Source organism: Dermacentor variabilis, chromosome 1 (genome assembly GCF_050947875.1).
Source record: "Dermacentor variabilis isolate Ectoservices chromosome 1, ASM5094787v1, whole genome shotgun sequence".
NCBI lineage: Eukaryota > Metazoa > Arthropoda > Arachnida > Ixodida > Ixodidae > Dermacentor > Dermacentor variabilis.
This window is the reverse complement of record NC_134568.1, coordinates 26,319,754-26,577,114: the sequence shown is the minus strand read 5'-3', so window position 1 is coordinate 26,577,114 and position 257,361 is coordinate 26,319,754. Positions and strand designations below refer to the sequence as shown.

The 257,361-nt window shown below is 48.4% G+C and overlaps 5 protein-coding genes, 1 long non-coding RNA gene and 1 other non-coding gene across 8 annotated transcripts; 1 reads left to right on the top strand and 6 right to left on the bottom strand.

Annotated features, from left to right (window-relative positions):
- Positions 1–13,832: 13,832 nt before the first annotated feature.
- On the bottom strand, positions 13,833–122,959 carry LOC142575990 (uncharacterized). The gene is made up of 3 exons (XR_012826750.1): positions 122,766–122,959; positions 113,333–113,445; positions 13,833–14,075 (listed from the first exon to the last, which is right to left on the bottom strand). It is a non-coding gene; the product is annotated as an uncharacterized LOC142575990 (long non-coding RNA).
- TRNAP-CGG (transfer RNA proline (anticodon CGG)) lies at positions 99,864–99,936 on the bottom strand. The gene has a single exon. It is a non-coding gene; the product is annotated as a tRNA-Pro (tRNA).
- Positions 122,960–134,536: 11,577 nt separating the features above from the next.
- On the bottom strand, positions 134,537–143,369 carry LOC142570547 (uncharacterized). The gene is made up of 4 exons (XM_075678924.1): positions 143,186–143,369; positions 136,906–137,004; positions 135,524–135,801; positions 134,537–134,727 (listed from the first exon to the last, which is right to left on the bottom strand). Exons 2-4 carry the CDS (start codon positions 136,941–136,943, stop codon positions 134,657–134,659), a joined length of 387 nt encoding a protein of 128 aa, XP_075535039.1. The 5' UTR covers positions 136,944–137,004; positions 143,186–143,369; the 3' UTR covers positions 134,537–134,656.
- Positions 143,370–157,446: 14,077 nt separating this feature from the next.
- Positions 157,447–158,716, bottom strand: LOC142570533 (uncharacterized). 2 transcript variants are annotated; one of them, XM_075678910.1, is made up of 2 exons: positions 158,119–158,716; positions 157,447–157,611 (listed from the first exon to the last, which is right to left on the bottom strand). In XM_075678910.1, the coding sequence occupies exons 1-2, from the start codon at positions 158,612–158,614 to the stop codon at positions 157,571–157,573; spliced, it is 537 nt and encodes a 178-aa protein (XP_075535025.1). In that variant the 5' UTR covers positions 158,615–158,716; the 3' UTR covers positions 157,447–157,570. The 2 variants fall into 2 exon arrangements, with proteins under 2 accessions (XP_075535025.1, XP_075535030.1); XM_075678915.1 differs by having other exon boundaries at positions 158,123–158,716.
- A 61,681-nt stretch (positions 158,717–220,397) lies between these two features.
- On the bottom strand, positions 220,398–221,650 carry LOC142570523 (uncharacterized). The gene is made up of 2 exons (XM_075678900.1): positions 221,556–221,650; positions 220,398–220,903 (listed from the first exon to the last, which is right to left on the bottom strand). Exons 1-2 carry the CDS (start codon positions 221,618–221,620, stop codon positions 220,444–220,446), a joined length of 525 nt encoding a protein of 174 aa, XP_075535015.1. The 5' UTR covers positions 221,621–221,650; the 3' UTR covers positions 220,398–220,443.
- A 1,397-nt stretch (positions 221,651–223,047) lies between these two features.
- LOC142569891 (uncharacterized) lies at positions 223,048–232,330 on the bottom strand. The gene is made up of 3 exons (XM_075678634.1): positions 232,226–232,330; positions 228,191–228,300; positions 223,048–223,218 (listed from the first exon to the last, which is right to left on the bottom strand). Exons 1-3 carry the CDS (start codon positions 232,302–232,304, stop codon positions 223,048–223,050), a joined length of 360 nt encoding a protein of 119 aa, XP_075534749.1. The 5' UTR covers positions 232,305–232,330.
- A 12,628-nt stretch (positions 232,331–244,958) lies between these two features.
- Positions 244,959–247,375, top strand: LOC142570514 (uncharacterized). Its single transcript, XM_075678892.1, has one exon. It carries the CDS (start codon positions 244,996–244,998, stop codon positions 247,222–247,224), a length of 2,229 nt encoding a protein of 742 aa, XP_075535007.1. The 5' UTR covers positions 244,959–244,995; the 3' UTR covers positions 247,225–247,375.
- The last annotated feature ends 9,986 nt before the right edge of the window (positions 247,376–257,361 follow it).

The following is a 257,361-nucleotide window of genomic DNA, read 5'->3' as shown; positions in this document are numbered from 1 at the left end:
GTGAACTGCCTAATAATGAAAAGTAAATGAAACTCGGCGTAAAGATAGAGTCGTCCTATCGGCCAATTGTCATACATTTTTTTGTTCTTTTTAGGATAGTTTTGATAAAATAAGAGAGACAGCCGTTTTCTGCAGAGCATTCGCGATAATGTTGTCTTTGCCGCAAGGCGTTTTTGTTCGCTACACCGACGTAAACCAGCCCAGATACTCCCCTATACGAGAGCACACATGTGGCTCATTCATACGGGGGCTAGAGGCAAACAGGTTCGCTGTAAAAACAACAACATAAAAAAGCACGCCAATCGTTTGTTCGTGCTAACAGTGTTGCAGTCTGTACGTAAAAGAACAAGTAGACCGAGTAAAGTTCAAGGTTCTTCTTTCTTCACTTCGGTACCTACCTCGAGGCGCTCAATTATATGGCGTGGGACGTCTCGCAGACAGACTTGCAGACGATGGACGGATGACATACAGAGAAACAGAATAACATGATTTACATAACACTTCGAAAACAGTACAGTAACATACACACAGGAGTAACAAAAGCATCGCATTCAGATACCAAAGTTGACACAACGCCTTGATACTTGAACCCAACGCTCACACTTCACCACTTCCATAAACCAGTGTTGTCTACATCGCTGCCCGAAGCTTGACCTAAAGACCAAATAACGTGCAGCAATGCCGAGCGCGCTCTTATATAACATGACCCGAAACGTCTAGCAACAGGCGGTGGCTCTAAGAAAGGGAGCAGGTGCCGCAGCGCGTGATAAGTTGCTTCTCTCTCCCTCCTGTCTCCTTCAAAGAGCTCGAGCCGTCTCGAACCGCATGTCCGCACCTGCGCTCCGTCGTCGAGGTCGTCTGGAGAAGAGGGCCTGGGCCGTGCTGGCCATGCTCTGGGACGCGCTCGCGGGCGGGTGTGCCGTCGAGTTCGTTCAAGAAAATTCTCATCTTTCTTGGGCGGCCGCGCCGGAAACGTCCGGCGTTACCCATACCAGCCTTACAGGTTGCTTCTAGCGACAACGATGGCATACCTTTCAGCGGCCAGAGCAGGAGTGACGTCGATATTTCACGGACTATGCAGCCGCCGCTTGTCGAATCTGCAGTTTTAATGGCCACGTTGATTCCGGATGTCGATGACTCACTCGATGTTCTTTTTTTTTTTTTTTTTGTCTCGCGATGGCTGCGATACCGACATTAGGCGGCAGGTTTCGATTCAATTTCAAATGCTCTGGTTGACATATATTCTCGGAATCCGAAGCGAAAGAAGAATGAGCGCCGGAACTGCTACTGCTAATCTAGCTGGAAATAGACCGCTGATTACATTAGGAGATTTCAATGCAGCCCGCGAGCTATGGGGGTACGTTACGACGAATGCCAAGGGCAGGAATCTGTGGAACCACGCGGATGAGCTAGACCTGGTCTTAATCGCGGATAAGGCACATCCTACAAGGGTCGGCAATTCTGTCTGCAGAGACACCACACCTGACCTTACGTTCATTAAGAACACAGCGCATGTTTCACGGACTAAGACTAACACAAACATTAATTTTGGCAGCGATCATTACGTGATAGAAGTCAAACTGGAAGTTGAGAAAGGCCGAACTCGAGAATTCGAGGTCGTAGATTGGGACCTATTTCGTAAGTTAAGACCAAAGCGGAAAAGAAACCACCAAACTCAACCTCAGAGACTGGTGTGAGGGCATCAGAAGGGACATCAAAACAGCGTCCAAAAGGTTTGTTTCAGACACTAATGTGGAGACAATGGACTCTAAACTTGCCCACTTAATAGAGGCCAAGGAAGCCATAACCGGAAGGTGGCGGGCCCAAAGGCTAAATCGTAAGCTGAGAAAAAGAATCGCAGAACTTAACAAATAAATCGATCAACACTAACACCCTCTACAAACAACAGTGGAATGAGTTTCGTGAGCCAATCGATCTTCAAATCGGGAACGGCAAGGTGTGGAAACTCATCAAGCATCTGCTGGATGAAGAAGGCACTAAAGCCAACCAGAGACACAGCCTTGCCCAAGCTATAAATAGCCCTTAAGAATCAGCCTGTCGAAACAGTCACCAAGCAACTAATTGACACATACCTACCAGTTAAAAATGCGCAGCACCAACCACTTCCATCAGAATACAGGGCAGCCCCTCAACCTGATCTCGACCAACCCTTTACCACAATGAAATCCGGAGGGTGTTGAGTGAACTAAATCGAAAGTCAACCCCTGGTCCTGATGGAGTAACACACAGATCAGTCAGCAATCTCGATGAGCCGTCAATTGAAACACTAACAGACTTCATCAATGAAGCATGGAGCTCAGGCGAAGCCGTAGAAGAATGGAAAACCTCACAAGTTATGTTAATACCGAAACCGGGTAAACCCCCAAACTTGGGAAACTTACGGCCAATATCACTTACAACATGGGTAGGAAAGGTCACTGAACACGCAATCCTTAATAGGCTAAAAGACCACTTAGAGGACAATAATATATACGCTCACATAATGCTGAGTTTTAGGTCTGCCCTTTCCACGCAGGATGCAATGAAGAAAATCAAACACCACATACTCGACCGATATTCTAGAGATACCAAGGCCCTACTCGGCTCAGACTTGGAAAAAGCGTTCGACATCAAGCATGAGTACATCCTCAAAACGATAGAAGACATTGGACTCGCGTTGAGGATGTAGAACTACATCAAATCCTTTCTCGAAGCACGCACGGCGAGGATAAAGGTCGGAGACACAAACTCGGAAGTGGTTCAGCTCAGAGATCGAGGAACACCCCCAAGGATAGGTGATCTCTCCCGTCCTTTTCAGAAAAAAACCTGCGCATGATTAGTCTATCCAGAAAGCTGGGCAACATTAAGTACATTGACCATACCATATATGCTCATGATCTCACTATATGCTTTGCTGGTGGTAGCGAATAACACATACAGGACGCGCTGACTGAAGCGATCCAGACGGTAGAGGAATACCTGAGACCCACTGGACTCAGGTGCTCCCCACCTGAATCGGAGTTGCTACTTTATAGACGTGAAAATGGGGGAAGGCCTAAGGGCTGAAAACCTTTATCGGGAAGCGATATACACCGACTTAAAAAAATGGTGTCAGTATAGTCAGATTCAACGTGATCAGGCTACTAGGCTTTTTCATTGATGCAAACGATGGGAATCATACGGAGCTCAAGAAAATCACCCTTAAAAAGGATTATCATACGCCTGGCAGGAAAACACAAGGTCATGAAAGATTACCTCATCAGGTTAATCAACTCTTTCGTCATATTTCATACGCCGCTGCCATGTACAACTGGACGCAGATTAACCCAAGAAGCTTGACGAGGCGATCAATAAGGTTGTTAAGGGGCTCCCAATCCGAACCTGCATTGAAAAATTGCACAACCTAGGAATACACACGACCATGGAGATCGCGGAGGCTCAAGGAATATCACAAATAGCGAGACTATCTACAAGCAGCACGGGAATATCAATCCTAGACAAGATCTAGAGCAGAAATGAGCAGGACCAACCCCATTACGGATCCAGAGCAGTACACTTAACTTCATCAAGAATTGGCAGACATTATTGTCGCACCACTACCGAGGAATATACGCCCAAGACAACATCAACAGGAGGGTTGCACGAGCCAGGGCGTTAAGAAAATGGATAAAGGAGGCAGAAGAGCCTGCTTTGTTGATTCGGCTGCCTACAAGGATCGAACTATGTTCGCGGCGGCGGTAGTGTATCACCAGGGCAAATGCGCCAACTAGCAAACCTGAAGTCGCTGAACAAGTTGTCATGGCATTGTCACTGACAGACGATAGATACACAGAAATATATAGTGAGAAAGTGGCTATTATAGCTTTAAACAGTGGCAAGATTGCCCCACAGGCTGTGAGGATAATTAACACAAGACAAACAAAGGTTACACATAACATTTATTGGTTGCCTGCGCACCTTGGTTCACTTGATGACATTCCCGCCTATCCAAATGAATCGGCCAACAGCGTCGCCCGTGAACTTACAGACCGGGCCGCTTTTACATATGGCTTTGATTCTGCTGGATTGGAGAACTTACAGAGAGATACGCTCATGACATACAGTTAAATTACAAAATGTTACTAGATGGGAAGGAGAGAGTTTGCACCCCCTCACTATATACTAAACAGAGCACAAGCAGTTACACTTCGGCCATTACAAACACAGTCCTATTATTCAGCAGCACAAATGAAGGAATGGTATAACATTGCAGACTTGAATATTATATGCAAAGCATGCAAAAAGGAGATAAGCAGGCTTGAACCTATGCTCTGGGAGTTTGGGTGGCTAGGAGGCTCGACTTCCCGGTCCCCACGTGGGACTATCCAGGCAGGTGGCAACACCTTGTACAGGACCCGAATAAAGTTGTTTCCTCCTCCTCCTCCTTCGGAACTGCTGCGCAACAGGCTGCCACGCCCCAGTGGCGAAGGAGACTCAGGCGAGAAACGGCTTCCTGCGCTGACCGTGGAAAAAACTCGCCGGAATGTGTCGATGATAAGCTGTCCGAACACTCTTCATAGACGGGTGCGTCCCCCCTTTTTATGTGGTGGCTGTGGGTTAAGTGTGTGTGGCCAATTCCCGGACGGCACAAGAACCGCTTCCAGTGTCTGGCACTCCGCCATTCACTCGCTATGTCTTCCGCGCTGTGGAATTTGTTATGGAGCTCATATTCCCATTCATTTTGCTATAAACATTTTATTTATATTCGCAAGGATGACTTGTAGTCTTTGCCGGATATATCTGTAAAGGTAAGTTCATAGTTGATGCTTCGAGTAAAGAGTTGATTTACGTATTCGGGAATGGTTCAAAGTCTTAGAAGAGAATGTGCACGAAACAACTGCACTTATCAAGTGGCCGTTCATTTGATTCCGCACAATACTTGGAACAGTAGATGTTCGCAGAGTTGCCGTTGCCAGTCAGAATTCCTGATGGTGTACTGGTTCTAAAACTCTTGGTGTTGTCATCCTTCTCCTTTGTTGGCGCGAGAAAAAATCTATATGGCCGCGGCAATTTGAAGCTGTGCTGTTCTTTCGGCGTTTAGGCAGCTGTAATTCTTCAGTCGGTTTGTTCAAAACCGTACAAAACAATACATGTGCATCATGACCTCATCGCTAATCTCCGTGGGGGGTGGGGGCTCGAGTCCCCCGCAGCCTCCCCATAGTCGGCGCCTATGCAAAGAGCCCATAAGTCTAAATCAATGATATGCAACAGTGACGGCGTGGACGCAAAGAGCACCTTGAATACACAGAGGTGGTCTAAGTATAGCCGGTGAGCCTCATAATGCAACCATGATGGGAATCATCTTACTTATGCCCCTAGCTATACCACAGAACTGTTTGCCTATTTAATCATTAATTTACAACACGTTACAGGCCCATGGCTGAGGGGTATTAAGTAAGGGAGGTAACATATTGTAAGATATATATATATATATATATATATATATATATATATATAAAGCCTGTCTACTATCATTACATGGGCATTGTTATTTCACACTTAATCCCATACCCCGTGTTGACGAAGTGCCGAGCACGACCGTCGACGTCATTCTGTTCCTTTCATTTAACTTACTTTCGCAAACTCCGCTCGAACACACGATAGTTTGCAAGAGCTTGCAACATGGTAGAGTATCGAAGCAATATTTCTCAGGAGTTTTCGAAGTCGGCGACACATTTATGGGCGTTTGCATGGGCAAAAAGGCGACGTGCAGCTGCAGGCTGGGCTATCGGGAAATTCGCATGCATCCCGCCGTGCATACCAACGCAAGCCACGTTTGCCGCAGCAGTAAACGCTGAATGAACGCAGTGCCGGCTCGGAAAGAAGCCCGTCTGCACTTTTTTTTTCCCCAGTAAGCTGCCACGAATGGCATGCTTTCTTGCTTGCATTTAATTTGCTGTCGGCATGCTACCCTTACTGCTTGGCGACTGTACGTGCGGCGTCCCGTCTGCTTCTATGCGAACTGACATGCCTATCGCATTCTATTAATTCATTAATCTTTATTGGCCCTCGCTGGTGTCACCTTTTTTTTTTCTTTTTTTGGTCACCGAACCCCTTTGACACGAACCAAACAGGTAACTTATGTGACAATGTGCTTCTGAGAGTTCGTATTTAAAAAAATATGATTTATAACTATTCCTTTCGCAGTCTCCTCTTATTTCTACGCCGAATCCCGCGCTGATGCCCTGCTTTCCTTGTACGTCGGGGATTTCATGAACGTGTTAAATATTTCGTGCTATTAAAACAGTTAATAACGGCGACAACCCTTCAGAACTGTTCATCTTCCACACAATGGCTATTTACCAACTCCATTACTTGGTCAGAACGATTGATTAATGGACTTTATTGACGCAAGGGCCAGATATGACGAAAAAGCGCCAGTGTTATTTAGTCAAAAAACGAGCGGCGCAGCGAAAGCGTCTTGTTTCGCACCTTCCTCCCCGACGCGCATAATGCGCGCCACTTTCCGATAATCGTGACACGAACTTTAAGCACGAGATGGGTCTGTCGTTCGGTGTCCTGTGTAACACTGCTGCTAAATCTGCTCGTTACCAAGGTGCACGTACGCCAGCCAGCCTAACCGCGGGCGCGCTGAAATGTCTACGTATACGCGTATCCCACGGCGTTCACTGGCACCTGCAGGTGTTGCGCTTGCTCATTGTCAACGAAACGCTGCCTCGCCGAATTTGCCATGCAGGGACAGTCTGTTGCCGGTCACCAGGCAAAGGGAGCGAAAAGATCCAGCATTACACGGGGTCGCCACGCCAACCCAGCCGGGATCAGCACTCGAGGTGAAAATTGGCACTGCAGAAATGGCAAAACATCATGATGAACGAGAAGAAAGGGGGTTAACCGAGGGGCCCGATTTTTTTCTTAGTCATATCATAAGAAGGCCACAAACAGTGACACCAAGGGCAAGAAAGGGGAAATTACTTGTGCTTAATAAATGAAAATAAAGAAACGATAAATTAGTGGAAATGAAAGTGGATGAAAAAAAAAAAAAACTTGCCGCAGGTGGGGAACGATCCCACAACCTTCGCATCCTCACTTCACGAAATCTGAAGGTTGTGGGATCGTTCCACACCTTCGGCAAGTTGGTTTTTCATCCACTTTCATTTCCATTAATTTATCGTTTCTTTATTTTTATTTATTAAGCACAAGTAATTTCCCCTTTCTTGCCCTTGGTGTCAGTGTTTGTTCGCTTCTTATGATAAAACTCGATCATATCGCATGTTCCACTCCTGCACACAGGAAGTCAACTTAGACTCTCCGATACGAGACGTGCGGTACGTTGCCCCATTCCTTCATAGGCCTCGAGGTCATCCCTATCAATACGTTTTCATTCCCCACCTTCCCAAACTGGCGATCGAATTGTGAACCTCTCGACAGCGTGAATGCACACTCGCTGCGATAAGCGCCACCAGCGTGGGCTAGCAAAAATAAAATGGTACAAGGTACGCTCGTTGTGATAAGGAGGTGATGTCGGAGCAGACGGGTTTAGCTTGGCAGTCGAGGCCGGCAATTGCTCCACCTGTGATACCTCATTTAAGGTTTGCAGTTTGTCACCAGAGATCTGAAAGTCCACTGTCGCGAATGAACAGAAGCAGAAGGCGCAATAATTCCGGATGATCTGGTGGCTTTCTGGAAACAATAAACACTGCGCGTAATTGCACAGCAGTAATAAAGCTGCCCCGCTCAGTAACAAGGTGGGCTTCAAAAAAATTCCTCAGTGGCAGCTACCGCTGTTTTCTTCCCGCAGGAAGTGAAACTACGATAAAACCAACGCTTGCCGCTACTCTCTCTCTGAAGGAGAGCCGCGCCTGCTAGAGTCAGCGCTCAACACAAGCGCTTTTGCCATTTATTGTTCATGTAAGTGATAGGGCAATTAAAACTTATAAAACCGTTGTCGTGCCCACGGGTAAAATATTACCTTCACGTATTGCGGTATTGCATAAAATTCGCCAAGAAGTTTAGATTTAATCCTAAAGAATTATGACCCAAGGACACACGCCGAGCAGGATTCTAACGGCAAAATGATCGAACTTACCCGCACGAAGTGGCCAAGTAAGCAATGCCTGTTCTCTTGTAAACGGTAATATTTATTCGTGCCCCTCGTAAGATGGCGGCGATTCGGCTTCACATTTGGAGCGCCCCCCCCCCCCCCCATTTTTTTTTTCTTTAATCGAGACTGTTTATTTGAAGGCTACACGCCTGGCACACGCTGCACTCTCAGAGTCATGTAGGAAGTATGGGAAGTTACGGGACGATTGCCCTTTCCCTTTCCGATCCCTGCGAAGTTTTACCCTGGCATTGCTGTATATGACGTGCTGAGCCTCGTATTGCGGAGGGCGGACCAACTTGGTCTATCAACGCGTTGTCGTGCGTTTAGGCGATGCACAAGATGTTTTTCAAGCACAATTGAATTAAGCGCGCCTACACGTCGCTTGTTACAGCACCTTCGCATGCGGAACTAAAGCTTCAGCAGTGCTACATTTGAGATATATCGTTTTCTTGGCACGAGGACTCAAAACTTAGCGTGGTCCGATTACTTCCGTCCGTCCTGAACATGTTTATCAGGAGCAGCAAGCTGCGTTCACCTTCTTTTATTCTGAAACGGAGCATTTATAGACAGTAGCCTATTTGGCGCTATGCCTGTATAGCAGATCTCCGCAGTTTACAGCACGTTGGTCGCATGCGATATACTTCATACGGCATGCCTAACGCGAACAATCGCTCTTCAGCTTATCTACCTACAGCGCTAAAAGCCTCTTCCACGTATTCATATCCTGACCGAAACAACAACAACAACAACAACAACAAAGTCCCCGTACAGGCGCATGCAGTAAAAAAGAAGCACATAATTTAATACAGAAAGTTGGGCTAGTCTGAACGTTGACATTATTACAGAGAGTTTTCCCAGCGCAAAGCGTGAAAGAGAAAGGAAGGCAACAGAACAGATAGATAGAAACTTTATCGCAATGGACAATATTTGAAGGAGGGGTGGTCGGAGCCTCTCAGTCCAGGGCCCCACTGGCTTCTGCCGCCTGCCTGACCTGGCTAATTAAGGACTTTTGTCCTGCCAGGTCAGAGCGGGCGAGCTGTGCCTCCCACTGCTCCATTGTGTTACTGGTATTTGGCCTATGAGGGTGCTTAGTGCACTCCCAGGTTATATGTATTAGGCTAGGTATGCCACCGCACCAAGAAAAGAAGAAACGCTGATCTTCAACTGACGATCAGCGTTCGCTTTGTAGACCTTCTAAAGACCAGTTGAAGACTAGCGTCCCCTACCCGCCTCAGCTGCTTAGCGGCTTTGAAGTTACGCTGCTAAGCAGGAGGTCGGGAGATCAAATTCTGGCCGAGGCGGCCGCATTTCGCCATGGGGCCGAAACGCAAAGACACCCGTGGGCATTTCATTTGGTGCACGTTAAAGAGCGCTAGGTGGTCGAAATTAATCCAGAGTCCCCCCCACTACGGCGTGCCTCATGATCACATCGTGGTTTTGGCACGTGAAACCTCAGAATTAAATAAAATTAAAACCAGCGTTCTTTCTGTCATGTGGGTTGCTTTTTCCTTCCGATCCACTCAAGGCTGGAAATATTAAATATGAAATAAAATAAAACAATTTATTGATACTGACAGAATCTTATTAAAGTTAACCGACCCATCCTCCAAGGACCGTACCAATACATCATTCGGTCCCTTCAAGTGAATCCTAGATTCACTTCACTCAGTCACTGAACCCGCCGTGGTTGCTCAGTGGCTATGTTGTTGGGCTGCTGAGCATGACGTCGCGGTATCGAATCCCGGCCACGGCGTCCGCATTTCGATGGGGGCGAAATGCGAAACTACCCGTGTACTTAGATTTAGGCGCACGTTAAAGAGCCCCAGGTGGTCGAAATTTCCGGAGTCCTCCACTACGGCGTGCCTCATAATCAGAAAGTGGTTTTGGCACGTGAAACCCCACAATTTAATTTTAACTCAGTTACAGCGAACAGGCCCCGACGATTTCTGTATTCATTGAGAGAACAGCACGTGGGTCGTTATGCCGTCGTCCTTGTAATCGCTTCGTCATTGTCGTGCCACTGGTCGCTTCACGCAATATCGATTACGTTTACGTTGCGGCGCTTCAACAAATACGCGGCGACGTATCGGTCAACCGAACGAACATATATATATATATATATATATATATATATATATATATATATATATATATATATATATATATATATATATATATATATATATATATATATATATATATATATATATATATATATATATATATATATATACATATGTGTGTGTGTGTGTGTGTGTGCGCGCTTCGAGTATTTTCGAGTGCCAATGTAATACTTTTCTATTATAAAATAACTAAAACAGGTCCGAGCACACAATTCGCGACGCCACGGGGACTTTGTGCGGGGATGCCAAAAGTGGCGTCGTTATGCCCTCATGTCGTTCGATTCCGCCATCGTTTACGGCTTGGTAAGTCTACCTCTCGCAATAGGACTCGCGCAACTGGTATCCGAGAAGAGTAACAGTGTAGCGTAACTAAATATGTTTCTCCTTAGAGCCCCTTTCACAGTCTTGAAGCAAATAAAACATCTTTGTGCGTTGCTCAGCTCCGCTCCGGCATATTCTCCCCGCAGCGAGCAAAGCGATGCGAGGTCCTCCGTGCTAGTATTCCAAGCGAGCACTTGCAATACGCTACACGCAGTGCCTTCCCGCCGCCAATACAAGTGAGCAGGCAGCGAAATCCCGGCATAAATTGTGACCGGCTTTAGCAGGACCGAAACAACTCGCAGCACCGATAGTTGCGCCCTTTCTCGCTGCATTTTGTTGCTTTGTTCCTTCGCGGCTTATGTCTCTTGACACCGCTGACAAGTTGCAAAATTGTCTCGTTTTCTTGTGATTTTTAAAAATTTTTATCTGTCTTGTTTCGGTGGTCGTCTGGTCTTCAAATTTACGAGGAGTTCTCTTAGCGCGCATATACAACGCACCGTCGTGCATCGCGCTTGTACCGTGTTATACGCGGAGCTACAGTAAACGCTTAATGCGACGAATGCGCACGCGCCGTGGTGATACGCAAGCCGTGTACGCTGTAAACACAGTCATTAATCAGGCTTTGTCTCTACACTAAGCCATACTTTGCCCGTCACCATTTGCTATAGCTGAGCGGCTATATATACCTCCTAAACGCGCGCTTAGCGGAAAAACAAAAAAACGAGAAGGCATTCGACGAGCAGAGAGCCGGGGACGATATACACAGCGACATACATGGTATGATTAGCAAATGCTGGAGGCACCGATTGGACCAGCTGTTTGTTGTTTTCTTTTTCTCTCCTGTTCTTTTCCTTTCTATGGAGCCGGACTCGTTGTCTCTCGCTATATATACGGAGCCAAGAGCAGTCTACGCAAATCGAGACAGTTTGTGAACAAGACGCGCAGCCTTGTCAAATTTCAAGTTGCTTAATGCGACCTTAAGGAACAATATTCGTTTTTTAGCGCATTCAACAAATCACATTCACCCAGCGCGCTTTGCGCGACGATCCGCAGACATTTGTTGCGCTAAACAACAAGAGGAGAAAACACGGAAAATCCGCACAGGCGCTCAGGTGCCGAGCAACTGTGAACGCAAAACTCTGCTGCGTATATGTACTATATCATATATGGTGTGGAATGTTAAGAAAGCGAGCAACAAATCGCGCAGCTGTGCACTGTCATGGTTCGCTTATGTTTTCTCTTTCACCAGTCGGTGCCAGACGATGCGTCGGCAAATCTGCGTGATATATATGCATGACGATTATGCTGAACTTCCGACGCGTGCACATGTTGGGGCCTGAATTGAATTAGTCTACTTAATCTGTCTCTTTCTTTCCCAACTGCTCCCTTCAGCTTTCGCTTTTTGGCTGGCAGCGAGTGACAATGGCTGAAAATTGAACATCTGTAGTTTAGCGGCTTTATCAACCAGTGTATATCTATCTACACGCACGAAACGCTGGCAGGCGTTCATTTAAATGGACCCTGAAACGATTTTGACGATTTTGTACAAAGGTACTAAGTCGTTAGAGTAGGTCCTTCTGATCATGACGCATCTAAGTGCTCCTCGTAAAGCGTGTAATTTATTATAAAGTTTTAAAAATTTAGATCGCTTCCGATCGCAGCACACTGCTCAGCGGAATTTTCAGCCGCCCCTACCCATATGACGTAAATCACCCAATTGACGTCAGTAGGGCGAGCTATCCGATTGGCCGCCCAGGGCGCGTCATCGATAATTTTTCCACCTTTATGGTGAACAAATGATGTTCGTAATAGTTGGAATAGTAGTCAATTTGCTTCTATAAAAAGAACGTAACAGAAAGAGGATGCACAAGAATAATTTCTCACTACAGTTGAGTACTTCCGGCACACAGCAAGCGTCGTCTGCTTGTGTTACAACGTGCTCCGTCTTGACGAGAGCTCCGCGGTCATTGTCGATCTGTCTTTTTGTGAGCACCATGAATCGCCTTTGTTGCGTTGTGGGCTGCAAACATAGCGACTGACAATATGTGAAGCTGCGACATCGTGTCCCTCTGCAAGGCAGCAGACGAGCGGAGTGGCTACAGCGCATCGGATTGTCGCTATCATATCGGCGCCAGAATTTGCACGTTTGCAGCCGTCCCTTTACAGCGGAGGATTACTACCACAATAGCGTTTCGCGAGTCTGGTGTTCGGATAAACGCAAGCGAGGGGACGGGGCCTGGCCGCTTGACCATGTCGTTTCACGGGATGAGCAGAAGCGCAAACGTGAATGATCTGCACGATGCAGCTCAACCAAACACAGTAGCAGTAACGAAGTGTATTCTTCTTTCATGCTGGTGTAAATTTTTCGCAGGAGCGTAATCGTTAACATGCTGTTGTTGTAAATGTTTAAAATGTTTTACACTTGGTTAGAGCAATATTAGCTCTTTGTTTGGCTGGTTAAGCTCTGCGCGAACAGGTGGATGGACCGTGCAGACCGATCAGGCCGCTCACGTACGTCTACGCTAAAGTTGCTTCATCAGCTTGGGTTTATGGTTTATGGGTTTATGGTTTATCAGGGTTTATGCCTCCACTTATCCGTTATCAATGAGATAAGTCGGCCGGGAGAACGGTGGATGATAAAAGTGGCATAGAATCGAGCGGAAGGCATCGCTACAAGACCATGGCAACTGGAGTTGTTGCTCGGGTAGGTGGTCTTGTCTTCATCAGGGCAACAACTGTTTCGATAGGAGTAGCTTGTCTTTGTCACAGCCACAACTGGACTTGTCTTCATCAGAGCAACACCAGCTGTTGCCCATGCAAGTGGTATTATCCTCGACAGGGCAATAACTGTTTTGACAAGCGGACTTTGTGATGGCAACCATTGCACTTGCCTTCGTCAGGGCAACGACAGATGTTGCCCTGACAAGGACGAATGCCCTTCCCGAAACATTGGCAAAGGATTGTCTTGTTCGACCACTGTTAATCACTAGCTTCTGCTCACCATCTTCCTGAGAACCCCGTGTCTTGCCTGGTGCGCAGACGTGTACTTCTTGTGCCGTGTTCTGTCAATTCAAGCAGCCACACTCCTCTTTTCAAGATTACCGACTAGCCTAGGAATGTGTTCTTACGGCGCAGAGAGTCGTGTAAAATAAAACTGGGTCAAGTAACACTCCCCTATGAAACTTCGATGCTAACGTCACAGACCTCGCCCTTCCACCAGGTTTAAAAATCGACACGAGTAACTTAAGTTCTCAGTAAATGCCCAGTGACATGTGTTTTAAAGAGCACTCGTTGTATTTTATTAGTGTTGGTGCTGTTGGTCCAATGCCGCCACCCCTTTCCGTATTATGAAGTAAGCAAAGACCTTGTCCAAAAAGAGGCACCGCCACCACGTGAACAGCTGAAATGGCACAAAACAGCGGCGGTGCACTTGCTGTATGGTGACGCTTGAAGCCGTCGTATCAGCGCCAGGGCGTCTTAGCATCGCCAAGGGGTCATAGCATCATGATCGGGTACTGTTCCGTATGGACCTGAAGAAAGAGAATAAAAATAAAGGGAGTAAGGAAGGAGATTGGTCGAAAAAATCGTGCCTTTATATATATATATATATATATATATATATATATATATATATATATATATATATATAAACGAGAAGAAAGGAGGTTAACCGAGGGGCCTGATCTTTATTAGTCATATAAGAAGCCAACAAACACTGACACCAAGGACAACATAGGGGAAATTACTTGCGCTTAATAAATGAAATAATAAATGAAGGAGCACAGAGGACCTTAAGGAAAGCAACCGAGCTCTTAATGTGCTCAACACCCAGACCGGCTCAAAGAAACCTAATTGCAATAACCAAACGGGCAGCATTGTCAGACGTCAGTAAGGCAAAAACTTAGCAGGCTTTAGACTTGTATGTGACAACGCAAACTTTGTTCTAACTATGCTGTATATTGTTATATGTTTTATGTTGAAACTGTATTTTGCGTGTGTCACATATTCAGGAGCCAAGTAGTAGCGCCGGCGCTGTATTTGTGCGCGTATATGTGAGCCGTGTAATGGCTTTGCGGGTGGGGGTGCAGTGTTGGATTCTCATAGCATAGAGTCAGGGTATCAAGATACAGAGACAAGTTAAAGAGACAGGCGCTGTCCAAGCCAATAAATATGTTGCTCTTCATGTCTTATAGAACATGTGCCTATATTTACTTAGTAATTTTTTACTGTATCTTTAGATTGACAACATCTCCTTATATAAAGCAATAAAAAAAAAAAAAGAAAGAGGCAGCTAAAGTGTCGCCCTGAAGCACTACATCATCAATGCTATGGTTAAACACAGCGAACCATGAAGCTGCTAAAAGGAGGTGATGCACTCGTAAATTCAGGCACTCAAGAACATCCTTGTCAAACCACGGACCCTTCCAAACAAAGCAGCCTCCAGGAAAAATACCTCTGCTAAAACTGCGACAGCTAAGCAGCAAAGATGGATGCTGACGCACTGTACGGCCGCGGGTTCTTTGACTTCTTCTCTTTGCTTCATTTGTTTTCCGGCAGCGCTCCGGCCAAGGCCACGCGTATACAGCAGAAACAGTCGTACATTGAAACATTCGGGCAAATAGGTCAATCTGCGGACCGCCGCAACACACGAACGACTCCCAGCCAGAGCATATGTTGGCTGACCTACATAACAAACCGCAAAACAAAGCGAGAAAGGACAATAATAGTGGCGGTCGGGGGAATTGCACCAGCGCGGTGTGCGCGTCTCCGTTCACATGCCGAATATCATGTATACACTTGGTGCGCGGTACATGCGTTGGAGGCGCGAACAACAAAGCCGTTTGCGAACGCGTCGCATCGGCGAACACAGCTGCGTGAATACGCGCGGCGCGCAAGCCAGCGGCGCGTCGTCGTCCGAAATTCGCACGGCGACCACAAGTGGAAGATGCGAGAGGCAGCTTACAATGGGGGAAGCAGTGGCAGGAGGGGGCTGAGACCAAGTGTGCTGCTCCCGCTTGACGGGAGCGCGCCCGTTGTAATTTGCTTGCTGTCACTGTCGAAGGAAACAATCAATAACTCGAGCGCGCTCGGCGGTAGCCGCCGGCGACGAAAACGACTGTAGCGAGAAGTGCGTGTGTTAGTAGTACAGCAGGAGTAGTTTGAGCGCACAGAGCGCAGACTGAGGGTGTCTTCTAGTGGGAGAAGTGATTGCAAAAGTAACCGTAAGAAAAAGAAAGGCGAAGGAAAGGGAGGGCGGGGGTCAGCCCCGCCCTCTTTGGCGGCGTCGTCTCTTCCTTTCTGCTCTCTCAGTGAATGCATATATATATATAGTGCCCCAACAGTGTCTTTCCCAGCCACATCCGTCACAAAGGATGAGTGATCGGCGAAGAAAATGAGTTTTGAAAGAGAGAGTGACCAGGTGGACGGGAGGAGTGTGTGAGGCGGTGCGAGGAGAGACGCCGTTGACTGAGACGAGTAGAAGGGCGATGCCGGGGTTTTCGTAACGATTTCTCTAGCGCAGTACGTCCGGGGCGCACGCGTTTTACACTTCGTTGCCTTTCCTCGCTTGAGCACGCAAAGTGTCCACAGCGAGTGCGCGTAAATTTCTAATTTCGTTAGCTACTCTATACAATAGCGCTTTCGTTTTTACACTCGTTTTCGGCAGAAATGGAACTGATGAAGAGAACAAGCTACGCAGCATAGATAAGCAAACGCGCGCGCACTCTAACCCCTGTTGAGTCGTCGACCCTCTCGCCAACCTGGGTCTACGTTTTGTAATGATTCTTTCGCTTCGATTCTACACATTTCCGATCCTCTGTAAGCCGAGTGTTTGGTCGATCCCCACGATAGCGGCGGCATGTTGCCGTGTGAGTCAAGGGCGAAGGGCAATAAGTAATGAAAATAAAAAGAATGCGCGTAAAATTTGGACGCGCGACGTTCTTTCTTTTTTTTTTTTTTTTGAAGTGCACAGCTGTGGTCTTACTGAATAACCCGTGTGAGTTTCCTTGTAGCTTCGATGGTAACCTCTAGGTCGATGCCAACTTGCGCAATATATTGCGCAGAGTTTGGCGGAACCAGACATCGCAAATGTAACAGCTGCTCGAAAGCGACACTCACGGCTCATCTGATCGCTTGGTCAATATGGGCCACTGTTGAGTGAACCACTGCAACATCCGGGGAGCAACCCACAAATCTAATGAAACCATGCCATGTTATCATGCAGCCTCGAAAATAAAGAAAACTCGCTGCAGGATGGTGCGGAGCATGTTTTGGCAATCTCAAGCTCCGTTAGGTCGTCGCAAGTAAGTTATGAACATAAATAACAACGGAGTTATGAGGAAAAAAAAAGATTACGCGGATCCCACGCACTGTGGGAATCGGTGGTCGCGAAGCTCCTCAACGGCGCAATTCCATCACACTCTCTTTACCGGGACGCTGCGAATCTCGCGGTCAAGGTAGAATTGCAAGTACGGGTGCGTATGTGTATACTGAGAAGTATATTGAGAAGTACAGCGCGTCTACATCCCTTGCAAAGACGTGATCTATTGTACCCCCCCCCCCCCCGCCCCAATCAAGACGTTGGTAAATTTCCTTTAGGGTTGCAGTGAACAGCGCGAACGCCATCTGTAACGTATAAACCATTGCCACCACGCGAGTGCTTCCTCTCCAAACTCCTGCGCGCTAACTTCACAGCTCTTCGTGCATTCTCTCTCCGAGCCCCTCACCTGCGTGAGAAATCCCCGCTGTACGTCAAACGGGCGAGAACCCGGCGCCCAACCCGGAGAAAGAAGCGCATGCTACGCCTGAGCGACTGTAACGCGATGGCACTGTCAGGATCGACCCACTCGCGGCGTCGATTGCACTGCCTCCAGGGTCGGCCCCCCAAGCTCATAAACCACCCACATCCCCAATAACACCTTCGCGAGGAATACGTATTTTGCACTTGTGTCAGGATCGGCCCATCAAGTCACCACCTCCGATTAGTCACAGCCTCCGGGATCAGTCCAGTTTACAGTTATACTGTCTCCGGGATAAGCCCACCTTGCACGGCGACACAGTACCCAGCAGCCATACCAAATTGTGGGAAGGTAGACAAAGAAAACTTGGCTTCAAACGAAGGACATGAGAAGCGTAAGATCATTGCGTACCACTGCGCGACGGCTTATAGTTGTTCATTCCCAACAAGAGACCGAAAGGCAAAGCCTCTTTTGGGCACGAAAATTTTCTTCGTTTACCGCAGTCATCATTATCCTATTCAAGTCTACGGCAGTACCGAAAACATTTCCCAGGCTTCTATAGCTACTTTCAGCCTCGCTTTAGCCTAACTCCTTCCGATGGCCGAAGAGAGAGAGAAAACAAGGATAGGAAAGGCAGGCAGGTCAACCAGAAGAGCATCCGGCTTGATACCCTACATTGGGGGAGGGGGAAAGGGGAATAGAAAGAGGAAAAAAGGAAAGGAGTAAGCACTGAGTGCGTATGGGAGGGACACTATACACAGGAACACTATAAACGGTCTCTTAAGCCGATGCACTTCAAGTATTGCCCTAGTGCACGAATCGCTTTTCGAGCCAGGACGGGTGTGCCACGGTCCGAGTATCTTTGACGCGGTGAACGGTCTCGAGTCCAGTCGGCGTATAAAGTTGCCCGCGGAGAGAGGCGTTGTACATCGTAGCGAGGGCAGGTACACAAAAGGTGCTGGATGGTTTCCTCGCACCCACAGGAGTCGCACATCGGGCTCTCGGCCATTCCCAAACGATAGGAGTATGCGTTCGTGAACGCCACTCCCAGTCACAAGCGACACAAGGTTGTATCGCCGCGGGAAAGGCTAGATGGCAGTTGTAGCCGTAGCGTGAGGTCCAGTTTACGTAATCTGCAATTGAAGGTAGTTGAAATCCAGAGATCTTGTGACTTCTTGCGTGCAAGTAGGCGAAGTTCTCTGGCAGCGTCCGACCTCGCCAAAGGTGTTGGACGCGTCTTGGTATCTTCGTGGGCACACCGGGCAGCCTTGTCAGCTAGGTTGTTGCCGACGATGCCACAGTGAGCAGGGATCCATTGAAATATAATGTGGTGTCCTCTTTCCAGAGCATGGTGGTGCACTTCCCTGATGTCAGATATCATCTGCTTGTAAGTTCTGTGACGTAATGCAGACTTGATGCTGTGAAGGGCTGCCTCAGAGTCACAAAATACGACCCATTTCTCTGTTGGCTCTTTGGTGATGTATATCATAGCGGCATGGAGAGCTGCAAGTTCTGCCGATGTAGATGTAGTCGTGTGCAACAATTTGAATTTAACTGTAACGTTCTTGGCTGGAACGACGAATGCGGCAGTTGGGAGCTGGTAGGTGACGTCGAACCATCGGTATATATATGAATGTGGTCATGATACGTCTGGTGCAGTAATAGGAGCGTAAGTTGTTTCAGAGCCGGCGCTGGATGATTGAACTTTTTTGCAATTCCAGGAATAGCCAAATTCACTTGAAGCTGTTGCAGGCACCACAGGGGAGAGGGAGGCTTTGCCGCCGGTGTAAAAGATGCCGGTATGCACTCTTGATGAGCGCTAATCACTCGTGAAAAGGTCGCTTGAGGTCTCTCGGCTGGTAGGGAGACCAGATGATGGTCGGGGATCCTTGACAGATGGCGAATGTGCGCTCCGAGAAAGTCGACAGCTACATGTGTCTGGATTATATGATCTCCCGCGATGGCGATTGTTGCTGTTGTTGAGGTGCACCGAGGCAGCCCTAAACACGTGCGTAGGGCTTGGCCTTGCATGCTCTCCAAGGCGCGAAAGTTCGTCTTGCATGCATTTGACAACACTGGTAGGCTGTAACGTAGGAGTCCGAGAAACAAAACCCGGTACAGCTGCAACATAGAATGGACTGGTGTACCGCAGTTTTTCCCGCAGAGAAATTTGAAGACCTGAGCAATGTCGACTAACTTCTTCTTCAGATAGGCGCAGTGAGGGCTCCACGAGAGGTTGCGGTCAATGGTGACGCCCAGAAAGCGATGCGTCTTAACATAGGATACAGCTTGACCATTGATGGAAACAGGATACAATGACATTTGTTTGTGCGTAAAACCAAGTAATGCGCACTTTTCAGTAGACACACTGAGGCGTTGTTCTCGGAGATAAGACGCCGTCATGGTTGCCGCCCGCTGAAGCCTGGCTCTTAGATGAGGGCGAGTCACCGAAGAGGCCCAGATGCAAATGTCGTCGGCGTATATTGAGACATGTACTGTCTGCGGTAGGTAATCCGGTAGATGTAATGGTCTGAAGTTGGGCTGTCTTCGGTCTGTAAGAAAAAACGCCTCTCAGTCAAATAGTCCCGAATCCATTTATATATCCGGCCACCAATTCCAACAGCCTCAAGTGAGTTCAGTATGGCCTTATAGGGCGACGTTGTCGTATGCTCCTTTTATATCTAGAAAAAGTGCCGCAGATAGGCGCTTGAGGCTTTTTTTTATTTTGGACCCATGTTACGATGTCAATGACGTTGTCGATGGACGTGCGACCTCGACGAAAGCCTGTCATGGCGTCCGGATAGATGTTGAATCGTTCTAGGTACCATTCCAAGCGAGCAAGAATCATTCTTTCAATCACTTTGCCGACGCAGCTCGAAAGCGCAATCGGACGATATGATGAGAGCTCAAGCGTTGACTTTCCAGGTTTCAGAATAGGGATCAAGCGGCTCGATTTCCATTGTTTAGGAACAACGCCGTTCTGCCAAGACTCATTGTAGTAGTTGAGCAGCTCATCACGTGCGTCATGTCCAAGGTGGCATAGGGCAGCATGCGTGATGCCATCAGGTCCTGGTGACGAAGAACGCCCGCAGGTCGCCAAGGCAGCATCTAGCTCTTCCGAGTGAAATTAGCACGTTCATTTCTGGTACACGCGCCTCAGGGATGTCATTCAATGCTGCGTCAGTAATGATGGCCACGGGCCCAGCAACCCGTGCACAGAACTCTTCAGCCACCTGAAGTTCCGAGCGGAGTTGGTAGAGGGCCAGAGCAGCGAAGGGCTTCCTTTGATGCGGAGATGAGCGAAGACCCCTAACCGTTCTCTATATGTGCGAGAGCGATTTTCGGGGATCAAGCGACTGACAGAAACTTTTCCATAGCTTATCTTCCAATTTATCCATGCGACGCTGGACTTTCTTTTGTATGCGTCGTGAAGCCCTCAGATCCAAGACGGACTTCGTGCGCCGATACCTCCTCTCCGCCTGTCGGCGTGCTGCACGCAGCATCTCCAGTTCCATGTCCAAGTCTGTTCGCCTTGCTGACCTTGTAAGCGAGCAGATGGATGTTTTCAATGCCTCTGCGATTGCTCCTTCGATAGTGTGTGAAAGGCCTTCCCGACATGTGTCATCCATATCCTTCTTAAACTTTGACCAATCAACTGTACACAAGATAGTAGAGGAGCGTTGCTCAACTCCTCGAATCTTTATGCATGTTGGAATATGGTCGCTTCCATGTGTTTCTATGTCTGTAAAACATTGGACGCTCGAGGCAAAGCGCGGTGACACAAAAGTTAAGTCCAAGCAGCTACTATAGGTCGTGCTTCGCAGATATGTAGTGCTGCCGTCATCCACACAGCACAAATCATGGTCGGCAGCAAAGGAGGCAAGACTCCTGCCCTTGGAGTCAATTTTAGTGCTTCTCCATAGCTGGTGATGCGCATTGAAATCATCTGTGATAACCCAGGGGCCATTGTTCATTAGTAATATTTTCTTAAGTCGTTCGCCGTCAAAGTGACGCGCTGGGGATATGTAGGCTTCAATTAGTTTAAATGACACATTGTTCTTTTGGACATTTGGGCAGACATATTGGTTGTCGTCATGAGGCTCTACCGCGTTAGCGACATATGTTAAGTCCGTGCGGATGTAGATGATCACTTTCGTGCTCGCACCGCGTGTGGACGAGACGAAAGATTCATAACCGGACAGTCTGAGTGGAGTTGATGTATTTGGTTCGCAAATGACCAGTATGGGCAAGCGATTTGTAAAAATGAATTGGCGAAAGCCTGATATACAGGTCCTTAGACCCCTGGCATTCCACGGAAAGATCGATGCACTTTTAAGATCAGTGCGGAAGGGGACTATTGGTCGAGCCATGATTCTTAAACGATGCTAGCAAGCACTGGATTTAGTGCATCCAGTATTTGCAGAGCACTTCGAGCTGCTGGTGTTTGCAGCTTGTTCAATATAATGCGCATTGTATTAATCAGCGATTGCAGCATATCAGCCACCTGCCTGTCTTGGTCGCCCAAATCACCGACAGTAGACGTAGGCGGTTGTCCAGCATAAGTTTGCTGTTATTCTGTTGGTGAATGTTGTCGTTTCGGTATAGAGCCGGCCAAGATTCGGCAGATGTGGTCTTCTCAGTGGACTTGCTCTTCGCGGTCCTTTCCACATTGTCTGGCCTGGGCGGTGGAGGAGGAAGTGGTGTTGTAGGAAGTGGCATGCGCCTTCCTTGAGGAGCGCCGGCGACGTGAACGTCGCTTCCTGATTTTATCGGCGGCTTCGCGATAAGATGAATGATCTCTCGCCATGTCTTTCAAGATGGCCATTTCTTTCTTAATATGTGGGCATTTCTTCGCTGAAGCTTCATGTGATCCTCCGCAGTTTGAACACTTCATTACAGTCGCGCCACATTTATCTGCAGCGTAGGGCTCTCCGCAGCGGGGCATGCTGCTTGATTTTCGCAGACGCTGCTCACGTGTCTCAGTTTCATGCATTTGCGGCACTGAAGAGGTTTTGCACTGAAAGGCCGCACTGCATGTCTGAAGTGTCCCACCTTAACATGCGAGGGTATATATTTACCCTTGAACGCTATTTTCACGCAGCGTGAACTGCCTAGCCGCTTAACATCAACGATGACCTCATCATTGGCTGGCTTGATAAGAATCGGCAAATCGTTATTAAGGATGGCGACGTCTACGTCGTAGATAACTCCGGTGACTACGTCAGATTCCAGAGGGATGTAAGAGCGCACCTGAATGCCGTCGATGTCCGTTACACTGCGTAAAGTATTCAAAGCAGCCGCATGCTGGACATCAACCGCCAGTAGATTTTTTCGGGTGTTCACTCAAATGTCCGATGTTTCATCTGGCACCAGGGCTTCCAATGACATCGACACAGATTGCCTGTTAATTAGCTTCATGTTGACGGTGGGAAGCAGGGGCACAAATATGATGGTATTGGCGTTCGGGCTCTGCGTCTGTCTCACTGTTTGCGTGCTTGACGATGAGGACGTCCTGGTGTTCCTTCTCTTCGCTCTGCGGCTCTGCACAAGCTGGAAGTCGTCATCGGAAGTGTCCTCACTGCTGAGAGAGTAGACATGGGTGTCCTCGCTGTCGGTGTCGCTCTGCTGACCGATCCGCTTCCTGGAGGCGGCCGCCGCTGACGCCGCTGACGCTGCCGTCGCCGGCAGACGTGCAGGGTCGTCCACTTCCATCACGACCGAGCAGGGAGCGAGGACCAGCGGATGAACTTAGGTTTTCACAGAAATAAACCGGAGCTAGAAAGAACAGCGCTGTATCAAAAGACACTTCCCCGATGGCCGAACATTTTCGACGTTCTGATAATCTGCCACCCACGGCTGCGCTTCCTTTCTCTCGACGCCCACTGTGTTACTATAAATACGATGAGACCGACTGTTATCAGTTCTACGCATTATGAGATCCGCCCAACTCCGCTTTTTCCTAGAATCAACTAGAATGCCATTTGTGTGCCAGCATTTCTTCTTCACTCGAATTAACTTGACGTCTATCATTTTCGTTGCATCGCTCTTTTCTATCCACCGCGTATGTTTTGTGGCTAATCGCGCTTTAACCTCCATGACAAGACGAATTTTTTCGTAAACATTCGCCACAAAGACAACAAACTGTTTCTTGATGCTTAAATAAATGACATAATAACACGAATCTCAAAGGAGTTTCGTATACAGTGCACTTGGACGAAATCAATTTCGGTCGAAAGCACGGGACTTTCCCAAACCAATACGATCATTCGGCGAAGGAGCACATGTGAGTGCAACATTCGCGAGGTACGCGGGGCTCCGAAGCGTCCTCAAGCAGTACAAATGCGAACTGAGCATTTATAAGAGCGCGGTGTGAATTGAAACTACAGTGATAAAATTTGGCATTAACGCGTTGTTCATCTAGCTATATATATACAGTGAGGTCCAACACGAATATTCCCCGAATTAATCTCTTCCAGCCATCCGCGTCTCGTACGCTTGACCAAAAACAAGAAAGAGAAATCGGGTTGGGGGGGGGGGGGGTGAGCGCAAGAGGAAATAAGAAAGAAGAAGAAAAGGGAAAAGGATGCAACTGAACAAAACACCGTCACAAGTCGACACTAATGGCGTCCTTGTAAATTCGCGGAGAGAACTGCGCCGGCGCATGTGTATAGTTACGAGGATTATGGCTGGCTCTGTGTACGGCGCACACTACTTCGAATATCGCGCACGCGAACGGACGAAGCGTGCGTGACGTTCCCGTGACAGCACCGTAATTTAAGAAAACCTCGACTCCGCGCGCGCTATCTCGAGGCGATGGCTATGCGCACCGCTCCGCGTGGACGTGCCTGTATGCGCGATAGGACTTTGCAACACCCCCCCCCCCCCCGCCCGCCTCCTTCCTTACCCCGCTTTTCGAAAGTCACGTGCTTTCCCTCACGTCATGACTTCTTTTTTTTTTTTTCTTGTTTCTTTCAATTTTTTTTTTGTTCTCTCTCCTTGTTTCTTTACGCTGCCAATCACGAATCTCGCGGTCGCAGAATGCGCGCTGGCGGTGGGAAACTCGGCCTCCGTCGCGCATGCAGCGTGCTTCGCAGCGAAAGCAGATAAAATAAATGCGCAGGAGTGCGTAAGGAAGAACTCAATAAGCCAGAAACAAGTGTAGAGGCTAATGCCAGCGCTTCGACCTCGATGAAGGAAAAAGAAAGGGGGGGGGGGGGAGCAAAGCGTACATTTTGTGTACGTGTAAACACTCGGCCATTGTCTGCCGCGCGTGCTCGCCAAGCCGCGAAGAGCTGCCGCAGCGCATGACTTCCTCCCGTCACGGCAGGCGCGGGCTGCTCCGTGTGTACGACAGCGAGACAGCCAAGCGCCGGCGCAAGACGGGCAAGAGCTGGCACCGCGCCGGGCTTTTACTTCGTTCCCTAGAATTCACCGGCGTCCACGTGCACCGGCCGGTGGACGTGGCGGAGTAAGCACGCGCTGTCAAAGGACGTCAGATCAGTTCGGTTGGCTCGTTCGAAACGTTTTTCAGCGGTGGAACATAAGAACATACGTATAGGCTGTAAATAGCCGCAGAGCATTTTACAGCGAAGCTGTTAGCCTACTGTTGGTCGGGATTTTTCGTGGAATGCTCACCCCCCCCCCCCAAAAAAAAAGAAACAGTACCGCCACCTAGCGGCCGCGGCCACTCAGCCAGACCCCAAACGGCAGCTGGAAAATGGTTTTGTGCCTGAGTTTCCGCGTAACAGAATTATGTTTTCTCGTACAATCAAATTACAATCCGATGTCATCACGTCTGCAAGTTGCGTCTAAATCTCACTTTAAAAATTTTTTGACGCAATTTACTTTGAAAAATTCAGTTAGTCCAATACGACACTTGCGCTTGGCGAAGGGCCTAGAAGAATGAGGAAGTATGCAGCACTCTCGAACACGTGCGCGCGTGTGACGTACGTCGCCTGTTGCGGTGATGCTTATGTAACGTCGTCTAACGTCAGCAACAGCTTCACTGTACGCATCCACTTTCACAAAGTGGAAAAGAGGCAGATTTTTAAAAACAATTATTATTCTCGTCGTGCACTGCACTGGACCGTGGGGCTAAATGACGCGCGCGTCAGAGGCTTCCGATAACGCGTAAGTACCATCTCCGGCTTCCATGGGTGTAACGAGGAGTCCTGCTCAACATATCCTTATAGGTCAAGGAAGCCGCTCTCCAGTTGATAGGCGTTTTAAACAAGTCGCCTTAAATGTTTACTCATTTCGCTCGAGGTCGCGCGTTCGATCCCGGCCGCGCCAGTCCCATATCAATGTGGAGGTGGGGGGGGGGGGGGCGAAATGCGAAAAAACAAAAAAACTTTCGCGTACTTGGTTTTATGTGCACGCTAAAGAACCTCAAATGTTCAAGATAAATAGGGAGTTCCGTACTACGCAGTGCTTCATAATCAGACAGTGGTCTTGGCATGTAAAATCCCAGAAGTGCATTATTTAATTATACATACTGAAAAAAAAAAGAGACCTAGAACGTTTGTCTCAATACTACCTTTAATCTGCACCACCCTCACATCGAACCCTATTACTGTCGGCAATAGTCCACGTTTAATTGTTGGGCAATGCATGAGCAAACGCGCTGACTGGAGATGTGTTCAGGGACCCTCCTTATATTGCAGCCCCCCCTAGAAACAATAAATAATTAATAAGTGCCGAATAAACACTCCAGATCAGTGCGGCAAGAAACCATCTTTGTCCTCTCTGCCACTTGGCCGATCGAGACGATGCAACACTCATTTAAAGAGGCCCTGCAACTTTCTTAGAGCATTGTAAATAAATCAAACAAGGTATAGACGTGAGAGAACGCTTCCGACAACACCTCAAATATTACCCACTTCAATGCAGCACAATATTGTCGCTGTAAAGATCGGGCATGCTCTCCTCCGGCTCCGTCAAACCCCCGCCATTATATGTGCACATGATGACGCCATGGGGCACTAGTACGATTATCGGATAGATGTGCGAAAACGTCACGAGTAATATGAACTTGATCAACGGCCCCAAAAGCTTCTGCAACGAAAAAAAAAAAATGTTCATGGCACTGATTTTCGGGAGCCTTCGGTTTTGGCTCCCCAAGATCTCAGTACCTCAGGACTTAAATAAAGTTCTTGTCATGTCATGGCACCTTACGTACTTAAACGAGAGAGAGAGAGAGAGAGAGAGAGAGAGAGAGAGAGAGAGAGCAACGGATAGAAAAGACAGGGAGGTCAACCAGAAGAGCATCCGGTTTGCTACCCTACACTGGGGGTGGGGGAAAGGGGAATAGAAAGAGGAAAAAAGGAAAGGAGTAAGCACTGAGTGCGTATGGGGGGGACACTATACACAGGAACACTATAAACGGTCTCTTAAGCCGATGCACTTCAAGTATTGTCCTAGTGCACGAATCGCTTTTCGAGCCAGCGACGGGTGTGCCACGGTCCGAGTATCTTTGACTCGGTGAACGGTCTCGAGTCCAGTCGGCGTATAAGGTTGCCCGCGGAGAGAGGCGTTGTACATCGTAGCGAGGTTAGGTACACAAAAGGTGCTGGATGGTTTCCTCGCACCCACCTGAGTCGCACATCGGGCTCTCGGCCATTCCCAAACGATAGGAGTATGCGTTCGTGAACGCCACTCCCAGTCACAAGCGACACAAGGTTGTTTCGCCGCGGGAAAGGCTAGATGGGAGTTGTAGCCGTAGTGTGGGGTCCAGTTTACGTAGTCTGCAATTGAAGGTAATTGAAATCCGGAGATCTTGCGACTTCTTGCGTGCAAGTAGGCGAAGTTCCCTGGCAGCGTCCGACCTCGCCAAAGGTGGACGCGTCGTGTATCTTCGTGGGCAGACCGGGCAGCCTTGTCAACTAGGTTGTTGCCGACGATGCCACAGTGAGCAGGAATCCATTGAAATATAATGTCGTGCCCTCTTTCGAGAGCATGGTGATGCACTTCCCTGTCAGATATGTGCTCGTAAGTTCTGTGATGTAATGCAGACTTGATACTGTGAAGAGCTGCCTTAGAATCACAAAATACGACCCACTCCTCTGTTGCCTCTTCAGTGATGTACGTCATAGCGGCATGGAGAGCTGCAAGTTCTGCCGACGTAGATGTACTTAAATACTAAATACCACTGCGTTCAAAGCGTCGACATAAAAATTCACCTTTGTACTTCCGGTATGGTGGCTAGAGGGGGCATTGTGACGAGTGCTGTAGTAGGGCAGCGGATTGGGCGAGTTGGTTTGAATTTTATTGTTACACTGTAGTGACGAGCGCCTTATCCGCGCCAAGAGAGAAGAACGCGCGGAACGCGGTGAAAATTTTGGACACTGCTAGGGGCGCTGCTGTATGCAAAGGTGCCATGCTTGCGATGTCCGGCCACTGACTAGGCTTCGCCGGCTGCGTTGATGCTTCGCTCTCGCCACTTCATTAGAGAGTTTTAGAATTGGGAACCCAAGTGGCTTGGGGACCCAAGAAAATTCCAGGCCACAAGTGCGAAATGCGCAGAACCCAAGCCAGTTTTGGGTTCTTGTGTTCGAATTGACCCGAGACCCCGAAATCGAGAAAAACTGTGGCCACAGCCTGTCGCACTCTTGCCAGAAATTCCGCAAAGGCGTTAGGCACACGCCAGCGACAACCGACCGCTGACTGGCCTTCGAAAGTCCAACCGTCAGGTGGCACAGGAGCCCGCCCTCACAACCACCGGTGACTCACTGGACGTAGACGCAGCTATTTGAGATTTTTAGATTAGGGGACGCAAGCGGCTTGCGTACGCAAGAACTAGGGGCCACGGTACTGCGCATGCGCAGAAACATATGCCAGCGTGTGCGCATGTGCAGTACCGTCGCCCCTAGTTCTTGCGTACGCAAGCCGCTTGCGTCCCCTAATATAAAACTCTCTATTGATGACTGCGTTTTGCACACCAGCTTCGTACGCCCCATGCTGCCTGACGAGCAACAAACGTGCTCCTATTACTGAGGCACCGTTTCCACCCGCATTGGCGGAGCTCGCAGCTGTACGTGACGGTTTATCAGCCACGATATCTAGGTTACATTGCTTGTCGCCGAATAGATTGTTTATATACACAGGCTCCACTCAGGCTGTTCGAGAGCTACGAAAAGTGACCGGCTCCCTTGATATAGCCTCAGACGTGCACCGCCTTATCAAGCGCTCGACCGAACGCTGCCTGCGCCCGTTACCCGATTTTCAAACTCTGCTGCTCCTCTAAACCCAAGAGCAACCTACTCAACGCAGCTTGAGGGCCCAGAGTCTTGGGTCCGCAATTCTGAAACTCTCTATTGTCGTAATTTGTGAGATTTGCCAGTAGTGTTCGGTCGTTGGCTTGCCACACAAGGAATTGGCTATTCGGACTGTCCGATGATGTAGCGAACCGTGCCGTCACGCCGCTCAAGTGCGTGCTTTGTACCTGGATGCAAAGGGGGGTATAGTTCATGCTCGGAAAAACTTTCCGTGTTTAAGGCCTCAACTGATCTCTTGCGAAGGGTGCGGTGAGCTCGGAATAATAAACGGGCTGACAAAGAGCTAACGAACGACAGCGTTGTTTGTGAACGGCACTTCCACGAAAGATTCATCGATGGGACCTACCGGCACACAATCAACGGGGAGATTGTGGGATTAACCTCGCGATCACCCGCCTTTGAAAGAAGACGTTGTGTCTACTGCGTTGCCTGATGCGTGCCTAAGTATTTTACGGATAAAGCACCGGTAAAAAATACAGACAGAAATGTATGTAAGCAGCGTGGACCTGGTGCAAAACGACAACAGCTGAACGCAATCAGCAGGCAAGACGCCCTGCAGCAAGAAGACACCGCAGAGCATGCGCAGGTACGCCAGAAGTAACGAGATGACAGTTATACTGAGGCGGAAATGCCAGATATACTGCACGTCGTGGAACTTGAAAGTTGTGCGTGTGTGTGATAATCCTGAGTTCAGTTTTGCCTACTCCCACGCATACACTTCTCGACAAAGCCTTTAAACAAAGACCGGACGGCGCCAAGGAAGGGAGAAAAGCATGCGTTTGAAGTTGAGAAGGTGAAATGTAATTTGACGTCCCCCGAATGTGAAGAAAAAATACGTGCAGTGGAATGTGTGATGAATAAACGTGTTTTTCAACTTCCCTCACGTCTATTGAGCGTGCATATTAAGCGAAGGATACAGAAAGCACTGACGCTAGGATAGAAAGAGCTAAAGATAACAATAAACGAAGATGTCCAGTGCATCCGAGTCCCTGCTAACAGCATTGCCATTTATACTCTAAAATATAAGAAGTTACTCAAGGAAAAGGGATAGAAAGAGAAAATTAAATCTAGATGTTTTGAACACTTCACACTGCAAGATACATTTATGAGAACCACTGAGAGTGAAAAATAAACACACGGTATACTCGAACCACTACTCGCTAACAAAGCGCACTAGGTGCTTCAGGCGGGGAGAGGGCATCACCGCGACGCCGCGTCACCACCGCGCCTTGACAGAGCAGATACGACGCCGCGGTGCGAGACGGGTTGTCGTCGGCGCGGCAGTCGCGTGACGCGCTTGTGTGGGCAGGTGGAGAGGAGGTTCTTGATAGGTTAGGAGGGAGGTGAAAATTGGGGTAAAGTGCAGCGCAGTAACTGTCTGTGGGCACGTGGTATTTTTGGGTGGCGCCGTCTCGCTCTCGGAAGCCGGCGCGCGTTCCCTATCTCCCTCTCTCCCGTCCACTGGGCTTAGCTGCTGTGCGCGCCTGCCGGCGTTGGTGGCCGCGGCTGCTTCCTCTGTCTCTCGTCGTGCAGCACGTCGGTGGCCCGCGGCGACCTTGATTTCTCAGCAATATCGTCCAAGTGATTCCAGTCTACTGCCAACATGATAACGTATAGAAACTCTACAAGAACTCCACAACATTACTCGCAGCGCAAAACTCGAAGGACCTCACAGCGGCGTTCAATGGGGCATTAATGCTATCGCATTCACAACTCATATGAAGTGCCCTCAGGTGTCCTCGGATTCTTTTCCTTCTTGTAAAACGCAGCGTGAGACAACTATAAAACCTAGTTTATGTCTACTGCAGGACGAAGGTCTCTCCCATCGATCTCCAATTAACCCTGTCTTTTATCAGACAACTCCACCCTGTATGCCTGCGAATTTTCTAAACCTCATCGCAACTAGTGCCCAATCTTCTATGCTGTCCTCGACTGTATTTGCCTTACCTCGGCGCTCTGTCTGTCACGCTAACAAGCCACCGCTTTGTATTACGCGACCTGCGCAACTCAGGGTCTTGCTTTTAATCTCAACTAACGAGGAGCAGCGCTACCCGCATACCGGCCGTGTTCGTGTCCACGTTGCGCCTATCATTTTCTAAAGATAATAGCTTTCATTGGCTGTATCGTCAGTTTGCGTCGGTGTTTGTGGAGGTCGGCGGTTGCTGATCCGAAGTTGGAACAAGCGCCGACGCAACGGACGCGCTCGCTCGCGTTGCGGTGGCGCGGTCGTGGCCGAGCGCCACCTAAACTACCGCTAGAAATGTGCTGGTTATAACTGCTCTCTTCTCCACGGATTTACGCAATGAACCAAGACACACTCCCTAAACATCCTCACTGCAACAAATACACGCGCACTCAAGCGCACCACTAATTTAATAGAAAGTTTTAGATTAGGGGACGCAAGAACTAAGGGGGACGGTACTGCGCATGCGCAGTACAATGGCCCCTCGTTCGTGCGTACGCAAACTGCTGGAGTCCCCCAATCTAAAGCTCTCAAATAAAGCGAATAGCTTTCTCGAAGCGTTCGCCTATTCGCTTACATCGACAATCATCGTCGATGGTTTCTGCAAAAATTGTCTTTGTTCCATCTCTCATTGCGCTACCTTATTTGTATCTTATCAAGTTTCTTTGTTGTCCTCAAAGTTTCAGCAGCACAGATTAGTACTGCTGATACTTTTCTTTTCAAGGATATCGGTATGGGTTAGCAGTCGTGATCGGATAGTGCGACCCCCCCCCCCCTACGAATATGCGCCCTAACTAATCTTTACAACGAAGTTAATTTTGGATCTGCCCCCTACTTTGAGTGGACGGATGTACGACCGAGTGAACTGGGTCAATCCTGCAGACAGTGTAATCAAAGGTGGTGACTTGGCGGACCGATCCTCATGCCAGGTCACAATAAGTGTCTTCGAAAAGATTTGGATGTGCTTTGTAACGCATGTCATTCCCGCAGACGGTGAAACGTCACCGCACCCATACACTCGATATAGCATTAACTAACATCACTAACCAGTAACCGTGTAGCTCTGTTTGCTGGGAACGTTTATAAACGTACCCAGTAGTGCATCTCAGCGCGTCTACCGGGAAGCTGTCGCTTGACTGTGAATATCATCTTCCAGTGGCTACTACCCAATCATTATTCCTCATGGAATTATTATTTTTCTTAGTACACCCAACTTTTCTTCGACTAAAACTGATATAATCAATAAACGCTTTAACAAAAGATGTATGGCGCAGTGACATAAAATACAGGAGGGACAGGATAGGACGCCAATCCTATCCTGTACCTCCTGTGTTTCCTGTCACTTACGTTGCGCCAAAAATATTTCGGTAAAGCTATACGCCAACTTGTCCAACATTATGCTTTGAATAAGCGTCATGTTCGCCAAAGCAGCAGAGGGAATGACATGCATTTCACTTTTTTTTTTGCACAAACATTTTCTGTGTTATAAAACCAAACAATTTTCAACAATGGTCAATGAATTGTCGTCCGACAGTTGTTTGCCAAATTCTGTGACGTCACAGACATGTTGTTTAAACACTCAAGAAGAAAGACGACAAGAACAAGCACTCAATCAGGAATTTTTTATTGCCAGAGGGATGCATGGATAAATGATCATCCAACGCATGCGTACAAACCAGATAACGGAATACTTACAAAAAACAAACAACGCCTACATACAAGTCGCAACTATGAGCGGAGAAGAGAGAGAGAGAGAGCTTGAGTTTCCTGATCTGAATGCTTTGTTGTATTCTTGTTTCGGTGTGTTTAACCGTCACACGTCTGTGATATTTAGCACGCGCTCTTTAGGTCCTTGTTAAATTTCGGAGGAATAAATCAGTTCGAAGTCAGCGTTTCTTCCTGCGCACTTCCGTTACTCATGTTAATAAAAAAATATGCCATTTATAACTTGCAGGCTGCTTCATTCATGGTCATCTACCGGCTCACCCAACAAGCAACCATTAAAGACATAAACCGCGGCCAGTTAAAACGATATCTCCGACGAGCGTAAGCTGTTAGGATTGGGGCATGCTTTTGTAAAGCTGCTCTAGACACATGCATTCAATGATCATGTCTCTGCTGTCGTACGCTTCCGCGCTTTTCAGCCACTCGACTAGGTTGGCCTTTAAGCCGTATGCAAACTCCGGATACCCCTCGCTATCTTTCTTGCCTGTGCTCCTAAACCTTTGCCGAAAAGCTTCGGCTGAAGGGCGGTATTTCTTCAGGAGACTAGCCTTAACTTTTGCATAATCATATGCATCCTGTGCACTGCCTGGCGATTACTTCCGCCGCCTGACACAGCAACATAGACAGCAACCGCTGTGGCCATGTACTCGGACCGAAGTTCATCTTCGGTCCGAGTATATATATATATATATATATATATATATATATATATATATATATATATATATATATATAGTCATTCCAACAACACACTGAAGTATAGATCGGTTGAACCAGTTTAGTTTGCGACTCCAAAGCGACTTCGGGGCACAAATCTGCCGTAGTAACATGAATAGTGTTAATGTTGGGTTCGAGTGGTATGTATTTAGCGTTTTCTTTTCTTACAGAATTAGGAAGTGAGCAGTGGGCATGCGCACGAAGTTACGGAACAGTTTCTTCTTTAAGAGGGGAGGGGACTTGTTTGTGCATTTATTTCCTTTGTACTAAGCGTACTCTGTACCTGCGAAAACATTACTGCTCTGCATTTTTGCATGGACAAGTGTAGAAATTCAGGAAGCCCATATACTACTACAGAGCAGCGCAGAATGTACATGTAACTCGGGCAGAGACACCAGAGACGTCTACGTAGCTCGAGTATCCGTATCAAAACAACATGTTTCTCAAAATACTCGTTTGCACCCGACACGACGCCGTTCCGCTGCTTTTATGAACAAGTGTGCACTCGCGTTCCAAGCGACTCATAGTAAAAAGGAATTCTATGACAAGCACGGTACTTCAGCATGCTCTACTGCCGAACAATGCGGGACTTTCCCTCCTACGTACTGCCACCTGGTGCAGCTGCGTGAGACGAAAATCTAAAACTACAACAAAAATTGCAGCATTCACACGCCATCTACCGAAAGGGCTGCGAAGTACAGGCGGAAATAGACGTTCTGCCACAGTTCTGCAAGGATAGGCTGAAAGCCTAATGCGTGAAACCTGAAATGCGAATTTGAATGTGCACGAGGCGAGGAAATGAGCCTTTGCGAAAGTTTGTGAGGAATTAAATGGTAGTTTGAATAGTTGGAGAACACACGAATTCGTCGCGCGCTTATGAAACTTGTAGATGAGCTGAGAAACCCATCACTGTTGCACTGTGCGAATAACTGCACCTGCCGTACTCTGGTGCAGAAATTTTGGTTTGCCCTGCGAGTGCGGACACGGTGTAAGCCGACATTTGTGCACCAGTGTGCGACATGTGCAGTTTTCTTGGCACGACCGCACGCGTGCGGCAGGCGGGCGGCTCAAGCATAAATCGGCCCTTATATGGCGTTGCGCCGCTAAGCACGAGACCACAACTTCGATTCACGGTCCAGGCAGCCGCATCCCGACGAAGGTCAAAAATGCAAAAAAAAAAAAAGAAGGAGAAAGAAAGAGAAGAAAGAAAACGCTGCTCTGGCGATGCCCCGCATTCTCTAACGAACTTCTCTCCAGCGAAGCCGAAAGCACGGTACTCCGAAAGCAAGCCCAGGCTATCCAGAGGGCCCAGGCAAGGGCGGAGCGTCACGGCGTTCTGACATCTACGTGGGCGCGGCCAGCGGTTGCAAGGGCCTCCCGTTAGGGCGTCCTGACAGTAGCTCCTCAGGATCAAATAAAGTTCGTTGTCTGTCTGTCTGTCTGTCTGTCGTGTACCGTGCAATGGATGGCCGTTAAAGAACCACAGGTGGTCAAAATTAATCCGGCAGCCCCCACTACGGCGTGCACCCCGTAATCATATCGTGGTTTTGGCAAGTAAATCTACAGAATTTGATTCAATTTTAATTTTTTTGCCTGTTGAGGGCCGTTAATCATTTATGGTGCATAATCTCCTGCGAGTACCATGTCACATGCCAACCGCAGGATGGCATATGACCAATACTCCACGCCTAATCTTTTCCAATCTAACGTCACGAAGACGTCCTCCAAACATGCATCGGAGGCCCTCGCATAAGTACAAATATGTGATTGGTTCTTCCGCCTCATCGCTGGCTCCATTTAGTAAATAAGGACGTGTACCTACAGTATATCGAAGCACAGCTGAACGCTCAACTCTAGATGCTCGGCGGCCGAACTAGTTTATAGCTTCACCCATCCACCCTCGCCCATCGTCGCTTAAGCTGGGAGCATATACTGCAACCTTCACGAAGCATGTAGCTTTCCGCGCGCTGCTCAAGAGAGCGGCGATTTCGCTTATAGCGTCAGCAAAACAGGGCGGCAGTGCACATTGCTGTTGTCTCTCTGCGGAGAATCAGCCCCCTATACAGTGTAAAACACGAAACTGCCTGTGTGTACTGTGGCACTATGCGTATGCGCTTGACTGGCTTCCATGGCAAATGTTACTTCTCTGAAATTGGCGTTCCGGCTGGCGGGAACGGGAGACAGAGAATGCGCTCAGCGATAGCACTTAAGGAAGCAAAATCAACCCTGTCGACGCACAACTTGGGAACAGCTCAGTCAACGCTTTATCATTTCAGAGATCTTGCTAAAGAGCAAAAGTGGACAAAACAAGGGTGTACATCTTGTTCGACCGTTAAAGACATGGCTTTACCACCCCCCCCCCCCACACACACACACATACCTCCTTGCCGTTGGGCCATCCTAAGTTGTTATTATTTAGCGAGTGCAGCCTGACAGCTGTGTAGGGCGCGCCGTGCGTGCGTGCAAGGAGCACATACCCTCGACTCACAGTCCAAATTATTGACTCCGCAGTTTTCCCTGCAACTACGGCTACAACTTTTCATCCGCATTGCGTCTCCCATCACCCTCTTCTATCCTCTAATCGTTTCTACACAGCCGCCTCTCGTCCCCGACTGGACCCGAGAGACAACACGCACGCGGGAGACGCCTCTCCCACCCCCTCCGGAATACATCTCTCCGTCTCCCTCGTCATCACAGCCATCCAAGCTGTCAGTCAAAGGCGAACTACATGCCGCGGCGCAGGGGGGCAAAGTTGAAAGTTGCCGGGCGTGTAACGGCGCTGGGAGTTCGTGCGCTAGGCCTGGGCTGTGCGTGTGGCTCAACTATAGCGTCCGGGGAAGGCGGGCGCACGCACGCGCTCACGCACGGACGCAACAGCATCAGAATCGCAAAAGCGACAATCGTCTCCAGCATGCAGGCCGAACGTGCCGCCGCAGTGTGTTGTGTGTATACACGGTGGCGTGCGCTTGGCAAATGCTGGAAATTGCAGGGCACGACTGACGCGGCGCTCTCCCCCACCGCCATTTTTGTGCCTCCCAGCCCCAACGCCCCACTGTTAGACGGCGCTGCCGTGCGTGCGCGAGTGGCTATTATTGAAAGCGAAGCCAGGGCAGTCGCTGAGTCTGTTGCTTTACACGCGCATATGTATATACATGCACACGCTTCGTCTGCTGCGCATGATTGTTTGCGCAGGAGACGAAATGGGAAAATCACGGGGTCTCCACGAAAACTGTGAGCTGCCACGCGGACAGTGCGGGCCTCCTCTTACGTGCCCAAGGGTGTGGTGTTGTTTCACGCTTGACGTGAGTTATTTTTGATGGAGCTTTGCAGGAAAAGGCTGGTGCAACGGCGCCGAATTGACGACTCGTTTCTAAGCATGCAGGATTCACCGGTGTTGCGCTCGCACGAAATTCGTCAGGTCGGAGAAACATCGAAGTGGTAATGATCTTCATAACAAGGACGCGCCAAACAATTTTACCGACTAAACGAATGAACTGGACCGGCGCCAATGGCGAACACTGCCACAGTAAAACTTGTCATATACAGGGATGAGGATAATTGATTCTATCAGAAGGTGATATTTGTGAGGGACGAGCAGTGCAGATAATTTTAAAGCGAAGTTTTCTTTGCCTCGTTCCCCCCCAATGTGGTTGTTGTCTTGTTGGATGCTGTCTTGCACGATAGGCCGGTCGCAGAGAGTGAAAGCAGGGGTGGCACGTCATATCTACGAGCAGTATACACTGAACAAAGATACAACCTCAAACTCAAACAACATTGGGCAGATGAGTAAGAAGCTCGAAAGAAGCACCGAGCGAAGCAGGAACGTCTTCGATACGCAGCGAAGCGCAGTACAGGACGCCAGCGCATGCTGGGTTGTAAACGCGAAATGAAACAGCGTCAGGTGGCGGGGTGAGCACCGAGAAAGGCGGTGTACGTATCACTCGGAAACGCGAAGCGGAGCAACGTCAATGCGGAGCAAAGGGTCGCTTGGAACGCGAATGCACACTTGTTCATAAAAGCAGCGGAACCGCACCGTGTCGAGTGCAAACGAGTATATCGAGAAACACTTTGTACAGAACGAGTTCGCCTCGATGTGCGGCGTGTACACTCATGCGAGTTTTTAAAGAGAGAGAGAAAAGAGGTAAAAGGCAGATAGGTTAACCACATTAAGTGTCCGCTTGGCTACTCTGCATAGGGGGACAGAGTAGAAAGGATGAGAAAACAAGAAGCGATATAAAAAAATAACGCCTCAGTTAGAACACGCTATAGCTTTTCGATTAGTCCCGGTTCTTTTCAAAATCACACTAGCGCTTTCAAAGTAGCTCGTGCCTATGTCGGCTCGCACCAGGATGCAAAATTCTGGCTTCCGTAAGGGGACGGTTGTCAATCTTGTCGAGCATGGTGCTGAGGCTTTTCTCTGTGCATTGAAACGACGGCAATCGCACAGAAAGTCCGCTATCGTCCCTTTGTACCCACAAACTTCACCTTCTGAACTTGTGGCCATTCCAATGAGGTAGGAGTAGGCATTAGTGAATGCTATATGATATGCTTCAAGCCATAGGCGACAAATGAGTGTTAAACCAACCTTTTGGCTTCGTGAAAATACTGCAAGGAACTTCTCGCAAGAGAATTTCATCGCTGCGCACTTTACAAGGGATACCAGATTGCCTTTTAGTGACTTCCATGTCACTGGAAAGGACATGCGCCCGTGAACTGTATCGCGTCCCGTTATCTAGAGAGGGCATTCGCGCTAGCGTTGGCCCAGCGGAAATCGGCTGCATGATTTCATGCAGTCGCTTTTCATACCCTAAATCCTCATCTACAAAAATGGAACGAAGTAAGCTGGTAATGTAAAAAAAAAGAAAACAGAAACTCGCGCTTACACGTACTGCAGCTGCTTTCCACAAACACGGCCCGCAGTAGTCAGTTTTTCAAAAAATTGTGGCAGAACCCATCTCACGATGACTATCGACGGTAATACATTAGCATAGAATCAATATAGCGACACACGTGTTGCCACCGTCGAAATTAGTTATGTATGAGGCGTGTATTGCAGCGGAGTTCCTCTTTCGCGTTTCCTTGAAAAGACTCGGCGCCGTCTAGCGCCGCCGCGAAGCCTGCCCCTGGCCTCCGAAATGCCTGACGCGCCCGTGCGTGCGAACGCTGAGCAACGTGCCATGCGGCAACAGGGCACCTCTCTCGCGCTTTCTTTCTGCACACGCTGCGCCATCTAGTGTAACTGCCGAGAAGTCTGCGCATGGCCTCCGAGACAAGAAGCGTTGTGCACTGATACCTACGAACGCTGAGAATTGTTCCCTCGCTTGCCGCACGCTCAGTGGCGCATAATCGGCGACCCAAGTTGGCGACAGATTCATTGAAGACCGGCACATACCCAGTGCATTCATGGCGCTGCTCGCTAAAGCGTTCGCGTGAAGGGCGTTCATTAAAAAAGCAGCACATACCGAATGCATTTGTGGCGCAGCCTGTTAAAGCGTCGGCTTGCTGTTCTTGAGGAACATTTGTGACGTGGGTTAGATTTCGCACAGCCTCGGACAAACTTAAGGGATATTCTTTGCCATTGTAGAGTAGAATATTCCAAGTGGCATATACCTAGCTACTCAAGTTGGCGTCAAAGATGTCCATTGAAGGGCGGCAGACACCAAATATCCTGTGCTCCAAGGCGGCGTCAAAGAGTAGAGAGAGAGAGAGAGAAGGGAAGACGGAAAGGCAGGGAGGTTAACCAGACTGAGTCCAGTTTGCTACCCTACACGTGGGGAGGAGAATGGGGAGTGATAGAGAGAGAACTTAGGTGTAGGATGTCTATAGTCGGGTACTCAAGTCAAAGAGTATATTCGAATGGCGGTACCGACCAGGTCCCGTATCTATATGACCTACGTCGGCGTGAATGAGGTTCTTCGAATAGCGACATGTATGTACACATTGCTATATACTCAGTGACCGAAGTTGGTCCGATGGTTAGTTTCGGACCCTGTTACCTCAGCACAGCAGCCCGATGCGCTACCCATTCGACCACTGACTACCCAGTGACCCAGGTAGGCGGGAAAACGGTTATACAAACAAACATAGATAGACAGCTAGCGCCTCAAAATGCTTGAAGTACCCAAATAACGATATCGCATTAAGAGGCAGGCTCCGTTAATTACTCCGCATGTGAATTCGTGCACAAGTCCCATCGTCGCTCATAAGTTGCACCCAATGAATTAGGCAAAGTATAATTATATGTGTGCTGGAAAACAGTGCCAAAGTCTTCAATTACTGACCCTGGCTCAAATACGCCCTATACCCCTATACTGGAGTACGATCATTACAAGATCTTTGGTTCGTCGCCAGATAAAGCCTTTATTAAAGTGTATGGGCTAGGCATGGCATGCTTTTCCAACTGAATCGAGTCACGCGTAGAGAGAAGCTATAGTGCGCGCATGGTACGCACCACAGCCCAAAGATTACGTCTCAAAAACGTCCCCGCACGCCAGAACGCTTATGCTTTGAGTTCAGTGCTTGCAGCCCCTCCCCCTCCCTTCTCGTTGTGCGGCTCCATGTGCAAGAGATCTCCAGACGAGCGGAGTGCACTATATATCGCGTCGCCTCTCTGCTTGCTTCTCCATTGCGGCCACTTCAACGAAGCAGTTCCGCTACGAAATCCGGGATTGGCGATGTGTGGCGGTGCGCGTGAGTCGCGACAACAACGCGCCAGAAAGCAGCCGCCGCCTCTCGAGCGCCTTTTATCGCCGTCCGCATCGGTCCCATCGCGCATGCTCGCGCCGCATCAAAAGACCACCGCCCGCCCTTGCTTGCGCACAAACGCGTGGCGGCGGCGACACCGGCATACAGGCATTCCGATGAGGGGGTACGGAGGGCGCGCGCAGACCAGAACGAGGTCGCCATGGCTGTTGAGCCTGGCGGCGCGGATCTTCGCGACAAACATCGCGCCGCCGCCGCAGCGAGGGCCTCTACGCATACAACAGGCGTGCTCCCTTTCGCCGTGTTTTCTTCGCACTTTGATCTGTATCCAAGAGCTGCAGCCAGGCTGCAACATACATAGTCACGACGCAGCCGTACCTGCACGCGTAGTCCTCCGACGTTGCCGCTGCGCCAGCTTCACCACTATACTTTATCCCCTTGCTTTCCATCGAGCCGAGCTGGCCGAGCCATTTCGTCACGCCAGATGGGCCCGCGAACGTCTGCATTTCAAGCGTCCTCCGTATTATCTCTCATTTTAATTCATTCATTCCTTCCTTCTTCCTCTTCGATGTCGACATTCTCGGGTCTCGCCCTTCGGTGGCAGGCCAGCGCCCGCAACGAGCCGACAGGGAGCAGCATGCAGAAGTACAATACATAAAGAAACGAACTCCTTTTGGAAGTTTCGTCTCGGCACGGAGAAAAGCGAGACACGGTGCGTGTTTAAACGCATTATGCCTGCGTGGAGCGGTATAGGATGCACGCATGCAGCATTCGCAGGCATCCCAGCGCAGCGGTGTGGCGCGCGCGGGTGCGCGCTAAATCCGAGAGAAGCACAAAAGAAACGTGCACACGGTGTTCACGAATTTGCGCAAGCTGGGCGATACGCATTGATTGTCGCCATAGAAACTGGCCAGCACACCAGAACACGAAAACACAGACGGGACGAAGCGCCGCGTTAGCTTACCCTGTAGGTTCTGCATTCCTGTCCCTATGTCTGCGTTTCTTCTCGCGCAGACAAATCTCTTGAAGCACGTTCCGGCAGTGCCAACCTAAAGTGCTCGAGAAGCCTCTTCGCGGGCATTCTCGTGATGATCAATGCCCAATCCCACGTATTTCGCGATAAGAAAGAATGCTGCGTTTCCATGGAAACAGCTAACGCAAGCCATTTGCAGGTTCTGGAATATGACTCCACTGACAAGGCAAGAAGGTCTATAGTACCGGCTTCTGCAATGAAAATGCAATGTCTTTTTCACACACACACACACACACACACACACACACACACACACACACACACACACACACACACACACACACACACACACACACACACACACACACACACACACACACACACACACACACACGCGCGCGCGCGCGCACGCACGCACGCACTGTTTGTGTCTAAGTGCGCGACACAACGCAAGGACAAAAGCGAGAGAGATATAATTTATTTACAGAAAGGCAGATAGGTCGGCCTGAGATAGGTTGCTCAGGCCTGCTACTCTACATGGGGAAAGGGACGGGGAGGAAAAGTCCTTATGAATGATGATGCTATGAGGAGAAGGTGCGTATATACAAGTTCACAACGTTGTGGCATCTCTAAAGCCGTCCATCTAGTTCAGTGGCCTGTAGAAAGGCTGTAGCGGCACTTGTAATCAAGGCTACGTTGTTTGCATTATAGGCCAAGGACCCAAAAGAAACTTGTCTGATAGCGGCCTCTTAGCGACGCTGCCTCTTAACGACGAGCCTCTTAACGACAGAATGTCGTTCTTGCGCGTACGCGGGACAAACGCAAAAGATGTGATAAAGTGTTTCTGGCACGTGACAGTATTCACAATTTGGGCTAGTATCCCTGCAACTCATGAGATGTCTATAACGCGTGGTGAATGCGACACCACGGCGAATCCGGTACAGCATACTTGCTTGGCTTCTTTTGAGCTTGTGAGGCATATTACACGCTAGTATGTATGACAATAATAATTATTAACTTTAAAGGAATCACAATTTCAGTGCGACACCACTGAGAGCGTGCCTTCGTCGATACCCTTCGTCGTCGGCTCACTTCGTCGTCCTCAGCTTCCGCAGAATCGGAAAACCCACAACACAGCATCATGTTATTCACGTGGCATCACCCCCCCTCCCCCTTGTGGAAAGCATCGTCTCGATGCTTCAAATGCGGAAGAGAGGTAAAAATACAAAGCACATACAAGACAGCACTAATAAAGTTTGTGAAGAGGGAAGTGTCAAACAAGCGGGATGAAGGCGAGTGGAAGTGAGAATAGCCTCGTCAACGTGCGTGGTACGGTTTCAACCTGGAAACATGGACAATGTTCGTCGGCTGCACAGGACGGGATCGCCGACTCGTGCCTTTAGAGAGGAGGAGGAGGAACTTTATTATTGCAGAAACCGTTGCGCGGTTTATTCCTGGGTGGTTCCCTCTGACAGGGCTCCACTGGCGATCGCGGCTCGCCGGGCCTGGTCGAGGGTCGCCAGTTGGCTTCCCAGGTCCAGTTCGGAGAGTCTCGCCTCCCTAGACCACGTAGTGAGTGTGTGTGTTGTGACTCGTGGCGAAATTGCGTCGCCCGGACGGTCGGTACATTCGTGTATTATGTGCGCGAGTGTCGCTGTGTGGTTGCTACACCAGGGACATGTCCGGGACGTATAAATGTCTGAGGAGATTGCCTGTAGACGATACAAGTGTGGGTATGTGTTAGTTTGCAGGCGGCGCCAGTCCCTTGCCTGGAGTTTATTGAGAGCTTTGTGTGGGGGGAGCGTATTGCATTCTTCCGAGACGTTGGTCCTGTATGTAGTATTTGTTGACCGGTCGTTAATAACTCGTGGGTCGCTCGTTGGTCTATCGGGGGCTGAAGAACGGTGTGGTCTGCCGCTCGGCTAGTGAGACCTCGAGCTGCGCAGTCCGCCTCTTCGTTGCCCCGCAGGCCTTCGTGCCCGGGGCACCAGACGATACCGTGGGTCCATTCTAGTGAGCGACCCAGGATTAGAATGGCTTGTATAGGGAGTGTTCCATTCATGTATAAACGACATGCCGCTTGTGAGTCCGCAAGGACGCGGGCGGACCTTCCCTTGCTCTCGGCGTCGCGAAGTGCGAGATCGATCGCTGCTGCTTCTGATGATGCGCTGCATGTGGCGCGGATGGAGGCAGAGGCTACCAGGTTCCCCTGATTGACAACGGCGAGTGTGTATTTGGGCCCGCAACGTGGCGAAGAGGGATATGGGCTAGCGTCCGTGTAGTATGTATCAGGGTCTCTGAAACAGCGTTTGTGCCACATGGGGGCACGCGCTGCTCTTCTCTCTTGATTGTGGGTGGGGTGCATGTTCTTGGGGATAGGGTCTACTACAATGTTCTCTCTAATGTGGTTAGGCAAGAGTTGTGTTTCTTCCTTGCAGTACTGAGGTGTCAGCGGCTACCCTAGCCGTTCAGAAAGGTGTCTTCCCTGTTGAGTCTTGTTGAGGCGCTCCCTCTGCGCTATGAACGTGGCACTTGCTAACTCCTCAAAGGTGTTGTATACTCCTAGCGCTAGTAATTTCTTTGTGCTTGTGCTTGACGGTAGCTGTAAAGCCGTTTTGTACGCCATTCTTATGAGAGTGTCCATGCGCTCTGTCTCACTTTCGCGCTTGACTTGATACGGGAGTGCGTACGTGACACGGCTGATGACGAGGGCTTGTACCAGTCTTAAAATATCGTCCTCTGTGAAACCATCTTTGCTGCGCGCTACTCTGGCGATGAGTGATGCGGTGCTTCTTATTACGTGATTTAATTTCTCTGAGGCTACCTTGTGGGGATGCGTGACTCTCACGCCTCCCCTGAGATCTAGTTTTCCCGCATGGCTCGTCTCCTGCAGGGCGGCTTCGCCCGCGGCGGTTGGAGTGGTACAAGCGCGGTGCGAGAGATGGCGCGAGCGTCGCGCCGCTGCGGGGTTACTCGGGCGTCGGGAGACAAGGCGCTCGGGCTGTTGGGTTCGAGACAGGAAGCGGGACGGCCGTGCCGCACGTGCAGCGACCCTCTGGCCCGGCGGGTCGGCGCGCGGCGGGGACGTATCCCGCGTGCGCGCCGACCCATGCTTCTGCGAGACCGCCTCGCGTGGCCGCCCTCGAACGCGCCACGATTCGCGTGACCATACACGCGAACGACCAGGCGTTGGGATCCAGCATGGGGCGAACATATTCGCTCGCTTCCGGTCGCGGTGAGTCGGACTTCTGTATTTGTCGCGCGCCCATCGGCATGTTTTGCGGATAGCAACTCGGCTAGCAGGCATTGATTTATGAAATGCGCAATAAATGCCCTTGTGATTGTTTGCATACTGTGTACTGTCGTTCCTTTGTCCCAAGAGTACGGGTGTGAGAGACCCCACATCTGGCGCCCAACGTGGGGCTCTTGGGGCATCGGACGATAGTTTTAACAGTTTTGCTTCGTTCAAGACTTTTGTTTGAACCGAAGCGTAGGCCTAGCGTGAATTTCGATCGCTAGCGTCGGCGGCGTGCTTTCTTGAGCGAGGTGATGGTGGCTGTAGTGTGTTTGAACATGTCAACATGCTAAGCCTTTCCGCAAGTGTTTTTTTAAATGAAATTCGTCAGTACGAGAGCCACGTGGTCTGCATCCTGGGAGAGCGAGGCTGAGCGCCCGCAGAGCAGTGGCAAGCCTGAAGCGAGTGAGTACGGAAGCCTCGTGGGTGGTCCGAATTTCTCATGTAAATAGCTTCTCCTATCTCTTTGACTCTGATGAAGTCGCGGCTCTGGGAGCCGGGTGGCCGCGCGCCACGGGTGCCACTACGGGCTGACTGGTATTGCGGCCTGGCGCCGGGCGCTCCGACACCGTCTGGGATGGTGGGCGCCGTCAACACGGATGCTGCGTGCACCGAGCGGAGTAGGACCACCTCACAGAGCTAACGTCTCCTCGCGGCTGCCTGTTTTGCGCTCATTTTGGGTGTTGTTTTTGGATGCCGGTTGTTGTCAGTGTAGCGACGCTTTAGGCCTAAGGCTTTACGAAGCTGCCTGTCGCACGTGGAGGGACACAACCTGGTGGACCGTGGCGTTGAGGTGTTGCAATTCGCTTCCCTCATTCTATTTAGCCTCGCACGAATTGAAATTACTCGTTCGACTCAAGAAAGCGAGCTTCGTTCACGTGAACTTAGCATCTGAGTAGCTGCCCGATCTATTGCTAGCCGAGTTGAACATCGTACCACGTGGGCGATGCGCATGCATAATTCCTCTCCCTTGCACTACTTGAGTGTTTGCCGAGTGTGTTGAGTTTACGCAGCGTGATTGGAGTCACCCCTGGTTTGCTGTCACCTGCACATCGTCTGCGCTGCTGCCCCGGACTACGACCGAGCCACCCCGGGCGATGGTGATGCTGTGGCCAGTTCGGCGCAGCGACTTCGGCGGCCTCCTGCATCCAGCTCACAACCCTCGGCGGCGGACAAAAGGGCCGGCGGTCACCGACAGCTACGGCGGCTCTTCCCAGCAGCGCGCGTCGGCGCGAGCGACGCTTGTTCGTACCGACTATTGCGTCGTCGTCTCCGGAGTCCTGGCCTGGCATCGTGCCGTCGAGTCTGCAAAGCTGCCGCTGTGACCGGCGGACGCCCGCGGTGCACCCAAGGACAATGTCGGCTCGCATGTTGTGGACAGCGTGCGGACATTTCTTCGGCGCGACCACTGTTTAATGTTCTACCTTGTTTGCGAAGCACAGTTTGATGTTAGACCGTGTCACATGTCTCGCCGGAATATGTAGTGATTTAAGGTTGGGGGGATGTGGGGATGCGTGACTCTCACGCCTCCCCTGAGATCTAGTTTTCCCGCATGGCTCGTCTCCTGCAGGGCGGCTTCGCCCGCGGCGGTTGGAGTGGTACAAGCGCGGTGCGAGAGATGGCGCGAGCGTCGCGCCGCTGCGGGGTTACTCGGGCGTCGGGAGACAAGGCGCTCGGGCTGTTGGGTTCGAGACAGGAAGCGGGACGGCCGTGCCGCACGTGCAGCGACCCTCTGGCCCGGCGGGTCGGCGCGCGGCGGGGACGTATCCCGCGTGCGCGCCGACCCATGCTTCTGCGAGACCGCCTCGCGTGGCCGCCCTCGAACGCGCCACGATTCGCGTGACCATACACGCGAACGACCAGGCGTTGGGATCCAGCATGGGGCGAACATATTCGCTCGCTTCCGGTCGCGGTGAGTCGGACTTCTGTATTTGTCGCGCGCCCATCGGCATGTTTTGCGGATAGCAACTCGGCTAGCAGGCATTGATTTATGAAATGTGCAATAAATGCCCTTGTGATTGTTTGCATACTGTGTACTGTCGTTCCTTTGTCCCAAGAGTACGGGTGTGAGAGACCCCACAACCTTTATGCCGTTGGTCTCCTGGACGTGCATACCTAGTAAGCGTGCGGTCGGGACGCGCTTTATAGGTTGCCCGGCAACCTCGAGATGTATTGGCGGGGCTCGATGTTCCTTAGTTTGCTTGGGCCGGACTTGAAGGTACTCCGACTTGTGTGGGTTACACCTCATTCCTGCTGTGGTTAGGTATGACTCGATGTGTCCGACAGCTGTAAGTAATGTGTTTTCTCTGTCTCCGTATGAACCCTTGGTTGCCCATAGGGTGATATCGTCGGCATAGAAGGCACATCGGAGTTTTGGGATGTTTTCCAGTTGTAAAGCAAGTTTTCTAAGTCCGATGTTGAAGAGGAAAGGAGATATTATTGATCCTTGCGGAGTACCCTTCTGCGGTAGATCGTATATGTCTGATTGTAGGTCTGCTATGCCAATGCCGGCTTTGCGGTGGCTGAGAAAAGCCACGGTATAATGGTATACTCGCTCTTCGCATCCTATGGCGGCGAGGCCATCTAGGATGGTTTCGTGTGCTATATTATCAAATGCTTTTTCCACGTCGAGGGCTAGGAGTATGTTGTTGTTGCTGCTGCCCGGTTGTGGGTTGAGGACCTCTTCCTTGAGCAGGAGGAAGACATCCTGTGCTGACATGCCTTTCCGAAATACGTACATGCAATTAGGGTGTAGTCCATGCTCTTCCATGTGTTGTTCTATTCGAGTGAGTACAATTCGTTCAAGAAGCTTGCCCAGGCAAGACGTGAGCGAGATAGGTTGTAATTGATCGAGCCTGCGCGGTTTTCCCGGTTTGGGTATAAGGACTACGTGAGCTGTAGTCCATTCCTCGGGTAATGTTCCGCCCGGTGTCCATATTTCTTCGTTCAGTTGCTTGGTAAAGGCTCGCAGGGTTTCATCACTTAGGTTTCTCAAGATGGCGTTGGTGATCCCGTCAGGACCCGGTGCCGTGCTTTTCTTGAAGCTCTGTGCTACCGCGTATACCTCCGCATACGTGATGGGTGCATCAAGTATCTCGTTCGGAGGTCCCGGATATTGAGGGTATGGTTTCGGATGCCCGGTCCGGATTCCCGTGTGTGTTTGCTGTAGTTCCTGTAAGAGTTCATTCTGGGTTCCCGGATATTCGCCAACGAGTTTTTGTAGGGCTGTGTTTGTTTCTGTTTTCGTATTTGAAGGATCGATGATGCTGCGGAGTATGTTCCACGTCTTTTTGGTGCTTAGCGTGCCTTTAAGCGAATCGCAGAACGTGCGCCAATTGTCCCTGTGAACCTTCAGGGCATAATTGCTGGCCTGTTTAGTGACGTTTGATATCCTAAGTCTAGGTTTGCGATTTAGCTTCTGTTTGCGCCATCTTTTTGTGAGGCCTCTGCATGCTTCCCATAAGTATATTAGATGGTTGTCGATTGGGGGGGGGCGGCGTGTCGGTATCGGTTTGGTACACTTTTGTGTTGGCGTCATATAGTTCTTTGATGCGTTGGGCCCACTCCTTGATCGTGCTTAAGCGGCCTTGATGTTCCGGGAAGGGCGGACTTGTATGCAAATCGAGCTATTGCCTCTCCCTAAACTTAGGCCAATTTGTAATTTTGGCCTTCCCTAGGGGTCGGCGTAGTTTGGCCGAGGCGCTGGTGATTTCGATAATGTAGTGATCACTACCCAGCGAGTCATCTAGGACCCTCCAGCTTGTTCCCACGGTATCGTTGTTGATGGTGAGATCAGGGGTCGTGTCCCTGATCAAACAGCTGGCGCTGTTTCCTATTCGAGTAGGCGTACCTGGTACAGTAATTAGTGTGTATTCGTGACGCTCTATGGCTTCTAGGAGCTTGGTGCCCTTGGTGTCTGCTTTCGAGTAGCCCCACGTGTTGTGCTTTGCATTGAAATCTCCGGTTATAATTAGGCGATCGCGGTGTTCCAGAATTCCCTGTAGGTGCCGGAACAATGATGGTGTTTTCAACAGAAAACGCCCCGAAACGCTTACACCAGCTTCCTAACGTTATAAGGACCGCATCGACGGCACCTCCGTAGAAATCCGACCACCGAGGGCCCCAGGAGGATTCTTGAAAGTTTCGTGACCACGGGTGAGCCGCTAACCCTAACCGGCGGCGGCAGCCGCTCGCTTCGCCGACGGGGATTCCCGCGACCGCATTTGGCCTAACCATGGTGAACGAAGCGACTACGACCGTTGACCCCCTCCATCCAACTTCCCGAGGACACGACGAAAAACGCATGGACCAGACTACCGAACCGGTGAGCCAAGAAACTCTGTACCATAACACCGTGAGAGAAGATCTCAATTGGCAATCAGTACAAACACAAAAGCAACACAAGCAAGAAGCCTCGGAGAGGCGACGCGGTAGTGTAAAGCCCCAAGACCCCGCAACTACCACTAAGACATCAACAACGCGGAGAGCCGCTAGACCTCCACCGCTTCCAAAAAATGACTATAAAATAATCATTCGTCCAAATCAAGATCTACCATTAAGAAACGTGCTCACTCATACACTTGCACGAGCGATCATCGACGCGTGCCACAACGAGTTCACAGATGACAAATTCATACTGAGAATCAACCCGGGATCCAACATAGCCATCCTATCGACCCAGTACGAAGAGGTCGCCGAAAAAGCCAGACACATCTACGCCTTAACACTAAGCGGCAGAAGTCACGCAGTGCGCACATACACCGCCCAAGGAGAAGGCACCCTCAGAGGAGTAGTACATGGAATACCGTTGCACACAACCACCGAAACCGTCATGGCTCACCTCAGAGTGAGAACACAAGGCGTGGAAATCCTTACAGCCAGGATGATCGGTGCCACTCAAAGTGCAGCGCTGACCTTTATTGGTCCCCATGTACCACGATTTGTGTACTACTACGGAGATGAACTCCGTTGCTATCCATTTAGACCGACGCTCCACGTCTGTAAGATCTGCAGGGAAAAGGGCCACCGTACCGACGTATGCCCAAACCCGGACAGACCCATCTGTAGATTGTGCGGACTGCTTAATCCAACCGACGGACACAAATGCGAGATAAACTGCTCCTCGTGCGGGGAGGCCCACCCAACCGGTGACCACTCGTGCAAGCAGCGACTCAAACCAGTTCGACCCCGACCCACACCATCGTCAGCCCCGATGAAGTCGAAAGCCCCACGATGGTTCACCTCGGAAGACGAAGAAGAGACCTACTGGGCGGACACTCGCGGCCCGGCTGGTCAATACCGAGCAACGCTCCCGCTCTCGGTCAGCGAGCCGCGAGCATCGGGCATCACCGACACCCAAAAGGAACCCGTTGCCTCCGGCAAGGAAGCAGAAGCCTTCACACGAGGTAAGCTGGGCGGAAGTCGTCTCTCCCAAGCCACGAAATACATCCACACCGATCACACAAAATGCAGAATACCAGAGAGTCTTTGAGGAAAATAGACACCAAAACCGCGTCTAACCGACTACGAGCACAAAATCGAAACTTTAATGAAAAGAGCGGCCATCCTTGAATCGGCACACGCTGCGACCTGTGAGGGATCGCCACAATTTCAATTACCACAGATAAGCACTCTCACCGGACATCCGCCACTACAAACACAACTGCCCCCCTCACCCCAAACAACACAGCCAAAGCAGCCTCAGGCGCACTCACCGTCTGAGAGCAACCTGGTAACCCAGGACCAATTGCAAGAAGCACTGCAACAATCACAACAACAAATAATACAACAAATACAGCAACAATTTCAACAGTTTTTTTGCGGAATTCCAAGAATTAAAGAAATACGTTAACGAATCTCTAACCAAGGAACCCAAGCGTAAACGAAAAAGTAGTAAAATACGCTCTCAGACAGATGACGGCAGCATACTAACTTCCAACACAGACAGCACAATACCGTCTAAGTCCCATCATGGCCCGTAAACCTCAAATGGAAACCGAAAACATCACGATCTGGTCTTGGAACTGTAGGTACATTAAAAGCAAGCACGCATCTCTCTCGCTATACGTACAGGCGGCGCTAGTACCCCCGGATATTATCTGCCTGCAAGAGGCGGGAGAGCAACCGAAGCCAATTATGGGGTATAAAATACAGTACGGACCCCAGATACCGTAGGGTGGCCACGCTCGTCCGCAAAGATTTGGCAACAACCCTTACAGTGCTCCCCGGTGAGGAAATCCCACATCTCATCACCACGATATGGCCTGTCAAGAGGGGGAGACCTAAACAAGTCGTATGCAACGTATACAGTCCCCCCCGCGACAGAAATGCTGACATCGCCTTTAGAGAGAATTTTGTAGTTGACCTCGCTAAGGCGACGGAGGACTCTGTAGGGGTTAAAGTAGCGGCACAGTAACGTTTACGACGGGCCGCGTTGGCGAATCGGGGTCCACACCCAAACTTAATCACCAGGTTGGTAGACAACCTCGCGATGGCGAGCGTTATACCTCTGGGAGTCTGTAGATTGCAGATTCTGTATTCGCTCGCGTGCAAGCTTGCGACCTGCGTCTGCCAGCCGGGTAAATTCCTCCGCGTCAATGCTACTGTCGCATTGTTTAGGGAGGAGCATGGCGTCCAGCATGGTGATTTCCTCCATTTCCTCACGGCCATGGAGCAAACACAAAGGAGTGAATCCAGTAGTTTCCTGAAGAGCGGTGTTGCATGCGAATGTAACGTAATGGAAAACATTGTCCCAGTTTTTTGTGTTCGCTGTCGACATACATGGAAAGCATGTCAGCAATTGCCTTATTTAATCTCTCCGTAAGACCATTGGTCTGAGGATGGTATGCAGTGGCTCGGCGATGAGCTGTTCCACTAAGCGTCATAACGTCTTGCATGATCTGTGCTTTGAAAGCTGCACCACGATCAGTTATGACTACTGCTGGTGCACCATGCCGGATGACGACGTTGTGGGTGAAAAAGTGCGCAACGTCACTGGCAGTGGCTCGCTGAAAGGCTCTAGTTTCGCAGTATTGTGTCAGGTAATCAGTCGCAACTACGATCCAGCGGTTGCCAGCAAAATACTTAGGAAAGGGCCGTGCAAGTCCATGCCGATTTGTTGAAATGGTTGTGTTGGCTGTGTAACCGGCTGGGCGCTGAGGTGGAGCCTTTCGGCGTTGGCAGTCGCGGCAAGTGTTTCACGTAATGCTTGACTTCCTCGGCAAGCTTAGGCCAGTAGTAGCATTGTAGAACTCGGGCCAAGGTACGCGCGAATCCCAAATGGCCTGAAGAAGGCTCATCATGGCAGGCGGACAGAATATCGGCACGTAACGCGGAAGGAACGACAAGGAGGTGTCCAGTCGCTGATGGATAGAAATCCTTTTTATACAGTACATTGCTGCGGAGACAGAACGAAGATGGTGAGCACGTGAATGTCCGTGGAGGATGCAAACTTCGGCCTTCAAGATGGTCGATAAGTTGCCCGAGTTTTAAATAGTCCCTTTGTCGCTGAGCCAAGTCAGATATATTGACAGCGCAAAGGAAACGATCGTCATCATCAGCATTACTTGACACCGTTGCAAGTGGAGCGCACGAAAGGCAGTGAGCATCAGTGTGCCTCCTGCCAGACTTGTAGACGACTGTTACATCAAATTCTTGAAGACAAAGGCTCCACCTGGCAAGACACCGTGAGATTGAGATTTTAGATTGGCTAGCCAACAAAGGGAATTATGGTCCGCAACCACTCTGAACGGACGGCCGTATACATATGGCCGGAACTTAGCCGTCGCTCAGACGGCAGCTAAGCATTCCTTTTCAGTGGTAGAGTAGTTCGTTTTTGCAGAAGTTAAAATGCGGCTAGCGTAAGCAATAGCACGTTCAACGCCATCTTGCCGCTGCACGAGGACCGCACCAAGGCCAATGTTGCTATCATAGGTATGCAATTCAGTGTCAGCGTCTTCATCCAAGTGCACAAGTAAGGACGGCGTCTGGAGGCACCACTGAAGCTCGGAGAAGGCGGCTGTCTGCTCCGGAACCCAGAAAAACTGGATATCCTCTTTTGTCGAACGAGTCAGAGGTTCTGCAATTTTGGACAAATTTTCTGCAAAGCGCTGTAGTATGCGCAGAGGCCCAAGAAGCGGCGAACGTCACGTTTGTTGGCTGGTGGTGGAAACGCGGCGACAGCCATACTCTTTTCTGGGTCTGGCCGGACACCATCGTGACTAACGACGTGGCCGAGGAACTTAAGCTCCTTATAACAGAAATGACATTTCTCAACCCATATCGATTCGGTCACCCTCCCAGGTTACCAACCTTTCATCCCGCCACATGCTTCTCGCCGCCTCTGCACTTTCGTACACAAGAGAATCACCGCCATCGAACACAATCTCCACGACCGAAACATCGAACACCTTCTCGTTGAACTTATCCCCACCAGGAGACGTAAGGAAAGTATTTTTCTCCTTAACGTGTACAGCCATCCCTCTGCCAAAGTTCGAAGCCGTTTTCTCACTCTCTTCAAGAAGGCCCTTAACGTAGCTGGCACCAACCCCCTCGTTATCGGTGGAGGCTTCAATCTCCCCCACACGGTATGGGGATATGGCTACTCGACGACGGCGGCTCAAAACCTCTGGAAAGACTCCCAAGACCTCGGCCTCACTTTCATTACAGACCCCACGTTCCCCACACGCCTCGGTAGCTCCACTTCCCGCGACACGACCCCCGACCTGACATTTACCAAGAACGTCACCAACGCCCAATGGAGCAACACACAACATGATCTCGGTAGTGACCATTGCATCATTGCCATACTTATCCCTCGGATAGCTGCAGTTACTGCCAAACCCCGTGAGTTCACTTGGGTTGACTGGGATGCATTTCGCAAGCATCGATCCGTTGACCAGCACGCGGAACGCATAGCAGACATTGATGCATAGACCCGAAATCTCCACTCCGATACCAATGCAGCCACGCACACCATCACCACCGATGCCCCCGTCGAGCGCATGGACAGTAGACTGGCCCACCTCCTCGCGGCTAAAACATCCATCCTATCCCGCTGGAAAGGGCAACGTCTCAACAGGCGCCTCCGCGCTAAAATAGCCCTCCTTAATAAGGAAATCGAAGCCCATTGCCTCACTCTGAGCCGTCAGCAGTGGACTGAACTGTGCAATACTGCTGACGGACAGATCCATTGTCCCTCTTCTTGGAAGCTTCTCAAACACCTCCTCGATAGTCAAGCCACCCGCTCTTCCCAACAAGATCGCCTCACTAAACTTCTCCATACAGAAAGGAAGAAAAAGGGCCGCGCCCAAGTATTAGACTACCTCACCAACAAGTACCTCCCCCTGGGCCCAGTGCAATCTCACGGCTCCTACACCGGGGCCCCCAACCCCCCACTGGACGAAGACTTTAGTGTCGCTGAGATCCAAGCCGCCCTGCATAAATTAAACAGACGTTCTGCCCCTGGGCCCGATGGGGTCACTAACAAAGCCCTCCGTAATCTGGATGATGCCTCCGTCACCCACCTGACAGATTATATCAATGACTGCTGGCGTAATGGTGCCATTCCGCCGGCCTGGAAAACAGCAAAGGTCATCCTTATTCCGAAACCTGGCAAACCTTCTAGCCTCGATCATCTTCGCCCCATCTCACTAACCTCATGTGTGGGAAAGGTTATGGAGCATGCCTTCCTCACGCGCATTAACACCCATCTGGAAGACACTGCAGCGTATCCTCACTCTGTCATTGGCTTCCGGGCCCACCTGTCGACCCAAGACGTCATGCTACAACTTAAGCACCATATACTAGAAGATAGAACACGTACTACTAAAGCTATACTCGGCCTCGACCTCAAAAAAGCATTTGACAGCATAGCCCATTCCACCATTCTTGACCGCATCTCACGCCTTAATATCGGTGCGCGCGCTTATAATTACGTCAGAGACTTTCTGTCTAATCGCACGGCCTTCCTTTCGGTGGGGGATCTCCGCTCCGACGCCCAGACTTTGGGCAGCGCGGGAACTCCCCAGGGCTCCGTTATCTCCCCAATGCTTTTTAATCTTGTCATGATCGATCTTGCCAAGGAGTTGCAGCAAGTGGATGGTGTCACCCACACCATATACGCTGGCGATATAACCATCTGGGCCCACAAAGGCAGTGACGGCGAAATAGAAACGGCACTACAATCCGCCATTGAAACAGTCGAGACCTATATCCAAGGCACGGGGCTTCGCTGCTCCCCTGCGAAGTCCGAACTCCTTCTCTACAGGCCTACTCTCCGTGGCCGCCGTCCAAAATACTCCACCGCTAAACGCCATTACGAAGACATTGCGCTTCATCTCATAGATGGCAGCCCCATACCCCTCGTCACAAATATCCGTGTGCTCGGCTTGCTCATAGAGGCGAACGGAGCGAATGGCATGGCCCTCGCCAAAATCAAGATGAATACAGCCAACACCATGAGACTTTTGAAGCGGGTCTCCAACCACCATGGGGGTATGAAAGAGGAGAATCTGCTCCGATTAATCCAGTCATTCGTAATTTACCACATCACCTACGTTGCTGCGTATCTAAACTGGTACAAGGCTGAACAAACCAAGATCAACATACTTATACGCGGTGTCTATAAACGAGCCCTCGGCCTCCCCGGTTGCACCAGCACTGACCTCCTCCTTCAACTAGGCGTCCACAACACACTGAACGCGCTCATCGAGGCCCAACGTCGCTCTCAGCTGGAGAGACTCACTCTCACAGCGACGGGTCGCCATATCCTCACCTCGCACGGTATCACCTACCACCATCAACACGGCCATAAGCACCAGATCCCCTCCACCATACGAGCTTGGATTCACGCTGATCCTATCCCCAGAAACATGCACCCCGAATACAACCACGCACGTCGCACAGCACGTGCCACGGTTCTCACCAAATCCCTTACTCGCCACGACGGTGTGAGTTTCGTCGACGCCGCCGCATATCCCCACGGTACCCGCTTTGCAGCCGTCACCACGCGTGAAGGCTCTCTGCACCATGCTATCAGCCTAGTAACCCCACACGCTGAGGAAGCTGAAGAAGTGGCCATCGCGCTAGCCACACTAGACCCAACATGCCATACCATCGTCTCTGACTCCCGCTCCGCCGTTATCAACTATATTAACGGCCGTATTTCACACCAAGCCTTGCGCATCTTGCAACAAGCGCCCCGCTCAACCGACCATCAGGTTACACTCGTCTGGTTCCCGGCTCATGTAGGCACCGTCCACCCGCACCTCCCCAACCTCAACGAGGTTACCCACTCCCTAGCGCGAGGCCTAGTTAATCGCGCGGGAGAAGGGGAGGCTGCCCCCACCGGTAGGGATCGCCTGACACGCTACAATGATCTTGTGAAGTCCTTCTACTTAGAGCGTAGAACCTTCCCCGGCCCACACAACAACCTATCCCGAGCGCAGGCTACAACTTTCCGCCTGCTACAAACCAATACTTACCCCTCGTTACAACTTTATAACAAGATCTACCCAGACATTTACCCCAATCCCACGTGCCATATCTGCAAGACACAGCCAGCCACACTTCCACACATGCTTTGGGACTGTACACACCAGTACCCCGACACTAACCCCACGACCCTCTCATCGAGATGGCACGCTGCCCTGCGTAGCCCCAACCTTGACGACCAACTCTGGGCGACCCAGAAGCCTGCGAGGCGGCGAAGAGGCAACACCTCGACGTCCCCACGTGGGAGGCCTAGGCCCAGCCACCATCTCTTGCTGGTTTCAATAAAGTTTATTCAGTCAGTCAGGTTTTAATGATAGACCTGCAGGGCGGATTGCAAGGAACACGGAATGAAGTCGCTGCAAGTGTTGCTCAGATGTCCGAGAAACAACAACGACGTCGTCTAAGTAGACGAGACTTGATTACCACTTAAGACCTGACAGCACGGTGTCCATCATCCTTTGAAAGGCGACGGGAGCTGAGCATAATCCGAAGGGAAGCACCTTAAATTCGCACAGGCTGTTAAGAGTGAAGGAAGTCTTTTCACGATCACGTTCATCACTTCGATCTGCCTGTATCCGCTTCGTAAATCCATTGAAGAGAAGTATCCGGCATGTCGAAGGCGGTCTAGAGTCATGTATGCGGGGAAGACGGTAGGCATGTTTTTTTCGTCGCCTTGTTCAGTTTGCGGTAATCCACGCAAAACCAGAGTGCCGTCCTTCTTTTTGACAAGTACAACGGGGTAAGCCCACGGGCTGGTTGAGGGTTGAATTACGTCGTCGTCGAGCATTTGCTTTTCTTGACAACGAATCACCTCTTGCTCCTTTTGCGACACCCGTTAGGCGCGCTGACGCACGGGGGCCGTTCGGTCGGGTCTGTTATAGTACGGTGCTTCGCGATGGGGGTCTGTTTGACTTTTGACGAGGATGCAAAACATTCTCTGAACATGCATCGAAGACTACGTATGCGCTCTTTCTATGGGGCTGAGAACTCAGGATTTACGCCGACTGTACTGACCATCGCGGTGTCAATTTTTATGGCTGCAGAAAGCTCAGCAAGCGTGTAACTTATTGCATCGGCAATCCCTTCAAAATGAGCAATGGTAGTTCGCTTTAACAAGTGTTGGTACTCGCCGCTGAAGTGCGTAACTAAAAGCTCAGTCATCCTGCGTTTCAGTTGAATAATGCCACGGGCACAGCAGACCTGTCGGGCCAAGAGCACCGACAGGTTTCTTTGAGCTATGCCGCTACAGTTACGGTCGTAGTCGCTTTTAACAGTTATAAACACACTAGTTCGCGGCGGGAGTGTCGCAGTGTCGGTAACAACATGCAGTACTCTCTTGCGCGTGTCACTATCTTGCAATATGGGGGCGTAGTCGTCGTAAAACGTTATAATCAGCTCCCGAAGATCGCTAACAGCTCTGTGCTCGCGAAGAAAATCCATACCAAGGATGACTTTCCGGGAGCCCTCGAGCAACACGATGAAATAAGCAACGTACCTTCTCGGCTGGCGAAATCAGTTGTTGCTCTTGATTCCTATAAAACTTGCAGAACTTAGAAGTCAGGTCACTTTATTTGCGTAGCCGAGGCAAGGACCATGCCCGCTCGTCTAGTCACCATTACACACGCGCACTACTTTCCGGCTTCTCTGCTCGCGCCATTATCTCGGCATGGCAGTTGCCGCCATCGTTGCAGGCTGCGCGGTAGCGTGTCACCACAGCGGTTCCGGGCTCTTCGGTTTTTTATTTGGCCAGTCGAGAGGGGAAGGGGGACAGTTATTATCTTTGCCAATGTATCCGCCCCATTGTCAGACTAAACACAGCACGCAACAGCCGCATCCCATCAGGGAGGAACTTTGGGCCGATCCTCTCTTGCATGCGTATGCGAACGACGATTAAAATTTGGAGTCGTATATCTCGGAACACTAGACATGCTAGAAGAACTCTTCCAACTGATACTGTGTAGAACGACGACTGCCTCTAATTCTGCAATACAAACGTACCTACTTACTGCAGTAAAAAAAAGATAATTATTCAATTTCAGTTAGTTCGGCTTCTGATAGCGATAATTAGCATCGCCCTTTTTGTCCCGCTGGCCACACAACTTATTTGCACAGGTGGTCTTCGCGTGCCTCCCAGTGCCCAATTTTAAGAAAACCATAAAGCTTAATTTCGAACACCCGGTATATGGTAAACGTACGAAAGATTACTAACGTTTCGGCAGGTGGTCCTGCCTTGAACAGAGTAATCCCTCTGGCGAAGGCAGGACAACTATATATATATATATATATATATATATATATATATATATTGTTACGAGGAGTTGCGGAGGTACGGGGATCGATACCCCGCACCTCCACCACAACTGTTACGAGGAGTTGCGGAGGAATGGTTTTATTTACAGGAGAATTGGACGATGATGGTAGCGTGATCGTAGCGCAGCCCGGCCTCTCAAACTCCTCGTTCTCTTTGTCTTCTCTTCCTTCTCTTCTTGTCCGTGCCTTTCGTATCTGTTACATTATATATATATATATATATATATATATATATATATATATATATATATATATATATATATATATATATATAAGCACGTAGAGAAAATACCAAGGTTTTACTGACGTTCAGCCGGGGACACGCCTTCATTCCTGGGCCGAATCATCAGTGCCATCCTGCTATTTTCCCCACGTGCTTCGAACATTTGTGTATTACGCAGCGAAGTAGGGCGTTTGTGCCTGCTCGTGAGAACACAATGCATACTTCAGAAGCATTATTTAAAGTAGATTTCACTTCAGCGTCTGCCTGTTCATTCCCTATCACGCCACAGTGCGCAGGTATTGTCAGGATTGGAGGCTCTATCCAATCGGTCGTGATCCGTTGTCAAGACTGGAGTCCGGCATGAATTAGAAGGCAGCTGGCCCATGCCGTCGTCCAACTTATCCACGCTGAAGATGTTGATGAAGGGAAGGACTGCTTCTCATCGAGGACGAGGAATACTGGTTTATTTACAGTATTTACATACAGTTCATGAGTCTATCATGACTGCGAGAGAAAGTACGTCAGTCTAACACGACTGCTTGAGAGAGTGTCTCAGTCCAACATGACTGCTTAAGAAAGTGCCGAGCATCCCCACAACAGCGGCTTATAAGCACTTGGTCCCCCTTGATTCTAAGGGGACGGAAACATTCATCCAGTCATTGTAAGCACACCGCCTCACCCCGGGACGGCTTACACACACACACACACACACACACACACACACACACACACACACACACACACACACACACACACACACACACACACACACACACACACACACACACACACACACACACACACACACAGGTGCACGGTCCGGAGCCGACGTCAGAGGGGCTTCGTAGAACTCGAAGCCGACCCGCGCAGTGCGCCCGGGTAGCCATTGTCTTGCGTCTTGGTCGGCGCGCGGGAACGGGTGTCCGACGACGTTCCCGCGGCAACTCCCCCACTCATAGCAGATCAGGTCCGCGTTGGTGGGTTCGGTAACAATAGTTGGCCGGCCGAACTCATTCAGTCACAACGGCGACGAGTCTAGAGCGTAACGCCAAGGAAAGTTACTGCCCCTGTCGAAACTGGCCGGCAAAACTTGCACTGCAGCTGGCCGTTCTTAACAGTATCCACTGAAAGGTGACATTGTGGCCTTTTCAATTTGCATGGTCGATATGCTCCGTGATTTCTAGAGCTATTGAATAATACAGGCTCCGTCTGAGGATGCAGTGAACGGTTCGCAGAGCTGGCTTAGAATCGCAGAATATCGTCCATACAGGAGGAGGCTCCTCGCAGATAAATCGAAGTGCCTCCCGGATTGCAACAAGTTCTGCGGCAGTTGATGTTGACCTATGGTCTAGTTTAAACCCCCGAGCGCTGATCATATGTGCGATGACGAAGGTTGCAGTGGAGGCATACGATGTGACAGAATGATCTTTATACACGTGAACAGTATCTCCGTACTCCTGCACAAATGTGAAACAGGGTACGTCGCTTGAGTCCAATAGATGGAACGGATGGCTTTTCGTAATTCCAGCGGTCTTCAGCGCAAAGAAAGGTTTAGGCAGGACCCACAAATGCGTTCTCGGAATACAGGCGAGAGAATATTCTTACTGCACGATACACTCCTTGAAAATTTGCGCCCTGGGTGGGCGGCAGGCAGCGATGACAAAGGATGGTGTCTGTCTCGGGTCAACACGCAAAGGTACACCCGAAGAGGCTCGCAGAACAAGTATGCACCAATTGGACAAGCACGAGCTTCCGCTATTCCATTGACTGCCGTGCACTGTGGTAGGCCCAAACATGTGCGCAATGCTTGAGCTTGAATGCTTTCCAGCCTGCGTAACAGCTAAGTCCCATGCTTGAGAGTACTGTTACGATCGGCCTGCAGGGGTACTGATCTGCAAACCTTTCCCAGCCCGCTGCAGCTGTTTCGATCGACCTGCGGTGGTGGCGTTTCTCGGAGAAGCGACCTTCGAACGCTTCCCGGCCACTGCGACGAGTGGCTTTGGAGAGCCAACAATGCGCGTCTTCGGAGAACTGGCGACGCCAGCAAAGTTAACCGACCATGCACCCCCTTCGGAGAACTGGCGACCACAGCAAAGTTAATCAACCATGCGCCTTCTGCGGACAGCCCACGGCGGCAGCAAGTCTAGCCACGTTCGGCGGACCGAGTAGTGTTAGTTGATTCGCTGTCGCCCTCACGGTCTACTTGGAGCAAAAGAACTCCTGGAAAAGGGTGTTTTGCGGTACGTTTTCGCGGGCCCCAGAATTCGTCACAGTCTGCTTACAGTAGCCGCGGCTACCTAAGAAGTCAACTCTGGAATAAAGAGGCGCCGGCTGGGGTCAAGCGTTACAATCTGTCTACGAGGATCCACTCTATTCGGTGTGTTCTGGGAATCCAAAGTGCAGATGTGAGTGTGTGAAACCTCCCCCTCAAAGGCGGGTCGACTACGCCTCCAACGTGTGTGGACGGTCCGAATGGACGAAGGTTGGACGGCAGTTTTCCCTCACCTAGGGATCTAGGGAGGACAAAGGGTTTTTAAGCAGCAGTTTTCGACTGCTCGGGGTGTGCTCGTGTGCTTCGTCTATCGTGCTCCATTTGGGAATCATGCTTGACTGTTGAAGTGTATCTCCTGTCGTAATGTAAACATTGTACATAAATCCCGTACTCCTAGTTCTCGATGAGAGCGAGTTCCACCCTACAGCCACGTCCCAAGCGTGGGTGAGTTGAACGATGCATGGGCCAGCTACCACTTATTTCATGCCCGACCACAACCCGTAAAACAGATTGCTAGCGGTGGGATTGTCCTCTAACTCTTACAGTACCGACATACTGTACCGTATATAATCTATGAATAGTGCTTGGTACAATTGGAGTAATGATGACTTGGTGGGGTCCCATCTTGTTGCTGCAATTACACGAAGGACGTGAACGAAATTCCTCAGCTTTGACTTCAGTGCGACGACGTGTCTTGGCCAAGATGGTCTCCGGTTTATGACTACGTCAAAGAATCTGTGGTGTGTTACTGCAGGTATCGCTGTTCCGTTGACGATTATGGGATACCCGGTTATTCGTTTACGCGTGAATGCAATCACGGAATTTTTATTATGAGCTGGAGGCTCTGAACCCCGCAGAAACTTAGATGTGATTCTCATTGCACGCTGAATACTAGCATTCACTTGGGTACGGGTGGCTCCAGATGCCCATATGCATATGTCGTCCGCATATGCGCTAATCTTCGCCGTGTTAAGAAGTTCAGATGCAAGGCCAATCAATGTGACATTGAAGAGAGTTGGACAGAGAACTCTCCCTTGTGCAGCAACTCGGTGGATATTGTACTGGCCGGTGTCGCCATCACTCGTGGACATATAGAAGGTGCGGGCACTGAGATAACCAACAATGTATCCATATAGTCGGCTACCGATGTCTAAATCTTCAAGCGCATCAAGGATTGCACAGTGGAGCACACTGAATTTGAATTGTGCAGTTTAAAGTTCAAAAACCACGATTTGATCATGAGGCACGCCGTAGTGGGGGACTCCGAATTAATTTTGTCCACCAGGGGATCATTAACGGACCCCCAATGCACGAGACACGGGCGTTTTTTCCATTTCGCTCCCATCCAAATGCGGCAGCCGCGTGCGGGATTCGATCCCGCAACCTTGTGCTTAGCAGCGCAATACTGGAGTACATCGTCGTACGCACCTTAATATCCAGGAAAAGAACTCCAACACACAGGCAACAACCTTAAATCACTTCTTGCAATGGCTCATACCCCCTTAAGGCGGCGTCTAGACGAGTGGTACAGAAATGATCAGAATCAGCAATAGTTCATACCCCCGTAAGCAAGCAAAAATGGAATGGCTCATACATTCATTGAAATCACCTAACAGCACACAGAACAAAATATGTTTCAATAAAGAACAAGCTTAGAACAAGCATCCGAACCATCAATAAAGCATTGCATAGCTACCGGAAGTACGCTACGGCCGAGGATGCTCGCCAAGCGAGAAATGAGGTGTGACGTGCGAAGCGGCGGGGGCAAGGTGTTCGACCGCGAGTGCTGCTTTCCCTGCTGAGAGGATGCAGCGTAAAGTAAAAGGGAAACGTCGTTGGCGCGACTCTGACCCCTGTTGGGATTCGGGTAGCGTAGCCCACCGCTGTCAACCAGTTGTTGCGACTCGGCGCTCGAGTGACTATTACTGTTCCGTGGCTGATGATGTGCCAGATGTCGGGTGATCGAGAGGTCTGGGACGACGTCCGAAAGATAAGGAAAGGGTTTATCTACAAATTTACACGATGATGGTTTACATGTACGAGCACGAATACGAGCAGCATTATGAGCATGAGCACGCGTACGAGTATGAGCACCCGTATGAGTCGGAGTACAAGCAGGAGCACACCCCCACAACATCCAAGATCCACTTTTTAAGCACTTCTTCCCATTTCTCTCAACGGGGAAATTCACTGTTCTACTTCTCGGCCAAACACAAGTGTCGAATCGTTCGCAAAATCTCACCCATGATGTCGCCCGGTTTCGCCGGACTCCGCCTCCAATGTTGCGCGATTGCTCCCGCATACGAGGCAACGATGTGGCAAACTGGGAACATGAGGTCAGCATCGTTCCCACGGATGTCCTTGATGTTGACCCCTTTCATCAATTAGTGGGCCATTCGTGACGGCCCGCTTGTCAGGGTCAGGTTCCGGTAGAGTGGTCTTGGCGGTAATCATTGCTTCCACGAAGGGCGGCAGCTGTTGTAGCCTCGAAATGAGCTCCTTCGTTTGCTTGTCACAGTCTATGTCGGGTCCAGTCTAGTCCAGGCGGGCGCTCGCCTCGCCTGTAAGCTCTGGTGAAACTGATTTAGTCGCCAGCTCCCTGGCGTTGTGGAGTCGGGGGTCCGTGCGGCCAACGAAGGTTCCATTGATGGTGCTGTGCCAGGTGCTGGGAGAAAGAAAGGTTCCGAGTGACGTTCAAGAGATGAGAAAATGGATTATATTAAAAAAGGTACATCATTCAGTTTTACAAACACGGCTCCAACTACCGGAGCACAGTACATGCTAGAGTTTTTGCATTCCTGAGCGTCTCTCTCACACACCCGTCTGGATCCGCTTTTTATGTCATTTCTTTTCCCTCTTTTCCTCGTCGAGGGAATACACTAGCCAATGACAAATGCCGAATCTTTCACGACCTCCCGTCTCTATTGTCCCACCGTTGCCCAATCTCAACGTCCCACCGTTGCTCGCTCTCAACGACCCCCAGTTTCCCAATCTCAACGTCCCACCTTGTCCAATCTCAACGTCACACCATTGCCCAATACGAAGAACCACGTGGCGAACTGTGAACCCGCTGTTGACGTCCTTTCCCCTTGATTCCTTAACAATGACCCTGTCATAAAGTAGTGGCTTCTTCTGTCAGGGTCGGGAGACTGGCCTTCGCGGTAGTCCGAAGGCGACGTTGTTGTCTAGAAGTGCATGATGACGCATGAACAGCACCCGTGACAGCTGCATGTCTGCCGGAGAAGCATCCTTTGCACCGAGGGATCGCCAGGCACAACAACGCTCCGAATCAGTGACCTCTTCGTGACGGTCAGGAGGGGCAACATTACTGTCTTGAAGCGAGCTGCCTCGAGTGAACGATGAGGCGCGATCAGCACACGTGACAGCCACATGTCTGCCGGTGAAGTATCTTTTGTTCCGAGGGATCGCCAGGCACAACACTTGTTCTGAGAAAACGAAGATGCAGCGTGAAGGGCCTTTCATAGCTGCACGCTCGCCCGTGAAGCATTAATCGTTGAGAAGGGATGCCGGGTATAACAATGCTAAACGCCAATCGTAACACCCCGCTATACGAGCACGCGAAGCCGCAGCTAAGCGTCGAAAACGAGCCGAAAAAGCCGAACTGCGAAAGCAGCAACGCGACGATGTGAGACGGCAACGTCGAGAGGAGGCCGAAGCTAGCAGACAACGGCTTGCCACACGTGTACTTCACAATGCGGCTCTTTATTTCTTGCAAGAAGTCTGAGCCCTCCAATCGTATAACTAATTGCATTACCAAATGTGCAAAACACTTTAGCCTTCCCATGTTACAAGAGTGTAACATGCTGCCGAACTTATCTTGTTTTAGCGCAACTCAGTTTGAGTATGAAGAAAAAGCGACAGGCTGGTGACAGGAGGAGCGCTAAATTCCAACTGGTTTTATTCCACGACCCTATTGCGCATTATATGACCCGCTCATAGCACACATGCCAGAACAATCGAATCAAGAAGCGTACAAGAAACACACGACTGCAGTTAACTGAACACGTGCCGTCTAGGAAAGTCAAGTTCCTTGCCTGATAAAGATAAGGAGGGTGTGCTCACGCACACCTTAGCGCATCTTGAAATGGCATCAGCCTCAAATCTAGCGGCAGTTGATTGTGACTGCGTCCCATGATGACGCAACTGTCAAATACTGGTTTGCATCCACAAGTCTTGCAATGCAACGAATAGGAGACCGGAGGATCTACTTATTTTCGTGAGGCAGGTGTCCAAGTTCGCATTGGAAGAAGCAGTTCCACGCATTGTTACTGAGGATGTCGACGTAGTAGCCCGCTCTAAGGCAGTACGCCCTAAGATCTCGGTCAGACTCATTGCTGAGTGTTTGAGGGCTAAATCTCTCTGTATTGTGCCGGCTGATAAGGAAGCGGGTTTTGTGTGCTTTCAACAGGTGTGTTTTGTGCCAACGCCAGGGAGGCAGTTGCTACAGTCTTCAAGCGCCATGACGGAATGTCACTGAGCAAGGTAAAAACCTCAGCTATTAAGCTTTGCAAGAAACTCAGTCTTGAGAAACTAAGGAAAAACATCGAGAACAGTAAAAGGGACCACCTGATGGTTCTGTTCAGTGGGAGAACTCATAAGATTAACGTTCCCCTAACAGTGATCAGAGAATGACTCCTGGCAGAAGCCAGTAGCCCTTTTTCTACAAGCCAGGCTGAAGCGTTTGTCAATCAGTGACCCCCTTCCTAATAAGGAACTCTGAGCAGGTAATCGATTTCTTCAAAACTAATTCCGATAAGAGTCACCAAACCTTTTCTTAGACATAAAAGATATTTGTTACTTCATTCCCCGAAAAGACCTGTAACTATAGTTGCGGAACAGCCTATTGACGAATGTGGTCCCACAAGGTACCTGAATGATGTTTTGATGTCTAGTGGCCATTTTCTAGAGCTTTTAAACTTTTACCTCGTGTCAACTTTTATCAGCTGGGACGATGCTACTTACCTACAGAGAAATGGAATATGCATGGGCTCTTCCATTGCTCCCATACTCAGCGATCTGTTTCTATTTAGTCTCGGCGTAAACCTCTCTGACAAGCTCAAGCAGACCATAGTGTTAAGAGCCTTCCGATATGTTGATCATTTTTTTGTTGTTGATTGCTCTGCGGTTGAAGTGGAAGGTCAGGTTGCCACAATTCTGCCAACCATTAAGGACAGTCTGACTCCCTTTGAAATCACCTATGAAATCCCACAAGGTACCACCCGGTTTCTCGACCTTCGTCTGTCCTGTTCAGTAGGCTGCTGGAGCTGTGAACCGCGCTCTAGTAAGCATCTCCTACCGTACAATTCAGCGCATTCCAAACTTTACCCAAACTGATAAAAAGAGGGATAGCCAAAATTTGCTTTAAAAATGTCCTGAAAAAATCGTGTCATCATCCTATGTTCGCTAGTTTTCAAGGGCAAAGCAAGCACAGCAATTCACATCTGTGTGAGCCACGACTGGACAAGATACGGATTCTTGGAAAAAACAGGGATACTACGGCACGTGAATTGTTAGAGCCGTTTCACATTAAAGAGTGAGGTTCGTATTAGCGACACATCAGTTTTACTTTTACATGCAGAAAGGTTTTTTTGGTAGCCGGCTGTGATTAGGGTTTTGCGCGATTGAAATCCGCCGTGGTTGCTCAGTGGCTATGGTGTTGGGCTGCTGAGCACGAGGTCGCGGGATTGAATCCCGGCCAGGGCGGCCTCATTTCGATGGGGGCGAAATGCGAAAACACCCGTGTACTTAGATTTAGGTGCACGTTAAAGAACCCCAGGTGTTCGAAATTTCCGGACTCCCCCTCTACAGCGTGCCTCATAATCAGAAAGTGGTTTTGGCACGTAAAACCCCATAATCAATTTTTTTATTTTTTTCCCGCAACTGAAGCTGTTCTGTGTGTTGCGCATTCGCTTGCGTGTAGATATTGGATGTTATACAATATAGAATAAACAGTCGAAAGTTGGCGCTTCCCTTGTTTCCCTTCGTCCTTCCTTGTTTGCGCTAAGCGATCATATTTATGGTCTACTCAGCAATATGAACCGATTTGCCCAGCAACATATCATCATCAGCCTGGCTACGCCCACTGCAGTGCAAAGGCCTCTCCCATACTTCTCCAACTACCCCGGTCATGTGATAATTGTGGCCATGTTGTCCCTGCAAACTTCTTAATCTCAACCGCCCACCTAACTTTCTACAGCCCCCTGCTACGCTTCCCTTCTCTTGGAATCCAGTCTGTAAGCCTTAATGACCATCGGTTATCTTCCCTCCTCATTACACGTCCTGCCCATTCCCCCCATTTCTTTTTTTTGATTTCAACTAAGATGTCAGTAACTCGCGTTTGTTCCCTCACCCAATCTGCTCTTTTCTTATCCCTTCACGTTACACCCACCATTCTTCGTTCCATATACTTCCATATAGCAACATATACTTCTGTCCAAAGCACGCTATTTGATGCCAGTGCAGGTGTCTGTGGCAGACTGCTTGGTTAAAGGGTTAAAGATTGTCGGAAGCGCAAACGACAGCAGAGCGATGCAGCGACTGCTGGTAGCAAAACAAGTGTGTTGCCATATATTCACAATGTTTCCCATCATTTGAGAGCTTGCACAAAGAGTGAACATCCGAGTCGTTTTATCTGCTCCTGATAAGCTGGGCAGGCTTTGCAAACTTACTAACCCTAAGCACACGCAACCAGTATGTGGCAAAAGATATACGAACAGGTATGCTGATTGTACTGAAGTAGTGGTATACAAGTTTCCCTTGTACAAAATTTTGACATTGGACAGACCGGAAGGTATGTCAATGAGCGCTTGCGCGAGCATGGTTACAATGTAAAGAACAAAATTTCATCAAGCGGGTTCCTTGCCATGCATTGCAATACTTGTGGATGCAACCCGTAATTGACAGGTGTGTCATCATAGGACGCAGTCACAATCAATTGACGCGTGAGATATTGAGGCTGATGGCATTTGAAGATGCGTTAAGGTGTGCGTGAGTACACCCTCCTTATCTTTATCAGGCAAGGAACTTGACTTTCTTCGACGGCACTTGTTCAGTGAACTGCAGTCGTGTGCTTCTTGTACGATTGATTCGTTTGTTTTGCCATGTGTGCTATGAGCGGGTCATATAATGCGCAATAGGCTCATGGAATAAAACCAGTTGGAAGTTAGCGCTTATTCTATCACCAGTCTGTCACTTTTCCTTCATACTGAAACTAAGTGTGCTAAAGCAAGACAAGAATATGACGCACGAACTGGCTCATCAGCAATACTTGTGAGCTTCAACTAACTGGCGGCGACTTCTTTCCTGTTCAACAGTGGAAACCAAGTCGACAACGCCATCAATGGAAGAACGGCCTCTTCTTAATCCATTCATAAAATCAGTAAAGCAATTGTTGCTCTCTATGGCGCTCTTTGACCATACCTGGCCCTTGCGCCGTAAAACACCACACATCATCAATTGTTGCTCTCTAGGAACCACTCCATCCTTGACGGGACGATTCTTCCAATACTTTGTCAACGCAACTGGCTAAGGCGATCGGCCTGCAGCAGGAAAGCTCGCTGCACTTGCCCGATTTAAGCAGCACTACAATGCGACTGCATTTTCAATTTTCTGGAACATTTCCTGACTCTCACGTGATATTATAAAATCATAAAAGGGCATGCCGCGCTTCTGTGCCAAGATGGCAGAGTGCAGCGTACGTGATTCCGTCAGGTCCTGGTGCAGATGAGCGTCGGGAAACAGAAATTGCAGCGTTAAGCTTTTGCATTGTAAAAAGTATTTCGAGTCGCTCATGAGGTGACGGGGGAGCGATTGTGACAAGAGAAGAGCTCACTGCACTAGACTTGTCCACAATAAGTTTAGAGTAGTCGTGAACAGAGTTCCGTGCGTGTGGAAGGGTCCCTAACCATCTTATTAAGAATAACGATTTCATTTTGATGTTTGGACTTTCTTCTGACATTGCGTTGTGGGCACCAGAGCAATTTGGACGCATTGCAGTAACGTTGCGGTTGCTGTCTCCATGAGGTCCACCACATCATTTGCATGTTACTGCACCTTTGCAAACTGCACTGACATGCCAAAATTTCATACACTTACGACATTGTAAAGCCTCGGCACGTAAGCACGTACCGAACGCCTCACATATGCAACCTTGACGTGTGTTGGCAAAGTTTTCGACTGAAACACCAGTTTCACACATCGGGACCGTTCAAAGCGGCGAAAGCCGAGCACAGGAGCCGACGATGACAGTGCTTTCGCGACATCAGTGTCTGTAATCTCAATTCTTCGTAGATGACGCCTGTTGTCTCTTCCTTATAGTATGTAGAGAATGTGCGAACAGGGATGCTTCCCAACTGAGTGATTTCTTTCAGCGTTTCCAGTGTGGTATTTGTATTGACTTCCACCTAAACGATGTTTTTCAACTTAACCAGGGGCAGTTTGTTTTCGAAATATTCCGACAGGCTCTGCCTATTCAGCGAGTTGGGGTTGTCTGTTGTTGTCGTTGGTACGTATGCGACAGTGTATGACTGCTTGCTGCTCGTCTTTTTTGGCGCCGGACGAAAAACCTTTCGCTTCAGAAGGCGGCTTGGCACCAAGGTGAAACCACTGCCCGAGACCATATCTTCTGTGTAGGAGCCATCAGATGTCTCAATCGGGACCACGCTGGGGTCGAAGCGGTCACTCACGTCGGAGGCATAACGAAGTGGTCGTTCAGGACCCAACTGCTGGGCGGGCTTTCGTTCCCTCACTGCAGAGGACGACGTCCCCCAGTGATCTTGACCCTGATTGCAGAAATCACGGAAAATAGAATAGAAAACACAGAGCTTGAAGCAGCGAATCCAAAGTGCTGGCGCCGTATTTATAGCGCTGAAGTCAACGCAGTGTTGCGTCGCGACTGTACTGCCGGCTTCCCCGCCTGATACTGGGCTCCCACGTGACTTTGCTCGGCGAATGGTGGAGTAAGCCGTGCGTGGAAAAAAGACGCCAGATCTTTCCAGCAATAAATGTCAATGCTACCTAGGTACTGCTCCACAAAACAAGAACCGCCAAAATAATATCGGCACAAAACTATTAGTCAATGCGGCACACCTGTAAATCTTGTTCCGTGATCCTACCAGTGATGATGGAACAAATGGAGAGGGGAGGAGGAAGGGCGGGGAGGGGATGAAGAGGAATCAACCGCATCATACTATTTCCATCCCGGCGTTTCACAGGTGAGAAGGCCATGCTGACCGCTGTATTGCTATTAAATTTGTATTCGCAAGTGCCGCAATTTTTCGAGCTTTTCTGCAAGACCACGCCGAACGGCCGCTAGGCCTGACCAGCTCGGCCTACTCCTCCGGCGAAACTGCTGCGGAGGGGACTCTCCCCCCTTGCGGCCGTGCTTTTCCTACAATATGTCAATGCAAGCTGAAGTCGAAGGGGGGAGGGACATTACCCCGAAGTGTGCCTTGAGTCCGGATGGACCACGGCCATTTCAAAGCGCGAGCAACACGGTGAGCTCGTGCAAGACGGGTACGCAAGTTCGGCATAACGTGGAGGCGTTTCCAGTGGAGGCCGCACCCTCGTCGGCATGAAGCGTCTCGCCACCGCATCGAGACTCCACCTTCTACCGAAGGAGGACTATAGAATCATCGTTACACCTCGAGGTGGCCTGAACGTCAAAAATGTTAGCCAAATCAAAGTGGCCCAAGCCTTGGCGGTGGCAGCACAACTCAGCCCGGCCGAGATTGTTGACGTCATTGTGTGTCCCAACCCTATGCAGAACATTTTCATCGTGAGGACTCCGGCTGAAAAGGACGCCGGAGCATATTCTAGAATCGAAGCAATCATAGTCGGGATAGCAAGCTGAGGTCAGCTCCTACTTGGCCGCAACGGACAACACGTGTAAGGGGGTCGTCAGAGGCGTCGACCTGGACTTTAATCAAGACAAGCTCAGCAGCATGATTGTTCAACCGAGAAAACCAAGAGCACTGGAGGTCAAGCGCATAAAGACAACTACAACGGTCGCAATTCTCTTCGACGGCCTGAAGGTGCCCAACTACGTCATGTGTGGGCCAAGTATGTACGGTGTACGCTTTACCGTCGACAAACGGATGCATGCTACGCATGCGGAAGGTTAGGCCACCGGGCCGACGTCTGCCCGGCGCACGAGGACGTGATTTGCAGAAGTTGCGGAAAGCCATCCCCGAGTGCGACCTGTGTGGAGGGCTTCACCCTACAGTGGACAAGCTGTGCAAGCAGCGATTGCAAGTACCGTATGTGGTTCGCAGAAGACGCGAACGTCAGCCCGCCAAACCACCTGCGCCAACCGGTGCCAACCAGGTGCGGAGCCGCAGCAGATCCATGACGAGAGCGCCACGCTCTTCGTCCAGGAGCGGGTACTCCCGCTCCAGGGAGCGCTCGCGATCCAAGGGACCACCTGCCGTTCGACTACAAGCACCGCCCGCTGGTGAGAATCGCTGGGCCAACTGTATCAAGGGAACGCCATCCACGTTAATGAGGGAAGTATCCCCACTGCCAGAGCATGGCGCGGCTAGGATCGCACAACTCGAGCGCGAAATCGCTTTGCTAAGGAGCGCCCTTGAGCGTCTTAAAGCAGAAGTAGACGAACTAAAATTAGCGACCACGTCGCCGCACTCGCAGTCAGCTTCCCCACCGAGGACGGTAGACACGCCCATTGAGATCCCGTCGGAGACGCCTGTAGCCGGGCGCCCCGCTAAGAAGAGAGCCCTGTCAAAATCCTTACGAGATGAGGGACTGAAAGAGCTCAAATCTGAGTTTAAGGAATTTAAGACCGACATGAGAGAGTTTCAGACCGAATTGAGGAATACGCTCAAGTGCCTTGGCGAGGCGTTCTCCGCTCTGAGCGTGAGGGTCGGAGCGCTCAAATCCGCGGTCGGTATTGGGTCGTCGGGTTCGGCGGTTTGAGATCCGGAGCAGGAGAAAATCCACTGAAATTATGAATCATGGAGGGTCGACCTAGTAACATCGTAATTTGGCATGGAACTGTAGTGGATCCCAGCGTAAGAAAGCGGTCCTTCATCAATTCATTAGATCTCGTCCTAACAATTAAGCTGCACATTATTCTACCCCAAGAAACGTTGACAGGCTCATTCACCCTATCGGGCTATACTGTCTTTTCGGACAAGATAAAAGGGGCCTCTGCACCCTAGTTTCGAAGTTCACCGCCATAGTTCACGATCTTTCTTCGAACAACCATAAAACAGAACACTTGTTAATCGAAGTCATACCAAGTGGACAGCTTAGGAACAGCCTCTTCATCTTCAAGATCTGCAGTACTCCTAGGGACATGAGACAACGCTTCACGTCGCTCATAACCAAGGCAGTCGGGAATGCAGGCCGGGCCCCACTCATGATTGCCAACGACATTAATGCCCTGCATCAGGAGTGGCGATATCACCACACTAACGCAAAGGGTAGAGATCTATGACAGGCGCTTCGGACCACAACCTCCGTCTAATCACTGATCCCTCCTTCCCTACCAGAATTGGCAATTCATTTCCAGAGGCACCACTACAGACCTCGCCTTTGTGGCCAGCTCGGGGTCGGTAACCTGGCACAACCTTAACGAAAGTCTTGGTAGTGATCAGTACATTCTCGCCACCTCAATGGAAATACAGAGCAGGCCTCTCAAGGGAATTCAAATTCACGGATTGGAACATTTCCCAAAAATCAGGGAGCAGGATGCTGAGGACCGCTAGTCACCGGAATCTTTCGACCACTGGATAGCACAACTCAACAAGCTTGTGGCTGTGGCCACCAAGTCCCTAGTTACTGATCTTAAGGTCGACAGGATGGACAGCCGTCTAGCGCACTTGCTCTAAGCTAAAAACACCCTTCTAGTTAAATGTAAAGGACAAAAGCGCTACCGTAGGCTCCGCAAAGATTGCTGAGCTGAACAACGAGATTGAGGAACATTGTCACAGGTTCTCTAGGCAACAGTGGGACGAGTTTGTAGCTCGGTTGATGGCCAGATGCGCACGGGGGCAAGTGGAACTTGCTCAAGCACCTGCTCAAAGAATCAAACACGAAATCCAACCAGAATGGGTTGGATTTCTGATTTCGATTCGATCCGCGTACTAGCACGGATCGACAAAATTCTCCTTGTGGCCAAACAGGAAGACTCGGACCAAGAAATACTCGAAATACTCGCGCAAAAATATCTGCCGGTTGATCTCTCATGCGACGCCGACTATCCACCTTACGAGGGTTCGCACGCGGAGCCTCTAGACGAACCTTTCAGCGCGGCTGAAGTGAGGGAGGCCCTCATGGGACTGAATGGGCGCTCGGCCCCGGATGGGATCTCTAAGAGGCTCCTTCGTAATCTGGACGATGCTCCCATACAAACTCTCACGGACGAGATTAACAGGGTGTGGGAACAGGGCGCCGTCCCGGAATTGTGAATACTGGCGTCAGTCATCCTTATCCCGATACTGGGACGCCCCCCGGGTCTGTTTAATCTCAGGCTCATATCGCTTACGTGCTGTATAGGCAAAGTGGTCGAACGCGTCATTAACACCTGCATTTCTAAACACATTGAAGAACACGGTCTCTTTCCACACATGATTGGCATCAGACCGGCACTTTCGACCCAGGACACCATGAAGTTGATCAAACATCAGATTATCGACGTTCAGACGAGAGATGCCAGGCCAGTCCTGGGACTTGACCTGGAGAAAGCCTTTGACAATCTTTCGCACATGCATATTCTCAAATTCATCTCTAGTTTTGGCTTGGGGCATCGATTCCATGCATAATCAGCTCCTTCCTCAGAACAGAAGGGCCACAATAGCAGATCTCGAATCAGAACCCCTCGTACTTGGCTCCAAAGGTACTCCACAAGGTTCGGTGGTCTCACCACTTTTATTCAACATTGCTCTCTGTGGGCTTTCCAAGAAGCTCTCGCAAGTCGAGAGCATACACCATACCCTTTACGCCGACATCACCGTCTGGTGTACGGGCGGCAGCGAGGGTAGATGAGGCACTCCAACAGGCTGTGGATTACACCGAGGCTTTCCTTAGTGGAACCGGACTCCGATTCTCTCCGAGCAAGTCAGAACTTTTGTTGTACGGACCCAAGAGAAGGGGTGGCAAACCTCTCAGACGTCAATATAAAGCATCGCACCAGCTCTGATCATCTCATCCCTATGGTAGAGGTCATCAGAGTTCTAGGCATGCTTATAGAGGCTACTGGTATTAATGGGCAGACTATCAACAAGATCACAGCTAAAACTGAAAGCATGGTTCGGCTTATCGCTAGAGCCTCCAACTCGTGCCTCCAGTTATGAAAAGACTACGCTCAATCTCCTGATCCGCAAGAGCCTCAAGAGAGTGCTAGGGGTCCCTTCGCATACTAGCACGGACCGGCTCATGCAACTGGGTATTCAGAACACGTTGGAATAGATAATCGTGGCACAGCATACGGCTCAGATGGCCAGACTCTCCTCCTCGGCCACGGCCAGGAGTATCCTGGCCGTCGTACGGTGTAGTCGAGCTCTACAAGAGGAACGCAAACATCTCAATAAGGAGCAAAGGGTTTACATTACGGTCTCTCCTTTTCTCCGCAGCCTGCACCCACAGCACAATGCGGGGAGGCGGAGGGCCAAGGGTGAAGCCCTGCTCAAAGGCGTTCGTGTAAACTCGGAGTCTGCATGCTTCGTAGATGTGGCACAGTACAGTCGTTCGGCCAACTTCTCGACCGTTACGGTTGATCACACAGGTTCTTTTCTCCCCTCCGCTTCTATAAGGAACGCCACTCCTGCTAAGGCTGAGCAGGTAGCTATCACCCTCGCTCTCCTTGACGATTCTAAGCAACATATCTACACAGACTCACGAGCAGCGGTCAGGGCCTTTGCGTCCGGATCGGTATCAGCTGAAGTAACTCGCATTATAGGTGATAGCGATATTTCTCCTCACACCTCGGATCACGTCTGGCCTCCATGGCCAACCTGAACGAGATCGCCCGCATCTAAGCGCGCGAACTAACTCGCCGCGCTGGGCAGCCTGAGGGATCTTCGGACTCCAATCTAGCGGTCTCTGGGACGTTCTCCTCACTTTTAATGAGACCATCAAACATTATCAGTTGGGCAGGAGGGTCTTCCCCCTTGCTCATGAGAAACTCTCTAGAGCACAGGCATCTCCCTCCGCATGCTTCATACCAGGTCGATACCCTAGTCTTTATTCCTACAGCCATTTCATCGGAGGCCTTGATCCAACATGCCCAGATTGTGGCGCCGCTTCTACGTTAGATCATATGCTCTGGCAGTGTCCCTCATTACAGCGTCCTCAACGCACGACCGAAGAGGAATGGAGCACCATGCTCAGGAGCTCGAACCTTATACATCAACTCAGGGCCGTCCAGAGGGCCCACGAGGCGGCGGTGTTCCGGTTGGCTTGTAGCACCTCGTGCAAAAAAGATGCTCGACAACCATGCCTCATCGAAACGAAGGGTGAATTCCCAATTTGTTGTGGTTGTCTCGAGGAGTTTCCGGTCTGGCTGGCATCCCGCAGTGCTTACAGGCCCCTTTGTGTGTGTGCGACTTTAGAGGAACCCTTTCCTCGAACTGTCAAATTCTACAGGAGAGAGCGCATCAGCCACCCTTTCCGCGAACCAACGTCGCCTAGAAGAAAGGAAAAGCGTCTACTATCCCAGACCTGCGGGTTGCCCCTGCGGAGGCGGGCTCGTGAAAGATCGCCGGATGAGTGGGTGCCGTCGCCAAGCACCGTGGAACTCAGTGCATAACACGTGATGTTGACGTGCGCAAGATCCCGCCTACGAATTTAGTGGGCCTATTTAAAGGGCCCCGCAATGGAATTTTTTTAAAACTTTATTCTCTTCTCCTATTTCACCAACCATTGAATAAACCGTGCAAGTTTTGCACTAAAAATCGTCTCGCCCTTGCCTGGTCGACATGGTCCACCGGATGCCTGCTGCCCGCCGACAACGCCACGCTACCCAATAGTAACGTCGGTCGAGCTTCGATAAACAGGCGTCGCAATAACTCGGCAAGCGGTGAGGTACGCTACCCTGGAGAACGCAACAGCGGTGAGGCTCGGCCTACCCGTCCCGACGTGAGAGCGGCCTGCTGCTCTACCGCCTTGAGCGGTAGCGTACCCCAGGACCTAGTTAAAGTTCTCTGTCGGTCGGTCTGTCGCAATCGCTCTGGACAATACCGTGGATTTAGGGGTTCACGCCCTTGGTACTGCAGTTCTAGCACCAGGTAAGCACGGCCTGCCACGCAGTACCGTTAATAGAAGTCATGGTTCCTACCACGACAGAGAATACACTTGGCTAGGAGACTATCTTCACAAATGGTGTATGCTCTGGAGGTGTCAAGTTGCTGTGGAATTCTCGCCGAGGTACGGATGGATCTGTTATTTGGAAAACAGTTAATTCCATATGAAGGCACTGCGAATTCGTTGCCTTGTTTCGCATATTATGTTTTTTCTTTAACTCTAGAGAGAAACGAAGAGGGAAAGGTAACTAGGCTGACCAAGTGCTTGCCCGGTTGCCTACCCTACACTTGGGGAGGGGGAAATGAGGAATAGATAATAAGGAAAGAGAAAAAAATAATAAAGAGTCAGTCATTGTGAACACAGTCGCAGAGGAATGGCCGCTCTCACGAGCGTTCGTACACTCTAGTTGCCTTCAAGTGCAGAAGGGCTTTTGTGGCATTTTGCATGCAAGAACGCATAGGCAACGGTACCAGAACCTTTTCCTCCAATAGCGCTCTGTTATCCAACCGGTGCAGACTAGCCTGTAAAGCACATGGTTGACCGTCGAAGGATGGGCAGTGGCACAGCAGGTGCTCTAGTGTCTTTTCGCACCCGCACAAATTGCACGCCGAACTGCTGACCATTCCTATTAGGAATGAATAGGCATTTGTAAATGCCACGCCTAACCACATACGACACAATAAAGCTGTTTCGCCTGGGGAGAGTACAGGTGGCAGGCGAAGTCGCAATTTAAAGAGCAGCGGTTGTTCCATCGAACGCCATCTCTTTGCGATTTAGATACTCACACCATGCCACGTCGACAGCAGCAGAAATAGCGGGTCTTCAAGGTACAATCAATTACGTGCTCCAGCAGTCATTGGGCCATTTTCTACGATTCGAAAGCAGCCGTAAAAACTGTGCAGTTTGCACTACGTCATGGGTGACACGAGCAGCTAGAGTACGCAATAAGGCATGTTCATTACCAAACGCTCGAGAAAGGGCAAGAGATTGTATTTCAGTGGTTGCCGAGGCGCTGCGAAATTGTCGGCAACGACAGCTCAGATGAAGCTGCGCACTCGGCTCATGAAAAAACATCAGCGGGTGCCTATATCACTCTCGAGAACGGATGCTACGCGGCAACTTCAATCATTTGCTCGCTGTATCACACTTCTACGATGTAATTCCCCGAGTTTTACCTACTCACACTTGCACTCCCAGGAACTCAAGCGTTTGAGGTGTTCGAATAAATGGAAAACCATGGAATTGGAGCTATAGACGTTAACAAATTAAGAAAAGATTCTTGCGTTAATTACCGCAGCACAGGAATGAAGTGCTACATGCCGCAGCTCACTATTTATCCCAAAGCTGTTTATTTAGATCAACGCTAAAATTACCAGTAGTCACTTCTGTAGACAAAAGTATGAAAACCCTTGAGGAGACACCGTCCCCCAGGTTCCTCCTGAAATGATGTGATATCCTATTTCTAAGAGCGCACAAGTACTGACAATACTGGCCTGTACCTGTCTTGCCCTTGGCGCCATGCTTTAGCGATTTGGTGTGATAAAATGCGGCGAAATGGATGCCCCCGCGATCGAAAGAGTTCGGGGAAAGAAAAAACTGTGTAGATCCCCCGCACTGTCGACATCAAGGTTATTCGGGAGATTTTGCAAGTAGCTGGCTATCTACCCTCGTTTGGGGTTCTACAAATTGTTCCCAGATGAAGCATGACGCCCATGCAAGGCGTGGCAATAACTAGGGAGCATTACGTCACGCGAACTCTCCGTGAAGCCATTCCCTTCGCTTTTTCCCTCGCAGTGACGGCCCAACACGTGACCTCTGCGACTCGTGCAGCGTACTGGCCAAAAATGTTTGGTTTTCGGCAGTTTTTAATCGATGTGCGCTTGTTTGGCTGCTCTGTCGTAGCTCGATCTGCCCGCAGAGCGTAAACACTAAAACCTACCGCGAGCTCTGACGCGACAATCACGTGTTGGGCCGACTCGTTCGGATTCAATCGTGTTGCGCAATGCTTCCTCCATGATATAAGGCGAGTCGTCGTGCGTGTGACGCAAGCGTGTGTTCGGCTACAACGGCACGACGACGAAGGTGTAACATGACGATTGATTTATTATGCTCGGACGAAGAAACGTTAGTTGTACCGTTAAAACCTGGGGCGATCCCGAAGGTAGCAAGTAAAATGAGCCAACACCGAAGGCGGTGCAATATCACATCATCTCAAAGCGCTAGCTGCCACAAGAAAAGAATGGGGGCCAACTGGTGCGCTCTCACTTTTATATAGAGATTATTGCCGTGCAACGTGGCGCATACACGCGTCAGCTGCCACGGGGGAAAGATAGTGTAAGGGCTGTTATTCACTCGTCCCATGCATGCGCGAGTAGCCTCATGGGTAGAGCATGGAACTATTGCGCTGGGGGATCCTGGTTCAAACCCTACCACTGGACACATTAATTTTCATTGAAGAGTTTCCAAATAAGGCAAAATAGGAACCAAGAATAAAGCTCCTGGCAAGAGGCAAATACTGCTTCGCATTAGAATAGCCGCACTTGACGCTACCCCCCGTACCCCTCTCTTGAAACATCGAATAGAAGGAACACGACTGTTTCGTATTCATACATTTTGCGCTGCACTCTTTCCTTATCCTTCGTTATCGCTCAGACAACCTTTCCACATTAGCTCACGAGGATGCATTCCGTCAATAATTAATCGCAGATTTTGTCGACGGTGATCAGTGTTGAAATAAGAAATCATCGTCAGTTTGCTTCAGAAGTACTGTGCCAATAAACTTTAATTGGAATAGAAGTGTGCGCCCGTGCCATCCGTTCCCTTTATCCTGTGTCCCGCTTTTGGACTGTTTGCCGCATTATGATGGCCAAGAATTTGGAGTGCTAGCCCCGTAGTTACCCCCATCGCAGCATCTATTGTTTGCTGATGTTTATGTTATATATATATATATATATATATATATATATATATATATATATATATATATATATATATATATATTCTGGGGTTTTACGTGCCAAAACCACAACGTGACTAGGAGGCACATGGCACGCCGTATTGGGGGCTCCGGATTAATTTCGACCATCTGGGGTTCTTTAAAGTGCACCCAATGCACGGTACAGGGGCGCTTTTCGCATTTCATCATCATCATCATCATCATCAGCCTGGTTGCGCCCACTGCAGGGCAAAGGCCTCTCCCATGCTTCTCCAACAACCCCGGTCATGTACTAATTGTGGCCATGCCGTCCCTGCAAACTTCTTAATCTCATCCGCCCACCTAACTTTCTGCCGCCCCCTGCTACGCTTCCCTTCCCTTGGGATCCAGTCCGTAACCCTTAATGACCATCGGTTATCTTCCCTCCTCATTACATGTCCTGCCCATGCCCATTTCTTTTTCTTGATTTCAACTAAGATGTCATTAACTCGCGTTGGTTCCCTCACCCAATCTGCTCTTTTCTTATCCCTTAACGTTACACCTATCATTCTTCTTTCCATAGCTCGTTGTGTCGTCCCCAATTTGAGTAGAACCCTTTCGTAAGCCTCCAGGTTTCTGCCCCGTAGGTGAGTACCGGTAAGACACAGCTGTTATATACTTTTCTCTTGAGGGATAATGGCAACCTGCTGTTCATGATCTGAGAATGCCTGCCAAACGCAGCCCAGCCCATTCTTATTCTTCTGATTATTTCCGTCTCATGATCCGGATCCGCAGTCACTACCTGCCCTAAGTAGATGTATTCCCTTACGACTTCCAGTGCCTCGCTGCCTATTGTAAATTGCTGTTCTCTTCCGAGACTGTTAAACATTACTTTAGTTTTCTGCAGATTAATTTTTAGACCTACTCTTCTGCTTTGCCTCCCCAGGTCAGTGAGCATGCATTGCAGTTGGTCCCCTGAGTTACTAAGCAAGGCAATATCATCAGCGAATCGCAAGTTACTAAGGTATTCTCCATTAACTTTTATCCCCAATTCTTCCCAATCCAGGTCTCTGAATACCTCCTGTAAACACGCTGTGAATAGCATTGGAGATATCGTATCTCCCTGCCTGACGCCTTTCTTTAATGGGATTTTGTTGCTTGCTTTATGGAGGACTACGGTGGCTGTGGAGCCGCTATAGATATCTTCCAGTATTTTTACATATGGCTCATCTACACCCTGATTCCGTAATGCCTCCATGACTGCTGAGGTTTCGACTGAATCAAACGCTTTCTCGTAATCAATGAAAGCTATATATAAGGGTTGGTTATATTCTGCACATTTCTCTATCACTTGATTGATAGTGTGAATATGGTCTATTGTTGAGTAGCCTTTACGGAATCCTGCCTGGTCCTTTGGTTGACAGAAGGCTAAGGTGTTCCTGATTCTATTTGCAATTACCTTAGTAAATACTTTGTAGGCAACGGACAGTAAGCTGATCGGTCTATAATTTTTCAAGTCTTTGGCGTCCCCTTTCTTATGGATTAGGATTATGTTAGTGTTCTTCCAAGATTCCGGTACGCTCGAGGTCATGAGGCATTGCGTATACAGGGTTGTCAGTTTCTCTAGAACAATCTGCCCACCATCCTTCAACAAATCTGCTGTTACCTGATCCTCCCCAGCTGCCTTCCCCCTTTGCATATCTCCTAAGACTTTCTTTACTTCTTCCGGCGTTACCTTCGGGATTTCGAATTCCTCTAGACTATTTTCTCTTCCATTATCGTCGTGGGTGCCACTGGTACTGTATAAATCTCTATAGAACTCCTCAGCCACTTGAACTATCTCATCCATATTAGTAATGATATTGCCGGCTTTGTCTCTTAACGCATACATCTGATTCTTGCCAATTCCTAGTTTCTTCTTCACTGTTTTTAGGCTTCCTCTGTTCCTGAGAGCATGTTCAATTCTATCCATATTATACTTCCTTATGTCAGCTGTCTTACGCTTGTTGATTAACTTCGAAAGTTATTCGAAATGCGGCCGCCGCGGCTGGGATTGTCGTGGCTACCCACTCATTCATGTACAGTCGTAGAGTAGACAGAATTCAGAGCCTGTATACCCTGAAGTCTGACCCCCGTCTCTTTCTATTCCCCCTTTCCCTTACCCCCAGTGAAGGGTAGCAAACCGGACGCTCGTCTGGTTGACTGTCCTGCATTTCCTCTCCTTGCTTTCTCTATTTGTCTTCCAACTGGAAGCTGCACACGTTCCAAGAGGAAGCTGCTCAAGGTTCGGAGTGCTGGCAGACGAACTCGCGGCCTCACGCTCAGTAGTAGGACGCCACAGCTGTCACTGAGGCGGGCGCCTGTCATATTATACTCAGTAGCATATAGAAACACACAGAGAGAGAACAGAAACTCTATTTTCTCTTCTTTTTTCGTTTACCACGCTGCCTTATTTCTCATTACCGTGTTCCGTTGCGTCTAACAAGTATGAGAGTGCAGTAGAACACGGAAGGCAAAGAAAGAAAAATGAAATAAAACCGCCAGTAGTCACTGAGAGCGCGTGCGTAACGTTATTTCGAAAGCATGAGATAATATAGAAGACAGCCGGCTTACTTTTTCTTTCTACGTCTTTTTTAAATCTTGCATTCACAGCGCTGCCGTCCTTATACTGAGCTGCTCCAGCAGCATTCTCATTTAAGAACACCGCAGCAGGGTCACATATCAGGACAGTGCTAACATTAAAAGGAGACAGCGAAAAAGCGGGGAACAACGGGGAAGCTGTGAAAATCAAAAATTACCGCGCAACAGAAAACGCCTCTGCCCCCTGCCTCCTTTTCTCTCACCCTCGTGGGTGGAACCTTTCCCCTACCTTCCAGCTATACTCGGCGAGGAGGAAGAAGGTATGCCCGGAATTCCAGCTCATTTGGCGAGCTCTGCGGGAGCGCGCCACATGACTGAGGTCCGGCAGTGACAGAAGGCAGCGGGGTGGGCTGGGGTGGGGGGTGGAAGCGGGATGGAGAGAGGCTCAGGGGTAACCGCGCTGCTGCCACGCAGGGGTTGATGCCGCCGCTGCCTGCGAGCAGCAGCAGCAGCAGCCACCGACGCTGTAAACACGGCGGGAACGCCTCTCTATGGGCGCTCACCCCGGCTCGTCAAACTGGCTCGCGGCGCAGCCGAATCGGCGCGGCCACGCATACCTCGCAGACGGCACAGGAAACAAGGAGAGACCCGATCGACAATGGCAGAAACAACAACAATTTTGAAGGCATCCGGCAACCGCCCGATCGACCCCTTCGATAAAAGCTTTTCAATATCTGGTCCCCGTCGACGAAAGGCGATGGGGTCAGTCGTCTGCCCTGAAGCCTTATGCAAGTTTGTCTGCTTCTGGGAGGAATGGCGCATAATTATATTTCGTCAGTGAGCGAACACACACACACACACACACACGCACGCACGCACGCACGCACGCACGCACGCACGCACGCACGCACGCACGCACACACACACACACACACACACACACACACACACACACACACACACACACACACACACACACACACACACACACACACACACACACACACACACACACACACACACACACACACACACAAGCACTATAGGGCACTACAGCTGCGGTGCATCGCGGGAAATTGAGATTCCAGCCTCGGCAGGTGGTACTATTGATATATTTATTGATTTTGCAGTCATGGTCACATTGCAAATCCTGATAGTTGCCCCACTGAAAAGAAGGAGCTCAGAAATAACTACACAATTGCTTCTAGAACCGTGCGGTAAGAAGAAATCCTAGGTCAAAGTGCTCCAAGCGTAGCTGCAGCATTCTGATCCCAGACAGGCGTTGACAGTACAATTAACGAATTAATTAAATAAAGAGCGTGGACAATACACGTGCTCATTGTGAACATTCTCGAGAAGAATGAAGAGTGATACCCATGTAATAGACACCCCTCAGCATTCATGACTGAACATAAGCACCGGTTAAGGAAGGCACAATCCGAGTTCGCTTTAATTAAAAGCTCGTTAATACGTAGTTGACGGGCAACGTGGATCAGGTACACACTAAGCGATGTGCTAATTAAACGACAATGCCAGATGAGTGGCTACAAGTTTCCCGGCAAAAAAAAAAGCAAGAAATAAAAGGATAAAAAGAAGAGAACAAGTGAACTCTCACTCAAATACACACGCAGACAAGTTTTATTTGCAAGCAGGCCGCAACGAATCTGTGATTTTCACTTGCCGAAGTGGCAGCCTTTCAGCGACGACGGCATACTCAAACTCAGCCAGGCAGCGCGAGGCCAGTTTCTCTGTGAACGGCCTCATGGCGGTCAACGTAGTAGCCGCGTCGCATACGGAAGGGCCATCATCCACGGCGCCATCTATAAAGACTACGTGGAAGCGCCAAGCTTCAGTGCTTGGAAGCATCAAGTACTTGCAGCGCGAACCTTTCCAAACATTCAAATGAGGGACCAAGAAACTGACAAGAGAAAACTTTATTTAGAGCGAAGCCTCAGTCCAGGTCCGCGGAGAAACGTGAGGCGTACTCGTCAGGCAGACCTATAACTTTAACCAAAGCAAAACAATAAATCAACTTAGACTAATAAAGCACGCTTTGAAAACTTTGTTGTTAATTACACGATAATGCCGGTTAGTAGAAGAGAAAACGAAACTCAGTTTAACTTTTTGAATTTCGCGCCGGAAGTGCCGCGCCGATGCATCAGTGTGACGTCACGGATTTCAAATTATTTTTTCGTGATGGCGCCGCGTTAACGCAGTAAATGTTTGCAAACCTTGCCATGTTCAGTCTTTGGCTCCTTTAGAACACAGTGTAGTCAATCTTTACCGCCAAGGAATTACCTGGGCCCAAGCAGACGCTGTCAAAATTCATGACTTCACGGTAAGCTGGTGCGGGAACTTCAAGGCGGCGTCACCACCCGTCTTTTGTTTTTTCTGTCTTACCAAGCGTCTTCGCGCGGTAAGAGTGGTGTTTATGGTATTGTGGCAGATTGATATACTGATACAGAAGAAACCATTTTACATGGAAACTGTTAAGGGCTAGTTCCCCCCAGGATCGTGTCCGTGTGCAGACACAAAATCCCGAAGATAGTGCAATGCGGGGCAGACCCGCGGCGGAGGTAGTTCGTCATTAAGGGGCCCACATACACAGCTTCGCTGGTCATCCTTTGCAGAGTGGAAGGGCACTGAGTTTTTTTTTTTTCTGCTTGGTGTTTCTTTAAAGGCCCCTCACCAGGCCTAGCCATACTGAGCTGACAAGCGCAGTGCATACAATGCGCGCTAACGATCGTGTCTGCTAAGTATTATATCGCTACGTGTCGCGGAAAGAGCTTAAATTTCAAACCAAACGCTGTTTGCCCTTCTCGCGGGCGCCGCGCTCCCAGCCGGAGAGGTGACGTATATGCGCAAGCGCGCCTATAGGTTCACTTGCGTGATTGCACACTTCACTTCCACGTGATTTCGAGACTTATTCAAGGCAACACCCGTTATTTGTGTAATATGTTGCTGCAATAGACGAATTAGAGTTTAGAGAAGTAATAAAACACACACATCGAATGTCTGCGTGTTTTGCTTTGTACCGTAGCAAGAGATGTACTTCCGTTTCGTCTGTCTGTTCCCACGTCGTTCAGTCGCGCACGCAGACAGCGAAACTATGTAATTTTCTACCGTGTTCCAGCTCGCGATTATGCTGTGTGATCCGCTTGTGTCTGCCTGTTTTCGCGTAGCACTGACTTATAGCACTAGTCAAGTGTTTTCGTGCACAGCGCGCAAAATCGTGCGCTGCGCGAAACGAAACAAACGCAACGGCTAGCGCACGACACCGTCAGCAAAGGTGCACCGCGCAGAAAAAAAAAAAAAGAAAAAAAAAGGTGGGGGGAGGGGCCAATGACGTATGCATCAGACAAAACTTGGGCTCCGGTACGGGAGAACGCAGCGAAGGAATTTCGCTTGCGAAAGCTACACGGGGCAAGTGGCAGAAGTGTCCATGTGGGCGGTGACGCTCGCCTACTGAAATCATGGGTTCGCGGCACTGAAATATTTCTATATCGGCTATTAATGAACCAACTTGGAAAATTTTTGCGGCAGAACGGTCCCTAGAGGGCACGTAGCAACTTCCAGCGTATAAACGAAATTTTCTATGTGGCCTGATAAGCGGCCCTATAAGGGGTGTTGCAGCTAACTTTATCAAATCTGTTCACCGAAAAAAAAAAAAAGATTCAAAAAAGGATACACCGACGATTACACCCGCCGTGGTTGCTTAGTGGCTATGGTGTTGGGGTGCTAAGCACGAGGTCGCGGGTTCGAAATGCTAAAACACCCGTGTACTTATATTAAGGTGCAGGTTAAAGAACCCTAGGTGGCCCTAATCACCGGAGTTCCCCACTACGGCGTGCCTCATAATCAGATCGTGGTTTTTGCACGTAAACCTCATAATTTAATTAATTAAATCACCGACGATTACGAGACTCTCTAATGCGAAATTTGAGCTCAGTTGTATGAGTGTTTTCATTTCGCTATATATTGGCTAGCGCTGACAAGGTGTATCGTGCAGCACGTTGCAAGCGGAGCGAAGTTTGGCGTGACTGCCTCGCTAATCGGGAGATCGCGAGATGCAGCGCGTCGATGACGCGTGGGCGCGATTCACAACTGCCGCCGCAGACAGACCTCCACTCATTCAGTGCTTTGTTCCATATACGGTGTTTGTGGCGTCATCGGTGAACAGACGACGCGCACTATTCTGGCGCCATCCCGTAGCCATCGTCGCCGCAAAGCCCGTCTTGCGCGGCACTACACATTTCTTCTCACGCTTTCGCCATACCCTCCTCCTCCGCTATCCGCCTCATGGTTCCGCTGCACCATTACCTCCTAGACCTGTTGCAGGCCTGCGCGTCCCGTGCCTTGACGCCAGCTACGTAACCACTGCCCGTCGCAGGCGACGCGCCTCTCCCTAGCCTCCCTAGTTTGCTGCCTAGCGCTCGCTACGTAGCGCGCTCAGGGCTTGCACGAAGCTACACGTCCATTTTTTTAGTGGTCAAGAAGTGGCGTGTAAAAATTATGGATTATCGTTGAGGTGCGGAAAAAGACAAAATGATAAAGAGAAAATGACGATAACGCTTGAAAAATACCGCCTCATGGCGCTCGCTCCGGGTACACAGAGGAGCTAATGTGCACAAATTCAAAATGCAGAGAAGATTCACATATAGGGACACAATTTTATATTTTCTACACTCATGATCAAAGCACAAGAAACAACAGCCAAGAACAACCGTTTCTCATTTCCCTTCTTCGCAACCGTCTTTAATTTACGTGCATTTGCATTAGCTTTTGCAGCACCAGCAGCCGTGTCATTTCTGTTCTTGCAATAATTGTTGAGGATTATGTTTGTGTCACATCTTGCTAACATACCAACACAAGGTCAGGTTCATGGCCATTTTCACATGAATGTAGTTCTTCGAAGTATGGCAGACTTAAATTAGAAGGTGCGTCACAATGTCTCTGTGATTTGACATCTCCAGGAACAGCGTGGAATTTTCGGGCTGTAACAGTTTGTTTACAACTACTTCAGCGTGCAAATGGTAAATACACATGCACTAGAAAACTTTAGCCCCACTCGACTGAGGTTCACTGTGAGAGAGTGTATTTCTGTGTCTCCCTCAGCATCTCTTTCAACAACCAACTTCCAGCAGTTATCGCACTTCAAGACCTTTAAAACAGAGTGCACACAAAAGCCTGCCACATAGCAAAACACAGCCACACGTGAGCTCAGCTTGTCCAGGTCACCAGACTTGACGGTAATGTCGAAACACAAGTGTGCAGCACTCTGAGGAGAAACTTTATCAATGTCGAACAGGTCGTCATCGCTTACTACAGGGAGGGTGTTCTGCAGTCGAAGTCTGCCTTCATACTCATAGAATTGCCGGATGCTAATGTGGTAATTGCCTCCTGCCACCTGCCTGTACTGGCCGAACCTATGTTCGAGACCATCTGTCTGTACCTTCCCAAGAAGCACGCACTTGTAGCCAAGTTTAACAAGGCAATACTTCGCGAATTCCAGCAAAGCGTAGGCTGAATGCCTCAAAGCAGTAAGAGCTTCTTTTGTCAGAGTGCCATTTATCATCATCATCAGCCTGGCTATGCCCATTGCAGGGCAACTGCCTCTCTCATACTTCTCCAACTACCCCAGTGATGTGCCAATTGTGGCCATGTTGTCCCTGCAAACTTCTTAATCTCATCCACCCACCTAGCTTTCTGCCGCCCCCTGCTATGCTTCCAGAGTGCCATTATCATGCTTATAAAACTCTCACATATCCAGCCAAGTCACCAAGGCATCTAGAAAGGTCAACTTAGGGTCATCTGTCAAGCATGAAACTGGCTGCTCGTACACATCACGATAATGATACCCTTTGTGTGGCGTTTTAACATTGACTATTTTCCTCCATCGAACTACTATCCTGACAAAATTCGCAGTCTCCTTAGCATGTGGAAATGCTGGCAAGCCACTGTGGGCATCTAATGCTTTAGCAACAAGTTCATTAAACACTTGTAAAGCGAGCTTGACAGTCACATGGCACTTTCAAAGACATTACACTCATAAACAGCATAGAGCCCTTCAAAATCGTGCAGCGCATTTCATCTTATCAAACTACTCCCGATATGCTAGCGCTACTTCTATGAAAACCACACTTAACTTGTCAGAACTTTCTTTCCATCGTAGATGCTTCCGCCTTTCGCTTTTTTATAAAATCTACCACCACAACCCTTTGTTGAAAGATCAGCTCATCACCCAACCATCATACATATCATCTCGCTCTGACCACAGTTTCAAAGTTGGTGCGCCGTCTTCACGTACTAAACTTTGCAGCAATGCATTCATCCCTAGCACAAGCAAAGATTGGAATCACCTTCCCGCCACCGTCGCAGCCATGCTGGATACCGACACCTTCAAAACCACCATTCATGAAACGTCACGTTGAATATGTCTTTGTATCTTGTACAAATTTTTTTTAATGTTCACCCACTCCTTTCTGTAATGCCTTCGGGCCTTGAAAGTATGTTAACTAAATAAATAAATAAAACCTCAAGCAGCACTCGCCCTATCCTAGGATCTGTGTACGAAGTCTTTCATTCAAGGCATGATCCCTCGAAGTGCAGTGCGCATACCTGCATGCTAAGAAACCGAAATATGTGCTCTCGTATCACTAAAAATGAATAATCGAGTTTGCAATTCAGAGACACAATAGAAGTGCAATGTAAGAAAAACTTTCTTACCTTGTTATTCTATGTAGGAGCAAAATCCTTCCGCGGAATCGCCCCCAGCCCCTTCATGCACAGCACTTAGTCCTTCAGGAAAGAAAACACTAGGGCCTTTTCCCTTGTTCTGTAATTACTTGAACGTGCCGGCACACATTACTTGTACGGCATGCCAAGACCGGCACATGCCGCAAAATTTGGGCGAATGGCAACCAAATAAGACGAAGAAATCGCACACAACTGCAGCCCCCACACACACACCACACAAAGCAAATATGGCGCGCAGCGCACTTGTGCACCGGTGCAGACGGGGCGAGCGAGACGGCCCAAAGGACGGGAGGAAGTGACATCATGACGGAAAGCGCAGGCCTTAGAGCCCCTCACCAGGCCACTCAGCAAATTTTGGCTATACGCTGGAACTTGTTACGTGTCCTCTAGGGAGCATTCTGGCAAAAAATTTTCCAAATCGGCTCATTAATAGCCGAGATAGAAATATTTCAGTGCCGCAAACCCATGATTTCAGAAGGTGAGCTCCACTGCCAAGCGAGACACTCTCCACTTGCCCCATCTAGTATCCACAAGCGAAATTCCCTCCCTGCTTTCTCCCATACCGGACCTCGAGGATTGCGAGACGCATACGTCACTGGCCCTGCCTTCATTTTCTTTTTCTCCTCGCTTTCTTGCGGCGCGGCGCACTTACCGCTGACGGCATCGTGAGCAAGCTGTTGAGATTGTCTCGTTTCATGCAGAGCACGATTTTGCCCGCTGTGCAAAAGGACACCTGACTAGCGGCATAAGTCTATGCTACACAAATACTGAGGCAGACACAAGTGGATCACAGAGCATCATCCCGCGCTGGAACATGGTAGAAAATGACAGTTTCGGTGTCTGAGCGTGCGACATCATGACATGGGAACATATGACACTAATATCGCTTACATATTTGCAACCGTACTACCAACACACCTTACTTCTATATCGTTGTATAGAGGCAAGCCATTACCCGATGACATATTTGTCACATGCACAGATGGCGCGGTTGGTGCGCCACGCATGACGCAGTTGGAGCTAAATTTAGCCTCAGGCTCGGCGTTTAGAAAGGCGTATCTCTGCAGTGCGCTTGCCGATCAGAAGTGTTGGCGTTTGAGAGAGCTCACTGCGCCAAATTAGGTATAATCCCTCAAATCCAAACCTGTGGTCATAAGGAGTTATAAGTATTATATGTGTGCAATTTGTTGCAGAAATTGAGAGGTGAAAGCGTCAAACAGCTCATTGAGCGAGGAAGTCGGCGTCTGTAGCAGCAAAATGGCACTAAATTCCCATTAGCTAGTATGCTGCGTCATGAGTGCACCCCGTCATGAGCAAAGCGGGCGAAAGGGGACATCTGCTGCAGCACTAGCGCGCCAGGTGTTGCTTGAGGGGAAAGGACATTGCCGTGACCCACATCACCCTCGCTCTCGTGAGCCTTGGCTGTTATCGGCACGTACCTTAGTGCAAGCTCTCGCCTGCATTCTAACTGCGCCTTGGTAAGGCCAAATCAAAACGAGTCAAGCATCTCAACACGCTCCCTTGCCCGCGAGGAGTTCATAACTCGAAGGACCGCTCATTGGCGTTCAATTGGACATCAATGCTTTCGCATTCACAGCTCATAAGTGCTTAGGTGTCCTCTGATTTTTTCGATGTCTGTTTACAGAGCAATAGAGCTCTTCAGGCCAGATCCTACCGCTGTAGGCGTTGTCTGTGGGATGCACACGGTTCTCCCTTTACAATGTCGCACAAGTCTGAAGCCTTCATTCTCCAGATATGTGTTGTCTGCTACTTCACCATCATGAATGAGCGTAGATTTGGCATCCGTTTCTGCAGTATCATTTCAATACATTCCCGGTTGCTCTCAGCCTTTGTCGGTTGGCTCTGGCCCGGTGTCACATCAGGTGTATTCATGACTAAGTTCTCGCTGCTATCCAATGGGGCTCCCGTGGTTCCTTTCGAAGCGGTGGGTAAGGAAGGCCCCGCTGACCTTCGGTAGGCAATGTGTCTTCATGAGTTGACCGACGTCTTGGACGATTACAGTTCACAAAATGCAACAAAGATGCAAAAAACCAGGAAGTGAGAGAGCAACGGGACTGGATCGCTTAACAAAATTTCGGGACGTATTCACGAACACGGCAATCCAAGGCATATCAGACTATGTAGTCAACCTTAAAATTAAAATAAAATGTTCTGTGCGTCGTTGGATTCGAAAACCATTGACATAGCCGTCATTTATTTATACATGGTCCCGAAACCCAATACTCTTTTTTTGCCGCCGTATAGTCGCTCCGCGAGCGGCCTTTGCAAGCACTTTGGTACAGGCCGTTCACATATACGGCAGTACCCTTTTCGCAGAATTTGGCTGGTTTAAATTTTCAACAGACAAAAAAGCTCGACAACATGTTAAGGACCGTGAAAAGAGCAATGGAACAAAGAATGTTAGGCGTAACATTAAGAAACAGGAAGAGAGCGGTGTGGATCAGAAAGCAAACGGGGATAGCCATATTTTACTTACGTTAAAGGGCCCCTCATCAGGCACAATAGCAAATTTTGGTTATACAGTGGAAGTTGTTGCGTGCCCTCTAGGGAGCATTCTGCTGCAAACATTGTTCAAATCGGCTCTTAATGGCCAAGATAGGAATATTTCAGTGCTGCAAACCCATGATTTCAGGAGGCGAGCTGAAGTGCCAAGCACGACACTCTCTCCACTCACCCCGTCCTGCCTCCACAAGCGAAATTCCTTCTTTGCGTTCTCCCATACTGGACCTCGAGGATTGCGTGACGTCATGGGCCCCGCCTTCATCTTTTTTTGTCCTCACTTTGCGCCGCACTTCTGCTGGCGGCATCGCGTGCAAGCTGCTGCGATTGTCTCGCCGCACGATTTTGCGTGCACGAGGATACCTGACTAGCGGTATAAGTCAGTGCTACACGAATATGAGGCAGACACAAGCGGATCACAGAGCATGATCCTGTGCTGAAACACGGTAGAAAATGACATAGTTTCGGTGTCTGCGCGCGCGACTGCACGACATGGGAACAAGCAGACAAAACGGAACTACATCTCTCTTGCTGTGGTGCGAAGTAAAACAAAAACATGCAGACATTCGGTTTGTGCGTTTTATTATTTCTCTAAGCTTTCATTTGTCTATTCAAGCAACATATTACACAAATAACAGATGATGCCTTGAACGATTCTCGAAGTCACGTGTCACCACGAGCGACGTCACAGTGCAAACAGGTGTATGTAGACGCACTAGCACGTGTATGTAATTCTCCGGCTTGGAGCGTGGCATCCGCGTGAAGGGAAAATGGCATATAGTTTGAAATTTCAGATCTTCCCGTAGCACTTAGCGACGTAAGACTTCGCCCACACGATCGTTATCGCGCAATGTATGCTCTGTGCTTGCAGCTCAAAATGGCCAGACCTGGTGAGGGGCACTTTAAGAGGTACAAATCATATTGGGTAGGCCATGTAATGCATACGGTATATAACCGGTGGATCATTAGAGTTACTGAATGGGTGCCAAAGGAAGGGAAGCGCAGTCGAGGATGACAGGTTAGTTGGGATGATGAAATTAGGAAATTCGCAGGTGCTAGTTGGAATTGGTTGGCGCAGGACAGGGGTAATTGGAGATCGCAGGGAAAGGCCTTCGTTCTGCAGTGGACGTAAAATAGGCTAACGATGATGATGAATTTTTAACTGTTGTCGCGACGCCACCGTGTCATTTATAAAAGCGCGCTTGTAAGTTCGCAATGTCCATGCCTAGATCTTCAAGGGGTAAAATTTGCTAACACCACAGCTGCCGCAGCTGCTGCTGTGTTAGCTGATATGTGGCTAGAACCAAAGTTACAAACAAAAGTCAGTTCAATATAATGACCTGGAGCACGGCTGTATGCTGGGCATGTTGGTACTCCAACTTGGAAAACATTTTTAGTTCCAGCAGACGAGAACGGAAGGAAGATGTGCAGAACACAATGCACTAACTTCAACAAATTTATTTCCAGAAGAAGACCACCTTTATGCACCATGCTCAGTAGCACCACACCTCATCAATATGCCAAAATGAGTTTTCAAAAAGGCCATTTGTTTATCTAGCAGCTTACACAGCTTTCACCACTCTGATTGATAGCCTGTGCCTCAATGATTTCGCGCATATCGTTAGGTACGTTTGACTCACCTGCCCCGCAAGAACCAGTTCATGAGGTGCTGCACCCTGCCAATCATTTCAGTGGTGCAGCAATGGTGCCCTCTGAACCATGTCGTTTGTTTCAAAAGGTGCAGAGCTGGTTCACGATTTTGCTGCACCCTCTCTACTGTCGTGCCAACATGGTGCAGATGTACTGGTACACAAGCTGTAGGCTTATATATCCAACATGTGTGTTGGTCAGAGAACTCAAGCTGGATATCTAAATACCGCAGTGCTCTTTCAGCAGGCAAATAAGCTAATAAGCCCTTGCTACCGTACAACTTCGCCCATTTCAAACTTGTTAAAAGGAGCATTGCTAACTTATGTCTTGGAACTTCTTTAAAAAAGTCCTGCCATCACACGATTTACACAGGCCTGAAGAATCAATCGGAATGGTTATCTAAAGCACGGTTTCCAAAGTCATTGCAGGTTTCTGTAGACGAGGGGTTGCTAAAAAGATGTGTAGAAAATAACACTTGGGACGCAGCAAATGAACAGACGCAAAACAAACAAAAGGTAGTGGTTGTGCCCTACCTACACAGGACAGCATACTGTTTTTAAAAACTTGCTAGTCATGTGAACACAAACATTTTTTTAAAGCTCCAAATAAACTTAGCAGCGTCAGTTGACAGACCCGTGCCAAAAATCTGCAGTTGGGCATTCCAAAAGGCATCGAAACCTTTTTGTGGATTGTGAAAAGGCAGTGGTGCACGAGTTGCCACTGTCCTGCGTTAAGAAGTACATAGGACTGACAGGACAATGTCTTAATGACCGCTTAAGAGCATTGTTTAAATGTGAAGAATTACCATGACGGTTATCTGTCTGTTCACTGTCACAAATGTGGCTGCACTCCTTTGTTTGGTGATTGTGTGGTTTTGGCCAGGCACAGAGATAAAGATGTGCGCGAAATTATTGAGGCACAGGGCTATCAATCGGAGTGGTGAAAGCTGTGTAGCACTCCTTTTATCGACATGCTAGATAAAGAAACGGCCTTTTTGGAAAATTCAGTTTGACATATTGATAGGGTGTGGTGCTACTGTGCATGGTGTATAAAGGTGGTTTTTTCTGGGAATAAATTTGTTGAAGTTAGGGCATTTTGTTGTCTGTCTTCTTTCCGTCCTCGTCTGCTGGTGCTAAAATGTTTTCCAAATTAGTGCCCTGGAATATTTCCAACTGAGACAGCGTTAGTGAAATGAATTACAATGAAGTATGTACTCAATTCATTAGGGCTAAGGTGTGATTGCATGTTGCCTGCCAGAGCTAGCAGGAAGGAGACAATGAGAAGAGATGAAATGAGAAACAGAATAAATGGTTCATAAACTTCCGGCAACTGTCCAGTACCTCAGGGAGCACGGCAGCACTACTAAACAGGCTTCTTTGTGTTAGTACATGTATTTTCAAAGTATAACTTTTATTGTTCTAAAGGCAGTGCACTTGTTGACACGTGAACAAACTCTAAATCACACAAACACGAGTGGTCATGTTTGTGCAATTTAGTGTTTTTCTATGTGTCAATAAGTATGCTGCCTTAAGAACAATAATAGCCAACCAATTAGCATACCAATACCTCCTCAGCAAGTACAACTGACCTATTCACTACAGCCACTTAATCTCAACTACTTAGGTTGCCACTGTTCTACAATGACTTGGGGAATGTCACTGTGAAGAATAAGTAGGGTTATAAAGATGCCATTTATTCTACAGGTTGTTTTTTATGGGCTCTTGCCTGCCTGCACTGAATGTGCCGAGTCAGCCTGGATGCCACATCACACCATCAAAGCCCAGCTGGATTTCCGTAATACCAATACCAAAGTAAAAAGTGCCAGCCTTCCACCATCTCTACCTGGAAGCCTGGATACGCTCTCATTGCGGCCGATTCATTTTGACTACTTGGCTTGCTACTGTTCTGCGACCAGATGGAGCGCATAATCACAAGGTTTATGGTCATAAAGATGCCATACCTTTTGAACAGGTCAGTTGTACTTGCCGAGGAGGTATTGGTTGGCTAGTTGGTGGGCCATTATTGTTCTAAAGGCAGCACACTTGTTAAAATCTAGAAAGAATACTAAATCGCACAAACACAAGCACTCGTGTTTGTGTGATTTAGGGTTCGTCTATTCATGAACAAGTGCATTGTTAAGAGAACAATAAAGGTCAGTTATACTTTGCGAATACATGTAGTAATAACATAAACGGGCCTCTTTAGTGGCGGTGTAGTGCTCCCTGAAGTGCTAGACAGTCGCCAGAAATTTATCAACCATTTATTCTGTTTTTAATTCAGTCAACTGCAACTTGGCTGCATTCTTAGATCAATGCCAATAGAACCACCAATTACCGACTTCCCACCAGCCTCTCACGGAATTTACACCATGCAGAAAACTCAGCTGCTTGTTTTAGTTATTATACAGCTTGAAAGAATTTGTGATCTACATCAACAAACCTGTGGCTTGTCATACAGAGAGAAAACTCACGTAGAAAGTAAAGTAAACGGAACGAGTATCACACAGTTGGTTCAAAGGACCCTTTGGTGTTGACAATGGTTAAGTGAGAATTAAAGTAACGAGGGGCTCACTAGGTTTACACATTGGCTAACTACCGTATAGACTCATGTAAGGGCCGCACCCCCAACTTGGCAGCCTAAAATTTGGAGAAAAAAAATAAAAAATCCAACGGAGAAGCAATTGTGTTTGGTGCCCTGATGCCGCGCAGATAGCTGAATTTCTACGTGCTTCATACTTCTGCATGCCACAACTAGATGGCAGAGCCGTCTAGTAGCCGCATCTAGTATCTAGAGTCATCTAGTATCTAGAGTCATCTAGTAGCAGCCCTTACAAGGGACCGAACCAAGGACCAAACCTTTGGATGGGTCCCGTGTACCGGCCGCACCTTGTTAAAATTGTGAAAAAAAGCGAGGCCCTTACACGAGTCTATACGGTATTTCAGGGAGTGCAGCAGTACACATGGCTGAGAATACTAGGACCAAACTGCACACTAGCCATCGCACAAACTGGATGTAGAACTGCAGAAAAAAGAAACACATGCCCACCCATAATTAAGTTCCGTATTTGAAAAGGCCTTCAGTGCTGACACTAACTGAAATTAAAATAACAGTTTCATTCTGCTCTGAGACCAATTCTGGAATGGTCAAATAAACAAAAGAATGTTCGCATGGAGCAGTGCATGGCACTGCACTAACACACGGTGCTGTAATATTCTCTCTCCCATTTGGACTCACAATGGTCACAGGCAGCGATGACAGATGAATTTATGTAAACAAACATATGGACCTCTAGCAACTAGCGCAATAACAGGATCACTTAGCCAAAAATAACCACGTAAAAGTGAAGCACTAAATTCAAAGAGTTTTTTTAATGAAGCCAGTTTAAATTAAAGAGGCATTGTGACCATTTTCTGAGCACGCTAAGAAAACATTTGCTATCTGTATAGAGCATATGCTATCTGCCCTACCTTATCACAACAGCACGAACACATGCAGTGCAGTTAGCACTTATCACATATTTGCCTATATAACGGCGTGCCAATAAACCCTGCTTTCATTCTTGTTCCTGCCATCATGTAGTTGCCTTGATCCTTTACGAGACACACACCGCTATCAATGCATGGTGTCAGAAGTGGGCACTTCAGGTTGAAGTGTGGTTCGGACGAAGCAACAACGATGGAACTGCTGAAGGCACCGTCATCCTTGCGAATGACGGGCAACCTCTCCAGGAAGTGCAAGCACTTTAAACAGAAGTTTGACCTGTTCCTCGTGGCGACCACGACGAAGAAGCAACCTCACAGTGAATTTTTAGAAATGGTTTGAGGCGAAGAAAATAAGACACGGACAACAGAATAGAAGACACGGACAGGCACACACTTGCAACTGATTTTTATTTTCCCTGATGCTTCATTTATATATCCTCAGGCATGCGAAGAGGAACATACACAGGTGAGGTCACATGAGATAAACACCAAACCTAATCATATCAACGTGCAATCAATGTGTTTAACACGTTCAAGTTTGAAGCACAGGAATGCAAGGAAGGCTACGTGACAAAAGTTAGAAAGTTTGAGTCCTACTGTTCCGAAGTTAGCAGCGAAGTGCATGAACGATCTCTGTTTCACTCGAGGAAGCAGGCAGAAGGGGAACTGTTAAAAAAATTTGTTCGAGACCTCAAAAATAAAGCTGCGCAGAGCAATTTTGGAGACCAGCATGATTAAATGAATTGAGATCAAACAGTGTTCGGCACGAATAACCCCCAAGTTGTGCGAAAAAAATGCTGCGCGAACAGAAGTTGACGTTAGGGAAGGCGGAAGAATGTTGCAAGGTAGCCGAATCTGTGGTGCAACGAAACAAGGTCTGGAGGGCTAGAGACAGCCACACTGATGCTATTTGAGGGCCCACACCTGGACCAAAAAGCAAAAATGCCCAAGATGGCAACAAGCAGTACCGCAGTGCAACCGGCGGCACAGACCAAGGCAGTGTCCGACATATGGAAAGAAATGCAACTTATGCCACTTGCTTCACCATTTTGCAGTGGCTGTCCAGGAATGTCTAAAATTGCCGAAGTCACCAAAGACTTTGATGATAACTTCAACATCCTTGAGGTAGGTGTTGGGAAGAGAGACAGCAAAGACTGGGTAGAGGAAGCTGAGGTCACGGGCAAGAAAGTCTCCTTCAAAGTCGACACCAGGTCACAGACCAGCCTGTTGCCATTTTTGGTGTACCAGAAAATAATGCAGCGGAACAGTTGACGGCTACCAGCTCGGTGTTACGAGAGTACAACGGAGACGTCATGACCCACCTCAGTGCAACGTTGCAGGAAGTAATCATAGGTAATGCTTCCACCACAGTGGAGTTCTTTGTCATCAGATATGGCAGTCAAGCCAAACTAGGACTGAATGCAAGTGAAGCCTTAGGCAAGTTTTTCCAATGCACAGCAGCCACTAGAGGCACTTATATGAAATACAAAGCAGTGATGAATTTCAAGCACCTCTTTCAGAGATTAGGCTGCTTGAACCAACCATACAGTATAGTCTTGCAACCAGCAGTGATCCCTGTCATCCAACCAACTTGGCGTATCTCCCTGTCCCTGTGGGGCCACCCTTCAGGACGAGCTATGAAGACTGGAGAGCGAGACCATGATCGTAAAAGAGAACGACCCAACGGACTGGCAGCCTCTTGGTCATAGTCAAGAAAACAGACGGCAGAACTACGATTTGCATTGAACCAAGTATAATTAATGAGCACATAAAAAGACAGCACTTCCAGCTCCAAAGGCGTGATGACATGGAAGGGGAATTGGCCGGTGTCACTGTATTTATTTGCTTGAATGCTAATTCGGGCTTTCACCAGATTGCACTTGATGAACAGACGTCCAAGATATGCACTTTTGCTACTTCTTTTGGCAGGTCCCTTAACTTCAATTGCCATTTTGCATCGTCTCAGTGTCTGAAATTTTCCAAAGGACAATGAGTCAAGTATTTGAGGGTCTTCCAGGTGTACATGTGCAAATTGACAACATATTGGTGTGGGGAGCAAACAAAGAGGAGCTAGATCAGAGACTCGTGATCGTCTTGAAAGCGGCCGAAAAAGCAGGCTTAATGTTCCATGCTAAAAAATGCTAGTTTGGTATTACAGAAATAGTTTCTTGGCAACATCAACGTGAAGGTACTTCACCAGACCCAAAGCTTGTCAAAGGCTTGCTTGATATGCCGGAGCCCAAAAACAAAAGCAATGTTCAGCACATGCTTGGTGTGCTCAACTACTTTGCAAAGTACATGCCACGCCTGTCTGAGTAGACTGCACTTCTTCGAGCACACTCCAATGTGGACTGAAAGCCAGGAAAGTAGACTGAAAGCACAGGAAAGAGTGGCAAGGTATCTCACAGATTCTGAGCATGATGCCTATGCTTGCTACCTTTGATCCTTGGAGGCAGTCCATGATAACATGCGACGCATCAGAAGGCGGAGCGGGTGCAGGGCTTTTGCAGTGTCCCTATGGTGGAGAGTGGTGGCCAGTGGCATGTGCATCCCATGTGCTAATGCAAGCTGAGCAGTGTTATACACAGACTGAAAAGGAGGCGCTTAGCATTTCATTCAGCTGTGAGAAATTTCACCAATTCGTGTACGGGCACAAAGTGTTTATTGAGAGTGACCATAAACCATTCCTATCCATTGCTGTGAACGGGATTTGTTATGTGCCTCCCCACCTCTGATAGCCTGCAGGATGAACTAAAGCCGTTTTCGTCAGAGCTTTCCGTTGTAAACCGAATACTGCTAAAAGGAACCAAAGTGGTCATACCAAAGAGCATGCAACGTGAAATTCAAGGACGAATTCGTGCTGGACACCTGGGATTGCAGAAATACAAAGCAAGAGCACAACATCTAGTTTTTTGGCCTGGGCTCAGCAACGACATCTCCCTGCTGATTCAGAGTTACCCCACTCGTCGGAAGTTTTCCTACAAGCAACTGACACAACCGTTACTCATGCGCCCAGTCCTACTCTGCGCATAATTTCGAATTGACGTGGACATTTTTTCATTTAGAGGAAGTTCGTACATCATAGCATTTGACACGCTTTCAAACTTCCCAGAAGTCCAGAAGCTCTGCGACACCACTGCAAGAAAAACAATTGCCACACTCAGCGCCATGTCTGCCAGGTATGGTGTACCTCTAGAGGTGTGCACCGACAACGAGCCACAGTTTTCAAGTTACGAATTGGCAGAATTCGCAAAATATACAACTTCGCTCATGTCACATCAAGTCCGCACTTCCCACAGTCCAACAGTCTGGCAGAGAATGGGGTAGAGATTGTGAAGTGCCTCCTGAAAAGTAAAGACTCACGCGAAGACTTTCGGCTAGGCATGCTGGCATACTGCTCTACACCGCTTGAGGACAGCCAATCACCCAGAGAACTTCTTCAAGGCAGGCATCTCAGGTTGAATGTAGCAGACTTTGGTGACATGCAGTCTACGGCGGTCGAGAAGCATCGCCAGGACAGAAGCATGAAGCCTTTATCCCTCTTGGATAAAGGGTTGATCGTAAGCTTTAGGGATGCAACATGGTCCCCGAAGGGAACTGGGATTGGAAGAACTTCTCCAAGGTGCTACGAGGTGGAAACAAATTAGTCGGATGTTTAGATGTAACAAACGGCATCTCCTTCAGACTTGCGAACAGTGGGCAGCAGACATAAGTGATGATGACGACTGCGGTTCGTCCAAGAGTATGTCCGTTAACTCTGGTGCACCTGCATCGAGTAGCTAGTTGATGTTACATCGCGCCAGCCTACACAGCCTCATCAACAACTGTTGTTCACCAATGGTGCAGCACCTACCTACATTGTACCCTGTGCTGTCAACTCCTCCCAGGCAAACACTGGTCCCGAGGTCGCACGGTCAAGCCACCACAGTGGTCTCGTTACGGTGCGGCATTTAATGAAGTAACCTGAACTGTTGTGCTTCTTCATTACACCTCAGAGGATGTATCGGGCATGCGCTGTCTGCCCTACCTTATCACGACAGCGTGAACACACCCAGTGAAGTTAGCACTGTTATCACACGCTTGCCTATATAATGGCATGCCAATAAACCCTGCTTTCATTCTTGTTCCTCCCACTATGTAATTGCCTCGATCCTTTATGAGACGCACGCCATTATCAATACACAATCTGTAGACAATGCTGCCACGAATATGCAAGTCAAATACCGTGGCAACATATTCATTGAAAAGCACCACAATTGCTCCTGTGTGTTCTTAGTACTGAAGAAAATGCATTGCAGTGCCCCTTTAAACTTAAAAGTTAAATGTCATACTTAAGTCATAAGAAGCCAACAAACACTGACACCAAGGACTACATAGGGGAAATTACTTGCGTTCAATAAATTAAATAAAGAAACGATAAATTAATGGAAATTAAAGTGGATGAAAAAACAACTTGCCGCAGGTGGGAACCGAACCCACAATCTTCGCATTCCGCGTGCGATGCCCTACCAATTGAGCTACCGCGGCGCCGTTTTCCCATCCACTTTCTTGAATATTTATGTGTCCTAGTAGAACCCTGGGAGTGTTAGTCAGCGCCACCACTCACAGACCTTGGCAGTGGACGTGGAACATCCTTTTTGCCGCAGGCGTCACGAGAACATGATCTTTTTAGGAGAAAGCAACTGGTCAATAAACCCACATATGCTATTTGAAGGCATCAATGTTGCTGGATTCGAGACCCTCATTATGTAATAAACGAGAAGAAAGGGGGTTAACCGAGGGACCCGATTTTTATTAGTCATATCATAAGAAGCCAACAAACACTAACACCAAGGACAACATAGGGTATATTACTTGTGCTTAATAAATGAAATAAAGAAACGATAAATTAATGGAAAAAAAAGTGGATGAAAAAACAACTTGCCGCAGGTGGGAACTGAACCCACAATTTTCGCATTTCGCACCCCCTGTCGCACTTCGCACCCCCTTTCTTCTCGTTTATTACATGATGAGCGTCTCGAATCCGGCAACATTGATGCCTTCAGGTAGCATATGTGGGTTTATTGACCAGTTGCCTTAATAATCTAAAGCCCTGCAGAGCACAGAGAAATTGAGAGGAAGGCTGAGCATCAGCCCTTCAAATCTCAAAGCTGCTTGGTGTATAGGCTGGCACACGTACTTGGTTTGAGTATGCTGTGCAAAGAGAACAATGATATGATGGCTACAGTAAAAAGGATGTGTGCCATGATGCAATGCCAAGCCTAGTGTAAAATCATTGTGATATCAATTTCTATGCTGTGCACGAGAAGTAGAATGTTGACCAGCCATGCTGAACATGGAAGGTTTATTTATTTATTTATTTATTTATTTATTTCGGATACTTTCCTGGCCCGAAGGCATTACAGAAAGGAGTGGTAAGTGAGAGAAAAAAAAAAGTACATAATTATACAATAATAAGTATTACAAAACGGCAGAAAATACAGCAGTCTTGAAATTGCCAACGTCAGAAATGGCAGCGATGGAGGGAGGAAGGTTGTTCCAGTCGGCGCTGGTTTTAGGAATAAAAGAACCATGACACATCTTTGTTCTAAAGTATGGAACACCAGCTTTAAACATGTGATCGAAACGGGATGAAATGTATGAAGGTCGGGTAATAAGATGATCCTTTAATAGTGGGTTGTGGTGATACAGCCTGTGGAAAAGACACAGTCTAAAACATTTACGGCGCAATGAAAGCTCCGGTAATGTAAGTGTGATTTTCATGGAAGTAATGCTGGCGTAACGGGAATAGTTAGATAAGATGAAACGTGCTGCGCGATTCTGGATGGATTCTAGAGTGTTTATCAGTGTGATTTGATGGGGATCCCATACAGTGGATGCATATTCTAGCTTTGGTCGCACTAATGTTTTGTAGAGGGTAAGCTTTATCGGTATAGACGCAGCAGAGAAATTTCGACGCAAGTATCCAAGAACCCGGTTAGCGTTATTAGTGACGTGTTTGATGTGCGTATGCCATGATAAGTTACGTGAAATATGGACACCTAGGTATTTGTACGAGTTGACGGATTCAAGAGAAGTATCGTGAAGTAAGTAAACACGCGTATTGTCAGTGTTAGTGCGGCTTGATACATGCATTGTTTTACATTTATTAACGTTTAGTCGCATGAGCCATTTATCGCACCAGTTGGATATGCTTCTAAGATCGTCTTGAAGCTTATCAGAATCAGTGGGGTTAGTTATTTTGCGATAAATGACGCAGTCATCTGCGAAAAGCCTGATAGATGAATGGGAAATGCATTTAGGAAGGTCGTTTATGTAAATCAGGAAAAGCAGGGGCCCCAGTACCGATCCCTGTGGTACACCCGATGTTACGGAAGTGCGAGAGGATGAACATTCATTAGCTGAAACGTACTGAGTTCGATTAGACAGAAAGCTTTTAATCCAGTTTAGTACATTAGGGTCAATGTTAAGCATGCTAAGTTTAAGAATGAGAAGATCATGTGAAACAGTGTCGAAAGCTTTTGCAAAGTCCAAAAACACGCAGTCTACATCGAAGCCCATATCAGTATGGGTAAATAGGTCATTAGTAAAACATATGAGTTGCGTTTCACATGAAAATGTTTTCCTGAAACCGTGTTGTTCAGTCGAAAAGAAGAAATTAGACTCAAGGAAATCAATAAGATGAGAATGTATAATATGCTCCAATATTTTGCATGGTATACTTGTCAGTGATATAGGACGATAGTTATCGGGGGAATGAGTGTTACCTGATTTAGGGACCGGAACAACCTTGCCAACCTTCCAATCGCTTGGAAGAACTGAGGAACCTAGAGACTGGGAAAAGAGCATCGAAAGCATAATGGAAGAATATGGTTCAGTAATTTTAAGCATTTTACAGTTAATTGAGTCTTCACCTGATGAAGAAGATATTTTCAGGTTTTCAATCAACTTTTGTATGCCGACCCAATCTATATAAATGGAGTTCATTGGTAAATAGGAGCATTTAGTTACCGACGGTAGAATGGCAGGAGCACATTTGTGAAAGACGGAAGCAAATACATCGTTCAAAACGGAACAGCACTGGTTCGGAGGGATCGCGACATTGTCAGAACGGGCTAGTTGGATTGTTTTGCTTTCTTTGCCACCAACAATATTCCAGAATTTACGTGGATTAGACTGTAAAAGTGATGGGAGGGTGTTATCGAAAAAAATCTTTTTGCATTTGTAATAGCAATAGTATATTCTGCGTGAATGCAATGATATGCTGCCCAGCGTTCGGGAAGGTTAGTTGCTTTGGCGCGACAAAAAATACGTTTCGTTTTGTTGCACAGACGGCGCAGAATTCCAGTAAACCATGGCGAGGAAGGACTGGAAACAATCTTTCTTGTAGGCACATAGCGATCCATTAGTGTTAGCAGTTTGTTCTTGTACAATGACCAGTTCTCTTCAACGGTACGTTCAAAAAAGTTGACTGTGTAGTCAGTAATGAATGATTCTAGTTCATTTAAAATGGATGTGGTATCGGCGGCATTGTAATCACATATAGTTTTAACAGTTTTCTTCGAGCGAGCTTTCTTCTTAAGTGTTAAGTGGAGAAGCGAGTGGTCACTTATTCCTTTAAGGTATGTTGGAGGAGAAACCGAATCTGGAGCTGTTGTAAAAAAGAGGTCTAAAGTATTAGACGAAGTGCTGGTAGTGCGTGTGGGTTCATGAATCAGCTGAGTTAGATTAAAATCAGCGCAGATGTCTAAAAAATGGGTGCACTCGGAGGATGACTGCTTAAGGGAGGGAACACCGTTTTGCCACACTATGTTTGGAAAATTGAAATCACCTAGTAAGAACAAATGTGATTTTGGGTATCGAACAACTAATTTGTTAAGGACATCATGAAGGTCAGTGCAGAAATTGGTAGTGGAGGATGGGGACCTATAGCACGCGCAAAAGATGAGGTCGCCAGTGGGAAAAGCAACACGAGTGCAAACTATTTCTAATGGTGAGTCAATGGAGATAGTGAAGGAATGGATAGCAGAGCTCACGGCAATCAGTACACCTCCGCCCGTGCGGAAATCGCGATCGTACCTGTAAAAGTTATACGTTTTTTGACAGTCTAGTATTTCACTATCTTTAATTTTTGCTGAAAGCCATGTTTCGGTGAGCACAACTATATCAGCTGAGCATGCGTCGATATGTGATGACAGTGATGTGCGTTTGTTGGCGATACTTCGGACATTTGTAAAAAGAAGTGATAAGGAGTTTGCTTGCTTTGGAACACGAGATAGCTATACTGCACCCAAATGTGAAGATTGTGGACCCGATGGTTTGTTGTTTGTTGGGGTAATCGCGCTCCTAGCTGGTCCGATCTCGCATACTTCATCTGTAGCTGCGCAATAAACGTAACATTTTTTACCTATGATTAGTTTGTTATGTCGCAAAGAAAAAGACTGGCCGCTGGCCTTGCCAAAGTCATTTAGTGCTTTCCGCGATTGACGAGTGGCTTTGCAAAAGTCTTCGCCGACTGAAATACCATCGGCTTTAAACTTCGCTTTTTGCGAGAGTATATGGTCTCTCATCTTGGAAGACACAAACTTAGCTATAACAGGCCGTGTCTTGCCGACAACGTATGTGCCTAGCCTATGAGCCCTATGGATTGCGGCTTCCGAGGGAGTCATGTTGAGACAATTTCTAAGAAAGTGATGGATCTGGACTTCTGATTGAGCCCACGTTTCTGATACGTTGCCTGAGATACCATAGAAGATCAAGTTGTCGCGTCTTGAATGGTCCTCCAGAACGTCTAGTCTTGACGCGAGCACAGCGCTTTCATTTGAAACTGCTTCATGGACTGCGGTAGTAATATCACTTCCTGAAGGCATATTTTCAAAAGACTCAACCGCAGCTTCCACGGCAGTCACTCTATTGGAAAGGTCTGAAACGGTCTCAGTGAGGTTTTCTTGGTTAGCCTTTAGTTCAGCTATGGCATTCATCATCTCGGCATGTCGCGTGTCAAATTTTAACGACAAAGCAGCTATGGCGGCCATAGCTTCATTGTGCTTATGTTGAGCTTCAGTATGGGGACCAGGGTTTAATTCTACATCCCCGGAAAGTAAGAGCAACATAGCAACAGAGACACAATCACTCAGAGTGGCAGCCAGCACTTGTGGGCAAGGGAAGAGCAGCAAACCGACATTGTTTGTACGTTTACAAAAAAGCGATTCGGACTGACTAACCTGCACAAGAAAGCAGAAAGGAGAGCTTAGCAGCGACCGCATGGTAGCTGCTCTCCCGTGCCCACTGGAAGCGCCTTGCTGATGCCAGTTGCTTAAATCTGAGCGCCGCAGTGCTGCCGCTGACGGCAGTGTCCGTGTCCCACTTGATACCGGCGTGAAGATGATGTTTTCCATGCTCAGATAATCAAGGCTGTTGTCAGCTGCTTGTGGCGGTGGATCCAGCAGGAAATTAGATAGAGATGTGGACGTAGCACACGTGCTAGACGGTGACAACGATGAGCCGAAAACAGCAATCTGCACAAGAAAGCAGAAAGGAGAGCTTAGCAGCGACCGCATGGTAGCTGCTCTCCCGTGCCCACTGCTCTCCCGTGCCCAGGTTACAGGTTTCCTGACTACAGGCATTCAGTTTCCACATGGGAGAAATGTGTTTTCTGGCACAGTCAAATTATAACTCAAGGATAGTCATATGCACAGATTGTGTGTAGATTGTATCCTGCATGCCTTATGGCAAAAATAAATCAAAGACTAATTAGTTTCACTTCAACCAAGGGAGGATGGCAGTGGGTCAATAAAGAGGGGACAATTCACTGCACTTCATGCAGGCACTTTTGTGTCCACATGTCAGCAAGTAAGCTGTAGGCACACTCATGTCGGGTATGTACCTGTTCTTTTTGCACAGCAAGAGCCTGTTAGGAACGGCCTGCTGAGGTGAAGACATGCAATGTTTTCCCAGCCAGCTGCAGAAGCGGGGTTGGCATTTTCTAGGAAGCGACCGCCAGTCTCCAGCCGAACGGCGCCACTAGGTCTACTGTGGAGACTTGCTTTGAAAGGACGACAAGGCGTCATTCCGCAGCCTCTTGGCGTCACAATGTCTGCTGCAGCGACTGACTTTGTGAGGAGGACAATACGCCGAGTCAGCAACTCTTCGTTGCCGGAATGCTGAGACGAGGTCGGCGAACCAGGCTTTGTTAGTGAACTTGCCATCACCGACCTGGTCTGCCGGGAATGGGGGAGCTCCTGAAGGAATGTATTTGGCGGCACCGTCTCATGCGCCTTTCAAGACGCAAGGCAATGGTGAACCGCGGCGGCCGCTCTGCGGGGGTCAGCTTGGGGATTAAGAGGCGCCTCTTAGGGCAAGACCTAGTTCTGCGAAGACCATCTCGCCTCGGTGGGGGCAGTGAAAGATGTGCGGAAGTGTGTGTGTAAGCCCTCCCCCTCAAAGGCGACTCGGCTACGATGACTCTGGTCAAACGTTTTCGCTCACCTAGGGATCTAGGGAGGACAGAGTGTATTTAAGGAGCTGTTGCATGGCTACTCAGTGTGCATTCCTCTTAAAGTCTTGTTAGACTGATGAACTGTAACATTCTCATGTAATTACTGTAAATAAACCCATATTCCTCATTCTCTATGAGAACAAGTCTCTCCCTTCAACAACGTCCTCAGCGTGGATAAGTTGGACGACGGCATGAGCCAGCTACCATCTAATACGCGCCTGACTCCAAACATTACAAGCCCCAGAAGTTATGCACGTGGATGCAATGACATCACATCTGTCCCACAATGTAAGTTAGCCAGGACAATGTATATCAGTGGCACAGAGTACCGTTCGAGAAGCTGATAAAGGATCTGTGCAAAAAGCATGCCTTTAAAAATTTACTTTTATACAGGCATGGAGAAGGAACTGTGCTCTTACATTGTATCGTACAAAGTCTGCTTGGTCTTACTAAAACGAAATTCGGAATATCCAATAAAAGCTTACCTGAAGGCCTCACAAGGCTTCCTTTCATCATGCTAGGATGTCTACAGGATATACGAAATGGTTTTTGCACTAAAAGAAGTGGACAGAGAGAGGGGGGTACAGGACACACCATGCATCCCCCCCTTTCCTTGTCCAAGTCTTCTAGTGCAAAAACCGTTTCGCAATGTACAGCCAACTCGCCCAAACCACCACTTTGATTGCAGGAAATAGGTTTGTGGCGATCTGGTCATACAAGATGTTTGCCAACAAAATGTGCATGTAGTTCAGGTGTGTATATGCCAGTGGCAAGTGCCAAAGGCACATCTATGGGACATAGTTTTTTGTAGATCTGTGCTCTCAGAACAAACAAATGCTATAATTGTCACAGTGGTTTCATCTGTCAAAACTGCCTCATGCCTCTGTGCTCGCCAAGTGTATTGAAGGACTTCATGGTTGTCACATTTTTGTAATCACAAACAGCCGCCCAGTGTGTGCTTTAAAGAGAACATTTTACGCTTATTCTCCCCAAGCTGCTGAGCCCGTTTGTGACTACCTACTGAATGTCTTGTGACCTACAGCTTCACAACCACAGTAAAATCCACAGGTTTCTTGTGCCAGTTGCTGCTCACTGCAGCTGGAGGATCTTCACTGCCGTCAAAAATCAGGAGGCACTTCTTTGTGCAATGAATATATTTACAATACTCACATATTATATACAAAAAGGCAAATGGGGAGGATATGCAATCGTTAGGTAGGGGCCAGTTTGCTTCGGCCACACTTCGCCCGGTGTCTTCTACAACCCTCCTTCTATGACTCTCTACTCCTAACTAAAAACTTGCACGAAACTTTTCACGTGCTCGCCTCCACCTCCCCTCTCTCTCCGTCAAACTGACCTTCTACTCGACAAACGAGTTTGGCGGTGGCTCCTATGGGTCAACCGGTCAATTCACTCCAGCTGGGCACACAGTGGACATTGGCCTTTCGAGGCACATTCCTGCCTCTCCTTTCTTCAATTGTGCACCCAAACTGAGTAGGTACGCAGCATACCTTACAACAACTGTGCTAAGCAATGATACTGATAACTTTTGGGTAGCTTTTTCATGTTCTCAATGTGAGTTATGGACCCCTATGATTGTTCCACTTAGGTAACTTGAAAATTTGATCACCACAAATGAGCTGCGACTGCTACAGCATATGTGCATGTACCATTTTTCAGACTAAAAAGTTTGAATGCCAACAAGAGCAATATCTTACAAATTATTTCGGAACTTCAAAAGCAGCTACACGAAAGCCACAAGCTAAAATTGACTGATAATAAACAGTACCAGTCACCCAAGCCAAGGGTTTACTGTCATAAGCACGGAACTATTATGACTCACGAGATGCAATTCTTAAATTGCAATAATCAGGCATAGATTCGGCGGGAGAAGTCTGCAGCACAGGGGTCTCGCAAAAAGGTTTACTTTCACAACATTTCTTGCCTGCAGCCAGTAAAACTGCACAACATTATCTTGTTCTTGTATACTGCTAGTATAGATTGGAATTTCAAATGCCGGGCTGTGTGCCCGAGGTGTGGAAATATTCAGCTTTTGTGCAGATTGTGTGCTTCACAAGCTTTGGACACTCATAGTACACACTGAACTGGTAAGTCATGAGAGTTCGTTAAAGAACTCCTCATCAGGGCCCATTGTAAATTTTCATTTTACGCTGGCAGTAGTGAATGGCCGTACATAGTGAGTTCTATCACAAGAATTTTTCAGATTAGTTCATTAATAGCAGAAACAGAAGAAATTGAAATGTTGCAAAGCAGTGGAACCCGGAGGTGAGCTACCCTACCCACAGCAGCTGTTCTCTCCTACTGTCTTGAATAGACTTCGCAAGCTACTCCACAAGTACTTCTCTGCATTTATATACTGTGGTGAGGATAGGTTGCCTTGAAGAACACAAGTCCACTTGTTGAAACGTTGTATATGCTGTGGCGAGGAAAGCATATGTCGCATTGAAGAAGACAAGTCCACTTGTCAAAACGTTGGCTCCTGCTTTCATCTTGTTCTCATTTTGCTCAACGTCTCTGCATTTTGGCATACCAGAGTTGAGAGGCTGAGTCACGCTTACATCACAACCCCCACCTCGCTTTCTTTCTCTTCCTTTTTTTTTTTTTTTTTTGCTGCGTGGCACAGCAGCTGTGTGCTGCAATCTCACAGTATCTGATGCTTGATGGTCAAACGTTGGCACCTGCCTGAGCACCAGTAAGCTGATGTCATTAGGAGTGGTTGTGGCTGTTTTTGCAAACGAGTGTGGGAACCAGGGGCGGTATTCTGAAACAGTTCGATCTGGAATTGATTCACTCTGGCTATTAGGTCATTCAGAGAAAGAGTGGAACATCAGAGTGCAAGGGAGACCAATCAAAGATCAGCAATCTGCTAGAAGTTAGTCATGATTTCTGTTTGTACTTTGGGGACTATACTATATAGTAATTGAGCATCATTGCTAATTCAATAAAAAATATTGCTTTGTATAAAATACTTGTGCATCCAGTAATAACTGTGAGCTTGCGATGCAGACAGTCGCTGGTGCTTTAATTTTATACTGCGTTGTCTTGTTAATGCCAAAGCATTATATGACTCACGAAGTAGAAAATCCGCTGGCGTGGCCAGATATTCTACAAAAAGTCATGTGGTCACAGAGACGTGCTCGTGCCACTGCTCGTGCGTTCGTCATCTTCTTCCACAGTTGGCTCTGATGCCACTTATCATGCCAGCCTTCCCATGCTTCCCCACCCTCTGCGAAGGCGCTGACAGCGCGCACTGGGTGCGGTGATTTTGGTAAGTTCTTTCATGCGCTCTGATGGACAAACCTTCGATGGAGATGGTATAAAAAATCACGTGGTCACGAAGACGCGCCGGTAGCCGGTCTATATATAGCACCACACATGGCGGCGCTGCCAGTCAGTGGGGTGATTTCAGTGAGTTCTGTCGTCCCGTCCGATGGACGAACCTTCTACTTCAACTTCGCAGTCAGTGGCTGCACCTAGCTCCTTTGGACATCTACACAAGTAAGTAAACAAGGTCGAGGCATGTGAAGCGAGAAATGATACCAGGCAACATGAAAACATAACCATTATGTTTTGTAAAACGAGTCATCATCGGGAAGACGTCGCAATGCTTTCACCTTCATTTGCATAGGGATACCTGAGTGCCCTTGATTTTATTTTGCTGTTGCTGGGTGGTGCGTGATACGTTAATGAAACAAGGTGGCTCTCTTTCTTTGGGTGTAGGCAGCGACTTTCATAAGATTTCGTTTTGCTAAGGCTGAGCTTTTTAGACTGGACAATTGCGATGAGAGTTCTGTCCACACATCCCACCCCTTCGGGAATCTTGTAGTGATCAAGAAAGCATTTTTTGACTGCGGCTTTCTCCTGTGCTCACGGAAGAAAATCTTGGCTACATTTTTTTTTTTCCTACAACTGTAATGGCACTCACAATGGCTGTAATCATGCAACTGACTGACGGTTGCAACAACCCAAGTGCTTCATTCCAGACGCACTGCTGAAAACTCCCAGTGGCAAAAAATTCACTGATGATTACAATGCTCCCTAACACAGAATTTGAGTGCAGCTCTATGTGTGTTTTCATATCGCTACATAGTGGCTGGCACGGACACTCTGTCTCATGCGGCACATTGCAAACGGAGCGAAGTGTGGCACAACTGCCTCGCTAATTGGGAGATTACAAGAGGCAGCGCGTGGGTGACGCGTGGACACAATTTACTGCAGCTGCCGCAGACAGACCTCTGCTCATGCAGCGCTTTGTTTCCACACATGGTATCAGTGCACGAGCTCGCTGCATGCCATTGGTGTGTTACTCTGGTGCCATCTCGTAGTGGTCTTTATCATAGAGCCCATCTTGCACGGCACTATGCTTTTCTTCTCCCAATTTCGTCACACCCTCCTCCTCCGCTTTCCTTTTTGTGCTCTCTTCACTGTTGCCATCCTTCTTCAACCACTGCGCCTCACGTTCGCTCTCTTATTTTTCACTGCTCGTTTGCTTGGTTACGCCAACGCCGATGCTCAATGAAGGAATGAGCATAAGAGCTGAGCTCTAAAAAAAGCGCAGCACGCACAGCACTTTAGTTGCAGTGTCAACACCACTAAATCTTTTTGGGCGAAGATTTTAGTCTAGTTCGTTTCATCACAAAGCAATCACACTGTGTCTTTGGAGAGCCTACAATACCTTCAGAACACTTTCTTGCTCATGTTCTATGCGTCAGGCCATTGCCTCTCATCACATCATTGCCATTGTCTTTTGGCAACGCTCGCCGGCAACACAACCAAAGGAGCCACCATTGGCATCTCTGTCTTGTCATGTTGGCCAGCGCGAGAGTAGCTTGCGGCCACAGGTGCCTTAGCAACCGTCTAAGCTGTTCTCGTTACTGTCACAGAATAGAGCTTAAGGGTGTCGAGCTGAATTGGAACTGAACCAAAAACTGGAGCTGAACCATTATTTTCAGCTGAACCAGAACCAAGCCAAACCATTATTTTTCCGCCATCTGGAAACCCGAGCTGGAACTTATTGAAGGAACCATTCTGAATTGGTTCGACAAACAGTTCAGAAGTCCCTGTGTACCAGTGTTGCAATAGTGATTTGTTGACAGATTTAGCAACTTGTCTTTCTAGCAACAAATTTTTCTATTAAGTGACCAGTGACATTTTTTATCGACATGACAGAAGAACTTGCAACATTTAAAGGACTGTGAAATTAGGAACAATTCAAAAACCACTTTCTAGAGAACGCATCTTATTATTCAAAAACTACATGTAAGTGGCCAAAATTGGCTGTGCGATGCATGGGCTCAGTAACCATGATGAAAGAACGTCTTTCGAAAGATAACATGCGCGCATTTTCCATTTTTTTGGCTAGTAAGATTTGTGTAGAGGCAGCACGCGACGATGGAGCACTTTGTATAGTGAAGAACAAAACACTCAGGTTTATTTCGAAATGTTTGCTTTGAAAACTTCCTTGCGTTAAAAGAGCGCAAACGTGAGCTAATGTTTTAAAATCCCTAAGAGTGCACTGAAGAATGGTTGCTTTCAAATTGGCGGTCTTCACGTTGGGCTTCACAGCATGGTGGCCTTAATGGGATTCACATTGCACTGACAAAATGAATGTTCTTTTTTTAAAAGCCCTTACAAAAGCGATTTGAGTGGGTCATGTAACACTGCGGGTTCAGCACCTTTACTAAAACATTCGGTTGGCAAACATTTGCAAGTGTAGGGCTAAGTAAGTTTGGCAAAACCTACAGCAATAAACTTTATGGCAAGATTCAGAATGCAGCAGGTAAATAATAAGACGGATAGACTTTAGAAAAGCGCAGATATTGGATTGGGTAGGCTCGTTCAAGCTTAGTCTGAACAGGCTGCTTCTTTTTCTGATTGCCTTTGGACGAATTATCACGCGGCGATTTCATCTACATCAAAGTGTGGAAGCGCATTATTTGACCTATATATATGCCATGTAATTGTCATCGCCAGCGTTAACATGTGACCAAGCACGCATCACAGAATCTAGCGCGCCTTTCAGGAGCGGGAAGGACTGGTAAATTTTCTGGAGTAATGTGGACCTAGTGGCTTTTCGTGTTGGGAAAAACAGATAACTCTTGTTTATCGGAATCATGCCACATTTTTTAACCTTGCAATCTGAAGGTAAACACATAATTTTTGCTGTCATCGTCCGTTGTTTATAAGTATTAAAGCTAAAGTTCTATACATTTCGCTGGTAAATTCACTGCTTATTCTTCACCTGTATGGACGATAGACAAATGTGAAACTTATTGGCAGACAATTTATGCCACACTAGCCTATATTATAGTTTTCCTAAATACCTACATCATTTAAAATTCGCTCAAGTGTTTTGGCGACAATTTTGTTCCACTTTAGCGACACGAAGAGAGAGAGAGAGAGAGAGAGAGAGAGAGAGAGAGAGAGAGAGAGAGAGAGAGAGAGAGAGAGGCTACACTGCTGTGAACCCTCTGCTAGGCACGTCAGACGGGAAACAATGAACAAAGGCTCAAAGCCTCCCGTAACTGACAAGCGACTCCCATGCTGCAGGCAAGATTAAAATAACTTTACCTCAACTTAGTTCTGACAACCACGTAAATTTTTGTGCAACCAAGGCTGGTTGAAGTGCACATGGCCATAAGATAATTGATCTCCATCAACTACCGTATTTACTCGCACAATGATTGCACTCGCGTAATGATCGCACCCGTGAATTTTGTCATCAAAATTCGATTTTTTTCTTTCCCATGTAATGATCGCACCCTGAACTTGTTGCAGCAATATGTCATGTGCCAAGTCTAGCTAATCATGATCATGCTTACCATCAGTTGAATGCTACACGAACGACTCTTGAAGGCATGCCAAGCGGTCTGCACAAACCCAACATTCCAGTAGATACCCATTTCATTCCTTTCATCACTATCCGCACTTCCATGAAAGAAAAAGAAAGCTACAACCAAACTTGCCTCGGCTTTATTGTTTATAGGCTTCATAATGGTTTTGGTCAACAACAACAACATAATGCGCACCTTTCGATTCTTCTCGTCCGCACTCGTGGGCACGCAACAAATCGCGAGTGGCAACGATAGTGGCCACGTTCGTCAGTTTACACTGATATGTTAGAAGTGCACCCTATTCGTACGCCGACGCTGGTAACGAAGCTAAGATATTCATTCACCCTTAGCGGAAACGTGCCTTATTAGGATAGCAGTGAAGACAAATGCCACAGTTTCCGCATCATGCCCGCCATGTGTTTCTATGTCACTGACAGCTAAGCACACCCATCTCTGCTTCTGTCCCCTCAAAGTGGACGTGGCTACGTTATTGTTGCAAACTTGCCGATATTAATGATATTATTCATTACTGATACGGAAGAAACTGTTTCAATGCGCGTAATGTACTCACGAGAAGAAAAATAATCACGTTCGGCGCATTCGACTTGCTCCACCGGCCGCCATTTTTGTTTTGGTGTCCCGCACTGACAGCGGCAGCCACCTGCTTGTTGATCCGTTGTCATCCTGCAACAAATGCGGAACGAAAAAAGAAAATGTTTATTTTAGTGGGCAATTTACCCTCGTAATGGTTGTGCCCCTGAATTTGCCTCAATTTTTTTGACAGAAAAGTGCGATCATTATGCGAGTAAATACGGTATATAGCCAACTACAAAATAGAGCAAAGCTCGTAACGTGAAAGGCACGTTAACTGAAACACTTATGCAAAAAAAAGAATAATGTCCAAGTTTTAGCGCTTCGAAATAATGGAACCTGCATGGGTGTGTTGTTAGAGTTCCGTTGCAGGCTGGCAGAATGAAACATTCTTGTAAAAGCAATGCCTCACACGCAGGCTTGTGTCATTACCAAATCTTACTATATTATTCACTCACTGGTGCGACAGTCTCAACGGGCGAGGTGCAGCAAATGTACAGCAGCTTACAGGTGCAACATAAATCAAATGTGTTTTCAATGCATTGGGGACTGTGGGCCTTGGAAAACAAATGATATGCCTGCGTACCTGCAGTCGCAGTGTATTCAATTTGGTGCATGATATTAAAGACACTATAAGCAGATCGGTCTGTGTCACGTAAGGGTAGAAATAAGCTATCTTCGTTCAAATAAATTCGCATGTGAGACTGAAAAATGTAGTTTCCTAAAGCTTTGCCGGTTCCCCTTAATTCCGAACCATTATAAACACGTATGAACCAGTTCAAACCGGTTCAACAGACCTGAATCAAACTCGAAAGCTTTTCGATTTGATATCCTAATGGGAAAAGCAGACAAGTATGTGACTACTGGAATTATGGTGCGAAGAAAAACGAATATTTGTGGACACTTGGTTCGTAGGTGTTATTTCTTTAAACATTAAATTATGTTAAGCAGCAACACATAAAACAACTATTGCAGCATTGAATGGTTTATCAATGTCACGTGCCATGATGAATGATGTTGCCTGCAGTATATCTTACATAGCAGTGTTTATCTGTGTGACCTTGACACACAGGATGTAGGGCTCCCTTGATAGGAAGAGTTTGTAGGGTTTCACTTGACATTGCAGCTGTTTTCATGCTGTGCAATGGCTTGATCATTTGCAGACACAATTGCCAGTGTGTGATCTATGCACTGCACTTGTCTGTCTGCAATGACCAAGCTTGGTGAGGGGCACCACCCCCATAGAGCCAACCAATGGCAAAATGCCAGTTCAGGTGCACACCATAATCACAGGTATTGGCAGCAGGTACCAAACAGTTGAATGCACGGTTTACTTGCCGATATGAGCCCCCACAGTGGAAGAGGTTAAAGACTATTTCCATATCATAGTGACCATAAATAAAGACGAGGACAGCGGAAGAGAATACAATAACTACACAGCCGGTTGTTCATACCGCCTGTGTTGTTTTTGTGTTCTCTTCCGCTGTCCCCGTCTTTATTTGCGGTCAATATTGTCACGGGTATAAAACTATTTACACGGTGTATTTACAAGGCGTATATAAACATAATCTGAGAATCCCGAGAGGCTGTTTCCACTTCGTCATCTTCACCGTCGACGACCTTGTTCTCTTTTCCCTCCGTAACACGATCCCTGGCAGAAAAAGGCCCGTCCCGGTGCTTCGGACGGGGCCATCGGTAAGGGCATAGCAAGGCTTAAACCGAGAGACGTGTACAATGTTAGGTGATGTGGAACAGGGTGTCATGACGGAGGTCTCGGGGATTATCTCGTAAGTGACATTGGTCACTTGACGTAGAACTCGGTAAGGGCCTTTGTAGCACGGAAGGAGTTTCTCGGAGAGCCCCACTCGGCGGCAAGGGGACCAAAGTAGCACGAGAGAGCCTGGTGAAAAATAGGTGTTGCGACGGCGGCGATTGTAAGCATACTATTGAGATTTCTGCGATGTCAACAGACGAGTGCAGGCAAGCTGGCGCGCATGGTCAGCGTAGGCGATGGCGTCGCGGGCATACTCGGTCCTCGAATCCTGTAGCAAGGGGAGTGAAATGTCCAATGGTAATACAGAGTCCCGACTGACGAGTAAGTAAAAGGGGGAATACCCAGCAGTATCGTGGCGTGATGAATTATAGGCGAATGTGACATAAGGGAGTGCCACATCCCAGTCATTGTGATCGCGTGAAACGTATTTTGACAGCATGTCAGTAATAGCCCGATTAAGTCGCTCAGTAAGGCCGTAGGTCTGGGGACGATAGGAGGTAGCCAGTTTGTGCTTGGTAGAACACGAGCGTAGGATATCGGCGATGACGTGGGAGAGGAAAGTGCGGCCGTGGTCAGTAAGGAGCTGTCGCGGGGCACCATGTACTAAAATGATATCCCGGAGTAGGAAATCTGCGACGTTGGTTGCGCAGCTCGTGGGAAGTGCCCGAGTGATGGCATAGCGCGTTGCATAATCAGTAGCGACAGCGATCCACCTGTTGCCGGAGCTGGACTCGGGGAAAGGGCCAAGGAGATCCAAACCCCCGCGAAAGAATGGCTCAGGTGGAATGTCAATCAGCTGTAAGTACACGGCAGGAAGCGTTACTGGATTTTGCGATGTTGACAGGGCTTGCAAGCAGCTACATGGTGCCGTACAGAGCAGGCGAGGCCGGGCCAGTAGAAGCGGCGGCGCATGCAGTCGTAAGTGTGAGAAAACCCAAGGTGTCCGGCAGTTGGGGCATCATGAAGCTCCTGACGCACGGTTGAGCGGTGGTGTTGAGGAACGACAAGAAGGGGAGGACCGTCAGGATGAAAACTGTGTCGGTAGAAAATCCCGTCGTTGACAACGAACCACCGTAACGATGGATCAGTAGGAGCAGATTCCATTCGGTCAATGAGGGTCCTCAAAGTAGTGTCATGGAGTTGCTCGTTGGCCATGTCCAAAAGCTGGGAAATGGAAAGAACACTTGTGGAAGCGTCCATGTCGGCGTGGGCGGGCGTGTGTACAGGGTAACGGGACAAGCAGTCGATGTCCTTGTGTAGGCTTCCAGACCTATACACCAGTGAATAGGAATAGGAATACTCTTGTAGCCGCAAAGCCCATCGTCCAAGTCTCCCTGTGGCATCTTTTAAGGACGAAAGCCAACAGAGAGCATGGTGGTCCGTTACAATGGAAAAGGGTCTGCCATATAGATAGGGGCGGAGTTTCACCACTGCCCACACAACGACTAAACATTCGCGGTCCGTAATAGAGTAGTTCCGCTCCACTGGAGACAAAAGATGGCTAGCGTACGCGATGACGTGTTCATGGCCGTGTTGAACTTGTGCCAAGACGGCACCGATTCCATGGCCACTGGCATCGGCGCGCACCTCTGTAGGGGCTGAAGTAGTGAAGTGTCCTAGAATCGGTGGGGTGGTGAGTATGGTGGTAAGGCTAGAAAAGGCGGTGGCCTGAGAGGATTCCCATGAAAATGGCACACTTTTCTTCAGGAGATCTGTGAGAGGGCGTGCTATGGTGGCAAAATTTTTAACAAAGCGGCGGAAGTAAGAGCAAAGGCCCACGAAAATTCGGACATCTTTTGTAGACATTGGAACAGGGAACTCCTTCATGGTGCAAATTTTCTCTGGGTGTGGTTGCATGTCAGTCGCATTGACGACATGTCCAAGAACAGTAGTCTCACGATGGCCGAAGTTAATTTCTTAGAGTTGAGCTGTAGACCGGCCTTGTGAAAAACGGCAAGTACAGCTGAAAGGTGCTCAATGTGTGTGCTGAATGATGGCGAGAACACAATAACATCATCTAGGTAGCAGAGACAAGTCGACCACTTGAATCCTTGGAGTAATGAGTCCATCATACGCTCAAAAGTAGCCAGAGCATTGCATAAGCCCAAAAGGCATAACTTTTAAGTGGTAAAGACCATCAGGCGTTATAAAGGCGGTCTTTTCACGATCTAAATCATCGACAGCGATTTGCCAATATCCGGACCGTAGGTAGATGGATGAAAAATATTCTGCCCCATATAGGCAATCGAGGGCGTCATCGATACAAAGTATTGGGTAGACGTCCTTCTTCGTGATGTGGTTGAGGTGGCGGTAATCGATGCAGAATCTCCATGAGCCGTCCTTCTTTTTGACCAGCACGACAGGGGACGCCCAGGGACTTGACGATGGCTCAATGATGTCTTTCGCTAGCATCTTGTCTACTTCCGTTTTGATGACGTGACGCTCCGAAGCTGAAACTCGGTAGGGTCGCCGAAGGATGGGTGGATTACCGCCTGTATGTATACGATGTTTGAAAAGTGACGTCTGGCCTAAAGGTCGGTTGTTCAGGTCGAATATACCCTTGTAGGAAAGCAGTAGATAGCAGAGCTGTTCAGTCTCCGCAGGAGTGAGATTCGGGGCGATCATTTTCCTAATGTCGTTGTCAATACATTTGGCAGACCAGAAAGGCTCACAGGAAGCGTCGACTGCAAAAGTCTCAACGCAACTAACTTCGAAAGCAGTGATTGTAGCCAGGGTGATATCTTTAGGCAGAATTTGCACAGGGAGGTATGCGCGATTGTCTGTGACCCTCAGTATTGTATGCGGGACAATAACGCAGTGGGTGAGAACGATGGCAGTTATGGGAGCGGAGATGTAATCATCATCGGGAACTGGCGTAGAAGGCGACATTTCGATGTATGTCAAGACCTGTGGTGAAACGTGAACAAAATCAGTTGGTCTTAGGCGAATTTTGTGTGGTGTTGGAGGAACGTCCAGTAGAGGCAGGTCATGACGCACAGTACTTGAACAAACGATGAGTGCAGAAAGGGCGGAGAGGAAGTCTAGGCCTAGGACGAGGTCATGGGGGCATTGGTCAAGCACAGTGAAAAAGACGACAGTATGGCGGCCAGAAATGCTCACACGTGCAGTACGCATTGGAGCCACGGTCACCGTGCTACCGTCGGCAATTCGTACGAACCGAGTAACGGCAGGCGTAATAATTTTCTTTAAATGGCAGCGTAGGCAACTGGTCATAATCAATACGTGAGCTCCAGTATCTATGAGGGCTGTGACAGGTGTGCCATCAACTTGGACGTCAAGAAGGTTATGTCTCGTAAACAGCGTCAAAGGAAAATTTTGTGGCGAATTTGACGTTGCAGCACCACCTCGAGGTGCCGCATTGCCTAGTTTTCCTGCTGGGACGGTCCTGGGTAGGTCGGTGACGGTGAGCGGTAAAGCTGGGGGGGACGTGGCTGGCGACGTTGAGGTGAGGGCGAGTGAGCATAGCGGCGAGTCGAGGTAGTGGCGTCGGAAGCGTCATAAAAGCGACGGGGTGAAGAACTTCGGGGCGAACTCGAATTCTGGAAGGTGTTTTGAGGAGGGCACGGCCTACGGCTCCGGCAGTGATGGGAAACGTGACCGATTCGGCCACAGGAGAAACAGATCAGCCTGTCGTCAGGTGTTCGCCAGTCCGAGGGATTCCTGGTAGTGTAGGGATAACGGACACTGTGAGGCGGACTGCGATAGTACCGAGGCATAGGAGCAGGCACTGGGAAGACCCATATTCGCGATTCCCTGGCAAACCACGGACCGGATCAGCGATATCGTCTCAGTGGTGTTGTTCCAAGACGTCTGTTGAGGCGAGGCAGGAAACGCTGCTTCGAGTTGGCGGCGTACAATTCGTGTCGCATTTTCGCTTGGTGGTGGCGAGCTAGATTGGTCGGTGGTGTCAGTACAGGAAGAGGTCGCTGCAGTATTTGGAAGCCGTGTAAACTGATTGTATATACGGCAACTCTTTGCCTGCTCGAAACGGCGGCATTCCTTCATGATGGCGTCCCCAGTTGATAAGTTTCTGAAGACCAGAAGGTTGAATGCGTCGTCCGCGATGCCTTTGATAATGTGTCCAACCTCGTCCGCCTCTGGCATGGACGTGCCGATTTTATGCCAGAGGGCTAGGACGTCCTGAATGTAGGAGACATAGGACTTAGTAGCCATTTGGCCACGCGTGGCAAGTTGTTGCTTGGCGGTTAGTTGTCGACCGATCGGAGTGCCAAAAATGTCGGACAGCTTTTCTTTTAACAAGTCCCAGCTGGTTAGCGCTTCCTCATGTGTGTAAAACCACGTTCGCGGTGTTCCGTCGAGGTAGAACACAACATTGGCCAGCATTATGGTCAGACCCCACCTGCTCACTTTGCTGACGCGCTCATACATCTTCAACCATTCTTCCACATCAACACCATCGAGGCCGGTGAGCTTGCCGGGGTCTTGCGGCTGAGGTAGAGCAACGTATGGGTATAGGTAGTCGGCATTGCAGCTGCAGATGTGGTGCCTTCCAATGGAAGCATGGTCCCAGGCTGGGTGAGACGTCCACTGCGGAGCTCCCGGGCGAAGACGCGCACCCCGCACCTCCACCAAAATGTCACGGGTATAAAACTACTTACGCAGTGTATTTACAAGACGTATATAAACAGCATCCGAGAATCCTGAGAGGCTGTTGCCACTTCGTCATCTTCACCGTCGACGACCTCGTGCTCTTTTCCCATCGTAACAATATGATATTCAGTAAACAACAACTAGGCCAAACTGAAGTTCTTCTGACTATCTCCATGTATACACGGACAGCTTGGTCCTGCAAGAGCGCAGTGCTAATGCTGCAGCCACGATACTGGAGCTCCCAACCAGCTGCAGCTGCCGGTTCAACAGGCAGTCTTCCACTACCACAGCTGAACTCATGGCACTCAGTATGGGCTAGAAGCTGTTGTTAGAACTTTGACTACCACCTACACTTCTATTAATGGACTCCTGCTCTGCACTTGTCAGGCTCTAAGCAGCGGGTGACCTCTCTTCTGAACTTGCTCGCTCGCTGCCCCCTACTTTATGCCATCTGCCACGATCTCGTGGCTCTCAGCAACAGGGGGGAGTACCTTCGCTTTCAGTGGGTTCCCAGCCACATAAGTGTTGCAGGAAACGAGCAGGTCAATTGCCTCGCGGTCGCAACATAGGCTCTTCCACCCAGCTATTATGCTGTGCCTGCAGATGACGCATGCAAGGCAACTTGAGTGCACCTCATTGCCCAACATGCAGAAGACCGTATATAACGAGAGCCCACCAAGATCCATCAGCCGCCACAGGCTCGCAAGTTGCCAACGAGCCATTGTTCTCTGTTGCAGATAGATTACGTGCTGACCAGTGCCTGCCGGCGGCAGCTAGGACTGACTAACCAGTGCCTGTACTGATTGTGAAGAACATGAGCCTTGAGCATCTCATGCTCTGCTGCCCAGTGCACACTCCTGTGCACCACCAACTCTTGTCTGCCTTCAGGTACGTCAGCCTTGCTGCAGATTTCAAGACCGCACTGCTCTTACTTGAGGGCACTGCGCAGTTTCATGTCTTGTGGAAGAGCCCATGCTATCCTGGTGGCCTTCCTGGAGGAGACAGGCCTGGCATTCCACATAACACTGGGTGGCTGAATGACACCAAGCATAGTACCATGTTGCGCTCTGGAGAACCCTTGCGAGTTCTTCACAAGACCTGAAGAAGGCTACAGAAATGTACCCAAGAAAGTTTCAAATTTCTGCAAAGGCCTTTCGTAACCTTTCAAAATTGGCTTGTTGCTACTGGTCACTGAATCTTCTGTCTGCAAGAGTATGTTCAGTGCCTGTTGAATTCTGGTATAATGATCAATGAACCTTTTCATTTGTTTTACTCTAACAGCACATTGCGGTGGGCAAAGCGACAAGTTATTTGGCTTTGATACAGTCCCTACAGAAGCCTTGTGTCCCATAAGAATTACTATGTCTGCTTAAACACTTTTGCACGTCTTTGAGTCAAGGATTCTATTTAATGCGTTTTTAACAATGCTAAGGGTGTCTCCAATCACATTGCAGCTCTTGCTAGCCTCCTGCATTACCAGGTAAAAATAGTGATTGCTGCACTGCAAGCACAGAGACCTTGGCTCAGAGTCGCTAATTCTTTTCTGTACACTTGACAAACAGCCAGACATATTCGCTGCCCCATCAAAGCAGTGGCCACATAAACAGTGAAAGTCAAAGTTGAGACGCAAGATCATACCCTTAATAGCAGAGTTTAATGTCTTGTATCCACTGTCTCGGACCCACATTGTATCGGCCAAAATACTTCTAACTTCAAGTGTCTGGTTTTGCACCCAACACACATAAAAAGTAAACTGCCCCTCATCATTTATATCCGTTGTGCCATCAGTGATAATACCGTAGAATGGACTGACCGTCCTTCACAATTTTGCCAAAGTACGAGCCATAATCTCTATAAGCTCATTTTGCAATCCATGTCATAAGGGCCAGAACAATCTCCAATCTCCCCTCGAGCAAACTGAGCCAATTTCTGTCACCTTTACCTTGTCCTCAAGGAGCTTGAACTGTGTGGCATAGGTAATGTAGAGAGCTTACTATGACACGCAGAGCTGCCTTGGCATCATTCTGCTCTTAAGAGGAAGCTTTAGCTTGGGCCCAACTCCAACGCGACCTATTCAAATACATGTAAAATGTAAAAACGCTTTTCTGAGATAACCACTGGACCGATTTAATGAAATTTGCTGCATTTGAGAGAGAAAGTTCTAGTGACTGTCAGAAGTGGAATTTCAATTTAGGGCCTGAATTTTGTTAAGAAGGTTTTCAAAAATTCGAAATTGAAAGAAATAGAAGCACGAAGTTTAGATATTAATAGCTCTGCATCAAGAACAGATATCGTGGTTCTGTAAACAGCACCTATTAGATTATTGAAAACAGACAAATTCCCTATGCCATTTTATATCTTATGTGAATTCGTTATGTTGTTTACAAGGGTTCTGTAAAAGCTGTATTTACGGATTACTAAATTTTTGAGATTCATGTGTAACATATCAATTAACACTTTAATGTAACAATTTAGATGTACTATCAGATGCAATTCACAGAATTGTGATACGATTTTTCCTTGCTGAGCTACAGAATTGTAAACTTGATAGTCTCGTTTTCTGAAAATTTTAATTTTTGCCACTTAAAAAAAAAAAAAAATTGACGACCTAAATCAAAAATTCGAAACCAACAGCGACTAGATCTCAAGTTTTTTTTAAAAATGCAACAAACCTCGTCAAATTTGGTGCTGTGGTTGCTGAGAAAAACGAATTCTCCTTTTACATGTATTTATATAGGAGCACCCGAGCTAAAGCTTCCTCTTAACTGCACTGCTGTAACAGGAGACTCAAATAAGGAATACCACTCTGATGTGACAAATTTGGGCTCATAGAGTCCAAACGAAACTGACCCTTTTCATGTGGCCTAATTTGTTAAACTCAGTTTTATCAAAGGTGGCTCGATACTTCCTATGTTTCTTCATTCTTATTCGCAATGTTGAAGGCACTCATCACACAATGACGATGCTGCTTTTGCTTTCCTACGAAAGACAAACAAACTTCACAAACCAATCTCGTTGGCACAATCTACTGGCTTGGTTTCTGGGGACCCTGTAGTTTTCAGCAGGAAGTGACCGACAGTTGCACAGCGCTGACTTGTCCTTGTTGGGTGTTCCTTGAAATTGTGAAGGTGAGCGAAAGCCCATTGCTTGCTTCATCAAGCTGGTTGCTCCTGCTGTCTGGCAAGCAGGCCCAGATGATGGAACTTTTACAAGTGAAACCAAATATGTATGGTCACATTATTCATTTTTTTCACATGTTTTCAGTAATTGCAAATTCAGCGATTAATTTTCAGAAACTGTGAAACAGAGTAATTGAGCAATACGGCAATTGAGCTTTCGCCCAACAAGCTGACATTGTCAGTATAGCAGATAGGCAAGATTTTGTAAGCGAAGCTTTTGGTGTGAAACATCATTCAGTTCTGTCGGCATAGGGGGTTGCTTGATAAAGCAATCTGTAACGAAAACACATTATAGTATTATGATCACATATCTTTACAACCATACTACCCATGCGCCTTACGTTGGTATCGTTGTGAAGAGGAGAGAAGCCATTACTCAAACATGCATGTGTTGGGTGCAAAAGATAGCACGTTGTCAAGCCATCCATGATGCAGTCAGATCTAAATTTGACCTCTCGCTAAGCATTAAAGGAGGCATAGCTTTGCAGCAGATTTGTTGATAAGAGTGGGAGTGGTTGCGTTTGATAGAGCTCAGTCAGCCATAGAAGGTATTAGACCTCAAACTCAAAGCTATGCTCATCAAGAACTAAAGGCATACAAATGTGCTATTCTTTTTCAGAAATTTCACACTTGCTCGGTTATGGCGCTCCCGTGTTCGACATGTAGGCTCCAGAAATGACATGGAGAGACTCGGCCGTCAAGACATACAGATGGCTATTCACGCCCATCACCTTTGAGCACAGGAGGCCTACTCCGAATAGGGAGCGAGCATGACCACAAGATTAGACCGTAGGACCCCCCTAGCTGTAGCATAAATTAGACATGCAAGCTTTCTAATGCATGAATAAATGTAACTTGAGTATTTAGTTAAGTCATTTCTGTACCCTAGTACCACCACACACTCTGTACCACACAAAAGACACACACACATTTCACTTACTCCAATGTGGCTTTGTAACTGACACAGTCTAGCAGGGTCCCCCCCTCAACAATCCTTGAGCATGGTGCAGGGTAGGCATTGGGTAGCTATGTGTGTTTCTTGTCAAATAGACAGACAAAGCGGTCGCATATGTAAGTAGAAGCTGCGTGGTCACGCGAGGGGAGAAGGACAATATGCACAAGGGGCATTGTAATAAAGGCAGACAAATTGGGCTTGTGTACCGGCCATATGGACTTGCAGGTGATTTTCTGTTTCACACAGAATGATGCAATAAAACAAAAAATACCAAAAATTCTCAATGCAAAAAATATATGCTGTCAAGAGCATGATTCTGTTGAAGGGTTCCTGCAACACTTCTTGAACATGGCAAGAAAGAGCTCCAGATTTGTAGAGAATGCTGCCGGGAACGTGCAAGCCAAATATTATTGCGCCGCGTTCAGTTCGGAATATACAATCTCGTATAGCCCATCGCTAACTCTCTCCTGCAGGATTGAAAGCAAGCATTTTTTTAGCTTTAGTTGACATCATCAATCATGCAAAGGTGAGCAGCTTTAGCCCTTGGCCTCCAAGATCATAAGGCACGCTGTGTGGTCTCAGATCCTATGCATCGACGACTTCCAATGGCCCATTGAAGTCTGCTCCGCGCTAGCAAGACAAAGGAAAGGGAAATACAAGCATCAATGTAACATATACGGTTGCAGTGACTTTGCTTCTATGGAGGGATTCAAAACATTCTTGTTGTAGGAGAATCATGAGGCGATACTCTCTCCTTTCACGTCTATCCAGTGACTGCTTAAATAGATGTTGCAGGGCCCCTGTGCCCATACACTCCCTGCAGCATGCACAAGATGTTTCACCCACCCCGCTACAGCTGCATAACTGACACAACCTACCCTATTTTATTTTAACCCAGATGTGAAAGCAAGATTTGCCTTCAATATTTAAGTATTGAATGAGACTCACTTTGCATGAGTGATCTCCCTGACACCATTTTTTCTTTAATCGCCTTCCACGAAAATATGTGGCAAGTGCTGATGCTGACAAACAAGTACTTTATAACTTTTATTGCTAACTTCTATGGTCGTTGTTCCAAATTTCATGTAATGTTAAGCAGCCAACCATTGTTCTGGGCTATCCTGTTTATCAATAAGCAGGTGGTAACAGTAACACCTATATTTAGATGGGTAGAATGAAAAATATGGGTCTCATTAAGAGAGCAACTATTGTACATCTATAAGCAAGCAGAATTAACAGTGAATAAAATTTAATGGGGATGCAGAGGCCCCAAGATGTGGCAAAAAAAAAAAAATGGTAATTGAGACAAGAAGTGAGGAGAGCCCTTCCATAGGAATACTTGGGGTATGTGCCACTCTGTCTGTGCTAGTCTCCAATGAACCTTTTTGATGCCAGCTTGGGTTACTGGGTATGTGGCAGCAGGTGTACGCCACTCTTCAATAAACGTCTTTCATGCCAACCTGGGTAACTAGATATGTCACACTGGGAATGCACCGTTCTACAATGATGAAAAAGGTCCCTTAAATTATTCCGACGCTCAGTGGAATTGAACCCACCTACACAGGGGATCCCCAAGGACAGCAACCTAATGCATTAGCAGGCTGTGCCACAAATGCACTGGGTATGTGTTGCTTTTAAATGAACGGATATCACACACCAATGCTTTAGCGAGCTGCACCATGAATGCCTGAGTATGTGCAATGGAGTCTCCAGCAAGCGAGGGAACAATTCTCAGCATTCGCAGGCACCAGTGTGCTGCACTTCTCATCTTGGAGATGTTGTGCAGAGTTCTTGGCAGTGCCATTAGATAGTGCAGCATGTCAAGAAAGAAGCGCGACAGAAGCCCGGTTGTCATGTAACGCATTTCTAAGCGTTCGCATGCACAGGCGCGCCATGCATTTTGGAGGCCACATGCAGGCTTTGGAAGGGCAATGCTAGATGGTGCTGAGTGTTCTTAGGGAAGCGCGAAAGAGGAGTCCTGCTGCAGTACACGCCTCATACATGCCTCGTTTCGGCAATGGCAATACATTGTCACCATATTAATTCCATGCTAATGCATTACCGTTGACAGTCATCGTGAGATGGGTTCCGCTGCAATTTCTTTTCAGTGTTTAGAGTTACGTTCCCCTTTTCACTAATGTCCTTCTATTTTCTTTGTCTCTTTTATTGTAACTTTCCACTCCCCTATCTATTCTTTTACCCCATATGTTTCCCAAGGCAGCGGGACAGTTCAAGTGTACACTGGAAAGCAAGAAAGTTAGTGTCTGCAGCACTTCCTTTTCTTTCCCCTTTTTATTTTCTTATATACAGTAAACTAGTACTATTACTTTAATACACAGATAAGGTTGTTGTGTCCTCCTTTGTGCCATGGTTTGTGTTGTTTTCATTGTCGGTTTCATGGTTACATCAGTTCATAGACAATGTTGCATTTGCAGCACAAAGCGCAGTCCAGAGGCAAACAAAAATGCCAACCACAAGCTGCATCACGACCAATACTGGCATAACAACTTCAAGTGGCAAAACAGCCAGCACATAAAAAATTAAGGCATGAGGTCTACCCTGCTGAAAACATCACATACATATCATTAATAGAATGAGCAACTGACAAATGTAAAAAGAAAAATACTTGACCAATAGACGTAGAGATCTCAAGCTTTATTTTTGAGCATTCATCAGATGCCTTTACCCGACTGGATAGTGTCCTGTTGAATCCTTCATTATGTCACACATTATTGTTTGAGCAACTCCCAGGTGCACACAACTGTGAGGCTAGAAACATAGCTACATACTGATAATTCCCAATACTGTGGGCAACTCTGCTTAGTAAGCTCACTTGGAACATCTGCAGTAAAGAGTCACATTCCAAACTTGTTTGCTTTATAAGATGTGTGTGCCTCCAGGTAATCTGAAGGTATGTGGCACTGTTAGGGACAGTAAGAGCAGAAGTAAAATCAAGGTGCCTACTAAGTTGACATTTCCAAATTCCTCGAATTTTCCAGGTTTTCCCTGAATGCCTTCGTAAAATTTCCTGAGTGACACAGAACTTTATTTTATGCAAGGCGGGCTGACACAATGTCGCCCGATGCTGTCACTCTCTAGTAAGCATGTTAAAAAATAAAACGGCCTAATCCAGTTTGAACAGTAAGGACAAGTGTTTATTAAAGAAAAATAGAACAGAAGGGAGAGGTTAGTAAAATGCACAATGATTCAAATAGCTTCGGAAAAAAGGGTAAAGCCCATTGCAAATTGAGTAGAAAATTTTCAACTATGAATAAAAAGTGATGCATACAGAAGCAAATATTTTCGAATATGAGCTGTTTCTATCAACTGATAGCAAGCTCACTGGTATGAGGCCCGAACTTTGTTACAAATTAGATTCCCTCTCAGAAGCTGGAAAGTCGATCTCAACTGTCCTGACATATTCTCAGCCCATGCCCGTCTCAGTGTTGCCTTTCACTGCTTTAAAGAGTTCATTTTGGTTTGGATGAGGGACACCTGCATCTCAACATCAGCCAACACTTTGTTTTTTGATGATGATGATGATGATGATGATGTGTGGTGTTTTGTGGGGCAAGGGCCAGGTTTGGCCAAAGAGCGCCATGACAAGTGGTAATGTCGATGATGTATTATGGAAGATGTGACTTGGCTGTAAAGTGGCCTAAAAATAGTCACTGTAAAGTGCGTAAAATCTACTTGCTATAAAATTGTGGCGATGACAAATGACGAATACTATGAACATTAAAATCCATCATAAAAGAATGACGCAGGATAGAAAATATATGAGATGGTAAAAATACCTGGAGCACTGTTGCCTCACCGGAGCCCTTGAAACACAAGGGCCTAGAGGCACGTGCTATACGAAAGAACTATCACAGCGCCATCCTCTGAAGAGAGGAGACACTACGAACATGTGGGGCTAACATGCAACACAACACCTTTCAGATAACTTAGGACTGCGTTGGTGTCAAATAGCGGTTCTGGGACGAGTAACATTACTGGATGAAGGGGGATCTGCTGCTGGTATGCTAGGGGAAAATGTTTCTTTCTCTCAGATTCAGCTGCCCGACACTCCAGGAGGGCGTGAGGACGGTCAGCCTCTCCCCGCATCTACCGCAGGTTGGAGGATCATTTTCAGTGAGTAAAAAGTTATGTGTGCCAAATGTGTGTCCTATTCTGAGGCGACAGAATAGGACATCTGTTCGCCGTGATTTTGTTACGGAGGGCCAAGAACCTAACTGTGGCTTTATTACGTGCAGTTTGTTATTTACTTCTGCGTCCCACTTACGTTGCCAGTAATTTTGCAGTTTCCTTCTTAAAAAAGGCTTCAGGTCTGTGACAGGGACCGAAGCAGTAGGATTAACTGTATGCAATGAAATTGATGTGGCCATCTGGTCTGCTAGAACGTTACCCTCGATGCCCCTATGTCCAGGCACCCAGCATATAATGACATGCTGGTTAGACATATACGCACTACAGAGAATGGAATAGAGCTCAGTAATTACGGGGTTTCTGTGTTTACAGTGTGACTTCAAGGCTTTTACGACGCTTAAGGAGTCTGTAAATAAAATTGTTTTTTGAATATTTGATTTTCTGATATGTTTCACAGCCGACAATAGTGCATGGGCCTCAGCCGTAAATATACTTCTTTCAGGGTGCAGTACGCCGGATTCCGAGAAGGATGGACCAATGGCTGCGCAGGACACCTAGGCATGCGACTTAGAAGCGTCTGTGTAAAACTCTGTGCACGAGTACTTGTACTGGAGCTCCAAGAAGTGCATTTTGATATGTGTCTCTGGCACATGTTTAGTGACCTCTACAAAGGATGTGTCACACTCTATCAGTTGCCACCCCCAGGGCGGTACTAGCTTCGCTGGAGGCATTAGGCTTTGTTCGAGAACTGGGACATCCATTTCCGTGCTAAGTTCTCTTGCACGCAGTGAGAAAGGAAGTCTCATAGAAGGTCTGTTATGAAAAAGTGTTTCACACGTCAAGTCGTTAGCAGTTGCGAAACACGGATGTTCCTTATTAGAGCGAACCTTGAGAAAATACATTAAGCTGATGTTTGTTCACTGAAGATGGAGTGGCCACTCATCTGACTCTACATATAGACTTTCAACAGGGCTTGTTCTAAATGCGCCAGTGGCCAGACGGATACCCAGATGGTGAACGGGGTCTAACATCTTAAGCGCGCTCGGTGCGGCAGAGTGATATACTACGGCACCATAATCTAACCGTGATCGAACTAGGCTCTTGTAAATATTCAATAAACACTGTCTGGCGCTACCCCACGTTGTGTGGGATAGGATTTTAAGTAAGTTCTTTGTTCTAAGACATTTTTCTTTAAGATGTTTTATGTGAGGAATGAAAGTGAGCCTGGAGTCAAGAATAACACCTAGAAATTTGTGTTCTTTGTTGACAGGAATTTGTTGTCTGCCCAGTTCTACACAAGGATCTGGGACCAGGCCTCTCTTTCTTGTGAAGAGAACACAAGAACTTTTGTGGGGGTTGACCTTAAATCCGTTTTGGTCTGCCCATTTGGACACTTTGTTTAAGCCCTGCTGTACCTGTCTTTCGCATACTGTGAGGTTGCAGGATTTGAAGCCTATTTGTATATCGTCTACGTATACGGAATAAAAAATGGCAGGTGGTAGTGAAGCACGTAGTGTGTTCATCTTAACAATAAAGAGAGTGCAGCTGAGCACGCCTCCCTGGGGTGCACCAGTTTCCTGGGTAAAGGGACGTGACAGTGTATTGCCGACTTTTACACGGAAGGTACGATTGGACAAATAGCTTTCAATTATTTTCAACATATTTCCACAGATGCCCATTGCCGACAAATCTCGCAAGATCCCGTAGCGCCATGTTGTATCATATGCCTTCTCCATATCAAGGAATATGGAGAGGAAATACTGTTTGTGTACAAAGGCATCGCGAATATATCCTTCAATGCGCACAAGATGATCTGTTGTTGACCGCCCTTGTCTGAAGCCACACTGATAGGGATCGAGTATATTGTTGAGTTCAAGGAAGTGTATGAGTCTGTGATTAATCATTTTTTCAAAGAGCTTACACAAACAATTCGTAAGAGCTATCGGACGATAACTTGCTGCCAAGGAGGGGTCTTTTCCCTGCTTCAGGACAGGAACCACAATCGCCTCTTTCCATGTAGATGGGAGGTATCCCGCAGCTAAAATAGTGTTGTAAAGTGTGAGTAGTGTAACTTGTGTGTCAGCATGTAAGTTTCTGATCATATCATACAAGACTCTGTCAGGTCCCGGTGCAGTGCTTTTGCATGTGTTCAAGGCAGCTCTCAACTTGGCAATTCTGAAAGGCCGTTTATAGGGTTCATTCTGTCTGGATTTTCTAATTATTGGCTTGCATTCTTCTATTTGTTTATATTTGAGAAAGGACTAAGAATAATGGGTTGAGCTCGACACGCTTTCAAAGTGCTCCCCAAGTGAGTCCGCCTGATCTTGCAGGGTATCGCCTTGTGTGTTTACCAGAGGGAGTGAATATGTTTGCCGCCCTCTAATCCTATTAACCCTGTTCCAGGCTTTGGCCTCGTCTCTAAACAAGTTAATACTCAATAAAAACTTCAGCCAACTCTCTCTTCTGGCCTGTCAGTGCGTTCTCCTGCCTTCGGATTTTGCTTTTTTAAAGTTAATAAGATTCTCCGCAGTGGGAGAGGCGCGTGGCAACCCCCACGCTTTGTTTTGTTTCTTACGGGCGGTCCTACATTCGTCATTCCACCACGGGACGCGCCGTTTGCATGCTAAACCACTCACTTCGGATATGCATTTTGATGCGGCGTCTATTATGAATTTTGTAAGATACTCCACCGCAGCATCAATTTTTAAAGAAGACATGTCAGCCCATGAGATGCTAGTGAGAGTTCGAAATTTCTCCCAATCAGCTGTCTAAATCTTCCACCTAGGAGCTTGTGGAGGATATTCGTTTTCTTTAGGTGACCTTAGCAGTATAGGGAAGTGGTCACTGCCGTAAGGGTTGTCGGTAACTTCCCATTCAAGTTCAGGCAGTACAGACGGGGAGACTATGCTAAGATCTATTGAAGAATAGGTTCTGTTTGCAATAGAGTAATATGTGTGTTCCTTCTTATTCAAGAGGCACGCACCAGAAGAAAAAGGAACTCTTCAACAAGACGCCCTCGCGCATCTATACGAGGGTCGCCCCACAGGTAGTTATGTGCATTGAAATCGCCAAGAACAACATATGGTTCTGGCAATTCATCTATAACGGATTGAAATTCATGTTTGCTTAGTTTGTGGTGTGGGGGTATATAAAGCGAGCAAATAGTGATAAGTCTGTTTAGCAGAACAGCTCGAACCGCCACTGCCTCAAGAGCCGTTCGTAGTTGTAACTGTTGACAGGCTATGCTTTCTTGAATTACAATTGCAACACCACCCGATGATGCGACAGCATCATCGCGATCTTTGCGAAAAGTAACATACTGTCGAAGAAAGTTTGTGTACATTGATTTTAAGTGTGTTTCCTGTAAACACAGCACTTTTGGATTGTGTTTACGGATAAGTTCTTGCACATCATCGAGATTCCTAAGAAGACCTCTGACATTCCATTGAATGATTTGTGTATCCATATTTAAAGAAAAATTGGTGCTGTGTTTACAGAAACGGAGGTGATGCCTTAGGTTACTGAGCTCTTTCGAGGCCCTGTAACGGGAGTTATGCCCTTTCTGGAGCGTTCAAGGGAGCCTCGCCGCTCCTTAGGCGCTTGGCGCGCCGTGGGGATAGGTGTAGTGTCCATTGCCTCTTGTGAGGCGCCGCACATGTGCTCTTGTGAGCGAGAAGTTACCAGGGAAGGTCCCGCCTTGGAGGGCAAGACCCCTGCGCCCACCAGCCCGGAGGTCGATGGGGCTCCCTGGGGGATTTGGCTGCGCCGGCCGTTGCCAGCACTGGAAGGGACCTGGGAGGTTGAGGCAGCCTCGGCTGCGCCCACCTTCGGGGTCGATGGCCCCTTTTTCTCGGTTGGCGGAGCAGCGCTAGCTGCAACCACCGTGGGGCCAGATGGCGTAACTGGCGACTCACTGCGTGTGGGTCGGACAGTTGCCGGAGGCCGTTGTGACGCTGCCCCCTGACGCGCCACTTCGGCAAAGCTTTTCTTTGGCAGGTATGCTACCCGCCTGCGTGCCTCTTTGAACGTTATATTTTCCTTAACTTTGATTGTGACTATTTCTTTTTCTTTTTTCCATGATGGACAGGACCGCGAGTACGCGGCGTGTTCCCCATCACAGTTCACGCAGTGTGGAGTATTTTCACAATTGTCAGATGGGTGTTCTTGGGCACTACATTTTGCGCAAGTCTGGCGGCCTCGGCAGTTCTGTGAACTGTGGCTAAATCTTTGACACTTAAAGCATCGGAGAGGATTGGGAATGTACGGTCTGACTCGGATCATTATGTACCCAGCCTCAATCGTCTCAGGTAGCATACTTGATGCAAAAGTTAGAATTAAGTGCTTTGTCTCAATCTCCTTGCCATCGCGCCTGATCTTTATTCTCTTGACATTGGTCACATTTTGGTCGCTCCAGCACTCCAGTAGTTCAGCTTCAGTCAGTTCCATCAGATCGGCATCGGAAACGACTCCGCGGGTGGTGCTCATTGTGCAGTGTAGTGTGACCGTCACTGGAAGACTCCCGAAAGATACTAGATTAGAGAGTTTCTCGTACTGTGTCTTATCACGCAGTTCTAACAGGAGGTCGCCACTTGCTAACTTAGAGACTTTGTAACCTGGGCCAAAAGCTTCACTAAGTGTCTTCGCAACAAGAAAAGGTGAGATCATTCTCGCTGCTTTTTCTTTTTTCTCGGAATGTACAACATGAAATCTTGAGAAATTGTCATTATTTCGGCCAAAAAATCTTAAAACTTCTTCGGTGCGCCCTCGTTTATGAGGGCGATCAGGAAGTGTTGGAAAAGAACTTGCCATAGATATATGTCAAAATTCGGCAGCGCCGCCAGCCACCCACCATGGAGCCCAACAAGGGGACGCTGCAGGACCGTGAAAAGACAGCCTGCATGCGCCAGCTGTACGACACTACTATAACCAAATCTGTTATTACCAAGGTTGACTATCCCACACAAGGTTAACCCTTGCCGCCGAGGAAAATGAAGTAAATGGAAGAGAGGAGAAGACAGGAAAGGTCAAAACGTAAGAGATAAAGACGAAGATTCGAGAGGAAGAGACAGGAAAAGGCGACTGCCGATTTCCCCCGGGTGGGTCAGTCCGGGGGTGCCGTCTACGTGAAGCAGAGGCCAATGAGGTGTGTTGCCTCCGCCGGGGGGCCTTAAAGGTCCGAACACCCGGCATCGGCTCAACCTCCAGGATCCCCCTTTCCCCGGACACGGCTAAGCCGCGCACGGCTACACGCGGGAGGGTCCAACCCTCGTGTGCTCGGGTACGCGGTGTCGCAACACACCAAACACCTGCTGATGCAGACGCCCCCGTGGGGCTTTTTTTTTTTTTTTTGAGCTCAAGCTCCTTCAAAGAAGCGGCGGCACACTTCCTTTCCCGTTCATTCCTCACTGTGTCAGTCCTTTCTGTTCTCGTCTTCCTTCCACTGCGCGTTCGCCTCACGGACCATTTGGTCGCTAGTACAGTCAACGTCCAATTTTTCGGACTCCCTAGGGGCCACGAAAACATTCGGAAAGTCGGGCAGTTCGAAAAATGTGTCTTTTACTGCCCTTACGGGATCAAATGGCCACAAGCACATCCCAAAAAGTTCTGAAGGCCTGCCAGTACATTTATTAGGCATATCGGTCCTCGTACTCTGACAGGAGATGGCGCGTGCACGTGCGTATAATTAAGCTATACATAATGGGTCCTGTGACAATTGCCCCTTCCCACACTTAAGCTTCACCGCAACACTTCGCGTATGCTTCACCGCGTAACACCGCTGTATCGAGGCGAAGCTTACTTTCGGAAGCTGGCATAATTTAATGCGTCGTGCCTTCCGAACTTCGAAGCCATTGGCGAGGATTACAAAACCCGAGTCGGCGCCATTGCAAACAGCGGCGTATTGCTAACAATAGCGAATGTCGAAGTAGCTAGGCCTAGCGTTGTCGCGGCGGTGGCTACAGTTGCCAGCGGATCTGCGTGCGATAGCGCCGGTTCAAGGTGGCTAGATAATCAAAATCGCGGCGGTGGTGGCTCTGATTAATGCCGTTTCGGACCTGTGGTGACGGCAAAATGTCCGGAAAATCAAATGTCAAAGGATTCTTGAGTCCGAAATTTCATACGTCCTTGTGCATTGACTCTATGGGGCACGTGGTGGTGCCACGAAGTGGTCCAAGTTATGGGACATGTCCCAAAAATCGGGTGTCCAGAAAATCAGTCGTTGACTGTACACTAACAACTCCTCCAGCCGATAACACGGCGTCAAAGACAATTCCTCTCTGTTACTCGAGCCAGCATTAGCGCGACTTTCGTTCCCTTTCGATAAAGTTATGGCTAATTTTTCCTTATAGAAGCACAAATTTTCTGAGTTTTTCATGAGTATTCCCAGACTATTCAAGATCTTTGAAGTAGTAATTTAGCGCGATAAAAACACGGAAACAAGAAAGGCGGACAAGGAAAAGCGCTACTCACAACTGTTTAATGGAAGGAAGGATAGTACATATATATCCTCTTGTCACGCGTGCGCCTACCAAACAGAAGAGAAACTGGCACATGCACATCAAAGGCAGTTGCGCAAGAAGTTAAATTAGGCATCTAGTAATGTGATAGAAGGCTCACTCACACATCTATCTCTATTCTTCTTGATAAAGAGGGCCTCAAGAGCGAGCCTGGAAGAGGCGTTGCCGCACCTGCACAGAATAGTAGTCGCAGGAAATTGAGCATCACAACCACACGCACTAACATGAGCCACCAAATGTGCGCCCTTATCCTCCTTTTTCTTTAGTTTTTGCGCATGTTCCCTTAAACAGTCATTTACAAAACACTCGGTTTGTCCAGTTTAGAGCTGCCCACAAAGGTGCAAGGGAATTGCATAAACAGCCCCTCTGGAGCACTCAACAAAGGGCTTCTTATGCCTCGTGCGGCAGCCCTGCCTGCTCTTACAGCAAACTCGAGAACACAGCTTCGAAAGCTTGTTGGGCGCAGAAAAGACCTATGGGCGCAGAAAAGATTTATGGCCACAATTTCATTCTTTCCTTCCCTCCTCTCTCTCCCTGTGATCATTGCTTTCCCCTTTCCCATTCCCCCGGTGTAGGGTAGCCAACCGGACGTTATTCTGGTTAACCTCCCTGCCTTCTTCTTTTCTCTTTCCTCCTCCAGGATTTATGTGCGTTTCCTCGTTTCGATTTGTGTGTATCCTCCGAAACGCCACTACAGGGTCCAAGATGAAAGACAAAATCACACTCAGAGCAGCGTATCGAAGGACAGCCATCAGCAATAAGCTGTCGGCACACGCAGCAGCGTAACATGATGTATGCGCGATCAACAACAGTTCCCTTGGCAGCAACAAGCATACGCAAAAAAAGAACAGAATAACACGGATATTACGAACGCATAGACTAACAAATGCAAGATGGCAGCAGCAGCAGCGAGAGTGCTCTTCAGAAAATAGACCTCGGGTTTACGGAATAGGGTTGTGACACCAACCTGAAAAAATGGAAGCAGCGTTCGTGAGAGACGAGTTCACGTCCAGCTGCTGCTGCTGCCAAATGACTTGTTTCACTGTGAAGCCACCGCTTTTATGGCCCAGGGTGGCGCCGAGATCCCGGTGACGTCGTAGGTCAGTCAATTGCACGCCTGGTGTAGATGCGTCTGGGCATGCGCAGAGCAGCAGAATACTGGCTGGTGACGGAGGCACGATGATTAGGAATCTTGACAAGCACCAGGAAAGCCAGGACGACAGGCGCCGAAACAGAAGCAGATAGCTGAAAAAATGGAAGCAGCGTTCGTGAGAGACGAGTTCACGTCCAGCTGCTGCTGCTGCCAAATCCCAGGAACAAATTGGAGAACTACAAAATTAGGTAAACATGAAGGCGCCTTAAACTTCAATATGCACAGCAATACTCGCAACAAATATGGGAAAAAAACTTAGATTATGGGGTTTTATGTGCCAAAACCACTTTCTGATTACGAGGCACGCCGTAGTGGGGGGGCTCCTGAAATTTCGACCACCTGGGGTTCTTTAACGTGCACCTAAATCTAAGTACACAGGTGTTTTCGCATTTCACCCCCATAGGAATGCGGCCGCCGGGATTCGATCCTGCAACCTCGTGCTTAGCAGCCCAACAAATATGGAAGTCAGGAGAAGTAATCTACAAAAGTAGGTGAATTTCACATGCTCTGATTCCTTACAAGTTATCTAGCAAAACAAATGCACTCTGAGAAACTGAATTGAGGGTACTGGACTGCAAAAGGCATAAGTCGCCAATAACAGGCCATGCTTTTATGCAGCAACTTATACTACGGCATTTAAATCCGTGCGTCCATCTTGTTTATGAACACCCAAGTTGATAAATACAAATGCACACAATTAAACAGGAACAACAAGCACTTAAGTGCACTCTGAGAGATTGGATTGAGGGTACTCAACTGTACACGACATAAGTCACCAATAACAGGCCATGCTTTAAAGCAGCAACTCGTACTATGGCACAAAAATCTGTGCTTCTATCTTGTTCATGAAGACTCAATTTGATTAATACAAAGGTACACAATTAAACAGGAACAACAAGCACTTATGAAACAATACACCAAACTCCTGAAACTATTGTAAGCAGCTTGTGAAAATTAATTGAAGCCGTATACTAAGTAACTGAACCTGGATACCGAAGATATTCAACAAAAAATAAAAACTTTAGCTGAAACTGCCACAAAAATGGTGATAAGCTGGGCTGGATTTCACAGGCAGACACTGATGTAATTCCCTGGGCACCTTGCAAGGGCAAAGAAAGAGCACTGCGGCGCATTCTGAACCCACTTCATCCTGTGTAGGGTAGCAAACTGGGCACGCATCTTGTTAGCCTTCCTACCTATTCTTCCTCTCATTGAAATGTGTTTTCCTTGACATCCTCCTAGTCTAGCTTTCCTTGCTCCCCCTTCTGCAGCGGATCAATCAATGAGCTTGCGATCTATAAAAAAAGAAAAGAAATTAAGAAGAAAAAGAAAGGAAAGAAAGATGTGGATAACATTGGTAATATTACACGTCCAAGAACACAAATATATCCTTTTTTATTTCGCGACTGAGGCAACTTTGCAATAGGCTCTATTGCTCCAAAAGCTGCCTTGTTGCCAGAACTAGCAGATATCCCGCACAGGTTATCTGTGAAGAATGACAGCTGCATTTTTAAGCTTTTATGGTGAAGCCTGTGCTGTACAGTTGTTATAACGCATTCCTGAGGTGTGCACATTGCAGCTGTTCAGAAAGATAGCCACATCGTCGAAATATGGGACCATTTAGTAACTATTACATATCTTTTAGTACATTGTACAATAACTTAGAGAAACTAAACAGTGCATTCTAGAGTTCAAAGCTCAACACAAGTGGAATGAATGTGCTGAATGGAGAGACAACTGCTATGTAGCAGCTGTCATTTTCCAACATGAGCGCCTACCATTGTCCCTAAACTATATAAAGTGCTAAAATGTATTTCACAACGTTTTCTTTTTCGACCTTCCCCTTAACCACTACCGTGGCATGCTATTTATCCCATATTCTGACCAAAATTTGCCAAATTTTTTAACGCAGATTTTTCAATGAAAAATGTTGCCTACAATGTTTTAAGCATCTGAAATATTAACCATTATTGCAAAACAAACTTAACAACACTATACCATATACCGTGCGATAGATATAAAAAGGAAACATGAAACTCTAGGTTTGCCTGCAGAGTACACTTCGAGATACTTCAATGGTTCACCTGTGTCCTCCGCGTCAGATGTCATTAACTAGATATGCCAAAGAACTAGAAGTGAGGTGAGAAGCATGGAGGGGCTTTGTTTACATTGCGTCCGCACCACTGCCTTGAGACCTCAAAGTCACCAGAAGCAGCGGTCTCAGAAGATGAGCTAAGTGCACCAAGTATCTTGGTGTCTCCTTCATTTGAAGAGCAGTACACTTCATCTTGAAAACCATAATTCATCACTGAAATCAGCTCTCCTTTTTCGTGAAGAAGACAACGAAGCTCAAGACAATGGCAGTACCATTTTTAAAGACCCCAGTGGCCAACTTGTTTAACTTCCTCTGCCAGAATAAACTCACTCCTGCTTGCACTGCCCCGCAGATTATGTGCTACCATTTACCAAAAGCAAGACTTGCACTGAGACAAAACCACCTAGTCAATGCCATTGCTAAAAAAAATGAAAAGTACTGACGACGAGCTTTGCTGTCCTTGGCCGTTTTTACTAGAAACATGTGGACGAACCTAGCTCGTCCAAGGCACAGAAGGCGTTAAAATGCAACGTATGGGATAACACTGGTCTTAGTGATGTTCAACATGTGATAATCCATTCAAGGGCATTCTTTTCCAGGCACTTCTGCTAGGATCATGGGTGAACAGTAATCACTGTCAGTGGCCTTGATCACCCCAAATTTGACTATTTGCTTGAGCTCTGCCTCTGAAATCACACGCTGTCAAGGGGAAATGCGAGATGGCTTTGACCTGACTTGACTTTAGCTCAACTTGATGAGTGATAAGTTCTGCCTTTTCTGGCCAACTATTAAATCATTTGCAGAATTAACCTAAGAATTAGAAGCACTTTGTTTAAGACAAAGATATACCCTCATGTGTTTAGCATGCATCTCTACCACTAGGGTTTCTCCCCAGCATCTGAAACAATCTTCACAACATCCTCCATTCCTAGGCAAGGTTTTAGCAAAATTCAGCAGTATATATTTGCACTATTAGACCACAGAGAATTTTCAGGGCATAGTATTGAAGATCTTGCACATTACCTAAATGGGCCCTTCCCATTGCATCTCTACTTTATCCTTTTGAAGGGCCGCAGGATCATGACATAATCACCGACCTGAACGACCCAACGGCACACATTTCTGTTCAAATAAACCTTTATGCTTTCCTGGGAAACTTCTTAGTTCTTTTCAACCACTTCACACTAACAACTAAACACTCCACAAACTGCAACACATCGCTCACAACCATTTAGCTTTCTCTGGTACGTTCCCACATTCCTCACGACATTCAAAGATCAGAATGCAGGAGTTCAACTCACAAACATATCTTTCCTTTTGCAAAGCTTCGTACATTTCACAATGGAATTTTGAAAAGAGTCATGCAGAATTGAAAATGTTAATGTCTGCTATTTATATAAGAAGTATGGAACAGCACATTTCTTTAAACCAATATTTAAAAAGTACTTTGATTTTATTTTTGCATTTGGAACAGCAGTGCTCAACTATACGTTTTCATACTGCTTTAATGGTTCAATTTGGTAAGTGTTGCATGCTGTATGCTGCAAGAGATAACAAGCTAAAGCCATTTGGTATGATTGAAATGAGCATCTTGCAATGAAAGCTCACACTATACATTCACATTACAAGATTAACTTGATACACTAACTCAGACCCTACCTGAGATTACAAATTGCTTACACCAGTCATACCTCTCATAGGCAACACTGAGTTTGTCGCTTTGCCACGGTTGATCTTACCGGTCACTCTGAGACCTTCTCTCAAGGTATGCTTAACCTTTCAACTTAATACAGTTATCTTGCTCATCTTCAGTTATATTGGTCAGATATGCATATCTGAAAGGGATATGTTAAATTCTGAATAGACAATAGATTCATAATAAGTATACCAAGGTGTCGGATAAAAGTAAAATGTGCTACATGCGTGTGCATGACGAGACAAGAAAATGGAAACCTTGTTTCTGAGACTTTATATTATTCACAATTTTGTTTGCTTATTTCCGTCCCGTCCCTGTTGTGCTGAGATGCAGTTTCATATGGTGAGAATTTAATGCTTTACTCCCTGTATTAGAGTTGTGGCCTTCCTTAGGTAGGATAATACTCAACAAGAGAAACTTCTGCCCTCTCCTGGTCTCACCGTACAAAAAAGGCTTCAGCTGGCAAGTGCTGGTTGCCTTGATAATTCTGTTAATTTTCTTGATGTGGCTGTTCCTTTATTTTTTACCTTGAGACCCCATTTACTTGCTTACTGCTGTTGGTTTTAGCCGCAGTGCCGTGATGCTTAACAGTGAAGTAGACACACTGTGGTTGCTTCCATGGGCTTAATTTAAGGACATCAGCAGCTTTATTAAGATTTGCAAGGACAGAACATGACACATAAGAAAACAATAAAACCAGACTAGTACTAAGTCTGCTTATAAGCAACTTACACATACTTGTAATAACAAAATGCCATGGCAGCAAGTTTTGAGAGCCAGGTTTTAATTCAACGCTGTTTCTTGCAATGGCATTTTCTATACAAACATATTTCTAGTTTTCTTTCTTTTTTGCTTCTCCTTCGTCACTCAACATAACAGTACTATGCCTCACAAATCAAAACAGCAGATGAACAGCTTCACTGCCTATGTGGCTTTAAACCAGCTATGGAGACTAGCATGGCTCCAGTTAGTTTAGGTACTTATGCAGCCAAAGCTTGCAACTACTGTTTACATGTTTATGTTTTATTACAGTACACAGTAACATGTGACATAGCAGTAGGCCTAGTTTAGCCAGAACATAAGATGTCTGTTTTGGACTCTGTCCACTGTTTGAGCTAGGGAAGAAATACAGATAAGTTTATGTAAAAGTAATAGATTGTCTTGGTAGTACATGACTAACCTGCACTTTTTGGAACCATTAGATTTTTTAAAACATACTTTTGTTTACACCCCTTTGTCTACGCATGTAGTTCACTTGTAAGAACTGAGGAATGAACCATGCATGGAGCAATGAATCTAACTAAAATTTTTGGTCGAGTTGGAGAAAAGTCCTTCAGACGCATTTGAAATGTTTTGGCAAGTGTATGGAGATAACACTATGTCATGCACACGTGTCAAGAACTTAGGAACGTCGCCAACCAAATAGTGGACTTATGTGAAGTCGACTAAGGTTGCAAGTTGGGCTTGTTGGCAAGTCATAATAAATGCCATTGGAGTATCTCATTTAAGACGAGAGAAAGAGGCACAGAAACACACACACAGCACTAACTTTCAGCAATAGATTTCTGAGATAAGCAGTACATATATGCTTCACTAGGTGCGTCACTGGACATGTGCTCCGAAAATGGCAGTAAAAGCAACAAAGGAATCATGCGCAACAACAGGAGGCTCATGGTATGTATTTATGACATGTGCAAAAATTCTAATTCCTTTGTTGATAATGCGATGGAAGGTTTGCTGACACGTGCATCCCCATACATGGCTATGTATTGTGCTTCGATGATTATACCCTAGTGATTTTGTTTGCGCTCTTACCCAGAATAACGATTTCGCTAAAGAGGGGCCAACAGGCACACTTATCGCAGTGAAGTGCAAGGAAACCATCAGGTTGGCTCTTGCTTGCTTTATTCCTATGTTCACATTACTAGGGTTGTATTCTATGCACCAAAAAGGTTGAGCAGTCTTTACCAGAAAACGAGGCCAGAACGCACAGATAAAACAAGCTGTGAGAAGAAACACAGTGAAAGGTACGTAGTGTGCAGCACAGTTGTTATCTACCATATCCCAATGACATGTGGAGCGAGCTATGTTGGCCAAACTGGCAGATGGCTTAATGATAGGCAATGTGAACACAGGAATAAAGTAAGCAAGGACCAACCCGATGGTTTCCTTGCACTTCACTGCAAATAAGTGTGCCTGTCAGCCCCCCTCTTTAGCAAAACTCTTATTCTGGGTAAGATTGCAAACGAAATGACTAGGGTAATCATCGAAGCACAATGCAGACAGCTGAGCCATGTATGGTGATGCATGCATCAGCAAACCTTCCATCGCATTATTAACAAAAGAATTAGAATGTTTTCGAATATCATAGATGCATATCATGAGCCTCCCATTGTCACATGCAATTTAATTTTTTTTTCTTCTTTTTTTGCTTTTGCTGACATTTTTTATGTACCTAGTGAAGGATATATGTACTGCTCATCTTTGAAATAAATCTATTGTTGAAAGTTAGTGCTGTGTGTATGCTTTGGTGCCTCTTGTCCCCATATAATATGCACTATGCCAATGGCATTTAATAAAGCTGCACAAGAGGTTCTAAGAGGGATATGAAGGAGTGAAAGATAACTCCAGGAATGGGAGGTCTCCAACAAGAGGTCTGACGGTAACATCAAATGAGTAAGGCAGACATTGGGTGCTAATTGTCAGATAACTGTTAAAATGATCAACTATTAATTGGGCATGCAGTATGACAATGTTTGGAAGACCTTGACTGAAGATTCTGGCATGCAGGCATTATGTATGAGTTCTGATAGAAGGAGCTCGACATGCAGGTGTATCAGGACTTCATCGCACGTTTTCAAATGGAACTCAACGGAAGTTATTACTGTGGTGATGAGACACGGATTTTCGAGTGTGACTCAGAACCCAAGCGCCAAAGCTGTCAGTAGAAGTCTCCGTGATCACTGAGACCAAAGAAAGCAAAGCAGTGCAAGTTAAAAGTGAGACATGCTGACCACATATTTCTATGCGAGAGGCATCATCCACAGTAAGTTCTTGCCACAGCGTCTGACAATCAATCAGCAAGTCTACAAAGAGATCCTAAGGCGTTTACTTCGGTATGAGTGCGAGGAGATACGGGAGTTACGGCAGGACAAATCGTGGCTGCTGCATCAAGACAACGCACCAAGTCACAAGGCCCTCAATATAAGGCAATTGCTGGGCGAACATGGTCGTCCCGAAGAACCACCCTATTCTTCTGATCTTGCCCTCTGTGACATCCCTGAAGAATCCTTCCAGCAGTGCATAGAGGCGTGGCAGAAAAGAATGGAAAACTGCGTCTGACTGGAGGGGGATTACTGCAGTCTGCTGTTTAGCATAAAAACAAGCTGTTAGTAACACCAGTCCCATTACTTTTCAGGCGGCCCTTGTACAGAAGTAGATCAGGAGAGGACGGAACACAGCTCTCGTTCGTAGCGTCAGGCCCAGCGCCATAACAAAAGGAACATTCTGCAGTCAATACTAAAGAAATGTGCAGGGGCCGACTAGACCGCTCTGGAGCAACTTACATCGATGACTGCATTAAACAAAACTGAAAACGCCAACTAACGTTATAAGTTGTATCGTTCAAGCCGTGCAACATGGCTTTCAAACGAAACAAACACTTTTATATCATAAAAGTCCTTACCAAACAAAGCAGTGCTGCGGTGCTGCAGTTGCGGTTCTCCATCCATGTTGCACCTTATTATACCCTTATCAGAAAATAAAGAACCTACGAAGCCTGATCATAGAATAAGGAAGGAACTCTCTCCACTCGAAAAACTTTGCTTTTGGCGCGCAGCCATCGCGTTACCTTATGCAAGATTGGCATGATTTGGTTCGTAGCGCCACTGACGCTACAAACTAAATCTTACATAAGGTGTCTCAGATCTTGATTGAGCACTTAAAGTTCTTGTGAAACTATTTTTTAATGGTATTGGGGTTATTTGGCCGACATTTTTTCTGGCATTTGACATAAAACTTATTATTTTGCTAGTAGCAAATCACGGAGGTGACGCCATAGCTGTGGCGCAATATTTGAATTCACGGACATATTCACTGAAAGACATGATGATGATGATGATGATGATGTGTGGTGTTTTATGGCGCAAGGGCCAGGTTTGGCCAAAGAGCGCCATGACAAGTGGTAATGTTGACGATGTATTATAGAAGATGTGACTTGGCTGTAAAGTGGCCTAAAATAGTCGCTGTAAAGTGCGTAAAATCTACGTGCTATAAAATTGTGGCGATGACTAATGACGAATACTATGAACATTAAAATCCATCGTAGAAGAATGATGCAAAATAGAAAATATATAAGATGGTAAAATTACTTGGAGCACTGCTGCCTTGAAACACAAGGGCCTAGAGGCATGTGCTATACGAAAGAGCTATCACAGCGGCATCCTCTGAAGAGAGGACCCGCTACGAACATGTGGGGCTAACAACATGCAAGACAACATCTTTCAGAAAACTTAGTACTGCGTTGGTGTCAAATAAAGGTTCTGGGCCGAGTAGCATTACGGGATGTAGGGGGATGTGCTGCTGGTATGCTAGAGAAAAATGTTTCCTTCTCTCAGATTCGGCTGCCCGACACTCCAGGAGGACGTGGAGGACGGTCAGCCTCTCCCCGCATCTACCGCAGGTTGGAGGATCATTTTCAGTGAGTAAGAAGTTATGCGTGCCAAATGTGTGTCCTATTCTGAGGCGACAGAATAGCACATCTGTTCGCCGTGAATTTGTTACGGAGGGCCAAGAACCTAACTGTGGCTTTATCACGTGCAGTTTGTTATTTACTTCTGCGTCCAACATACGTTGCCAGTGGTTTCGCAGTTTCCTTCTTAAGAAAGGCTTCAGGTCTGTGACAGGGACCGAAGCAGTAGGATTAACTGCATGCAATGAAATTGATGCGGCCATCTGGTCCGCTAGAACGTTCGTTACCCTCGATGCCCCTATGTCCAGGCACCCAGCATATAATCACATGTTGGTTAGATATATATGCTTTACACAGGAAGGAGTAGAGTTCATTAATTACCGGATTTTTGTGGTTACAGAAAGACATCAAGGCATTCACAACACTAAGGGAGTCCGTATATATAACTGATTTCTGGAGTTTTGATTTATTTATATGCTTTACGACCGACAGCAGTGCGTAGGCCTCAGCCGTAAAGATACTAGTTTCCGGATGCAGTACATCGGCTTCCGAGAAGGATGGACCGACGGCTGCATAGAACACCCCGTCGTGTGACTTCGATGCGTCTGTGTAGAACTCCGTGCAGGAGTACTTGTGCTGGAGTTCCCGGAAATGCATTTGGATTTCAATTTGGAGTCGCTGAAAGACAGGCGCAGGAAATACATGCAGGGTCTGTCTCCGCGCGATAAATTGACGCCTGAATCTAGCAATATTTTTGTTGGTTACCTTTACGCTGCAAAGCGGTTGCTAAACCTTACTAACGTAACTGTAACCTTTTCTAGTTTCCGCATCGTGGTCTCATACTTTTAGATTCGAAAACAAGGTAAAGATGGGAGTGCTAAGAGATGGAACTTAGATATCAGATATGGACGAAAAATAAGACAGAAGTAACTTTATTTGCAAAGTACGTTAGATAACGTAATAAAGGAGGCGACGACTGGGTGGAGTGAGTCTGGTACGGGAAATTAGGGTACGCATGATAACGGATCGCTTAAATCCGTGTTGAGAAGATAAGTGGTTCTCGTGGGGAAGGAAGGAGGAAAGGCTAGCACTATCTTCTGCAACCCATGCGGGAGCACGGCTCAGCGCCAGCAGGGTGGGGGAGATGGGATTAAAAGAGAGAGAGGGTAGGAGGGAGAAAGGTAGAGGGTCGTCCTAGCAGCATCAAAGCAGCCCGGCCGGGAGGGCCCAGTGGGTTCGACCGCAGGAGTAGGCTGGAGGTAGACCGTATAGGAGGTGGCCCAGCAAAAGCGAAGTAGTGGCGGATCAGGAAGCCCGAGGTGGTGCGATGGCCGTTAGGCCATCCGTCTTTGTAGAAATTTCCTATAGTCTCGCCGAGAGCCCCGACGAGTCGAGGTACTCGACGACACTTAGGAACGCTGGTAGCTGATTACGACAGGGGAAGAGGATATCTTCCTGTCGTGAACATGGGAGCCCCGGGTGGTGGAACTCTTGCAGAAGTCGGCCGCAGTGCTGCAGGTGAGCAGGGCAGGCCAGCAGGAGGTGCTCCAGAGTGTCTGCTTCCCCACAGGAGGCACAGGCTGGCGAGGTGGCTTTCGCAAGGCGGTGCGGGCGGGCTGCCGTCCAGTAGCAGCCAACTCGCAGTCAGAGCAGCAACGAGGCATCCTTTCGTAGGAGGCCGTGCTGTGGAAGAGGCCGTGGAGGCGGGCCCAGGGATACCCGTTTGTCCGGGTGGCAGGCGATGATGTGCCGGCGCAGCCTGTGTCTCGAGATGTCTGCGGCCGTTACAGCAGGGCTGAGGTGGACGCTTGAGTGGTGGGCACTTTTTGCAAGAGTGTCCGCCTCTTCATTGCCCGGGATCCCCACGTGTGCCGGTAGCTAATGCAGGGATAGTGAGCATCCTGCGTCCTGAAGGGCCGTCAGTCTTGAAGAGAGACACACAACCCCAAGGCTAGCCCTGTCAGGGTACTGCAGGCAGAGCAGCGCCGCCTTGGAGTCGCAGAAGATCGCTGCCGGGGTCGCTGGTAGCTCCTCTGCAAGTAGGTCCACAGCAAGGTGGAGTCCTGCTAGCTCTGCTGCGGTGGAGCTTGCATGTCCCGGGAGACGGCACAGCTTGCTCTTTTGTAGGGCCGGATGCCTACATTTATGCTCTCTCCTCGCCCTCAATACTCGAGTCTAGTCCTCGTAAACTTATCACAATGCTTACAAGGGTTTTGCAAAAACCACATTCACTAATTAGCCGTATCTTACAGAGCCGCGTGTACTGATTCTATTTTGTCGGCTTTAGATGTGGTATTAGTTGCAGTTTACAAAATTGTGATATCGTTTTTTATTGCTATGTCGCAGAGTTGTCAGCTTGATAATTTGGAATTTTCGAGACTTTTTCTAAAAACAGCGACGGCATGAATACGTGCTGAGAAGTGGCCAAATGCATACATTTATTCGTCATTAATTTTCAATTTTCGGTCTTTCATTAACTCGCCCTGCGAGCGAAAACTGTCCACGTAGATTAACAATGGCAAAAAATTCATGAGTCATTCCACTTGCGAAGGTGGATGATCAGCGAAGGTGATCCGATCGGCGTTGAACTTGAGAAGGAGGCCGGCATATGCGGGTACACGCAACCGTTCGTCGTCGAGAAACGTGGAACCGCACCCTTTAGCGGAGCCTCTGTACAAGCGTTGTACTGAACCTAGGCACGTTACCCTTTATAAGCGCCTCCGTACACGTGCCGCAGACTCGATACTCCCCAACGCTCTCGCCGGGAAAGCACCACGTCAGCACATACATCGTCTTCTGCCGTCGGTCTTCCGACTGTACGCCAGAGGTCGTTATCGAACCATAGGCGATTGCATACTCGGCAGCTTGATCCGAAGTTGCGTTCGACAAATTCTCTTTGGAACCTTGCGTATATGTGCTGTCGAATCCCGGCACCGTGCCCTCGTGGCGTCGGGAGAACTTCTTGTGGCCTTCTCGGCGCCGCGATATGCGTCGTCGGCTCTTGCTCGTCGTTACGTTCCACATCGCGGACACGCTCTTCTTGGGACGTTGGTCTTGTTGCGTACTCCAGGGTAGCGTACTACAGGGTAGGGAGAAGTAGCGACGCCTGCCTATCGAAGCTCGACCGACATTACTTATTGGGAAGCGTGGCGTTGTCGGCGGGCTGCAGGCATCCGGTAGATCATGGCGACCAAGCAGGGGCGAGACGATTTGCTAGTGCGAAACTTCCACTGTTTATTCAAAGGTAGTTGAAAGAAAATAAGAAAAGCATGAAGTATGAAGTCGGAGGTATGAAGTATATCAAAAGTACATTTCGGAGCCCCTTAAATAGGCACTCTACAATTGTGGGCGGGATCTTGCTTCCGTCGATGACACGTGACAGGCACGGAGAAAGGGCCCCTCCTCCTGCAATACCGAGCACGGGCAGGAGAAGTCGATCCTCTTTTCGACGAATCCGGAGAGAAGGTCGGGTGAATGACCTCTCCGGCTCCGTGGGGTCCGGCCAAGAGAGGGTAAGGGGGGGATGAGGTAGCACCGACGGTGCCACGACCATGAGAGGTGAAGGGGATGAGGTATCACCCACGGTGCCACGACAATGAGAGGGGAAGGGGATGACGTATCACCCACGGTGCCACGACCATGTAGAGGGTAAGGGGGGACGATCTGTCGCCCGTGGGCTCCGGCCCAGAGGGTAGGGTGAATGACCTGTCGCCACGTGCTGTCAGACGCCAACCCTAACAGCATCTCCGGCGGGGGAGGAAGATTCCGACGTGTAGGGGCCAGCAGCCGCTGTACGAGGAATCGGCGTTTCGGTATCAGGATTCCCCGTAGAGGTCACGAACCCTTCGTTCGTAGCAGGTAGATTCCGGGGAGTGGTCATCCGTCCTCGTGGCGCTCTTGTGACTTTTCTCCTTGGTCCGGTCCGGTGAAAGTGGTCTTTGCAAGCAGGTCTCGCAACTTTTCGTCTCCTGCGTGGGCAAGCAATCACCCCAGAACAGTGCCGGACCCACAACCACAAAGCAGCGAGCACAAGGCCACTCTCCCCCAAGACACACCCGGCTTTTAACAAAAAAAGGAAACCCCCTACACCTTTCCCATTCCCTACGCGCGTCCTCCCCCCCTCAACACTAAAACCAGCCATTTCTTGAAGGCGTTAGGACGTGGTTATTAAAATCAGCTAACAATCGGCTTCACTTCGGAAAAACATATGAATGCACGAAAAAAATGCCACGGAAACCCGGATGAGCATGCGGCTTTCGATACTCTAGGGGCAACGACTTAAACCGTCGGCGTTGCCGTTAAGCTTACCCTTCTTGTAGCGAATATCGAAGGTGTACTGTTGAAGAGCCAAGCTCCAGCGCAAAAGACGATCGTTTTTCGTAGACATGGACTGCAGCCATGTGAGGGGACAGTGGTCAGTCTCAATGGTGAATCTTGAGCCAGCGATATAGCAAGCTAGCTTCCGTACCGCCCAAACTACGCAGGCGCATTCCTTTTCTGATGCACTGTATGCTTCCTCACGAACTGAAAGCTTTCTACTGGCGTACAGTACATGATGTTCGTTCTCGTCATCTTTCTTTTGACAGAGCACCACCCCCATACCCCTGTCACTGGCATCACACTGAAGACTGAATGGCTTAGAGTAGTCGGGCGCGTTCAACACTGGCTGACTCGTTAGTGCGTTGTTCAGCATACTAAAAGCCTTTTCTTTTGCGTCATACCACTTCACCGTTTGTGGTTCTGTTTTTCTGAGAGCATCCGTTAAAGGACTCGCAATCTCGGAATACCGCGGAATATATCATTGGTAATAACCTGCCAAGCCAAGGAATGATCTGATATACCGCTTGGTGCGTGGTTGTGGGAAGTTGTCTATCGCGGTTAGTTTAACCTCGGAAGGCCGACGATGGCCTTGCCCTATTACATGACCTAGATAAGCTACCTCCGCGCGCCCTAATTGGCATTTGGGAGCCCTAACAGTTAAGTTGGCCTCTCGTAGCCGACACAACACGGTTCGCAGTTGTTGCATATGGTCCGCCCATGATGAAGAAAAGATAGCTATGTCATCGAGATAGGGAAGTGCAAAGTCCTCCATTCCTCGTAGCACCTGGTCCATAAGGCTAGAGAAGCAATATGGCGCATTCTTCAATCCAAAACTCAGGACTTTCGGACGAAAGGTTCCCATCGGGGAAATAAACGCTGCAAGCCTGCTTGCCCTCTCGGTCAACGGAACCTGCCAATAGCCTCTGACTAAATCGAGCGTAGAAATGAAATTAGCACTGCTCACTTTCTCAAGCCTTTCCTCGATATGCGGTGTTGGATAAGTCTGGTCCTTCGTGATTAAATTGAGCCTGCGGTAGTCGATACATGGCCGCGGCTCTTTTCCTGGGACCTCAACCAAGATAAGAGGTGAGGTATAATCACTCTCTCCTGGCTCGATTACACCTAGTTCTAACATCTTGTTTATTTCAGCGGTCATGACTTCACGTTGACGAGGCGAAACGCGACAAGCTTTCGAACGAACAGGGTCCGACGAGGTTAACTCGATATCGTGAACGATCGCAGTCGTCCTGCCCGGTGTGTCTGAAAATACGTCTTTAAATTCAAACACGAGTTCCCTCAGTTCGGCCTTCTGAATGGGATTCAACTCCGCCTGTTCTACTAACTTATCAATGGTCTCGTCAATGTCCTTTGTCTCCGTCACTGCTGTTAACTCTGGAAAGTCGACAGGCATTTCCTCAGGTTGGTTAAGGGACATGTGCACAAAGGCTTCCCTCTGCCTGTAGGGTTTAAGTAGATTGCTATGGTGCACTTGTGGTGTCCTTCGTTTTCCCGGTACCGTGATTACGTAGTTTGTTTCAGATAATTTCTGAATTATGTCAACCGGTCCTTCCCATTAAACCTCTAGTTTGTTTTTCAACGAGGGTTTCAGGTTCATTACCTTTTCCCCAACTTTAATGTGTCGCGTGCGAGCCGTCCTGTCATAGTAATGCTCAGCATTGTTTTGTGCTTTACGCATTTCCTGCGCTCAACAACCATTGTGGCAGGGCTTAGGTTTAACAACTTTCTCCTACATTCTGCCTCTCGCGACATTTCAGGCTCCGCTGCTTTCCTGGTTTTTTCATTAGCTGGCGTACTTTCCGCCTCATCCCCTATAGGGCTATCCTGTTCAGTACTGGTTGACGAATCAGCTGTCAAACCTGTTTTCTCCACCACAGGACATTCGTACACTGCCTTGGAACGAGTTAGGGCTTGCACTGTTCCCTCACTAAACCCGATTCCGTTGCGTCGTAGCAAATCCTCTGATTTGTTAGAAAACAAATATGGATACTGCGGCGGGAGATGTGCCGAGACGGCGGCTTCAGTGTCCAGTACTCCGAAAGGGCCTTCAATGCGAATTTTGGCCACCGGGAGACAAACACTGGAAGCCTCTACGGCTTGCCTTATCGAAGCACATACCCCCGTCAACTGGCCTTCCTCTACGTACGACAAGTGCACTACGTCCATTGTGGCTGCCGAGTCGCGAAGCACTCTACACGGTTTGCCGTTTACCATGAAGTCTTGAATGTATGGTTCTAGCAAGCTCAGATTTTCTGTGTTACTACTTAGTGACATCAACACTAGTTTGGGATTTCTGCATCCCACGGAGATATGCCCCGTTTGCCGGCAGTTGTAGCAAACTACTGGTTTCTTGGCCTCGAAAGCCTTTTTCTTTTGCTTTTCTGCCCTCTGTTTGGGTGACTCCTTTTCTCCTTCGCTGTCCTCGTCACTACTTTTCCCTGAATCTGATGTTTCCTTTGTTTTATACCGACTCGATTTTGACCATCGTTTTGGCTAGTCGGGTCTGCATTTATTCATCTCCTCCTTAGGAGCTTCGCTGCCTTCGTCCGCACGGCGAGTTACGTACTCCTCAGCGAGATTGGTCGCTCTCGAAACAGTGTCTACGCCTGGCCTATCATGAACCCAATACTTGATGTTTACTGGCAGCCGGCGGTAGAACTGTTCTAAAGCAACGCACTGCATTGTCTTTTCGGCGTCGCCGAGTGCACCCTCTTCTCTGAGCCATTCCTTCAGGTTTACCTCCAAGGTGTACGCAAAGTCTGAATATGACTCACTTTTGGTCTTCTCGACTTCCCTGAACTTTCGCCTGAATGCTTCAGCTGAGAATCCATACTTTTTAAGCAGATTTACTTTGACTTCATCGAAGTCCTCTGCTTCTTCCTTCCCCATGCGGGCGATAATATCAGCTACCTCACGTGGCGGTAACGTAAGGAAGCGTTGCGGCCACGTGTTTCTCGCGAATTTCGCCATCTCACACGTGCGCTCAAACTGTACCAGAAAAAGACCTATGTCCCCTCCTACTGCGTAGGGTGCCACCAAGTCTGTCATTCTGCGCTCGCTTTCACGTGCCTCTGTGCTAGGTCTTTCGCTATTTTGTGCTTTCAGAAGCTCAATCTCTAGGCGCTTCATTTCGAGGTCGCGCTCTTCCTTGGCCTTACGTGCTGCCAGCTCGCGCTCTTCTTCCTCTAGGCCCTTACGCTCTCCTTTTTCCTCTTTCTCTAGACGCTTACGCTCTTCCTCTCTCTCTTTAATGCTCTCTAGGCATTCCGTCAGTTCCGGTCGCTGCCCCGGTCGCTTCGATCTGCCCCGGTCGCTTCGATCGCCTCAATGATCTCCGGCTTTCTCTTTGATTCGGCAATTTGGAGGCCCAACTTTTTGGCCAAGCTCAACAACTCCGGCTTCTTTAGTGCCTTCAAGTTCATGGCTGCCCTTAGTGCTGCTAAACCTTCTCTCTATACAACCTTGACGTACTCAAACTTCCGTCAACGGTTTAAAGAAAAATCACTGCTATGTACTTTCCAAAAATACGTAAAAGCCAAGTGATATCTCAGTGAAGAAAAGCCGTGCACTCACCATATGCAGTCATGATCCAGACATCTTCCTTCCGAATGTTGTTGCCAGGACGAAGAGGCTACGATCTCGTAGTTGTCGTTCAAGTTGGGGTCTCCAGGATGCCGTATCCCAATCGCTGCCAGTCAGTTTGTTGCGCTTCAGGGGCGATCCCACCGCTGCCACCCGTTTGTTGCACTTCAGGGGTGATCCCACCGTTAGCAACCAGTTTGTTGCGTTTGTAGGCGATCCCACCGCTGCCACCAGTTTGTTGCGTACTCCAGGGTAGCGTATCGTACTGCTGCCGAGATGTAGCGGCGCCTGCCTATCGAAGCTCGACCGACATTACTTATTGGGTAGCATGGCGTTGTCGGCGGGCTGCAGGCATCCGGTAGATCATGGCGACCAAGCAGGGGCGAGACGATTTGCTAGTGCGAAACTTGCACGGTTTATTCAAAGGTAGTTGAAAGAAAATGAGAAAAGCATGAAGTATGAAGTCTATCAAAAGTACATTTCGGAGCCCCTTAAATAGGCTCTCTACAAGTGTGGGCGGGATCTTGCTTCCGTCGATGACACGTGACAGGCACGGAGAGAGGGCACCTCCTCCTGCAATACCGAGCACGGGCAGGAGAAGTCGATCCTCTTTTCGACGAATCCGGGGAGAAGGTCGGGTGAATGACCTCTCCGGCGCCGTGGGGTCCGGCCAAGAGAGGGTAAGGGGGGATGAGGTAGCACCCACGGTGCCACGACCATGAGAGGTGAAGGGGATGAGGTATCACCCACGGTGCCACGACCATGAGAGGGGAAGGGGATGACGTATCACCCACGGTGCCACGACCATGTAGAGGGTAAGGGGGGACGATCTGTCGCCCGTGGGCACCGGCCTAGAGGGTAGGGTGAATGACCTGTCGCCACGTGGTGTCAGACGCCAACCCTAACAGTCTCTCTCCTACCGCTGCTCTCGCTGTCGCTCCGCGTAGATACGCTGCTCTTCAGGCGCACGGATCACGCGTGGCCTTCCCATAGCAACGGTGCATGGAGCGAAATGGTACTAAAAGTTCCCTTGGCCGCCTTATCAGGCCCACACTACGTCACACATTCACAGAGACATAGCTGCGACGGAGCGCCGTTTTCGACGCAGGCGGCCGTTAAACTGAGCTCCGACGCGAGCGGCGATACGAGTGCTTTTTACAGCGAAGCTGCATATGGCTAGCCGATGCGTCCATTCGTCCATCTGTCGGTCGCCTGTACGCCGAAAACTCCTCCGGCGCAACCCCATGCGCATGCGCTAAAAAAGAAAGAGAGGCAGCGATTAGCCAACATCACCTATTAGCCATGGAGTTAGTAGACTATTAGCGGCGAGAATTTGGAGTGGCGCCCTCTCGCGAGTGACGTCACGGCCAGGACGCCACTCGCTCCGGCTCGCTCGGATGCCGCGCGCGCTCGTTCCCTTCGTTCATGCTTGAGGTGTAGGTGGCTCGAGCCGTACTTAATGAAGGATATCTCGGCTTCTTTCTGCTGCCAGGCCTGAACCGCAGTTCCTTCTTTAAAAGCGCGTGACTCGAGAAAATGTGTGGCTTGGAGATCACAAGCTATGTAGCGTTGAAGGGGCACACTGATCTTGCAATTCATGTATGAGCCCTGTCGGTCCACAAATTTTGCGTAAAAGTAATGTTGAAGATGTGTACAATGCTTCGCTCAACATTTAACATTCCCTTAGTACTTAGCTATGAGAGACATTGCATTTTACGCGAAAGAAAAATCTTGGTCATTGGTGTCAACATGTTATCTGTGTTAGAAAAACACTGACCAGCGAAGTTTTCATTATTTTTATTACTCTGATGAGTTGTTCTTGTCAGATAAGGCCACTTATTAATGCGTAAAAGAAATTGGTAGGCGCGCATTTTGTATACAAAAGTTTACTCCTACTTTCACCGCTCTCTGAAACAAGCCCTCATAAAACGAATTGCTCATGGCTGCTAACACGATGGCGCGTCATATGTAGAGTATTGACATATATCATTAATTCACAAGTACCATTGTAGCAATGACTTGAAAGAAAAGTTTCGTGGTTAAGAACGAGATCCAATCAAATGCAAGCGATGAAATGTTTCGTGGTGGCACTCAGTAGCTTTTATCGGCAATATGGCACACCCCTCACGCCATGGTAGCAACCGATTGTCGTTATGGCGAGGCAGGCATTGTTTTCGAAACCCTTCGGCAGGCATTGTTTTCGAAACCCTTCAGTTCACTACAAGTTCGAACTGAAACCATGAAGCAGTCTTTTACAGCCTCAATTGCAATGCCTAAAATATACTCGAAGTACAACAGCGCAGCTTAGGGTGCCTAGAAAAGGAAAATTCAAGCACCTTCTGCCTCACCGTGTCTCGATTCAGCGTTGTTTAATTATACAAACGGAGAACTATTCGCTTCGTCGGTACATGAAAGAGAACCTCGCAAACCTTCATAACGGATTTAGCACAAGCGTTACATATATCATTTGATTTTTGACCCTCCACTGAGGAATAATGATGTCTTCAACATGTCCCATACTACTAATGAATGACGCTTCGGCTTCTTTCTGGCTGCAGCCATACGGTCCAAAATGCATATTTCACTAAAAAATTTGGGCCGAGCGGCCTGTATCAGTTCGCCAAACAGATTCGTCATGCATATTCCTCAAGCAACAAACACTAGTAAATTTACTCAAGTCAGTTGAACGTGTAGCACGGAAAATGGTATATATATATATATATATATATATATATATATATATATATATATATATATATATATATATATATATATATATATATATATATATATATATATTGGTAGATTCCTTTTCGTATTCTGCAAACAGCTGTAAGCCTCCATTAGCTTTACTTCAAATTACCGCGATTTGAAATAAACACGAGATTAACCGCCTAATTTTGAGAAGCAGTTAGAAAAGCTAGTGGTGCTGGTAGAATATGAACTGCAGTGTTAGTTAAGTCATGTTACTGCCGAGAATTTCTGTGAAGAAATGCAAAAATTCGAAATATACCATAAACTACTCATCGTGAGCAAACCTGTTTTAGCGGAATAAAATAAATTAAAAATTACATTGGGGGGTTCTACGTGCCAAAACCTCTTTCTTATCGTGAGGCACGCCGTAGCGAGGGACTCCGGAAATTTGGACCACCTGGGGTTCTTTAACATGCACCTAAATCTAAGTACACAGGTTTCGCATTTCGCCTCCATCGAAATCCGGCTGCCGTGGCCCGGATTCGATCCCGCGTTTTCGTGCTTAGCAGCCCAACACCATAGCCACTAAGCAACTGATTAAAACCAAGTTAACAATTGTAGAAGTCATATAAACATTGCATTTATGACATAATTGTTGCACCGCGGCAGATATGGTATAATAGCTGGATTCTCGTATGCTATGTTTTTGCGGTTGTCGATTCGCGCATGAAAAACCCGCAATGAGCTGATTTGCGCTCCTTCAGCTGGCACTATAGCGTTGCAATTGAGAACTGTATTGTCGACTAAGAAATAAGCTCTTTGAATAAATTTTCGTGAACGAAGACGTCGCAAAAATATATTTTAGACGACCGCCATAAATATACAAGAAGAGGGAACGACAGCGAACAAACGAAAACACTGCAAAAGGCGCCCCGATTTCAGGGACCATATGGACACCGCCTTAGCTGTAGCAGACGACAGGCGCGAGTCCTCGCCCTGACGTCACGCGAGCGGCGCTCGCAGCGCCCCTGTAGTTCGTTCTTAGGGCTAATAGACAGCACAAGGCCTGTTCTCTCGGATCCATAACGTCACGCTACCTGGCCCGATATTTCCATTGACAAGGCTGGCGTGATGAAGGCGGTAACGTCAAAATCGCTGTTGCCTACTCGGGAACATCTCCATTAGATTCTATGGCAGTCGGGCCAGGTAACATGACGTCATGGATCGGAGTGAAAAGGTTTTGTGCTATCTAGGTGGTGTTGGATTAGCCGCACCAGTAGAGACGTCGTTGCTCTCCGTCGCAGCCGGGCGCACGCACAGCAGTTTCTGCCCAGCTCCGAAATAGGCAGGCCACGCGTCATACGTTCACTCGAGGAGCAGGCAGCTTTCGATCAGCAACACCGCGAGCAGAACCGGGAACACCCGCCGAGGTTGCTCAGTGGCGATAGTGTTGGGCTGCTGAGCGCGAGGTCGCGGGATCGAATCCCGGCCATGGCGGCCTCATTTCGATGGGGTTGAAATGCGAGAACACCCGTGTGCTTAGACTTAGGTGCACGTTAAAGAACCCCAGGTGGTCGAAAATTCCGGAGTCCTCCACTACGGCGTGCCTCACAATTAGAAAGTGGTTTTGGCACGTAAAACCCCGCATTTTTTTTTTTTTTTAGAACCGGGAACGAGCTCGTGAACGCCGTGCCGAAGCTGCAGCCCGGGCATAAGAACAGGCTCGTGCAGCCGAGCGCAAGCAGCAAATGCGTACCGAGGATCCGGCAGCCTACCAAGCAGTCGTTTAATAAACCGTCGGCATTAACCGAATGTTTAACACCGGGGCCGCACATTTCAGTTTCGCTGGTTAACCATCTGTACAGAGTGCTTCGGCGGTGATTTTTGTTGGCTCGTTCACTCAATATTTAGGGGAGAGTTTTCCCGTGCGGACGTCATATCCCGTATCTTAGCTTCGCTGTAAAAAATAAACAGTTACCCAATTTATCGTAACTTAAGATGGATGCACAGGACGGGACTCGCCAGTTCAGTATGCAGGCGAGCGCAACGGGGCTCATTTGTCGCGGAATCGGGCATCATACAAGCTACTGACGACCCGATTCCTTGCAGCTCAGTGACGTCACAGTTTGCCGACTTAACCGGATAACAGTCCTGTTGTGGGACTTGTACAGTGAAGCTGTATATAGCTGTTCTCCAGTGGCGGTCGATGTCCGTTCGCCTAGGCGAAGAATAAGTTCGTCTCCAGTTTCTCGCGAATGCTCTGTAGCTCTGTCTTCGAAAAAAGTTACAGTAATTTGTCTATGAGAACTTATTACGCGGACTTTCATTCACTGGTCGTAATTAGTTCACAACGAAGTTCAGAGCGGAAGAGGTGACGATTCGTGGAAATCGCATTTGTGCGTTGAATGACTAGTGAAGAGAGCAGATGAAACCATGCTTCGCGGCAATGGTGCATTAATCTGCAGCGGTCTATGCACTATGCATGCTCGTTCTAAGCGAAGGTGATGTGTGCCGTCAGCGAAGCAAGTGGTCATCCGCATGCCCCGACTCAGGCAAATGCACAGCACACGAGTGCCGACAACGCGGGCCGTAAGACCGAGGTGTACGCAGAAGCGATAACAGACGCATTGAACAAGCAAGAATAGAAGTAAAAGAATGCTTTATTGGGAATAAAAACCACGTTATATAAGAGACGTGGTGCATAGCGCGACATTAAACGACGTCGGGCATGCTGAGGGATAAGAAGGGACCGACGCCGCTGCGGTCCTAGCCGAACAAGGGTGAGTCCGACGGACAGGTCAAGGTGGCTGAAAAGAAAGAAAAGCAGGGACATGATAGCAACAAGCCGCAATTAGTCCAATGGAGCAGCAAGGAAGTGCGAAATTAGTACGAGGGAAGGCGGGAACAGAAAATCGAGTCGAAGGCAACATCAACGGTGTCCGCACAGATCGATCGAGGTGGCAAGGCGGGCAGAAGTACCAAGTTTTCTTTGCTTATGCATTAGGTTGTGCAAAATAGGAAAGTGTTCGGACCCAAGGCCAAAAGCGGGTAACACGGCCAACATTAAATATTATACAGCCGTGGCAGTAAGAGTCCTAATGCGTAAGAGTGTGGAATACTTAACAGCAGCAAGACTATGGGAACGCAAACTAGTGGCACGCAAACTTGAGTAGGCTGATACATAAGCCTACGCGAGATGGGTGCCACTGGTTTATTATATTACGGTATATTTATATTAAGTGGCTGCAATTTGATGGCGCCTGCTCGGGATGCTGCCGTGCCCTGTATACGTATACTATAGGAATTACAACTACCCACGGTTTCCACGGTTCCAGCAGCTGTAGTCGCGGTCAAAGGGGCGTCGCTCTCAGGAGTGGTAGAGCTCAGGCCACTCGAGCTGCTTGCCACCTGCGCGGGAGGGCCTTCGCGGCTCTCAGAAGACGTTGTCGCCGGAGAGACGACCGTCAGACTGCTGCCCGCCGGAGAGATGGCGGTGGAGAGGCGACCTTCAGTATCGGTAGTTTCGCCTAGGGACGACGTGACGGCTGCCTCGGAATCTGAGGGACTCTGGACGGCAGTCCCGGGAACGGACGGCAACGATGTTGGTTTATCCGCTGCGGGGGAGTCTTTCTCCAGCCCTTGTTGCGGCGGTTCGGGTTGCTGTTCGGGCTGCTGCTCAGGGCTCTGCTGCTGCTCTGGCGCCTGTTCCAGTCGCTGAGCGGATCCGAAGAGCCACGGTAGTCGACTACGCAGCCTTTCTCGGGCATGGCTGCAGCACTTGCAACCGCAACAGCTCATCAGTTGGCCCATGGCTTCGTTCTCGTGTACTCCGCAGCGTACGCAGTTGACGGTTGCAGCGTGTCTCGCTTCGGGCGGCTGATCAGAGGCGGCGACCGGATGGCAGCGCTGCGTGTTGTGGCGGCTTGCGCTGCCAGCGCTTCCAGTTTTACGGGTTTTGGCGAGTGACGTCAACCGAGCTAGTGACCAACAGTGCGCGAGTTGTGCTTATCGAAATGGCAACGTCATGCAGGTAGGTATAGCGTGACCTTCGAGTGAGACATGAAACTATACGTCTTTCCGATCCCATCACGGAATTACTTTCGCTGTACTCGACGCACTTGTAGCACAGGGCAATCGCTGCGTAGCTTGAGCAGCGGCTAGTAGATATCAGCGCTCTAGGAATACTGTCTGATAACCAGTGTGCTCGATAGCGCGATCCAAGCATGCGTAATTCTAGATCTGCCTTGAGCAAAACTAACAAAAATGATCTTCGCGTCGATTCTCTACATAACTCGAGCACATAACCCTAACAGTGTTCTTTTTTTCACCCTCAGATATTATAAAACGAACACAATGGTTTAATTTCAATTATGCAGAAGCGGCAAAAAAATAGCAAGAAAGAAATTAAAAAAACAATGCCTAATGCACCCTTAGCATGGTCCGCATACTGCCATCTCCGTTTTGTATCTTCTACCTGTAGCTTCGTTCTGTGTTAGCGGTGCACTAAGTCCGCGAGCCACCGCTTCCATTTACGGATACGCGCTGCGCAACCACGCTCACGAAGGCAGGGCACGTTCTGCAGGGCGCTAATAAATCCTGTTTGAATCGCACCGCTGGTACGAGTTGTTGTGGTCGTACCCGCTGGTACGATTTGTTGGGAACTCGGCGCTGACGCCCGTGGTTGTACCTGGGTCGCAAGCCCCAAGGGTAGCGTTGGCCTGGCGGCCTGGGGTACAACTGGAAGCATCCGAAGGTCCCGGCAAAGCATGAGTCGACTGGTAACAACAAAACAACTTGTTTATTTTAACATCGCAAAGAGTTGGCGGTCAGGTTGGCCGAAGTAGAGAGACGGGAGAGCACTTTACTCAACAGAAGAAATCGGAGCCCTCCTTTTGGCGTCCGGGGGCAGCTGTTTTTATACTCTCGCAGTTGAGGGCAAGAAGGAACCCCTCAATAGACGAGCACGTGATTGTACAATGGGCTAAGGTGACGTACCCTGTCGTAGCGCCGCCGGTCGGGCACAAAGACTGGGAGGAGTAGGTAACCTCGGCTCTCGTAGCGCCTCTGGTCGGGCACAATGACTGAGAGGAGAAGGTGACCCCCTGCTGTCGCATCGCCGCCGGTCGGGCACAATGGCACATACACTCACACACGCACATGAAGACACGTGGCATCGGAACATGCCTGGAAACGCCTGGAAACGCCTGGCGGGGAGCGTAGCGGCGACGCCGAACGGGCCAAAATGTCTGCCGCATTGTTGCAGTCGCGCCGGCTAAACCGCGCGTCGTAGGCGAAACGTAACAGACCGCCCCGCCGGGGGAAGGAGATCCCGATGGACAGGGGACTGCATCCGCTGTCCGGAGGGATGTCGCTCGATGATGCTCATAACCGAAGTCGGGCGTCCCTCGACGTTTCTTGAGCGCAGCGCACAGAGAAGGCCTCGTTCTCTCGTTCAGGTTCGCACAGGACACTGCAAAGTGACTTCGGGAGAGTTCACATTCTTGTTCTCGTTCCCGGCAAGCGTTAGAACTACGCTGAAACTCAACCGCTCAGTCAGCAAGCACGGCACAACCCTCACTAAGCCCTGCCAGGCTCTTTCCCCTTTTTATACCACTGCCTAGTTCCTTACAGTAGTCTAGCATCACTCAGAACGCGTCCACAAATTGGAAAATTGCACTAGAAAGCATATCATCACTTTGAAACACTAAACAAAAGCAATATGTTAAACAATCCGGCCTCAGGAAGAAAAACATCAGTAACAAACAATTTTGAGGCTGATTCCTACGTTAGGGGCTTCGACTTAAGCCATCGGCGTTACCGTTGAGACTCCCCTTTTTGTAACGCACCTCAAAGGAATATTGTTGCAAAGCGAGGCTCCAGCGCAGGAGGCGGCCATTTTTGGGAGAGATGGTCTGCAGCCATTGGAGAGGGCAGTGATCCGTCTCAATGATAAACCTCGAGCCGGCTAGATAGCATGACAATTTCTGAACGGCCCACACGAGACATGCACACCCTTTCTCGGTGGCGCTATACGCCTGCTCACGACTGGTCAGCTTACGACTAGCATACAGGACGGGGTGTTCTACTTCTCCCTTTTCCCGTTGGCACAGTACAACGCCCATGCCTCGCTCACTAGCATCGCACTGAACAATGAACCCTTTTGTATAGTCTGGCGATCGTAGCACAGGCTGGCTTGTTAGGGCACTCTTTAGGGCGCTAAAAGCTCTTTCCTTTGTCTCGTCCCAGACGACTGTTTGGGGCTCTGTCTTTCTTAGAGCATCCGTCAGGGGAGCCGCGATATCAGAGTACCTGGGGATGTACCTCTGATAGTAGCCGGCCACACCTAAGAACGACCGAATATCGGTCTTCGTGCGCGGTTGCGGAAAGTCTCGCACAGCGGCCACTTTTATTTCAGAGGGGCGGCGACGACCCTGACCAATCACGTGACCGAGGTAGACAACCTCGGCCTGTGCTAACTGGCACTTAGGAGCCTTGACTCTCAAGCCCGCTTCGCGCAGGCGGGTTAGCACTGCCCGCAAGTGTGCCATATGCTCAGACCAGGATGCGGAGAATATCGCTACGTCGTCTAGATACGGTAAAGCGAATTCTTGCTGTCCCCGCAACACTTTATCCATGAGGCTTGAAAAACAGTATGGCGCGTTCTTCAAACCAAAACTCAACACTTTAGGACGGAATGTTCCAATTGGTGAAATGAACGCCGCATACCTACTAGCCTCTTCTGTAAGTGGAACCTGCCAATAACCCCTGACAAGATCTAGGGTGGAAATAAACTGAGCGCTACTAACTTTCTCAAGGCGCTCCTCGATGTTAGGGATCGGATAAATTTGATCCTTAGTGATGGAATTAAGCCTGCGGTAGTCGACGCAAGGACGAGGTTCCTTGCCCGGTACCTCAACTAAAATCAAAGGGGAGGTATAATCACTCTCACCTGCCTCAATAACACCGAGCTGTAGCATTTTCTTTACCTCAGCCTCCATAATATCGTTCTGGGGGGGTGACACCCGATACGCCTTGGATCGTACTGGCTCTGGGGAGGTAAGTTCTATATCATGAGTAAGTACAGAAGTCCTACCAGGCCTCTCAGAGAACAGACCTTGAAACTCTTGTAATAGCTGGTGTAGTTCGGTTTTCTGCTCAGGCGACAGCGGTGCTTTACTGATAAGTCACTAATGACTTCACCGGTGTCTTCCCTGTTCGTCACTGAGCCTAGTCCCGGAAGCTCGACCGGAAGCTCTTCAGGAACGTTTACCGTCATGCACACCACTGCTTCCCTTTGTCTATAAGGTTTGAGCAGATTACAGTGGTAAACTTGCTGTGCATTCCGCGTTCCTGGCAGACTTACCACGTAGTTAACGCCCGACAGTTTCTGAACAATTCGTGCTGGGCCCTCCCACTGCACGTCTAGTTTGTTGTTTAGCGATGTGCGCAATATCATGACCTCATCGCCCACCTCAAAACGACGGGCCCTGGCTGTCCGATCATAATAAACCTTGGCCCTCTGCTGGGCCTTTGCCATTGCTTCACCTGACAACTCCTGTGCCCTTCTTAAGCGTTCGAGGAGCTTAAGCACGTACTCCACCACGACTGGGTCGTCGCCCCTGCCTTCCCACGATTCTCGAAGCATGCGAAGCGGAGACCGAAGCGAGCGACCGTACACCAGTTCAGCTGGCGAAAACCCCGTAGCTGCACGCGGCGCGGTCCTTAATGCAAACATCACCCCAGGCAGACACAGCTCCCAGTCAGTTCGATGTTCAAAACACAATGCTCTCACCACGCGCTTCATGACGGAGTGGAGCTTCTCAACGGAATTCGACTGTGGGTGGTACACTGAGCTGTGTAGCAGCTTTACCCCACACCTTTCGAGAAAAGTTGTCGTCAAAGCGCTAGTAAACACTGTGCCCTGATCTGATTGGATTTCTGCAGGAAAACCAACTCGCGCAAATATGGACAGTAGTGCATTGACTATCTCAACTGAGCTGAGATCTTTAAGCGGCACTGCTTCAGGGAACTTTGTCGCTGGGCAGATCACAGTCAAAATGTGTCTGTACCCCGTGGCTGTTACCGGCAGAGGTCCCACTGTATCAATAACGAGCCGTCTAAAAGGCTCCGTAATGATAGGTACCAATTTCAACGGCGCCCTTGATTTGTCCCCTGGTTTGCCCACCCGCTGACAAGTGTCACATGTCCTCACGAAATGGTCTGCGTCCCGAAAACACCCTGGCCAATAGTACTCTTGCAAGAGACGGTCCTTAGTTTTCTTAACTCCAAGGTGTCCGGACCACGAACCCCCGTGCGACAAGCGCAACAGATCCTGACGATAGCATTGAGGCACGATCAGCTGATCGAACTCCACTCCTCTGCGGTCTAGATACTTCCGGTACAGGACTCCACCTCGTTCCACAAAACGCGCATTTTTCCTGGCGATACCTTCCTTGACATTGCAGCGTATGTTTTCTAGGCTACCATCCTTCTTTTGCTCGGCTATCAAAGCCGACCGGCTGACTTTTAGCAACCTATCAAGTCCGTCTGACGTAGGCGCGATGAGCAAATCAGTAGATAGCTCTTCTAACTTTCCCGTGTCGGGCATTTCCTCTCCAGTATCTGGCGCCTTCAACGCTACAGACTCAATTTTATTCAGTTCGGGCGTGCTCTGAATATCAGCTTGCTGCGCCTCTGACCCTTTTTCGTTGTTTGATAACGTCGGCCCCGCAACTACCGCCTTTGCAGCGAGCTCCCGAACCTTCGACCTGGTTAAGGCCTGAACACTAGCTTCACCAAACAAAAGCCCCTTCTCGCGCAGGAGGTGATCGGACCTGTTTGAAAATAGGTACGGGTACTGAGGTGGCAGCATAGATGACACTGCGGCCTCCGTCTCAAGCGCTCCGAAAGGTCCTTCAATAAGCACTTTTGCTACCGGCAGACACACGCTATGAGCTTCCACGGCTTGCTTGATCCATGCGCACTCGCCCGTGAACATATGGGGTTCTACATAAGACGGGTGAACTACATCCATTGTAGCTGCGGAATCGCGAAGCACTCGGCACTCTTTCCCGTTCCCGAGGAGGTCTCGCATGTAAGGCTCGAGAAGCTTCATGTTCTCGTCAGTGCTGCCTATTGAAAAAAACACAACTTTTGGTGTTGTTTCCGGACACTGCGCCGAAAAGTGACCCGGCTTCTGGCACGTATAACAAACGCGCGCTCGCCTCATCTCGAACCGCTTTCTGCGTTTGGCTGCCGCCGTCTCTTTACGTTTGGTCGGACTGCTTTCACTCGCATCCTCACTACGCGTGTTCCCCTTTGCTCTCATGGGTGTGAACTTCGGCCTCTCAAACTTCGAGCCAAATTCACCCTTTTGACCGTCCTTAGCTCCGCGAGCCCGACGCGTCACAAACTCCTCGGCTAGCTCAGCGGCTTTAGCCACCGTACAAACGTCTGGCCTATCCAAGACCCAGTATCGCACGTTCTCCGGTAACCGACTATAAAACTGTTCTAGCCCGAAACACTGCAGAACTTTATCGTGGTCACCAAACGCTTTCTCTTCTTTGAGCCACTCCTGCATGTTTGACATAAGCCTATACGCAAACTCTGTATATGACTCACTTCTGCTTTTCTCATTTTCCCGAAACTTCCGACGGAACGCCTCCGCTGACAGCCGGTACTTTTTTAGAAGACTCGATTTCACTGTGTCGAAATCCTCTGCCTCCTCTCTATCCAAGCGAGCGACTACGTCGGCCGCCTCGCCGGGTAACAAAGTGAGCAAGCGCTGTGGCCACGTTTCCCGAGAGAACCCCTGCTTCTCGCACGTTCGCTCAAAGTTAACCAGGAACAAACCAATGTCCTCTCCAAGCTTAAACGGCCGCATCAGGTCAGTCATTTTGAACAATACGCGTTCTCCTGCACCGTGTGCCTGACTTCCATTACGAGCGCGTTCCATCTCTACCTCAAGACGCTTCATTTCCAAAGCGTGTTGACGGTCACGCTCTTGTTGCTCTCGCTCTTTCTGTTCTTTACGTTCACGCTCTTCTTTTTCTTTCTGTTCTTTAAGTTCGCGCTCTTCTCTTTTTGCAGTCTCCCTCTCCTCAATGGTCTCAAGGCATTCCGACAGCTCGTCATCCTCAGCTTCTAACTCAAGAATAGCCTTTAGCAGTTCCGGTTTTCTGAGTTTGTCTGAGACATCCAGACCCAACTCTCTTGCAAGCTCCAACAATTTCGGTTTGCGCAACGACTTGAAATCCATGGCTGCTCTGAATGCTGCTTTCTCTACTGCCTATTATTGTCTTGCCGCAAACTAACCCGGCAGCAACGACAACCACAATTACCAGCTCTGTTTCTGACACTAACAAAAGCCTGGCAAAGCTCAGAAGAAGAAAGTCCCGCACTCACCAAACCTCGCAGCCAAGAGTCCAGCGCAGTCGTTCCGCTGCAGGCAACCAGTCATCACACAGGGCTCGTTGCACTGCTCCCGGATCGTTGTTGAGCTGCTCAGCATACAGTCAACTGCATATCTTCGATGCTGGCCTTCGTTGTCGCGATCTCACCGCTGGCAAACAGTTGTTGCAAATGGGTCACAAGCCCCAAGGGTAGCGTTGGCCTGGCGGCCTGGGGCACAGCTGAGGCACAGGCCGCCAACGACGGAGGCACAGCTTCGCTGCTGGCCTCCGTTGTCGCGATCCCACCGCTGGCAGACAGTTGTTTGAATCGCACCGCTGGTACGAGTTGTTGTGGTCGTACCCGCTGGTACGATTTGTTGGGAACTCGGCGCTGACGCCCGTGGTTGTACCTGGGTCGCAAGCCCCAAGGGTAGCGTTGGCCTGGCGGCCTGGGGTACAACTGGAAGCATCCGAAGGTCCCGGCAAAGCATGAGTCGACTGGTAACAACAAAACAACTTGTTTATTTTAACATCGCAAAGAGTTGGCGGTCAGGTTGGCCGAAGTAGAGAGACGGGAGAGCACTTTACTCAACAGAAGAAATCGGAGCCCTCCTTTTGGCGTCCGGGGGCAGCTGTTTTTATACTCTCGCAGTTGAGGGCAAGAAGGAACCCCTCAATAGACGAGCACGTGATTGTACAATGGGCTAAGGTGACGTACCCTGTCGTAGCGCCGCCGGTCGGGCACAAAGACTGGGAGGAGTAGGTAACCTCGGCTCTCGTAGCGCCTCTGGTCGGGCACAATGACTGAGAGGAGAAGGTGACCCCCTGCTGTCGCATCGCCGCCGGTCGGGCACAATGGCACATACACTCACACACGCACATGAAGACACGTGGCATCGGAACATGCCTGGAAACGCCTGGAAACGCCTGGCGGGGAGCGTAGCGGCGACGCCGAACGGGCCAAAATGTCTGCCGCATTGTTGCAGTCGCGCCGGCTAAACCGCGCGTCGTAGGCGAAACGTAACAATCCCCAGACTGAATTGAGTTCTAGGGTTTTACTTGCCAAAACCACGATTTGATTATGAAGCACGCCGTAGTATGGGTCTCCGGGTTAGTTTTGACCACCAGGGGATCTTTAAACGTGCCCAAAATACACAGGACCACGGGCGTTGTTGCGTTTCGCCCCTATCAAAATGCGGTCGCCGCGGCCGGGATTTGAGCCCGCGACCTCGTGTTTAGCAGCGCAACAATATACCATAGCCGCTTAGCAACCAATCGTCGTGCAGAAAAACGGGCGGAAGACCGCTTCCAGAGGGGGTGGGGGGTGTAAACTTCGCTCGCTGCTGCTGCAGCGCTTCCTCACGCCAGCGTTTTGGTAGCGAGTGCCCACGGTCATCAAGTGTGATTTGTACATATCTGCCTGCGCGCGCTGACACCATATTGTTTAATTTAGTTGGTAAGTGAATGTTTCTATGTTTAAATGGCCGATAAAACTTCTATCCTTACTTCGTACAGCTGTCTACTAATTTGCTATTGCAACCGATGCTTCGCCTTTCTGGCGAAACTGCTACTTTTGCGTTACTGTTATCAGACCAAAACGTGTACGTCGTTTATAATTTTCAGAACAGTAATATTGCTGGTATTAAGTTGCCAAGAAGCTGAAAAAATACTTTGTCATAGACCTCACTGATAAGCAGATAAACTATCATGATTATGCAAGATTGTTTATAACGCAGTCACTGGCCTTTAGAGGATGTTGCGATGTTGCTGTAACGCCATATGGTTTTAGGAAACTGTGCAAGTTTGCTGGACTGCTTGCTTTTTTTGTGATTGTTAAGGAAGTAGTGCGTCGGTTCATCGCGTAATAAGTTTTCCCTATAAACGAAGGGCAGACAGTTACAATAAGGTATATGCAGCAGAGGAAATTTCATCAGTGCGGTGAAGAGGCAACTGTCATCCGCATTCTGTGCCAGTGTCGGCAGTAACGTGTACAGAGACGCTAATTTACCGCTGTAGCTCAACAAGATCGACGACCGGCTTCTGCGGGTAGAAGTACCCTACAACATATGCGTGGCTCGATATCCAGTCAGAATACCGTGAAAATACTGATGCGCTTTTTTTTTTCGATCCACCGGACTCAGTGAACGTCTGCAGTAGTTAGTAATTCCTTCTCTCTCTCTCTCTCTCTCTCTCTATCTTTCTCTCCTCTTGACTGGAAATGTTACCGCGGCAGAGGAAGTCACCTTTAGGTAGGTACTGAAAGAATCATATTGAGTAAAAAACTGAGTAATGTAATTAATTGACCAAGTCTAGCTTAGTCTAAATGGCAAGTTTACCGCTTTCTTTTTTGTATATATATAGCCTCGCCTAAAATCAACGTTTAGCGCTTCGGGACTATGTTCCCATTCGGGAATATCGGGTAGCCATTCCATTACCATACGATTCCGGGTGTCTGAATATGTAGAATGATACCGGAATAATTCAAACTCCGGAGTTTCCGCTCCACAACTCTGGTATCCACCATTCTCAAGGTACGTGTTGTGCACGAAACACGGCCAATATTGTCAAGCGCCGAGTCTGAATGATGTGTTGTATTGTTATAACATTGAATTGTTATATGCCCAAACTCTTTATTGTATAAGATTTAGTATGCAACACCGTATACCATGTTCCTATGTATCACATACAGCCCTTCCTGTTACAATCCCTGATGGGATTCACAGTATCAATAAATGCAATTAATGAATGAAATGAAATGTGTAGTAATGAGCGCCGCGGGGGCTTTATCTCTGCGTTGCCACAGATGCATCCATTTAGTCCTCAGTGGTACTGTTAGGGACAGTCGCCGTTTTGTCGGAACAGCAGGAACCGTTTGTAGGGGATGTGGACAGTTGTAATTCACAAGCAGCAAGTTCATGCTCGAGGATTCCTATGATTAAATGTGGCGCCCAGTCCGCCCTTTTTTCGTATAGCGGTCGCACCTGTTGTGTATTCGTTCTCATTTTTATTAGGAATCGTCGTCAAAAGTGCAGTGAATGAGGTTGGACGGTCTCCATACTCCATGGGTCCCAGACTGAGCAAACCCAGATAGATTGAAAAAAAAATATGTGTATATATATATATATATATATATATATATATATATATATATATATATATATATATATATATATTGTCACGTGGTGGTGACGTTAAGAACACAGTAGCAATACTGTGAAAGGCAAACCAAGATTTTATTGGGCGAACCTGTGCCCACAAAACAGGCCACACTTATAGCACAACGAAAGCGGCGAACAGAGTCGGCGATCGTCGGAAATCTGATCAGCGGGTCAGGCGCGTCGGCTTTTATAGAGCAGTCGTCGAATGTTCCAGACTAATCGTTTGGACCCGCGTGCCTTCCACAAAGTTCTACACCATTCGCGTTACGCGATGAAATCAGATAACACAAGGTTCGGCGACAACAGACAGCCGGGTAGAAGCATCGATAACTTTCCAGAAACGTCGGATACATGCAGGCGCGTCCGTCGCTGTGCGATTACAGTTGTTAAGCGGCGAAACGTGGTCGCCCGATAAAGATAAGCACACGTGTCAATACCCCCCTCTTAAAAAGCATCGACCCGATGCTGCATACAAACGAAAGTAATAAAGGAAAACACCCGTAGCAAAGAAAACAATAAGGAAGTTCGTCAGCGCCCGTAAAAGGGTTTCAGACGCACCACGTGGACCACTTCAGATCGTGCGCGGCGCCGCTGTGAATGCGAAATTCCGTCTGGCACGACCTCATAGTCCAGTGCGCCAATACGTCGAATGACCTTGTAGGGTCCGAAATAGCGGCGCAATAGTTTCTCACTCAGACCTCGTCGGCGTATCGGTGTCCAAACCCAAACACGGTCGCCGGGCTGGTACTCGACGAAGCGTCGTCGGAGGTTGTCGGCTGTCGGTCCTCTGTTGGTTCTTGATCCATAGGCGGGCGAGCTGTCGGGCTTCTTCGGCGCGCTGCAGATAGCTAGCGACGTCAACATTCTCTTCGTCAGTGACGTGGGGCAGCATGGCGTCGAGCGTCGTTGTCGGGATCCTGCCGTAAACCAGCTTAAACGGCGTGATCTGTGTTGTTTCTTGCACTGCCGTGTTGTAAGCGAAAGTTACATACGGCAGGACCGCGTCCCACGTCTTGTGCTCGACGTCGACGTACATTGATAGCATGTCGGTGAGGGTCTTGTTCAGGCGCTCCGTGAGACCATTCGTCTGCGGATGGTAGGCAGTTGTCCTCCTGTGGCTTGTCTGGCTATACTGCAGAATGGCCTGGGTGAGCTCTGCTGTAAAAGCCGTTCCTCTGTCGGTGATGAGGACTTCTGGAGCACCATGTCGCAGCAGGATGTTCTCGACGAAAAATTTCGCCACTTCGGCTGCGCTGCCTTTTGGTAGAGCTTTATTCAGCAAAGCGGGTGAGATAGTCCGTCGCCACGACGATCCATTTATTCCCGGATGTTGACATCGGAAACGGCCCCAACAAATCCATCCCAATCTGCTGGAATGGTCGGCGAGGAGGTTCGATCGGCTGTAGTAATCCTGCTGGCCTTCTCGGTGGTGTCTTGCTTCGTTGACAGTCTCGGCATGTCTTGACGTAACGGGCGACGTCGGCGGTCAGACGCGGCCAGTAATACTTTTCCTGTATTCTCGACAGCATCCGGGAGAACCCCAGGTGCCCAGCGGTTGGATCGTCGTGTAGGGCGTGCAGTATTTCTGGACGCAGCGCTGAGGGTACAACAAGAAGGTAGCTGGCGCGGACTGGTGAGAAGTTCTTCTTCACGAGCAGGTTGTTTTGTAGCGTGAACGAAGAAAACCCGCGCTTAAATGCCCTAGGGACAACGTCAGTGTTCCTTTCCAAATACTCGACGAGGCCTTTTAGCTCCGGGTCTGCTCGTTGCTGTTTAGTGAAGTCTTCCGCGCTTATTATCCCAAGGAAGGCGTCGTCGTCCTCGTCGTCTTGCGGCGGGGGATCGATGGGGGCGCGTGATAAGCAGTCGGCGTCGGAGTGTTTTCTTCCGGACTTGTATATTACCGTGACGTCATATTCTTGTAGTCTGAGGCTCCACCGCGCCAGCCGTCCTGAAGGGTCCTTTAAGTTAGCTAGCCAACACAACGCGTGGTGGTCGCTGACGACTTTGAATGGCCTGCCATAGAGGTAAGGGCGGAATTTAGCTGTAGCCCAAATGATGGCGAGGCATTCCTTTTCAGTCGTAGAATAATTGCTTTCCGCTTTTGACAGCGACCGGCTAGCATACGATATCACCCGTTCAAGTCCTTCTTTCCTCTGAACTAGGACGGCACCGAGGCCTAGGCTACTGGCGTCAGTGTGGATTTCGGTATCGGCGTCCTCGTCGAAGTGTGCAAGTACCGGCGGTGACTGCATGCGTCGTTTGAGTTCTTCAAATGCCTTGGCCTGCGGCGTTTCCCACTTGAACTCGACATCACATTTGGTTAGATGTGTTAGCGGCTCCGCGATGCGTGAAAAGTCCTTGACAAAGCGCCTATAGTAGGCACACATGCCAAGGAATCTGCGCACTGCCTTCTTGTCGGTTGGCTGCGGGAACTTTGCGATGGCAGCTGTCTTCTGTGGGTCGGGGCGTACTCCTGATTTGCTGATGACGTGGCCTAGAAACAAAAGCTCATCGTAAGCGAATCGGCACTTTTCTGCCTTCAGAGTGAGCCCTGATGACTTGATGGCCTCTAGTACTGTCGCAAGCCGCCTCAGGTGATCGTCGAAATTTCCGGCGAAGACGACGACGTCATCCAAGTAAACGAGACAGGTCTGCCACTTCAATCCTGCTAAAACCGTGTCCATCACGCGCTGGAACGTTGCAGGCGCCGAGCACAGTCCGAATGGCATAACCTTGAACTCGTAGAGGCCGTCTGGGGTGATGAAGGCCGTCTTTTCGCGATCTCTTTCGTCGACTTCTATTTGCCAATAGCCAGACTTGAGGTCCATTGACGAGAAGTATTTAGCGTTGCAGAGCCGATCCAGTGCGTCGTCTATCCGTGGGAGGGGGTATACGTCCTTCTTCGTGATCTTGTTCAGACGACGGTAATCGACGCAGAAACGCAGGGTTCCGTCCTTTTTTTTCACCAAGACTACAGGAGATGCCCACGGGCTTTTGGACGGCTGGATGATGTCGTCGCGCAGCATTTCGTCGACTTGGTGCCTTATAGCTTCGCGTTCTCGCGTCGAAACTCGGTATGGGCTCTGGCGGAGAGGTCGAGCGCCCTCTTCGGTTATTATGCGATGCTTTGCGACTGGGGTTCGTCGAATCCTTGATGACGTCGAAAAGCACTCTTTGTATCGTCGAAGTAGACTTCTGAGCTGTTGTTGCTTAATCGCGGGGAGACGAAGTCTGGCTCGGCAACTAAGGTCGTCGGGTGGATGCGGCGGAATCCGAGAGGACAAACGCATTGCTGTTTTCCAGAATTTCCTCGATGTATGCGATCGTCGTGCCCTTGTTGATGTGCTTGAACTCCTGGCTGAAGTTTGTCAGCAACACTTTCGTGTTTCCTCCGTGCAGTCGAGCGATCCCTCTTGCGACGCAAATTTCACGGTCTAGCAGTAGACGTTGGTCACCTTCGATGACGCCTTCTACGTCAGCGAGTGTTTCGGTGCCGACCGAAATAACAATGCTGGAGCGAGGCGGGATGCTCACTTGATGTTCGAGCACACTCAAGGCATGGTGACTACGAGGGCTCTCCGGCGGTATCGCATGATCTTCCGACAGCGTTATGGACTTCGACTTCAGGTCGATGACTGCGCCGTGTTGGTTGAGGAAGTCCATGCCGAGAATGACGTCTCGTGAACACTGTTGGAGGATAACGAAGGTGACAGGGTAAGTGCGGTCGTGAATGGTAATTCCTGCCGTGCACATTCCTGTCGGCGTAATCAGGTGTCCTCCAGTGGTCCGAATTTGAGGGCCTTCCCATGCAGTCTTAACCTTCTTTAACTGGACGGCGATGTGTCCACTCATGACTGAGTAATCGGCGCCTGTGTCGACTAAGGCGCTGACTGCGTGGCCGTCTAGAAGCACGTCGAGGTCGGTGGTTCTTTGTCTTGCATTGCAGTTGAGTCTTGGCGTCAGATCACGGCTGCGTCGTGTTGAACTGAAGCTGGTACGTCGCATCGTCAAGTCGTCTTTCGTCGGTGTAGTCTTGGCTTCCTGACTTCCTCGGGACGGCGGCGTGTCGTTATTATGTCGTCGAGATGGTTTCTTCGGCGTCTTCGTCGGCGGCGGAGGATCTTCGTCAGTTCGACGAACAGCAACCGCACCTCCATCGGTTGCTGCCTTTAGTTTTCCGGATATGGGCTCGCTGACCGGCCCCGGGCTGGGCCAGTGTATGGTCGGCGCTGCGGCGACAGGTAGCGGCCTGGTGATGGCGAACGCGACGGTCGTCGAGAGCTCCACTGAGTAGCGGCGAGGTAGACGGCGATAAGCCGGGGGCGTTCACCTTGCTGCGGGCGCGGAGCGTTCACGGCGAAACCTCGCAGTCCCATCTCCCGGTATGGACATCGTCGGTAGACGTGACCCGCTTCTCCGCAGTGGTAGCAGAGCGGGCGGTGGTCAGGAGCGCGCCAAATGTCCGTCTTCCTCGCGTAGGTGCGCTGGACGACGGGTGGTCGTGCTGGCTGCGGCGGCGGCGGACGACGGAACTGCGGCGTGACAGGGCCCTGGCGCGGTCGCGGAGGGGGACCTTGACGGCGCGCGACGGCGGCGTAGGTCATCGCTTGCGGCTCAGGCTGCGGCGATTCAGGGGCTACTCCAAGCTGTTGTTGGAGCTCCTCACGCACGGCGTCGGCAATCGAAGCCACTTGAGGCTGTGATGATGGGAACAGCTTTTGTAGCTCCTCCCGCACGACAGCTCGGATAGTCTCGCGTAGGTCGTCAGTGGCCAGTGATTGAACCCCGGCGTAGTTTGTATAGTTCGTGCGGCGATCGAATTGCCGGTTCCGGATCTCGAGTGTCTTCTCAATGTTCGTCGCCTCGCGAAGAAACTCTTCGACGGTCTTCGGTGGGCTTCTTACCATCCCGGCGAAAAGTTCCTCCTTTAAACCACGCATCAGTAAGCGGACTTTCTTCTCCTCGGCCATATCCGGGTCGGCGTGGCGGAACAAACGGCTCATTTCTTCCGTAAAGATGGCGACGTTCTCGTTTGGCAGCTGCACTCGGGCGTCCAGTATAGCTTCAGCCATTTCCTTGCGCACGACGCTTGTAAAGGTGCGTAGGAAGCCGGTACGGAACAGGTCCCACGTTGTCAAGGTCGATTCCCTGTCCTCAAACCAAGTTCTGGCGGTGTGTTCTAAGGCGAAGTAGACATGCCGCAGCTTCTCGTCGGAGTCCCAGTTGTTGAATGTTGCGATTTGTTCGTAGGTCTCCAGCCATGATTCCGGGTCTTCAGTCGCTGCTCCATGGAAGGTTGGTGGGTCCCGAGGTTGTTGTAGGATAACGGGGGACGCTGGGGCAGCCATTGGGGTTGTCTTGACCGCGATCTTCTTTGTCGTCTCAGGTAGAAGTCCGTGCTCTGGGGGCAGTCCTTGCAGTCTGCGGCTAGCACGCTGGTCTTGGGCGATGTTGGTTCTGTCCTCGGGCTTCGGGCTTGGATCGCGGCTTTGCGGGGGCGTTCGGTACATGAACGCACAAGCACCTCCACCAGATGTCACGTGGTGGTGACGTTAAGAACACAGTAGCAATACTGTGAAAGGCAAAACTAGATTTTATTGGGCGAACCTGTGCCCACAAAACAGGCTACACTTATAGCACAACGAAAGCGGCGAACAGAGTCGGCGATCGTCGGAAATCTGATCAGCGGGTCAAGCGCGTCGGCTTTTATAGAGCAGTCGTCAAATGTTCCAGACTAATCGTTTGTACCCGCGTGCCTTCCACAAAGTACTACACCATTCGCGTTACGCGATGAAATCAGATAACACAAGGTTCGGCGACAACAGACAGCCGGGTAGAAGCATCGATAACTTTCCAGAAACGTCGGATACATGCAGGCGCGTCCGTCGCTGTGCGATTACAGTTGTTAAGCGGCGAAACGTGGTCGCCCGATAAAGATAAGCACACGTGTCAATATATATATATATATATATATATATATATATATATATATATATATATATATATATATATATATATATATATATATATATATATATATATATATATATATATATATATATGCTTCTACAAACATACAGCAGATGGCGGCCCTACCTCAGAGCTCCTAGTAGGTGACATGGGTGGCGGCAATGGAAAATAAACCTGCCACGAGTAACTACTTAAGAGGAAAAAAAACGAAATCAGGAAAGAAACAATTTATGATAACTGAACGGGAAGCTCATTACATTTTGAAGCGAGATCACGATGCCTTAGAACACGTACCTATAAAGCGAGATATGAGAAGGAAAAAGAAGCATGTGCTTGCTGCGGTAAAGCTAGGGAAATGATGGAGCATGTTTTATTAGAATGTGAAGGCATCTGCCCAGCGGTAGAAAGCCAGAAAGTAAGGAAGCACTGGTGAAAATAGTGGAAAAAACTTTAAAAGATAGACCAATAGCACACAGTTGGCGACAAACAAGAATGAATTTAATTTATAAAGGTAAGGGGGAGAAAGCTCGAATTCACTCGTATAGACCGTTGGCCATTACATCGGTAATATACAGGCTAGCAATGCAGGAAATCAAATTAAAGCTGCAAGCATGGGCAGAGAATAATAGCATTCTGGGAGAACTTCAGAATGGCTTCAGAATAGGTAGGCGTTTGGAGGATAACTTATTTGTTGTTACTCAGTGTATTGAAATATCAAGAGTAGAAAGCAGACCGTTATATGTGTGCTTTTTAGACATTACAGGAGCGTATGACAACGTAGACCGCAACGTTTTGTGGGATATTCTGGAAGGGGAAGGCTTAGGTGACGAATGTGTACAGCTCTTGAGAGAGGTTTACCTAGAAACTACCGTTTGCGTTGAATGGGAAGGGATGAGGAGCGAGGAGAAAGTTGATATCAACAAGGGGCTGAGGCAGGGGTGACCTTTATTCCCACTGCTGTTTATGATGTTCATGGTGAGGATGGAGAGGGCGCTAGAAGGAAGTAATATCGGGTTTAGTCTCTCATGCAGACAGGCGGGTACAGTAGTAGAGCAGCAGCTTCCAGGTTTATTTTATACGGACGACACTGGGTTGCTAGCTGACAAGCAAAGTGATTTGCAACGTCTTGATAATATCTGTGGACAGGAAGGCAACAATTTAGCTTTGAAATTTAGTGTTGCAAAATCAGGTGTTATGGTATTCAATGAAAACAGTGAACAGACAGTGGCAGTACAGGGCCAGGAAATACCTCGGGTAAGAGAATATAAATATCTTGGTATATGGGTAAACGAAGGCAATAGATATATGGAAACACAGGAAAAAACAATAACAGCAAATGCGAAGAGAAATGTAGCCATAATGAAGCACAGAGCGTTATGGGGATACAATAGGTACGAGGTGCTCCGGGGTATGTGGAAAGGTGTAATGGTTCCAGGACTTACTTTTGGAAATGCGGTTGTTTGCTTGAAATCAAGGGTACAGTCAGGAATCGATGGGAACCAAAGGTCAGTGGGTCGCCTCGCATTGAGCGCTCACGAGAAGACTACAAAACTACAAATTAATTAATTTATTAATTTATTTATTTATTTATGATACCCTCAGGGTCAACAGACATTACAGAGGGGAGTGGTACAAAACACAGAAAAACAATATTTTAACTACAAGAAGCAGCACAATGTTTCTAATTATGCGATAGTAGTTATGAAGAGGCAAAATACATGTTACGAAAAATACCATATATATACAAAGAAGCAGTCCAGTTTTTCTAATTATACAATAATAGCTATAAAGAGGCAAAAAAAAAACAAGATGTTACAGAGCATTGGTTTATGAAGTCACAAATTTTTCATGATCTGAAATTGTTACTACCAATTTGGGAAGGCAATTCCAATCATTTGATGTGCGTGGTATGTAGGAATGTAGGAATGATTCTGTTTTACACAACGGAATGCCAACTTTATGAGCATGATCCAAACGGTGTGAAACGTAATGGGGAGGAAGTATTAGTAAATCAAGCAGGTAGGGATGATGATACAGTTTGTGAAAAAGGCTTAAGCGAAGCATCGCACGTCGAGAAGCAAGCGTAGGTAGATTAAGGTTAGCTTTCATTACCGTGATGCTCGCGATTCGACTGTAGTTAGAAAGTATAAAACGGACGGAATTATTTTGCACCATTTCAAGCGTATGTACCAAAGTATTATAATGCGGATTCCAAACCGAAGCGGCATATTCTAACTTAGGGCGAATGAGTGTTTTATATAGCATTAGTTTGAGAGACGAAGGTGATTTTGCAAAGTTACGACGAAGATATCCGAGCATGCGATTAGCCTTGCAGACAACATGAGAGATGTGAGTATCCCATGCTAGATTGCTACTGATGTGAACTCCGAGGTACTTATATGAAGATACGCTGTCGAGTAGTGAATTATTTAAGTGATAAGTGGGTAAACTAGTAATCTTTCTAGACACTCGCATGAATTTGCATTTTTTAATGTTTAGTTCCATAAGCCATATATTACACCACTCAAAGACTGCGTTAATGTCAGCTTGAAGAAGAGCGGCGTCATTTGAACTTGTTATTTCTCGGAAAATTACGCAATCATCGGCAAACAAATGAACTGATGAGGAAACGCAGGATGGTAAATCGTTAATATAGATGAGGAAAAGAAGAGGACCGAGGACTGAGCCCTGCGGTACACCAGAATGAACAGTGCATTCTTCAGAATTCGCGCCGTTAGCTGAAACAAACTGAGAACGGTTAGCAAGAAAACTTTCAATCCAGATTAAAAGACAGGGATCGAGCTTAAGTAGTCGTAATTTATAGATGAGCAGTTTGTGACACACTTTATCAAAGGCTTTAGCAAAGTCAAGGAAAATGCAGTCAGCCAAGGACCTATTGTCAAGAATGGTGTTTAGTTTGTGTACAAAAAGTGTTAGTTGGGTTTTACACGAGTATGATTTGCGAAATACATGCTGTGATGGTGCGAAAAATGCATTCGACTCCAAAAAAGTAGCAAGATGAGAAGCCAAGATATGCTCTAGTATCTTACAAGGTATACTTGTGAGCGAAATCGGTCTGTAGTTTAGAGGGGAATGCTTATTGCCTGATTTATGAATTGGAATTACCTTCCCGACTTTCCACTCGGATGGGAGAAAACCATCGGGCAATGATTGCTGGAAAATTTTAGTTAAGATGATTGATGCGTAACAAACTGTGCTTTGAAGGAATTTCACATTAATGTGATCACTACCCGGCGCAGAGGATGGTTTTAGTGACCTAATGATGCTCGCGACCCCATCATAGCTGATAATGAGAGGGAACATTACATCATGGTCATATGGTCGCTGGTGTGGTGGAGTGGAATTGCTAGGTAACGAGAAATGTTTTGCGAAAACTTCATTTAGTACTCCGGGACACTGGTTGGCCGGTACAGCGTCACCATTTACGTCACTGAGCGCTATTATATTATTGTCTTTAAAATTAACCGTGCGCCAAAATTGTTTAGGGTTAGTTTCAAGCATACAAGGTAATGTGCTGCTTAGGAAGTTATCTTTGGCGGCTTTTAGGGTCTGCGCGTACTCATCGGCACTCTGTTTGTAGGCTGACCAACGAATATTGGTACAGCTTAGTTTAGCCGATTTAAACAGGCGCTTTTTTTTATTAGACAAGCGTTTTAGCTGATGATTATACCATGGTTTCTTTAGATTAGAGGTGATCGTGTAAATAGGGATATGCCTATCTGTTAATTCAATCACTTTATTAACAAAGATACTCCAGTTTGACTGAACATTACGGCATTCAAATTCACGCAAGTATTCATCAAGGAACACTGCGAGTTCATTATTAATTGAAAGAAAGTCAGCCTTGTTATAATTTCTTAATGTCTTGATCTTTTTAATCGGTTTAGGTCGCTCGAGGCAAAGTTTAAATGAAAGCAGGCAATGATCGCTGATACCTGGCGAACATGTTAGGTCGGAAATAAGATCGGGTCGAGTAGTAAAAACAAGGTCAAGTGTATTGCAAACACACGTGGTTATTCTTGTCGGTTCCTTAACGATTTGGGTCAGCGAAAAGGTATTGCACAATTCTAAGAAGTTTTGCGCCATAGAGGAGTTAGGATACACTGTGGGGGGATCATTGTACCACATAATATTTGGCATATTAAAATCACCAAGCAAGAAAATTGGCACTGTGGTGTGACGAGAGCAAGCACTATGAATGGCATCGTGTAAATCGCTCACAAATGTTGCAGTGAAATTCGGGGGGCGATAGAAAACACCCAAAATTAATTTTTTGATGTGCTGGTTTAACGACTGCCCATGCAATCTCCAAACTGGATGCAATTTTAATGCAATTTGAAGGGAGCCTTTTATTTATCGCCAGCAGTACACCGCCTCTGTGGCGTGCATCGCGGTCACAGCGGTAAACAGAAAAAACGCACGAGTTCATGAATAATTCATGGTCTCCGATTTGTGAATGAAGCTGTGCAGGGTGATATGGGCTGGACTATTTTTGAAGTGAGGGAAGCTCACAGTAAAATTGATTAAGAAGAACGACTGAGGAATATGCAAGAAAGTAAATGGGCTGGGAGAATGTTGAGGTATCTGTAGAGGAAAAACACTGATTCTCAGTTTAGAAAAAGTACTAGGAAGCTTATCAGCAAGTATGCGGCCTGTAGGGTGGGCAACACAGCAACAAAGAACGTCAAGCAGGAAGTCAGAGAGGCCGAAATGATCTCATGGGTGGCAGCAATTGAAAATAAACCTGGCATGAGTAAACACTTAAGAGGAATAAACGAAATCAGGAAAGAACCAATTTATGATAACTCAAAGGGAAGCTCATTACTTTTCGAAGCGAGATCGGGTTGCCTTAGAACATGCACCTATAAAGCGAGATATGAGAAGGAAAAAGAAGCATGTGCTTGCTGCGGTAAAGCTAGGGAAAAGATGGAGCATGTTTTATTAGAATGTGAAGGCATCTGCCCAGCGGTCGATTTAGGCATCACTGGCCTCATTGAAGCCCTTGGGTTCAGCGAGAGCAGGGGAAAAGTAAACATGTCCTCAATAGAGATTAGTAAGAGGCGACTGGAAGACTGGTGGAAGAAAGGTAGGGAAACGACAAAAAATGGAGACGCACAAAAGCAAAGTTCGCAATAGGGGGTCAGAAAATTTGGTTGTGGAAGTTCATAGTGTTTTTTTTTCTTAACTTAGGCAGGACATTAGGCAGTATTATAACAAGAGCTTGGTGGCGCAACCCACCGCCCCGTTCCAAAAGGGATGCTCATAACATCCATCCATCCATCCATCCATCCATCCATCCATCCATCCATCCATCCATCCATCCATCCATCCATCTATCGCCAACTTAGTGTAACTGCGCACATTCGACTAGAGAGTGGAGAACGTACCGGTACGTCAGTGACATGGCGGGACAGAAACGGGCCGGTACGCATCAGTGATACTGAAAGGGCTAATACCTATGTTCAACCCGCATTACTTACACTGGATGTAGTTGTTTCACACGGCTAGTATTTATGCTCTGGACCCCTTTCACGCTTCACTGTGTGGTACGATTGCGTGACAGAACTTGTTATTTTTTGTGGTCTATCATTTTGTTCGTGCGCATCAATAAAATATACCAATTGGCCTTCTGCCGGATGGCTGAAATTTAAATCCTGTGGCCTTCCATGCCAAAACGACGATCTCAATAGGAGGCATGCAATAGTGAGGGACCCACTATTTCCATCTGGGGTTCGTTAACGTGCATCCAATAGACGGTACACGAGGGCCATCCACTCCACCCCCATCGGAATGGGGCCGCCACGATCGAACTCAAGACCTCGAGCTCAGCAGCGCGACGCCGTAGCCACTAAGCTAGCGCGGCTAAAGCCGCTTTAAGCGCGGCAGGTCCGGCCGGTATAGCTGCATACGGCAATCTAAGCAATTTGAGTTAGAGGCCACATTGACTTCAAATGAAGGAGCGCGGCTCCTCGGGAGTTCCAGGACAACAAATCGCATCCTTCTTCACACGGCTCGGCTCAGCGCCGCGTTTACATGCGCAGGCGTGTGAAGACACCTGTACGGAGGGGCGCAAGCACACGATTACGTCACCAAGTAGACGTGTCTTTACGAAAATGAAAAATTTCACCGACGATTACGATACTCGCAAATTTAGGGAAATTTGAGCGCAGCTCTATACGTATTTTAGTTTAGCGTGTCAATATTTTGTACTATGATTACATAGGTACACGGTTAACATTAGGAAGAGAACTCTCTGAGTAGCGTATCTGGCGCGGACGATCTGTTTCGTGCGACACATTGCGAACGGAGCGAAGTGTGGCGCAACTGCCTCGCTAATCGGAAAATCGCGAGAGGCAGCGCGTGGGTGACGTGTGGGCGCGATTCACAGCAGCCGCCGCGTGACAGACCACCGCTCATGCAGCGCTTTGTTTGCATACAGACGACGCTCGCTACTCCAGCCCTATATCGTAGCCGTCGTCGTCCCACAGCCCCTATTGCGCGGCACTACGCTTTTCTTCTCACGCTTTCGTCCCACCAACGACGAAAGCGGCCCTTCGTCGTGGTGAAATCATGCCACCGGTGCCAGCGGCAATACCCAAGGGAGCGTCACATCGAGCCTTACCGGTCTTACTCGTAGCCGCTCGCCATCGCTCCTTGCCGATGCAGTGATCCCCGTCACACACGCTGGTATCGCGGATTAACATCAGGAGCTGACGCCACAGACGAGCGTAGCCATTCCCCCTCACCCCGCCCTGTCCCCCCCCCCCCCCGGAAGGGCAGATGAGATCAGCCACGCTGCTGCGGATGCCGCGGCCGCGGCAACTCGGCGCATGCGACTAATGCGACCGCCGTCCCCCCTACGCTACTCCTCCGCTTTCCACCTCATGCTTTCGTTGTAGCCTCCTCCTCTTCCGCTTTCCTCCTTGCGCTTTCTTTGTTCTCGCCCCAGCGAAAGCGAAGGGAGCTCTCGCGGGGGCGAGAGGTATCTTTTTCATTCCCCGCTGCGCTCCACGTTCGCTCTTTCATCCTTCGCGCTGCTCGTTCGCTTGGTTATGCCGACGCCGCCGAGGTACGCCGACGCTCAACGCAAGGGCTGGGCTCTGACAGGTGCATCGAGCACTCACATGCAAATACATCTAGAAAAAGAGCATTTGCTGGGGTTAGTTGGTACGTAATGGGAACGTAGTTGCTTTGTAAGTGGGCGTACTATATTACAGCGAAGCTGTATAAGCTAGGATTTTCATGCATTTTTCGTGTTAGTGCGTCACAAAAAAGGTGAGCGTGGACCGATACCGCAGATTGTGCAATACTGGGCTGACCCGCGGCGGAGGTCAAGCAGGCTTCAAATACTCCGCCCATAATAATAATAATAATAATAATAATAATAATAATAATAATAATAATAATAATAATAATAATAATAATAATAATAATAATAATAATAATAATAAAGACAAATAAACCAAGATGCATTGTTTCAAGTCGATGAGTATACTGGTATCATTTATGAACAGCACATGGACTCACGAGCAGGAGGCGTTGCCATATACGCAAAGGACAAAATGTATGTTCTACCATACATCTTTTTACGGCGTTGCGCTGCTAAGCACGAGGTCGCCGGATCGGATCCAGGCCGTGAGGCTCCTAAGTTTCTTTTTAAAATCATCGAATAAGGATTGAGTCTGAGAAGCACAACGATTCGAGTGTTTTCTGCGCCTCCTCACCGGTACGCACAGGCCGCCGTCTTTCTGGCTCGAGTACAACATCAATGCGACGCCATAACGGGACGCGCTATTGTCGCATTCGTGTAACTATCGCTTCGTTACATGGTAATTCTCATGCTTGTTTTCCTTTAGCAGTAAATGTACATGTATAGACGTTGCACTTGACTATCAGTTACGATTTAACTGTCATATAGACTTACGCCGAAAAAAAAAAGAACCTGGATACGGAACTAGAGTGTTGTTAAAGGAACACAATACCTTAGATGTATCAAATTTAATTACTTACTATAATGCATTTGTTCAGGACAACACTGATTACCGCATATAAACATGGGGGCTCACCTATTATTCTCATATTGTTTCGTTACAGTACATTGAAAATCTGTTCGTCCGAATTCACGGAATCCCAGTGGAGCTGTTCTATTTTGCTAACTCAGTGTGTTGCGCTGAGAGGACTAATTTTGTATGGTCTTGGCATTATCATATGCATACCGACTAGTGCGAAATCCACACTTTTCTTTCGTCGAGGATACCAGGCAGCTCAGTAACTTCAATAATCGATTTTCTTCTGTACCAAATCTGCATAGGAATCATGGTAAGCAAGCAGTTGGTTTCGCATTTATTAAACTTTCGAACTCATTATCCACATCTTTTGCATCTTTCAATATGTATGCTTCGCGCTCATATGTTGCGTTAACGACTGTCTCTAAAGCAACTTTTTGTTGTTTTTGGGATCCGCCGTCGTTCATTAGTGGCTACGGCGTTGCGCTGCTAAACACGAGGTCGCCGGATCGAATCCAGGCCGTGAGGGGCACATTTCGATGGGCGCGAAATGCAGAAACGCCCGTGGGCAGTGCATAGGGTGCATATTAAAGATACCCAGGTGGTAAATAATTATCTGGAGTCCGCTACTACGGTGTGCCTCATAATCAGATCGTCGTTTTGGCGCGTAAAATCTCAGAACTTACTTAAAATTTTAATTGTTGTTGTGCTTGACCACCTTGGAAAAACAAGTCAAATGATTTTCTAGGCGTGTGCTCCAACTGTTCCGAATGTGGTTGAAGTACCATTGCTTAAATTGATATGTTCATCTTTTCTGTTCACGTTCTATCACGTTTACGTTAGCGTTTTTAATCGAATGCGATTGCAATTATTGGGACACTCGCAACGCGTTCTCTATATTGCCATTCGTACCCTATCGACGGCGCATGCGCAGCACGCACGCAGGTGTTTAGTGGTCCTCCAGAGACGCGGAATGCGTTTGGCCGCAAGCACGATGAGGTTAGGTGGATGCATCGCCAAATGTGTACGCTCAATAGCCAGCCAGGGCGACGTTCTGCGTTCCGCTGCTGGCATGACCGTCGTGAGCCCGCCCACTATAGCGACACTAGCGTTCGTGCTGAACTGCTGTGCGAATATGCATTGATCTGAGGGGAACTGGCAGTAAACGCCAAGCTAACGGCATATAATATTTTCTGGGCGCTGTTGTGATCGGCCGTTCGCCCCGCGACACCCTTCAGTCACGGTTCGCACGATTACGGGGAACGGACCGACGGTCTCGTCGAAATGGTTCTCGACACGGATGAATTATGACCAGCGCGGGAATACCTCGTTCAGGAGAGGTTTGAACAATTAGCAATGATACGGCTGTCACCTGTCAGCAGCACAAACTGGCGTGTCCAAGACGGAGACGCGGTCAGTGCGATGGCCCGGCCATCACCAGTCAGAATACGATCGGAGTCAGCGAAAAGGGCAACCTACCTCCGGATTGGTGGGACCGGATGTCATCGGTCTCCTGACACCGGATTGGTGGAACCTGATGTCATCGGCCTCCTGACACCGATTTCGGGGCAGTGACTAAACAATGATCACGCAAGGTATAAAATGAGCTACGGACGGCGGGAGTGATCGGCGACTACCATTTTATCAACTTTTCTGTATTTCTTTGCCTTTTTTTTGTACATATGTAAATATATAGACGGAAATAACCAGAAGAATAAGAATGCGCTGGGGTGCGTTTGGCAGGCATTCTCAGATCATGAACAGCAGGTTGCCATTATCCCTGAAGAGAAAAGCGCATAACAGCTGTGTCTTACCAGTACTCACCTACGGGGCAGAAACCTGGAGGCTTACAAAAAGGGTTCTACTTAAATTGAGGACGACGCAACGAGCTATGGAAAGAAGAATGGTGGGTGTAACGTTAAGGGATAAGAAAAGAGCAGATTGGGTGAAGGAACAAACGCGAGTTAATGACATCTTAGTTGAAATCAAGAAAAAGAAATGGGGGGGGGGAGCATGGGCAGGACATGCAATGAGGAGGGAACATAACCGATGGTCATTAAGGGTTGCGGACTGGATTCCAAGGGAAAGGAAGTGTAGCAGGGGGCGGCAGAAAGTTAGGTGGGCGGATGAGATTAAGAAGTTTGCAGGGACGACATGGCCACAATTAGTACATGACCGGGGTTGTTGGAGAAGTATGGGAGAGGCCTTTGCCCTGCAGTGGGCGTAACCAGGCTGATGATGATGATGTTGAAATATATACGTGTTTGTCAAACGCCCTGAATATCCGACCCAGTCTCACGTTCACTCACTCCTCCACGAGGAAAGAGGATTCTATGCCTTCGAACCCCCATTCGCAACATTAGATGGCAGGGGTGAGACAGTCTGCGCAGTGCTTCGACTTCGGCATGGTGAGTGCACGACCTTTTCTCCTTGAGAGTTGCCAGGCTTAACCTGATTCTTCCTGGTAGCAAAGGTGTTCGAAGCCTTGTTGAAAGATACCTTGCATCAGCTCTTATTTCGTTGTGAAACTCGTCGGCAAAAAATAGGTAGCCATGGATTGGACGAAGTTGCGCAGACCGGACCTAAACGCGATATGCGGGGAATTCGGGATTGATTGTGGGAAGCAGCTAAAGGAGGCGGAACTCAACGAGGCGATAGAGGCAAGTGGCAGAGATGAAGAGGAGATTGTAGCGGCCTGGAAGGATATTCAGGGACATAGGGAACGCGAAAGCATAAAGGAAGAAGACCAGAGAAAGCGAGAGCAGCATCAACGCGAAAGGGAAAAGCAGGAGAGAGAGATAGAGATTCTTGGTTGGGAAGGAAAAATTGGGGTTAAGTGCAGCGCAGTAACTGTCTCTCAGTTGGGGACACCTCAACCGCGCTGCACAAGAGGGAGAGGGAATTGAAAGAGAGGTGAAAGAGACGCGGCGGCGGCGGCCAGAACGACGTGCGCGGGCAAGTTGGTGGCCTTCGCTTATATGCCGCGGTCACGCGCCTAGTCGCGATGGAGCAGTGCTTCCTGCGCGGCGAGAGCCGCGTCACACATTTGACGCACGTTGCCATCGATGGCTGGGCACTGGACGAGCAGGGCACGGAGTGCAGCAGCGAGAGCGGCTATTAGCGCGTCTCTGGAGTCGCTGTTCGCAGCGGTTGGAGGGCCGCGTGACGGCTCAGCTGCGGCTGTCTGGGTGCTGCGGCCGCGCAGGGCGTCACTTACAAAGATCGGCCCTGCGGGAAGCGAGCAGACGTAGACGGAGCGGCTGTACGCGGCTCGGTCGGTGCGGCGCCGGCTAGCTCAAGCGCTTTTTTGCGCGAAAGGGGCCGCTGAGACGATGACAGCAACACGGCCGCCTTTCTCTCGCGCTGCCACTCGGGACAGCTCGGTTCGGTCGACGGGTGACGGCCACCACAATTAACGCAGCATGGCTTCTCTGCGGGGCAGTCTCCTGTGGCATGCGACTCACCGCAGCGGAGGCAGCGGGCGTCGCGGAAGCACGCGGCGCCGGCGGGGCCGAAAACGCCGCAGCGGTCGCATTGAAGTGGTCGGGGCAGACGAGGACGTACGGCGCGCAGCTGCTTGAAGAGCCGCACGTTTGTCGGCACGACGCTCCCGACGAAGGTGACGGTGACGCCTGCTCCACTCCGTGAACATGAAAGCACCGCGACGGGGGCCTCAAGGTTTTCTCGAACTGTGCGGGCGTCGAAAGAAGTGTCGACCCCATGGATGACACCCACACAGGAGTTGCTGTGTAGCGCCTTGGGGCGCACCGCCACGTCGCCGATGTCGCACACTTCGAGGAGGGGCGCCAACTCGGCACCGCGCGTCACGTCAGCAGCCACCACATTCCGGCGGAAGTTCGCGCGAACGCGTCTCACGCCTGGCACAGAGGAGAGCTGGGCAGCGATACCATCCCATGAGAGTGCGAGGAAAGTGGCTTTGCGCCCGATGGGACGGTAGAGAACCGTGACGGTGGTATCGCGAGCGACACCGTCGTCAACGGGTGGGGTGTGCGGCTCGAAGTCGACGAACCATCGGTAATGGCGTCTCCTTCTTGCGGCTTGTTTTGGGGGTACCGCTGCCGGCTGGCAGGCTTGGGCGTCCTCGGCGGCCGCGAGCAGCAGCGGAGAGTTTCTCTGGATGAGCTCCCCTGTTCCCTCAGCAGCTGGGGCAGGGGTGGGCGCTCTCGGCCGGCTCTCGTTGGACGAAGGGCCGTCAGCTGGGTCGTCGTCATCGACGGGAGCAGCCACCGCCGCCGAGCGCGAGCCCTCCTCCGCCGCAGGTGCGGTGGGCTCGGTGTTGGTGAGCGGGGGCGACGAGCAGTCCGCCGGCGACGACAATGATGGAGAATCCGGCCGGACAGGACTTGTCGCGGGCGAGTTGGTACCGTCTATGCCGGAGAGAGTGGTGGCGGCATCGACCATACTGGCGGTTGGCAGAAAGAAGGTGCCGGCACTCTCGTTGGTGTCAACGGTTGACTGCGAGCTGGCAGAGTCGTCAGTAGAGGTAGCCGAAGTGGTGGCCTCCGCGGTGGTGTCCGTTGAAGCGGATGGTGCGGCGTGGTGGCCATTGGCAGTAGTCTTCGGCGCATCAAATGCGCGGAAGGGAGTGTCCAGGGCAGATGGGGCGCGCGCGGATGGCATCGCACTCCCTTGCGTAGGCGGGCATGACGGCGTGGAGCTCGTCGAGTCAGCCGACAGTGCTCGTAGCGAACGTGCTTTCAGCCCGCGCTTCCATCGCAAGGCAGGAGGCGATCTGCCGGTGCGTGGTTGCCGTCCACGTGGATGGTGCCATCGCTACTTTGGGTGGTGCTGCAGGGCTCGTCGGTATTCCGAGTCATCGTTGAAGCCAGGAACTGACTTCTTCGGCCTCTTCCTATGCTGCTTCTTCGGAGGGTCACCCATGAGATGGGGTCTCCGTGCGGTAGCGTGGCTCAGGAGATCGTGCCAGCTGCCGTGCGAGCCCTGAAAAGGGCTGCGCTCATAAGCGCGGTCGAATGCGGAGACGTGCGCGCGCGAGAGGTAGCGGGCGAGCCGTAGTCGTCGGAGCGAGGGGCGATGCGACCGCTCGCTTCGAGTGTCCGGGAACGTCTCAGCAGGAGCGAGCGCGACAGCACAGAATGCGGATGGAGGAAATGGACAGGGAACTCCAGTATCTAAGGGCGCTGAAGGCATGGTCTAGGCTGCACGTATTCGAGGACAGCGAAAACATATATATAGAACATTTTCTTGAATTTATCGAGAACGTTTGCGCAGAGGTGCAGCTGGACCGTGAATGTTGGTCGGTAGGGTTATTGGGGGTACTTCCCTGTAATGTGTCCTATTGCTTAGCTCACCGTTCCGACAAAAACTTCTGGAATTACGATAAAGCCAAGAGTGCGTTATTCCGGCATTTTGGTATTCCTGTTGAGCGCATGAGGGGAAGCTCGACTGACGAGTGCAAAATTTCTCCTTTCAAAGAGAATGAGCTTGCGCCATTAAACGATGAGCACGAAAAGTGCGAGGTGGCGAAGTCCTCAGAGACAGAGCGCGTCGAGAGCGAGGCCGTTGCCGGTCTACAGAGAGGGGCCATTCCGGAGGGCGTCCCTTGCGAGGACGCGGCTTGTTCCAGTAGCCATGAGAACCTTAAGGCGCTGGAGACCTTCCTCGTATCGGAGCACTTGGGCGACTTTCCGGAATCGTCTAGGATAGACCCAGATACGGTAGCGGCCGAGCCAAAAAAAACAGTCGACGTGGCAGAACGGGGCCGAGATCGCTCAGGGCTCTAGCATCGGTGACTGCGCCATGCAGTCGTACGCCGAAACCGAGCCAGCGGCCATCCCGGAGAGCCCTCCTCGCGTGGATGAGTTTTGTCCCAGCAACCCTATGAGGGTCATGGACTGGATACCTTCTTCGTGCCTCAGCACTTGAGTGACTCTCTGGCATTGCCGAGAATCGAGAGCGAAGAAGCGACAGTGGCGATTCCGAAAGGCGTTCCTTGCTTGCCGGGACGAGGCTTATTTCAGTGGCCCTAACACTGTAAAGGAGGCGCTGAAAACCTTCTTCGTACCACCACACATGAGCAACGTTCCGGAATCGCCAAATGGAGAAAGTGCCATGGCTGTCAAGCAGTGTAGGAACCCGGCCCTCGAGGGTTCTTGTGACACATTCGGTGATCACCTGGCAGCGAAAAATTGGTTCAGGCGGCGCAGGATCAAAAGAGCGAACGAAGTATTCGGCGCATCGAAAATTCGCGAAAGACGCCACATCACAACGCGTGAGACAGAGGGACAGTCCATCGCGCAGAGACGAAAAGGGTTCGTTGTGGCGATTCAGGAAACGGAGGCGTTGCGAAAGGTTGATAACGACAGGACAGAGCGCGTCTGTGCGAGTATGGGTGCGGCGGAAAAATTCAACATGCGCGTCGAAACCGGGCCAGTCGAATAGTCACTGAGCGGGAGGGCGCCTCCCTCCATGTCGGACCCCGTTTCCATGCTTACGTCACCGCGTTCCTCGCCCACCGCACAGCCGAAATCTCATACGGACCACTTTCTTCTCCTTCCTTCTCCCTTGGCAACAAGGGTACCCCCAAGGCTCCGTCTTGTCCCCTCTTCTGTTCAACATCACCCTCTTCCCGCTGGCACGTGCTCTACGAGCTATCCCAGCTCTGTCTCATGCTTTCTACGCCGATGACATCACCCTCGGGTGACCACCGGCAATCTTGGCGACATGGAGACCGCTCTACAGACAGGTGTGGACGCGGTAGCAGCTCACGCCCGGGCCATCAGGTTGAGCTGCTCCCTGACCAAATCGGAGCTTTTGCTCCTTCGGCCTGGGCGGATGGCCCCCCTGTCGCCTTCTCCACTCACCGTCTACCTTGACGGCACACCCATTCCTCTCGTCTCTACCCTCCGCATCCTCGGACTCTTTCTTGAGTCCAATGGCAAGCACACCACCCTCATCACTCGACTCACAAACACTGTACACCACACTGTCCGCCTCATACGCCGCATTGCAAACCGCCACCACGGCATGCGCGAACACGACCTCCACCGCCTGGTCCAGGCCTTTGTTCTCAGCCGCTTCATTTATTCTCTTCCGTATCTCTACCTTTCTCGTACCGAGGAAGACAAAGTCAACAGCATCATTCGCCACGCATATAAGTGAGCCCTGTCCCTTCCCACATCTACGTCGACAGCTCGGTTACTGTCGATGGGCGTTCACAACTCCCTGACGGAGCTGATGGAGGCCCATCGCACGGCCCAGCTCCTCCGTCTCTCCCGCACCCGCCCTGGTCGCGCACTTCTCTCCAACCTTAATCTCTCCCCTCTTATTCCTCTTCCCGCATCACTGCCCATCCCTTCCCATGTCTTCCCCCTCCTAACCGTTAATCCCCTCCCTAAAGATATGCATCCCGAACACCACCCCTCCCGTAGAGCAGCGCGAGCCTCCGCGCTCTGGCGTCAGTGCGAACGGCAGGCCGCCGTGGCTTACGTAGATGCTGCCCCATACCGCCGCTACCCAGGACATGCCCTTGCCGTCACTGACAATTCTCTCCGGCCCACTCTTACTGCCTCAGTCTACACTTCTACCTCTGTCGGGGCCGAGGAGGCAGCTATTGCCCTTGCCATCACGCAAACCTCCGCGAAGTACATCTTCAGCGACTCCAAACCTGCGGTCTACAACTACGCGGTTGGACGGGTGGCACACCCGGCCATCGGAATCTTGCGTTCCGATACCGTTCCCTCTCGCCCCATCCAAATCAACTGGGTGCCCGCTCACGCGGCCCATCCTGGTAACGAGGCGGCTAATTCCATCGCTCGAGATACGACTGACCGAGCAAGCCCGTCCCCGCCGGGAATGGATACGCGCGACGCGCTCCTCACGTACCACGATATCACGCAGCACTATCGCCTCTCTCGTCTCACCTTCCCCCCTCCGCACCAATCTCTTTCCCAGCCCCACCAACACTTATGGCGCCACCTTCAGGCCCATACCTATCTTACTCCTGCACGTCTTGCCCTCTTCCACCCCAGGACGCACTCGCCGGCTTGCCGCTTATGTGACGGCTCCCGCGCAGATTACGCTCACGTCCTATTCTCCTGCCCGGCACACTTGCCCCCTGCCTCTTGGCGCCTAAGAAATCCGCAGCAGTGGGAGGCTGCTTTGTCCAGCACCTAGCCGGATATCCAACTCCGGCTGGTGAACTGGGCGGAGGACGTCGCGACTAGGCATGGCCTGGACGCCACAACCGGCAGCCTGAAGGCCGCCCACAACGCTGCTTTTTAATTTGTTTTTACTTTTGGCCTTCTCATCAATAAAAGTTTTTCACCACCACCACCGCAAGAACGAGAACAAAGGGAAAATGGCTATTCCCGCGTTTGCGGCCTTCCCCTCAGGGACGACCACACTGTCGATATTGTGGCGAACACCCGAACACATCCCATATCCTCTGGTCCTGTGGACCACCCTCACCTCCCCTTCCTGCCCCCACAAATCTTTCCCCTAAACCTCATGCCGGGTGGCTGACAAAAGCAGCCAGCGCCGACGACCAACGGTACCTTGCGGTGTTTATCAGTGCTACACTGAAGAATGCCGCAAGCGAGGCTCTGGACGGAGGGCCTTTGCACCATACCACCCAACATGAAAAAAAAACTTTTTTTCTCTCTCTCAGGGACGAGACAGCAAGCCGCGAGCAAATGGGGTGAGGGCTGACGGCAGAGGACAATCTAGGTCTTGCACACCATGTGCTCAGCGTGGCCCAAAGGCTGTCAGTCGGCGACCAAATCGAGCGCGCATGAAGAGAGAGTAACTGTAGAATCGCACTGTAGTGCACTGCATTGCATTGTAGTGCACTGATCCCTTCGCCCATTTCAATCGCTGTGACGAATCCCGTGGTTCAAAAGGGTGCCTTTTTCTTTCGTTTTGGCGACTTGTGAATCACGAGCTACTTGGAATTTTCACTTCAGAGGAGCGGAGTTGAGGACACGAGACTCGTTGCCAGGGGAGGATCCCAGTTCTTCAAATTTCAGCCTCGCCGTACCATGACCACGGTATTGGTCATGGTACGCAGCGAGTGCATGGCGGCGGCGCTCCGTCGTTCCACCATGACCAAACTGACAGCGGTCTTGGGGCCGTTTTGATGGGGAGGGACAAAGTAGCCGACTCATGAGCTATGTCGTTGGTTAGGTGTTTATGCCTCGATAGGGTACATTAAGATTTTTCTTTTGTCTGTTCTGTTCTAAACGATCACCAATTGTTTATCGTTTGAGTTGCGCCTTCTCTGAGACACGATAGAAACGAGTCATTGTTTGAACGTTGTTTAGGGTCTGAAATTTAATTTACTAATTATTTGTTTAGGTTCGTTTGCGTGGTGCTCCTCTATGGTTGCCTTTCTGGCGCTCGCTGGTTCTGACCTCGGGATTAATTAAGGGAGAGGGTATGACTACCTGGCATATCTCGGAGGGGGTTTGGGGGCTTGCCTTATCGCTGATCGCATGCTGTACGGAGTTGACAGCTAAAATGCCAGTTGAGAGCGTACGACCTGCATCCAACCAACCCTCCAAGATGGCCATGGGACGTGATCCTCCCGGCGAACCTGGGACTTCGAGCCGGAGCTAAACGTGCTGAGCGGCCAGTACCTCTTCAAGGCGCATTGATGAGCCGCCCCCTCTCGAGCCCTCTTCCCGGCGGTGGACGGGCTGTTGTGATCGGCCGTTCGCCCCGCGACACCCTTCGGTCACGGTTCGCACGATTATGGGGAACGGGCCAACGGCCTCGTCAAAATGGTTCTCGACAGGGATGAATTATGATTAGCGCAGGAATGCCTCGTTCAGGAGACGTTTGAGCAATTGGCAATGATACGGCTGTCACTTGTCAGCAGCACAAACTGGCGTGTCCAAGACGGAGACGTGGTCAGTGCGATGACGGAATGCTGCGCGACGACATCATCCAGCCGTTGAAAAGCCCGTGGGTATCCACCGTTGTCTCGGCGAAGAAAAAGAACGGAACCTTACGTTTCTGCGCCGATTATCGTCGACTGAAGAAGATCACAAAGAAGCATGTATACACTATACCACGGATAGACGACGCATTGGATCGGCTCTGCAACGCTAAATACTTCTCGTCGATGGATCTCAAGTCTGGCTACTGGCAAATAGAAGTCGACGAGAGAGATCGCGAAAAGACCGCCTTTATCACGCCAGACGGCCTCTACGAGCTCATGGTCATGCCATTCGGATCATGCTCGGCGCCTGCAACGTTCTAGCGCGTCATGGAAACGGTGTTAGCACGATTGAAGTGGCAGACCTGTCTTGTTTACTTGGATGACGTCCTCATCTTCGCTGGAAATTTAGACGATTACCTTAGGCGGCTTGCGACAGTACTGGAGGCCATCAAATCATCAGGGCTCATCCTGAAGCCGGAAAAATGCCGCTTTGCTTACGGTGAGCTTCTGTTCCTGGGCCACGTCATCTACACAGGCAGTGCGTAGATTTCTTGGCATGTGTGTCTACTACAGGTGCTTTGTCAAGGACTTCTCACGCATTGCTGAGCCACTGAGACGTCTAACTAAATGTGATGTCGAGTTCAAGCGGGAAACGCCGCAGGCCGATGCAGTTCAAGAACTCGAACGACGCATCCAATCGCCACCGGTACTTGCGCACTTCGACGAGGACGCCGATACAGAAATCCACACTGACGCTAGTAGCTTAGCCCTGCGTGCCCTTGCCCAGAGGAAAGACGGACTTGAACGGGTGATAGCTTACGCTATAGCCGGTCGCCGTCAAAAGCGGAAGGCAATTATTCTACAACCGAAAGGAAATGCCTCGCCATCGTTTGGGCTACAGCAAAATTTCGCGCTTACCTATATGGCGGCCCATTCAAAGTCGTCCATGACCATAACGCGTTCTGTTGGCTAGCCAACTTAAAGGACCCTTCAGGACGGCTGGGGCGGTGGAGCCTAAGACTGCAAGAATATGATATCACTGTAACCTACAAGTCGAGACGAAAACACTCTGATGCCAATTGCCTATCACGCGCCTCCATTGACTCGTCGCCGCAAGATGACGAGGATGGCGACGCCTTCCTTGGAATATTAAGCGCAGAAGACTTCGCTGAACAGCAACGAGCAGACTCGGAGCTGAAAAACCTCGTCGAGTATTTGGAAGGGCACACCGACGTTGTCCCTAGGGCATTTAAGCTAGGGATGTCTTCGTTCGCGCTTCAAACAACCTACTCGTAATGAACTTCTCATCAGTCCGCGCCAACTTCCTTCTTGTTGCCTCATCGTTGCGTCCAGAAGTACTGCACACCCTACATGATGGCCGACAGCTGCACACCTCGGATTTTCCCTGACACTATCGAGGCTACAGGAAAAGTATTACCGGTCGTACCTGACCGCCGACGTCGCCCGTTACGTCAAGACATGCGGACACTGTCAGCCACGCAAGACACCACCGACAAGGCCAGCGGGATTACTACAGCCGATCGAGCCACCTTGCCGACCATTTCAGCAGATCGGGTGGACTTGTTGGGACCCTTTCCGATGCCAACTACCGGAAATAGGTAGATCGTCGTGGCGACGGATACCTCACCAGCTTCGTTGAAACGAAAGCTCTGCCGAAAGGTAGCGCAGCCGAAGTGGCGAAATTCTTCTTCGAGAACATCCTGCTGCGACATGGCCCTTGTTACGATCGGCCAGCAGGGGTACTGACCTGCGAACCTTTTCCCAGCCCACTGCAGCTGTTTCGATCGTCCTGCGGGGGTAGCGATCTTCGAACCCTTCCCGGCCAGCTGCGACAAGTCGCTTTGGAGGAGCCAACAATGCGCCTCCTTCGGAGAACTGACGACCACAGCAAAGTTAATCAACCATGCGCCTCCTTCGGAGAGTCAACGGCGCCAGCAAGTCTAGCCACGTTCGGCGGACCGAGTATTATTAGTTGATTCGCTGTCGCCTTCACGGTCTACTTGGAGCAAGAGAACTCCTGGAAAAGGGTGCTGTGTGCTTCGTGCTTCGGGCTAGCGTGCTTCGTGCTTGGTGCTTCACTTTTCAGTCTTGCTAGACTGTTGAAGTGTATCTGTTGTCTTAATGTAAATATTGTAAATAAATCCAGTACTCTTAGTTCTCGATGAGAGCAAGTTCCTCCCTACAACCTCCTCCCAAGCGTGAGTGAGTTGGACGACGACATGGGCCAGCTACCACATATTTCATACCCGACACCAAATTCTAGAAGTGGTTGCCAGCGGTGGGATTGTCCTTCAACTCTTACACACCCCAGAAGTCCTTATCACCGACAGAGGAACGGCCTTTACAGCGGAGCTCACCCAAGCCAATCTGCAATACAGCCAGACAAGCCACACGAAGACAACTGCCTACCAGCCACAGACGAATGGTCTTACGGAGTGCCTGAATAAGACCCTCGCTGACATGCTAGCAATTTACGTCGACGTCGAACACAAGACCTGGGATGCCGTTCTGCCGTACGGAACCTTCGCTTACAACATGGCGGTTAAAGAAACAACACAGGGCCGGTATTTTGTAACGATGCTCTTCCGATTCTATTTTTTTCGGACTTTTCGCGCTTTGCCAGTGGTCAGAACGACGGTGTGCCCACATTATCAACTGGATCAGGCGGCCGTGTGTGGTGGATGATAAGAATAGTATAGAATAAGGCATAAGGCATCGCTACAAAATAGCGGGCCAGATCACGCCGTTCAAGCGGGTTTACGGCAGGAATTCGACGACGACTCTCGACGCCATGCTGCAGCACGTCACTGACGAAGAGAATCTTGACGTCGCCACTGTTACGTTTCGCCTACGACGCGCGGTTTAGCCGGCGCGACTGCAACAAAGCGGCAGACATTTTGGCCCGTTCGGCGTCGCCGCTACGCTCCCCGCCAAGCGCGTCCAGGCACGTTCCGATGCCACGTGTCTTCATGTGCGTGTGTGAGTGTATGTGCCATTGTGCCCGACTGGAGGCGCTACGAGAGTAGAGGTTACCTTCTCCTCCCAGTCATTGTGCCCGACCAGAGGCGCTACGAGAGCAGAAGTCACCTTCTCCTTCCAGTCATTGTGCCCGACCAGAGGCGCTACGAGAGCAGAAGTTACCTTCTCCTCCCAGTCTTTGTGCCCGACCAGCGGCGCTACGACGGTATGCGTCACCTTAACCCATTGTACAATCACGTGCTCGTCTATTGAGGGGTTCCTTCTTGCCCTCAACTGCGAGAGTATAAAAACAGCTGCCCCCGGACGCCAAAAGGAGGGCTCCGATTTCTTCTGTTGAGTAAAGTGCACTCCCGTCTCTCTACTTCGGTCAACCTGACCGCCAACTCTTTGCGATGTTAAAATAAACAAGTTGTTTTGTTGTTACCAGTCGACTCATGCTTTGCCGGAACCTTCGGATGCTTCCAGTTGTACCCCAGGCCGCCAGGCCAACGCTACCCTTGGGGCTTGCGACCCAGGTACAACCACGGGCGTCAGCGCCGAGTTCCCAACAAATCGTACCAGCGGGTACGACCACAACAACTCGTACCAGCGGTGCGATTCCAAACAACTGTCTGCCAGCGGTGAGATCGCGACAACGGAGGCCAGCAGCGAAGAGATGCAGTTGACTGTATGCTGAGCAGCTCAACAACGATCCGGGAGCAGTGCAACGAGCCCTGTGTGATGACTGGTTGCCTGCAGCGGAACGACTGCGCTGGACTCTTGGCTGCGAGGTTTGGTGAGTGCGGGACTTTCTTCTTCTGAGCTTTGCCAGGCTTTTGTTAGTGTCAGAAACAGAGCTGGTAATTGTGGTTGTCGTTGCTGCCGGGTTAGATTGCGGCAAGACAATATTAGGCAGTAGAGAAAGCAGCATTCAGAGCAGCCATGGATTTGAAGTCGTTGCGCAAACCGAAATTGCTGGAGCTTCCAAGAGAGTTGGGTCTGGATGTCTCAGACAAACTCAGAAAACCTGAACTGCTAAAGGCTATTCTTGAGTTAGAAGCTGAGGATGACGAGCTGTCGGAATGCCTTGAGACCATTGAGGAGAGGGAGACTGCAAAAAGACAGGAGCGCGAACTTAAAGAACAGAAAGAAAAAGAAGAGCGTGAACGTAAAGAACAGAAAGAAAAAGAAGAGCGTGAACGTAAAGAACAGAAAGAGCGAGAGCAACAAGAGCGTGACCGTCAACACGCTTTGGAAATGAAGCGTCTTGAGATAGAGATGGAACGCGCTCGTAATGGAAGTCAGGCACACGGTGCAGGAGAACGCGTATTGTTCAAAATGACTGACCTGATGCGGCCGTTTAAGCTTGGAGAGGACATTGGTTTGTTCCTGGTTAACTTTGAGCGAACGTGCGAGAACCAGGGGTTCTCTCGGGAAACGTGGCCACAGCGCTTGCTCACTTTGTTACCCGGCGAGGCGGCCGACGTAGTCGCTCGCTTGGATAGAGAGGAGGCAGAGGATTTCGACAAAGTGAAATCGAGTCTGCTAAAAAAGTACCGGCTGTCTGCGGAGGCGTTCCGTCGGAAGTTTCGGGAAAATGAGAAAGGCAAAAGTGAGTCATATACAGAGTTTGCGTACAGGCTTATGTCAAACATGCAGGAGTGGCTCAAAGAAGAGAAAGCGTTTGGTGACCACGATAAAGTTCTACAGTGTTTCGGGCTAGAACAGTTTTATAGTCGGTTACCGGAGAACGTGCGGTACTGGGTCTTGGATAGGCCAGACGTTTGTACGGTGGCTAAAGCCGCTGAGCTAGCCGAGGAGTTTGTGACGCGTCGGGCTCGCGGAGCTAAGGACGGTCAAAAGGGTGAATTTGGCTCGAAGTTTGAGAGGCCGAGGTTCACGCCCATGAGATTAAAGGGGGACACGCGTAGTGAGGATGCGAGTGAAAGCAGTCCGACCAAACGAAAAGAGACGGCGGCAGCCAAACGCAGAAAGCGGTTCGAGATGAGGCGAGCGCGCGTTTGTTATACGTGCCAGAAGCCGGGTCACTTTTCGGCGCAGTGTCCGGAAACAACACCAAAAGTTGTGTTTTTTTCAATAGGCAGCACTGACGAGAACATGAAGCTTCTCGAGCCTTACATGCGAGACCTCCTCGTGAACGGGAAAGAGTGCCGGGTGCTTCGCGATTCCGCAGCTACGATGGATGTAGTTCACCCCTCTTACGTAGAACCCCATATGTTCACGGGCGAGTGCGCATGGATCAAGCAAGCCGTGGAAGCTCATAGCGTGTGTCTGCCAGTAGCAAAGGTGCTTATTGAAGGACCTTTCGGAACGCTTGAGACGGAGGCGGCAGTGTCATCTATGCTGCCCCCCCAGTACCCGTACCTATTTTCAAACAGGTCCGATCACCTCCTGCGCGAGAAGGGGCTTTTGTTTGGTGAGGCTAGCGTTCAGGCCTTAACCAGATCGAAGGTTCGGGAGCTCGCTGCAAAGGCGGTAGTTGCGGGGCCGACGTTATCGAACAATGAGAAAGGGTCAGAGGCGCAGCAAGCCGATATTCAGAGCACGCCCGAACTGAATAAAATTGAGTCTGTAACGTTAAAGGCACCAGATACTGGAGAGGAAAATCCCGATGCGGGAAAGTTAGAAGAGCTATCTACTGATTTGCTCATCGCGCCTACGTCAGACGGACTTGATAGGTTGCTAAAAGTCAGCCGGTCGGCTTTGATAGCCGAGCAAAAGAAGGATGGTAGCCTAGAAAACATACGCTGCAATGTCAAGGAAGGTATCGCCAGGAAAAATGCGCGTTTTGTGGAAAGAGGTGGAGTCCTGTACCGGAAGTATCTAGACCGCAGAGGAGTGGAGTTCGATCAGCTGATCGTGCCTCAATGCTATCGTCAGGATCTGTTGCGCTTGACGCATGGGGGTTCGTGGTCCGGACACCTAGGAGTTAAGAAAACTAAGGACCGTCTCTTGCAAGAGTACTATTGGCGAGGGTGTTTTCGGGACGCAGACCATTTCGTAAGGTCATGTGACACCTGTCAGAGGGTGGGCAAACCAGGGGACAAATCGAGGGCACCGTTGAAATTGGTACCTATCATTACGGAGCCTTTTAGACGGCTCGTTATTGATACAGTGGGACCTCTGCCGGTAACAGCCACGGGGTACAGACACATTTTGACTGTGATCTGCCCAGCGACAAAGTTCCCTGAAGCAGTGCCGCTTAAAGAACTCAGCTCAGTTGAGATAGTCAATGCACTACTGTCCATATTTGCGCGAGTTGGTTTTCCTGCGGAAATCCAATCAGATCAGGGCACAGTGTTTACTAGCGCTTTGACGACAACTTTTCTCGAAAGGTGTGGGGTAAAGCTGTTACACAGCTCAGTGTACCACCCACAGTCGAATTCCGTTGAGAAGCTCCACTCCGTCATGAAGCGCGTGTTGAGAGCATTGTGTTTTGAACATCGAACTGACTGGGAGCTGTGTCTGCCTGGGGTGATGTTTGCATTAAGGACCGCGCCGCATGCAGCTACGGGGTTTTCGCCAGCTGAACTGGTGTACGGTCGCTCGCTTCGGTCTCCGCTTCGCATGCTTCGAGAATCGTGGGAAGGCAGGGGCGACGACCCAGTCGTGGTGGAGTACGTGCTTAAGCTCCTCGAACGCTTAAGAAGGGCACAGGAGTTGTCAGGTGAAGCAATGGCAAAGGCCCAGCAGAGGGCCAAGGTTTATTATGATCGGACAGCCAGGGCCCGTCGTTTTGAGGTGGGCGATGAGGTCATGATATTGCGCACATCGCTAAACAACAAACTAGACGTGCAGTGGGAGGGCCCAGCACGAATTGTTCAGAAACTGTCGGACGTTAACTATGTGGTAAGTCTGCCAGGAAAGCGGAAAGCACAGCAAGTTTACCACTGTAATCTGCTCAAACCTTATAGACAAAGGGAAGCAGTGGTGTGCATGATGGTAAACGTTCCTGAAGAGCTTCCGGTCGAGCTTCCGGGACTAGGCTCAGTGACGAACAGGGAAGACACCGGTCAAGTCATTAGTGACTTAGTCAGTGGAGCATCGCTGTCGCCTGAGCAGAAAACCGAACTACACCAGCTATTACAAGAGTTTCAAGGTCTGTTCTCTGAGAGGCCTGGTAGGACTTCTGTACTTACTCATGATATAGAACTTACCTCCCCAGAGCCAGTACGATCCAAGGCGTATCGGGTGTCACCCCGCCAGAGCGATATTATGGAGGCTGAGGTAAAGAAAATGCTACAGCTCGGTGTTATTGAGGCAGGTGAGAGTGATTATACCTCCCCTTTGATTTTAGTTGAGGTACCGGGCAAGGAACCTCGTCCTTGCGTCGACTACCGCAGGCTTAATTCCATCGCTAAGGATCAAATTTATCCGATCCCTAACATCGAGGAGCGCCTTGAGAAAGTTAGTAGCGCTCAGTTTATTTCCACCCTAGATCTTGTCAGGGGTTATTGGCAGGTTCCACTTACAGAAGAGGCTAGTAGGTATGCGGCGTTCATTTCACCAATGGGAACATTCCGTCCTAAAGTATTGAGTTTTGGTTTGAAGAACGCGCCATACTGTTTTTCAAGCCTCATGGATAAAGTGTTGCGGGGACAGCAAGAATTCGCTTTACCGTATCTAGACGACGTCGCGATATTCTCCGCATCCTGGTCTGAGCATATGGCACACTTGCGGGCAGTGCTAACCCGCCTGCGCGAAGCGGGCTTAACAGTAAAGGCTCCTAAGTGCCAGTTAGCACAGGCCGAGGTTGTCTACCTCGGTCACGTGATTGGTCAGGGTCGTCGCCGCCCCTCTGAAATAAAAGTGGCCGCTGTGCGTGACTTTCCGCAACCGCGCACGAAGACCGATATTCGGTCGTTCTTAGGTGTCGCCGGCTACTATCAGAGGTACATCCCCAGGTACTCTGATATCGCGGCTCCCCTGACGGATGCTCTAAGAAAGACAGAGCCCCAAACAGTCGTCTGGGACGAGACAAAGGAAAGAGCTTTTAGCGCCCTAAAGAGTGCCCTAACAAGCCAGCCTGTGCTACGATCGCCAGACTATACAAAAGGGTTCGTTGTTCAGTGCGATGCTAGTGAGCGAGGCATGGGCGTTGTACTGTGCCAACGGGAAAATGGAGAAGTAGAACACCCCGTCCTGTATGCTAGTCGTAAGCTGACCAGTCGTGAGCAGGCGTATAGCGCCACCGAGAAAGAGTGTGCATGTCTCGTGTGGGCCGTTCAGACATTGTCATGCTATCTAGCCGGCTCGAAGTTCATCATTGAGACGGATCACTGCCCTCTCCAATGGCTGCAGACCATCTCTCCCAAAAATGGCCGCCTCCTGCGCTGGAGCCTCGCTTTGCAACAATATTCCTTTGAGGTGCGTTACAAAAAGGGGAGTCTCAACGGTAACGCCGATGGCTTAAGTCGAAGCCCCTAACGTAGGAATCAGCCTCAAAATTGTTTGTTACTGATGTTTTTCTTCCTGAGGCAGGATTTTTTAACATATTGCTTTTGTTTAGTGTTTCAAAGTGATGATATGCTTTCTAGTGCAATTTTCCAATTTGTGGACGCGTTCTGAGTGATGCTAGACTACTGTAAGGAACTAGGCAGTGGTATAAAAAGGGGAAAGAGCCTGGCAGGGCTTAGTGAGGGTTGTGCCGTGCTGGCTGACTGAGCGCTTGAGTTTCAGCGTAATTCTAACGCTTGCCGGGAACGAGAACAAGAATGTGAACTCTCCCGAAGTCACTTTGCAGTGTCCCGTGCGAACCTGAACGAGAGAACGAGGCCTTCTCTGTGCGCTGCGCTCAAGAAACGTCGAGGGACGCCCGACTTCGGTTATGAGCATCATCGAGCGACATCCCTCCGGACAGCGGATGCAGTCCCCTGTCCATCGGGATCTCCTTCCCCCGGCGGGGCGGTCTGTTACGTTTCGCCTACGACGCGCGGTTTAGCCGGCGCGACTGCAACAAAGCGGCAGACATTTTGGCCCGTTCGGCGTCGCCGCTACGCTCCCCGCCAAGCGCGTCGAGGCACGTTCCGATGCCACGTGTCTTCATGTGCGTGTGTGAGTGTATGTGCCATTGTGCCCGACTGGAGGCGCTACGAGAGTAGAGGTTACCTTCTCCTCCCAGTCATTGTGCCCGACCAGAGGCGCTACGAGAGCAGAAGTCACCTTCTCCTTCCAGTCATTGTGCCCGACCAGAGGCGCTACGAGAGCAGAAGTTACCTTCTCCTCCCAGTCTTTGTGCCCGACCAGCGGCGCTACGACGGTATGCGTCACCTTAACCCATTGTACAATCACGTGCTCGTCTATTGAGGGGTTCCTTCTTGCCCTCAACTGCGAGAGTATAAAAACAGCTGCCCCCGGACGCCAAAAGGAGGGCTCCGATTTCTTCTGTTGAGTAAAGTGCACTCCCGTCTCTCTACTTCGGTCAACCTGACCGCCAACTCTTTGCGATGTTAAAATAAACAAGTTGTTTTGTTGTTACCAGTCGACTCATGCTTTGCCGGGACCTTCGGATGCTTCCAGTTGTACCCCAGGCCGCCAGGCCAACGCTACCCTTGGGGCTTGCGACCCAGGTACAACCACGGACGTCAGCGCCGAGTTCCCAACAAATCGTACCAGCGGGTACGACCACAACAACTCGTACCAGCGGTGCGATTCCAAACACCACCTATCTCCAGCTCGCCGAGGAAGCCCGACAGTTCGACGCCTACGGATGAAAAAGCAGCAGCGTACCGACAGCAGACACTACAACCTCCGACGACGCTACGTCGAGTACCAGCCAGGCGACCGTGTTTGGGTTTGGACCCCGATACGCCGACGGAGACTCAGTGAGAAACTATTGCGACGCTATTTCGGACCCTGCAAGATTATCCGACGTATTGGCGAACTGGACTATGTCGTGTCAGACGGCATTTCGCATTCACAGTGGCGCCGCGCCCGACCTGAAGTGGTCCACGTGGTGCGTCTTAAGCCCTTTTACGCGCGCTGACGAACTTCCTTATTTTGTTGTTTATTTTCTAGGGTTGTTTTCGTATACTACTTTCGTTTGTTTGCAGCATCGGGTCGATGCTTTTCGTGTACTCGCTTATCTTTATCGGGCGACCACGTTTCCCCGCCTAACAAACGTTATCGCAAAGCGCAGGACGCGTCTGCGTGTATCGGAAGTTTCTGGAATGTTATCGATGGTTCCATCTGCTGTCTATCACCGAACCATGTGTAATCTCATTGCATGTATGCACTACGCGAATGGTGTAGAACTTTGTGGAAGACACGCGGGTCCCAGCGATTACTCTGGAACATTCGACGACTGATGTATAAAAGCCGACGCGCTTGACCCGCTGATCAGATTTTCGGCGATCGCCGACTGTGTTCGCCGCTACCGTTATGCTTTAAGAGTAACTTGCTTTTGAGGGCACAAGTTCGCCCAGTAAAGATTTAGGTTCACCAATTAGTTTTGCTACTGTGTTTGTCGCAGTCACTACTACGTGACAATATAGATATATGTCTCCCGATGTGAAATTTTTTTGCCTTAGATATAAATGTGCCAAGTTGCCTACCTTTCTCGTTAGTAAATTTATTCTTTCCTGCGAGTGTGCAGAACACTCGATGCTTGGATTCCACTACGACTTCATGGTGCAAGGACAGAACTCTTGTTTGAGATTTCAACTCCCATCACACGTCTTGGGGCTTTGGAATTGACCAATGTGGAAAGCGTTTGTGGGCCCCGTGTCGCAAGAAATCCGGCGTCGGTGTCGGCGTCCAGCGTCGGACGTCGCAAATATTTTCGAACCACCCATACTCAGGCCCTCCATGTGGTACAAGGAAGTTACTGAACGAGCTGTATTTCTGAAGCTAAAATATGTAGGAAAATCCTAAAGTACGACTTACAATCCGACGCTATCATGTCTATAGATTGTGTGTATTTTGAATATACGAGAAAACGGAACTTTGTTACGCGAAAACTGAAAGAAACTCCCTTTTCCAGCGTTTCTACCATTCACAGGCCGGCCATAGATCCAAGATATTCGCACGCAGGCGCGTTAATATCTTGGAGGCCACGGAGAGCGCGCCCGGTTCCTTGTCTTGTCTGAACTCCAGAATTCCTACATTTGCAGTCAGTCTCGCTCAGCCTTGGATTTAAGTTTCGTCAGTTCGTCTCTCACTAGATCATCCTGGACAGCCTTGGATTGTGCCACCAACAGTGACCACTTTCCAGGAATGTTTGAAATTGCTTGCCCGATAATGCCACCCTGCTCTCAGGTATGCGCATTTGTAAATTCTTATACGTTTAAATCCAATCTCAGGGTAAATTTGGCTTCCTATTCTGAAGATCGTGAAGACACCAAAGCTATAAACTTTGCGCTGCAATCAAAAGAACATACAAAAAAGCTAAATTTAGTGTTACATCTGCAAAGAAAGCATCTCATAGCCCTTGGTGGAATTAGCACCTTATAGCCCTTGGAACGCGAGACCACCGACGCCGACAGGCAGCTTGGAAGCAGCTTCTTTATAACCAGTCCACAAAAAATTGGTCTAATTGCAAATTTCCGGCTGCTGTATTTAAACGCACAGTCGCTGAAGCTAAAGCAGAATATGATAGGAAACACTACAATTTCCTTTCTAAATCTAAAAAAAGCGTTGTTTAGTTATGAGATGTCGCAAAATTTTGCCATCACCAATTAATATTGAATATGTAAATCGGTCGTCTGATAAATTGATAAAATCTCTAGAACTCATTGCTAAAGGCTTGCGGAGTAGTGTCATATCATTGATGCCCTATAATGTGTAAAAACCAGCCCCAACATCAGTGTTTACTGAAGTTATATTGCCTGAGTTAGCTCAAGTGATTCGTAACTTACCCTTGTCAGCCCCTGGTGCTGATGGAATTGCCGTTTACATGATAAAAATTTTATTTGATCTATCTCCTGGTGGACCTTCTAAACATTATTAACTATTCATTAAACAAAGCCTGCATACCTTACGATTGGAAAATAGCTGAAGTAATCCCGATACCTAAAAAAACAAGGAGTTGGTTATAACATGGAACATATCAGACCTATTTCCCTTACTTCTAATAAGGTCAAGCTCATGAAGAGCGTATTACATTGCAGGATTACTCTGTGGGTGACGGATAATTTACTATTAAGTCCAAATCAAATAGGCTTCAGAGTTGATTGCTCAATGTGGTGGGCCCATGCTGATTTAGAGAGCCGCATCCAACTTGCTCGGAAAAGGAGACAATCTTCAGCTTTAGGGACGTTAGATATAGCTAAAGCATATGACAGCGTTGAACATTCACTTTTACTGGATATTCTGCAGAGTCGTAATTTCCTAATTTATATTATCGCGTGCTTGACAGAATTTTTGCGATCAAGAGAATTTTATTGCTTCAAGGACGGCTGTTCCTCGTCTAAATTCACACAGACTCGCGGTGTTCCACAAGGAGCAGTCCTGTCTCCAATATTATTTAATATATTAATGAGCTACATCCTCATTTGTCAGGACGTGCAAGTTTATGTGTATGGAGATGACACTGCATTCTTCACGGTTGGCAGTGACATTTACGCTCTATACCAAAAATTACAGATAGATAGGTATGCTTGAGGTGTGGCTTCATACAATCTGCTTGTCATTAAATGTAAGTAAAAGAGCAATCTTAGTGTTCCCGCTCACGGATCCGATTTCAATTTCTATAGTTTTAAGCAAGATCCCATTCCCCAGGTTGAGTCTAAAATATTTGAGAATCATGTGTGATAGAAAACTCAACTAGAGTCCACATGGAAAGTATAGCGCGCAAGGCAAAACGTGCTTTAGGTATACTGCGCAGAATGAGTAGCCGACAATATGGACTGCGTAGGGATTTTCTGCTAATGATTTCGAAACTGTATATACGCCCAATATTGGAATTCTGGTGTGTATTGCTCTCAGGCGGCCCTGCTTATAAAAACAAGCCTCTCGTTCTTTTGTAGCGTGAAGCCCTGCACCTGTGTCGGTGAATCTCCAGGTTTGTGGCTATTATTGTTATCTATCAAGAAGCGCGCCTACAAGCATTGCCCTGCAGATTTCGCATCTTAACGATCCAAACAGTTCAGAAAAATTTCACAGCTTGCCGCTTAGACGATCTGACTACGCCTTTATTATTGATCCAAATTCATTCTTTAATTCTTGCTAATCGGTCTCGTTTTCACACTCCACAAATTGTATTTGTTGAAAAACAATTAGATACTCTAAATGTGAACATTCGAGAAGTAATTCCATCAACAGAATCAGATCAGAATATTAAGATAGAACTTGACGACATTTTCCCCCCAAACTCAAAGTTTCAATCAGTCACGTTCATAAATAACCGGTTGCAAGATTACCGTGCACACGTGCGAACATATAATAGCTGCAGACGCTTCAGGAAACAACGAAAAGGCGGACATAGGCATTTGCTCGCTTTCACTTGGCTGGTCATTCTCTTTTAGACTGCCAAATTTCAATCCCGTTTTTAAAGCCGAGTTTTTAGCAGTTTTTTGCGCTTTGGAAGCTCCCTTATAACGCAGTAAGCGCTGTTAGTATAACAAATTTCCTTTCTGTCTGTACTTCGCTTACAGCTTCATTCAATTCGCCAACTCTAAAGACGTTTCCAACATTAGTTCCACCGGAGTTGAATTTTCTAAAACTATTATTGGTACCAGGTCGCTGTGGATTACATTTAAATGAAATGGCAAACTCGTTAGCGCGAGCATCCCTGAGTGTACCTATAATGTCGGTTCTTCCAGTAGTGGCGCACATAACAGCAATTAGATATCGAAAATTTTCAATTGATAGAGATGTCATTGAATCAATAACATGGACAGGATTTCAGCCCTTAAAACTTGCGTGGAAAATCCAGTGGTATCCATCGAGACAATCAGAAGCAGTGATACCCACATTATGCTGACGTGTCGCTCCTTTAAACCTATATTTATAAAGGACTTGTCTGACCTTATCGCCTTTGTGTCCCTACTGCAAACTAACAGTAGCTGTCCCAGGGGATTACCACGGAGAAGGCGCTTCCTTGAGCTTAAAGTCGGAGAACTTACCATCCCGGAGCGCCCCAGTATCAAAATATTGGGGCTAGACTTTCAGAACACGCTGCGCTGCGGGCTCATGTTAAAGAAACTTCAGAGGGCGACCAACTACACACTACAGCTCATTCACCGGGTGGCTAATCGGCACCACGGCATGGGCGAGGGCGATCTGCTTCGACTTGTGCAGGCATACATAACCAGCAGAACCATGTACTCGACACCATATGTCAAACTCGCACCCACGGGCTTGGCCAAATCAAACACCATGATCCGACGAAGCACAAAGGCAGCCTTAGGCCTTCCGGACCACGCGGCCACCGCAAGGCTAGAGGCCTTAGGCATGCATAACACGATCGAGGAGCTGTTAGACACTCACCACACAGCCCAAGTCCGTCGTCTCTCGTTAACCCCGGCTGGCCGCACCGTCCTCCGGAAGCTCAGTCTCGAGGCTATCCCCGAGGTTACAGAGTACATTACGATTCCGCGAAAGGCCAGGGGGCATATTTATGCCCCACCTCTACCCCGAAACATGGACCCCGAGTTCCATTAGGGCCGTCGGCAGGCCCGTAGTGAAGCCATTTGGCGACGCTACGGCTCGCAAGATGGAGTGGTCTACACAGACGCAGCCAGACACCCTCGCGGCGACCTCATGACTGCGGTGGTAGCTGATCACAACGGAGGACTGATAGAACATACAACAATCACGGCTGGCCGAGTGGTGGAAGCGGAGGAAACCGCGATTGCCATGGCCATGCATGCGGAAGCGAATACCGTCGTCAGCGACAGCAAGCAGGCCATCGGCAATTTCGTCCGTGGTAGAATTTGCAAACAGGCGTACCATGTCCTCACACGACGCCCCCTAAGCGGCTTGACAACCCTCGTGTGGACCCCCGCTCACGCGGCTGTGCCCGGCAACGCGTCGGCTCACAGTTTGGCTCGAGATCTCGCGCGCCGAGCCTCGTCCGCGGATGCGGACGGCGTGAATGAGGAGGAGAGACACGAGGAACCCTGCGAGACTTATTATGAAATAGCCCATTGGTATCGCTTGAGGCGTCGCGCGCTCCCACCACCGGCCAAGCAACTCGACAAAACGCAGGCGGTCGCGTTTCGGCGACTTCAGACAAATACATAGTTAGTTAGTTAAATGGGGTTTAATGGCGCAAAAGCGGCTGAGGCTATGCTGCGCCAAACACGAGGTGTTTTGAAATCAAGTTTATGAAGGAAAAGGCTTTGTTAATCTATATTTTATGCAAAAATCCAGTGTCGTGTAGAAATTTACGGACGTCACATAATGGGACTAGCGGGTCATCACCTAAAATTAAAGCAGGGTGTAAAGGTATGTGTAGTTGATATAATTTGTGCAAAAGTGTTCGTCTGTGTGTTTCAGTCTGCGTACATGTGAGTAATATGTGCATAACTGTTAGTGGCTGCTGACATTTCTCGCATGTTGGTGTGTCTTCTTTCGTAAGTAAGTAATTGTGCGTGAGGTGTGTGTGCCCAATGCGTAGTCGGCATAAAACTACTTCGATGAACCGCTCCTGATGATAGCATGACTTCCACTCGCCAACTATGGGTTTCGTGAAATGTAGCTTGTTGTCGGCACAACGGTCCCATTCGCGTTGCCATTTTACCTTGAAGGCGTTTCTAATTGCACGGATGCTATCATTATATGGGAGTTTCGTGTTTGTAATATCTTTGTACGCTGCCATCAATGCATATGTATCAGCTGCTTCGTTACCCGGTATCCCAACATGGCTTGGGACCCAGCAGAAACGAATTGTCCTCCCGTATTCGTTAAAAGCCACCATGTTTAAAATATCTCCAATCAGGGGTTCACACTCAGATTTCAGATGTAGTGCCTTCAGTGTGCTTAAAGAATCTGTGTATATGACTGCATGTTTGTGTTTATCAGTTATAATCTTTTTAACAACAACCCAGATAGCGTAAACTTCAGCCGTGAAAACAGAAGCATGTTGTGGTAATCGAATACTTGTTTCCCAATTTTCCGCTACGACCCCCACACCCACGTGATCTTTTGTTTTAGAGCCATCAGTGTGATATTGCATGTTATTTTGATATTTGTCCTGAAGAGCATTGAATTCTTGTATAATGTGTTCGCGTGGAGTGTCTCTTTTCTTTAAATGTGCCAATTTCCAGTCGCACAACTGTGTGAAATCGTACCACGGGGCCAGCCGTTGTGGTTTCTTGGCAACCTGGAGGACTTCATGGGGAATGTCATAATCCCGACAGTATTGCTCATACCGCAGGACAAGTGGCCTAATCATGTTCGGTTTATTCGTGTAGTGTAAGCGTGAGTTGCATTGTGTGAGGATGTTGTAGCATATGTGTTGCGGTGATGACTGAATTCTGAGTACGTAGGAAAAAGTGAGTAATGCTCTGCGCTGCTGTAAGGAGGGTTCATTACATTCGACGTACAAAACTTTCAATGGGTGAAGTTCTGTAGGCACCACTCGCCAGTCGCAGTCCAAGGTTATGTACTGGATCAAGTCATTGGATGTAGGATTGTCTGGCTGAGCCGTAAACAATGGAGCCGTAGTCTAAAAGGCTACGAACAAGAGACCGGTAAATACGTAAAAGACACGTTCGGTCGGAACCCCAGTGCTTATGAGATAACACTTTGAGGATATTCAATGCTTTATTTGCCTTAATTTTTAGTGCTTTAATGTGGGCAAGAAAGTTTAGTTTTTTGTCAAAGGTTACTCCCAGGAATTTATATTCTTGTTTTACCGGCAGCGCGACATCATTCAATCTTAAAACCGGGTCTAAGTACAACCCTCGTTTTTGCGAAAATAGCACTGTAACAGTTTTCTGAGTAGAGAAGCGGAAGCCATTTTTCTCAGCCCACTCCATTAGTTTATTTATTGTTATCTGAAGTTGCCTTTCACATGTTCTTAAGTTAGAGCCGCGGCACGCTATTTGTAGATCATCGACATATATGGAGTGCATAACAGAGGTGGGAATTACATTGTTGACAGAGTTCATTTTTATTATAAAGAGTGTTGTGCTAAGTACGCAACCTTGTGGCACGCCGCTCTCCTGGATAAATGTGCGCGAGAGCACAGTGCCTAGACGGGTTTGGAATGTTCTGTTGGACATAAAATCAGCGAGACAGTTTAGCATTTTGCCACGGATTCCTAACGCGGCGAGGTCACGTAAGATTCCAAATCTCCACGTGGTGTCGTACGCTTTCTCAAGGTCGAAGAACACCGCCAGGCAGTGCTGTTTGTGTAAAAATGCTTCACGTATTTCGTGTTCAAGTCGGACGAGGTGGTCTGTCGTTGAACACCCTTTCTTATAGCCACACTGGTGAAAATCAATGGAGTTCCGTTTATCAAGCGTGAAGGTTAACCTTGCATTTACGACACTCTCGTACGATTTTGACAAACAACTTGTCAGGGCAATGGGTCGAAAGCTGCTTGGGGATGTGGGGAATTTTCCTGTTTTTAAAAAAGGTACAACTATTGCATTTTTCCAACATTTTGGCATGCTTCCGGATTCAAATACTTTGTTAAAAAATTTAAGGAGAGCATCTACGGATGCTTGGGACAGGTGTGCGAGCATAGAATAATGGATCTGGTCAGGACCTACTGCAGTTTTTTTGCCAGCACAGAGAACCCTGTTAAGCTCTTGTAACGTAAATGGAGCGTTGTATTCGTCCCTTGACGTACAAGTAGTTGGTAGTTTTTCTTTTTCTGCAGATAGTTTGTAAGTTAAGAACCTGTTTGTATAATTAGCCGAGCTAGAGACGTTATAGAAATGTTCCCCAAGTATATTCGCTTGTTCTTGTAGTGTTGTCTGAGTGCCTGAAGGTGTGAGTATGGGTATCGTGTATGGTGTGTAGTCCCCCTTAAACTTCCTGACCTGTTCCCACATCCTTTTGGATGTGACGGTGCTATTAATTGTTGATACATATTTTTGCCATGAAGATTTTTCTGCCTGTCTCCGAATGTATCGAGCTTTCGCTTTGGCTTGTTTAAAATTTAGAAGGTTGTTATGTGTTGGGTACCTGCGTAAGATTCCCCAGGCCCTATTTTGCAGCTTTTTTGCTATGGTACACTCGTGTGTCCACCAAGGATTTAGCTTTTTGCGAACAACGCCAGAAGATTGTGGAATGGCCTTTTCAGCTGCAGAAATAATACAGTTAGTAAATTTTTCATTAATTTCGTCGATGCTTAAGTTTGTTAAAGTGAGCTCCTCCAGCCTGGCACTTTCTGTAAAAACAGCCCAGTCTGCCATTTGTAACCTCCATCGGCGTGGCCTGTAGGATATAATGGGTAGCGTTGAGGTGAGGTTGATTATGGCAGGTAGATGATCACTGCCATATGAAGTCTCGAGTACATCCCATTTAAAATCTGTAAAAATGTCCGGAGAGCAAAAGGCTAAATCGAGGCAGCTAAAATTGCGTGAACTTGGTGAAAAATAAGTTGGCGCACCTGAATTTAAAAGACAGATGTTGTTTGTCAAAATGAAATCTTCGATAAGTTGTCCCCTTGGATCATTCTTATCGCTGCCCCAAAGAGTGCAATGAGCATTAAAATCTCCAACTAAAACAAAAGGCTCCGGCAGCTGGCTAATTAAATTTTTCATATCTCGAGTTGTGAAATGGGTATGGGGAGGGATGTACAACGAACATATGGTGACAGTCTTAAATGTTAAAACAGTGACGGCTACTGCCTCAAACGCAGTTTGTAGTGAAACGTTCCGTGTGGGGATGCCGCCTTGGACGATAATAGCGACACCTCCTGACAGACGGCTGGAGTGCTCGCGGTCCTTTCTTATGACAATAAAACCTTTAAGAAAATGTGTATGTTTGGGTCCCAGGTTCGTTTCTTGAAGGCAGAATGCTACTGGTGATAATTTATTTATGATGTCTTTGATGTCACCTAGATTGTGAGTTAGGCCTCTGCAGTTCCAATGAATGATAAAAGCCATCTTATTGGAATTGGGAAAAAAATACTTATGTGTGTGAGCTTACAAATTGTAGGTGACATCTATTTGAAACCTGGTTGCTCTTATGAAGGGTGGTAACCGCTCAGGTTACCTTTCCCTTTCTCACAGAAGTTAAAATATGTTTCTCCTTCTGTGTGCGCTCCAAGGAGCGCGGGTCTTTTGGCGTCAATGACGCCGGGATTTTTGTATCGACGTCCATCGCCTTTTCCGAGGCACTGGACGATCGAGAGCCAGGCGCCGAGACGCGCGTCTCGGGCCGTGGGGTACGCTTCAACTTCGGGCCCTGCGGCACTGTTGTCTGCGGGCCCGTATTCGTTGCTGGTGGAAGAGCACTCGCTGCAGCCACCAAGGGGGCGGTTGGGGTTTCTACAGGAGTACCGGACGTGGACCCTGTAGATTCCTCAGACCGGTGTGGCGCTGCCCCCTGCCGCGTCACACTGGCATAGCTTACCTGAGGTAAGTGCGCTAACCTTTTCCTCGCTTCATGGAATGAAATCTTTTCCTTTACAGTTATTGCAATTATTTCTTTTTCTCTTTTCCAGCAAGGGCAGCTCCGCGAGTAAGCTGGATGATCGCCCTTGCAATTGACACATTGTGCGGGAGCATTGCAGTTGTCAGATGGATGGTCGTTGGCACTACACTTTGCACATGTCTCCTTTCCTCTGCATGATTGTGATGCATGTCCGAACCTCTGGCACTTGAAGCACCGTCTCGGGTTCGGTATATATGGTCGGACGTTGATTTTCAGGTAGCCTGCGTCGAGTGAACTTGGCACAGTACTGGAGCCAAATGTAAGTATTACGTGTTTTGTGGGGATCTGTTGGTCGTTTCGTCGAAGTGTTATCCTTTGTACCTTGATTACATGTTGCTCCTGGAATCCCTCAAGGAGCTCTTCGTCACTGAGGTTCATGAAATCTTCTTCTGATATTACTCCTCTGCTGGTGTTGAGCGAGCGATGTGGGGAAATTGTGACATTAGTGTCACCGATGCTTTTGAGTTCACTGATTTTTTCGACTTGTTCTTTCTTTGTCAGTTCGAGGAGGAGGTCTCCACTTGCCATCTTTGATGCTTTGTAGCCTGATCCGATCGCGTTTGATAGGCATTTGGATACTATGAAAGGTGATAGTTTTCTAATAGTTGTGTTGCCTTCACTGTGAAGGACATGGAACTTTGGGAAGGTGTCATAGTTTGGTTTTAATAGGAACTGAAATGTTGCTTCGGTGCGCCCTCGTTTTGGAGGGCGATCTTGGAGGGGGGGAAAAGCGTTTGCCATGTAAACACTGGAAAATTCGGCGGCGATGGTGGCCACCCACCACCAAGCCCAACAAGGGGACGCTACAAGGTTGGAAGAGAACCTGCAGACGCCAGCCATGCATCGCCGCTATAACCTAATATATATATACCCAAGGCAGGATATATTACACACGGTTAACCCTTGCCGCCAGGAAATACGGAAGTAATAAGAAGTGAAGAGAAGACAGGAAAGATGTAAAAGTAGGAGAGAAAGACGAAGATTGGAGAGGAGGACAGGAAAAGGCGACTGCCGATGTCCCCCGGGTGGGTCAGTCCGGGGGTGCCGTCTATGTGAAGCAGAGGCCGAAGAGGTGTGTTGCCTCCGCCGGGGGGCCTTAAAGGTCCAAACACCCAGCATCGGCTCAACCTCCAGGATCCCCCTTTCCCCAGACACGGCTAAGCCGCGCACGGCTACACGCGGGAGGGTCCAACCCTCGCGTGCTCGGGTACGTGGTGTCGCAACACACCAAACGCCTGCTTACGCAGACGCCCCTGCGGGGAGACAAATACATACCCACACCCAAAATACATTAACAAAATCACAGGGGGCAGGGAAAGCGACCAATGTAGGCTCTGTTCAGAAACAGGAACACTCACACACATAATGTAGGAATGCCCCTCGCTCCCGTTCTCTCATCCCCCCGTCAGCAGCGAGACTGACTGGACAGCCTGGCTCAGTTCCGGGGACGTCGACCGACAACTTGAACTGGTGGACTGGGCGGAAAAGGCCAAGCAGGCCCAGGGCCTTACTTGAGCCCTAACCCTCAGCCACGTCCCTCTTTACCCTTCCCCTTTCAATAAAGTTTATCACCACCAACAGAATCCCTAGATCACTATCTTTGTTATGTCGTCGGTATAAATTGTTAAGAAAAAGACTTCTAGAAATTTCACTTGCTAAATTAAGGTTAATCTTATCATCAGAAATAATACCATCTTTCGGTGCGTCACTTGTAGGTTTCAGCCACAGTGACGTGTTGATGCCGTTTGCGGTTACTTAGAATAAACCAAACGAATAACTTTTTCAAGGTTCTTTCGTTATTCCTTTGTCTTTGTGTCATCTTCTAATTGGTTTAATCGAATCTGCAATACATCAAAAGAGTAAGTAAATGTTTCAGCACACAATTCTGGGCCAATCCCCCGTGTAGGTATCAGCCATAATATGAGGCAATCATCATCATCTTCATTCTCATAACAAGTAGAAGAAAAAGAAAGACGTATGACATGAAGCGAATTATCAATTTGGAATACAAGGGATGGTCAATCCCGAACTGTGAGCATGCGCCACTATACCCCTCAGGTCAACAACAACAAACGCAACAACAGGAAAGCTTAATTTAGGACCGCCTCCGCAGCTGGGAATGCGACGTGCTAAAACAGGAAGAAGGTGCGCAAGCTATCTCTATCAAGAACATCTGTGATGAGCGGGCGTTAGCCAGTCATAGCGGCTGCTGGCGCGATCGCGCTCTCCAATATCAATATTTTCCACAGCTGTAGCATCGGGTTAGTGCCCGAGAGGTCTAACCCTGGACGGCCAATCTGTTGGTGGTAACTTCGAATCCTCAAGGCAGAATAGGAATTTATTTCTTTATAATTTTGTCACAAATCATTCTGGGATTCCAGCGGCGGCACTGGCCGACATAAAAGCGACCTGAGCAGCGAACGCATAACAGCTGTCACTGTAAATGGCCGACCCTCCGCACAGAAGCTGCGTTAGATGGACAAGTTAAAAGCAAGAGTTAAACTTCCTTTCCTAGGAGGCTGTAAGGCCATTCGATAACTGCGAAATACCGACGACGAATTCCTCATTGCTCTTTTATTGCATGCCGTCCTCTAGAAAATTAGGCAATGATCGTTGTACGCACTTTCGTGCGCGTTCCACTCAGTCCCCTCTAAATTTCGCTCCGATCACTGCGAGTAAGTGGCCGTGGTTTCTACCTTCTGGGTACGAGGTGCCATCTAACGACAATGCATAAAATTACTACTTTGTTATTTCCTGTACCATTTCTTGTCGCGTCAAAGAACAGTGTCGCTCATGCTGCGTTTACTATTTAGCACAATCTCTGCCAATAATCGCTAGTTCATCATGACACCTAAGTGCACGTGCGACAGAGCTACTGAATTCCAGCAGAATGCGAAACCCCCGCGGGTCACACAGAATAAGCGCACGAACCCTGAAATCGACAATTCTGCGGCAGTATATTGGCGGCTGCGGCCGCGGCCGAGACTGTCAAGCAAGAAAAGCATGGCTGCCGGAAGAAGAAACTGTAGAGGGCACAAGTAAGAACTACCCGTATCAGAGAGACTAAAGAATGCTTGAAACCGTGTGCGTGGATAACGTAGAAGCGAGATTCCCTGTTGGTCAGTGGCTACCGTCACTCGCCAGTGCCCGTGTGGCGGTTTCCAAGGGAAAAACGCATGCGTGAATCTAAACTTTTTTTCGTGACGGAAGTAGCTGCAAAAAAGTCGGAAGAAAAAACGACTGGACAGTACAGAGAGCTACTAATTTCCTTTTGTAGAGTGTTTTACAGTGCTCCTCGCCTGCTTGTCGTTCGACGGATAATCACGCAAGTCACATGAGCAGCATGGCACTTGAATGAGGGGGGAGGGGAATTTAAAAGACGATGAGACCAGAGCACGCGAACAGCAAAGCAGAAGCAAAGTGTGCTAGGACTGCTGCAGATAACATAGTAAAGTTTTTTTTTTCATCGACCAGCAGTCAAATACATTCGACCCAGCAAAGTCAACAATGGCCGCGTTCGTGTCTAAGCAAGACCGATGCGTGCATTCTGGTGCCCTAGTGAAGATGAAGGTAAATAATCGAAACAAAAGAAGCGGAAAACGTTTGCGTTGCAGAGCTCCTTCATAACTTTTTATAGCAACGTCTAACCTAAGGCAAGTTTAAGGAATGAGCATCCTTCACTGCAAGCCCACTCACATCTGGAAGAAATAGCAGCTGAAGAACTACCCTCGCTTTGCATCAGTTCAAGTTCCATGGCCACTGAGCTTGCGAGCTGAAAGTTCGAATATTTTTTGTGACGTTTAATGCACTTGGGGTTTGCAAAATCAGTGATGACGATGAGCCACAATAAACAGGAGCATATTTGTACTAAGCAGAAGGCCCTAGCTGACGGTCATTCCTCGGCGAATAAATCGCCTGTCCCTCGCGCCGGCTGCGCGTGATCTGTGCCACGCGCCCGCTTTGCTTGCTAGACCTGTCCCTAGCCAGCCGCCGTTCTCTTCATCTTCCTCGACGTCGGTGCTGCTACACACTAGAACAAAACTATGCACCTGGAAGTTTGTGCTTTCTAATCTGTACCAATCCCAGTTCTAACGCTGCTATTTTCATGGTGTAAAATTTCTGCAGTGCAAAAAACTGAAGTGCCGAAAGAAAGGTCAAAAAGGACGAAGGAAGAAGGATTACTAGAGGACAAACACGAGCGCTTTCTTCGTCCTTTTTGAGCTTTCTTTCCACACTTCAGTGCTTCAGGCTGCAGAAATTTTACACCATGGACTTAAGCCAACTCACCCATATCGCTATTCTTATTCGCGGTATGTTACTCGAGATTCTTCGAAAGCCCTGTAAGAACACAAATGTTTTCCTTGCGGGCTTACTGTTGAGGGAACCATAGAGCCTTCGAGAGTGAAGTATACCTCATACTTGAAAATCGCGTTTTTTTCATACTTTCATAAAGCCCGGAGACCGATTTACGAAACTTGATGGTGAGAGTGTTCCCCAAGTGACAAAGAAGCTTGAGAGCAAATTAAGGACCGCGAAAAGCGCGATGGAACGAAGAATCCTAGGCATAACGTTCAGAGGCAGAAAGAGAGCGGTTTGGATCGGAGAGCAAACGGGTATAGCTGAAATTCTAATTGACAGTAAGAGCAGGAAATGCAGCTGGGCAGGTAATTTAATGTGCAGGTTAGATAACCGTTGGACCATTAGCGTTACAGAATGGGTACCAAGAGAAGGGAAATGCAGTCGAGGGTGGCAGAAGACTAGGTGGAGCGATGAAATTGGGAAATTCTCGGGTGCTGGATCGGTTGGCGCAGGATAGGGGTAATTGAAGATCGCAGGGAGAGGCTTTTGTTCTGCAGTGGACATAAAATAGGCTGATGATGGGGATGATGTTCCCCAATTAGACTCAGGACCGGAGCGAAATTTCATGGCCTAATATAGCGGTCAACTTAACACAGCTGCATTGACATTGGGCTTAGGAGTCATTGGGGATACTTTTCCACAAGGGGCGTGGTGGTGGCGGTGCATACAGTATGCGTAACTGAATATTAGTTGGAAGAAAATAAACCACCAAACACAGCAGAACTAATTAGCACGTAGAGGCGTTAAATAAAACCACCAATCGCATCGCGAATTCTACCGGTCGCCCTTTTATTTTCGCCTCCTGGTTCCATGATACGCGTTTTTACTTTTTCAGTGCTATGTATGAGCATCGCCGCGTGAAAGGGTAACGAAAGGTAGCAGCGATAGCTGTACTTACATTTACTAAGGTTGGCAATGATGTTTTTTGGTGCCTCCAGTTTGTCTCCTTTCTCGTTTATTTACTTCAAACCATTGGCTTTTGTTTAAATATTGACGAAAGAGGACGTGCAAGAACGTCCATCTTCGGAAATGAGCGGACAACCGCTCCATTGGCGGTGCAGCATCTCGTCAAAAGCAAGCTCTGCTACAGGAAGCTTTTCTGCTCTTAGCATCACACTCCTGTTTTCCCAAGATGCACCACCCTACAGCCGCATAGCCGTCCTGTACAGCCACTACCTCAGGGAAAGGAGGCATAACGGAGATACGTCATCGACGCTGAAGTTGTCGCACATTGTCCCCTCTGTACGACGTTCTCAAGACGTGAATGCGAAGGAAGCGACGCTGGCAGAAGCTAAACGGCGAACGCTAAACGGGCGTCTTTTTGTTGAAGTGGGCGAGCATTACAAAGAAGCGAAAAAAAAAAGCGCAGCATAATTCATAATCAGCGTCAATTGCTGATCTTGCCAAGAGTCCCAGTGGGCCACAACAGGATAAAGTTTGGCACTAACGAGGATTCGTGGCAGAAAGGAAGCATCTAAAGCCCGTCTGGGTTTCCTGAAAGATCGCCTGCCGCTCAGTTACGGCTATACCAACTACTCACGAGCGCCTGTCGCCGAAAGAACCCGATTGCCTCAGAACGTGCAACAGGACGTTTTCTGGCTCTCGCGGAAACACGCGAAATATTAGCGGCTCCTTCACTGCTTGAGAGAAGTTTTGGGGGATGCCGTTGCCTCCGCGAAGCTCTTATAAGGACTGCTTTGCGAATTTCCGGCCACAACAAGAATGTTTAACCGGTCCTCATAAATTCGTCTTCGTACCATGATTACGGGAACGCTCCAGCTGGAGTTGAATAGAGGGTAAATACATAGGAAAATAATGTTTACGATTGAAATGCTGCATCGGCTCCGGGTACAGAGAATTATACTATAGTTTTGTCTCTTGTGGTACTTCAGATGTTTTCAGAGTGTACCATACAAGGCGTGCTGTGTTGGCCACCGTATTCTCACCATTACAGCTACAGGAAGGCTGTCCACGCGACATCCAGAGTATTGAACACAGCGCCACGGAAGGACGGCGTGAGGTATATGCGATGCAAGTTACTCAACACTTTATTGGTACGAGCCAACATTGGCGAAGACGTCCTGCCTGCATTGAGACGATTCTTTAATAGCCTCTGGAGGTTGTTAGATGCAACGAACCGGACGACTGATCTAGTGAATGACCATTATGAGCCGAGGAGCAGGCGGAGAAAAACTGCTTCACCAAATTTCCTTCGTCAAGCGCCGGGCTGAAAAAGAGCTAGCTCATAGTATCGACACGTGTGGGTTGGACGTGCGTTCTCTGTATTACAAGGAAACACGACGCCATCATGTCTGTTGACATACTGAAACGTATTCGGAAAATAACTTTTGGAACTTCGCTATCAGGATGGTGGTGGTGTCGATACAGGCAGGATTGAGCTTCGATAGGCCTGTGCATCATTTTCAGTGTCGAATAGGTCACGTAACGTTGATCCCGAAAGGGTCGCTCCTCGTGAGTTGCCATCCTAGGACTCTGGCCTGCCAGATCATAACTGAGCAGAATCTCAATAAAGTTGTTACCACCAGCCTAGTTTCTCGCAGATATGCGAGTAGAATGCGCACCCTTTCTTGTAGCCCTATCTGCGTTTCTTCCGACAAAGCTTTCCTGCTCCCCGATTAGTAATCTCACGGGAGCGTTGACCGAAGGATCAGCGGTTTGTCACGGAGCGCCATAGCGAAAGCCGCAAGAGTACCCGCATGAACGCGCAGTATCCTGCCCAAACAGCCTTCTAGGCTTTCCATTCTGTGGAAATTAGCATCCGATGTTTAACAGCTCATCTATATCTCGCCACCGCTTATTGTGTCCATCTCGTGCGCGCACGAGCCGTGGGAGAAGATCAAGCGCAACAGATTCGTGGGAGCTACGCGGCGCTGGCTCAAGTGCGAGCGCGCATTTGTTCCAGCGTTGGATGTGAATAAGCAGCAAGGGGTACGTCAAGCTCAATGGAACAGACTATATACGCAGTCGCCGCTCGAACAGGGGGGATGCTCTGCGCCCCGCATGTGCCTGCTCTCGCTATTTTCACAGATGCGCGCAAGGATGCTGTGGCGAGAGTCACCTAGAGATTAAAATTTCAAAGAGCTCTACACTTCTAGGCAAAATGATTAGAACATTATAACAGGTGAGAAAATTGCCGAGGTTTAAAGGTAAAGTTTAGAAATACAGTTCTGCTCCGCCTTCAGACGATTAGTGCACTTAAGCAAACTATTGAAACAATTCCGAACGTAAATAAGTCTTTGCCGTGTAACGCCAGAAAATTTTGCGGACATTCCTGTCCAGCTTCGCTTAGCATTGCTCAGAGCTTCGTTTTGACGGCACAGCAAAAATCGACGATCGGTTCTGACGCGTGCGCTCTCGATTTGTCTATAGGCAGAGAGCTGCTACGGGGGAAATCACATGTTCAGGGCCCCGTCTTGATTTTTTTAGTATCTTCTAGTTCCGGAATTTCAGTGCCGAAAAGCATTCCTTACGTCGGAAACAGGCAGCAGCGGGTAGCGCTTACACAATACCATGGTGCTGGCCCACATAAGCCAGCTATGAACGTTTGTGCATGACACTTTTTGATAAACGGTAAAACAATAACACGGTTATTTTATTTCAGATAAACTCATAAAGAAGGAAACGCGAGAAGCTCTAATTTAAGACGGACCAGTGAATGCTCTCAAACAAGGTCAACTTAGAATGTATAGAGCAAGAGACACTCGTATCGACTTGAAACTAAATGGGAAAACTGAAGCGCATGGCCGAAGGTAGAGTGCGCCTTCTACCAGTGACCATCAGAGACAGCCGTGCATATTCTGTTTGGCTGCAGGAATCGAATAAACATATCGTGGTGTCTGTCTTTGATGCCAAGCGCTCTCACCTCAACTGCACCGGCTGCAAACAGTGTGCTACTGCACCAGTATAGACAGTTGGGAACATTTTATGACGTGTCGCTGTAGCGACAAAACGAGAGAAGGACCCTCAAAGAAATCATAAGCAACTGCAACCCTCTTGAGCGCGCATCCTCGCCGACAAACAGCGAAGATCACTACAGAAGGCGGATAAAACTACCTTCGGCCATGCGCCAGCGTTTCATTTGACAGACAGTACAAACGCCACTACAATGCGTTTATCGCGAACACAACGTTGCAAGGTCAGACAATAAAAACATATCGTTACAAACTAGAGGAAATAATTACACTAACAAAATGTTGGTAAAGAAATTTACTAATAAAGGTTGCGTAAAACAATGTTAAAAGAACCTCGGCTCAGCCGATGGCCTAGCAATGGGCCCCTGGAAAAGATCTTCCTCGCAGGTACCGACGCCGAACCGCACCGCCTGATGCCTCTCGTCGCAGGGACAACGCCGATGCTGCTGCCAGCGGCTCCCCGGAGGCAGCGTGGTCGGAGGACGGCGCTGGTCCAGATGGATTTGGCGCAGCAGGGCCTCACTGTCCAAGTCTCGGAAAAAGGTCGCCTGGCCCCTGTCCACAGCGAAATCGTCGTCGCAGTAGGCGACTTCAGACGTGAAGCCGTTCCCAATAACGGTATGAAAAAGAGGAAACTGCGCTTTTTCTTGGTAACTGCCCTGCACTGCAACTGGTTCTTCCAGGATTTCACGTTGGAACAAATCCTGTCCACACGTGCCGCGTGCGTCGAACCCTTCCTGCCACGGACAGCTGTCGTGAAACGACGTCGTCGAGGAGGGGATGCTGCAACAAGCAAGGAGATTTTTTTCTACCAGGCATTGATTAACGGCGGGCGAACATGGGAAGTCTCAGCCTCGACCTAGCGTTCCGGCGAAGACGTTGTCCTCATCAGGGCCAAGACTTGCTTCTGACGAAAGCAAATCCCCCTTTCAAAACGCTAAGTCCAGACTGGCGCATCCCTTGTTTGTCCACGGTTCGTCAATTCTTACTTCCACAATGCAGTACGTGACCCCTGTTTCAGACCAGCGAATGAATGGCAAGACTAGTGAAGTAGTGAAACGTGACAGAACGCTCTCTTATGTTGTGCTGTATAAGCGGAGGAACAGATGCTTTATGGCACAGCGAATCGCACTCGTTTCAAGCTAACCTACATTCGCCATCTTGTTGCCGTTTCCTTCTAAATTTAAAATTCCGTGGTAATGCAAATGGTGGTCGCTATTTACTGCTGCGTTTACATATCAAAACAGTCTCACGGACCATAGGCTATCACTTCTGTTTCACTGAATAATCAATTGGCCAATTTGAACACACGTCACGAAATTGGACCATAGTGCCCTCATGTTTTGCTGCAAGCTATAGTATCAGCTAAGAAAAACCTCATTTTCGAAAAAGAAAGATGCGAGATTTCCTAAAGTATGATAGTAATTTCACCAACCTGTAGGATCCCAACGAAGCGAGAGTGACCGATGTGCGATCGCTCAGAGATGCGACGTCCTGCATTCCACAAGGAAACACTACTGGGTGGTTCAATGTCTGCAAAGGAAGATCGACCAACATAACTTAGTTGTATTCCGCGACTTACAGCTATATTCGTCATTGCACTGCCTCAAAAAGACGAAATTAAGGAAGTAACTATTTGCTCGATCAATAATTCTGACACTGGGAAGGTGTCTTAGTCACGGTAGTACGCGAACGTGCCTATCATTAATTAAGTTCTGGCGTTCTGCATGCCAGAACCACGGGTTAATTTTGGCCACCTGGGTTTTCTGTAACGAGCATTAAACATACAAGTACACGAACGTTTTCTGAATTCCTACCTCAAGAAATGCGACGACCCGGGTCGGAGTCAAACCCGCGACCTAGAGCTAGCAGCTCAACGCCATACCCACTCGGCAACCGCTGTGGGTACTATTCTTCCATAGGTAATGCATATGCCAGACACTTACAAACCTATTTGCGACAACTTTTGCTCTAGGGATTGCCACACAATCTGCGGCCGCAGCTTCTGCCTAGAAATCAAGTAGTTCGAATATCGAACTCGATCTCTCTCTCTCACTCTCTCTGTCTATGTCTGTCTCTCTTTCACTCTCTCTGTCTCTCACTGTCCCCCTCTCCCCCTCTCCCTCTCTCTCTGCGCCTTTCTTCTCATGGAAGTCCCAGAGTCGTTCGCGTTGCTCCTCACTGCAGGATCAACGCTCGCGACGCGGAAGCGCTCTACGCGTGAAGTTATTTAGAGGGCGGGCCGAGGAACTTCTTTAATAAAGGCGCGGACATTTCTATGAAATTTCAGCTGTGTGCAGCTTCGATCAATAACATCTTTGGGGAGACGCTTCTCTCCGCGTGATCCGCGCACCCCGTTTGACTGCTTGCAACGTCCCACTCTCGGTGAGCAGACGTTTAAGTCCCTCGCCGAGTATGTCGGCGCCGTTAACGATAGCTGTTACAGGCAATGGAGATGTAACGGTGCCAAGGACAAAGTGTAGCGATACCTTTTATTCATGGACTTTAGCTGCTTCCTCACTTTGGGTCACATGCTTTCGTTGCTCACCACGCCTTAGGGAACGCGCACTCTTGAGAATCACGGAAAGACAGCGACACGTGTCTAACTTTCCCTAACGTAGTGCTCGAAATTATTCTTAGGCTGTGAACAACTAGTTGTCGCGTTAGAAGTTGCAGCAAGTTGAACTGGATAATACAAGCCTCGGAAGGGAACAAACCGAAATATAAGCTACTTTTTTCCGCGTTCAGTTTATGCGAGGAATGCCGTGTCACCGATTCCAAGAGAAGCATATAACATAACCGAGGTATTTCTCTGGCGGGACTAACTTTACACTGTTTCCAATTCAAGCTCGTGTATCTATTACTATTATGCAAGGTCGTTCTCAGTGCATTCCCGCCGAAACAAAGGTGGGCGGCTTCCTTCTCAACTATAGTCTCACCTGGTGGCGGTCCGAAAGTAGTTCGTGAACGAAGCCCTCTTTGAGGTGAATCAACACTGGCTTCGCGCTGACAGGCCAGCAGTCCTCCGACAGTTGGAGTATGCGTACCGTCACCTGGTAGCGGATGTCGGTGCGTGTGGGAGCCGCACGAACAGAAAACTACAGAAGCGAATAATAAGTCACGATTAATGACCCGCACCTATAAATTTGCTCGAAAGCAATGGATAAAAAGCTCCCAACGGAAGCATAGCGTAAAAAAAAAATTGAAGAGAAAAACTTGGAAATACCCGAGGAGCTTATCAGAAGCACATCTCAGTGCGCGCCCACTGAGGGAAGGGATTAACCTGAAATACTCTATGGCTGCCAAAGACAAGAGTGTTTGAAAGTTTGTATTGATTACCGAATCCTTACGCAACATTTGGCACGTACGTAAAAATGGCGTCTTGCGCGCCGGAATCACGTTCTCCTTACAAGGCACACCGCAGTGATGGGACTCCAGATAAATTTTGAACACCTGGGGCTCTTTAATGCGCCCCCAAAATCTACGTACACGAGCGTTCCTTGTGCATTTCGCCCGCCTTTAAAATACGGCTTACATAGTTAAATAAGTAACCCACACAGAACGGATTAGGTAAGAAACGTAGAAGGAGAAAAATACAGGTTTTAGTTTAATTGAAGTCCGCAGAAATGCATCACCTATGCCCGAACGACCAAACGAAAAAGGAGCATTGCTACTGGATTACAGACAATATTAAGAAGGGATAACGTATTTTCAACATGACGTACACAGCACAATGTATCCTTCAGAAGAAAATATTTAGGAAGAACTTTGCCACTTCTTTTTATAAATTGAGTTTAGCAATAGCGCATCATCGAATGTGTAGCCCTTAGAGCAGTTCTTTATTAAGCTGAAGCAATGCCTCCATATCCTCCTGTAAAGGAAGAAATGCTGTCGTGCGGATATCGGACGCATGGACATAACTCGGAGAAAAAAATCGCCAACTTCGGAGACCACGGGATCCGGCAAAGGAAGTCCTATAAAAGACAACATCAGGCAATGCTGCGATGTAGCGTATGGTGGTGGTGGTAACAACTTTATTGAGACTCTGCTCAGTGATGACCTGGCAGGCCCGAGTCCTAGAATGGCCCCTCACGAGGAGCGACCCTTTCGGCCCAGGCAACGAGGGCTTTTTGTACTTTTTCTTCCGGCGTTCTGAGCAGCTCTTCCCACGTCTGTTGTGAGGGAGCTGGCAGGAGCGACCTGGGAGGGGGTAAGCCCTCGCACCCCCAAAGAATGTGATTCTGTCACATAATGTCTTGAGTGGACAGATTTGATCTGAAGCCTATCAACGTATGGGGCAGCAGCCCATTGCTTTCGGTGTACTCGTTTAGCCTGTTAAGAATGACGTGTTCCATAACCTTCCCCAGGCAAGAGGTTAAGGAGATAGGGCGGAGATTCTCTAGCTCCAGCTTCTTCCCTGGTTTGGGTATGAAAATTACGTTTGCATGTTTCCAGCTGGTGGGTATAGTTCCCTCTTTCCAGTGGATGTTGAAAAGATTGGTGATTTCAGTAACCGACTGATCGTCCAGGTTCCGTAGCATTTTATTGGTGATGCGGTCCTCGCCAGCCGCCGCTGTTTTGATGTTTAGAATAGCACGTACTTCAGATTCCATAATTTCGCTGTCTAGTTCCCTGTTTTCCTTTCCGGTATAAGCTACGGGTAGAGGAATATCGGTGCTTGTATTAAAGTAGCGGTTTTTTAGAGCTTCAAAAAGGGCATCATTATCTCCCGGGAAAGAGTATGATCCTCTGAAGGTTCTTTTGTGATGCTGTTTTAGTCTGACTGGGGTCAAGTAGGTGTTTAAGCAGGAACCAGGTGTTTTTGCACCCTAGCTGGCCATTAAGGTGGTCGCATAGCTGGTGCCAGTATTCCTGACAGCTTTCGTGAGTATTTCTCGATATCCCGTTCCAGTTGCGCGATGCGTCTGAAAGGAAAGATTGTCTTCGGAATGTAGCACGAAGGTACAAAGAAAACAGGTAGGGGTTTCAAAGAAAGAAACATTTATGGAGTGCCACTTATTCTAACATATTTAAAATAAAATTATAGTAACCTTGCGCGACAGACTATTTACAACTCAAATTTATGTGCAATAGAAAGGCAGACAGGGGGTATACCTGCACAATAACTTTCCAGTTGAAGTTTCTCCAGTTCCTGTAAAAATTTCCCACCGGCCTCGTTCACCCACATCACCGGGTCGACATACGAGCAGAGCTACAGCTGTTGAGCAGGTGCTCTTGAAAGCGCATCCACTTAACAAATAACGCCCTCAAATTAACACTGCAACTCAGGTACTTTTTTTTTACGGTCAAATCTAAGCTGCGTTAAGGTCTCCTGCACATGTGCGCAAATATTTATGTAGGAACTTGCTACAATTTTCTTACCGTTACGATTCTAAAATTTAATTAACTGCTCGAAGCAGCGGTCTAAGGCCCCTCACGCCAGCTTAGCAATGTAGAACGGCGCTCCTCACGTGCCTAAATACTGAATTTGGTAGCATGTTCTTCCCAATGCCCACCAAATTTTTTGCTGGAGAGAAAAGATTCTGAAAGCGGGGTGGTGAACCGAAGGACAAACACCCAATTTACTATCGTGAAGTTCATCTAAGGAAACGCCTTAGCTGCAAACGTTTTATTCCTGCGGCAACCAGTGAGCGCAACCCCAATTGGTACTAATATGATAATTGCGTAAGTCTCCCCTACCACCCTCTTTTATTTAAATAAAGAATTGTGAAATATGAAGTCACCCAACGCTTACGGCTACTTTTTTCCTAACGGTAACATAAGAATAATCTAGTAATCAGGCTTGTGCGTGAAGAATTAGATTTACTTATAATTATGTTCGTTAGTAATATTGTAACTTCCCAATTTCTTTGGAAACTGGGACACACAATTCAATTACTTTTTTTCGCTAACCGATTACTGCAGTATTTCATACAGAAACTGAAAGCAATCGTTTTATGTTTGCAACACTTACCGAACAACGGAGCAATGTACAGCGCGTTTCTTCTTTTATTTGTTATCAGACATTGGCACGCAGCTTGTTTCTTGCTAAATACGCGGCCGCGTAACAGCTACTTCTCAAGCTGGCTGGTATACTGCTTTTTCTGCACACGAAGCGTTAAATCAGGGCTAGCAGACTGGAGGAGAGCAGAATGGGAGAATCACTACTGAAGGCCTGTCAGGGTAGATACTTGGGCTTGCTGGTGTAACATTCTGCAGTTTTTTCCTGCAGCAGAAATAGCACGCCCGTGTATGTAATGTTTTCTACGTCCTTATGCCATTTGCGCCACAGGAAAAAAAAGAACTGCGAAGGTCCGTTGTGAAGAGGGAGAGCAGCTGAGGCAGATAGCACGGCGACATGCCGCACACGCTGAGGGAGAGCGGATTCGCTGCATTGTCAAGGGTGCAGAGCAAGTGCCTTGGCCAATGCCGGAGTCGGCGCTTCTATCTCAGTGCGTGGTCGAGGCGAAGAAAAAAAAAAAAGACGCCTGCTGGAATTGAATCTGTGGACTAGCGTTTAATCTGATCTACGAGTTCCATCTCCCTTCGACGAAAACGCTCGGCCACCACCCGATCAATCGCAGCGACCCTCCTGCAGGCTTGGATCTATCATTTTGCCATTGATTGCGTCACGTCTATGTTACGATGACGGCAATTTTGTAATTTCGGGCTTTTTTCAGACGCGGTTAACAAAGCTTGACAGTAAAGTCTTCGGAAACTGTAGATGCCCTAGAATTTTAAAGCGACACTAATTCAACCGCAAATCGTCTGACTATAACATTGCCTCGGAATTCTGACTTACAGTTGGCTCCTAATCTTTAAATTCGAACGAGTTTTCTTCCACGAAATACAGTATAGCGCACCTGGGATCGAGAGCTCAGGCCGCGGAATTTTTCTTCCAGACGTTCCTAAAGGATGCGCACTGTGATAATTTGCCCAAATGCAGGACTTACAAACCACAGCTGTCAGCACTTACGGCTGCTAGAAGACAGTAGTTGTTGGTGTCCCGACTCCTTCGTTATGCAAATTTTATTGGGCTATCTCTAATTGTGCTCTCCATCTTCATTCGCATGTCGAGTCGGCACTCCACTGCATTTATTGGCAAAAGAAAACGAAGGAGACAATCACACTGTTACGACTGACATCAGGTACGGTGGTTTTGGTCAATACGCGGTGCCCGTTTTTACATCGCTGATAACGATCTAAGGGAACGGCGTTCTGGAAAGCACATATTTTGTGACCTAAATGTATGCTCACACCGACTAACAATGACAATGAGCTCACTACTGTAATGCGAGTTAATCTCATAACGACGGTGGAACGCTGCTAGCTACCACACGGTATTAGCTAATCGAGAACAAAGTGGCACCCTAGGCTGCTCGGATCCACTTGCGCGTATTTCCAACAACATTAACACGAATAAATCAACCAGATATGCCGGGAATAGCAAGTGGTGCGCAAATTTCATACAACGCCTTTATTCAATTACAAAGTAAATTGTACCCACGAGTGGTAGTACCAGCCTGAGTTGATAGGACCACCCAAAAAGCCCACGTAATGGCGGGGTATGCTCGTACGTTCACAAGCTTCGTGATGCCAGCGGGGAAGAGCTACATATAAATGCGTTTCAGCGAAGTGGAGGCCATTCCAATGCAACTAGTCGGCGCTGAAAGGCAACGACGTTGCGTTGCTCACTCGGCGCGAGCGTCTCGACGTCATCCAGCATTTAGTGCGCAGCGCAGCTAGCCAATCACCTGCTGCGCCGAAGAAATCCGGCGGAGAAAGGCACCGGCCACTTACAGCAGTTCTGCTTGTGAAGCAACGCAAAGACGATAATTCATGCGAAAATTTCAATGTAGAGGCGGCTAACATAAAGCAACTATCCTGAAGCGTGCTCAACACTGCCGTCAAACATGACGTCATCTCCGTCGACGTTACTAGAGTCGCGCAATTTAGAGGATCACAAAACATATTTGCCCCCCATCTGCATCCACACCACTGCAATCTGAATCATCGCCCGGTAGGGCCCCAATCAGCAGTTTATGGTGTAATACGTGCCACAGCACTCACCGACGAACTCCGCAACCCTTCCTTGAGATGTGCAGGCAAGTCGAGGTGCAGTGTGGACTTGGCCCAACCGAAACCGTCCAGCAGGTTTGGCTGCAGGGCTACATACGACGCTGCGTGAGAAGTGAAGACACCGATTTTAAGCAAGACAAAGCACTCCACACTCGTGGATATAAGGGTGAATAATAACGCCAGCAGTAAAGCTCAAAAATAAGCGAGAAACTTCGAAAACTAAAGAATCAGAGAGTCCGGAAGGCCGCATCAAAAATGAGAAATGAAAGCTGAGACAGTATAGTCTATTTGCCGAATGACTTATCGACAAAAATATAACATTTGCAAAAATATTCTGCGCATGTTTGAGAAAGGCATTTTCCAAACGAAAATGCTATTGTGGGCTTTCTCTCATTGTTCAAGAAAACAAAAGTCTTCGTAGACTGGCGCCAACGTGCGACTGCACTGTACTGAAGAGCGAGTTCTAGGCCGCGTTAACGCGATCTCGTGAAACGCAAGACGAAGCTCTACTCAGCTGGCCGAGAAGCGGTCACATATCACAAAGGAGGTTTAATATCATCGAGAGCGATAACAGGAATATGCCTTGTTTCCCAGCCAGAGTTTCTATTTCTGGCTGCTGCACAGAAGAGGGTGCGCACTATTTTGCAAGTCATCTATCATAACAGTCGCAGCAGTCATGGATTACTCGAGTTCTTTTAGTAACAAAGGAGCCAAAAATAAAACTACTTATTCTTATGAGAGATGAATGCATTAGACAAACAGAAGATATCTTACACCTTCCATCAAGAGCGTTCTTTACAACTGACTTTAGTTTTATTCATTTTGATCAAGATTATGAGAGTTCCTGGCCGTTCCGTATCCAGCTACACCCAAAAAATTTAATTGCAGCAGCAAAAGCCTACCAGAACGTGTAATATTAAAAATAAGAATTTAATTTCGAGGGTGTTACGTGCCTAAACCACGATATTATTACGAGGCACACAGTAGTGTGGGACTCCGGATTAATTTGACCCCCCGCGGTTCTGTAACATGCAGCCAATGCACGGCACACGGGCGTTTATGCATTTCGCCCTAACCGTGCTCTGTAGGGCATTGCATTTATGTGGCCTACGTAAGCCATGTTAGCTTAAGTATAGAACACATGAACGCTAAGAAATGAAGTTGTCAAACATGGGCTGTATAATGTAAAACTATTCCAACCTCCTGACTTCAACTTTACGTCACCGCCGACGCAAGCACCGGGCGGTGACCCGCAGCGTTGTTTGAACCGGCCAATCAAACGCTCTCCTCGTTTATAGGCGGTGAGTTTTGTTTACTTTCAAAACGAATAGCATTGCGTACCTTGACCGGCTTTTCTCATCTAATTGCCTGCCAAGAGGCGAAGAGCACGCGGCAGTAGAAAAGGTTTCGGTGGGGCCGAACTATAGTGCAGTGCAAGTAGATAAGCGAATGAGGAGGATGGTGCTGGCGCCTTTTGATTTGCCCGATTCCCCTTGCTTATAGCGGGTGGTGCTTGGTCGAAAATCGAGGCGGAGTGCAATGGAAGGTGAAAAATGCAGCGGAAACGGATCCTGAGCGAAGTTGGCAGAGCGATGCCGTAAATGTGTAGCAAGCGCTCGAGAACGTTATACAATTAAGCAAAAAAAAATGTTTATTAAACGCAAATCAATTGATGCTGGCCAGCAGCTCCGAGTAGCCAGTGTTCGAGTGATCTGCTGGCAGACAGTTTTCTTTCCGGAATGGGTCAGTCTCTGGCAATTCCGAAATAAAATTTCACCGACGATTACGATACTCCCTAATGCGAAATTTGAGCGCAGCTCTACAAGTGTTCATTTCACGATATATTGAGGCAAAGAACTTGAGAGAGTCGGCAGTCGTCAAAAGTCTGATCTGCGGGTCAAGCTCGTCGGCTGTTATAGGAGACTCACCGAAGGTTCAACTGTAATCGCTAGTGCCGCGTGGCTTCCAGAAAGTACTACACAATTCGCGTCGCGCGTACGACGAGCGGTCTGGTTGAGACCAGATACGAGTTCGCATCGAGTGGTCGGGCAGGTCGCCATGATACCAGTTTCCCGCGAGTACGAGGGGCCGCTGATATTGGTCTCCGCCGCTCGCGTATTTCAACTCTCGCTCCGCGTTGGCTATTTCATCTTTCGCTGTGCTCGTTAGCACGGCTGCGCCGCCGACACCAACGCAGGAACGGGAGCCTAAGAGCTGCGCTCTCAAAACCAGTTTTATGCAGCATACAAATGCATCTTTAATGCGCACACGCCACTTTGACGTGTTGAGCTTTCGCAGTTTTGCAACATCGCGTTTCAGACAGAAGTGGCCTCAGCCCGAAAATTTGACCAATAGCGGTGGAGTAATGGCAAAAACAAATGTGTAGAAACGTAAATAAACATTTTTCTTTTGTTTGGTCTAATCACGCATGATCACTGCGCACGTCATATCTGTGCAGTCTTTGTGACGTCGCATGACAGACAGGTGAACTGGGGTGTCCGAAAAATTTGAGCAATCGCGAAGGTCTGATTGCAGAAATGCAATAGAAACAGTTTGGAATATATAGCTTTACGTTCAAGCGCCCATCGCGACACTCATGCCTCCCGCTTCAATCTGACTTGTGAAGCATTAATGCGCTTGCTACGGTTGATAGCCAGCTAATTGAAAATAACCTCACGTCGTCCAAGATATTCACCTGTCAAAATCTATTGCAACACTGAAGCGCATGAATGCTTGCATTCCGGATGTGATGCTCCTACCGAAGCCGGAAATGGAAACGTCGGACGCGTGCTTGTCAGCAGGACGTGACTCAACCTAAGGCACCGATACTGTTACTTAAAGAAACGCACTGTTTTCTCATACATGTGACGCACAAAAAAAAAGCGTTCGCGACAGTAGAAAATGCCTACTTCACTTCTAGCAGAATCCAACAACAACAACATCCATAGGACCTCTCCAAATGATATTTCATATTGACGGCAGTTATGGCTTATGCCCTGCCCCACAGTTCCCTGTGCATTGGAACGACCTTGCTTTATCCATTCTTCGCGCTCGGCCTTGCTTTGTACGCCCTCCTTTTGAGCGCCACGTTCAAAAGCTTCTCAGCCACATGCGAGGTGCCCAAGCTATACCATTTGCGCATTCAGCAGCCTCTTCCTGCGAGCGCTTTTACACTTAGTAGCTTTAACGGAACACTTCACCCATGCTGGGCTTCTTGCTCACAACCATAACACATCGAAGGATTTGAGAGGTTGACGTAATAGTGTGCCTCAGTAAGTCACCACTGCTTGTACGCCCGGCTCGTAGCCAAGCTGGCGTGGACCAGCCCCGTAACATGAGCCGTGTGTGCGTGTGTGCGTGCGTGTGTGCGCGTGTGCGCGTGTGCGTCTGACACGTGGACTTATCTTTCGACTGTTTCTTTGAGAAGTGTCGTTTTGTGTTTCGCTTTCTTGTTACGTTTGTAACATCGGGACAATGCTTTTCGTGAGGGGGGGGGGGCATTGACACGTGGACTGGTTTATCTTTTTCGGGTGAGCGCTTTTCACCGTCTAGCAAACGTTATAGCGCAGCGCGGGACGCGCCTGCATGTATCGGAAGTTTCTGGAATGTTACCGATGGTTCTATGCGCTGTCTGTTGCAACCGAACCTCGTGTAATCTGATGGTATGTATGCGCGACGCGAATGGTGTAGAAATTTCTGGAGGACACGCGGGCGCCAGCGATTTCCCTGGAACGTTCGATGGCTCGAGTATAAAATCCGACGCGCTTGACCGGCAGATAAGATTTTCGAAGATCGCCGACTGTGTTCGCTGCTATCGTTCTTTGAGCGTAGCCTGCTTTTGAGGACACAAGTTCGCCCAATAAAACGCTAGTTTCTCCAATCAGTTTTGCTGCCTCCTTCACCGTCACTACTACGTGACACTTACGTTGGCCGCAGGAAATTTCTTCCTGCCACAATAGTTCTAGGGCCGTAGACAAAAAAATTACAAACATTTTGAACAGGAATGAGACGCCCCCTCAAACTCACAGACGTCGTCAGACGAGCCGCTTGTCTTTTCATAAATATGCACGTCCACGGAGACGAAGTAGCGCTGCAGCACCTCCATCCCGCGAAGTTGTACGTGAAGGCAGCGGGAACTGCACGAGGGAGGAAAGCATTTTCTTTCACCCAAATGAACGTTTCATGGGAACTGACAGTCTGGTGTATATTGTTCCCTTCATTTGATCATTCATAGGTGTAATGCGGTTATTCTTACCTTCCTAAACCAATAACTGGCTTCGAAGACCGCAGTGGCACCAATAAAAGGGATAGCAAGGGATGACGAGAGTACAAGGAGGGACGTTAACTTAATTGCCATCTCAGCCCTGCGAAAGTGGATGTCCAGCGAAGCTGCTGAAAACCACTAGAACTGCTGTGGGGGCGCACAATGCTTTATTCTTTTAGAGTAGGGTAGTAAAGGAGTAATTGTAATTTCGGCATCAAGCCGCTGCTGGTCGTATTGCTGGCTTTTTTTTTTCCTTTAACACTCCTCATATTCACGCTGCTGCTCGGGAGTCCTAACTGTACGTTGCGTACCCATAGCGGTGTTACAACAAAAATGAGATCAGTTGCCAGGCTGGTTCTCTTATGGACGAAAGGCTAGAGACGTCACTCAGCCTGTCACAAGCTGCGGCCGCCGCGGCAGCTTGCGCAACAGGAATATTTACAGGGAAACGCATGCGGGGAGCGCTTCGTGCTTGGCATTATCAGGAGCGCCTTATCAATTATGTGGTTTGGATGCTTGCTTTGGGCTTGTTATTCATTGAAACGAGTGGCGTTATGTGGTATGCGTGATTCCGTATAATGGATGCACTTTTCGCTTCACTTTGCCGAGAGCTTGAAGCCTCTGCCTTACGCGGGTACGAACCACTGCTCCTGCCCTGCATTGCCGCCGGGATAGGCCCACGTTTTAACGCGAGAGCGTTATAAGGGCCTCATGTTGCAGAAAATACGGCGTCGGCGGACTCACCCGTGAGCGAAAATTTCCGCAGATATTTAGGCACGTGTATACGTCAAGCCTTGCTGTATGAAATGCGGGTTATACTGCCACACCATTACACCACTAAAGTTGCTCATAACTTGTCATATTCTTGACAAAGTTGTTTCAAAATTTTGAGAGTGACAGCCCAGAACAAATGGCATGAAACAAAACACCTACAGCGCATGCCTTTACGTTAAATCTTCAGACCGTCATATTAAAAGCTCGAAGCAATATCAGCAAGCTGTAAATGATCTAATTTTTTTGGCGCGGCTGTGCACAACCTCCGGGATCTGCTCACGCAAGAGGCCGCGTTTCTACCAGAAAATTGGTCTTCGTGCACAGCGTTCGTCGCGAGCGTTTCCCCGTAAACATTACGGTTACATAAGCTGAACTTGCCGGGAAGCGTGAGAAGCAGTCGGGGATCTTTCAGTGCTGTCGCGTTCCACTCCTAAACAAGCTTAGGCATCCATTAGATGTTTTGCTAACGGACCGCGACTCGAAAAACGCCGACTATCGAGAGGCTAACAGCCTCGCTCTAAAAGATGCAAAGCGAGCCATTGAGCAGCGCACCAATTAGAGTTTCTAGTTGATACCTCGAACTGAAGTCAATGGTAGTGCCTCGTCCGCCACTTCATCCTTTCAGCGTTCATTGAAAGCTTTCTAGTGAACTTCTGTCGTCCCAAGCAGTCCGCACACGCCCAACGCTTAAGCAGGAATATCACAGCGAAAGGAACAGCTAAACAGGCATTTGCGATAAGAGCATACCTTGCGTGCACGCTAGCCGACAGAAGCCCATCGCTGCCGATGATGGTCTCGGCGTTCACATTGCTGTAGTCGATTCCATTTTGACATGTGCGAAACATCATGGTCTCCAGTAACAGCTTATAGTGAGCCGCTGTCACCATTTCGGCGATGACGTTGGGCACAGACGTCAGACACGGCCGCACGAAGTTTCTTGGAGGTTGCACTAGCGGCGTAATAGTGCCCTTCTTGTGATTCCGGCAGCCTGGAAGTTCCTTAAGGTAACGTGGGAGGCTTTCCGTCTCTTCCTCAAAGAGGTCAGAATAATCCAAAGGCGGCGAACGCGCGCGCTCTGCAGCCCTGCTAATGGACGCCCACAGAAGACGCCTCGGCGACGCCCCCCTCTCGAGCACTCCCGTTTCCATGAGCACTTCAGGAGCACGAAGCGGAGCGCTGAAGTGTGAACACGCTGCAGCACAAGCTGTTATGGAGAGGAGCGCTCGATGCCTTAAGTAGCGTACTGCCCTTTCCACGATGTGCTCGATGTGTCACTGCGTTCTGCGGTGGCGCTGCCGTCGCGAATGATGATATGTTCCCGGAAATCAGTGCGAAGTGATATGCTCAATTACGTGACGTCACTTTGCGAATAGTGTCTCAGTGAACTTGGCCCGTAGTTGAGCATGTTGATGCAATGTGGTCAGAACTTAAATATGACGCCAGTTACTCGCCAATGCGAGAGCGCCCTCGACGTTGCAAGGTAACTCTGTCTGACAATGGGGAATCAGCGCTGGCGAGGAAGCTTTACCGCTGTTTATATACAAGTTGTAAATATACAAGGGACATCTGTCCCTATATCTATTCGCTATCACATCTTTTTCATGCAGTCACACGCCAGATATTCTTCGTGGTCTCGCTTGTCGGTCGTGCACAATGAACTGATCAACCGCTGTGCACATTGCATGTGGTGGCGAAATGGTGTATCCTTAAAGGGGGGAATCCTGATCAGCGGGGGTTCACGGGTGTTCTCAAACAAGAGCCGCCGACATATTCTACACTGTTGTAGCGTCCTCGTCTCTTCTACAGTAGTACGCGGCTAAGAGGAAAGAGCCTCGGCCGCGGGGAAGGTAATTAAGGCGATAGAGCAACCGATGAATTGCCTTCAAACTCGGAGTAGTTCAGGCAGTGTAGGGGCAAATATTCGTCTTAGAAACGTGACCAGTTGTCCAAGTGAGCTGACTTCCTTCATAATTAAAGCGCAACCGCACAGGTTAGTTCACAAAGGGTTGAAAAGAATGTCGATTCACAACAGAAATTTTAATGGTATCACATGAAACATATTGCCGGCAGCAGTACGCATAGTTTAGGGAAGAACAACGTGCCATGAGGACAGCTAGAAACATGGATAAGCCCGAAGTCGCAGAAAAAAAAAAATCAAAGGCAAGCACAGTCAAGCGCTGACTTTACCGCCAGCGCTTGCTTGTGATCGGTTTTGCTCGCCTGTGATCAGACTTGCTTTCCCTGCCCATAGCTGCAGGTTCGGCGGTTCATAATATTGAGGAGGAGATAGAAGAACCAGAAGATACTGCTGCTTTGTCCCTTCGCAGCAGAATCCCACTACTGAATAATTGAAGATCTATCCCGCAATCACCATGTGCTGTCTCTTCTTAGCTTCAGCATGGCACAGAAAAATGCGTATTTCTTAAAGCAGGTACGTTTGGCGGTTCCGTTATTGCCGGGTAGTGTTCGGCAGTTCTGTGCTAAGCAATGCTTTCACATTCTTTGTAAATGTGGCACAGAGGTGACGGCGCCCGACCAGACCTGCGTAAAAAACTGTTGAATATTGGCAGAATGCGGCAGCTAAATTTTGTGAGGGCGATTTCCAATTTACGTGTGGGATTTAAGTCTCCCATGACAACCGCTAGCTTGCTTTCTTCCTATATTATGGCGCGTATCTACTAAGTAGGTTGGCCGCAAATGGTCACTCCAGCATGTCCGGCATCTTTGTTCTCTTGTGCCCAACTATAAGAGAAGCACATAGTGGGTATGGAATGTGCAACTACATTATCTTCATAGATGAGTATTCTTCAGAATAAGCAACTCTATTTAGAAGGTTAGCACTCGAAAAAAAATAGTTATGACATAATATTAATAGGCCACTTGATTTAGAGTAACATGAAATAGATTAGAGCCAACCTAATGATGAATGACAAGACTGGGGTCTAGAGCAATAAAATGAAATTAATGAAGCACGGAAAAGGTTTAATAACATTTCATGTATTGCTTCATAAACATGTCAAAACAAGCATCTATTTTCTGGTCCTTAATGAGAACCAACAACGGACATTCCCACACTCTAAATTAGCAAGGTCGCTCTTTTTCAAACTTAAGTTTTCTAAGTTTGGCCAATTTTAAGTTTCAGGAGGAAGATTTAGCTCTTGCCCAACTCCGATGCCGCCTATTCAAATGCATGTGAAACGGAGAAACGCTTTTGCGAGATAACCATTGGGCCGATTTTAATGAAATTTGTTGAATTATAGAGAGAATGTTAAATTGTAGTGGCAGTTGGAAGCGGAATTTTCATTTAGTGCCCGAATGTCTTAAAAGGAGCTTTCAGAAATTGGTGAGTTCGAAAAGAATAGAAGAACGAAGTTTACAAGCTAGGCAGGACGAGCGCTGTCTATCAGCTGAAAATAATGAACCTGTGAAAACTAGCAATGAACTGTATAGGGATGGTGAAAGGAAACAAGTTGGAAATGATCTGTATTAAGCAGTGCACAATTGGACGAATGCAACAAGTTGTAGCTCTGCACCGAGAACATATATCTCAGTTCCACAAACTACATATGTTAGAGCTTGCGAAGCGGGCAACTTTGATATATCAATATATATTTCACTTGAAATTTTTGCATTGTTTATAAGTGTTTTGCAAAAGTGCTACTCACATATTAGTGGTCCGTCCATTTGGGATCTATGTATACTACATCAATTTTGACCACTTTAGATGTACTCATATTTACATTTTACGGACTTGCGATGTACTTTTATTTGCTGATTTAGAGTTCTGAACTTAATTGTTTCGTTTTCTAGGAATTTGCGACTTTCAACAATGTTTAATGAAAAATTTACGGCGTAAATCAAAATTTGGATACCAACGGACACTTTCTAATAAGTGCAACAAGGAGCGGACAAGATGCGACTGCCCTTTTTGAAACGCTGCTTTCTGCAGCTGCTGGCAGGCGGCGACACAAGCCTATGCTTGCGCTATCACGGCAGCAGCTCTCATCCTCGTAGGCTAAGGCAAATGTGCACTTTTTTCTTAAAAAGCAGCAATTAACTGCGTCAAATGTTACACTAAACGTCATAGACTCCAAAATGCGATCTTCCAGCAATATTTCAGCACGAACAGGGCAGCGGTGAGCGCAAAATCCTCTTTCGAACAGGCGCAGCGAAATATGCAGACCCTGCACAATAGTTGTTACAGGGAACTCCGGCGCTAGTGTGAGCGCCGGAGTTCAATTTCACGGGGGCTGCAATTTGGAGCGTTTCAGCCAGCATGGGAATTATGGGACGCACATGGATTTGCCTAACTTCGTCCTTCCCGCTTGAAACGGCTGTGTGGCTTTGGAAACGCGCAGTTTTCCACAATGTACTGCGTAGTAAATAAGTAAACATGATAAAAATTGTCCGATGGGAGTATTCGAACACAGGACCTCTAGCACAGACGCCCGATATTGACACCATTACGCCACAGACGCGTGCATCGACAAGCGACATACAACACCCTTATGAATTTATCGCGGGCGAGCCGGTGCCTCGGGTCGCTTGGCGTGTTTCGATTCGGCTACCTGGACAAGCTGAACCGTTGCAATAGTAGCGAGTGTGCGTGTTCGCAGCGTCTTCAGCACTTAGAAAAGTAGATTGCTCTGAAATTTACGACTATGAAGGCATACACAAGCGTAATAAACGAATCTACAAGAACGTCTGAATCCACAAGCACGAAGATCAGACAAATCCATGTACTTTCCATCATTCAAATGGTGGCTCAACGGTGGCCACGCCAGAATTCCTCCTAGTATGTTGTAGGAAACTCTATGGAACCCATGGTTGCTAAACGATTGCAGCGCCAAAGTTCCTCCTAGTAATTATTGTAGGATGCTCTATCGCGGAAGTCCCCGCTAAAACGACAGTAGCGAAAGTACAAAACCAATAAAACGCCGCCTGCAGGGACACTAAGCTGCGCCACCCAGTGCAAAAAATTGTGTAACAGATAAACAAATTCAGTAAAAAAAACTTTTAGTTCTACAAGTAACTGCATTGCATTAGTTCTGTACTAATTAATTTGTAGAGTCATTCATTCTTTGGGTGCCCATGTGCGTACCTACCGCAAGACAAGCAACATTAAATCACAAAATCGAAGCTATCTCACTGTCGTTCGTCTGATGTGACCGCCCCACTCCTTCTGTCGCTATTCCGTTGATTCCGTTTCCCAACGTGCGTCAGCGATCATTCGACGCAAGCGTGGCAAGGAGCGTGGCAGCAGTGCGGGTACACCTTTCAGATTCTGGTGGGCAGAGCACATGTTCGAGAATCCACGGCGGGGAACCTACAGCAGGAGCTTCGACATTCAAGTGCCACTTCGCACTTAGCAGCTGTCAAGAATCACCGACTGTCTGCACGGCTGGTGAGCAACTGTTGCCTACCACACAGGCACTTCTTTCTTGTCTTTTAGATGACACGACGATAATATTGAAGGGCCACTGCTGCCGATATGCAAGGGCAGGATGTCGGACAATTATGCAGGTTCTTTTTTGTTTTTTTCGGGAAATACGTATATTTTTGTAGGATGCTATAAGCGCAGCGAACGTGGCATTTCTTGCAGACGAATTCCTGGGCGAGGCGGACATACTTCGCCTCTAATAACGTGAGATTTAGAAGACTAGCAAAAATTTCATTTTATTAGTGCCTTATGTGCAGTTTATATGGCGAATTTTAAAGCAGTCACATTTGGAAGTACAATTCTTTAAAGCATGAAAGTCTCACCTAATTCGATATTTATCGTAGAATTTCAGCGGTAAATCCAGACAATATCGAAGCCGAGTGCCGCGGGAGTGCATAAAAGGCGGCCCCGCTATCATATCAGACCTAAATGCCCCGTGACAATCGTGAGAAAGTTGGAAACCAAACGTCTCGGCCAGTCGCGGCAGTTACTGATACGCCACGTTTTGCCTGGGAAGCCTGTTTGGTTTTGTGCCGGGCCAGGATTTGCCGCGGCATGCCATCATTCAAGCTTCACCCCACAATTCTTTACGGGGCGTTGCGATATGACGCGCAGCGAGCCACGCTCAGTCTCGATATTGCCTCGATGAGCTTTGGAATTTGACGAATATCTCGAATGAAGTGCGATTTTCAAGAGTTTAAAAATGTGGGTCTGTATGAAAATGTCACTGCCTCATAATTTGTTAGACAACTGCGCCCAAGGCACTAATAAAAATAGTGTATTAATAAGTTTTCGTTATTTAGTCTTCTGAAGCTCACGTTATTAGCCCCAAACTATGCCCGCCTCGCCTAGGAACTCGTCTACAAAAAACACGTCCACTGTAGTATTGCGTTGTGTGGCATATACAGGCGATGAATTGTAGGCATGTGCAAGCAAGGCGTAACAGCGGTTCATGTGGGCCATTCTTCTGCAGCCACTTTTGCGGTCCTTACACACAAACAGCAGTCTGACAATTCATTCACGGGTCTGCCGCTTCATTTTTATTTTTTTTTCGACACCGTTAAACCCTTCACTCATTTACCGCAGGAATTGCGCTTTCGGCTTTATATCTCAAAGAATGCTTATGGTTCACGTGCAGCCTACAAACGGTGCTATCTGGGTAATGGTGAACAGCGGAGAGAACGGGACATGTCAACGGAGGGGGCAGCGGATCTCTCGGCTCATTTAACCCGTCGACTGGACTGTTCGCCATCATGAACATGCGTACACTGAATGTATCCGCTTAGAAGGCTCGTGATGTCCCCCGTCTTGGATCATTCTGCCGGCATTTGGCCATCGAGAAGTGCTTGGACGCTGCTCGCGTTATCGTAGTACGGGTGTAGCACTTCACAAAAAATTATTGATTGCTAGGTATGCGCTTGGCCTTTCCGTCGACAGCGCGGAATTCCTCCTCTGACCGCGTGGATCCGTCTGCGCAATCTACGGAATTCTTGAGGTGTTCTGCAGCGAATTAGACGGGGACAAGAAAGTTTACGCACACATAGCTGAACTTGGTGAGCTTTATTTTAATGAGGGCATGAACAGGAAACGCACAAAAGACAGGGGAGGCAAGAAAATGTGATCAGCCGCAGACAACCCTGCGCACGTGTCGCTCATTCAGGAATAAGGATTCGCACTCGTTCCTTCACAATGACAGCGATTCGACGCTTACGCACGGGTCGCCACTTTTCGAAATCTCTAGTGTTTCGATAGTTTCTCGCGTAACTCTGTCTTTTCTAATTGTGATCACAGGTTCATTATCAAATAGTGGCCGGCAGTCGCAATTGCGACGATGCACCCCGAGGTGCCCATTGGCAACCCTTTCAACATTGTCTGTGTTCACGAAGACGTTAGTTCATGCACCGCCGGGTTTACCCGACATGCTCACTATTGCACCCTAACGGAATACAGCAGACAACACGAAATTTTCCTTATGCTTAGTGCGGTGCACCTTTGTCTAGGACCATGACTATCATTTACCTGAAAACGCGGCTTCCACTTCCTTCAGCTCGTTCGCGAATGCGCGTAACGTTGGGGCTGATCTGGTGAACATAAGGAAAGAACGCAACTCTTGTCTTGCGTGTGTGCAGTGCCGCAGGCGTTTGCATAAGCGCTTCCGGCTTTCTTGAGTTGCGGTCATTCCTTACTCGTCTGAGATCATGCGCAACGTTAAGCGCTAGCCCAGCTCTCCGCATTCTCCTTCGCGCGCGCCAGATTGAGCCGCGATCGCAGGCTTCCCTCGCGTGCTTTCACTCGCCCATACAGCATACGGCGCGCGGCGGCATCGCCCTTGGACTTCATGCGTAACATCACGGCGACGGCGAAAATGCGCCTGGAGTGTCCGTATAATTGCTACCACAATAAAAAGAACTAACTAAAGCAACGCATTACTGACATCCGCGCATGACCTTGCTTTAGATGAGTTGATCTACTCCCCTTGTTATATTCATGCCGAACATAGGAATAAATCACACCACCGTTACTCTCTAATCAATAGGCCTGATGCTGCTTCTTCGTGCATTCAGCTGATATATGATAGTACAATTCTGAAGAGCGCATCTCAATGTACTAACCTAGTATTCACTCCAATTATTTTCGAAATATCGTCAATCGGGTTCATTTTGAACATGGGAACATTGCCGAAGTTCCCACCTTTGTTCAAATCCAGTGAACGCACATCGCTTGAACTGTCAACTGATTTCCTTAACAAGCGATCATTTAAAAACTTCTAAAGCACATCATTCATTAAAAACTGATTCAAACCTTCTTGAGAATTGCAACATTATTTGTAAAGATGAGAACGGTTCTCGCAAGTTATTCCTATGAAGGCCAGCTAGTTGGATTTATTGACTTAGCCTCGCACATTGACGACGGCTTTGAATATGCCATTTTCCTCGACTATTCGAAGGCATTGGATTGGGTCCCACACTGTAGGCTGTTATGAAAGCTATAGGAACATCTTAACATCGAGCCTAACACGCATGCGTTGGCTAAAGAGCTGCTAACGTCACGCAAGGAAGTCACATATAAATTCCTTATGAATTAATTTCTCCTTATGAAAACGTATCAGGCATTCCCCAAAGCAGCGTGATTTGCCCTCTACGCTTCTTAGTTTAAATTGCATGTCACCCAACAGTTTCTTCCCGAACACTTCTTTTCGCAGACTACTGCGCAATATATTGTATCATTTCCTTCTAATAGCGACCGCCGCTAGCCCTCCAGTCTGACTCGTATGCAGTCACCACGTGGGGCTTCTTTTGGCTATTGACACTAAACAACTGTAAAACTAAAGCGGTGTCGTTTACAAAGCACATTCGTAGAATTCTCACTTTCTAGACGCTGAACAACAGTGCCAAAGAACTTACTGATAATTAGAAATACCTTATGTCTGCATATGCAGCTCAATTAAACATGGAAATATCATATTAATCTCCCCCTTTCCCTAGCCTATTATCACGTGGTCTTTTTTTTAGACGAAGCCTCAAACAAGCTCCAGTAAACGTTCGAAAGCTGACAAGACGTTCAGCCGAAATTGAGTAGGCATTAGTTATTTGCGACCCGAAGCAAACACACATTATTAACGATATTGAATCCCAACATAACCAGACTATTCATTTTGTTATTGCGGCAGCAATCATAGGGACATTCCAGGCTACTTTCTGCAGTCATCATCGTCGTCGGCGCGATGTTCTGTATAAAGTACAAGAGTGACAAGATCTCATCGCGCGCCGTGTGCTGCAAGTGTGAGGAAAAGCGGGCGAGCATTGAACCATTAGGATGTTGGCTTGATGCGCAACGGCTTTCCGCTCTCCCAGTGTTGTGCAAGCGAAATGGGGGGGGGGGGGAGAAAGGTGAGCGCGCGTTTCTTCTAAGCAGGCCGTTGCTACGCGCGGCGCACCTGAGCACGGCTGTGCGAGCCTTTCAGGTAATCTGCGGCAGATTGGCGAGCCGAGATGGCTGGTAGCTTCGTGTACACCGTGTTCCCGCGTGCCTATTGTTGGAGGTCGCGTGATAAAGTTTTGGATACTCGTTGAAGCAAGAGGCAGCACAAAGCGTTCGCTCGCCGCTGCTTTCGCTCTTCATCGCGCCAGCATGGTGACAACAAATGTCGGCGGTGATCACATGCTATCTGTTCACGTTTGCCTGTGCACACGTGCAACGTGCTTTTTAATTGGGAAGCGATTGTTTAGTGAAATTTATACGCCCTGTAAGAACTATGACTCTTACTTCTCGTAGTTGTAATACTTTGCTATCACTTCGTCTTTCTGGCGAAACTGCAACTACCTCTGAATATTAACGTACGCAAGCATAACAGCGTTAACCTTTTCAGGCGCTGTATACACGCTTGTGCACGTCAAGATTGTGCATCAACAGCAACGGCACTGATGAAAGCAATATTTAATATGTGTCAGATATATTTTGAAGCAGTTATTGTAGTTGTGCTGCAACCTTCAATAACATGTGCAATATGTTTTAGTTCAACGGGTAGGAATGTAGATGGCTAGGTATGTTTGTTCGGTGTGAGTATGCTGTTGTATGTAGCGCGTTCACTTCTGTCATTGTTCTTCGCGATGTGTTGAACCAGAAATATTAAAGTGCCTCGATAGGTGCTTTTCAAGCCTGCTAGAGATGAAATAGTTGTTCTCATATCTGATATTCCTGCAGCGAGTTTTTCGCACGGAATCCACATTCTTTAAACTTGACAAAACTCACTAACTTCAATATTCCTAATGTATTCTGCAGCTGCACGATTTTTATTGTCCTGAAGATGTAAGAGATGTGGTGGAAGTAAGCTTTAACCCAACAGTCAGTGGACGCTTGAACAGGTTAAAAGAACCTGTCGACGTCAGAGGTTTATCAGTATACATGGCGCCAACTTTCGCGCTTAATTACCCCCATTTCACAAGCTTTATGATAACTCATCGCTTCATGACTTCGTTCAACCGGCAGCTCTTAAAGCACCGAGACCATCGAAACAAAATAAAGCATCTGATATGTTGCACATACCATGAGAGGTTGCAGTGACCTTCCCTCGAACGTCACCATCGAAACAGACATAGCTAAATTCCAAGAACTTATACGCATTCATAACACCTATGCTGCCTTTCGACATGGCTCCAATCAAGTCTTTTGTATTGTTTCCAATATTTCTTTATTGTATTCGTTCTATGTGAATGCTCCTGATACGTATTTTTTTCCTGGCGTTAGATTTTCATTAGCGTGTTTTTCGGTCTCTATGAAAGCTAGATTATTCCATGATAGTGTTGTGACTGCCCCTATCTGACACATGATATGACCTCAGAGGTACAATGAATAAAACAATACACAAATAAGAGCCGAAGAAAAGACAACTTAGGTTTCAGGAAATTTTACTATGTAGCAGTGGCGCATATGAGAATAATTAAAAAAAGCAGTGGACGTACCTGCACTGAGGTTTCGGCACAAAATAAAAACTGCATGGCTGTTCTTCACTTTCGCTTCTTGTAATAAACCACCTAGTGCTAAATTGATGAAAATAGTTGTGAAGTAATTTAAAGCCGACAACTGGTCTAGTAGGAATACCTACGTTTCAGGAATTTGCTCAGTTTTAAAGAAACAGGATAAAGAAGACGAAAGAGCACGTAGGATGGCTGGTACAGCATCCTATTTTATATTTATTTATTTATTTTTATTTTTAATCATAACATGAGAAGCCAACAAACAAGCACACCAAGGAAAACATAAGGGAAACTACTTGTACTTAGTAATTGAATTAAAGAAATGATAAATTAATGGCAATGAAAGTGCATGAAAAAAACAACTTGCCGCGGGTGAAGAACGGTCCCACGTCTTCGCATTACGCGTGCGATGCATTTGCACGCGTATGCGAAGACGTGAGATCGTTCTGTTAAGCTCAAACGACGTTAGAATTGATGCTGCGGTGCGTCTCTTTCGCCGACGAGGTAGCTATGCATGGTTGGGTGTCATATCGACGCTCGAAAATTCAGACCGGGCAATAATAAACGCCGCTGCACCACCCTACACGAACTTTTACTGTGTAAAGCTGCTTTAGAGGTCTCCATTAGTGCTACGACACACTGCTACACCTCGTATGATATTGACTAAGGATAAATTTATACGCATGGATTGAATGTCGTACGTGAGTGTTTGTTGCGAATCTGTCTGTAATGAGGCAGGTTTCTTAACGTCCTTGAATCGCTCTTTTCTAGCATGATGGGCTCGGAACCACCAAGCTTGTGGAGTTACTGCTCCTCATTGAACCACCTCTGTCCAAAGCTGATGCCGGTCGCCAAGATCTACGCCGACCTGCGGTGGTCGACAACACCCTTTACCGCGAGAAGCGTGGTCTACAAGCTTGGCTGCTTGCAGGGTTCTGGGTCATCTGCTGACGGCGTCTGTCACGTCGTCGCGCAGCTGTCAACATGGAACGAAGCCCTCGTCTTCATCAACATGGAACTGCGCGAGGGTCCTCCCGGTCAACTTTCTCTACTGTGCCTCCCTGGCATATATGGCTCTTCTGGCGTGGAAGCGCGCGAGCGCCATGCGACCATCCTGGTTCACTGGCTGCTCACCGTCCACCGGTGTGTCACAAGCGTTGAACTAGACGACAACGTGATCCCCAATTTCTCAGCTTACTTCCCACTGTACTGCGACGCCCTTCAACGCAGTGTTAGCGTAAGGGACCTCAAAGTGTCTGCGTGGGGCTGCAGTCGCGATGCATCTAGGTCTCTCGTCAATTCCATCATCAGCATGCGACACCTCGAAGTGTTCCGCTGCGAAGCACTCGATCTCTCCTCTCAGGACTTCATACAGTACCTCGAATCAAATGTCACTTTGAAAGAGCTTTCCGTGGCGTACGCTTTTCATAGTCCCGATAATCCCTCGGTACTTATGAATGCACTGCACATGAATAGTTGCGTAACACAGCTTTCAATTCACAGCGACTGTCTCGATGCAGATACCCAGGACTGGTTTGGCGAGTACATGGGACGAACTACGGCACTTCGCTACATTAAGATAACAAACTCTTCGCCTTGCTTTCCGCGCTCCTTGGTGCCAGTATTTCAGGCTGTATCAAACAACGAAAGCATCTTGAGGATTGACCTCATTTGGTTTAATCTAGGCATTGATGAAGCATGGTCTTTTGCCGATTTAATAAATGTGAATCATAATTTGAAGATCGTAAATTTCATCGGATGCCTGTGGAGCCTTTCAATGCATCCACACCAATATGCCTCCACCTGGACATACACCACGCTTGCAGTTGGCCACACAGACCGTCCAGCAAGGCGCACGGCTCCACTCGTCTGTGCTTTCGGACCCGAATGCTCTTTGGAGGAAATCACTCTCGACCTAAGATGCTTTACCGCTTACGATCAGAAGACCCTCCTCTACGCAGTCGCTGCGAATACTACTCTCAGGAAATTGAACGTGGAAAGGTTGGACTTCGCCAGCGCGAGTTCTCTGTACGAGGCCATCAGAGAAACGGGCACCACAGACAGGGTGCACTTTAACCTCGTCAAAGTGAGAGAGACAGAACTCGCTCGCGTGAAGACGTCCTGCGCAGAGGCCACTAAAATATCGCTCAATATAGGCGCCCGTGGCACGAGGGCGAGGCGAGAATGCTTGACAGTTCTGACGCTCTGCACCCACCTGACCGTACTCAACCTTAACATAGATAAGAGAGTTGGCAACGCAGAAGCGCACCTTCTCTCCATGTACCTAGGACAAAGCAAGTGTCTACGAGAATTTCGCATGTCGTTCTACGTTAGGCCTCGTGCTTTGCGAGACATCCTACGAGGACTCTCTAAGAACACTGCCTTGGAAAAGTTGGGCGTCACAAATTGCGTCCTTGACAAACAGAGTGCGGCATTACTTGCGAGTATAGTTGGGAATAGCGAAACTATCTGGCACTTTGAGTACGAAGCTTACTGCGTCGCTTCGTGCCGCCTTCTGCTTATTTACCTTGCCAAGTGCCTTCCATCTAACAATTCTCTGGTGTCACTGGAGATCAGCGAATACCGCGCGGTCATAAGGCACTCTACCGCTGTGAAGGACTTCGTCAGACGCAACGCAGCTCTCATTGATTGCGCCGCGCACTTCGTTCTCGGCACGAAAAACAAACACTTCGCCGAGGCCTTCGAACGTGTCGCGAATTGCCGTGGACTAGTGGCCAGAGTTCAAGAAATGGCCGCCGAGCCATGCGCTGATCGAGTGAAAGAAATGATACGAGATAACAGACACTGGCTGCTTGAAATGAAACCTTTCATGAAGATCACGGGTGTCGTCAAGAATGACTTGTCATGGGATGAGAGCGTCGAACCCCGAGAACGCTTGGAGATCCTGCCACCGGAGTGCTGGTTTCACGTTAGACAGTTCATCAAGGTTCGCGACGTCCTACGATGCACGCCTTCTACCAGCACGTGGCGCAAAAGGACGCTCCCGCGAGCCACTTCGGGTATACGTCGGTCCAAGCGGCCTTTGCTGCAAGCTGGAGGGCACCTGTAGCGAAATCTGCAAGTCTTGCAGGACATTCAGTGCGGATATTCAGTGGACATGCAACACGTGTGTTGACAATTGCTCTGAGACGCTTTTTAAATAGGAATATTTTATTGTGATTCGAGTCTTTATCAAATCTCAGGATTTTAAAGCGTTTACTGACAAAGCCCAATAAAATGAGCGAATTTTTTATAAGGCGAGTGGATTTCTTTGGCTATCCTACCTCCCCTTCTCAATTGGCTTCGATACGATGAGGGTTCAAATAATTCGGCAGACACGACTTTTTAGGTATGCGAATGCGAAAGCGTTACAGTCGCTTTGACGAAATGTTTCTTTTCACGAAATGTTCCTTCACCGCGCAATCTCTCCCCTGCGTTATAACTGCGCCTCGGTAAGGCCAAATGAAAACGCGTGAAGCGCCTCAACGCGCTCGCTTGCCCGCGAGGAGCTCAAACTCGAAGGACCACTAAGCGGCATTCATATGAACTTCAGTGTGTTTTTTATTTTATACACTCTTAGCGTGACGCCACCTGCTACACGTTGGCTGCGCCATCAGGTGCCCATCGACGCACGCGTTAAGCCACACATTCAGTTAGTCAGTTGGTTGCTACGTGACGTGCGCTACGACGCACGCAGTACGCACACATTAGAGGTTTAGAATACGGGCCCCAAGCGTTTGGCACCCCACAGAAATAGCGTCGAAGCCACTGCGCATGCGCGAGACGATTTGGGTTTTGCGTCGGGCACGCTGTTTCACTTATTTAGCGGGAGCCCCAAAAGCTTTCTCAAGAAAATGGCGGCACCCATTGCGACGGCTCTAACCTAGCACCAAACTGGGTTCGATTCGCGGTAACGCGTGAAGTTCGCAAGCTATATAGAAGTGACTGCGGTTATCGCTTTCTCTCAACTAGGGTGTGTTACGAAGATTTTAGACGCCACTGATTCCGTGCTCGATTGTTATTTCATGGCTCGTAGGCCTAATACGGCTTAACTTGGCTGGTGGAGACACCTAAAGCTGGCTACTCGAAACTAAGAGCAATTAATAATTTAATTGGAAATATAACCCCCAAATTGTGATTAAACGCGGAAACACGAATGTCAATTTTCATCATAAAGTGGCATATTTTAATTATTTACAATAGCCTTTTTTGACGCCGCAGTGGCGCTGCAAGCGAAGAGTCTATCGACAAACGCAAAGCTACATTCTAAAACTCTTCACTGCTGCGTGCCCCAACGTTGACACCCGGAAAGCTCTTAGGGGCCCCAAACTTTTGGGGCCCCTATTCTAAAACTCTATTTTGACAACCAGAATCGTGGAGCCGCCGTGGCGTCGGGGAAGCGTGCTCTTCTCGCACTGCGGAGGCCCGGGTTCGGTTCCCACCCAGACCGAAATTTACCAAATTTTCTTTTCCGGGGGAGCCACCCTGAAAAATTTGACGTCAATGCCAGTATTCTTTGATGTGGTTTTTTACTCTTTGCCGTCGGCCATTTTTGGTACCACCATGCGGTCGCGCCGCCGACTACAACACCGTATTTTCGCGTAATGGGTCATCTAATGCTTTTGCATCAAAGTAATTTCGCATATATGTATATGCCCAGCGAGGAATCGAACCCAAGCCGGAACCCGCAGCATGGTTAGCTATCATCGACGCTACTCCAACAGCGAAGGGGCGCTAATACGTGCAACGGTACAACGGAATTCAGCATCGCCGCCGACGTGCTAGCATGATGTCGACGCGCAAGCGCCGCGCGCGCTGTTCATGGTTAGGTCTGAAAATACGCGCGGTTGTTTTTAAAAGCGACGTAGCCAAACGTACGCACTTGCACGTTGCACTCAATCGACTTCAATGACACGCGCGGCTCATGCGTGGAAGGTGGGTCGCCAGAGACGCGCGGCGCGTTTGGCTGCAAAATCGACGAAGCCAAACGGACGCGCTCTCAAGATCATGCTCTGCTCAATCGGCTGTAATGAAATTTCAACAAAGTTTGTGAGCTCTGTGAATGGCTCTCTCGTGTAACGCAGATAATCATTCCAAATTGTATTCTGCCGGAACAGGAAATTCCAAGTCGTGAAAGCTTGATATTATTGTGAAAGCGTTGCCGATATATTAATCTACGTCCGCTGCTACTGTTTCACCTCACAAAAGTGAATAAGGCGTGCATGAGAGTACGAGCAAAGCTAAGGTACCAAATATCATTGTTGTTCCAGATATATATATACGGTTCTAAATCCCGAAGCGCTGTTTGGCCTTGGTTCCACTCAAATGATCCTGAACAATAAGACGATTTTAATGTCGCCTTCCATCATTGCGCATCCTTAACGTACGACACAGGACCTGCGATTAGCTTTGCTATAAGAATACTGTGCCACACCCCGTTTTCCTGCATTTGTTCATGTATTCAGACGAGCATTTCTCATTACTAAGGGGGTGATATTTTCTAATGAACTTCTTCTGGTTTTGTTTACGTTTATGCCGAGCATTCTGGAGCTTAAAAGATGGAGCCGATCATTTTATTTTGGCAGAATAAAAAGGCGAAACAACCTCTTGCACTTATTTGAAAAACGTCATATTAATTAGCATACTAGCGTGGTAATACTGGGTCGATACGAGACCGACAAGTCCGCTCGCGCCAACGAATGGCCAACGCTTCAGCACAGTCTGTCACTGGACAATTTTATCATACCAGGACGACAGCGACGCAGCTGACGAGCGCGGCACCGATAAAATCAGCGGGCCGACCATCGTTCGACAGAACCCCGCGCGATCTGCCGTCGAACCACCAACGCGACAGCCTCAGCTCCTTCGCTTGTATGTATAATTATTCGCGCTCAAAATGAGTCAAGACAGGCCTAAAGTTGAAACGCACAAGCTTGAGCCCTCTCAAATCGTGCACAAGTTTGAGTCACTGTTGATCCTGTTCATCGAAGGTTAGGCCTAGCGCAGTCGAGTTCGTGCATCCTCTACCGGAGGACCTGAACCGAAAAGTAAGCAGGAGCGCGATCGGATATCTTTGTTCGATACGCGTTTTGTTCGGTTGCTGCAACGTCACAAAGTGGCAGTATGCAAAATTTCTGAGAACGGGGCGGAGAGAGCAGCCAATCGGCAAGCGGTGAACTCCCCGGAAGTTTACTTTCCTGGTTTGTCGTCAGCTTGCAGACAGTGGGCCTCTTCGATTTTCGGAGTTCTGGCAGCCCGCTGGCAGCTAGATGGCAGCCAGTTAGTTCCGGTTCTGACAGGAAGTCACATGGGCTGGGACCCCAAGACAACCCGAACCTGCCCGAAGTTTGCAAAATCGAACGCCGGTACAGCTGGCCAAATGTAAACATGCTACCAGCATGGCAGCGCCCGTCGAGGCCGGCGCGCGCTCGGCGTAGTCGGCCCATTTATGCGTTGCCAGCTTGAAAATATATTGTTGCATTCAGGGATACGATCACTTTCGCGCGATTTCGCGCGACTCGGCGCAGGACGCGTACTCGGCCAATCTCGCTTGCGCAGCGCAACAGATGGCCTCCGACGCGGCGGATGAGAAGACGCGAAATCGTGATTGTATACTCGAAAGCGATAGCTGGAGGATCCCTGCTCGCAGCGATCACGTCGACCACCGGCGACATTTGATGAGTTGGCGTTGTGTCATCACAAGACATGAAAAAGCAGGTTATCGGGTACGTCTAGCTCATACGCATAAAATTTCGCGTCGACCTGCTTGGGCTTCGATTTCGTAAAGTTTGTTGTGGCTGATGGTACTTCTCATTTAAGGAGCTGGGGACGCGGCTGGCGCATGAAAATGCACGTCGCCTGTGACGAGCGAAACGTTTCACACGAAAAACAACATTGGTCGCAATCATGAGAGCAATAAGCCAATGTACGTGTGTCTAAATGTACCGAGTGCAATCAGTGTATTCTTAGATCAACGGCCTGCAGTTCGAACACATATCGGTTTCGAGCTGCCACAGCATACGACGGAGAGACGGAGCAAGCACGGGCTAGCTGCAAGGCCTTCGCTAACTGCAGAGAAAGGAGATATACATACGCGAGATATGTGAAAAGGAACGCCACCAGAGAAATACGAACCCAAAATGTACCGCAATGTGTGAGTGAGCGTTTACAACTTGCGTGGAACACGATGCAGATAACATGCACGCATGAGAGCGCGGCGCGCTGTTCACCGCCGCGAAGAAGCAATCAGCTGGGGACACGCACACAAAAGCTTCAAACGGTTCATCACGGCTCGTATCACACCGCTTCGCGATGCGGAACGGTGCGTTAGTACGTAAAAAACGCTAGAAGTAAGGAAATCCGAAGATGACCGTAGACGGTTGGCTGAGCGAGGTAAATTTAAGTCCTCAAGCACCCGCGTTGCAATCCGTGAAGTCCCCGTAAAGATGGCGGCGAGCGCCCATCGCCTCTTTTAGTCGTCTGCTAGCCAGAGAACTTCCAGAGAGCAGCCAGACCAAAATCGTCCTGGCAGGTTCTGGCAGCCCGCGGGTAGCCAGAACCGTCCAGCGCGAGCAAAACGAACGCCCGGCGGAAGTGCGTAGCGCGGTGGGCGGAGCAACCCGAGAAAAACGAAGACGCTCTGGCTGGCTCTGGCAGCCCGCGGGTAGCCAGAAGTGGAAAATCGAAGAAGCCCAGTATACTACAAATCGAAATGTTTCTCGTCTTCCAATGAATGAAATCTTTATCTAAAAAATGTATTTTTTTTTCTTCTCAAGCTAAAACACGTTTTCAAATAGTAGTATGTGTGACTACTGCATTTTATAACTATTAGTTTCTCTGCGTCGTTCCTATATAGGTGGTGTCGCGCACAGCGAGAAGAAAAAAGAAAAAGGGAAACGACGGGAACAGTGGCGCACTTTTCAAGAGGCAGCAACAACTATCAGTAGCTCGCTGGCACCGATGATGGTACCGATTTCCCCGCACATCTAACGCACTATTTGTTTCGAGAAACAAAAGCGACGCCGGAATTCGCTTTCTGTCATTTCTTCAAACGCGTTTCGTACCATCACCCGCTCTCCTTCATCCTCGAGCAACGCCAGCGCAATAACTTAAGTTCCCAACGCAAGCGCCATTTTTCTGGAATTAAACTATTGATTGGATCCGAACGTGCTATTCAGCTGCCGAAGCTGCCGTTTGGATCCAATCCAATCCATCAGGCGCGCCATGCGAAGCCGGTCTCGTGTAACGAGCGATGATCGCTCCAAACTTCCCAACTCCCGTCGCGTTCGGCGCCTAGCAGACGACGTGGTCGGTTGCGCGGTGATTGACAGGAGCTTGCCGTCATTTCGACGTCACCCAAAACGTGGCCGCGCCCCGCGGCTGGCGACGTCGGTGCGGAGTAGGCCAATCGCGCGCGCCGGTAACCGAACGAACGCGCCGAACAACGATCTCCGATCGCACCCCTGTTACGACGAAGGAAGCTGCTTTTATGGGTCAGTTATGGCCTTAGCGATCAGAAATCACGACTTATCTTCACTTCGCACGGCGTGCACACAACAAGCAGCGACGGCGACACAGCGATGTGCCTACATCGGTACGGCAACGTTCCCGTTAGCAGCTTCGGCCATAACATGCTAATGGACGACGACAAAAAAAAAGTTTGCGCAATTATTGTCTCATACCTTTTGCCCCAAGGTGCAAAACCAACTTGTTCGTGCGTCCATCTTAATACCTAAGCACATCTTTTCTCGATTTGCAGCTGCTACGGTAGGTCATCAGTGCGGAAAGCAAAATTGCTAGGGAAATAATAGGGGGTATCTTTACGACATCGACAGGAGAAAATGAAAGGCCGTCCGCAACGGCGTCTCCCGTAGACGCTGCGCGACGCTGAGAAAGCTTTATGGCGAGCCTCCTATCTAAATACATGAAAACTGAGAAATAGTTTTTCTCGGCAACCACAGCACAGAATTTCATGAGTTTTGCTGTATTTAAAGGAAAAATTTAAGGTATCGTTAGTGTTGGCTGCAAATTTTTGATTTGGGTCATCATTTTTTTTTTGGAAGTTGACAAAAATCGGATATTTGCAGAAAATGAAATTACCTGTAACTCAGCAATCAAAAAGGATATCGAAATTTTGTCAGTTGCACCTAAACGTACATGTAAAGCGGACAAAGCATATATTACACATGACTCTCAAAAATAGCACTAATTTGTGAGTAGAACTTTTGCGAAACCCTCGTATACAGTGTAATAAATTCATGTAAGATATAAATCGACATATCAAATTTGTCCACTTTGGATGCTTTGATGGATGTAGTTTACAGAAGAGCGGTGTCTATTCTAGATGCAGAGCGGCGAATTTGTAAGCTTGGTGCTTCTATTATTTTTTCATGCTTACTAATTTTCGAAGATATTTTTAAGGCATCGAGAAATAATTCGAAATTCTGCTTCTCACATTCACTAGAATCTGACATTCTCTTTGGAATGCAACAAATTTCATTAAAATCGATCAAGTGGTTATTTCAGAAAAGTGTTTTTGCGTTTTACATGTACTTGAATAGGCGACATTGGAGTTAGGCCCGAGCAAAAGCTGCTGCGATGTGCTTCCCACAGTTATCTTAGCCCGTTTATTTCGCAGCATTTAAAAAAAAAACAAAAAAAAAAACAAACCCGTGGCTCTCTTTCGGGAAGCTTCTGAAAAGCCCGGAATCAATCACCGCTGGGTTTGCCTCGTCGTGACTAAACGTTCAAGTAATTTCCAGCCGACGAGCGGCCGCTTTTTATCAAGAACACTGATAACGCCGCCGGGACGCGCTTTGTGGTGAAGTTCAATGCGCAGGGATAGCTTTTCCTTTATTTTTGCTTCGTTGACGTCATCACTACGTCACCTCAGGAAGTTTGAAAAGTTTAAGGTCACTGCGCCACGTGGTGGCACTCCCGTGAACTAACACCCTGATGTCCAGAAAAGCTCGATACGCTCAAAGCAGCGGCTGATAACAGACAGGGAAGTGGCACCACTATCTTTCCAGAATGTTAGATAGAACTCAACGGGTAACCCGTGCGACCCTGGGGCCGAGCCACGCTTCGTGGAATATAATGCCACCTTCATCTCATCAGCTGATGGTCGTGCAAAAAGACGGTCAGCGACCTCAGGTGGAACCTGAGGTAGCCCAGTAAGCATTTATACGTTGCCATGATCCATTTGCATAGCCATACGCACCATGTTTTCAAAATGCGATGCAAAGAGCGAATAATCACGCACGGGAGGAGACAACAGAACGTGCTCTTGGAGCCACAGAACCGAATGTATTCGACTGTCTAAAAAGCGAGTTTCTTGCAAAGCGCAGAACTTCAGGGTGTGCACACGGATTACGTCTGCATCGCCAAGCAGCTGCTGACAAAGACGACGTAGATCGCGCTTCAATGACCGCATCAGCGGAGTCAGTCGATTGACCCGAAGGACAATACGGAGCTTCGAGGCAGTATCCGCCAGTTCCTCTGACATATGTCATGTGAGTGCACGTCCTTCATCTGAACAATGCAGATGCCACTGCACCTTGAGCACGTGCCTCCCATGACTCGGGGTTAGATCTAGAAAGAGAGGCGTGCAAGACTCATGAGAACAAGAGCCCGAATGCGCGTGATGTAAAACACGGTTGTCGAGGCGCCAAGGTTTTACTGATGAGAAAGCAGGGAAGCAAACTTTAAGCATAACTGCTCCGTGATGAGAAATATAAACAGGAGACGAAGGTAAAGTTGTCACGTCAGATTGTGAGACACACTGATCTAAATTGCTTGGCACATAGGCACGGTCTAACCTGCTTGAGGACGCGCCACATCGTCACGTCCGGACAAATGAAGAACCGTAAAAAAGGCGATATGTATCCAGCCACGAAAAGTGCTGGACGTGGTCACGCAGCTCCCGTGCGTTCCAATCAGGATGATCCCAGCTCGGACCTTGCACATCTGCTCGCGTGTCTAAAACACAATTAATATCCCCAACAAACAGTGCGTGATGATCGTCCAGGAAATACACGTCCAGGTCACGAAAAAAAATTATTGGACTTGGTAACCTGCGCGGTTCCATAGATGCACAAAATACTTAACCTAAATGATGATAGCACACAAACAAATTCCAATATCAGCCCTGTCCCGTTCCAAAAATCATGATGATCTCGCAAAAAAGCTCCATTGAAAATAATAATACCGACTTCACTAGAGCGTGATGTCGCGAAAGAGAGAAAAAAAGAAAGTCTAGGCTGAAAGTGCGTTTGAAAGCAAGAACATGTCCAATGGTGGAAAAATTTGCTTCTTGCAAACAGAATTTCAACATTTTTAGCGCGGGCCACGCTGATAATTTCGGCTTGTTTTAAAAAACTTCGGAAGCCGTGTGCATTTAATGAAAAAATATTTAGGGTGTCAGCCATACCAGAGTCCTTCCATTTTTTTGGAAGGACTCTGGCCATACTTAGTTTTAAAAGTGCTACCGAACTGACCTGGTCGTGTTGTTCAAGTCGGCGCCCCGGCAAGAAGTCGAGGGACATGCACTACACACATCACAGAGCACACTTCTACCCTCTTGAAGAAGGGCGTGGTTTGTTTGGCCGCTGTAAGTCGGCGCGGCGATCCGGAGCGCCCTCCGATCCAGTGGCTTACGCGTGGGCATGCTTTACGTCTCGCAGGACCGCAATTTCTGCGTCGAATCCATCCAGGTTTGGCGAGAGTCCAGCGCTACTATTAACTCCAAGGATGAAGCTGTTTTCTGATGATGATAATGTCGGTAGCGGTTGGGCTGCGTGATCGATGTCAACGCCACCGACAACTTCGGCAGCCGGGGGCTTATTCAAATGCAACTGTGCAGTGGCTTTTGCAAAAAAGCCACAGATCAGAAGCGGCGTTGTAAGCGACGCAATTGAGGCAAGTGAAGCCACAGCATATTTCATGGGTATATTGGGCGTGGAAATCTTAGGGTCGGGTGTTTTAGTCTTGTTTAAAACCTCTGTGCGATCAGGAGGACTGATGGCATACAGCCGAAGTGGAGGCGCTATCGGTCATATCATGGGTGTCCTGCGTTGCTTGTGAGGCCAGCAAACATGGCATGTTGCGATCGGCCACGCCACGGTCTTGTTTTTCGGTCGAAGAGACCGGCGAACATGTTGTTGTTGTTGTTGTTGCCTCAAAACATGGCTCCTACCCATGAGGGGGATTGGCTACACTGGATAGATTGAAATGTACACCCAACCACATACGAAAAGGGTTAAAGGTGAACATTTGGAACGAATCATTTGGCAATTAACCGATAACACAGATTTTGAGAGTACCTATACATCAAACAAACAAATAAATATAAAATTAAACTGAAAAGTTACAGAAAAATAATAACAATAAAATAAAACGTCGGTACACTAGCAGCGTAACCTTCCGGATGCTTCAATGAACTTGTGCAGAGCACTAATCATCGAACCATGCCTTGTGCCTAATTGACAGGCACCAAAAGACAAAATGTTTCGTGTTGTTTCGGCGTTTCGTGTTGTTGTGTTTGTAAATGCTAAACCTAATTTTCTAGTTTGAAATATGCACAACATTTTGCGGAGGGAGGAGAAGTGGCTGCAAGAAAGAAAGAAATGGTCAATAGTTTCTGGTTCATTACAAAAAGAGCAGAGGTTGGTTATGGATAAACCAGATCTATGAAGGTAAAAATTTAGGCGGGGAACTCTGCAGTGGAAACTTCCTAACGTCACCTCGCTTTGGCGTGAAAAGCATCTACTCTTGTTCCACTTAAATTTTAGATGTCGAAAATCATCTGTGGAAAGTCAACAATAAAAGTCAAGAATAAAAGTCAACAATAAAAGGCGTTAGAATTTAGCTCCTATTTTAGAAGAGAAATCAAGACGAACATTTAAGACCGGGCCATTTAGCGATGACGATGCGAGAGAGTTAGCTGATTCATTTAAAAAGATTCCACTATGTTCGGGGACCCAGACAAAGCGAACTTCAATTTGTCTGGGACAAGAGTCGAAAATATACTCAACAGGTGTGACCGATCAATAGAAGTTAAATGTGCACAGACCGAAAGCGCGTCTGTAACCACTATTATATTAATATCTGTAGACCCAATTTTCGTATAGCCAGAATTATCGCCAGGAATTCAGCAAGGAATACTGGAGTGTAATCAGCGAGACGGAGAGCAAAATACTAGTTAAGCCGA

Coding starts and splice junctions, on each gene's coding strand:
- LOC142570547 (XM_075678924.1), bottom strand. CDS start 136,943: ATGTCAAGGAAAACACATTTCAATGAGAGGAAGAATAG. Junction 135,802..136,905: donor TTCAATGAGAGGAAGAATAG/GTAGGAAGGCTA, acceptor CCATTTTTTCAG/CTATCTGCTTCTGTTTCGGC. Junction 134,728..135,523: donor CGCTGCTTCCATTTTTTCAG/GTTGGTGTCACA, acceptor TATTCTGTGCAG/GTGCGGCAACGCCTCTTCCA.
- LOC142570533 (XM_075678910.1), bottom strand. CDS start 158,614: ATGGGCCAACTGATGAGCTGTTGCGGTTGCAAGTGCTGCAGCCATGCC. Junction 157,612..158,118: donor TGGAACCGTGGAAACCGTGG/GTAGTTGTAATT, acceptor CTTTCTTTTCAG/CCACCTTGACCTGTCCGTCG.
- LOC142570523 (XM_075678900.1), bottom strand. CDS start 221,620: ATGCAGGACGTCGCATCTCTGAGCGATCGCACATCGGTCACTCTCGCT. Junction 220,904..221,555: donor GCTTCGTTGGGATCCTACAG/GTTGGTGAAATT, acceptor TGCTTGTTGCAG/CATCCCCTCCTCGACGACGT.
- LOC142569891 (XM_075678634.1), bottom strand. CDS start 232,304: ATGGAGGTGCTGCAGCGCTACTTCGTCTCCGTGGACGTGCATATTTAT. Junction 228,301..232,225: donor CGGCTCGTCTGACGACGTCT/GTGAGTTTGAGG, acceptor CTTCTCACGCAG/CGTCGTATGTAGCCCTGCAG. Junction 223,219..228,190: donor AAGGGTTGCGGAGTTCGTCG/GTGAGTGCTGTG, acceptor TCGCTTCTGTAG/TTTTCTGTTCGTGCGGCTCC.
- LOC142570514 (XM_075678892.1), top strand. CDS start 244,996: ATGCCGGTCGCCAAGATCTACGCCGACCTGCGGTGGTCGACAACACCC.